A 285,508-nucleotide genomic window follows, 5' to 3' on the forward strand; every position below is an offset into this window, starting at 1 on the left:
CTGCCTCCTCCCCTTCCTCTCCAAGTGGGGCTGAAAGTTGGGCATGTTCCCTCCTACCCCTCTCTACAACTCCCCCCAGGGTCACAGCTCAGTGCCACAGTAACACATCCTCCCATTGCTGTGTCACAGGGAACCAGCCCCATGTCATCTCCGCTTCCCAGAGATCACAGGCTGGCAGCTGTCTACTCGGCCCAGCCAGCTCCACAGCAGGCATGCCCTCCTGGACCATGAGTGCTTCAAACTAGGGGAGGTTTAGGTTGGATATTAGGAAAAACATTTTCACTAGGAGAGTGGTGAAGCACTGGAATGGGTTACCTAGGGAGGTGATGGAATCTCCTTCCTTAGAGGTTTTTAAGGTCAGGCTTGACAAAGCCCTGGCTGGGATGATTTAGTTGGGAATTGGTCCTGCTTTGAGGGGATTGGACTAGATACCTCCTGAGGTCCCTTCCAACCCTGATATTCTATTATTCTAACCCACAGCATCTCACCTCTCTGCCGCCTGGGCCAAGAAGGACACCGGGACCTTCCTCTGGCTGCAACAGAGGAGCAGGGGTAGGTTCATGCTGGGGCCTTGGCAGCACCAACGGAGGGTAAGGAGAGGGAGGGAAAGGAAACAAGCAAAAGATACAAGGTGGGGCATATTTCTGATCCAACGCCTGTGTAAACTGGAGTCAGCGGATTTTCACAGCGCAAACACAGAGTGAGAGGAGCCTCAGGCCCAGCGACTGTGACTGTTATGATAGCCTTCATAAGTAACCCCTCGGCCATTCTACGTGAGGCAGCACAGCCCTGCCCCTAGGGTTGCCAGGTGCCCAGTATTTGAGCGGAACGCCCGGGGCAACGCTGACTGGGCCATTAAAAGTCCACTCAGTGGCGCAGTGGGGCTAGCTCCCTGCCTGCTATTGCTCCACGCAGATCCCAGAAGCAGTGACATGTCCCCCCTCCGTCTCCTATGTGTCTCCACGCGCTGCCCCCACCCCAAGCACCAGCTCTGCAGCTCCCATTGGCCAGGAACCGTGGCCAATGGGAGCTGCAGAGACAGTGCCTGTGGAGGGGGCAGCATGCAGAGTCGCCTGGCTGTGTCTCTGTGTAGAAGCTGGAGGGGAGACCATGCTGCTGCTTCTGGGAACTGCTTGAGATAAGTGCCTCCCAGAGCCTGTACCCCTGACCCCCTTCCATGCCCTAACCCCTGCTCCAGCCCAGAGCCTCCTAGCACCCTCCGAACCCCGTGGTCCTAACCCTGAGTCCCCTCTTGCACCCCAAACCCCTCATCCTCAGCCCCACCTCAGAGCTGGACCCCCAGCCAGAGCCCTCACGCTCCCCACATGCAACAACCCCTTGCCCCAGCACAGAGCCCCCACCTGCACTTTGAACCCCTCATCCCCAGCACAGAGTGCCCTCCTGCACCCCAAACACCTCATCCCCCACCCCACCGTGGAGCTTGCACCCCCAGCCGGGGCCCTCACCCCCTCCTCCACCCCAGCCCCCTGAGCCAGCCCAGTGAAAATGAGCGAGTGAGGGTGGGGAGAATGAGCGACAGAGAGGGGGGATGGAGTAAGCAGGGAGAGGGGCCCTGGAGGAGGGGTGGGGCAGGTGGTTCAGTTTTGTGTGGGTAGAAAGTTGTCAGCCCTCGCCCTGGCCTGGAGGGAAACAGAGGCAATGGCTGTAGAGCAGGGGTGGGCAAAATACAGCCCGCGGCCCAGATCCTGCCCATCTAACATTTCTGTCTGGCCCGCCAGGCTCGCCAGGCTTCCCCCTCGCAATCTCCGAGCCACTAAAAGTAGCATGGCACCCCTCCCGCCAAGGGGCGCGCAGAAACGTGCTGGCTACAGCCGCTTCCAGGAGTGGTGTGGGGCCATGGCATGCAGGCCGCCTGCCTGAGCCCTGCTGCGCAGCTGGCTGGGAGCCACCTGTGGTAAGGGCCTCCCAACCAGAACCTGCACCTCCTCCAGCACCCCAGCGCCCTGCCCCAGGTCAGAACCCCTCCAGCACCCAAACTCCCTCCTAGACCCTGCAACCCAACCCCCTGCCCCAGCTCAAACCCACCTCCTGCACCCAAACTCCCTCCTAGATCCTGCACCCCAACGCCCTGCCCCAGGTCAGAACCCCCTCCCGCACCCAAACTCTCTCCCACACCCTGCACCCCAGCGCCCTGCCCCAGGTCAGAACCCCATCCAGCACCCAAACTCCCTCCTAGACCCTGCACCCCAACCCCCTGCCCCAGGTCAGAACCCCTCCAGCACCCAAACTCCCTCCCAGACCCTGCACCCCAACACCCTGCCACAGGTCAGAACCCCCTCCAGCACCCAAACTCCCTCCTAGACCCTGCAACCCAACCCCCTGCCCCAGCTCAAACCCACCTCCTGCACCCAAACTCCCTCCTAGATCCTGCACCCCAACGCCCTGCCCCAGGTCAGAACCCCCTCCCGCACCCAAACTCTCTCCCACACCCTGCACCCCAGCGCCCTGCCCCAGGTCAGAACCCCATCCAGCACCCAAACTCCCTCCTAGACCCTGCACCCCAACCCCCTGCCCCAGGTCAGAACCCCTCCAGCACCCAAACTCCCTCCCAGACCCTGCACCCCAACACCCTGCCACAGGTCAGAACCCCCTCCAGCACCCAAACTCTCTCCCACACCTTGCACCCCAACACCCTGCCCCAGGTCAAACCCCCCTCCTGCACCCAAACTCCATCCTAGACCCTGCACCCCAACGCCCTGCCCCAGGTCAAACCTCCCTCCCGCACCCAAACTCTCTCTCAGACCCTGCACCCCAATGCCCTGCCACAGGTCAGAATCCCGTCCTGCACTCAAACTCTCTCCGAGACCCCACACCACCTCCTGCACCCCAATCCCCTGTCCCAGGTCAGAACCCCCCCCTGCACCCAAACTTTCTCCCAGACCCTGCCCCAGCGTCCTGTCCCAGGTCAAACCTCCCTCCTGCACCCAAACTCTCTCCCAGACCCTGCACCCCAACCCCTTGCCCCAGGTCAAACCCCCCTCCTGCACCCAAACTCTCTCCCAGACTCTGCACCCCAGCGCCCTGCCCCAGGTCAGAACCCCCTCCTGCACCCAAACTCTCTACCACACCCTGCACCCCAACCCTCTGCCCCAGGTCAGAACCCCACCCTGCACCCAAACTCTCTCCCAGACCCCACACCACCTCCTGCACCCCAGTCCCCTGCCCCAGGTCAGAACCTGCTCCTGAACCCAAACTCTCTCCCACACCCTGCACCCCAGTGCCCTGCCCCAGGTCAGAACCCCCTCCTTCACCCAAACTCTCTCCCAGACCCTGTACCCCAACCCCCTGCCCCAGGTCAGAACCCCCTCCTGCACCCAAACGCTCTCCCAGACTCTGGACTCCAACCCCCTGCCCCAGGTCAGAACCCCGTCCTGCACCCAAACTTTCTCCCAGACCCTGTACCCCAATGCCCTGCGCCAGCTCAAACCCCCCTCCAGCACCCAATCTCCCTCCCAGACCCCACACCTCCTCCATTAATATAGTAGCAATGTACAGACTGTGATGCCTTACAAAAATTTGTGGAATGGTGTCATGGAGTCCCCGGGCGATGCTCTGGAACTGCTCCCCACCAAGGCAGTCAGGACTTTGCGGAGCCTCCTCTCCCTTGGAGCAGACTTGTTCAGGGCAAGAAGCTCACATGGCTTCACCTCCTGGGTCTCTTCTTGGAGCATTCAGCATCCTCTGCCCCTCCATGCGCTTCCCACAGGGAGCCCACCCAGGCAGGGTCCTGGGGAAGCCACAGTGTCCTGCACCCCCACTTAAGAACTGCCATGGGGACACTGAGGCACCAACACAGTATTCAGAGAAAACATTAAGAACATTCCCAGTTCGTCACATCTCTCCCCGCTTCGAGACCGAACTGAGCGAGGTCACTCCAGCCAGTGACCTGGGGAAGTTCAAACCCACCAACGTTCCCATGGATGCCCCAGCATCTCTCCCATTCCTTGGTGTGAGTTACACCAGGACAGTCCAGTCTCACGCCCTCCCTTAGGTCGAGTGTGCTTGATGGCACTTGCAGGCCACATGTGAGAAGGTTTATGCGGCTTGAACCCTTTTGCTATCCCCAATACCCCTGGGGTTCAAACTGGGACGGGGTCTTCTCCCAGCACTCTGGGCTGCGATTCGGGCTCTCTTGGTTAAGAGCCCGCATCTTGGCCTTGGCCAGCTCTGGGCTTGGGCAGCCGCTTCCCACTTTGTGGCCCAGACACAACACCTCTGCAGTCCCCTCTTACATTTTCCAGCTTTTACTGTCAGTCCCACCTCCTTGAGGCAGCCCAGCCTCCTCGTCACCTGGGACACCTGTTCCTCCCAGGTCTGGCTAAAGATGCATGTTATCAGTGTCTGCCAGGGCCAAGTTCTCCAGCCCCCTCAGCTTGTCTAGAATCTCCCCCGGCCTAGGCATGGGGTTGGCATCAGACACTGTGATGGCTTTAAGCTTCTGATAGCCCCCACAAAACCAGATCATCCTGTCTCACTTGGGGATCAGCCCCAAGGATGAGGCCCATGGGCTGTAAAATGGCTGGATCACATCTAAAGCCAGCATGTCCTTGACTCTCTCTCCAGGATCTGGGCTGCTTTCCCAGTGACTCTGAATGGGGAACACCTGATGGGGAGATTGGCTCCCATCTCAGGGAAGAGATCCCCCAGGGGGTCTTCCTCCTTCTCCTCCCAATCCTCCCCTTTCAGGTCCAGGGGTCCCCTCACTCTCCTCCCATCCAGCAGCTCGAACGGGAAGAACCCTGTGGATTCCTGGGGCACCACCAGCTGCCTCCCGATTCCCTCCAGTTCTACTTCCCCATGGGGAGCCCATTCCTGGTACAGGAATCCCTTCTCCGGCAGGACTCTGTCCCTGCAGCCTTCCCCAAGGGGGTTTGCAGCGCTGTGGCCAGCAAGTTCCCTCAGCTTCTCCAAGGAGGGATCCCTCTGCAGCTCAGTCTGGGATTCAGCTGCTGGGGCAGGGAGTGGGACCTGCTCCCTCTCGTTGGCTGGGCCTGGGGTCACAGCCCCCCTGAGCCCTGTCCCTGGTAGCTCCCTCTCTGCTGTGTAATCCCTTCCCAGCAGCACGTCTGGACCAGGCAAACCTGGTTGGCAGCCGACCTGACCTGCCTGGGTGTCCCCCGACTCAGCTGGGGTCTCAGTTCCCCCTGTGCTCAGCGCTGCCCTTGCTGTCCCAGTGGGGGCAGGCAGTGAGCTCTTTGCTCTGGTCCCAGCATCAGAGCCAGCGTGAGCCCCCTCTCCAGTGTGCAGCGGGGCAGGGAGCATCTCTCCCTCCCCCTCAGTCCCAGAGGCTGGTTACAGGTAGGCAGGTATCCTGAGCCCAGCAGCCCCTCCCCACTGCCAGCCAGGTCATTTGCATTTTCACTGACCATTTCCATCCTAGCCAATTGGTTCCCTGGATTTGAATTCAAACCCTCGGCCGTTACAGGAGCAGGGCCTGGATCCTGTCCCAAAGAGACACAGTCACCCCCCAACAGGGCCTCCCAGCCGATATCCTGGAGAACCCCAACAACCAGCCAGCCCGACCCCTCCTGGGTCTGCACAGGGATCCGGGCCATAGACAGGGCAAGGGGCTTCACCCCAGGGACCTTCACCCAGCTCCCACAGCCCCTCAGCATCTGGGACTGCACCACCACAGTTCTCTCTGTCCCAGGGTCTCGCCACCCCAGGTATGTTTCCCCACTGACCCCTGGTCAACCCCTTATGTCTCTCCACTCCACCATCACCAGTCCACGCTGCTGCTGCTTCTCCTGCAGCTTTTCCTCAGCCTCTTGCTCTCTATAATGATCCTCTCGCTCTCTTGGGCTCTGCTCCAATCCCATCCATCTCCGATCCCCTGATGGGGAACCCGATCGTCAAGACTCTCGTCTGGTTGTGGACCAGACACTCAGGAATGCCTGGCTGCTGCTCCAGCTGCTCCCAGATCCTCTTGTAGCCCCATCTGGGCCAGGAATCTGCTCCTCAGAGCAGTCCTCCTCCTCCAACTGCACGATTAACTGTGCCTTGGTGAACGTCCCCATGCATAACCCTCTCTTTGTGCATAGGATCACAATGTCCTTCTTAAGGAGATGGTGATAGGCCATCACTTCACCGTTCCCAAGTGGCTCTGGACTCACAGGCCTGTGTGCTCTTGACTCCCTCATGGTTTCCAGGAAGAACCCCTGGTGTGCCAGCCCTTCTCGTGATCACCACCTCTTTGCCAGGGTCGAGCTGCAGACTCCTCCGCCCCGGGACTGCTCCTGCAATCCCCAGGGGAACCCTTCTACTGCAAAAATCCTTCTCTCTCCCAGGGTCGCTCGGGGGACCCCGTTACTCCAACAGTCCTTCTCCCTGGTCACACACTCCCAGAGGTTAACTGCCCCCTGAAACCGTCCCTCTCTGAGCCTTCAGCACGTCTGGTCCTCGTTATCCCTCCTTTGTTTTACTGCTCCCCAGTCACTTACTGCAAGCAGCACCATTCACGGGGTGCAGTACATCCCACCGCTGACACCAGTTGTCACAGAGTCCCCGGGCGATGCTCTGGAACTGCTCCCCACCAAGCCAGTCAGGACTTTGGGGAGCCTCCTCTCCCTTGGGGCAGACTTGTTCAGGGCAAGAAGTTCACACTTCTTCACCTCCTGGGTCTCTCCTTGGAGCATTCAGCATCCTCTGCCCCTCCGTGCGCTTCCCACAGCGAGCCCACCCAGGCAGGGTCCTGGGGAAGCCACAGGGTCCTGCACTCCCACTTCACAGTCAGACGTGACTCTCAGCCAGCCAGTAACACAGAGGTTTATTCGATGACAGGAACAGGGTCTAACACAGAGCTTGTAGGTACAGCGAACGGGACCCCTTGGCCGGGTCCATTCTGGGGGGCAGTGAGCCAGACCCCCCACGTCTGCACTTCACTCCTCGACCCCAGCCAGCTCCAGACTAACAACCCCTCCCAGTCCCTCCTCTCTGCTCAGTTCCTTTCCCCGGGCCAGGAGGTCACCTGATCCCTTTGTCTCCAACACCTTCAGCTGGCACCTTTGCAGAGAAGGGGCCCAGGCCATCAGTTGCTAGGAGACAGAGTGCTAGGCATTTAGGTGCACTGGCCCTTTGCTCTGCCAGATACTTAAGAACTGCCATGGGGCACTGAGGCACCAACACAGTATTCAGAGAAAACATTAAGAACATTCCCAGTTCGTCACAAATGGCCCCTCCTGCAAAAATTATTGCCCACTCCTGGTATAGAGTCTCTGGGCCAGATCCCAAACTGGTATAAACTGGTATATCTCCACTGGAGCTGACTGACACCAGCTGAGGATCTGGCCCATGGATTTTAAGGCCAGGAAAGAGCTCTATAATCCTCTACTCTGACCCCCTTCATGACACCAGCCAGAGAGTTTCACCCAATGGGGCGGTGAAGCATGGCCTAGCACACAGCTCGAGGGCACTTCTGTTTGTCTGTCATGATCATGAGAAGGGACTCACCCAAAGTGTGCTGGCCCTGTAAGGCCTTGCTGTTCCAGCCCTCCCACTATCCCCACAGCCTCAGGCCATCTCCCTCCTGGCAGGCCCCTGGGGAGTGCAGGAAAAGGGACCCCCGGTGGAGGGGGGGGCAGGGCTGGTGCAATCACTAGGTGAGCTAGCCAGTTGCCTAGGGCACCAAGTGGGTGTGGGCGCCAAAAAGCGGTGCCCTGGCTTGGCAGGGACTGGGAGGATCTGCCTTCTGGAGGCACCGGAGAGCCAGAGCGTCGGCTTGCGGGGGCGGCGAGCCCCAGCCATGGAGGAGCGGGTGGGGGTAGCAGCCCTGCAGAAGCAGAGGCACTGCTAGTGGGGAGCAGCTGCAGCCCCCGCCCCTCCTGCTCAGGCTGCAGCCCGGCGCCCCCCGCCCCCCCTCCACTGTTGCCGCTGCCCAGCCCGGAGCAGGCTCAGGGCCACGCACCCCAGTGGTGGCTCACATGCCTGGGAGCCGCAGAGGCCGAGCGCAGCAAGGGGGGAGCCAGGGGGGTGCACGGGGCGGCCGACCACATGCATCTGCTGCAGCCTGCAGGAGCCCCTGGGGGGGAGCGGGCGTCAGGCTGCAGCCTGGGCAGGATGGGCAGGGGGGTGCGGCTGCTCCCTGCTGGCTGCAAGCCAACGCTCTGGCTCTCCGGTGCCTCTGGAAGGTGGCTCCTCCCTGCCAAGCTGCTGCAGCGTCCCAAGCCCAGCAAAGCCAGTGAGTGGACTTGGGGTGGGGCTGTGCACCCTCCAGGGGACTTCAGGGGCAGGGAGTGGGGAACCTGGTCTGGGGAACAGCCCCTTGGCAGGCTGGCCCCTGGGGTCTATAAAGGCTTGTTGGGATTTGCCCCTCAATGAACCGATGTGGGGAGGGGGGGAAGGTGGAAGTTTTGCCTAGGGCCCAAAATATCCTTGCACCTGCCCTGGTGGGGGGGGGTGTCACCTCAGTCCTCAGCAAGGTTCTGCTCTTGCTCCCTGGGTGCCATCCTGCCAGCTTGCTGCAGGTGCAGAGTGGCTCCCAGCCACCCCTCTCTGCCTGACTGCACTCTCCTAGCCCCATTGCTGCTGCTGGTCAACTAATTAGCCACAGTAGGGGAGGTAGTGTCTGTCTCTTAATCTCTAAGGCCTGGTCCACACTACGCAGTTAAACTGATTTTAACAGCGTTAAATCGATTTAACGCTGTACCCGTCCACACTACAATGCACTTTATATCGATTTAAAGGGGTCTTTAAATCGATTTCTGTACTCCTCCCCAACGAAAGGAGTAACGCTAAAATCGATATTAACATATCGGTTTAGGGTTAGTGTGGCCGCAAATCGAAGTTATTGGTCTCCGGGCGGTAAGCCAGAGTGCACCACTGACTGCTCTGGACAGGTATCTGAACCTGATGCATTGGCCAGGTAGACAGGAAAAGCCCCGCGAACTTTTGAATTGCATTTCCTGTTTGGCCAGTGTGGAGCTCTCATCAGCACACGTGACCATGCAGAGCTCATCAGCACAGGTAACAATGCAGTCTCCTGAGAAAAGAAAAAGAGCTCCAGCATGGACCGCACGAGAAGTACTGGATCTGATCGCTGTATGGGGAGAGGATTCAGTGCTAACAGAACTCTGTTCCAAAAGACGAAATGAAAAAACATTTGAAAAAATTTCCAAGGCTATGATGGGAAAAGGCCACACCAGGGACTCCGTGCAGTGCAGAGTGAAAGTTAAGGAGCTCAGACAAGCCTACCAGAAAACCAAAGCAGCAAACGGAAGATCCGAGTCAGGGCCAAAAACATGCCGCTTCTACGCTGAGCTGCATGCAATTTTAGGGGGCTGCGCCACCACTACCCCTGCCTTGTCCGTGGATTCCGAGGTGGGGGTTATAATCTCAACCATGGCTGAGGATTCAGCGGAGGGGGAAGATGAGGAGGAGGAGGAGGAGGAAGAGGAGGATGACCCTGCAGCGAGCACACAGCACTCCGTTAGCCCCAACAGCCAGGAGCTTTTTGTGACCCAGACGGAATCACCCTCCCAGCCCTCCCAAGCCACTAGCCCAGACAGTGAAGCCATGGAAGCGACCTCTGGTGAGTGTACCTTTGTAAATATAAAACATGGTTTAAAAGCAAGCGTTTTTTAATGATTGATTTGCCATGAGGGCTTGGGATGCATTCACAGCCAGTAAAGTTACTGCAAAAGTTTGTTAACACGTCTGGGGATGGAGCGGAAATCCTCCAGGGACATCTCCATGAAGCGCTCCTGGAAGTACTCCAAAACCTTTGCAGAAGGTTTCTAGGCAAGGCAGCCTTGTTCCGTCCACCATGGTAGGATACTTTACCACGCCATGCATGTAGCAAGTAATCGGGTATCATTGCATGACAAAGCCTAGCTGCATATGGTCCCGGTGATTGCTAGCTTTCAAAAAACATCCGTTCTTTATCTTGCTCTGTTATCCTCAGCAGAGTGATTTCGTTCATGGTAACCTGGTTGAAATTCAGGAATTTAATTAAGGGGACAGAGATGGCCATTTTCCTACTGGGCTGTTGCTTAAAATAAATCCTTCCTTGCACATAGCCAAGCAGGGGGAGGGGAGGAAGGATAGCGCTGAGCTTTTTAGCGTTTGGCCAGCAGGAATCTTCCCAGCTACCAGCCACGCGGTGGGGGAGAGGGGAGGAGAAAGGCGGGTGATTATCAGTGATCTTCCATGATACCAGCCTTGCGGTGGGAGGAGGGGTAAAGCATCCTAGAGAATTGGATTGGGGAGGGAAGGGGTTGGCATCTGCTGCTGCTTGTTAACAGGAAAGAAGCATCAGAGGGCACTGTGTATATGAAGGCTGGAGAAGCTGTGGTTTACCATGACCGCATGCAAGCTGAATTGTGATGCCCGAACCTGCGTCTGTGAGATCTGTAACACCAGAGCCGCAGGCACTCAATATTAGAAGTTTCCAAATGCGACCTTGTAGTGAAATCACATGTGCTATGTAAGGTGAATAGTGTCGTTCACTGTGAAAGAGTATAACCACTGTTCTGTAAAATGTATCTTTTTAAATCCTTCTCTCCCTATTTTCCCTCCCTCATGCAGCTGCACATTTTTCAAGCCTCCCTACTCCATCCTGAAGGCTAGCTCAGATAAGGCGGAGGAAGAAGAGGACGCGAGATGAAATGTTCTCTGAAATCATGGAAATAACCCGCAATGAAAGAGCTCATCTGAAGGAGTGAAAGGACGTGGTAGCAAAGTACAGGAAAGATGCCAGTGAACATGAGGATAAGAGAGATGCTCGAGATGAGAGGTGGTGGCAGGAAGATCAGAGGTGTAGGCAGGAAGATCAGCGGTGGCGGGATGCAACGCTGGAGCTGCTGTGTGATCAAACTGACATCCTCCGACGTCTGGTGGATCTTCAGGAAGAGCAGCGGGGTCACAGAGTGCCGCTGCAGCCCATGTTTAACCACCCTCAGTACTCACCATGTTCCATATCTTCCTCACCCAGACGTGTAAGAACGCGTGGGGGAAGGCTTTGTGCACCTGCCCACTCCACCCCCGTGGACAGTCCAACCAAAAAGCTGTCATTACATTGAAATGTGCTTAATGGCCTTTCCTTCCCTCCTATCCTCCTCCCAAACCACACCCAGGATACCTTGTTAATTCTCTTCCTCTTTTTATAATTACATGCTTTTTAAACGATAGTGACTTTATTTCCTTAAGCAAGCTGTAATCGAAGGGAGAGGGTGGGTTGCTTACAGGGAATGACTTTTAATAAAGAATATATGCTTTTTAAACAATAGTGACTTTATTTCCTTAAGCAAGCTGTAATCAAAGGGGGAGGGTGGGTTGCTTACAGGAGGAGTCAATAAACGGGGGGAGGTTCATGAAGAGGAAACAAACACAGCTGTCACACCGTACCCTGGCCCGTGATGAAACTTGTTTTCAAGGCTTCTCTGATGCGCACCGCTTCCTGGTGTGTTCTTCTAATGGCCCTGGTGTCTGGCTGCGCGTAATCAGTGACCAGGTGATTTGCCTCAGCCTCCCACCCCACCATAAAGGTCTCCCCTTTACTCTCACAGAGATTGTGGAGCACACAGCAAGCAGCAATAACGAAGGGGACATTGGTTTGGCTGAGGTCTGAGCGAGTGAGTAATGTGCACCAGCGAGCCTTTAAATGGCCAAATGCACATTCTACCACCATCCTGCACTTGCTCAGCCTGTAGTTGAACAGCTCCTGACCACTGTCCAGGCTTCCTGTGTATGGCTTCATGAGCCATGGCATCAAGGGGTAGGCTGGGTCACCCAAGATAACGACAGGCATTTCAACATCCCCAACTGTATTTTCTGGTCCGGGAAGTAAGTCCCTTGCTGCAGCCGTTTAAACAGAGCAGTGCTTCTGAAACGTGAGCATCATGAACTCTTCCTGGCCATCCCACGTGGATATTGGTGAAACGTCCCTTGTGATCCACCAGTGCTTGCAGCACCATTGAAAAGTACCCCTTGCCATTTACGTACTGGGTGCCCTGGTGCTCTGGTGCCAAGATAGGGATATGGGTTCCATCTATCGCTCCCCCACAGTTAGGGAATCCCATTGCAGCAAAGCCATCCACTATGACCTGCACGTTTCCCAGAGTCACAACCTTTCGTAGCAGCAGCTTAATGATTGCTTTGGCTACTTGCAGCACAGCAGCCCCCACAGTAGATTTTCCCACTCCAAATTGATTCCCGACTGACCGGTAGCTGTCTGGCGTTGCAAGCTTCCAGAGGTCTATCGCCACTTGCTTCTCCACTGTGAGGGCTGCTCTCATCTTGGTATTCTGGCATTTCAGGGCAGGGGAAAGCAAGTCACAAAGTTCAAAGAAAGTACTCTTACGCATGCGAAAGTTTCGCAGCCACTGCGAATTGTCCCAAACCTGAAAAGCTATGCGGTCCCACCAGTCTGTGCTTGTTTCCCGGGCCCAAAATAGGCGTTCAGTGGGTAGAACCTCCCCCATTACCAGCAGGAGCTCCAAAGCGCAGGGGCCCGCGGTTAGGGAGAATTCAGTGTCCATGTCCTCATCACTCTCATCGCCGAGCTGCCATAGCTGCCTCCTCCTCGCCTGCCTTTGCAGTTCATGGTTCACCATAGACTGCACGAGAATGCGCGAGGTGTTTACAACGTCCACGATTGCGCTATTGCTCTGAGCAGAGTCCATGCTTGCTGTGCTATGGCGTTTGCTCAAGTTCACCCAGGAAAAAAGGCGTGAAATGGTTGTCTGCTGCTTTCTGGAAGGGAGGGGTGAGGCTGTACCCAGAACCACCCGCGACAATGATTTTTGCCCCATCAGGCACTGGGATCTCAACCCAGAATTCCAAGGGGCAGGGGAGACTGCGGGAACTGTGGGATAGCTACGGAATAGCTACCCACAGTGCAACGCTCCGGGAATCGATGCTAGCCTCGGACCATGGACACACACCACCGAATTAATGTGCCTAGTGTGGCCGCGTGCAATCGACTTTATAATATCTGTTTTATAAAACCGGTTTATGTTAATTCGAAATTATCCTGTAGTGTAGACATAGCCTCAGGGACTGGCAGAGTGGGGTTTATACGCCCCATCACAAACCAGACATGCCTGATTTCCTCTGAAATCACCATTTGGTCACTTTGGATCCAGGAATGAGGCAGTGACATGGGGTTTGGGGGGTAGGGTCAGCATTAGTGGGCCCTTCACCCCAATCCAGTCAGCCCCCATTCAGCCGGGCCCCTCACCCCCTGACTGGTCAAACCCATCGCCTCCTGACTCCAGGGAAAATCAGAAAACCAGAAGAGCCTGATTTTGGTGGAACTCACCAAAATCAACAGGGCTATGACTGGGGGGAAAGAGTGGCAGAAGGAGCTGGCTGGAATTGGGGCCGAGGGGCCCCAGCTGAGGGGGGACTGACTGGAAGGGCCCACTTGCACTAACTCACGTAGGCCTAGAGGCTTGCCCAACATACACAATGAAGTGTGTGACCCGCCAGTACTCTGCATCAACCCTGCTAACTGATGCTTGAACTAACTACGGGCTCGATGGAGAATCCCGCACGTCCCTTGGGAAGCTGCTCCGCCCTTGAATTGCCTCCGCTGTTAAAATGTCCATCTTCCTTCCAACCTGAGTGTTTCTAACTTCAGCTTCCAGCCAGCGGAGCTTGTTATGCCTTTGTCCGCTGGATTAAAGGGCCCCCTGATATCCGCCATTGTCTCATTGTGCGGGTATTTACAGACTGCACTCGTAGCTTTCTCCTTGAGAAACTCCATAAACTGAGCTCTGCACATTTATCAGGCCGATTTTCCAGACCTTGAATCATTCTTGCAGCCCTTCTCTAATCCCTTCCCAATTTTTTGACATCCCTTTTCTTTGTTGTGCGTTTTGGGTTGAACGCTTCCTGCTCTCCTTCCTAAACTAGCAGAATCTCATATAAATGCAACTACAGTTGAAATATGACTTTCAATATCAAACAAGTATTGGATTTTTAAATCGATCTTTTTGAAATGAAGATAAGTCTTTAAAGTAGCTCCTTGTGGAAATGTTTAAAATTTCTTTATTACCATCTAGCGACCTCAGTGAAATGTCATTATACCTCAAAATTCAAATCAGAAGCAGACTTTAGTGTTTGTACCCTCAGTCAGCCTTCCTGTTGGTTTTTAAATCCATGCATAGTGCTTAGATACATGGCGATAAGCATTTTATAAATGCTGATACATAGATCAGATAGGGTTTGACATTGGTTTATGAAACAGGTGGTTTTCAAGGACAGGGATACTCCAAATGTGAAAACCAGACATTATTCTCTGTCACTGGAGCTCAGAGAGCAAAGGAAAAGTTGAGTGCTGGAGGTATTGGTTGCAACTCCATACTTGAAGGTGTGTTCAGAAATGCACTTAAAATGGTAATTTAGGTCCAGATCCTCACAGGATCCTCACAGGCCCAGATCCTCACAGCATCCAGCTCCCATTGACGTGTTCCCCAGGATTTGTAAGAGAAACAATATTTCCTCCTCAAATGGCATCCTAAATACCAAAGGGTGGCCAAATGCAGGTTAATGAAAGGCTTAAGACCCTGATTCTGCAAAGAGTTAGGCACGGGCTAAACTTCACTTCAGCTTGTAGTCTCATTGAAAACAAGGTGGAAACCAACACGACTACTCACAAGAGTAAAGTTAAGCATGTGACTAAATGTTTACAGAACCAGGGCTGGTGTGTTTTTTGTTGAATATATTAAAAGGTAGAAATATTTTCACATTTCACGTTTTATAACATTTCCTTGGATCTCTCATGATTTATGGGGCAGTTGCAGTCAGCAACACAAACATTAAAAATACAAGAAATCTTGAATTAAACTTCTTCCTCAAATTAAAAACATTATTTAAGTATTCAGATGTAATATTTCATGAAATATACTCATGGGCGACCACAGCCTGTCATGCTGGCCAGTCCTGCCTCATTGTGCCCCTGTGCTTCCTGTCTATCTGTGTTCCCCGATTGTCTCCTGGCTGTCACCTGTTGGATTGTATGGTCTTTGGGGCAGGGAGCGTCTCTTTGTTCTGTATTTGTACAGCGCCAGCACAGCAGGGTTCTGGCCCATGGCTGGGGCTCGTAGGCACCACTGAAATACAAATAAAATATAATAACAACAACGTTAACTCTGGCCCATCTTTAGGAGACGTTTTCATTTATTGTTTAGTTGCATCACCTATGACCCAGCTGATTAATGGTTGTACCAACACATGTGGGCAGAAAGCAGAGGTTCCCAGTGCCCAAGGCTGACTGACTTTTCTTGGCCGCCAGCTGAAGCATCCTGCTCACTTTTCCCATTCAATCATCCAGCACATTGGTAGTGAGATTGTTCCCTCAGCATGACCGTCTAGGAGGGACCAGCTAGAGCGGGCAATGGCCAGATCCTTGCTTTGCTGCATAACGCTGCTTGGCAGGTTCTGCCTAGCCAGCTGATCTGTGCGCGGCTCTCAGTGCGAAGCAGCTCAGACACTTTGGCAACCTGGCTCTCCAAGGCAGTGAGTTGATGCTTCTCCATCTGGGAATGCTGGCCGAGCTGCTCCTCTGCTTGGCGTCTATTTCCTCTCCTGCGGCAGCTGGCTCTTGAGGCTGGGCATCTCGCCCTGCAACTCTCGCAGACGCAGGTCCGGCTTTCTGGCCTCCTGCCCCACAGTTTGCAGCTGTCTCTTCAGGCTTTACACCAGATCCCGCCGCTCGTACCCCTAGCAGTTCAGTGAAGCAGGAAGACGACTGTAGGTGCCGTGCTATAGTTCGTCTCGCTCCAGATGATCCCCTGGCAGCGCGTGTCATGGAGCCTGGCTGGATGACTGTGAGCACAAACCCCATGTAAGGGAGCCTGGGCCCTTTCCCAGTCACAGGCTGTATCCTGCCACCAGGGGAGCTGACAGGTCCTGCCGCTGACCTCACCGGAAGAGTCTCTCTTGCAGGAAGGTAGCTACCTGGGACCAGTGTCCAACTGTAAGGGACTGAGGCAATCTGGTCTAGTGGTCACAGTTGGGCTAGTATCCACAAGTCCAGGAGCCAGTGAGCAAGGTTGAGAGTCATTGCTAGAGCTGGGATCTATGGGTCAGAGTCAGGCTGGGGCTGGAGTGTGGAGAGCAGAAAGCGAGATGAAGTCAGGTGTCACAGCACTCTGTGTGGTTGCCTAGAAAAATTCCTAGTGCACCTTCCATGGTTAAATAGTGAGCACGGGCCAATCAGAGGGCTGCAGGGTGCTGTCACTCTGGACCCTTTGGGCGGTACTTCCTGCAGTGTCTAATCTCCACCGTGCTCCTTGGCTGTGGCTCGGCATGGTTTCCTGGTGGTGCTGTGGGAATGCCGGCTGTCCCAGGCTCTGCAGACTCAGGTGCGAGTCCTAAGGATACTTACACCAACAGCACATCTATTGGCACACAACGGGACCCTGGCCCAGGAACTTCCCCTGCTCCCAGTCGGGTGTGGGACCAAACGGCTGCCCAGTCGACGCTTGGCTCTGGGCTCTGAGGCCTCTGTTGAAGGGCCAGGTTTCTCAGCACGGTTGCTGTGCTGTGGAGGAGCCTCACTTCTCTGGGGGGACAACCCTGTAATGTGTGTAACCAGTAAGTTCCTGGTACAGACTCTGTCTTAACTCCGGCATCAATGCTGCCTTTGTCCAAGATTATTTAAAAGCAGTATTAACAGCCCTACAGCGGCAGAGTTAAGGTGGCTGGGCAGTGAGGCTTCTTCTGTTTCATGGTCTGTGCACATGAAGTGGCTGTGAAAGGCAGAGGTGGATGTGTACGTTTAGTTTGTGACTATTATAGTTTTTTAATGTTTGGAGCCGTATTACGGGTGAGTTTCATGATACATCTTTTTTTGGAGACAGTACAACCTGCTGGATAGATCACTAGACAGGGACTCTGGATTGCTGGGGTCTATTCTTGGCTCTACCATTGGCCTGCATTAGAAAGTCACTTCAGCTATCTTTGGAAGTCATGATACCGACCTCCTTTGAGGTGAAAAGTGCAAGGGAAATGGAAGGGGTTATTACTGATATGTATTTAGCCACCTGAACTGTAACTTGCTGAACATTTCTGTCTGATGATGACAACACTAAATTTATATTTAGATAGCACCTGTTAGCCAAAAGGGAAGACTCCTGTAGAATTTGCAGAGGGCCAGTTATTCTGCTCTCAATATACCACATATAAGGATCACTGATTCACCACTTATCAGAGGCAACCTAGTGACAGAGGACGTGGCAAAAAGCTAATATACTCAACGCTTTTTTTGCCTCTGCCTTCATGAACAAGGTCAGCTCCCAGACTGCTGCACTGGGCAGTACATCATGGGGAGGAAGTGACTAGCCCTCTGTTGAGAAGGAAGTGGTTCGAGACTATTTAGAAAAGCTGGACGAGCTCAAGTCCATGGGACCGGATGCGCTTTGCTAAAGGAGTTGGTGGATGTGATTGCAGAGCCATTGGCCATTATCTTTGAAAACTCATGGCGATGAGGTGAGGGCCTGGATGACTGGAAAAAGGCTACTGTAGTGCCCATCCTTAAAAAAGGGAAGAAGAAGGATCTGGGGAACTACAGGTCAGTCAGTCTCACCTCTGTCCCTGGAAAAATCATGGAGCAGATCCTCAAGGAATCAATTCCGAAGCACTTAGAGGAGAGGAAAGTGATCAGGAACAGTCAGCATGGATTCACCAAGGGCAAGTCATGCCTGACTAACCTAATTGCCTTCTATGAGGAGATAACTGGGTCTGTGGATGAGGGGAAAGCAGTGCATGTGTTATTCCTTGACTTTAGCAAAGCTTTTGATACGGTCTCCCACAGTATTCTTGCCGGCAAGTTAAAGAAGTATGGGCTGGATGAATGGGCTATAAGGTGGATAGAAAGCTGGCTAGATTGTCGGGCTCAATGAGTAGTGATCAATGGCTCCATGTCTAGTTGGCAGCCGGTATCAAGCGGAGTGCCCCAAGATTCGGTCCTGGGGCCAGTTTTGTTCAATGTCTTCATTAATGATCTGGAGGATGGTGTGGACTGCACTCTTGGCAAGTTTGCAGATGACACTAAACTGGGAGGAATGGTAGATACGCTGGAGGGTAGGGAGAGGATACAGAGGGACCTAGACAAATTAGAGGATTGGGCCAAAAGAAACTTGATGAGGTCCAACAAGGACAAGTGCAGAGTCCTGCACTTAGGAAAGAAGAATCCCATGCACTGTTACAGACTAGGGACCGAATGGCTAGGAAGCAGTTCTGCAGAAAAGGACCTAGGGGTTACAGTGAACGAGAAGCTGGATATGAGTTGACAGTGTGCCCTTGTTGCCAAGAAGGCTAACGGCATTTTGGGCTGTATAAGTAGGAGCATTGCCAGCAGATCGAGGGACGTGATCATTCCACTCTATTAGGCATTGGTGAGGCCTCATCTGAAGTACTGTGTCCAGTTTTGGGCCCCACACTACAAGAAGGCTGTGGAAAAATTGGAAAGAGTCCAGCGGAGGGCAACGAAAATGATTAGGGGGCTGGAGCACATGACTTATGAGGAAAGGCTGAGGGAACTGGGATTGTTTAGTCCAGAGGTCAGCAACCTTTCAGAATTGGTTTGCCGAGTCTTTATTTATTCACTCTAATTTAAGGTTTTGCGTGCCAGTATTACATTTTAACGTTTTTAGAAGGTCTCTTTCTATATGTCTATAATATACAACTAAACTATTGTTGTATGTAAAGTAACTGAGGTTTTTAAAATGTTTAAGAAGCTTCATTTAAAATTAAATTAAAATGCAGAGCCCCCTGGACCACTGGCCAGGACCCGGCCACCATGAGTTCCACTGAAAATCCGCTCACATGCTGCCTTCAGCACACATGCCATAGGTTGCCTACTCCTGGTTTAGTCTGCAGAAGAGAATAATGAGGGGGGATTTGATAGCTGCCTTCAACTACCTGAAAGGGGGTTCCAAAGAGGATGGAGCTAGACTGTTCTCAGTGGTAGCAGATGAGAGAACAAGAAGTAATGGTCTCAAGTTGCAGTGGGGGAGGTTTAGGTTGGATATTAGTAAAAACTTTTTCACTAGGAGGGTGGTGAAGCACTGGGATGGGTTACCTAGGGAGGTGTTGGAATCTCCTTCCTTAGAGGTTTTTAAGGTCAGGCTTGACAAAGCCCTGGCTGGGATGATTTAGTTGGAAATTGTTCCTGCTTTGAGCAGGGGGTTGGACTAGATGACCTCCTGAGGTCCTTTCCAACCCTGATATTCTATGAATCTATGATTTATTTGGGCATAAGCTTTTGTGGGTAAAAAACCCACTTCTTCAGATGCATGGAGTGAAAATTACTGATACAGGCATAAATATATATTGGCACATGAGGAGAAGGGAGTTACTTTAAAGTGAAGAACCATTGATGACAAGGCCAATTCAGTCAGGGTGGATGGAGTCCACTCTCAATAACTGATGAGGAGGTGTCAATACCAAGAGAGGGAAAATTGCTTTTGTAGTGAGTCAGCCACAACTAGTCCCTATCCAAGCCCAAACTGATGGTGTTAAGTTTGCAAATGAATTGTAGCTCTGCAGTTTCTCTCTGAAGTCTGTTGTTGAAGTTTTTTTGTTGAAGAATGGCTACATTTAAATCTGTTATAGAATGTTCAAGGAGATTTAAATGTTCTCCTACAAGCTTTTGTATGTTACCATTCCTGATGTCTGATTTGTGTCCATTTATCCTTTTAAGTAGAGACTGTCTGGTTTGGCCAATGTACATGGCAGAGGGGCATTTCTGGCACATGATGGTATATATCACATGAGTAGATGTGCAGGTGTTGGTGCAGCTGCTGTGGTTGGGTCCTATGATTGTGATGCTAGAGTAAATATGGGGACAGAGAACGCAAAGGGGTTTGTTACAGGGATTGGTTCCCGGGTTACTGTTTCTGTGGCATGATGTGTAGTTGCTGGTGAATATTTGCTTCAGGATGGGGTCTGTCTGTAAGCGAGAACTGGCCTGCATCTCAAGGCCTGTGAGAGTGGGGGATAGTTTTCCAGGATAGATTGTAGATTGTTGATGATGCGCTGGTGAGGTTTTAGCTGGCGGCTGTACGTGATGGCCAGTAGTGTTCTGTTATTTTCCTTGTTGGGCCTGTCCTGTAGTAGGTGATTTCGGTGTACTCTTCTGTCACGGAGTCCCCGGGTGATGCGCTGGAACTGCTCCCCACAAAGCCAGTCAGGACATTGGGGAACCTCCTCTCCCTTCGAGCAGACTATCTTTAGGGCAGGAAGCTCACACGTAGCATTCAGCATGTGCCCCTCCGTGTGCTTCCCACAGCGAGTCCACCCAGTCTGGGTCCTGGGAAAGTCAGAGGGTCCTGCACCCCCACCTTGCAGTCAGACGTGACTCTCAGCCAGCCAGTAAAACAGAAGTTCATTTAGATGACAGGAACACAGTCCAAAACAGAGCTTGCCAGTACAGACAACAAGACCCCCTTAGTTAGGTCCATCTGGGGCCCCAGGGAGGCCGCAGCCCGCTGAGAGGCCCGAGCCTCTTCGGGGCTCCCCTCCATTTTTCAGCCAGCTTCCAAAAACTACCCAACCCCCTCCAGCCCCTCGTCTCTGGGCTCTGTCTCTTTCCCGGGCCAGGAGGTCACTTGATCTCTCTGTCTCCAACACCTTTAGCATCCCCTGGCAGGGGGAAGGGCCTGGCCATTAGTTGACAGGTGAAGGAGGGTCGGCCAGAGCTGAGGCCCCCACACAGTATTCAGAGGGACATTAAAACCAGTCCCACTTCGTCACACCTCTCCCCCCTTTGAGACCGAACTGAGCGAGGTCATTTTAGCCAGTGACCTGGGGAAGTTCGAACCTACCTACATTCCCATGGATGCCCCAGCATCCCCCCCCCCGCCCATGGGGGAAGAGTTACACCAGGGCCCTTCCAGTTTCCTGCCCCCCTTTTGGTCGGGGGTGCTCCATGGCACCCATAGTCTGCAGGTGGGAAGGCTCATGCGGCCCGTGTCCTTTCCCCACCCCAATACCCCTGGGTTCAAGCTGGCCTGGGGTCTTCTCCCAGCATTCCAGTCTGGGGGGCTGTGATTCGGGCTCTCTTAGTTCAGAGCCCCCCTTTTTGACCCTGGTCCCCCTCTGGAAAGGCTCCTCTATGATGGGCAAGGGTCCTACAGCCATTTTCCCCTTGTCCTGGGTCTTCCTCACCCTCTGGCAGGGGTCACAGGATTGGCAGTACTGCCGGACATTAGTAAAGACCCCAGGCCAGTAAAAGTTCTGTAGCAGCCTCTGCCGGGTACGCCAGGTTCCCTGGTGCCCTGAGAGGGGGGTGTCATGGGCCCGGCACAGCAGCCGGCGGCGATACTTCCGGGGTACCACCAGCTGCCTCCTGATCCATCCTGACTCCATTTTCCCTGGTGGATCCCATTCTTGGTACAGGAACCCCTTCTCCTACAGGAACCTTTTCTGGCAACCTCCCCTCATGGTCTGTACCACACTGAGGTCGGCCAGTTCCCTTATCTTCCGCAAGGAGGGATCTTTCTGCAACTTGTCCTGGAACTTAGCAGCTGGGGCAGGGGATGGGGACCTGCTTTCTCTCACCGGCTGAGTCTGAAGCTGCAGCCTCCTTGAATTGCGTCTCTGAGCGTTCCCTCCCCACCAGGGTAGGGTTCTGCTCCTTGGGCAAGGTACCCTTCCCGAGGTCAGGGCGCAGTGTCCCATGCAGGCTTGGGCTACGGGTCATGACCAGGGCACCCTGGGGTTTGCTTGGCCAGTTCTCCATGTCCCCCCCCATTAACACCTCAGTGGGTAAATGGGGGTGCACCCCCACATTCTTGGGGCCCTTCTTGTCCCCCATTTCAAGTGTACTCTTGCCACGGGCACCTTGAATGGGATTCCACCCACCCCAGTCAGGGTCAGATAGGTGTTGGGCATCACCTGATCTGGAGCTACCACCTCGGGCCGAGCCAGCGTTACCTCAGCACCTGTGTCCCAGTATCCATAGACTTTCCTCCCATCCACCTCCAGGGGAACAAGGCACTCGCTCCGCAGGGACAGCCCTGTGCCCACTCAGTAAACGGAAAACCTGAAGTCCAGAGCTTCCAGCTCTGTGGAGAAGGTGGCTTGGGGCCCTCCTCCCTCCTGAACAGTTGATAAGCTGCCAGCCCCTCTTTCCTGGGAAGCCTGCCCCTGGTCCAGTTGGGCCACTACCCAGTTAACCCTCTGTGGGTCCAGTTCACTTGGTCTGTACCTGAGCCTGGGGCACTGGGTCTGTATGTGGCCTCTTTGGCAACAGTGATAGCAGCCCATGTCCCATTGGTCCCCTCGAGCTGGTCGGTTGGCCCTGACGCTGGATGTCCCCCTTGGGAGGGGATTCTCCACATTTTACTTATGGGAGGTCCCAGGGTCACTCTCTTTCTGCATCATGGAGGGCCTGTTTCTTTGGGACTCCTCCCTGCCATTCCCCGACCGGCTCTTCACAAACTCATTGGCCAGCCGCCCTGCATGTCGCGGGTTCTCTGGCTTTTGGTCCCTCAACCACAACCTCAGGTCGGATGGGCACCGCTCATACAGTTGCTCCAGTACCAGCAGTTTGACCAGGTCCCCCTTTGTCTGGACCCCATCAGCCCACTTGCTGGCGTATCCCTCCATGCGGATGGCTAGCTGCAGATTTGAGACCTCAGGGGTTTTATCCTGACCCCGGAACCTTTCCCGATACATCTCAGGAGTCAGCCCAAACAAGCACAGCAGGGCTTGTTTGAATAGTTTGTAGTCCCCTTTCTCCTCCTCTTCCAGCTGGCGGTACAATGCCACGGCCTTGGGGTCCAGTAAGGGGGTGAGAACCCGGAGCCTGTCCACAGGATCTATCTGGTGCAGTTCGCAGGCCGTCTCGAAGGCATCCAGGAAGTCATCCATGTCCTCCTCGTCCTTACGCTGGGCCAGGATGCACTTGTCAAAGCTCCTGGGCCCCTCCTCACTCACCGCAGCCAGGGCCCCGCTGCTCCTCAGCCTCGCCAGTTCCAGCTCATGCTGACACTGTCGTTCTTCATGTTCCCTCTGTCTCTCACGATCCTCCAGCTCTCTCCATTTTAGCTCTTTCTCCCATTCCAGCTGCTTCCGCTCCATGGTTGCCGAGCGTCGCCGGGAGGATCCCCTGCTGGCCGGGGGTGTCACGGGGCCCTCGGTATTCACTGGGCTCCTCCCCGCCCTTCCCCTAGGCATAGGAATGAGGGGTCTCGGGAAGCCCTCAGCCGCTGGCTGCCCACGCCCAGCAGGGACAGACACTGGTCCTGCGCTGCATCTGCCAGACTGCTTCCCTCAGAGACAGGGCTCCGTTCATTCAAGCGGTCTCCCTGCTCCAGCTGGGAAATGAGCTGGTCTTTGGTGAACCTCCCTCTGCACAGCCTCCTCTGCTTGCACAGCCCCACCAGGTTGCCCTTAAGCCACTTGGCATACATCTTCCTGCTGGCCACTCGCAGACCTGGGAGCTCACCGCTCCCCATGGTTTCCAGGGAGACCCCTAGCATGCCAGTCCTTGAAGTCCCCACCTCTCTGCCAAGGTCGAGTGGCAGACTCCTTCGCCCCGGGACTGCTCGCTGCGATCCCCTGGGGGACCCTGTTACTGCAAGAGCCTTCTCTCTCGCCACACACTACCAAGGGTTAATTGCCCCCTGAAACCAGCTCTCTCTGAATCTTCGGCATGCCTGGGCCCCATCAATCCCCCTTCGTTTTACTGCTCCCCAGTCACTTACTGCAAGAAGCGCTGTCCACGGGGTGCAGTAGATCCCACGACTGCCACCAGTTGTCACGGAGTCCCCGGGTGATGCACTGGAACTGCTCCCCACAAAGCCAGTCAGGTCTTTGGGGAGCCTCCTCTCCCTTCGAGCAGACTATCTTTAGGGCAGGAAGCTCACACATAGCATTCAGCATGTGCCCCTCCATGCGCTTCCCACAGCGAGTCCTCCCAGTCGGGATCCTGGGGAAGCCAGAGGGTCCTGCACCCCCACTTCGCAGTCAGATGTGACTCTTAGCCAGCCAGTAAAACAGAGGTTTATTTAGATGACAGGAACACAGTCCAAAACAGAGCTTGCCAGTACAGACAACAAGACCCCCTTAGTTAGGTCCATCTGGGGCCCCAGGGAGGCCACAGCCCCGCTGGGAGGCCCGAGCCTCTTCGGGGCTCCCCTCCATTTTTCAGCCAGCTTCCAAAACTATCCAACCCCCTCCGGCCCCTCGTCTCTGGGCTCTGTCTCTTTCCCGGGCTAGGAGGTCACCTGATCTCTCTGTCTCCCACACCTTTAGCATCCCCTGGCAGGGGGGAAGGGCCTGGCCATTAGTTGTCAGGTGAAAGGGGGTCTGCCAGTATTCAAAGGGAACATTAAAACCAGTCCCACTTCATCACACCTTCTCACTTTGACAATCTATTTCCTCACTTCCCCAGGTGGGTATTGTAGTTTTAAGAATGCTTGAAAGAGATTGTCATAACTTAGTCCCAGATTTGGACCTTAGCGTCCAAAATATGGGGGTTAGCATGAAAAACCTCCAAGCTTAGTTACCAGCTTGGACCTGGTACTTGCTGCCACCACCCAAAAAATTAGAGTGTTTTGGGGCACTCTGGTCCCCCTGAAAAACCTTCCCTGGGGACCCCAAGACCCAAATCCCTTGAGTCTCACAACAAAGGGAAGTAATCCTTTTCCCTTCCCCCCCTCCAGGTGCTCCTGGAGAGATACACAGACACAAGCTCTGTGAATCCAAACAGAGTGACTCCCCCTCTCCGTTCCCAGTCCTGGAAACAAAAGCACTTTCCTCTTCACCCAGGGGGAATGCAAAATTAGGCTAGCAAATCCAACACACACAGATCTCCCCCTGATTTCTTCCTCCCACCAATTCCCTGGTGTGTACAGACTCAATTTCCCTGAAGTAAAGAAAAACTCCAACAGGTCTTAAAAGAAAGCTTTATATAAAAAGAAAGAAAAATACATACAAATGGTCTCTCTGTATTAAGGTGACAAAATACAGGGTCAATTGCTTAAAAGAATATTGAATAAACAGCCTTATTCAAAAAGAATACAAATCAAAGCACTCCAGCACTTATATTCATGCAAATACCAAAGAAAAGAAACCATATAACTTACTATCTGATCTCTTTGTCCTTACACTTAGAAACAGAAGATTAGAAAACAGAAACTACTTCTCCAAAGCTCAGAGAAAGCAGGCAGACAGAAAACAAAGACCTTAGACACAAAATTCCCTCCACCCAAAGTTGAAAAGATCCGGTTTCCTGATTGGTCCTCTGGTCAGGTGCTTCAGGTGAAAGAGACATTAACTCTTAGCTATCTGTTTATGACAGAGATCTTGCAGGTATTTGTCTCTGTCTGAGGGATTGGAGCAAATGTGGTTGTATTTTAAGGCTTGACTGTAGACAATGGATTGTGTGATGTGTCCTGGATGGAAGCTGGCAGCACGTAGGTAAGTAAAGCGGTCAGTAGGTTTCCAGTATAGTGTTTATGTGACCATCACTGATTTGTCCAGGAAGTGGATTTCCTGTGTGGACTAGTCCAGACTATGGTTGATGTTGGGATGGAAATTGTTGAAATCCAGGTGGAATTCTTCAAGGGCCCCCTTTCCGTGGCTCTTCATCTTCATCATATGGACTCACAGGATGATACCCAGACAAGGGGAGAGAAGGAGGGCAGAGAGATGCTGCCACTAGAGGGTCGGGACCCAGAGTAGCAAGTGGGCCTGGGTCCCCTCCTTCCCCCATGCACTGCACCTTGGCTGCCTACAAATGTGGCTAATACAGACTGCAACTTGCCCATGAGGTGAGGGGTTAGACTTTGGGTTGTGGTTGGCCACTGAGGCTGGTGCAAGCTGAAGGACTGCTGTGACACCCCCCACCCCTCGGAAGGGGGTGAGAATGGAGTAGTGGGCACTGCCAGAGGGCAGTGTCCTAAAGAGGATGCTGCCGAGCGGGGAGCAACGTGGGTCCCAAACCAGCAGAGCAGACAATGGGCGGGACAGCACGCGCAGAGGGCATTCCGGAGCTGGACTGAGCTAATTCCCAGAGCAACCAGCAGGAGGCGCCATGGTGGCGAGTCCTGACCTGGCCAACTCCACAGAAAGAGCCAGGACCTAGACTGAAGCCTACTGCTGGAATTCATGGGCCACAAACTTCTCAGTTACGTTCCCAGGAAGAGATGGGTTGAGGCCATTGCAAACAATTCGGCATCAAAAGGTGGCTTCTAGGGGAACATGGTGAGCTCTGGGGGCATAAGGATGGTCAGCACCCTCCCCTCCCGCAGGCTGTGATCCAATGCTCAGCAAAGTCAGTAGACAAACTCCTGGACACGGGATAATACCTTACATGTAGTACTGACAGTGCCGGACATGTCCACGTGCTTTAAGCAGCCAAGATGGAATTAAAGAAACCGAAGTATTTCTTCACACAGTGCACAGTCAACCTATGGAACTCTTTGCCAGAGGATGTTGTGAAGGCCAAGATCATAATAAGGTTCAAAAAAGAACTAGATTAATTCATGGAGGATAGGTCCATCAATTGGTATTAGCCAGGATGGGCAGGGATGGTGTCACTAGCCTCTGTTTGCCAGAAACTGGGAATGGGCAACAGGAAATGGATCACTTGATGATTACCTGCTCTGTTCATTCCCTCTGAGGCACCTGGCATTGGCCACTGTCGGTACACAGGATACTGGGCTAGATGGACCTTTGGTCTGACCCAGTCTGGTCATTCTTATGTTCTTATGTTGTTATGGATAAGGTTCAGAACTTCATGTGATGAATCTCCAGAAACCCAGCAGATGGAAATGACATTGAACCCCACCAGATGAAAACAGCCCAGTAGGTGCCTACAGTTCTTTCTCTCAGTCACAAAGCTCAGCCTAGCCGAAAGCAGAGCACTCTAATTTGCAAAGAATGCCCCAGACCTGTCAGAGAGACCAGCTCAGGGAATTCCCAAGGAGAAGATGCCCATGTAGATTATTCTAACTTTGTGTGGCCTGAGAGAATCCATCTGGATAGCTTCTCACAGTGTCTAAGGACAAGCTCTTCCATGTGGCCATATAAGATCACTGTGCAGAAGAACACGCTTCAGTGGTATCCCAGCATCTGTTGCCATGCTGGGGTCCTGGCTCAGTACTGACTCAGAGGGAAGACTCGCTAGCGTCACTTCTAGGTCATAAGCTGAGATCCAAAGGGATGACATCCCAAGATCACAGGACAACTGGAGAGTGTCTGGGCTGAAGTGTGAATAGGAAGCTGCTCACAGACTCTGCAGAGTCCCCTGGAAACTGCCCTGATAGGAAGGAAAGTCCAGAGAGATTGGGACTCACACTGCAAAGAGAGGCAGTAGGAGGCGGTGGGCGGAGGTCCAACTGGAAGGACTCCTTGTCCTTTGTGCAACCAATTATTATTGCCAACTGTAATTAACAATCATGTTTTGCACTCTTTAGCCCCTCCCCTTTATCCAGGCATCTCAACACCTTCACAGCCCTTAATGATCAAGCCAGGCAGGCAGTTCAGCTATTACAATCCTCATTTTGCAGATGGGGAAACCGAGGCACAGAAAGGGGAAGTGACTTGGCTAAGGTCAGTGGTTGAGCCAGGCACTGCGCCCGGGGATAAAAGGTATCAAATCCAGTCTCTGTGTACACCACTCACCGTAAGCTACCTAACTGTTATGATGCACTGATTTTGGGAGGGCAGGGAAAAGTGTTCTGAACGTTCTGCAGGGGAGGGCGAGCCCGGATCTGCTCAGTCTGTAGCACTATGAAGGACTGCAGCCTCTGCCTTTGCTTCTCCATTACTTTAATCACCCGCTCAGTAGCATCCTTAACAAACGCGTGAGATTCTCGTTTCTGTCCACCCGTTCGGCTTCCCAGCACTCCTTTCGCTCCCTTTCTTCTGCATTGGAGAACTGCAGGACCTCCCAGAACGTGTCTTCTTTGCTACGTCTTGGGCGCTTTCTTATCTGGCAGAGACGCTCAGCCGGGGTGCGTGGGGTGTTCCTGAAGGCCACATCTGGTGACGCAGTGGGGACAATGCACAGAAGCGGGATTATTAAATTCACGCACCGCACTGAAACATTTCTGTTAAATTCGCCTTTTGCAACATTGCCATCACTGTCTCACTGCCCTAGCCAAGCACACGTCTCTGCAAACACCCAAAGCATGGTGAAGGATGGCTGGGGGGAGGGTCCACATGGGGAAAAGAGCACACACTCTTTGCAAGGGTTGTGGTGCAGCATTCTAGGGAGCAAACACCTGTAGGTATCCCAATTCCTACAGCTCAGCGCAGCTGGGACTGCACTGCCTCCTCTCCTCATATACTGATCAAATCCAACTGCTCTGCAGTGGTCCAAGCGGGAGAGCATTTGGTGTGAAAAGCCACCGTGGTCGCCTGGGAAGAGCGATGAGACCGCTCCATGCCGGGCAAACAGGTAGGGTAACCAGATGACAAGAATAAAATATTGGGACACATGGAGAGGGCAGCCACAGGCTCCCTCCCGCCACCCCACTGGAGCCATGGGAGAAGGGAGATATGAAGCCTGAGGAAGCCGTGGGTCAGGGGTGCGGGGCCCTGGCTCCTGCCGGAGCCCTGTTGGGGGAGCTGGGCACCGGCTCCACGCACAGCCCCACCACAGGTCGGGGGCACAGGGCCCCGGCTCTGGCTGCATCCCCACTGCGGGTTGAGGGCACAGGGCCCTGGCTCCAGCTGCATCCCTGCTGCGGGTCGGGGGCGCAGGGCCCCAGCTCCGGGCACAGTCCCGCCACAGGTCGGGGCACAGAGTCCTGGCTCTGGCTGCATCCTTGCTGCGGGTCGAGGGAGCAGGGCCCCAGCTCTGGCTGCATCCCTGCCACGGGTCAGGGCGCAGGGCTCTGGCTCTGGCTGCATCTCTGCTGCAGGTCAGGGGCCCAGGGCCCCAGCTCTGGCTGCATCCCTGCTGCAGGTCAGGGGCCCAGGGCCCCAGCTCTGGCTGCATCCCTGCTGTGGGTCAGGGGCGCAGGGTCCTGACTCTGGCTGCATCCCCGCTGCGGGTCAGGGACGCAGGGCACCGGCTCCGGGCACATTCCCACTGCAGGTCGGGGGTTCACAGCCCCGGCTCTGGCTGCATCCCTGCTGCAAGTCAGGGGCACAGGGCCCTGGCTCCGGATGCATCCCTGCTGCGGTTGGGGACACAGGGCCCCGGCTGTGGCCGCATCCCCGCTGCGGGTTTGGGGTGCAGGACTCTGGCTGCATTCCTACTGCGAGACGGGGGTGCAGGGCCTGGCTCTGGCTGCATCTCCACTGCAGGTCGGGGGCACCGCCTCCAGGCATACCGCTGCTGCCAGTCGGGGGTTCACGGCCCCGGCTCTGGCTGCATCCCCGCTGCGGGTCAGGGGCACAGGGCCACGGCTCTGGCTGCATCCTCACTACTAGTCAGGGGCGCAGGGCCCTGGCTCTGGCTGCATCCCCGCTGTGGGTCAGGGGCGCAGGGCCCTGGCTCTGGCTGCATCCCCGCTGTGGGTCGGGGGCGCAGGGCCCTGGCTCTGGCTGCATCCCCTCTGTGGGTCGGGGGCGCAGGGCCCTGGCTCTGGCTGCATCCCTGCCATAGGTCGGGGGCAAAGGGGACTGGTTCTGGGCACATCCCCGCCGCGGGTCGGGGGCGCAGGGCTCTGGCTCTGGCTGCATCCCCGCTGTGGCTCGGGGGCACAGGGCCCCGGCTCTGGCTGCATCCCTGCTGCGGGTCGAGGGCACAGGGCTCTGGCTCTGGCTGCATCCTCGCTGTGGGTCGGGGGCGCAGGGCCCCGGCTCTGGCTGCATCCCCACTGCGGGTCGGGGACGCAGGGCCCTGGCTCTGGCTGCATCCCCGCTGCAGGTCGGGGGTGTGGGGCCCTGGCTTTGGCTGCCTCCCTGCTGCAGGTTGGGGGGTCACGGCCCCCACTCCAGACCTGCTGCAAACCACAGGTTGGGGGCGCATGGCCCTAGCCCCTGCCACAAGCACAGGGCCCACAGGGCCCCAGCCGCAGCCCCACCGCTTACCTAGGGGATGGTTCCCACCCACTGGGAAGCACCGGGCAGGTTCCTCTGGCTCCTAAGGTCAGCAGCAGCCAGCGGGGTCTCCACTCCACCTGCTACGTCTGCCACAAGCACTGACTCTGGCTGCCATTGGCTGGAAGCTGTGGGGGGGTGGGACCCATAAAGCATTAAAAGCCAGAAGACAACTGGAAAGAGCCCAAGTGTATTAATTTTAAGATCTCAAGATTTTGAAACCAATCTCGTATTTCTAAACCGGGGTTTGCCGTACTGCTGCAGCACAAGTCGTTACTCAGCAAGAGGCTATAACAGTTTCTGTAGGTCTGTTCACAGTTAATGTGGGGCGAAGGCTGAGGGACAGAGCAGCATACACAAGCTGGGGCTAGGAGAGTCAGTGCCAACCAGCCATAGAGGAATTACTATGCGCTGCGAGGGGTAACACAACCAACCACCCCACCTGTGTCTCCTGGTTGAAGCAATTAATTGACTGAACAATTAAGCTAATTGTAGCATGTTTACACAAAACAAGAGCGCTCAGATTAAAAGAAAACAAGAAGGAGTGGGTTGCAAGTAACGTTTATCCAACCGTCAACAGTGAAATTAGGATCTCTTGGGAGGAGGAGGGGGAGCCTAGAGGTTTTCTAGAATTGGAATCAGACATAGTATCTGGGTGCAACTTCTCAGGTCCTGCCTGCTTTGAGGATCTGCCCCAATTCTAGTGACTACCCACTGGGGCAGCTGTCCCTGAGCAGACCTAGTGCCCCGGTGTAAAACGGTAGAGGTCGTGATTTGCAGCAGCTTTCAGACAGGGATAAACTGGGTCTTTGCCTGTCTACCCTAAGTGTTGATCTCGTAGGTTTCAGGCAGGTTCCTGGTGGCTGTGGGGTGCACTGTGATTGCTCCAAGTGCTTACATGTAGCCCTGGGCCTGGAAACAACCTGCCAGCCACCTTCTTGCTTCCAGGGCCTGAAGAACCTGAGAATTCCCTTCACCACCTACCCAGCTACACCTGCTCCCTACACAGGCTTCTGGAGAACCACTGACCAGCTTCACAGCTAGCCCTGTTCAGTCCTAGGCTGGATGGATTATGAGTGGGACACAGAGATTTGGGGGCAAAGCTAAGGGGTCCAGCAGGGCTGTGGAGGACCTGCCCCTACCCACCCTAAAACCAGCCTGAAAGCAGCACCAGGGCATATTCTTGAAGCTGTGCAGGCTGAACATGGGGTTATGATAACGCCCATGTGGTCTTCTTCTTAGTTCTCCAGGAGGGCTTGGAGGAAGGAGGGATCTTTCAGGTCAGGCTCTGTTTTATCACCTTGTTCAACAGGAGCTTGGTGGCGGAGCCTGTCTGGGCTGTAGTGCCATCAGCACAGAGAGGACATATGGCTCCAAGTCTCATTCTCGTCAGGCACTGATGGCGCAGTATCTTTGCTGGACCAGCACCAACCCAAGACTGGGACAGGGAGGAGACGGAGACAGCGAGGACACTGGTGGGTGGAGAAAGAGGATCCTGGTGGTGTAGCAGAAGAACTCTTACTCCTTAGTGAGATGCTTTATTCACCCTTAGTCCAAGGGGTTTGCAGTGGGGGGGGGGCGTTGGGGGATGTCTCAGACTCCCATCTTCTCTTAGAGGCTCCAGGGCATGGATGTCCAAAAATGCTAGGTACCCCCCATCTGCAGATCAGCCATTTGCAGTCTTTCCTCTCGGGTCCCATCCTTACTGCCCTGCTCCCTGCCTTTTGACCTTGGGATCATATAATCCCAGTGCCTTTTCCCTGCTCTTGGAGACTGCAAAGGTGCCACGGCTGATGCAGAACACAGCTGCCTGAGTGCTAGGTGGGATTAGCATGTTCTTCAACAGCTGCTGCCCTGGTCACATCCAGGAGCAGTAACCCTGCAAACTGCCAGGGCAGCTCAGGTCAGCTGGGGTGCTGGAGCTGACAGTCCCTCAGTTTGACCCACTGCAACTGGGCCAGGGGCATCCCACTGCGGGATTCACTCTCCCAGCTGGGTCAACAGAGCTTGAGTTGATTAATATTTAGAGCACAGTCCATATCCCATTTGGCCTTTGCACATTAACACTTCTTAGGGCTTTTCACCCAATGGTTTCTGTGCACGTTTCCATGTGTGTGAGTGTGTATAATTGCCCACATTTCACAGAAGGGGAAACTGATGCACTGAGAAGTGAAATCATAGCAGAGCCAGGAATAGAACCCAGCTCTCCTGCGTGCCAATCCTAGACTCTCTCTCCACACTGCCTCCCTCTTCTAACACCTCTGGGGACTGTTGCCTCACATGAACATCTTCTGAACATCAGTAACCAATCTGGGGAGGGATAGCTCAGTGGTTTGAGCATTGGCCTGCTAAACCCAGGGCTTTGAGTTCAATCCTTGAGAGGGGCATTTAGGGATCTGGGGCAAAAATCTGTCTGGGGATGGGTTCTGCTTTGAGCAGGGGGTTGGACTAGATGACCTCCTGAGGTCCCTTCCAACCCTGATATTCTATGAAATTGCCTCCCCAGGAAAGCCAATAGCAATGTGAACTGGTGTAGAGAAACTTTAATGGGATTTAGATTAACAGGGGCTCTTAAAAGCCACCTGGTTAGACTCTGTCAAAAGTAGAGGCAGCCTTAGAGATGCCACAAACTGTCAGTTCCTGATTTCTGGCTGTGGTGAGGGGCACTGACAGCTACTTTAAGAACATACCAAGTGAGATGGGGGTGCAGGTAAGAAACAGCACCAGTTTTCGATAGGTTATAAGTCACATCCATGGCCTTAGAATCATAGATTATTAGGGTTGGAAGGGACCTCAAGAGATCATCTAGTCCAACCCCCTGCTCAAAGCAGGACCAATCCCCAAATGGCCCCCTCAAGGACTGAATTTACAACCCTGGGTTTAGCAGGCCAATGCTCAAACCACTGAGCTATCCTCCCCAGACTAGAAGCCAGCTTCACCTCTTGACTGTTTACCCAGAGGACAGGGTTGAAGCTGCTTGGAGTCATCTCCTGCCCTGCACCTCCCAGCTCCATGGTATAAAGAAACATTCATCGGAGCAAACTCTGCTACTGCCATATCATGGAAACCGTCTCCTTATAAAGGGCAATTAATCTGCGCTCTGAAAAGCTGTCAGCCGAAAGTGGCTGGGAAATGAAGAAGGCGTGTGGAAATTGCAGCACAGTCTGCTGCTCCCATCTGTTTCCCTAGCCCTGAGCATCAGGGAGGGGGGCTGGCCTGGCCTAGCGGAAGAAGTGAGCGCAGAATGTGGTTTGGACTGTAGATCCCTCGATTAGGGGCAGGAAGACTTGGGCGCATGCAATGAGAACATGGTGTCACGGACCTTCCAGCTGGCGTTATTGTTTTGCTGTCCTTTCCATTGTACTTGTATCACTGCAGGAAGCAGTCTGGGCCATCTCTGCCATGGAGAGCGCTCCGTCTGTCCCCAGAGGAGCGTTGGAGAGCTGCATACAGAGCCTGGCACTCCATCTTGGTGCAAAGGCACTCATCCGCCCGCTCCCCCAGTCCACTGGGGGTGTTTAACTGTGCCATGCCTCTGCCAAGTGGGACTGCAGCCTGCCAGGGTCATGCATAAGTACCTCCCGCACCTTCCCCAGAATATCAATGGGCAGGTAACAGCTGCTTTTCTGGGTTAATGGCCTCTTAGAACCCACAGGAGAATCAGTCTCCCCCGCCGAGGAAGAGCGCCTACATAAATCTATGCTATGGGCTGTCAGTGCAAGCTGCTGTGGGCCAAGCACCCCATCAATCTGCAATCTGCTTCTTGCTCCTGGAGGTCTATTATCCCCCATCTACCTTGTCCCTGAACCCCTCCTCCTTTCTCCAACCATCACTCAGCACCCAACCCTCTCTAGCAAAAACTATCAGTATCATCAGAAGCAGGAAGCCTACCAAACAGGCAGTGAGCCCACTAGATGAGCAAGATGTTAAAGGAAGGAAGACAAAGGCCATGACAAAGAAGTTAAATAAATTCTTTGCATCAATCTAAATTGCAGAGAATGTGGGAAGATGCCCATGGCAGACCCATTCTTTTGGGGTGATAAATCTGAAGCATTGTCCCACACTGATGTGTCAACAGAAAAGGAGTTGGATGAAACTGATTAATTAAACAGTATTAAGTCACCAGGACCAGATGATATCACTCAAGAGTTTTGAAGGAACTCACATACGAATTATCGGACACACAGATAAACATAATTTGTTGCGGAAGTGTCAACATGGCTTCTGTAAAGGGAAATCGTGCCTCACCAGTCTCTTAGAATTCTTTGAATTTGTCAACAAGCATGTGGACAAGGGGGATCCAATGGATATAGTGTACTTGGACTTTCAGAAAGCCTTTGATAAGGTCCTACACCAAAGACTCTTAAGAAAACTAAGTAATCATGGGATAACACGGAAGGTCCTTTAATGGATCAGTAACTGGTTGAAAGATAGGAATAGGAATAAAGGAGAGGAATAAATGGTCAGTTTTCACAAGGGAGAGAAGTAAACAGGGGGTCCTCAAGGATCTGTTCTGGGACTCTTGGCTGTTCAACATATTCATTAATTATCTAGAAAAGGGAGTGAACAGCGAAGTGGCAAAATTTTCAGATGATACAAAATTATTCAAGACTGTTAAATCCAAAGCTGACTGCTAAGAGTTACAGGGGGCGGGGGGTGTCTCACAAAACTGGGTGATCAGGAAACAAAAGGGCAGACAAAGTTCAGTACGGATAAGTGCAAACTAATGCACTGGAAAAACTAACCCCAACCAGACATATAATTATTGGTTCTAAATCAGCTGTTCCCACTGAAGAAAGGGATCTTGGAGTCATTGTGCACAGGTCACTGAAAGCTTCGGCTGAGTGCATAGCAGTGGTCAAAAAGGGGAAGAGAATATTAGAAAACTACTAGGGAAAGGATATAGAAAATAAGACATAAAATATAAAGCGATTAAATCAAGCCATTGTTTGCCCACATGTTGAACACTGTGTCCAGTTCTAGTCACCCCAGCTCAGAGAGGATATTGTGGAACTAGAAAGGGTTCAGAGAAGGGCAACAGGGTACGGAATGTCTTCCGTATGGGGAGCAAATAGAGCCCAGGGCTGTTCATCTTCGAAAAGAGATGATTAAGTGGGAAGATAGAATAGAGGTCTATACAAGTTATGCATGATGTGGATAACGTGATTAGAGAAGTGCTATTTAGCCTTCCCGACAATACAAAAACCATGGGTCACCTGGTGAAATTGATAGGCAGCAGGTTTAATGCAAACAAGAGGAAATACTTTTTCATATAATGCACAAGTAACCTGTGGAACTCATTGCCAGGGGATGTTGTGAAGGCCAAAAGTATAATTGGGTTAAAAAAAGAATTAAAGAGTCATTGATGGCCATGTCCTACATGAACCTATTAGCCAAGATGGTCACGGACACAAGCCGTGCTGCAGGATGATACTAAACCTCTGACTGCCAGAAGCTGGGAAGGAAGATCGGGTAGATCTCTCCAAAACTGACCTGTTCTGCAGACTCTCTCTGAAGCTTTGGTACTGGCCACTGTCAGAGGCAGGACACTGGGCTAGATGGACCATTGGTCTGATCCAGTATGGCAGCTCTTCTGTTTCTTAACCCTTTAGGTCACCCACACAGCAGGGTGAGGCATCATTGTTAAATGTCTTCTAAAGCAAATCTTTGGTATGAGCCCACCAGAGAAGCCCAGGAGTAATGGGCCTCAGTCTGTGGGCATGCTCCTGCTACAATCCTTCAGCATTTTCAGTTAGATGATGACATTCTCCTTTGCTTCCTGCTATAATCTGTCAGGCACTGCAATCTGTCCCTTCTCTCCCCTCTGATGCATGATGCAGTTCTGCAAATCCAAAGTGTCCCCATTTCTAAAGCACCCAGTCAGCAGAGAGTCTCCCCAGCCAGCATGTTTCATGAGGTGTTCTCCAGGGCTGGTGCAGGAGAGTCCAGCCTGTGGCAGTAGGGCTCTTCCAGTCAGATGCATTCCAGATGGGGTCAGGAACACATCAGGTGAGTTCAGGTAGGTTAAACTGAAGCCCCTCTTTCCTTCTCATATATTTCCATTTATTGTATATCTTGGACTATATATGGGGGGCTAGTTTAGTTGAACTGACTGTCCCAGGATCTCAGAGTGTTCTCTTCTCCTCAGAGTGCCCTGTGCTGCTCCTGAAGGCCTCTTCCAATGCTTAGTTCTACAGATGTAGACACCCCAGCACCACATCCTGTCAGCCACCTTATCCATTGGTGACCAATGCCCCATCTCTTGCTGTCAGGAAGGAGTTTAACATTTATTGGTGGGCAGGTTTGTGTTAGCCTGGAAATGGCTGAAGAATTGGCTTCACACCTGGCTGAGTCTCCTGGAGGAAGCTATCTCGATTGTCCTCCCTGTTCCTCAAAAGTTTGCATGCTGATTCCACCTTTCTCCAATGGAGCCATCAAGTTCTAGCCTCTCCTAGGTCAGAACCCTCCCAGCCTTGATCCTGAAAAAAAGCAGCATATAATCCATGCCATTGGGTGGTGCTGTTCTCTGTTTAAACAGCTGCCATGTTCCACTCCAGAGGCGGCTGCCTTTGAGCGAATGAAGACAAATAAGTTATTTGTTAGACTTCCATAAACAAAGAGCAGATTCTTTCAATCTTCAAAAGGATTCATTTGAGATTAAGAAAAAACAAGAAAAAACAAAAGTCAAATTTCCATGGAAAGAGCGTAGTGTATCTGGAACAGTCTGCCATGGCACTGAGAACAAAATGGCTGCTGAATTCTGCACAAAGGGAGAGTTCTTAACACAGTTAAAGATCCAGTCGAAAAGTATCAGTGTCCTAGTCACCACAATATTGAAATGCTTTGTGATCAGAGTGTTCATTTTGATTGCATTATTAGGTCTCATCATCAAAGCTATAGTGAGAAACCACGATCATTTGATTGGGTACCAAACATTGTCAACAGTTGTTTGCTTAGGAAGACCTGTAAGACGTGCGTTAGTTTGCTTTTCATCTGACAGGCACATATGCATTATTCCACAGCGTTCAAACATTGATCGTGGTTCCATGGAGAACAAGGACTCTCCCAGAGACTCATACAGTCAGAGGCGGCTCTAGCTTTTTTGCCACCACAAGTGCATCAGTCAGGCAGCCATCAGTGGCGCGCCTGTGGGAGGTCCCGGTCCTGCGGATTCGGAGGCATGCCTGTAGGAGGTCAGCCGGTCCCACAGCTTCAGCGCACCCACTGCCGAATTGCCGCCGAAGCTGCGGGACCGACTGACCTCCTGCAGGCAAGCTGACCGCAGGGACCGGCAGGGCACCCCCACGGCTTGCCACCCCAGGCATGCGCTTGAATGTTGGTGCCTGGAGCCGCCGCTGCATGCAGTTCAATATCATGCTGGGCTCTGGACATGACCAGGAGATGAGCAAACAATGACCTGTCTGAGTTTAGCTCTGTAATATTCCCTTCTGCCTTCACTCTGACTTTCTTCTTTGCATTCGAACACAGCTTTAGTCTGTTCATCTTGATTGAGCCCACAGATTAATGGAGCATTGGCTAATTTTGGGGGGTTTAAAAACTTTGTACAAGTCATGACCAAAAGCATCCTTTTGACTGATACCCTGATCTATCTTATCATTGAAAACAGCTTGTCATAGGTTGCCAGTGTGAATAAACTCATCCTGCAGCTTTAAAATAGCCCCTTCTTGGTATTTAACAGCACCTAATGGGCCTAGCTAGTGCTTGGTGAGTTCTGGGGGAGCCATCCCAACCCCGCTTAATGTGCCGTTTGAAATTCGATGGAGTTCTGGGCTTGTCAGAAAACAACAGGAAAGATCGTTTGGATACTTTGTTATGCCCAGGCATGTTCTCGGGCTTTGTCTAAACCAAGCGCACCAAAAGGACCTTTTAACAACCCAACTTCTTTTTCAAAACTCCTCACATGTGACAGGATCAGACATTTCTACACCTCTTATCTCAGTGAGGTGCCAGGCAATCATTGCAGTATAGCTGGTTAAATCCACAGCAGTAAAGTGCTGCAAGGTACAAATCCCAATTAGTAGTCCTGACAGATTGAATAAAAGGCAGCAAAGACTCAACCATCTTCATGTATCACCACACCACCCTGAAAGTTGGCTTTGTTGCTGATTCAGTCTCCTGGAATCGCTTGATCCATTCTGTGACATGGCAGCTCTGCATCATGCACAATAAATCACTGAGAGCACAACGTACACTGGATGTGTGGAACTGGTCTTGCAAGTCCTGGATCCCCTGGGAAATGACAGCAGTACACTTTTCAAAGAAGACATTTAAGTAGCATTGTAGACAGGCAATGGGTAATTGAGTGCATACTTCTATAGGGTGTCAACCTTTTCCCTGCAAGAACTGGGTTCACAGGACTGTCACTGCACAAAATCGCCCAGACCTCAGGAGTCCCAGTGCCATCAACAAAGGAGCCAGTTGCATGTATCGCGGTGAAGAACAGGTGCAGTTCACCAGGGCGTAGAATCCAGTCTGATAGTGTCACTGTACTGGACGCTGAGACCTTACCCAGGGCCTCACTACAACTCTGGGAGGGCTGATGCCTATGTCTATGTCAAAGTACATGCCTATGTCAAAGTACCACAAGCAATTCATTACACTCCTCAACCCCCCCATCTGTCTGCCCCGCCCAGCAATTCATTACACCCCTCAACCCCCCCATCCGTCTGCCCCGCCCAGCAATTCATTACACCCCTCAACCCCCCCATCCGTCTGCCCCGCCCAGCAATTCATTACACCCCTCAACCCCCCCATCCGTCTGCCCCGCCCAGCAATTCATTACATCCCTCAACCCCCCCATCCGTCTGCCCCGCCCAGCAATTCATTACACCCCTCAACCCCCCCATCCGTCTGCCCCGCCCAGCAATTCATTACACCCCTCAACCCCCCCATCCGTCTGCCCCGCCCAGCAATTCATTACACCCCTCAACCCTCCATCCATCTGCCCCGCCCAGCAACTCATTACACCCCTCAACCCCCCCATCCGCCTGCCCCGCCCAACAACTCATTACACCCCTCAACCCCCCATCCGCCTGCCCTGCCCAGCAACTCATTACACCCCTCAACCCCCCATCCGTCTGCCCCGCCCAGCAATTCATTACACCCCTCAACTCCCCCATCTGTGTGCCCCGCCCAGCAATTCATTACACCTCTCAACCCCCCAACCGTCTGCCCTCGCCCAGCAATCCATTACACCCCTCAACCTCCCATCCGCCTGCCCCGCCCAGCAATTCATTACACCCCTCAACCCCCCATCCACCTGCCCCGCCGAGCAACTCATTACACCCATCAACCCCCCATCCATCTGCCCCGCCCAGCAATACCTTACACCCCTCAACCCCCCCATCCGCCTGCCCCGTCCAGCAATTCATGCCACTCTGGAAAGGCTTTCCCTATGTCCATACCCCTTTAAAGGGGACCCCCCCCATGCACGTGCACAGACTGGCTTGGACACTCTGCAGCAGAAGCTGGAAATGCCCCAGCTCACTCCTCAAGGCAGGAAGGCAGAAGGGGGGTGGGAGATAGGTAGGCATGGGAGGAAGGGCTATTAGGCATACAAGCCAGGAACATTTGGGCAGCCATGCTGGAGGGAGAGATACAATGAGCTTACAATCAGAATAATAGGCAGCAAAGTGCTGGAGGAGCTGTTTCAATCTGTTGAACCTGCTTGGGTGAGATTGCCTTGTGCTGCGACACTGGCTCTGATGGCTCTGATGTGACCAGGCAAGCACTAAATGACCCTGCAGCCTGCACACTCATCAGATGAGACCCCTGCAGTGGGAACTCTGAGCCAGCAGGCTTCTTAGACAGACAATCCCAGTGACCCTGGGTGGGGGAGCCCTGGGAACGCTCTCACACCACCCACCCAATCACATCTACCTCTGCCCTTCTCAAGACAGGATTGCTGATTGTAGCAACACTGGGATTGCCAGATCGGCTGGCCTCTGTGTCGAACCTGAATCATAGATCGAAGGCTCATCAAGGCGACCTCCTGCGTACACCGGCCTGACAACTGCACCCTCTCATCTGGTCTCCTGTCTCTGATGGTGGCCGGTAGCAGCTGCCTTCAAGGAAGGTACAAGAATCCCAATGATGAGTTATTAGACTTTGCTCTCCTGCAGCAGGAAGGAATGCAGTGCTTCACGAAGAGCTCTGAGCTAGGCTCCACACACACAAGAACAAAGGATCAGCTCCCAGTTCCATCCAGTCCAGCATCCTGTCTCTGACAGGCCAGCACCAGACGCTTCAGAGGAAAGTGCAAGAATCCCATAGTAACAGATGCAGGGTATCAGCCCCTTACCTTAGGTCTCACTCTGGTCTCTAGTAGTGAGAGATCAGCTCAAGCCCTGAAGCACCAGGTTTTATCTCCCTTCCAAAACTGTTATCATTAGTTATAACAACTCAGGATAGTCTCAATAGCCCTACATATGTCCAATCCCTTTTTGACTTTTGCTAAGTTCTTGGCCTCAGTGAATTCCGGTGGCAGTGAGTTCCACAGTCTAATTATGCATTGTATGAAAATGGATATCTTTGATCAGTTTCTAATTTTCCACCTTTAATCTAATTGAACGTCCCCTTGTTCTTGTGTTAGGAGACAGGGAGAACAGAAGCTCCCAGTCTCTCTTCTCCACCGCAGTCACTATTTCATAGACTTTTATCATGTCCAGTCTTATTCCTCTCCTTTCTAGATAACAATCCCAATTGTCAGGCTTCTCTGGACAACTCCTTTCCACTAGGAAGGTATATTATTAGTTATCTTTATTGTCTTCCATGAGCCTTTTCTCACCTACACATCCCCCGTGCTGCCACCTGAACTCGCAGACCCTGTGTGTGTATGTCTGCGTAGGATGGTCAGAGCAGTAAGAATTAGCTTTTCTCATCCATATGGCTCAAAGCCCTTTACAGTGGCGGACAAGGGTTCTTATCCCCATCTGATGTGAATTATTATCATATTACAGTAGTGCAGGGCTGTAGCCATAGCAAAGACGTTCCCTGCCTGGCGTTCACAATCTAGCTGGACAAGACACTCACAGTCACAGGCCTGTAATGGGTATGTTTGTCAAGGATGGGGAGCTGGGGACCTGCAGTCCGAAAATGGTCGATGGACCAGAAGAAATTGTGTACTTATTACAGCATTTTCCAGGCATAATATAAAGCGGGAGGCAGAGCCCTTGTAAAAGTCTCCTACTCTGGGCCACTCATAGTCCATTTCTGCTTGCAGGGAGCATGCTGCTGCCTGGGCCATGCAGGGAGACTGGCTAGTCAGCTGAAGGGGTTGAAAACATCCGCACAGGACAGCTTTCCACCCAGCCATGGCGATTCAAAGAAATCAAGTGTTTTGCAGGAATGTGTCAGTTCTGTCAACAGTTTGGAATGAAACTATTCGTATGTTTCATTTATTGAAACAATGCACAAACCATCGCAGCAGGGGGCAGTGTGATGTCGAACTGGTCCCTCACCCAGCTTTAGTGAGCCATGGGGATAGGTTTGTTCTGTCAGTGGCAGCTCAGGACCCAGTGAATCCCATTCCCAAGGACCTTCTCCCCCACTTGCTCACAGTGAGTCTCTGCCTCTGTTCCCATTCCCCAGTTACATGAGACTCATGCTTCAGGGCACAAGCCAGCCACTCATTAATGAAGATCAGGAAGAAACTTTCCCTCCATGGGCTGGTTATTCCATAATTGTCCATTTCAGGTTTTCTTGCACCTGCCTCTGAAGCATGTAGTGCTGGTCACTGTCAGAGAGACGATGCTGGACTAGGGGAGTTGGAGGACACTGCTCTGATCTGGCCTGGCAATTCCTATGTTCTTAGAACATTCCCTCTGTTCACTGCTATTGCATGAGAGGAGTTTGCTGCCTATGCTGATCCCACACTGGAGAAGGTAGGAGTCCCTGCTCAGCGCAATGGGTGGGTGGAATGAAGGGATGTCGGTGACAGCCACGACTGCAGTATTAAATCAATTTCCAGGATGGTTTAGCAAATTATCCAGAGGTTTGCAAACAAAATATTAAGTCTACGCTAACAGTGACCGCACATATGGCATGAATCTATAGTTCTGGGTATGTGCATTCCCAACCCAAAGCACATTGGCTGGCAAGTAAGGTTTCAAAGTGCTGGTTCAAATTACCCAGATTAACCAAGGAGAAAGTCTGGGATATACACCTTAACACACTTACATCTGCCTTCCCCAAACAAGGACATGCCACCAGGGAAGTAGATTGCATCATGAAACGGGCCACGCAAATAGCCCAAGAGCATCTGCTTCAATTCCAAAGTAAACCCCCTTCCGACTGCACACCCCTAATTGTCACCTACTGTCCCACACGGAGCCCATCCAGGGTGTCATCCAACAATTACAACCCATATTCAGTGGGGAAAGGCAGGCATAGGGGTGGGGGGCACTTTGTCTCTTCCCCCTCAGTGTGCCAGTCAGCACCTTTGAGCTGAGCCTCCAGGGAGAGGAGTTTTGCCAGGGGTAGGGCTCATGGAGACTCCTCCCTAGCCCTCATGGCTGTGGATAAAAGCTTGAAAACATGAACCCTAAACCCTTCAGCACCAGACGGCAAACATGCAGGCCCCCGATGGCCCATGTTTTAAAATCTCAGGCAAAAAACTAGGGGGAGAGCAGCCTGGTTTGTGATTTTGGACCTTTTGCGTTTTGGAAGGCTGCTCTGTGAAGTGCAAGGCGGCACGGAGAATGAGTCCAATCACATGCTACATGGAAAGACAGACTTCATGATGCTCTTGGGCCGTGCTTCTTTTATCCTCTATGGAATTTCAGTGGCCTGTGGGCGTCTGCAGAGATGCCTGGAGTCAGTACAAATGACACTGGAATCAGAGTATTACACTGGAGTGTTTGTGGTTAACAATGAAATGTCACTTTTTCTCATACCAGACCTGAGGAAGAGCTCTGTGTAGCACAAAAGCTCGTCTATCTCACCAATAGAAGCTGGACCAATAAAAGATATTACCTTCCCCACCTTGTCACTTTTTCTCTTATGTAACCCTTCTGCCCCTCTGAGTTGGCAGCAACAAGGGCCGGGTTCAGTATCCAGGGGTTCCGTTTCAGTAACACAATGCATAACCGGCTAGAGCCCCCACCCAGTGACCTGGGACACTTACATACCACACCCCCCTGGGCGCCTCTAGGAGGCAATACTTCCCCTCTCGCAAGCACACAGTCTGAGTGTAGCAAAATCTTTTTAATAAAGGAAGGAATCAATGCGGCATCCCATTGGAGAAACACCACAAACAGGGTTACAACACAAACCATGAACAAAAACCCACCTCCATGTACGTTTGGCAATGTCCTTTTTCCCCTTAGGGTTTTAAGTCCAATCACCCCAAAGTCCAACAACCCAAACGTCTCTGGTCAATGCCACCCTAGAGTTTGAGAGTTTATCTGTAGTGGTCCCTCCCCCTCAGCCTGGGTAGAAAGGGGCATCTTACGTGGTCTGGGGCCAACTGCCCTGCCTCTCCGTGGGTTCTGCTTCCGCCTTCTCCACGAACTGCTCCGCTTTACCAGCCGCTCCACTCTGCTCCTCCAGCCGTCCTCACAAACTGCTCTGCTCCACCAGCTGTTCTGCTCCATGAGCTGCTCCAGTTCTCCCTGCAAACTGCTCGGCTCCGCTCACTCTGTGGGCCGCTCCACCCGTCCCACAGCTGCTCCACTCTGCCAGCTGCTCTGCTCCACCAGCTGTCCCGTGATCCGCTCCAGCCGTCCCCACAACTGCTCCACTCCGTCAGCTGCTCTGTTCCACAGTATAGCTTCAGGCTCCCCCACTAGTCAGCACAGTACTCAGTGCTCTCAGCTCAGTAATTTCAGCTCTTTAGTAATTTCAACTCTTAGTGATCTCAGCTCTTAGTAGGGGAGCCCCAGTGCTAGTGCACCATTAGCCCAAAGTGAGTTCAGCTCAGTAATCTGTATCTAGATTCTTGAGGGAATAAAAAAATCAACTCTGACATTCCACAGTGGAGAGAGGAGGGGGTGGAACTGGTGCTTCTGGCTCCACAAGGAGACTGCACCACCAGACACAGATACCTGTCCCCAGCCTCTCTCAATTCACTGGGTTTTGGAACCCATGTCCCTTGTCTAGGAAGTACCACCCAACTGAGGTTGAGTCATTTCTGTCACAAAGCAGTCCCACAGCTCGGCAGCCTGGGATGGGGTAGGCGTACCTATGCAAATACACTCTCTGAAATTCTTTCCACCAGATGTCAGGGTAGAGCTCATCCTGACTCTGCTTACACTTACATAGGTAAAAGTGATTATTTTTTCTCAGGACAGAGTTAAGGGTATATTGGCCTGGCACAGACAAACCTTGTGTGTGTGAAAATAAAGGATGTGACAGATGTCATGTTAAAGTTGTACTGTGGGAGAAAAACACCCTATTGCCTACTGATTATCTGTCCCTGGAAACTCCAGATCCAAGATCCCTTTGAACTCTATAGAGGGTAGACTAAACTTTTCATGAGTGTGCTAGTTCTGAGCGAGGGCTGTGTGATGGGGGCCACTCATCTCTTATAAGTGCCTCCTGTCGGCCAGGTGTGAATCAACACTCTGTTCGTGGTGCTGCCTCTCAGCTGTTGCCCTCCTCAGGGGGGTCTTCAGAGGTTCGGCTCAGCCACAATCAAACACATGAATGAGCAAACTCCCTCCAGAGTAAAAGGTCCAACGGGGCCTGGCCCTGTAGCCTCAGTTACCATCTTTAGCCCTGTCTCCAGGCTCAGTCCTCAGCCCCTTCTGGGCTTGCTTTAAGTCCGGGTCTGTGCTGGTACAGAGCAGTACCCCTGGGGCTTCCTCCCTGGAGACTCCTGCCCTTCCCTTGAGCTTATAAACAAGCCCTATCCCCTTACCGGGGTTTAGGCCACGTGCCAGTAGGAGAACACAGGCCTGCCCACTACTCAAGGGTCCAACCCAGAGACCCTACAAACAGCAGCCATGTGCTGCCTCCTGCTGCTGCTATTCCCTGGGCCACCTCCCACGTAGCCCCTTCCTCTAATTGGGGTCTCTGTCCATTCCCTGTTTGAGCAGGGTCTCTCCCAGGCCTCCCTGCCTGGAGAGTTTCCCAGGCTACTGCTACACTACAGAACTTACCCCAATGCTCAAAGCCAAGAGCTTAATTACTCCAGGCTCTGCGAGCTGTGCAGCTATTTTGGCGGGAAAAGCTCTCTTGCTGACATAGCGCTGCCTACACCGGCACTTAGGTTGGTGCAACTTACATCACTCCGGGGGGTGGTTTATTCACAGCCCTGAGCAAAATAACTTATACCAATCTAAGCTGTGCTATAGTCATAGCCTCGGTCTCTGTTCTGATCTCTCAGGCCTCTTTGCCTGGAGAGCTTGTAAGTCCTGTCCCTGCTTGAGCACGGTTTTCCCCACTCGCTTTACCCACAGAGTTTCACAGCAACTTAGCATGTCCTCTCTCTCCTGGCACCAGCTTGCAGCTGAGTAACTCAGGCCCTGCTGCTCCTTTTAACTGAACCTGCTGAGCTCTGACTGGCTGCTTCCCTGCAGCCTTTCTAGGTAGGGCTGGAGGACCCACATTTACTGCTCCTTCCCTGGGGTGGGTTGTGGTAGGACGATGAGACCTCCAGCAGGGGACCTCAAAGGACTCAGTACACCCTGTCACCGGATAGTATGAACTTGTGACCACAGAAAACACTAATCACCTGCCAGAGGTGATCTCTAGTAAGCTTATGAGCATGAGAGTAAGTTCTTTTATCGTCTTTAACATGTTCATGCTGTGATGCTTTTACTCTACGAAATAGATAAGCTTGCCTGGAAATACCTGTGTGCTAGCTTAACTGTGGGCAATTATGCTCTTATTAATCTTTGAGGAGAAAGCAAGCAGGTCTGCTTAGACAGTCTGACTTTGCTGGTGAATTCACATCAATATCCGGGAGTTGTGCAGCCTGGAAATATACCGCTCGAAAGGGAGAGAGATGCTCGTCTCCACCCAAGAGAGGCAGGGACTGGGGTGTGCCCTTGATGGACCATGGAGGGGCAATACAGGTGCAGATACCTCAGCTGTGACAGTCACCAGTGCCCTCTACTGCATAGAATCAGGCCTGTTCACCTCCGTGGTGGATGCCCATACTACTAACAGACAATGAAGACTATCCATTAGTTTAGGTGGCAGGAAGCAGCTGCGGCTCCAGGCACCAGGGCTCCAAGCGTGTGTCTGGGGTGGCAAGCCACGGAGGGCACCCTGCCGGTCCCTGTGAGGGTGGTAGTCAGGCAGCCTTCGGCGGCTTACCTGTGGGAGGTCCACCGGTCCCGTGGATTTGGCAGCAATTTGGCAGCGGGTACTCCGAAACTGCGGGACCGGTGGACCTCCCACAGGTGCGCCGCTGACGGCTGCCTGACTGCGGTGCTTGGGGTGGCAAAAAAGCTAGAGCCACCCCTGGTAGGAAGGTTTGAGTTCTATCCCCACTGAATCTGTATGCAGCTCAGAGACAGGCGCAAGTTCTCTAGGTGGCCCTAGAGTTATAAGTAGACACTGTGATAAACTCAGGACAGACAGCAGCAAGGAAGGGGTAGAAATCAGTCTCAGAGGGTTAAAAGGCCCTCCTCTCTTTCAACTGGGGGGTAACTACGGGTCAATCAGGTTCAGCTGAGAAGGGGTTACCAAGGTATCAGTTAGAATCAGCTGAGAGGGAACTACCTGAGGTTAATTAGGATCAGCTGATCCTAACTAAGGGCTGCCTGAGACCTTTTTAAACCCTCCCCTGAGAGGAAGGGGGAGGAGAGAAGAGAGAGAAGGAGCCCTGCTGCCAGGAGGTTAGGAGCAGCAAGACAGTGAGCCTCACCAGGAGGAGAGGCAGTACTCTCTCCCAAAAGGGAGTAAAAATACTCTAAACAGGACTGGTGGAGATACGGGGAGCAGATGTCCCCTGTGTCCCAAGGGGGCCACATTACCCAAGCCTGTCTCACCAGGGCTAAAAGCAGCAGAGGCTGGGAAGACCGAGAAGGTGCCTTGCCACACGTAGTGTCAGAGGTGGGATTTGAGTAAGACTTCGTGGCAAACCATCTCAGGGCAGGGTAAAGCAACCCATAGAAAAAAAAAAACAAAATGGAGGATGTGGTGAAGGCTTTGGTGCAGGCCACTGCAGCCCAACCAGAAGCTACCAGGGTGCAGATGGCTGCCCATCCAGAGGCAGTGCGAATACAGCAGGAGACAAATAGACTACTGATGAGCCAGGTGGCTCAGGATCGAGCCACCCTGCATGAGGTTGTGAACCAGCTAAAGGCCCTGACCACCCTAGCACACGGCCCCCATGGGACTCGGCCCCTGCGGGCAAGCCACTACTTACAGAAGATGACGGTGGATGATGACGTGGAGGCATATCTCCTTGCATTTAAGAGAACGGCCCAGCGGGAGGCCTGGCCCCAATACCAGTGGGCCAGTATCCTGGCTCCTTTTCTGTGTGGGGAGGCACCAAAAGAATATTTTGACATGACAACGGAAGCAGCTTCAGATTACCCCCAGCTAAAGGCGGAGATCCTGGCGAGGTCTGGCGTGACGACAGCCATAAGGGCACAGCGGTTCCATGAGTGGAAATACTGAGACAGCAAAGCACCGAGGTCCCAGCTGTTTGACCTGATCCACCTAGCCAGGAAGTGGCTGCGCCCCGAGACCCACCAGCTGGAGGAAGTCGTGGAAACCATAGTCCTGGACAGGCACATGAGAGGGCTACCGCTGGACATACAAGGATGGGTCAGTCAAAATGATCCCTCCTCCTATGATGAGCTAGTTGCCCTCGTAGAGAGACACCTAGCAGCCTAGGAACTTTCTCAGACCACCGGGGAAGGGAGGCACCAGAATAGGAGACAAGCCTATGTACCAAGGGCCCGAGTTGCCGTAACTCCAGGCCAAACGATGGAGGGGAGGAAGGAGGCAGAAGAGCAGCCAGAGATCTCGGAGGGACCTGGGGACGGGGGGAGAAAGACAAGGGGGGGGGTAAGGCCTAACAGCCCGAAAAATAGGGGGCTGCCCTGAGCAGGGTACCGATGTTATGCATGTGGAGAGATAGGGCAAATAGCTGCCCAATGCCCTAACCTAGAAGAACCCATGCAATACGACCTGAGAACTCTAGAAGAACCATGTGATCAGATAAATCTAGTAGGGGTTGCGATGATCCCTCATAGATATAGTAGGCCAGTTAAAATGGATGGTATAAAGACCACCGTATTAGTAGACTCAGGAAGTGCGGTCACGCTGGTCTCGGGAAGTTGGTCAGGCAAGATCAACTATCTCGGGCCAAGTGCACAGAAATATCCTGTGTCCATGGGGATGTCAATTACTACCCAACCATCTCAGTAAAAATAGAGGTCCTGGGAAACCCCACTAAGGTGACAGTGGGGGTGGTCCCGAAACTCCCCTACCCAGTCCTCACAGGATGAGACTTTCCAGGGTTTGGTGGTCTACTTCCTGGAGAGGAGTCAGAAGAAAGTAATAACCCAGAAAGCAATGGGATGACCTCGATAGTTAGCACCGCCCAACCCACGGTCTTCCATGAATTTGCCCAGGATTTATTCTCTCCCCCTGGGAAGACTTGGCGAGAAAGGAGGGCAGATAAGAGGAGGGGAATGAGAATCTTGACCCAGAACCAGAAGCCTATACTTGTAGGGGAAAGAGTAGGCCCGACTGACAAGGGGACTAGGCAGGAGGTCGATGAGCCAGCAGCTGGGCCCAGTTCCCCAGGGACCTCCCTCGAGAGGGAGAGGGAAATAGAACCCCCTGAGTTTGGGCAAATTGGACCTTCACTGGAGAATTTTGGACAGGATCAGGCCAATGATCCAATTTATAACAATATTCACAAAGAAGTACTTGAGGTGAAAGGGGTCCCTGTGGAAGGAAGATCCAAGGGTCCAGGGCCACATTATATGATAAAGAAGGATCTGCTATACAGAGTAGTCCGGATCCAAGAGCAAGTCGTGGAACAGCTCTTAGTACCACAGAAACATCAGAGGGGCGTGATGGAGCTAGCCCACAACCATCTGTTTGGGGGGCATCTAGGGGTAGATAAAACCCTGGATCGAATTCTGCAGAGGTTTTTTTTGGCCTGGAATATATGTGGCGGTCTGACAATATTGTGCCTCCTGTCCGGAATGCCAATTACATGGGCCCCGACCACGCCTAAGGGCACCTTTGGTACCTCTGCCGATTATTGAAGTCCCCTCTGAGTGAACAGCTATGGACCGCTAGAAAAAACAGCCCGAGGCCATCAGTACATACTGGTGGTGCTAGATTATGCCACCTGATACCCCGAGGCCATCCCCCTATGGAACAGTACATCCAAGACCATAGCTAAAGAGTTAATCCAATTTTTTGCTAGAGTGGGAATACCCAAAGAGATCCTGATGGATCAAGGAACCCCCTTTGTATCTAAATTAATGAAGGATCTATGTGCAATGCTCTACATACAGACCCTAAGGACATCAGTCTATCATCCTCAGACAGATGGCCTCGTCAAACGTTTTAATAGAACATTAAAGAACATGATATGAAAGATGGTGAGCTGGGATGGGAAGAACTGGGACACACTGCTACCATACCTAATGTTTGCGATAAGGGAGATGCCTCAGACTTCAACTGGGTTTTTCCCATTCGAACTGTTATATGGCCGCCATCCCCGTGGAATACTGGACATTGCCAAAGAAAGTTGGGAAGAACAGCCAAACCCAGGGAGAAACCTCATTGAGCATGTGTTGCAGATGAAAGACAGGATAGCCCAAGTCACCCCCATAGTGCAGGAACACATGGAGAGGGCACAATGGACCCAACAAATATACTACAATCACCAAGCGGTGATCTGAAAATTCCAGGTGGGAGATCAGGTGATGGTTCTCGTACCCACAGCGGAGAGCAAGCTCCTGGCCAGATGGCAGGGGCCATATGAGATAATAGAAGCCATTAGAGAGATCGATTACAAGGTCCGACAGCCTGGTCACCGGAATCTGGAACAAATCTATCATATAAACCTGTTGATACTTTGGCAAGACAGAGAAGCTCATGTGGTCACTCTAGGTCACCTCCCCCTGAAAGCAACCCGCCTAGCCAAGTGGGAATATCCCCAGAATTGACCCCTGACCAACAAACTGAGGTGATCAACATGATCAAATGCAACCAGGACGTGTTCTCAGAAAAGCCAGGCAGGACTACTGAGGTTCACCATCACATCCTCACAGAGCCTGGAGTGAAGGTGAATGTCAAGCCATACCAAATCCCGGAGGTGAAAAGAGAAGACATCAAGACAGAAGTCAGGAAAATGTTGAAGTTAGGAGTCATTGAAGAGTCTCATAGCCAATGGTAAAGCCCAGTGGTCCCAGTTCCTAAGCCGGATGGCAGTTTGAGGTTTTGCAATGACTTCCGGAAACTGAATGAAGTATCCCAATTTGATGCGTACCCTACACCCCGGATAGATGAGTTAATTGACCGACTGGGAAAAGCACAATTTTTGTCCACCCTTGACCTGACTAAAGGTTATTGGTAAATTGCCTTGGCCAAGGTTGACAAAGAAAATACGGAATTTTCAACACCAGAGAGACTGTATCAATACACTGTCCTCCCTTTTGGTTTACGTGGGGCTCCTGCAACTTTCCAACGGCTCATGGACAAACTGTTGCATCCACATGGTGTGATGCAGTAGGGACTGTCTGTGTGGGGAGTGGGAGAGCAGGGGAGGACTTTAGGGGATGGACGATGCCAGGGCCTGTAACCTGAGCTAGGTAAGGGAGGGGAAAGGTCAAACACCTTTGCCCGGGAAGGGGAACAAAGGAAGGGAGTGGCAGGAGGGAAGCAGTTGGAGTTTGGGCTTGGGGCTGTGTGGGCGGAATTCAGGGTATCCTAGCTAGGATCCAAGCACCCTGAAAGCCCAGAAGGACTCGAGGGAGGGGTCCTGACTGTGCCTGCAAGCTGTGCTGTAACCTGTGTTCCTGTTGTCCAATAAACCTTCTGTTTTACTGGCTGGCCGAGAGTCACTGTGGGTACCAGGAAGAGGGGTGCAGGGCCGGACTCCCCTCACTCCGTGACAACTGGTGGCAGCGGCGGGAGATACTGCACCCCGTGGACGGCGCTTCCTGCAGTAAGTGACTGGGGAGCAGTAAAACGAAGGGGTGGTTAACCCCTGGGAGTGTGTGCCCAGTGAGAAGGTGCACTAGGGGTCCCCCTGGAAACCGTGGGGAGCGGCGAGCACCCCGGCCTGTGAGTGGCCAGCAGGAAGATGTATGCCAAGCAGCGCAAGTGTGACCTGGTGGAGCTGTGTAAGCAGAGGGGGCTGCACCCAGGGAGGCTCAGCAAGGACCAGCTGATTGCCCAGCTGGAGCAGGGAGACCGCATGAATGAACGGAGCCCTGTCTCTGAGGGAAGCAGCCGAGCAGATGCAGCGCAGGCACCAGAGACTGTCCCTGCTGGGAGTGGTCAGCCGGCAGACGAGGGCTTCCCGAGACCCCCCCTTCCTAGGCGTAGAGGAAGGGCGGGGAGGAGCCCAGTGTATACCGAGGGCACCGTGACCCCCCCGGCCAGCAGGGGAGCCCCACGGCGAAGCTCACCCCCAGCAGGGGATCCTCCCGGCAACGCTCGACATCCGTGGAGCGGATGCGGCTGGAATATGAAAGGGAGCTGAGACGGGAAGAGCTCGAGTTAAAGAGGCAAGAGCTGGAGGAGAAGGCGAAACAGCGTGAACATGAGGAGAACCAGCACCAGCGTGAGTGGGAGGAGAAGGAGAACCAGCGTAAACATGAGCGGGAGGAGAAGGAGAAACAGCGTAAACATGAGCTGGACCTGGCCCAGCTGAGGAGCAGTGAGGCTCCGGCTGCGGTGAGTGAGGGGGGACCCAAGCCTACAAAGAGCTTTGATAAGCACTTGCTGCCCCGGCGTAAGGAGGGGGAGGACATAGATACCTTCCTGACGGCCTTTGAGAATGCCTGCGAGCTGCACAGGGTTGGCCCTGCAGACAGGATCGCAGTTCTCACCCCCTTACTGGACTCCACAGCCGTGGAGGTGTACAGTCGACTGAAAGGGGCGGAGGCAGGGGACTACGAACTGTTCAAACAGGCCCTGCTCCGCGAGTTTGGGCTGACTCCTGAGATGTACCGGAAAAAGTTCCGGAGCCAGCGTAAAACCCGTGAGGTCACATACCTACAACTGGTCAACCGGGCGCAGGGGTATGCTCGCAAGTGGACAGCTGGGGCCCAAACTAAAGAGGATCTGCTTGACCTATTCATACTGGAGCACCTGTACGAGCAGTGCCCGTCCGACCTGAGGCTGTGGTTGATGGACCAGAAGCTGGAGAACCCGCAGCATGCAGGCCAGCTGGCCGACCAATTTGTGGACAGTCGGGCAGGGGATGGCAGGGAGGAGTCTCGAAGGAGCAGGCCTGCCTCAACGCAGAGAGAGAGTCATCATGGGACCTCCCAAAGGGGGCCTATGGAGAACCCCCCCAAAAGGGGAACATCCAGCGGCAGGTCCCTCCGACCCACTCAAGGGGACCCACGAGATATGGGCTGCTATCGCTGTGGCCAACGAGGTCACATACGGGCCCAGTGCCCCAAGCTCAGGGACAGACCAAGCAGACCCAACCCGCAGAGGGTGGACTGGGTAAAAACCCAATCGGAGGAGGGGCTACATTCCCAGGAAAGGGAGGTTGGCAACATACCACCTGTGGATGCTCCCGGTTCCGGGTTTTTGGTTTACCGGGTGGGCGCAGGGCTGCCCCTCCGGAAAGAGTGCATTGTTTCCCTGGAAGTGGATGGGAGGAAGGTCACTGGGTACTGGGACACGGGCGCAGAGGTGACGCTGGCCCGGCCCGAGGTGGTGGCCTCAGATCGGATGGTGCCCGACACCTACCTGACCCTGATGGGCGTGGGCGGGACCCCATTCAAGGTACCCGTGGCAAGGGTACACCTGAAATGGGGGGCCAAGGAGGGCCCCAAGGATGTGGGGGTACACCAATATTTGCCCACTGACGTGTTAATGGGAGGGGACCTTGAGGACTGGCCTAGTAACACCCAGAGTGCCCTGGTCGTGACTCTTAGTCAGAGTCGGCAAATGGCACTGCTCCCCGACAACGGGGAAGGTACTCGACCTGAGGTGCAGGACCCTAACTCAGGGAGCGGAGAACGCCCAGGGGCACGGTGCAGAGAGGCTGCGGCCTCAGACCCAGCCAGCAAGAGAGAGCCGGTCCCCATTCCTGTCCCAGCTGCTGAGTTCCAGGCCGAGTTGCAGAAAGATCCCTCCTTGCGGAAGCACAGGGACCGGGCTGACCTTAGTGCGGTACAGACCATGAGGAGAGGTTGCAAGGAGAGGTTCCTGTGGGAGAAGGGGTTCCTGTACCGAGAATGGGCTCCCCCAGGGGAAGTAGAGTCATGGGGGATCAGGAGGCAGCTGGTGGTTCCCCAGAAGTTCCGTCACAAGCTGTTGTACCTGGCCCATGACATCCCTCTTGCAGGGCACCAGGGAATCCGGCGCACCAGGCAGAGGCTGCTACAGAACTTTTACTGGCCTGGGGTCTTTACCCATGTCCGACAGTACTGCCAATCCTGTGACCCCTGCCAGAGGGTGGGGAAGGCCCGGGACAAGGGGAAAGCGGCTTTGAGGCCTTTACCCATCATAGAAGAACCTTTCCAGAAGGTGGCCATGGACATAGTGGGACCTCTCAGCAAGACGACCCGGTCAGGGAAGAAATACATCCTGGTGGTGGTGGATTTTGCCACTCGCTACCCCGAGGCGGTGGCCTTGTCCTCTATCGAAGCAGACACAGTGGCAGATGCGCTGCTGACAATTTTCAGCCAAGGTGGAGGTGATCAGAGACTGGCCTGCTCCCCAAACCAAAAAGCAGGTCCAGGCCTTTATTGGGATGGCGGGGTACTATCGAAGGTTCGTGCCCCACTTTAGTGCCATAGCCGGCCCCATCACTGAACTATGCAAAAAGGGGAAGCCAGACAAGGTGATCTGGACTGAGCAGTGCCAGGAGACTTTCCGGGCGCTGAAGGAGGCTCTGGTTAGTGGCCCAGTTCTGGCAAACCCAAATTTTGACAAACCCTTTATGGTGTTCACTGATGCCTCAGACACGGGACTGGGGGCAGTGTTAATGCAGGAGGATGAAAAGGGGGAGAGACACCCCATCGTGTACCTGAGTAAGAAGCTGCTACCCCGGGAACAAAGCTACGCAGCCATCGAGAAGGAATGCCTGGCCATAGTGTGGGCCCTTAAGAAGCTAGAGCCATATCTCTTTGGGCGACACTTCACCGTGTACACCGACCACTCTCCCCTGACCTGGCTGCACCAGATGAAAGGAGCCAATGCCAAGCTCCTAAGGTGGAGCCTGCTCCTGCAGGACTATGACATGGACGTGGTCCATGTGAAGGGAAGTGCCAACCTGACAGCGGATGCGTTGTCCCGGAGAGGGGGCCCTGAACTTCCCCAGGTCACTGGGCAGAGTGACCCCGCTCAGTTCAGTCTCGAAGGGGGGAGAGATGTGATGCAGTAGGGACTGTCTGTGTGGGGAGTGGGAGAGCAGGGGAGGACTTTAGGGGATGGACGATGCCAGGGCCTGTAACCTGAGCTAGGTAAGGGAGGGGAAAGGTCAAACACCTTTGCCCGGGAAGGGGAACAAAGGAAGGGAGCGGCAGGAGGGAAGCAGTTGGAGTTTGGGCTTGGGGCTGTGTGGGCGGAATTCATAGACTCATAGACTCATAGGTCAGAAGGGACCAATCTGATCATCTAGTCTGACCTCCTGCACAAGGCAGGCCACAGAACCCCACCCATCCAATTTTATAACAACCCCTATCCCAGGACCGAGTTATTGAAATCCTCAAAAATGGTTTGAAGACCTCAAGCTGCAGAGACACCACCAGCAAGCGACCCGTGCCCCACGCTGCAGGGGAAGGCGAAAAACCTCCAGGGCACCTGCCAATCCGCCCTGGAGGAAAATTCCTTCCCGACCCCAAATATGGCGATCAGCTAAACCCTGAGCATGTGGGCAAGAGTCACCAGCCAGCACCCAGGGTATCCTAGCTAGGATCCAAGCACCCTGAAAGCCCAGAAGGACTCGAGGGAGGGGTCCTGACTGTGCCTGCAAGCTGTGCTGTAACCTGTGTTCCTGTTGTCCAATAAACCTTCTGTTTTACTGGCTGGCCGAGAGTCACTGTGGGTACCAGGAAGAGGGGTGCAGGGCCGGACTCCCCTCACTCCGTGACACATGGCAAGTATGCAGCTGCCTATCTTGATGACGTCATTATACATAGTCCAGATTGGGAGACGCACTTGAGGAAGGTGGAAGCAGTCCTTGACATCCTGAGGAAGGCAGGGCTGACTGCAAATCCCTCCAAATGCGCAATTGGGCTAGCGGAAGCCAAATACCTCGGGTATATTGTGGGGAGGGGTGTGGTGAAGCCCCAACTAAACAAGTTAGAGGCAATACAGAATTGGCTCTGACCAGTCCGGAAGAAACAGGTCAGAGCGTTCCTGGGGCTGGTTGGATACTACAGGCGGTTCATCGCCCACTTTGCCACCAGGGCATGCCCGTTAACAGACCTAACAAAAGCTCTTGGCCCAGACATAGTAAGATGGTTTAGTGCAGCTGAGGAGGTTTTTGCAGATCTGCAGACCGCCCTCTGCACCGACCCAGTGCTGGTACTCCAGACTGGGAGAAAGAGTTTCTCTTGCAAACGGATGCCTCTGAGGTTGGGTTGGGAGCGGTTCTTTCACAAATGGTTGGAGCAGAAGAACACCCAGTCCTGTTCCTCTGTAGGAAACTCCTGCCCAGGGAACATAAATATGCTGTAGCAGAGAAGGAATGTCTGGCAGTAAAGTGAGCCATAGAAAGTCTTCACTACTACCTATTCGGACGGAGGTTTACCCTCGTCACAGACCATGCCCCTCTGAAGTGAATGCACCAAAACAAAGAGAAAAATGCAAGAGTGACAATGTGGTTGCTGTCGCTACAACCCTTCCACTTCAGAGTACAACATAGGTCCGGAATCATGCATGGCAACGTGGATGGCCTTTCAAGGGTACACTGTTTGCCGAACCAAGTAGCCCAACTCTGTAGTGCTGAACGGAGGGGTGCGGGGCGGAATATGTGATAAACTCAGGACTGACAGCTAGAAGTAGAAGTAGAAATCAGTCTCAGAGGGTTAAAAGACCCTCCTCCCTATCAACTGAGGGGTAACTACGGGTCAATCAGGTTCAACTGAGAAGGGGTTACCAAGGTATCAATTAGAATCAGCTGAGAGGGAACTACCTGAGGTTAATTAGGATCAGCTGATCCTAACTAAGGGCTTCCTGAGACCTTTTTAAACCCTCCCCTGGGAGGAAGGGGGAGGAGAGAAGAGAGAAAAGGAGCCCTGCTGCCAGGAGGTTAGGAGCAGCAAGACAGTGAGCCTCACCAGGAGGAGAGGCAGTACTCTCTCCCACAAGGGAGAAATATACTCTAAAAGGACTGGTGGAGATACTGGGAACAGACTTCCCCTGTGTCCCAAGGGGGCCATATTACCCAAGCCTGTCTCACCAGGGCTAAAAGCATTGGAGGCTGGGAAGGCCGAGAAGGTGCCTTGCCACAACACATACTTGCATGATGTCTGATCTCTGCTGTGACTCTAAGCCCTAAGTGAGAAGAGAGAGACCTCATGAAAGGAGTAGCCAGGGAAGAGGAGATATTCCATCTCCCAGCAGCAGTGAAGATAAATGTCCTAACACAGATCTGACATCCTGCACTGTACCGATGCACACACACTCTGTGTGTGTGTGTGTGTGTGTGTGTGCGCACACACATACATCTTGCTGTTTTTTCTGGCCTGGAATTATAGCCAGTGGCAACTGGGGAGAATGAGAAATGCTGGGATGTGAGAGGAATACCTACAGGTAAACCGTGACAATGCGATGAGCCACCTAGTGAAATATACCAGGAGGTGTGTGCTAGGCATGTCTATACACTGTGAACATGGAAACATGTGAATAAAACCACAGTGGGGGGAGGCGATCCAGCCTTACAGGTAACTTGATTAGAGCCTTCCGCATAACAGTTTAATGTCCAAAAAAGGAATGATCGAAACATGCCAGCGCAAAAGACACTGAGCTTTCAAGAACCTCTCTAAAGGACAGGGACTTCTCTTCATGCTGCCTTGTAATGCAAGAACTAGGGAGCATTTGATCAAATGGAAAGGGGCAAATTTGAAACTGATCAAAGGAAACATCATCAGCCTGTGGGACTCCTGGCCACATGATATAATTGACGCCAAGAAGTTAGCAAGATTCAAACAGGGATTGGATGTGTATGTGGATAATGAGATTATCCAGAGATATCATTGTTAATGCTAAAGTAACTTAGAATTTTGGAAGGAATCTTACACTTCCTGCTTCAGGGTTTAAGTTGATCACTAGCTAGTGAGGGTCAGAAGGAGACTTCCCTAGGGACAGATTATCCCAGAGTGTCTATGGGGTCCTTACACCTTTGTTGGAAGCACCTGGTGCTGGCCAATGTTTGGAGGCAGGATACTGGACTATATGGGCCTGGGGTCTGGCTGATCCAGGCTGGCAATTCTGATATTGCTGTGATATTGATTATTTCCAGCAGAACAAAATGTCTCTGTGTGCTGTGTCTCCACAATGCTTTTTGTCCTGTAATTCTCCACTGTCACAGCTCCACCGCTGGAAAACAATGAGAGCCATGGTACAGACCAGCCCATTTCCCATCCAGTGCACAGTTAGCTTGTGGAACTCATTGCCACAAGTTACTGCTGAGGCCCAGGACTCAGTAGGAATCAAAGAGAGGCCTGAGCATTTCTGTGGAGAACACAGACACCCAGAGTTACAATAGTAAAGGTTTCTTAAAAATTAAAAAGGTGGAAGGGATACAAATCCTCATGCTCCAGGGCATAATCTGAGCTCGAAATGATAGATGGCAGGAAGAAACTTCCCATGGGAGCAGGTTATCCCTTCACTGCTTTGCACAGGGTTCTCTGCACTCTACTCGGAAGCAGCTGGCGATGGCCCCGTCAGAGACAGGATGCTGGATTAGCTGGTCTGATCCAGTCTGGCAAGTCTTATGCTCCTACATTTAGCCCTTGGGCTGGCTGAGCCTGGTAAGAGCAGGGCTGGATGAGGCAATGCTTAAAGCACTCGCTGTTCCCAGTGCCTGGTCTGTATTAGGGGGCACACTGCTCCAAGCAGCACTCGGGGGGAATGACAACTAGCACAGACAAGGCCTAAGAGAGATGGATTCACGGCGGGTCACAGGGACATTGGGGAGGGCAGTAAGTTGTGGGAAATGTTTGGACACAAATCATAATACTTTTTTTTGGACTGTGTTTGAGGCTTTTAACAGACTCCACAACAAAATCATAAATGACTCTTAAACCAGTGCAGCACAACACACCCATTAGTCAGCATGTTAGAGCTGGAGATGGATTAGAGCCCAGGATATATATTTCATAGCGCTTGAAATTAACAATAAGGGAGGAAGTATGGCAGGGTGCGGGTGGTGGGCAGAATGAGCCCAGGCTCTGTTAAGGCAGAAAAAATGGATTCGTGCCTCTTCTCTCTAATACAGGAAAGCCTGGAAGGGTTTTTGTTTTAAATAAAATAGATAAAAGAATTTTCTGTTTGTGTTTTTAGGTTATTGGTTCAGGTCTCATCTCCCTCGTCCTTTCCTGGAGGGCTCCTTGGACAGCTGCAGACTCAGTAGGTGCTGAACTCAGAGGTGCTACAGAAGTGAACCCTCGGGAATTAAAGAACCAAAGTGATTTCTACTGACAATGTTTAAACCTCTGGGCTAGATTCTCTTCAGATGTAAATTGAATGTGGTGACACTGCTCCAATGGAGTGACACTGGTTGGGGCAGGACCACTGGCTGGTGTCGCTGGTGCCAGTGGAGCTGTACTGATTGACACCAGTTGAGGATTTGGCCCTCTTTGGTTCATGTATGGGCTTGCAGTTAAGACACTGGAGTGAGACGCCAGCAGCCGGGTTCTATTCCTTGCTCTGCTACAGAATTCGTGTGTGGCTTTGGGCCCGTCTCTTCGGGCCAGCAGAGGACACCCTCTAACTCACACTGAACCGTATCTTACTGCACATGAGGAATTCACTGGGGCTGCTTCTAGCAGGTAACTTTGTCCAGCCCATAGCCCCCTCTCTGAAATGCGAGTGGTCTTCCTCCTTTGTCCCCGTCTGGGCAGGGCCCATCTCTCACTCTGCATGCGCAACCCCCCACACATGGGCCCTGATTTCCATTATGGCCTCTAGCTGAGACCACAAAACAAATAACGATTCTCCTTGCTGAGTTCTTTTCCGTCCATCTTCACACTCTCGGGGCCTCCCCAACAGAAGGGAGTGAATCCTAGGCCATGTCCACACTACAGCCTATGTCGATCTATGTAAGGTTGACCTACAGCCACGGCAGTAATTACTACCCTCCTTCTGTCAATGGTGGCATCCTCACCAGCAGCGCTTCCACCCACTGAAGAGGGGCAGTGGGGGGGGGGCAGGGAGGGGCTGAGAGCCAAGGCTCTCATAGAATCATAGAATATCAGCATTGGAAGAGACCTCAGGAGGTATCTAGTCCAACCCCCTGCTCAAAGCAGGACCAACCCCCAACTAAATCATCCCAGCCAGGGCTTTGTCAAGCCTGACCTTAAAAACCGCTAAGGAAGGAGATTCCACCACCTCCCTAGGTATCCCATTCCAGTGATTCACCACCCTCATAGTGAAATAGTGTTTCCTAATATCCAGCCTAAACCTCCCCCCCTGCAAATTGAGACCATTACTCCTTGTTCTGTCATCTGCCACCACTGAGAACAGTCTAGCTCCATCCTCTTTGGAACCCCCCTTCAGGTAGTTGAAAGCAGCTATCAAATCCCCCCTCATTCTTCTCTTCTGCAGACTAAACAATCCCAGTTCCCTCAGCCTCTCCTCATAAGTCATGTGCTCCAGTCCCCTAATCCTTTTTGTTGCCTCCACTGGACTCTTTCCAATGTTTTCACATCTTTCTTGTAGTTTGGGCCCCAAAACTGGACTTAATACTCCAGATGTGGCCTCACCAATGCTGAATAGAGGGGAATAATCACTTCCCTCGATCTGCTGGCAATGCTCCTACTGATGCAGCCCAATATGCCATTAGCCTTCTTGGCAACAAGGGCACACTGTTGACTCATATCCAGCTTCTCGTCCACTGTAATCCCCAGGTCCTTTTCTGCAGAACTGCTGCTTAGCCAGTTGGTCCCCAGCCTGTAGCGGTGCATGGGATTCTTCTGTCCTACGTGCAGGACTCTGCATTTGTCCTTGTTGAACCTCATCAGATTTCTTTTGGCCCAATCCTCCAATTTGTCTAGGTCATTCAGGATCCTATCCCTACCCTCCAGCATATCTACCTCTCCCCCAGATTCCTGTCATCTACAAACTTGTTGAGGCTGCAATCCATCTCATCATCCAGATTATTAATGAAAATGTTGAAGAAAACTGGCCCCAGGACAGACCCTTGGGGCACTCCACTTGATACCAGCTGCCAACAAGACATGAAGCCATTGATCACTACCTGTTGAACCCAACGATCTAGCCAGCTTTCTATCCACCTTATTCACCAGTCCATACTTTTTTAACTTGCTGGCAAGAATACTGTGGGAGACCGTATGAAAAGCTTTGCTAAAGTCAAGGTATATCACGTCCACTGCTTTCCCCATATCCACAGAGCCAGTTATCTCCTCATAGAAGACAATCAGGTTGCTCAGGCATGACTTGCCCTTGGTGAATCCATATTAACTGCTCCTGATCACCTTCCTCTCCTCCAAGTGCTTCAAAATGGATTCCTTGAGGACCTGCTCCATGATTTTTCCAGGGCCTGAGGTGAGGCTGACCTGTCTGTAGTTTCCTGGATTCTCCTTCTTCCCTTTTTAAAGCCATGCACTATATTTGCCTTTTTTCCTGTCATCCGGGACCTTCCCCAGTCGCCATGGATTTTCAAAGATAATGGCCAATGGCTCTGCAATCACAGCAGCCAACTCCCACAGCGCATCCGGTCCCATGGACTTGTTCACGTCCAGCTTTTCTAAATAGTCCTGAACCTGTTCTTTCTCCACAGAGGGCTGCTCACCTCCTCCCCATACTGTGCTGCCCAGTGCAACAGGCTGGGAACTGACCTTGTCTGTGAAGACTGAGGCAAAAAAAGCATTGAGTACTTCAGCTTTTTCCATGTCTCCATCACTAGGTTGCCTCTCCCATTCAGTAAGGGTCTCACACTTTTCCTGTACTCCTTCTTGTTGCTAACATACGTATAGAAACCCTTCTTGTTACCCTTCATAGAATCATAGAATCTCAGGGTTGGAAGAGACCTCAGGAGGTATCTAGTCCAACCCCCTCCTCAAAGCAAGACCAACCCCAACTAAATCATCCCAGCCAGGCCTTTGTCAAGCCGGGCCGTAAAAACCTCTAAGGAAGGAGATTCCACCACCTCCCTAGGGAACCCATTCCAGTGCTTCACCAGCCTCCTAGTGAAATAGTGTTTCCTAATATACAACCTAGACCTCCCCCACTGCAACTTGAGACCATTGCTCCTTGTTCTGTCATCTGCCATCTTCACATCCCTTGCTAGCTGCAATTCCAATTGTGCTTCCTGATTACACCCCTGCATGCCCGAGCAATATTTTTATATTCCCCCCTAATCATCTGTCCAAGTTTCCACTTCTTGTAAGCTTCCTTTTGTGTTTTAGCTCACCTAAGATTTCACTGTTAAACCAAGCTGGTCGCCTGCAATATTTGCTATTCTTTATGCACATCGGGATGGTTTGTTCCTGTACCCTCAGTAAGGATTCTTTAAAATACAGCCAGCTCTCCTGGACTTCTCTCCCCCTCATGTTATTCTCCCAGGGGATCCTGCCAATCAGTTCCCTGAGGGAGTCCAAGTCTGCTTTTCTGAAGTCCAGGGTCCGTATTCTGCTGCTCTCCTTTCTTCCTTGTGTCAGGATCCTGAACTCGACCATCTCATGGCAGGGCCATCCAGAGGATTCAGGGGGCCGGGGGTCTTTGGCAACGGGAGGCCCCCAGGCAGAAGGACCCCCCACCGCGGGTCTTTGGGGCACTTTGGCGGTGCGTCCCGGAGCGGAAGGACCCTCCCGCCACCGCATTGCCGCTGAAGACCCAGAGTGGAGGAAGCTCCGGGGGCCCAGGCCCTGCGAGAGTTTTCCAGGGGCCCTGGAGCAAGTGAAGGACCCTGCTCCACAAGCCCCGAAAAACTCTTGTGGGAGCCCCTGCAGGGCCCAGGGCCTGGGGCAAATTGCCCCACTTGCCCCCACCCCTCTGGGCAGCCCTGTCTCATGGTCACTGCCTCCCAGGTTCCCATCTAGCTGCCCCACTCTCTTGTCAATTTCATGGCACCAGCATGGAGCCTGGAATTGACAAGAAGTTTAGCCAAGCGCTGGTGTAAGTAACAGTGTCTACGCAGACACTGCATTGCCCTAACTACTTCAACACAGCCCTGCGCCTCTCATGGAGATGGAGTTATGATATCAGTGTAGTAGGGCACTTACGCCGGCGGGACAAGGCTGTAGTGTGCACACTGACATAACTAGGTCGATGTAAGCTGCCTTATGCAACCTGTGTAGTGTAGACCAGGTCTTAGACCCAGGAACTTCTGTCCCCTGCCTTTAGGTTTAGTAGGAACTTCTCTTCTCCTTCCTAGTAACTTTGTTTAATCTGATCCATGTGGCTTTAGCCTGGTGCTTGGGAACATCACAAGACAGGTTCAACTCTCAGCCCCTACAAAGCGCTAGAAAAAGGGTGGGTGTCTTAGCTAGGGAGGCTCCAGCAGTCCCATACCAGCAGATGTGTGGTTGCTAGGGATATGGATTGGCACAGAACTGTAGGGCTGGAAGGGCCCTCGAGAAGTCATCTAATCCAGCCCCCTGCACTGAGCCAGAACCAAGTAAACCTAGATCATCCCCAACTGGTGTCTGTCCAGCCTGTTCTTAAACTCCAGGGTCGGGGCCTCCACAGCATCCCTTGGGATCCTGTTCCAGTGTTTAACTGCCCTTAGAATTAGAAAGTGTTTGCTAACATCTCACCTAACTCTTCCTCACTGCAGATCTAGCTCATTTCATGTCCTCTTGCCCGTAGACATGTTACAAAACAGACTGTGCTGTGACACCAGTGCAGCGCCATTGGTCAAGGGCCAACTGGCTAGGCAGGCACTGACATCGCTGGGAGCAGAGGTGCACCTTGTTGGCCTGACCCCCGTGCAGCCTGGATTGAAGAGGCTAGGCCTGGTGTGTGTGTGTGTGTGTGTGTGTGTGTGTGTGTGTGTGTGTGTGTGTGTGTGTGTGTGTGTGTGTGTGTGTGTGTGTGTGTGTGTGTGTGTGTGTGTGTGTGTGTGTGTGTGTGTGTGTGCTTGCATGCATGCACCCCTGCAGGCTTTGCCTCCCCAGGCTTTTGCCCTGTATCTTACCCGGTGAGGACTTGTTTGTGTCTAACTGAGAAGCTCTCTGGAGAAGAGATTCCACTTCAATTGCCATGTGCAAATTGCTGGGTAAATGACATGTAATGCTATTAATGCCAGCCTCTCAGAGTGCTGGATCAACAGCTCCATGGCAGGCTGCCCACACAGCAGGGCTGGCAATGGAGGGGCAGGGCTACACTCCACACCCAGTCAGCAGCCCAGGGCTCACACTCAGGACACAGCCCCCTGAGTCCTTGGGAGGCACCACAGGGGTCAAGGAACCTGGAGTATCATAGAATCTCAGAGTTGGAAGGGACCTCAGGAGGTCATCTAGTCCAATCCCCTGCTCAAAGCAGGACCAATCCCCAACTAAATCATCCCAGCCAGGGCTTTGTCAAGCCTGACCTTAAAAACCTCTAAGGATGGAGATTCCACCACCTCCCTAGGTAAACCATTGCAGTGCTTCACCACCTCCTAGTGAAATAGTGTTTTCTAATATCCAGCCTAGACCTCCCGCACTGCAACTTGAGACCATTGCTCCTTGTTCTGTCATCAGGTACAGTCTAGATCCATCCTCTTTGGAACCCCCCTTCAGGTAGTTGAAAGCAGCTATCAAATCCCTCCTCATTCTTCTCTTCTGCAGACTAAACAATCCCAGTTCCCTCAGCCTCTCCTCATAAATCATGTGCTCCAGCCCCCTAATCATTTTTGTTTTCCTCCGCTGGACTCTTCTGAATTTTTCCACATCCTTCTTGTAGTGTGAGGCCCAAACCTGGACACAGTACTCCAGATGAGGCCTCACCAATGTCGAATAGAGGGGAATGATCATGTCCCTCGATCTGCTGGCAATGCTCCTACTTATACAGCCCAAAATGCCGTCAGCCTTCTTGGCAACAAGGGCACATTGCTGACTCATATCCAGCTTCTCGTTCACTGTAATCCCCAGGTCCTTTTCTGCAGAACTGCTGCTTAGCCAGTCGGTCCCCAGCCTGTAGCGGTGCCTGGGATTCTTCCGTCCTAAGTGCAGGACTCTGCACTTGTCCTTGTTGAACCTCCTCAGGTTTCTTTTGGCTCAATCCTCTAATTTGTCTAGGTCACTTTGCATCCTATCCCTACCCTCTGGCGTATCTACCTCTCCTCCCAGTTTAGTGTCATCTGCAGACTTGCTGAGGGTGCAGTTCATGCCATCCTCCAGATCATTAATGAAGTAGTAGTAGGCAGGGGACGGGAGCTGCTGGTCAGGTTGAGGTAGAGCTGTTGGGGGCCCAGGGCTGGGATAGCCGGGGTGTGTGTGGAGGGATCGAGGGGAAAGGGCTCATCTCGGGTTACACCTGGCGCCCAAGGCTGGGAGAGCTGGGGTGCGGTGGGGTGTGTGTGGAGGGATGGAGGGACACCGCCCAGGGATTGACTAGCAGTGTGGGGAAGGCAGGGCACAGAGAGAAGGCTTCAGGTAAGGGGTTTACATGGCTCAGTAGCATCCCCTACTGGTCAACCTAATGAGTGGTATTAACAGGCCCCAAAGGGGTGCCCTGGCCAGGCATGCTAGAGACAGCAGGAAGGTGCTAGGCCAGGGGTGGGCAAACTTTTTGGCCTGAGGGCCGCATCCGGTTTCAGAAATTGTATGGAGGACTGGTTAGGGGAGGCTGTCCCTCCCCAAACAGGTAGGCGTGGCTCGGACTCCCCCGCCCCCCGCTTCTCACCCCTGACGGCACCCCAGGACTCCTGCCCCATCCAACTCCCCCCATTCACTGATGGCCCCACCCCCGGTTCCCTGCCCCGTCCAACCACCCCTTCTCCCTGACGGTCCCCAGAACCCCTGTCCCCATTCAACCCCCCTGTTCCCCACCCCCTGACTGCCCCGACCCCTATCCACACCCCCAGCCCCTGACCACTCCCCAAACTCCCCTGCCCTCTATCCAACCCCCAACCCCCGTTCCTGCCCTCTTACCGCACTGCCTGGAGCACTGGTGGCTGGTGACCCCAGGACAGGCAGACACACTGCCCCGCTGCAGCCAGTCACGCAACAGCGCAGCACAGAGACCGGGTCAGGCTGGGCTCTGCAGCAGTGCTGCCCCAGGAGCTTGCAGCCCCACCACCCAGAGCATTGCACCGGCAGCGGGGCAAGCTGAGGCTGCGGGGCCGGAGGACAGCGGGGGAGGGGCCGGGGGCAAGCCTCCCAGGCCAGGAGCTTGGGGGCCGGGCAGGACGGTCCCATGGGCTGGATGTGGCCCACGGGCTGCAGTTTGCCCATCTCTGTGCCAGGCAGTCAGCCATGCTGCATGTGGAGTGCTTTCTGCCACCTTCCCCTTTGAGCAAGTAGGAAACCTCTCGCTCAGTCCCACTGCGCAGTAATGTCCGAGTCTGCCTGGAGGCCAGGGCATTTCCAGCATGAGCTGGGCGTTCCTCGGGCACCGACCCACCAGCCTCAAGGCACCTGACTTTTTTACAATTATTCCAGGCCCCGGCTGTGTGCCACAATCCAGACCTGCAGCTCCCCCTGCTGTTCCAGTCCTATTGCCCCCATTCAGCCTGCCTGTCCTGCCATCGTCCGGGGCATCCTCCACCAGCACGGCACCCCTCCCAGCTGCAACGTTTCCATGTGTCTCCACCAGGAGCAGAGACACCGGAAGCCGTGATGAGGGGAAGGAGAACGAGATTCCAGACAGTTTAATTAGTCTGAGTGAACTGGATTTAATTGTTCCAAGCTGCTTCACAGCACTAGCCCTGCTAATGCCTCTGCAGCGGGGATTGACAATAGCTTGATTCCACAGCAGGGCTGCCCTTCCCATTACCCATCTGCTGGGGCGGGGAGCCTGGCTAGCCCCCAGTGGGGGTCTCTCCTCGCCCCTCTGCTCTGGGAAGGGTGGAGGCTGAGTGGCTTCCATCCATAAGGGCTTCTGCTGAGGGCATCGCCCATCCACCGCCACTGTCCTGTCCAGGCCCCTGGTGCCACCTTTGTGCAAGCTCTGCCCCCACAGCAGGGAATGGGCAGCCCTGTGACAACCATCCTTCATCCCTCTCCCACCCAGACTTCCCTGCCTCTCCCCCGACCCCTGCAGCCCTCCCCTCTCCCAGCTCTGCTGACTCCAGCCTGTGCCAGAGCAACTGCCACCTTCTCCTACATCCCAGAAAGGCTGGCCAAGGACCCCCCGCTCGGTCCGGCTCTCACGTCAGCACTAGGAACAAGGGGTCTGCAGGGGAGATTGTCCCCCCACAGCACCTCGCTAGGGTTACCAACACCCTTATCCCTACCCCCTGCCCTGCCTCTTCGCCGAGACCCATCCCCATCCCCCAACTCAATCCAGCCCCCCTTATTCCACTGCTCACTCTCCCCGCCCTCACCCATTTTCACTGGGCTGGGGCAGGGTGAGAGCTCCAGCTGAGGTTGTGGGCTCCTGGGTGGGGCCAGAAATGAGGGGTTATGGGTGCAGGAGGGGGCTCCAGCCTGGGTCAGGGGGTTGGGGTGTGGGAGGGGGTGAGGGCTCTGGCTGGGGTTGCAGGGTCTGGAGTGGGGCTGGGGACGAGGGGTTTGGGATGCAGGAGGGGGTTCAGGGCTGGGGAAGGGGGTTGGGGTGCGGGAGGGATTTGGGATGCAGGAGGGGGCTCAGGGCTGGGGAAGGGGGTTGGGTATAGAAGGGGTTTGGGATGCAGGAGGGGGTTCAGGGCTGGGGAAGGGGGTTGGGGTGTAGGAGGGGTTTGGGATGCAGGAGGGGGTTCAGGGCTGGGGTAAGGGGTTGGAATGCAGGAAGGGGTTGGGGTGCGGGAGGGGGCTCAGGGCTGGGGAAGGGGGTTGGGGTGTGGGAGGGGTTTGGGATGCAGGAGGGGGCTCAGGGCTGGGGAAGGGGGTTGGAGTGTGGGAGGGGTTTGGGATGCAGGAGGGGGTTCAGGGCTGGGGAAGGGGGTTGGGGTGCGGGAGGGGTTTGGGATGCAGGAGGGGGTTCAGGGCTGGGGTAAGGGGTTGGGGTGTGGGAGGGGGTTCAGGGCTGGGGTAAGGGGTTGGAATGCAGGAAGGGGTTGGGGTGCGGGAGGGGGCTCAGGGCTGGGGAAGGGGGTTGGGGTGTGGGAGGGGTTTGGGATGCAGGAGGGGGCTCAGGGCTGGGGTAGGGGTTGGAGTGTGGGAGGGGTTTGGGATGCAGGAGGGGGTTCAGGGCTGGGGAAGGGGGTTGGGGTGCGGGAGGGGTTTGGGATGCAGGAGGGGGCTCAGGGCTGGGGTAAGGGGTTGGGGTGTGGGAGGGGGTTCAGGGCTGGGGTAGGGGGTTGGAATGCAGGAAGGGGTTGGGGTGCGGGATGGGTTTGGGATGCAGGAGGGGGCTCAGGGCTGGGGAAGGGGGTTGGGGTGTGGTAGGGGGTTCAGGGCTGGGGTAGGGGTTGGAATGCAGGAAGGGGTTAGGGTGCAGGAGGGGGTTCAGGGCTGGGGTAGGGGGTTGGAATGCAGGAAGGGGTTGGGGTGCGGGAGGGGGCTCAGGGCTGGGGTAGGGGGTTGGAGTGTTCGAGGGAGCTCAGGGCTGGGGTAAGGGGTTGGAATGCAGGAAGGGGTTGGGGTAAGGGAGGGGGCTCAGGGCTGGGGAAGTGGGTTGGGGTGTGGGAGGGGTTTGGGATGCAGGAGGGGGCTCAGGGCTGGGGAAGGGGGTTGGGGTGTGGGAGGGGGTTCAGGGCTGGGGTAGGGGGTTGGGGTGTTGGAGGGGGTTCAGGGCTGGGGTAGGGGGTTGGGGTGTTGGAGGGGGTTCAGGGCTGGGGTAGGGGGTTGGAATGCAGGAAGGGGTTGGGGTGCGGGAGGGGGTTCAGGGCTGGGGAAGTGGGTTGGGGTGTGGGAGGGGTTTGGGATGCAGGAGGGGGCTCAGGGCTGGGGAAGTGGGTTGGGGTGTGGGAGGGGTTTGGGATGCAGGAGGGGGCTCAGGGCTGGGGAAGGAGGTTGGGGTGTGAGAGGGGGCTCAGGGCTGGGGTAGGGGGTTGGAATGCAGGAAGGGGCTGGGGTGCAGGAGAGGGCTCAGGGCTGGGGTAGGGGTGCAGGAGGAGGTGTGGGGTGTGAGAGGTGGTTCTGACCTGGGGAAGAGGTGGGGGTGCAGGTGGGAGTGCGGGGTCTGGGAGGGAGTTGAGGTGCAGCAGGGGATTCCAACCTGAGGCAGGGGGTTGGGGTGCAGGAGGCGGTTTTGGGTGTGGCCTCCAGCAGGGCAGCGCTTACCTCAGGCGGCTCCCAGGCAGTGGCGCAGTGGGGCTAAGGCAAGCTCCCAGCCTGCCCTGGCTCTGCGCTGCTCCCGGAAGCGTCTGGCATGTCCCTGCAGCCTCTAGGCGGAGGCGCGACCAGGCGGCTCTGTGCGATGCACACAGCCCAGCCCACAGGCACCGCCTCCACAGCTCCCATTGGCTGTGGTCCCCGGCCAATCGGAGCTGTGGGGCCCCCTCTGGGGGTGGGGGCAGCACTTGGACCTTCCCTCATTGTCCCTGCACCTAGGGGACAGACATTCTGGCTGCTTCTGGGGAGCTTTGCAGAGCCAGGGAAAGTAGGGAGCCTGCCTTAGCTCCTCTGTGCCACTGACCGGACTTTTAACTGTCCCATCAGCGGTGCTGACCAGAGCCATCACGGTCCCTTTTCGACTGGGTGTTCCGGTCGAAAACCGGACGCCTGGCAACCCTAACCCCTGCCCCTCCACTGTCCTGAGTGCAGTTGCACAGGTCAGCTGAATTGAACCCTTCAACTGGCACTGAATTAGCGCAGCTGTGCTGGCGAGGCACACGTCAGAATGACATTCACCCCCCTCTGCCATGGCTGGGACGGCCCTGCAGGGCTCACTCGGATAGGTGCCAGCACGTTCCCTGTCGCTGGGATGGCCCTGCAGGGCTAGTTGTTAACACAGAGTAAAACTTTCCTTTTGTCCTTCAAGTCACGGCTGTGACCAATGCTCCCAGGCACCAGGTCAGGAGAGGGAGACGGGGCTGTTTTCAGTCCATTTAACACTGACCGTCTCCTCCATCCTGTCCTACAAAGGAGTTTCCCCTGCCCCTTGCCCTAGTCCCAAAGGAACATGTATGTGTTCTGCACCTGGCAAGGCCTGTCTTCAAGCCTCTAACCCACCCAGGGCTGGGGGTCTTTGTCTCCCTGGCCCCCAGAGCCCCTTGCTCCCTGCATCATGGCGATCCTGTCCTGACTAGGCGGAGTTGTGCCACTGCTGTGCTGTGCCCTCTGCGGCCCCGGATTGTCTCCTTGCTACGTTCCCTCTAAGCTGCACGGTGATGCAGCAGCCTATCAGGCACCACGCAGGCACTCAGGGCTGCATCAGGGAAAGATTCCTCTCCCCCAGCCCCGGACTCAACCCAGCCCAGCCACGGACCTGCCGCAGCCTGGGGAGACGCGCTCCTCCCCCACACTCAACCCAGCCCAGGTGCTGCTGCGGGGAGAGAGAGCTGGGGGGAGTCCTCTCTCCCCACCATAGCCCCAGGGCAACTCGCACTCCAAGCCCCTCATCCCTGGCACCTCCCAGAGCCTGCATCCTCAGACAGAGCCCACACCCCCTGCGCCCTGAATCCTCTGCCCAGCCCTGAGCCTCTTCCCACACCCTGAACCCCCCATCCCTGGCCCCACCCCAGAGCCCTCACCCCAGCTGGAACCCTCATCCCTCCACACTCCAACTCTCTGCTCCAGCCCCAATCCCCCCCACACACACTCCAAACCCCTCAGCCCCACTCCCACCACATGAATTTTTTTATGTGCACCAATATGGCGATGCTGTGTCACATCACTTCCATACTGGTGCACATACAAAATTCATTCCGCACATGGGTGGGAAAAATTAGCGGGACACCCCTTGTGCTCCCCGTAAGTCTGTTGCCACCTGTTATCTCATCTTAGATTACAGGATCTTTGTTCTGTGTCTGTCCAGCGCCTAGCACACCAGGGCCCGGGCTGGGACAGCTCAGCTCTGTGGGAATACACCTCAATAACAGTAGCTTCTCTCTGTCCTTTGTCAGGGCAGAGCTACGGCCTGTGGAAGCCACGCTATTCCTGAACGCTCCCAGGCCATGGGCACAGCCAGGCCTCCTGAGGGAGAGGCTGCATTGAGGAGTTACATTAGACCTGCAGCTCCTCGACCGTAGGTGGCCAGCTGGCAGGCGCTGGCCTTGGGACCGCAGCAGGCTGGTCTCACTCCCTGGAGCTGAGCTACTGTTAGCAATGGGGGGACTGATTTCAGGGAGGAGGAGCTTAGTGTAGATAAGAGCACTGAGCTCTGGCTCTGGCCCTTCTGCATGGGGGAGGAATGAGCACCCCCTACCCACCCAGCAGCAGGAGTGTTTGGTTGTCTCTGGAGAGGTAATCATGGAAGGGTGTGCAGCACTTCTTACCATGCAAATGCAGCCTCCTGGAGAGCCCCTTGTAAGGAGCTGGCTAGTGAGTGTATGAGCCTTGTTGCCCTCTATTGGCTGGAATCAGAACTGCTCAGCTGTGTGTCAGACTCCCTATACTGCTGGTAGCTAACAGAGATTCTCCTTTAACTCAAGGGGTAGAGGTCTGTGCTTTTGCAGCAGAAGTATTCCCCACTCACAATCACTGTGAAGTCCTAGCTAACCACAGCTTTGTTAGTGAATGGCGCTGATCCCTGGATGGAGCATCTCAGGGTTGGAAAGACATGGGGTAGCGTGTGATGTAGGGTGGGGAGACAGGACTCCTGGTCTCTGCTCCCAGCTCTGCCACAGACTCACTGTATGACCTTGGGCAAGTCACTGCACCTCTGTGTGCCTCAGTTTCTTCATCTGTAAACTGGGGGCAATGATACATTCCTTGTGGGGGGAGCTGTGACATTGAATTCATTAACGCTGGGAAATCATATTGTGGTGGGATGCTAAAGGTGTCCAGGTGCTTCCATGGCCCTCTTCCTCACTGCACCTGAGCACGTCCCAGCCAGTAAATGCACACAGCCTGGGCAGGAGGGGAGGAGCAGCCCCACAGTACAGATGGGAAAACTGGGGTACAGGGGAAGATTAGGTGACTTGGACAAGGTCACACGGATTCTGCGGCTGAGTCGGGAACTGAACGCAGGTCTGTGGGATCCCAAGCCAATGCCCCACCCCTGCGTTTGCCCTTCCACCCACATTCTGAGAAGGGGCATTGTCAGGGCACCGGTGCCCTGGCTTTCCATCCAAACACGCTGGAAGCTGAGTATCTAAAGGGTTGAAACAATCCGGCTGCGGGGAGGATCACCTGCCTGCAGAAAGCAGCTGGGAAAGAAGGATCAGACACATCCAGTCTTGCTTTTAATGCGGCCATGGCGAAAAGGGGCAAATGTGCTGCTCTGAGCACCTCACACTGTTCACTAAAGCGCCTGCCCGGGATACGAGCTGAGCACTAACTAGTGCTCGTGGGGTGAAACCTGCTTGGAATGCTGGGTGGAATTGCTCTTTGCTAGACGGTTAAAGTGGAAATCAATCCAGAAAGGCCACAGGGTGGGGGCAATGGGGGAGGGGGGAGGAAACAGCATTTCACTCCCTCAGCCCTGCTGGAAATACAGCTAACCCTGAAGAGAGGGATCGGAGAAGGAATTCCTCTGCTTTGGGGAGGGCCTGAGACAGCTGGCACAGAAATAGAGCTCCCCTTTCCCTCGCTGCTCCCACTTAAAGCCCGCTGTGGGGACGTAAGCTGATGCCTGACCGAGCACAAAGCACTAAGCAAGAGAGCTGCGCTGCCAGGGGTCTTTGTCACCACTAATCAACCCGAGCCTTCCCCAGGCTGAGAGCGTGCCGGCCCAGAGCCCCACCCTGCTGGGTGCTGAGCTCCCGGCACTGGGCTCTGTACCCCAGGTGTGTGCACGACCTGGTGCACACGAGCACACCCATGCTAAATACCCACACATGAATTGCCTGGGTAGGTGCACTCATGCACACCAGCCTTCACGTCCACATGCCCAGCCATGGCCACACCCTGAGCAGCCACATACCCATGCACCGGCATCCATACCCGTACCAGTGCACACGCTCGCAGCCGATGCTGCCAGCCTCACACCCGCATGCCTATGTAGGCCACATCTACACCAACAGGAACTGCCCCTGCCCCACACTCATCCCTTTGCACACCAAACCACCTTGATATGGAAATACTAACATCTCTTTCCCATTCCATTAGGAATTTCCTTTCTCCTCTCCAGATAGTCCTGCCTGGCAACTGGCACCCTGGACCAGTGGCAGGTGCATGGTCTGTTGTCTGGTACCCATCAGGTGCATGGTCCCATTGGGATGGCAGCTTATGTTCCTGGCGGGGCCCAAGCAATTGGCCCTTCGGATGGCAGCACTGTCCCATAGTGACAAGCTAGGAGCGATCATCAGGAGGTTTCTAAAGTGAAGTCAGCACATGACTTTTCTTCTCCCTTTGTGGCTTAGGCAGCTGGAGCTATGGAGACCTGGCTTTACAGGTGGAGGAATATGAGAAATGGTGCCCATCAGAAAATGACACTACACTTCTCTAGGATAAGCCACATCAACAGGGAGCTAGTCCCATGCACATCAGCCCTGGCCACTCCTGACCACATGGGCCCCAAAACGGGGCTGAGGCCTGCCAGGGCGCCCTCCAGTGGCCATGCACAGTACAATAGGGGAGTCCTGCCTTACTTTCCCCTTTGCTGCCCCAAGGACCAACCAAGTTGCCAATCTTGCCTGCCCAAGAAAGGAGGGATGGCATCTCAAGTCCAGTTCAAGGCCTGCCTCTGGGCATACTTTATTAGTACCATTCTACAGAGAGAAAATTCATAACCCCTAATATCAAACGAGGTAAGAGGCAGCAGTTCTCCCGTTCCCTTGTACCCGGTTCCCCTGCCCTTATTCCAGGGCATTTATACCACTTTCCAGGCACCAGGCTTTTTACAGCTGTTCTGCCACATGCCTGAGCTCAAGGCTCTCTGCAGCATTCCACTTCCTAGCCCCTCTGCCTGTTACTCATACCGATGCTGAGCTCCTCCAGGATCACCTTTCTGCTCTGTGGTTCAGCCTGCCCCTGTACCTAGGGACCTCTGCACAAGCCTTCTTCTCAACTAGGCTCCCCTGCTCTGGCCATATTCATCACAGCCGTAGCAGCAGGGTTGGCCCACAACATTTTGGCACCTGAGGCGGGGAGCTCAAATGATGCCCCCATGTCCCCTTGCTTGGGACAAAACTCTGAAAGGTCTCAATTCTGCCTTCTTCCTGTTCTACCCCTCTCTTCGTACTGCTCTGCTACCCACCCCAAAAAAGGAGAACTAACAATTTAAAATGCCTTGTTCAAAAATTTTAAGTAACACTTAACTTTCAAATGCCTGTACAGCAAATGTAACTTTTCTTGTCTGCATAGTAAACACTGGCATTTTTCTCTATTTGAATAATCAAAGTGATGCTTTCCGTGCCTTCTTTGTTGCAAAGATTTGAACTGCTTCTAGAAGGTCCACAGTCTGGGCCAGCTCATGCTCTACTGAGATGGTTGCAAGGCCGACCAGCCTCTCCTGTGTCATTGTGGAGCGTAGATGTGTTTTTATTAACTTCAGCTTGGAGAAGCTGCGTTCTCCACTGGCAACTGTTACAGGATGGGTTAGAAATATGTGCAGAGCAACAAAAGCATTTGGAAAGAGGGTGGCTGTCTTATTTGTGCACATATATTCCAGAACAGCCTTTGGATTGATCCTGCTGGAATGTATCTTGAAAGGGCTTTCAGTTCATCACCTAAATCACTCGCACCAATATCATGCACGTCATCATGTGTCAACACTGTCTCTGGTGCCTGCATTGCTGGTGTAGGTCTTCTTCAGGTATAGTGAGGAGTTTTGGAATATCCTATAACATCCCAAATATACTGCTGTGTTCCTTCAGCTGGATGAAACATTCTTCAACTGACTGTATTACACAGTCTAGCACCTGGTTAAAGAATTCAACTTTGAATTGTTGTTTGGGGTCTCTTATGGGATTATCCCGTGCTTCGTAATCAAAATGCCTTCTTCAGTGATTCTTGTATTTTTGAATGGGTGGGAAAATAGCTTCAGTGTGAAGTTCCTCAGCCAACTTCTGTGCGCTCTTCAGAACGTTTTGAAATCCCTCATCTGACCAGTAAGACTGTACGTATGACTTTGCTTTGTCCAGTTGTTCCGTTGCTCCAGATATATCAAGGTCATCACCTTGGAGTCTCTTGCTTACAACGTTTATTTCAAACAGTATGTCATGCCACAACACTAAGCCATACAGAAATGCGAAGTTATGTATATTTCTGGTGATTCCATTTCTCTCTGCCACTGTTCTCCCACGAACCGTTCCTGTCATAACATTATCCTCCATACTGGCAACTATGGCATCATCTATCTTCCCAATTTGGTGTTTGATAGGCTTTATCACCTCCACTCGACTTTCCCATCATGTGGCACTCAGTGGTTTCAGTGTCAGAGAGGATGTTCCCAGATGTTGCTTCAAAATTTCCAATCAACGAGTTGATGGAGAGAAAAATACATTGATGCTTTGAATTACGTTAAAAAATTCAGCAGCCTCACTAGAAGCCGATGCTGCATCACTGACCACCAAGTTCAATGAGTGAGAACTGCATGGGACAAAAAAAGCTCGAGAGTTTAACTCTCGGATCCGTGTCTGCACTCCTCTGTTCTTTCCTCTCATGTTGGCACCATTATCATAGCCCTGATCTCTCGTGTCAGCTATTGCAATTCCCGTACCTTCCAGCTTTTTAAGAAGCACCTTTGTCATACCAGCTCCTTAGTATCACAATGTCAATAAATTCTAGAAAATGCTCTCTGACAGTCAGCATTGCAGGGACATTTTCACTTGGTTCTGTTGTTACAAAATGCACCATTAAAGTCATTTGTTTTGTATGGCTGATGTCAGGTGTGCAGTCCAGAATAACAGAGTAATATCTTGCTGACTTCAGATCTGCCACAATCTTCTGTTTGACTTTTGTTGCCAGTAACTGTATGATCTCATTTTGAATGGTTTTTCCAAGGTAGTGGTGGTGTGTACATTTCTTGGGTGGTGACTCTTCTTAGATGCTCCTGGAGTACAGCATCAAACTCAGCCATCAGCTCCACAAATTTACAAATATACAGCTGATCTGAAGTGCTACACAGTGCTAGGTTTTGGGTAGCAAGCATTTTCACAATGGCAATGAGCCTTTTCAGAACATTTTGCCAGTAAAGAGACTCTGATCCAATCTTCTCTTGATGCCGATCATCTATGGTGGTCTTTAACCTTAGTCTCATCTCAAGCTCTTTCCACCTATGGAAAGCTCTCTGGCGATTTGCTGCCTTCTCATGGCATGCCAGATTTCTAGCCAGATTTTTCTAGTCCTTCGGTCCTGTAGAACCCAGTGTGGCTGGAACATTAGACTGGAAGAGTTTGCAACAAAAACAGTATGCAGCATTCTGGGTTTTTGAGTACATTAGCCATGGCCTCTGCACTTTGTCACCACTGGGGATTTCACACCAGTAATGCGTTCGATGGAAACTTCTGTTTTCACTGTGTTTGGGGAACGTGAAGTTTTTCACTTGCTGTGGCCCATGCAGTACAAGGAAGTCCCTCAGGCTACTGCTCAAGTGAGTCCACAGTCCTGGATCATCTAGACTAAAGGAACTAAACTCAGCACCAGCTGTTTCTTGCGCCTCCACCACACTCTTCTCTGATCTACACTTTTCTTCAGGAATGTGCATGGTGACATCCATCTGAGATGGAGATATGGATGCTGCAGCAGCTGCCAGGTCACCTGCACTCTGACTAACTGGAAGATCAGGCATCTCCGCAACACTCACATCCTCACTGGGGCCGGAAGGGTCACCGTGAACATTTGTGTCTATGTATCTCAGGAGAGCTCCATCCTGCTTAGATAGAAAAGTTTCCTTTGCTTTCTTCTTTCTTTTTCTGAATGCTGCCCCAGAGGGGCCTTTTCTTCTTTCACTCGACTGCTGTTCTGTGCCAGCTAGAGTGGCTCTCAACACTCAGTTGAAGGGGACAAATAAGCAGGCTGGTAGCAGGGCTTGAGTGAGGGAAGATATCAGCGTCTTAAGGGCCTAACTGGCTCCTACTACTTCAGGTGACTGCCTGTTCCCCTCAAGTGGGTTCAGGGAAGCAGCAGGAACCAGGAAGCTGGCTGAAAAGCTGGTGTAAATCAGTGCAGGCTCCTGGGGGTGCTAGAGAGGTACATAAGAGGCTCCTCTTCCTCTATTTCCCTGCAGCTCCTGCTGCTTTCTGTTATTCCCTCTCACCTTTTCTCTGGCCTGCCTGTTATGGCTCTTGTGCTCTCCTTCCTCCAGCACAGCACCCCACCATCTCTGTGCATCTCCAGCAGACGCAATTTTCTACACTCTGGGTCCTCTGAAGGCATCCTAGGGCCTCTGCCAATCTGCCCTGGAGGAAAATTCCTTCCCAACCCCAAATATGGCGATCAGCTAAACCCTAAGCATGTGGGCAAGACTCACCAGCCAGACACCCAGGAAAGAATTCTCTGTAGTAACTCAGATCCCATCACAGACCACTGGGTATACTTACCTGCTGATAATCAAAGATTAATTGCCAAAATTAGACTATCCCATCATACCATCCCTTCCATAAACTTACCAAGCTTAGTCTTGAAGCCAGATATGTCTTTTGCCCCCACTACTCCCCTTGGAAGACTGTTCCAGAACTTCACTACTCTGATGGTTAGAAACCTTCATCTAATTTAAAGTCTAAACTTCCTAGTGTCCAGTTTATATCCATTTGTTCTTGTGTCCACATTGGTACTGAGCTTAAATAATTCCTCTCGCTCCCTAATATTTATCCCTCTGATATATTTATAAAGAGCAAGCATATCCCCCCTCAATCTTCTTTTGGTTAGGCTGAACAAGCCAAGCTCTTTGAGTCTCCTTTCATATGACAGGTTTCCATTCCTCGGATCATCCTAGTAGCCTGTCTCTGAACCTGTTCCAGTTTGAATTCATCCTTCTCAAACATGGGAGACCAGAACTGCACACAGTATTCCAGATGAGGTCTCACCAGTGCCTTGTATAACGGTACTAACACCTCCTTATCTTTGCTGGAAATACCTCGCCTGATGCATCCTAAAACTGCATTAGCCTTTTTAATGACTTTATCACATTGGTGGCTCATAGTCATCCTGTGATCAACCAATACTCTGAGGTTCTTTTCCTCCTCTGTTACTTCCAGCTGATGTGTCCCCAATTTATAACTAAAATTCTTGTTATTAATCCCTAAATGCATGACCTTGCACTTTTCACTATTAAATTTCATCCTATTACTATTACTCCAGTTTACAAGGTCATCCAGATCTTCCTGCAGGATATCCTGGTCCTTCTCTGTGCTAGCAATACCTCCCAGCTTTGTGTCACCCGCAAACTTTATTGGCACATTCCCACTATTTGTGCCAAGGTCAGTAATAAAAAATATATATTATATTGGTTATTCTCTCACACACACTTGACTTCATTCTAGTCACATTCCTCAGCAATTCTCTAGACCGCCAGCCTTCCCCAGCAACCAGCCAGATGTTAAAAGGAAAAATAACTCTCACTTTCCTGGTGCTGCTGAGTGCAAAACTTGTTGCAGCTATAAGTGAATTCAATCTGGCACCACCAGCAGAAGGGGTAACACAGCTGGGGAGAGGGAGGCACAGAGAGACTATAGCTGACCTGCAGTAGGGAGACACAAGTTGTTTCTACACCCCCCTCCACCAAGAGTCTATGCTGATTGCAGAACCAGTCAGCTCATGATGTCAGAGACACCAAGGAAGGGAAAAGTGGGCTACAGAGAGAGGATAGGGTTGTTGTTCCACTCTCTGGTTTCGTTGACACCTATTAAGCTCCAACACAATAAACAGGTGGAATAAAGATCTGTTACTTGAAGATTCAACATCTACCCCCAGCCCCATCAATTAAGGGCTTCTCTAACTTCATCAATTTTAATGAGAGCTGGATTGAGCCCATAATGACAGAGAAAGCTCCCATTCCAGGTCTTTAGTCCATCAAAAACAGGTAACATTTTGCTGATGTTCCTAAAGGGCATAAAGCCGTTTTCCCCTCTTGCAGGTCACGGTAAAGTTCCTTGTCCAAGAATGGCCAGACTGGGTCAGACCAAGGGTCCATCCAGCCCAGTGTCCTGTCTTCTGACAGTGGCCAGTGCCAGGTGCCCCAGAGGGAATGAACAGAACAGGGCAATCATTGAGTGATCCATCCCTTGTCATCCAGTCCCAGATTTAGCAGATTTGGCAGAGCTTGGGGTTTCATTCGTGCCCATCCTGGCTAATAGCCACTGACGGACTCATCCTCCGTGAACTTATCAAATTCTTTTTTGAACTCTTTTATAGTTTTGGTCTTCTCAACATCTCCTGGCAAGGAGTTCCACAGGTTGACTGTGCATCACACAATGAGTCAATGGTGGGGCTGGAAAGAGAACCCACATTTTACAGTGATAGACACGGGTGCAGTCTAGTTAGCATACCAAGAAGACAAAGGGGAGACTTGATCCCAGTCTATAAGTACCTGCATGGCAAACAACTATTTGATACGTAGCTCTTCGACCTAGCAGACAAATGCATAACGAGATCCAATGGCTGGAAGTTGAAGCTAGACAAATTCAGACTGAAAATATGGTATCAACTGTAACAGTGAGGGTGATTAACCACTGGAATAATTTACCGAGGGCCCTGGTGGATTCTCCATCAGCAGCAATTTCAAAATCAAGATTGGCTGTTTTTTAAAGGATCGGCAGGAATTATGGTAGGAGAGGTCTCTGACCTGTGCTATGCCTGACGATCACAATGGGCCCTTGGCCACTGTTCTCCCCACTAGAACACACTGCCTCTCAGAGCACACTGCAGGCCATTCCTGCTGCTGCATGCGAGACCCCACTCTCAGGACCTGCTCCTGTCTGAGAGGTCAGCCATTATGTCACAAATTCACCACATTCCCCAGCAGCCTAGCAGCAACTCTGGCTTTGGCGGCACTTGGCTCAGGCCCTCAGCACTGTACCACCAGCACAAAGGCCCTGGGAACAGCAGGGGCTGGCTGAGCAGTCCTGGCCCAGGCTAATCTGCTTAGCATGCAGATGCAGTCAGCAGCGAGGAACATGGGCCATCCTAATCATTAGTACTACCATTAATCACTCTGCTGTTCCAAGAGAGGGGTGGGGCAAGGCTGGGGCTCGCTCAGAATATTTATTAGCCAAGGCAGAGCTTGTCTCTGGAAAATATGAGGCACCTTTTTACCTAGGTGCCAAATGGGAAACTCAGCTTGCTCCTGGGAAGACCAATAACAGACTCAAATAGGGAGGAGGATGAGAAATGCCAGCTGCACTGGAAAACCAAACCAAACCATTTCTCTTGCAGGCTTCCTACTGTGCCACGTTGGTTCAGGCCATGCCAGGGCCCTTTCCCCAGGCGCTGCATGTTCCGCTGGGGATTTGCTCTCCAGAACCCATGTCTCTGTTGCTGGGTGCAAAATGGGGCTTCTGGCTGCCAGGTTAAGTGGGATCTTGAGCTTGGAGCTTGACACCTCCACACAATTTCATCTTGCTGAAACTAGGGGAGAATTGGAGCCCTCTGTCCCTCCCCCCGCCCACTGCTCTCCCCACACTCCCACCCAGCTGGCTTCTGAGGGAAACTAGGCCTCTAAAGACACCAGATGAGATCCCACACTGAAGAAAGGGAGGGATGGAGGAGAATGGGGGGAAACTGATCTAAATAAAACAATGAGAAGCAGATGGAATGACCTCAGTTCTGCCTAGTAATGGAATGGGAGGTTGCAGGGGGGGAGCACTTAGGCAGGAATCCCAAGGCATTGATGCAAACATGTTGCAACAAAGACTAAAGTGAGGGCTTCTTTCTGGTGGCTGTTAACAGCTGAGAATCCAAGAGATATGCTGATGTGATATACGAGCTGGGAAGGGAACATAGTGCAGGGATGGGATGTGGATGATGGGAGGAGGACTGAAGGCTTTGATAAGGGAAACACGACATTGCAATACTTTTGCACAGTCAGAAATTCCTTCCTGACTCTTGTGATCAGCTTGTGCCCTGAATTTTGAGTATTGACAGCTCCTTATAACATGAGACAAGGAAGGACTAAGCAGCCATGGTTGGATTTCACTCCTCTGCCCCGCTGCTCTCCGTGGTGCTGATGTCTCACAAATGATCAAGGTGGCTCTTGACTCAGGCATGTGCTCACCCAGGTAACCACCACCTGTCATGTTGACCTTCTCGAGATGGATTTTTTCCTAATGTTTTAAAAATAACACTGTTTGCTCAGGAGCTGTCAGAACATGTTTCAGAGGCCTGAGATCACTCAATCCTTGCAGCATATTCTCTTTTGCATGTACTTTATTTTCCTTGTGCTGCTGGACATGCTTCATGTGTAGGAATGGCTGTTTTGATGGGATGCAAAACTTTATTGGGGTTCAGTCAGGCTACTCCTGCAAGCCCATCTCCTCCCCTCTACCCCACAGGAGGCCTGAGAAGAAACAAGCCTTGATGTCAGAGACAGGCTATTGCTACCTTCCCATCACTTTCAGGGCTGCCGTCCCCCCCTTTCCCCTTTAGTTTCATGTAGTTAATGCCTGCGTGCATTACAGAATCCACCACTCATCAGCTGAAAATCCTAACCTGGGACTTGCAGGGAGCATTTATAAAACCCTTTTAGTCTGTGTACTAGGTAAATTCCTTGAGATATGAGGTTCTTGCCTGCCACACACATTCACACCCTTGAGCTCTATTATATAGAAATATTCTGTATTTGATGCCTGTGAAATCAGGTCAGTGTCTCTTTATTTTCCTTGTTTTGCAGCCTGGTCCTTATAGAGCAGTGCAGGCAGACCCCTCTCCTTTCAGCATCTCTTAAAAAAATAAAGTCAACCCCTCTCCTAGGGGCAGGCCCAAAACTGACACAAACCAACACCAAGAAGAGTCACATCAGCCTACCCACTTCTGCTGAGTCAATTATTTACTGAAAAAAGTGGACATAAATGTGACAAACAGAACCATCATTCTAGGACAAGCCCTCATCAAGAGCTAAATTTCATTTCCAGGGGTTTTGCTGCCGGGGCTGTGCAAACACAGAGCAGATAAACAACTCTGCTGCTGAATTCATTAAATGACATATGCAAACACCCTGCTGCAAAGGTGCCTGTGGCTCAGATGGCAGAGAAAGGGGCCAGGCAGAGGGAGCAGCCTCCTTGCTTTTTGTGTGCATGTCCTCATGCCCTCTGCAAAGGCCTGAATGATGGATAATGAAAATAAAACATTTCCTGCTCCCATCCTAGCTGAGGCAGCTGGGTCAAATATCTATTAACCCAGCTCTGCAGCAGCTCCCTGCACTCAAACCCATGCGTTGAAGGACAGCACAAGTGGCTAAGAAATGACAGCTGATTGAAGGGGCACACGCCACAGAGCTGGAATTATTTATGTGCCAAGTGTGCTTGGCGCTACTCACAAACTCAGGGAGAGGCTGCCAGGCCAGTATGAACACAACTTCTGGGGACATGTCAGGGAACAGGGCAGCTGTGAGCAAAGCAGAGGAAGACTTGAGCTTTCCCAAATCAAGTCAGATCAGGATCGACAGCTGCCAAGAACTTCTCTCTGACATTTAATGAACAGCATCCACCTCATTTAGCCACTTCATTTATAAGCCAGAATAAGCCAATTTATTAAGCAAATAGCATGTCTACAGCCATGCCTCCTGTATGGGGGAAAGGGGATAGTGGCTTTACACTGTCTCCTTCGCCTCCTGCACTGCAATAGCCCAGCAGTAGAATGGCCCATGCAAGAGAGGCAAAAGATGCCTTGTGGCCCCTTTACTCTACTGAGCAGACATGGGGGACTAGGGACGATATGGCCCATAGTGTTTTGATATAGCAGAAGGGGCACAGTTGTGTCTCAGTGCTGGGGCTCCAGGTGCCATGCTGTGACATAGCAGCGGGGATGCAGTCATGTCTCACTGATGGGGATTCCTAGGACCTGGGATATAGCAGAGGGGCTGCAGGTACATCTCAATGCTCAGGGTTCCTGGGTGCTGTGATGTAGCAGAGGGGAGGCAGACATGTCTCCGTTTTGGAAGTTCCTTGATGGTGAATTTAATACTTTGCAGATGATGCAATAATGTCTCTTGTTAAACCTGCTGCATGACTCGCTGTAATTTTACAAGAACAACGTGCTCTTTATTCTTTTTAACCCACCCCCCAAAAAACCAACTGCACCTCCAACTGCTTTCAATTTTTATTAAAACAAATGAGAAAACAAACAATGGTATCTTTAGAATATAACAATCCACGGGAATAGAAAAAAAAAAGGCCTTTCTGTCCCAGACCCCATCCCAAGGAAAAGACTACTTCATCCATCTGAATTTCAGACACATACACTTCCAAATGGGAGGAGAGTCAATGCATATCAGGGACCTTTTAAATAAAAGGGTTCAAGGATGTGATCTGCTAAAAGCCACGATATACTATGCTGCGCCATGGGCTGACTCTGGGCCAAATCCACCCTGTCCATAACTCAACTGAAGTCACCACAGGGCTAAATTCAGCCCTCTGTGATTAAACCAAGCTGCTGAAAAAAGTAAAATAAAGGCAAGTGAATTGGGTGGGTTAAAGAGAACCATTAGTGTTTGCTCAGCCTTGCTAAGAGTGGGCAGCAAGGACATGATTGCTAGTATTGTTTAAATATGAACAGCCATACTGGGTCAGATCAATGGTCCATCTAGCCTAGCGTCCCGTCTCTGACAGTGATCTGTACCATAGACTTCAGAGGCAATGAACGGTACAGGGCAGTTAGTGAGTGATCCATCCCCAGCATCTGGCAGTCAGAGGCTTACAGACACCCGCGGCACAGGGTTTAATACCTAACCATCTTGGCTAATGGCCACTGATGGACCAATCCTCCATGAATTTACCAAATTCTTTATTGAACCCAGGTCTAGTTTTGGCCATCACATTTGCTGACGAGTTCCATGGGCTGACTGTCCACTATGTGAAGAAGTTCTTCCTGGTGCCTGTTAATTTCAGTGGGAGACCCCTGGCTCTAGTGCTATGGATTTAAGGGGAGAGGGGTGGGGATAATAACTCCTCTTTGGCCTTGGCTCCAGTCAGAACTTGCCCCGATTCTACCAATTTATAGCCAGCCAGCCATGTAGCTGCTCCACTGTAAACCTCAAGCATAGATAAGGTAAACTGCAATTTGGATCCAGGTTAAAATCAGGCGTGACTTCACTGGAATTGGTCATGAGCTCAAAGTTGACCACATGTATCTGAAACTGCTGGATTATGGTCTAAGGCCCAGATCCTCAAAGGTATTTAGGCTCCTAACTTTCACTTAAATCAATAGAAGTTAGGAACTGAAATACCTTTGAGGATCTGGACCTAAGTGTGTACGTAAAACACTGGCATGAAATGTGCGTGTCTAACTAGCACCAATGAAATGGCTGCAAACTCTGGGTGCCATTCTGGCTCCAGTGAATTCCCATTGACTCACTGGGGCCAGGATTTACTGTTTCAAGCTGAAATGGCTGTTGGTTCTGTGTAGCCCTTGGATCACCCCAAGGGCCCTAGCCCAGCCTTTCAGAGGGGCAGTAAACATAACTAACATTGAGTCACTAGGGAGAGAAACTGATCAATGGAAAAGCATCTTTTAATAAAAGATCTCGTTCCCCCTCTTTCCTTTTGTCCCTTTACTGTCTCATCTCACAATTGTCCCTCTAGAGTGGAGAACCAGCTAGGGCTCCCTCAGAGCCAGGCAAGAACTCTTCTTGAACTGGCCAGAGAGATGTGCTACAGATCAATGCAATACATGCCTGCACTTTCCTGTCCCCACAGTCAAGCCTGGAAATCAACCCCTCATGGCAGGTCACTTTTCTACTTTTATAACTTGAAAATGGATTAACAGTTTTTCCTCTTTAAATTAAGCCTCTTTCTGCTCCTAAGCCAAGCCCAGATCTGCTGAGGTTATAGCCCCGAGGGAGAGCTAAGAGCTGATCTATAAACCCCTAAAAAGCAGGATTTAGGATGGAGACTCTGAGCGGGCTGTAACCCCAATCAGCTGAATTGAGACAGCTCAAGGGAAAAGCTAATCCGTAGCCCAATATTATTGCAACTTTGCAGCCTGCTCCAATCTGTGGGATCTCCATTGCTACCTGCAAGACTTTCTGCTGAGACCACTGAGGGTTCTTTCTGCTCCCTAGGGTGGCAAAAAACATTGATACAAAAGATGTACAAACATTTCGCATCGTGGCCATAACACTTTATGGTGGTATGTGTGTGAGAAGCTCCCACTCTAGAGTTCAGGCTGTATGGTTAGGTGGGATTAAAGACAAGCCATTGGCATGACACTGAAGCACTTGTCCGGCAGGAGACGTGCTTAGCACTTGCTCTCCTTGCAGCATCAACAAGAGGACATGGGGAGTCAATGCTGTCTGCACTGGGAGGAATCATGCTTCCCTATACTCCAAGTGCCCCCATGTCACAGGAAAGATCCTGACACTGCATTCCAGGACAACACCTGGATTAACCCATTAGAAGCTGCACTGTTCAAACTGGCTGCAGTCTGGCAAGCAGCAGCACTTAAGGGTTGAAGAGTGTATTTCTTTATACGTAATGAATATAACCGCCAGGGCACGAAAGCTTTATGCTGGCGCAGAACAGCAGCAAAGGGGTGAGCTTATGGGATAATAGCTGCCTATAGGTGGTGGTGGGGGGAGGGAGTAGACCAGAGGCCATTACACAAAAAGGCTCATAAGTGCATTATATGAGGGGATGCCAACAGTGGTGCTGGAACAGTTTGTATAGTGGGGGTGGGGGGCTGCAAGCCATTGAACCAAACAGTAAACCCTGGATATAGTGGAAACTACTTCAAGCCAGAGGGTACAGCAGCGCCCCTACTTCCAGTGCCCGGGAGATAAATTGAAAGTGATTCCTAGCACCTCTCCCCACTCACCCCCCAAAACACAGAATACAAAGCAGGGCAGGATGGGGGGTGGACTGGCAAAGGAGGCAGGATGAGGACAAACCACGTGCCAGGAGTTACTCCTCTCCTCCCAAGGCAGCAGACCTACATCCTTTCAAGAGCTGAAGATGCCACTGACTTCTTTGACATAGCTGTCTAGAGTCCATGGCTAGGAGAGAGAGACTTCATTTAGCAGCCAAACTCACTTTGGCTGCTTAGGGCTGGTCTACACTGGGGGTGGGAATTGATCTAAGATACGCAACTTCAGCTACATGAATAGCGTAGCTGAAGTCGAAGTATCTGAGATCGATTTACCCTGGGTCCTCACAGCGTGGGATCGATGTCCGCGGCTCCCTCGTCGACTCCGCTTCCGCCATTCGCGCTGGTGGGGTTCCGGAGTCAAAGGGGAGCGCGTTCAGGGATCGATATATCGCATCTAGAGGAGATGCAACATACTGATCCCCGAGAAATCGATCACTACCCGCCAATAAGGCGGGTAGTCTAGACATACCCTTAGTAACTCAACCCTGTTGCTTGGCTCTGTCTCACAGCAGGAACAGGCCCCATGAGTGTTCACAGCATGCTCCTTCACGGACTGGAAACCATAGGCTCTGCCACCACCAGAGCAAGGCAGCTCCTGCCACTCTACAGGACTCAACAGTAAAGAGATGCTGAGACTGCTCTCAGCAGAGTCCCAGCTTGTGGGGTGCTGGTTACCACTCTACCAGGGGAATCAAAATGAAGCAAGGGAGGTGATGTGCAGACAGGCTGAGCAGATGCAGCTCCCATGAGTAGATCAGACCCATGGTCCACCTAGCCCATCTCCAGCAGTGGCAGGTACCAGATGCTTCAGAGGAAAGTGAAAGGTGGCTGCAGTAGGTAGCTATGGGATGACTACAGCATAGAGGAAATTCCCTCCTGATCTACATTATTTAGAGGTCAGCTTCTAGGCACAAGCATGAAGGTTCATATCTCTTCCAGAACCCCTTCACTTTTTAAATGTCCACTGCTAGATTTCTGGCTATTTTTGTATCCTGACAAAGATCAAATCCTACAAAATTCTTGGAATCTTGTAGCAAGGAGTTCCAGAGGCTCATCGCACACTGTGTGGGAAAGTATTTCCTTTGATCAGTGCTGGATATGCCACTTTTCAGTTCCCTTGACTAGGCCCTTGCTCTTGCGTCATACTGGAGAAGGGAGATCTATCTTCTCCATACCGTTCATTAGTTTGCACACCTTTGTAATGTCTCCTCTATGCAGCAGCTCTCTAAGGTAAACAGCCAGAATCTTTTCAATCTCTCCTTATACAGAAGTCGTTCCAGACCTATTCCCACAGCACATCTCTGAACCCCTTCTAGGTCTGTTAGATCCTCTGACAGGCAGGAAGACCAGACCTAACCATGCTCTCATAGGGGAGGCTGTACCACTGATTAAAGCATTCCATTATACCACTGTGTGTGGCACCAGTGGGAGCTACTAGTACTCAGCCCCTCCAAGAGACAGGCAGAAGTACTGGGGACATGGAGAGAATAGCACACATCTCGCCGCCTGGCTCCTGAACTGCTGAAAGCACCACATCTCCACCTACAGAAGTGCACATAATTTGTGGTATTCCCTAAAGCAGGGCCGGAAGGGAAAGGCATCCCTTCCAAGGCACACGTGCCTGCTCACCAGCTCCCAGGAAGTCACATGACAGTCATGCCCAAATACAAATACTGCTTAAAAAGACTGAAAGGGATACACAGCTCTGCATTATAAACGGTAGAACAGAGTAGCTAGTTAAAAACCTACAAGGGGGATTAGGATACACTAAACTAGAAATCATCACGCTGAAATCCACGGACAGCTGACGGACCAAGTCCATTGCACAGGAGCAGCATCATGTACCAGAGTGCACTCAGCCAGCATGTAGAGGGGCTGTGTTCCTGGCTCCCCAGCCATTGGGATGTGCCTATATAGCCTTGCTGAAGGAGGCTCTGGCTGGCACGTGGTTGGCTCGCTGGAAGCAGCAGTGCAGGATGGCTGGGTCACCTCCTAGAGCTCCTCGAAGAAGGCCACACGGGACTTGGTGCTCTGCAAAGTGAGCTGCAAGAGAGTTGAGAGACAGGCTGAAGAAAGAGCTTGACCTGCTTTCCCATCAGCCCTGCACAATGCTATCCCAATACATTCTGGGGGACTGCAACATACCACATGAGTTTAGGTTTAGAGGCCTGATACACAGAAGTGCTGAGCACCTGCATCTACCAGTGAGGTCCACTGGTACTGCTGGTGTTCAGAAAGGCTGTTCCAGATTACAAACACTGATCAAACATTTACGGCCTTCCCCTTTTCCGCATCTGAGAACAGTCTTACAGCATGAGAACACTGGCAGTCTGATCAGAGACAGAAAACACTCAAGGGTCCTGAAACATTTTGGCCAGCTGTTGACACATGAGCATCTCCTACAGAAGAGGCTTCTGAGTAACACACTTTCTAATGCACTTTATAGACTCATAGACTTTAAGGTCAGAAGGGACCATTATGATCATCTAGTCTGACCTCCTGCACAGTGCAGGCCACAGAATCTCACCCATCCACTTCTATAATAAACTCCTAACCTATGTCTGAGTTATTGAAGTCCTCAAATTGTGGTTTGAAGACCTCAACCTGCAGACAATCCTCCAGCAAGTGACCCGTGCCCCACGCTGCAGAGGAAGGCGAAAAACCTTCAGGGCCTCTGCCAATCTGCCCTGGAGGAAAATTCCTTCCCAACCCCAAATATGCCAATCAGCTAAACCCTGAGCATGTGGACAAGACTCACCAGCCAGCACCCAGGAAAGAATTCTCTGTAGTAACTCAGATCCCAACCCATCAAACATCCCATCCCAGACCACTGGGCATACTTACCTGTGATAACCAATGATCAATTGCTAAATTAATAGCCAAAATTAGGCTATCCCATCATACCATCCCCTCCATAAACTTATCAAGCTTAGTCTTAAAGCCAGATATGTCTTTTGCCCCCACTACCTCCCTTGGAAGGCTGTTCCAGAACTTCACTCCTCTAATGGTTAGAAACCTTCATCTAATTTCAAGTCTAAACTTCCTAGTGTCCAGTTTATATCCATTTGTTCTTGTGTCCACATTAGTACTAAGGTTAAATAATTCCTCTCCCTCCCTGATATTAATCCTTCTGATATATTTATAAAGAGCAATCATATCCTCCCTCAATCTTCTTTTGGTTAGGCTAAACAAGCCAAGCTCTTTGAGTCTCCTTTCATAAGACAGGTTTTCCATTCCTCGGATCATCCTAGTAGCCCATCTTTGAACCTGTTCCAGTTTGAATTCATCCTTCTTAAACATGGGAGACCAGAACTGCACACAGTATCCAGATGAGGTCTCACCAGTGCCTTGTACAACGGTACTAACATCTCCTTATCTTTGCTGGAAATACCTCGCCTGGTGCATTCTAAAACCGCATTAGCTTTTTTAACGACCTTATCACATTGGCGACTCATAGTCATCCTGTGATCAACCAATACTCCGAGGTCCTTCTCCTCCTCTGTTACTTCCAACTGATGTGTCCCCAATTTATAACTAAAATTCTTGTTATTAATCCCTAAATGCATGACCTTGCAATTTTCACTATTAAATTTCATCCTATTACTATTACTCCAGTTTACAAGGTCGTCCAGACCTACCTGTAGGACATCCCAGTCCTTCTCTGTGTTAGCAATACCTCCCAGCTTTATGTCATTCGCAAACTTTATTAGCACATTCCCACTTTTTGTGCCAAGGTCAGTAATAAAAAGGTTAAATAAGATTTGTATGAGGCATATTCATCGAGATGGGGGGATGTTTTCAATCAGCACTATAGTTCAGAATTGCTTAGATCAGCTATTTATCATGGCTGTTCCTCTAAGTCGGGTGATGGAACTGGATTCCCCCGGAAGCTGGTTGGTGAGACTTGGGTAGGGTCTAGTCTCACTTGGCCACTATCAGTTGTGGAGCTACAACGAGATACCTGCTGTAGCAGCCAGGGGAAGGAGAGGGGCAGGAATTCCCCATCATTCAGCCCAGAGAGTATCCTGGAGCCAAGATTCCATCTAGCCAAGATAGCAGGAGGGAGGAGGTACAGGAAGAGCATTTAAATGAAGCGCCATTGGAGGAACATCTCAGAAGATGAGCCCATCAATGAGACTTACTCTCTCCCACCTAGATAACTGATGAAAGCTACCGGCTTGGGCCTTCTTCACCTCACCAACAAGGGCCCAAATTCTCTCCAGGCCACCTCACTTTGTGAGCGGCAGAGAATGGTCTGAGAGATTCTAAGCTACCACGCTGAGACCATGAGTCTGCATAGCCCTTCCCTCTCCCACATCAGCACATGACCTGCCCCATGCACTGCTATGCAATCCCAGGCAGGCTGGCTGTGGACTTTGGTATTTTAGCAAGTTCTTAAATATTCAGCAGACTTCTCCATTGTGCTGCAACCATGGGAGCCCACCATGGTCTATGCCTTGCAACATCTCTCTGACTGGGGATATTAGCTGCATGATCAGCCTCTGTTTCCATTGTGCTGCACAGAAAGAGGAAAGATTTTTTTTTGTCCCCATTTCTTCAGCCACTGGCCTGCTAGCTGAGGAACTGCAGCCTACCCCAGCCATTGCTAGACATCCCTGCAAGAGGTGTGTGTGGGGTGGGGGACATGTCCGTGCACTGTTCCGGGGAGCCTGGCAGTGGAAAAGGCTGGGGCTCAGGGAGAGGAGCCAGTAAAGATGCCGGCTCAGGTCTCGCAGTCAGGGAGCAGTAGGAGCCAGAGCTGGAGTCAGGTCAGGAGTGGCCAGCGTTGCTGGGAACGGGGCGGTGCCAAGCTGCTGTTTACAAACAGCCTTTCAGAACAGCTGCATGGATTTTAGACCCGCTTCCTTGGCCTACCCTGCCTGATACTACTGAGGCTCCAGTTAGAGACACCCTCTCACTTTGGTGTAAAAGGGAAGCCAGCCTCATCGGCTCCTCTCTCCAGTTCCTTAAGTGTCCACTGCCACCTTAGCCTGACTCAGCCCCCCTCCTTTCCCAGGGGTAATGTGGCAGCGGGTCTCCAGCAGTGATACCTGGGCAGCGGATACAGGAGGGGAGCAGCAGTCTAGGACGAGCAGCAGGCTTTAGCAGACCTAGTAGATACTGAGAGTTGCACTCTGTGTTTTTTGACAAGTCTCATCTGAAGAGAAGGCTGCTACATGGCAACAGAATAAATTAATGTAATTAACATTGCTGTAGCATTTAGGTTTGTTATATCATGGAGAAAATGGGGCCCTGTGATGGGTCAGATCCTGCTTCTAAGGAAGTCACTAGGAGTTTTGCATTGAGTGAACAGGAGCAGGATTGGCTCCCTGTATGCTCAGCAGGCTGCAGATACTTTACAAACTTGGATCACCGAGTGCTGAAAGCCCTGTCCAAGGAGCCGCCTCACTGCAAGGGTGGGGATGAACAATTAAAATTCACCACAGTTTGAACTACTTTCCTCCCCCTCCTGTTTACAGGGGAACTTGGAGGCTCTCTGCTGAAAGTCTGGTGGGAACACTCCCCATTCACTAAAACATGAGAGGCAGGAACAGCAGGCAGTCAGCTGAATGCGTGACCGGTTGAGGTCTATAGGGAGTTCAGAAGGCAGCAGGCCAGACAAAGTGACTCATGGTGCCAGTGTTCGAACCTGCTGCCGCTCATGCTGGGTTCTGTGTGTTGTTTGGGGATGGTTTAGTCAGTGCATTCTCCTCTTGATAACGGTGCTCCCAAAGCCAAGGTCCAACTAGCTATGCTGAGAAGAGTCCAATACTATGTATTATTTGCTGATCCCAAGCAAGAAGTTTAGTGCAGTTCAGTCCTGCTACCCCAAAACTAGGGAAATGTGTGTTCAGGTGGAGACTGTCAAGTACTCCCTCTTCACCACCTCTGCAATGCATAGATCCACGGCCTGATTTTAAGAGGGACAGAGCTCTATCTCCTAGTGAAGCTCCAGATCTCAAGCCCCTCTGAAAGCCAGCCCACTTGTAACTGCTTACTATAGCTGCGAGCCACATCTGCCTCCGGTGGCAGGCTCCTCCTTCAAATCCATGCTCACCTTCCTCCTCAACAAATCCCTCACTTGAGAGCTGCCTGCTCTTATTTAGGGCCAGATCCTGCAAAGAGCTGAGTATCTGACTCCCACTGAAGGCAGGAGGAGCAGAGGACATGCAGCACCTCTGAGAGCACTTTCTCCATTGCAGGGCAGGGAATGTGTCTCATCTCTGTCTGGGAAGCAGCAGCAGATTATTTATGCTGCCATAGAGGGTATTTATAAAATAATACCCCGGCAAGAACCACCACTCAGTCTTTGGAAACAAGACCCTGAGCAGGAAGATAAAGGAAACACCAGGGCCCCACAAGTAAGTCACTATACTTAAATACAGTTACAGAAACAAGTGCCCTAGGACAATTGCCACCTTCTAACAGCAACTGAATCAGTAAATGAGTTGGGGAGGGACCAAAGCAGCTGACGCAGGGAGTCCACAGAATCCAGTGCTCAATGGTTTAGACTCAGATGGATTTACTGATGTCTCATCCACACACTAGGGAGAAGAAAGACTCATTCCACTGGCAAGCCACTTCACTTGCAAAGCCCTGGCCCTCCTCAAGACACCTGCAGGATCAAATGTTGTAATTAATTTGCATGAGGGAGGAAGAGGAAAAGGCACACAGCTCCACAGGAGAAACATTCTCATTGATATCCAGCAAGAACTAAACCTGGTCTCTTGCGATCGCGTAGTGCCATTAGCCAATCACTACAATAAAAGAGGGTTAAGGGTAATGCTGGGCATTGGGAGAAGCAGGAGGGCAGCAGAATACCTGCTCTAGGCCAATTTCATGAAGAAATGTTGTTTACAACAGTGGACAACCTTCACAGATGGATGCTTGGTTATGGCTAGACACTGCAATATGCCAACAAGAGGGATCAGCTTGCAAAAGCAAATATAACCCCCCTAATGCCAGTTTAGTTCACTGGGTTCTTCCTCCCCTTGAAGCAAAGCCTCTGCTGCCATAATACTGCCTCTGAATCATTCTAGTCCAAATTCTACTGGCAGCGAGCAGGGGTGAAGAAGAGAGGGGTCAGCTGAGCAGTAAGAAAAAGCAGGGAAATTATTTCAGGAAAACACTCTCCACTGGGGAGTTGCAGAAGGGTTAGTCAAAACTAGATGCCTTGTGTATCTGCAGAGTCCATTTGATGTATTTGTTTTTGCTGAAGTAGCTCCCCGCTCCAAAGAGAGGAGCCTCTCTTTCCTCCTACCATACCCTGATCAGACAATCATTCTCTATGGTTTGCTGGTTTTCCCCCTCAGCTGAGTATGAGCAAGAGAAGACATGCCACTGCCTCTGAGCATCTTGGTCTAGCAAAGGGTTAACTCAGCTTGAAGCAATTCATCATCCCTTCCGATTAGGCTCATGGCTGGGAGAACAGGAATGGCCTAGGGGTAAAAGTTCCCATGAGCTTCCAATCCCACAGTCACTTGCAAATCCTTTGCTTGGCGTGGCCATCAAGGTACCTGCTCAATTAAAGAGGAAATATTGGAAGCCCTTAATTGGATCGAGACACACAAAGAAACCCTGGCCTATAGGAAGATGATTGCGACTGAAAGGTGCTACTCAGAGAGACCACCATGAACTTCGTGCTCAGACACTTCAGTGACAAGGGCCAGTTAAGAACACTGATCTAAGGTGAAGGGAAATATAGAATGTTTCCCTCAGGTTTAAGAGGGAGATTCTGACCTATTTTCATTCAACTCTCCACTCTTGTTGATACCTTCTGATGTATGTGGGCTTTTCCATCAATTCCCGTCCTCCTCTGTGTTTCTAGTAACACTTTAAACCAACACAATCACTCTTTCTGCAGCAGCCTCAGAGCTGAAGGCTGCACAAGTCTGGGTAAATGCTGCTGCAAATCTGGACAGGGCGTAGGAAAGCACAGCAATGAGTGGATCCTACATAGATGCAAGGAGAAAAAAGAAATCTAGCTCTGTTCTAGCCTTCTAGGCATTAACCCCACTCAGTGCTTGATTAATGCTTTTGTTCTATAGATATCACATCACTTCTCCTGAGCAGACCTGCATTGCTCTCCCCATTTAATATATAAGGAAACTGAGGCACAGAGCGATGAGGTGACTGGTTCAAGGTCACAAAGTGAGCCAATGGGAGACCTGGAAACAGAATGCAAGTGTCCTGTAACCTCCTGGGTTGGGTTAGCTATTGCAGGTTCTAGCATAATGGCCACAATGGCCAGGAGATACAGGCCATACATCAAAGTACAGCACTGAGCAATGAGAGCCAAGTTTTGCCCGGTTACATTCAAGTGGCCCAGCTGATTTCTGTGGAACTTGCACCAGTATAACAGTCAAATCTGGCCAGAGAGCCCATATATACACTGAATTGGCTGTACTAGAACAGACCAATTGGGGCACTGTTCAGGTCAATGGTTAACCCTGGGTGTTCTGAGAAAGCCATAAACCTTCTCATAATTCCATAGAGAAAAATTCTTTCCTGACCCTATCTTATGCCCACATGCAGCAGTTGGGAAGCTTCAAACTAATCCTCCTACTTGGTGTAACCTAGAGGGCCCCATACTAATAGGAGGTGGGTTATTCCAGGCAGTGAGGGTTCACCATCCTATTAGCCGGCTAAAGGCCCCGGCTGCAATTCCACTCCAGGAATCCAGACAGCAGAGCAAGGTTGCTCCACCCCTATTACTCTTGGTGTGGGGACAACTCTTGACAGACACCAGCAGGCTCTCACAAATCGGGAGTAGCTTCCACCATTCCCTGAGGCTAACCCACATCTCTCAACCAGCTGCTCTCTCACATCTGATTAAAATCTGTCGTGCGAACAACACAGAAGGAATTTAAGTTTGCTCTTGACTGAGCAGACTGTTACTTTCCGTCAGTGATGACATCCTGCTCCTGGACAGAAAGTTTTTTGAAGAGCTTGTAAATATATTTATTGCTGTTCTTCCGCTGTGGAGGAATTACAGAAGGGCTGTGTTTGGTTGGCTCCCCTCCCCCACCTCTGGCATCAGCAAGAAAAGCTCAGGTAAGCTCTGATCCCAGGAAGTGTTTCGCCAATCAGCCTGCCTCCTGCTTTTGACAGCCACTGTGCTGCATGCTGCCCAGAGAGCTGCACACTCACTCTGGAGTCGCACGTAGCAATTGCATCCAGACTGCAAGTGGCATGACAAAGCCTGACACACCCACTCAATTAAAAAAAAGGTCCGAGCCAGAGAAGGCTCTGTCCCCAGCTTTTGCAGAGAAGAAACAAGCCTGACTCCTCATACTGAGCACTGCTGGCTGGCCAGAGGACTTATATAAGTGGGAGGTGCGGTGGGGTTCCTTGAACCAAGCTTGTTTTCATTTTATTTCTGCTGCAAAAGAGACAGGCACCAGATATCTGGGAAACCCCACTCCCTATTCTGGGAAACACTAGTTTCACTCTTACCTGCCCTGCACCATGGTCATATAAAAGTATGAGACTGCAGTACTCCCTACGGCCAGTATCCCTACACTGCTGCCCATAGGCAGAGGCTGGGATGGGAACAGCTGACGCTATTTTTACACCATTCCCTATAGCACCCCTAAAACTGGCAACTAAAACTGAAAGGCGCCTCATCACTTCCCCTCAGTGCCTCCTGGCTGGTACTAGTTTAGCTGTTAGCAACAACTCCAGCACCTCCTGTCTGGAAAGCCTGGCCCTGGATCAGCTACAAGCTCTCTCTGCTGCCCTCCTAAAGCATTCCACACACCGATTCCATTTCCCCCCAGTGAAGCAAGAATAAATAAATATCTATGTGTAATATAAGATTGTGCAGCCAAAGTTGAGTGATTAAGAGCAAATTACATTTTCGTCAGTGCAGAGAGAAAATTGATTTACAAGGCAGTATTATGATAATCTCCTTCTTGCAGGAAGGGGGTGGGGGGGTGGACTCCACAACGTACTACTAGAGCCATCAAAGAAAATGTAGAGGGAGAGAGGAAGGGCAATTAGGCAGCTAGAGCTAAAATGCATCAAGAGAAGGAAAAGAGAACATGGAGATTCATTCCCTGTCTCTCTTTGCTAGGCCTTTGCAAACCATCTGCCCTTAAGCCAGGGGTTCCAGATTCTTTATTTGATTTTAAAATCAAACAATAAGTCCCTCACATCCAAACTCATTTTACAGCAGCTAACCCAATAACTCCATGCGCAGAACTTCTGCTGGCACAGCAAAATTATGTGGCATTGAAATGAGACCACCAAATCCATTTACACACCCTCCTCAATGTACTGGAGATGAAGGGTTAGAAGGAGGAGGGGAGGAGGTACTGGGAATAAAATGCTAATCTTTTCGGGCAGGAGCTCGAGCCTCCAGGCATGGAGTTTGTTTACAGCACAGGGATGCCGCAAACCCACCAAGAAGCTCGGGGGGAAAAATAAAAGCCTGGACACACGCGATAAACATTCCCTTTTTGCTCAGGGGTACAAAAGAGGGGACAGAGGAGGCTTCTGATTTATGGGATGCTCATATTAACAGCCCGGTTCTAAATAGCAATTTCCTTACCTGTGCTACAAGCACCACCTCAAATGACTGCAACAGAGAATTCTCATTTCATGGCTTTTGCATCCCTGCCAGCCTCAACGGGCAAGTGACCTATACCCCCCAAGAGAGGCAGGTCTTACCCCCAGCACCCTATTCAAAGCGTGGCATGGCACATCTTCAGACTGTTGGTAGAGCTACATTTCTATTATATCATAAATTCAAAACACTGTACACAGCTAGCACTCTCTCTCTCTCCCCCCCTTGCCTTCCCATTCCACTCCCACATCTGCCCTTCTTAGTCTCCACTTCTCGCTAGATGCTTTAACTTTCCTTCTCTATTTTAAAGACTCCCATCATTTTTCCTCTCCCCCATACCCAATTTTCTACTCCCCTTGGCAATCTCTCTATTTCTATTGCTCCCACACCACCTTTACTCTCCTCAGGACGGGGGCCAGAGCACAGTCCTCCGTGTCCTCCCAGCATGGGTGAGGAATGTGTTGAATGGGAGCAGATGAAAATCAATTTGCAGGTGATACCTTCCAAACACTGGCAAGATGACAGCCCTGATTTTTCCTTGTTGCATTTCAGTGTGAACAAGAAAAAAAAAAAGCTAGTCTTTTTCCTTTATGTTTCTAGTCCAGGGGTGGGCAAACTTTTTGGCCCGAGGGCCGCATCAGGTTTCAGAAATTGTATGGAGGGCCGGTTAGGGGAAGGGGTTGTGGCCTGGCCCCCACCTCCTATCTGTCCACCCAGGACCCCTGCCCCATCCAACCCCCCCCATTCCCTGACAACCCCCCCTAGACCCCTGCCCCATCCACACACCCCACTATCTGTCTCCTGATTGCCCCTGGATCCCCGCCGCCCCATCCAACCCCTCCTCTCTTTCCTGGAAGCCACCCCCCCCCCGGGACCCCGGCCCCATCCAACCATCCCTTATCCCTGTCCCGACTGATCCCAGAACCCCTGCCCCGACTGCACTCTGCCACCCCATCCAACCCTACCTCCTTCCTGACTGTCCCCCAGGACACCTGTCTCCATTCAACCCCCTATTTCCCCCCGACTCCTATCCACAGCCCCACCCCCAGACCACCACCCCAAACTCCCCTGCCCTCTATCCAATGCCCCCTGCTCTATGCCTCCATGCCCACTGCCTGGAGCGCCAGCGGCTGGCGGTGCCGCAGCCGCGCCGCCTGGCTGCAGCCAGGCCACGCCGCCACCACGCTGCACAGAGCACTGGGTCAGGCTGCCCCAGGAGCTCACAGCCCCACCACCCAGAGCATTGCGCCAATTTCAGAGTGAGTGAGCTGAGGCTGTGGGGGAGGAGGGACAGCAGGGAAGGGCCAAGGATGAGCCTCCCGGGCCAGGAGCTCAGGGGCCGGGAAGGACAGTCTCACAGGCCATTTGCCCACCTCTGTTCTAGTCAGTTTCACTCTGACTCAGAGGAGGTCTAGAGCACATGGCTGTTAAAGCTGGTGCCTTGTCTATACAAATACACCAATGAAGCTGCATCAGGTAGCCAGGATGGGAAATAAAAGGTTAGTGCAGATATGGCTTTATGGGACCCCTAGATATGCTCCACAGGCCTGATTTTCAGCTGTACTCCTTTGACTTGCCCAGCTTGCACCTTATCTGCCATTTTAGTCCTCAGGAGACGGTAGTGTGAAGTAGGGATTGCTCTTACAGGGATGTTACCCTGCAGTCACACACTCCTCTTTTTGCTGCCAGAAGGTGTGTTTGAAGGTGCCAGGGTGCACTGCCCCATAAGACTCCATTGTTAACGTGCACATTACCAGTGTCAACGTGAGGGCTCTGGCAGGTGAATGTCAAGAGGAATACACAAAAGTAAGCTGAATCTATAAGTTTGACCCCTGACTCTGAATCTGACTTGCCCCTTCCATTCCTCGATATCCAGTTAGCTTCCAGATATCCAAACTAGCAGAACATGTTATACTTGGAGCTATGCAGCAGGGCTACCATCCCCAACCCAAAGACACAAAGTAAGCAAGGCCAGCCTATTGATGGTAAATAATTGATGATTGAAGAGGGCTACCAAAACTCCAGTTGACAACACAGAGAGGGCTTTTCACAAATGGAAGACAAACTTTCAGAGCACCTCTACAAAGGAATGAATCAGCTGTTGACTGGGCTGGTACAAAACAACCATTACACAGTTGTAATAGCTTACACTCAGCCATGGACATCATGATCAGCTTTTACTGAGCAAAAGAATGTGAACCTGATCAAAAGAAATTACATCCCTTCTCCTCTCCTCAGAGTGTCATGGGATCTCCAAGTTCCACCTGAGGATCCCATCGGAAAATGAAGCAAGGTGTAAGTCAAAGTGCAATCACTGAATGGAAACCCTGGACACTGGAAGACATGGCAGCTGCATGAAAAGAGATTCTGACACTACGAGACTAATCCCATTTGCAGAACTACCAAATCACTGACTAACAACAAGACTACTGCTCTAGGAACAGACAATGCCTAGCTCCCAGACTGGGTACTTCCCAGGGGGTCATTGTGATAGATGGAGAAATCCAGGCAAGAGAAAAGCAAGTGGGGAAAAAAGTGACACCTCAATAAATTCTGTTCAATCCTGTTGACATTAAGCAGAGCTTTGTTGTCCTGAGAGGGGCCCCTTAAGTCAAAGAGTGTGGAGAAGAGAAAATGCCTTGAGTTTTTTATTCCACAGCAGTCTAAGAAGCAAACACCTCCTGAAGCTGAGCCAGCTGGAGCTAGTAGAGCCGATCGGCATCAGAGAGAACAAGGTACATGGGAATGAAATCAGTTTCCAGATGAAGTACTTGTGCTGTGCCCACAGAGCTCATAAAAAGGAATTAGCATGTTAACCACATAATTAAACATGAAAAATTTAGCAGGCATCTTCAAAGGCAGGCAACGAAAGCCCAGAGGTCACAAAAACAACATTTGCTGTGAATCAGGTTTAATTACAGGAGGGGCTCCCCTTCCAGACCCAGAATTTCTTACAGTTGATGGATTATTTCTTTCAACAGCTATCAGTGCTTCATTTTATCCCAGTGTTGTGCCCACAACTGGATTACAAGATGACACTAGGTTTCTTAAAAATAACTGCAGATTAAGAGATGGGACCATCCAGACCACTCCATTAACAATGCAGATCCAGGAGTGAACAGTCTATGGCTAACACTTTAACCTGTATCACGTCATCCCTATGGTGAGCTCTAACTGAACAGAATGCTCTCCACACTGTCAGCCTACGGATGCCACTCACACACCTAAGACTGGAGTTGCAGATTATTTAATAAAAGAAGCACTAATATTTTTGTCTACACTGACTTCTGCTACTTTTCAAACAGAGCAAACGTCTTTGATTCAGAAATAGATCCTGAAAAACACTGATCAATTTGAAAAATAAAATACGGCAAACTGAACATCCAGAAAGGTGAAATTCTGGGCATCTTTCTTTTCCCCCAGTTTTAGTAATAGTGTATCATTAAATAGGAAATGAACTAAAATACAATGATAAAATCAAATTTCAAATACTTAGCTCCAACACATCCGTACAACCCTAAGCACTCTGAAAAGAACCATTATCCTCATTTTACAGATGGGGAAACTGAGACACAGAGCAGTGGAGTCACTTGCCTAAGCCAAAAAAAGCCAGATCTCCTGATTCCAAGACCAGGGCTCTATCCACAGCAGCACTGCCTCCCAAGACTGAAGCTTCTCTTCCTGTTTTTGAATCAGGGGCCTTTCATATGTAAGGCCAACCTGATCCCCACTACACTACAGAACAGTGCATTTCAAAATAAGTTTGCCAAGAAGCTTTCTGCTTGCATTTGAGAGGGGCTGCTAGTGTGGCAGGCAGTCTCAGAGTTTCTTCTTTCAATGCTACAATCAGGGCCTACTGTAGCCCTCCGGTGTCTGAAGATCAGGACACACCTGCTTTCTCTTTGTTATGGTAAAGCGAGATACCTCAGACAGCTTCAAAGGTGGTATTAAAAGGGTCTTCACAAAGGCACACAAGTCAGTAAACTGCACACATGCCGTTACAGACTGAGCCTTATCCAAGAGGCTAAGTCTTTAGAGAAAAGCACATATTGTAGATAACAGACATGGAGTTAACTGAGCAGGAGGCATTAGTACACTCGGGGATAGGGAGTAGGGCAACAGCATTGCAGCAGAGGGATGAAAGATGAGAAAAACAAAATTTGAGAGATGGTAGCATTAGTTTAGGCTGCAATGGTCACATTCTGCTCCCGTTGACTTCAGTGGAGTTGTGCACCTGTTACAGAGCAGAATTTGGCCCCTAGATATTAGGGCAATAAAGAAAGAGTCCTAGTCTGGCCATGGTATTAACACTGTGAAATGGAGGCATCGCTATGAAAGAGATTGAGGCAGTCTTGCTGCTCAGCTAACATTCCATCAATAAAACAACTTCCCAGAGGAAGTGGTGGAAGCACCATTACCAGAGTGTCATTTAAAAATGGACTGGATAGTGCCCTGGAGAACAGATTATAGGGAACAACTGTGCTCCCATGGGGCTGGGCAAGATGGAACTTAAAAGGTCTTTTCCATTTCCAGGATTCTACAGGACTGCAGACAAGGAGCGAGAACGTGGCCCTTAAAACTGAGAATACCAGTCTCTGGGTATCAGTTGTGGTGGAACAATTCTAACTGTGTTAGTCTCATAGGACTAGCTTTAGCTGCACGCCTGCCTGGTTGATGCTTCCAGATACTGGCTGGCTTCAGCTGTTTCCCCTGACATTTCTCTTGAATAAGCAGCTCTCAGCCGAGAGATGCTGACTCTACATTCACCAGCTGCTCTGCTCTAAGACAGAGCTATGGCTTCCGCAAGGCAGTTTCGAAGCAAAAGGGGCAGCATCAAGAGTGAATTTAAGTTGAGGGGTTTTTTTTGTTTTTTTTTTGTTTTTAAACTCATGAATTTTCATCTGCAGCAAATGGAGGAGGAAGCAACTTCTACTTTACTTTGCAACACCCTGCAGAGTCTGCAAAGGGCATCCATTTCTCTGGTAGATTTCTACCCACACGCAGTGAAGTGGGATCAGGCATGTGAGGCATTCCACATTTAGTCCACTCCTAGAGTAACCAGATGAGAGGAAGAAAATATCGGGACATTGGGGCGGGAGGTCGTTGCCAGCAGAGCGGGGGGCGGGGGGAGCGCTGAATGCTGCTGGTGGAGCAAAAAAAAAAAGGGGGTACCGCTCCCCACTTACTGTCCCAGTTCAGCTTTCATCAAGGAGGACACCACCAAAACAGAGGACTTCGGACAGAAGTGAATAGACAAAAGCTGTGAATCCCACAGACAAGATGAGACAGAACAATCCTGCTGTCTAGTACATGCTCTTCTGCTCCATGTAAGGGTGAGGTGGGCCATGGCACTGGATCTCACACTTGCAAAGCATGCTGCTGGGGGGGCTCAGGCTCATGGTGCACTTTGGGAGCTGCAGCACTGACAGTTGGCTATAGCAGCGTGTTTCACAGGCAAGCTCATGCATAGGTTAGTATTACAGATGGCGATCCCATCACCACACACAGAGTACCTTGGAATAACCTACTTTGAAGTCTCATATGCAGATAGGTCTTCTGCCCTGGGCTTGAGGCTAAACCAGCAAAGTAAAATGAACAAAAACAAAAAACAAAACAAATTCCTCTGTGATTTGAGCAGTGCCAAGTCATTTGTGCAATCTGTACAGTTTGCCCGTCAGGCTGGAGTGTTTAGCAGTGTCCAGGAGAGGTGAGGGGGTTATTAGTTAAGTAGGGAAAAACTATTGATATAATTTGCTCTTTCAGGTGTCTCAAATCTCCCCTACTGTCATAGTTGTAAAGATTAAAGCCCTCCTCATAACCAGATGGCACGAAGCAAGTTGTCTGAGTTTTTATTTTAACTCCTCCTAACAGACTCCATTTTTAAAAATCTTTGCTCCATTGCTTGAGATAATAAACAATAATCCCTAGCTCTTAGATAATGCTGTTCGTTGGTAGATCTCAAAAGCTCTTTAAAATGTGGGTCAGTAGCATTAGCCCCATTTTACAGATGGGGAAACTGAGCAAAAGTGAAGTGACTTGCCCAAGGGCAGCAGCTGCCGTGGGAACAGAACCTCAGTTTTGTGAGACCTAGTCCAGTGTTTTATCCACTAGGCAACATGGCCTAGTGCTGCCACAGCTTCTCTGTTGCTTCCCCCCTTGGAAAATACTTCAGAAGGTAAGCAGAGAGGACAAGATTCAAGCTTCAGCTAGTGAACAAAGACTGAGTAGACAGTCCTGATTGCAATGATGATTCACCCACGATTCACGAATGCCTAATCACCTTCCTCAATGAGACAAATGGGACTCACTCTCCTCTCTGCCAACAGCTTTTGAGATTCGTATAGAGGACAAATGTAGAATTTTCAGCTTAAAAGCGGATTCTCCAGCATGTAAACAGAGAGCTTTATCAAAGCCTAATATGAACAAAGAGCTTCCAGACTCTAAAAACACAAGCTCTGTGTGCACTTAAGTATCAGTATCTCTCTCGCTCTCCCAACTGGGAACGCAGGCAGCATAGGGCTAGAACAGGAGAACTAGGAACTGAAACTGACTAGATTATTTTACTCTTTGTTCCAAGTTCAGTTGGGACAGTAAAATCAAACTCTCCATGGTGAAAGGCAGAGCAAATCAGAACTTTGAAATGTTTTGTTTTAATACTCTGATGGGATTAGTAACACAGGAAAGATATAATTTTTGAAGTGTGACTTTTATCACTGGCATTGTCCCCTTTACATTGTAGCCCCGGCACATATCTTATGAGTTCTAGACCTTTCAAAAGGAAGGAAACTTTTGTAAGAAAGCCTGGCTAAAAAACACTCCTTATGCTTGGATTTCCAAATCAGTTCCTTGTTAAAATTTCCTGGGTTGAGGGGGATTGAGTAGCAGAGTTTCTCAGCAACAGAAGAAACTGGATCAGTTTTTTAAAAAGGATAAGTTTTGTTAGGACCTTTTCATTTGCTTAATGCTGATGCCAGTAAGGTACAGTCATTTTAAATCCTTTGGCCAAGTACAAGTACTATCCGGATCCAGATAGTGACTTGAAACAAGGGGTAATGAACAATTACTTCATGCAATAGGTGCAATTCAAGAATCTTACTATCAGTATTTAAAGCTTTACAAGATTTAGGACCAGTCAACCTGATGCACCCACCTGTCCCCTTCTGTCTTTCTATGATAAGTGAGATGGGAGGGGTTGAGACTGCTGGCTACCTAGATCCAGGCTAGAAGGGGCCTTCTCCATCTAGGACCCATAACTCAGGAATGTATAGTGTAATGTCTCTCACATTATGGAATAGACAGGAGTCAGCTGTGATGGCCAAAGAGAGACCCTTATGATTTTTCCTGATTCTCTAGTTCCCAAACTAAGGGCTGGTCTTCACTAAGGGAAGATCCACACTGGGATCGATTTAGCGAATCTAGTGAAGACCTGCTAAATCAACAGCAGAGCACTCTCTAGTTGACCCCAGTACTACTACTCTCTGTGAAGTGTAAGGTAAGTCGACTGGAGAGCGTCTCCCGTCAATGCAGCACAGTGAAGACACTGGAGTAAGTCGACCTAAGCTATGCCGACTCCAGCTACAATCAGGGGTCGGCAACCTTTCTGAAGTGGTGTGCCGAGTCTTCATTTATTCATTCTAATTTAAGGTTTTGCGTGCCAGTAATACATTTTAACGTTTTCAGAAGGTCTCTTTCTATAAGTCTATAATACATAACTAAACTATTGTTGTATGGAAAGTAAATAAGGTTTTTAAAATGTTTAAGAAGCTTCATTTAAAATTAAATTAAAATGCAGTGGCCAGGACCCAGGCAGTGTGAGTGTCACTGAAAATCAGCTCGCGTGCCGCCTTCGGCACCCGTGCCATAGGTGGCCTACCCCTGAGCTACATTATTCATGTAACTGGAGTAGCGTAACTTAGGGCTTGTCTTCACTACAAGGGTAAATCAACCAACAGACACACCAGTCTGAGCTACCTAGAGTTATTGCACAGAGTCTCTGTAAATCTTGGTCTGGATTAAGCATTCATGGACAAGCACCTAAATCAAAATATTATGACAACTCCTTGAGCAGAGTCTAAGCCCTGTTTTTCATCAGGAGCAAGGTAGGAACCTGGGTACCTTTTTAATGGTGTTGTGCTTGCTGTTGCCTCGGTCGGCATTCTCGTTGTGCAGTATATCCAGCGCTGTCTCCCTCTCCTTCAGTTTCAGCGCCTCAATCTCAGTCTTCAACTCATTTAGTTGCTCCTGCAGGTGCTTGCTCTTCTCCATGTACTCCACTCTGGCACACACAATACACAGCCTTGTGGTTATGCGGTTCCATGACAACTGATAGGGGCTTTTAATTTCATCATGCCTAGAGCATGAAACTGACTACACTAGTGTAAGCTGTACAGTGAACTACGCTGAGCAGTTTGTTCCTTATTAAAAATAGATGCCAGATAGCCAATTCAAGAGCAAAACTGTGTCATGCAGGTATGAAAAAATAGCCAGTCTAGCATGCCCAGATTATGTTTATATACCTCTCCATCTCTGCTAGTAACTGCAGCATGATGCTGGTTAGTCCTCTGCAATTCCAATGAGAGCTACTGGTTTTAACAATGTTGTTCTACTCCACAGTGTATTTATAAACCCAGTCTACCAAAATGCATGACATTCTCAATTCATCTAGGCCAGATTTCCCAAGAGTGACTAGTGATTCTAGGTGCCTCGAGATGTCATAAAGGGTCCTGATTTTTAGAGGGTGGGGGCTCAGCACTGTCTCAAAAATAGGTCTCTTTAAGGTGTCAAGTACTGATGCACCTAAAATGGTTCATCACTTTGGCCTTAACTGTCTCCCATTATACATTGCGTAGCACACTATGGGCAGCCATGACTGACTCAGTACCGAGACCAAAGCAATAAACACATGGCAAAGCATGCAGAGGTTGCAAAATACCAGCACACCCCAGGTTACCCTGCTACGCGTAAGGCCCTGTTACAAACTGCACCCAAGCACTTGGAGTACAGACATGCCTGCAGTGGATCAACACAGATAGAATATTTTTGTTCTTCTCACTTGAGCTGTGTGGTTAGAGAGAGATGATGTGATCCAGTGATTTAAGCACTGGACTGGGAATTGGAAACTCCTGAGAACTCATCCCAGCTCTAATCCTCTCCTCTGTGGCCTCGGGCAAGTCATTTAACATCTCTGCATCTCAGTTTCTCACATATGGTAAAAACACAGGAACTGCCATACCGTATCAGAGTGTGGTCTAGTTAGTTGAATCTCTCACCCCAACAGTGGTCAACACCAGATGATTGAGAAAAAGGAGCAAGAAATCTCAGAATGGATAATTACGGACTAATTGGACTATAAGGGAAGTTTAGTTCAAATCCCAAGAAGTTAGTGGCTAGCTCACTTCCACAGCAGATGAGTGAATATCCTGTCTGTTTTTAACATAGTAACTGAACAGGTCTCATTATTCAAGCCTGTTTTGAATCCTGCTCAGCTCTTGGTCTCAGGGTACGTCTACACTACAGGATAAATGCGAATTAGCTAAAACTGATTTTATAAAACAGATATTATAAAGTTGATTGTGCGCGTCCACACTAGGCACATTAATTCGGTGGTGTGCGTCCGTGGTCCGAGGCTAGCGTCGATTTCTGGAGCGGTGCATTGTGCGTAGCTACTGTAAAGGAATGAGGCCAATAACGTCGATTTGCGTCCACACTAACCCTAAATCGACATAGTAATATCCATTTTAGCGTTACTCCTCTCGTTTTGTAGGAGTACAGAAATCGATTTAAAGAGCCCTTTAAATCTATATAAAGAGCAGTGTAGTGTGGACGGGTGCAGCATTAAATCAATTTAACGCTGTTAAAATCGGTTTAACAGCGTAGTGTGGACCAGGCCTCAATGAGATCAAGATTCCACCAGGGCAACAGAGAACCCATCCTGGGGGACAGAAGACTAAATTTCTTAACAACTATACCACATGCCTGGCAGGGACTCAGCTGGTCTGCTCCAGCAGGCTGAAATGTAGAGGCCTTCCCATTTTGCCTCACACTGTCACCAATCTGAGATCTACCATTTCAGAACAATAGGCCAAATTCACCAGGAATAACTCCATTCATTGCAGTTGTGCTATACAAGGAACTAATCTGACTTGTGCACACAGACTATGGAAGCAAGCTACATACTTCTCTTTCTCTATTTCCATGGAAAGTCTCTTCATGTCTGTATCCTTGAAGTCAAAGGAGAGGCTCTCACTGATGAGGTTGAAGCTTGGCAGGTCGGCAGGCAGCGCTGTCATACCTGAGTTCATGGGCTGCTAAAGACAGAGCACAGATTAATCATCTTCGGTCACATGGCCACTGCTATCTGTGAGCGTTCTGTAGCAGGAAGCTAAAGAGACAAGACAATGGCTGACCCTGTAATGCAAGAAGCTACTTAGTGGTGCTTTAGCAAAGACCTGGCTCTCTGACTGCATGGACAATGCTGGCTATGTGCTAATTCACTGCATCCCTTTTCAAAGATGTTATGCTGCCTCTAATGACATTGATCAAGAAAGTATCTCATTTACTGTGTACAGGGGTCGGAGAGTATTGCTGGGACAATGTGATTCATACCTTCATTATCAAAACTATCGGAAGAACCTAGTATATGCCACAGTGGAAATAAAAGATAACTACTTACATTAAACATAGTGCCTTTCAAACTGAAGGATTTCTAACACTTTAAGCAGTTTAGGAGAGCCAGTATGGCCCAGCGCATAGAGAACTGAGCTGGGACTCAGAACCTCGGTTCTATTACTAGCGCTGCCATTGACCTGCTGAGTGACCCTGGGCAACTCACTTGCCTCTGTGCAAGTCACTTTGCTTCTGTACCTCAGTTTCCCCATCTGTAAAATGGGGATAATATTACTGACCTTTGAGATCTATTGAAGAAGAGCACTATTTAAAAGTTAGGTATTATCTTTATTTAATATATATACACAAGGATCACTAAAGACATTGCTGGAATGCAGCTTCCTCTAGGGTGAATCTTGGCAGCTATTTAACAGTAAAACTGCATACCAGTTAAGGACAGGAAGCGAAGGGTGTTAGTACAAAACCCTCTATGATAGAAGAATCCTATATTCAATTGGAAGAGCAGAGAAAAGGGTGGCAGAATGGAATTACCCAAAATCAGAAACCGGTCAGGACCTCAGACTCTGACCAACACATCCTGACCCCTGCAAAGTTCCATGGTATAGTCAATTGCCACGATTGGTCAGAACATCCATTTTAAGCTTCATCTGAAGCACCTTATCTCACACAGCACCCTCTAGCATTATGCTAGGAACCGGCTCATTATTGATTCAAAGGGAAAAGCGCCATGTACTAAAATCACCAACACTAATTCCTGCACACACTATTCCTTTAAGGTCTTCTAGCCAAAGGCTAACCTGCCCCAGCTTTGCTTGGCTTGGGGGATCACAGCAAAAGGACTATGGGCTGGTGGGAGGTTTGACAATAACTTTCAAGAAAAGACGGTTACTCACCTTTGTAACTGTTGTTCTTCGAGATGTGTTGCTCATATCCATTCCAGTTAGGTGTGTGCGCGCCGCGTGCACGTTCGTCGGAGAAACTTTTACCCTAGCAACACTCGGCGGGTCGGCTGGGCGCCCCCTGGAGTGGCGCCGCTATGGTGCCAGATATATATCCTGGCCGACCCGGCCACCCTTCAGTTCCTTCTTGCCGGCTACTCCAACAGTGGAGAAGGAGGGTGGGTTTGGAATGGATATGAGCAACACATCTCGAAGAACAATAGTTACAAAGGTGAATAACCGTCTCTTCTTCTTCGAGTGATTGCTCATATCTGTTCCAGTTAGGTGATTCCCAAGCTTTACCTAGGCGGAGGGGTCGGAGTGAGATGTGGCGGTATGCAGAACCGTTGCGCCAAAGGCTGCATCATCTCTAGATTGCTGGACCAGAGCGTAGTGCGAGGTGAAGGTGTGGACCGATGACCAGGTCGCTGCACGGCATATCTCCTGGATAGGCACGCGTGCCAGGAAGGCAGTTGATGATGCTTGAGCTCTAGTAGAGTGCGCCGTAAGGTGGCCCGAAGGGACATGAGCTACGTCATAGCATGCACGGATGCATGCAGTCACCCAGGAGGAGATCCTCTGGGAGGAGACTGGCAGGCCTTTCATCCGTTCCACGACCGCCACAAACAGTTGGGGAGACTTTCGGAACGGCTTTGTACGCTCAATGTAGAAGGCGAGTGCCCTGCGCACATCTAAGGAGTGTAGCTGCTGCTCCTGCCAAGAAGAGTGGGGCTTTGGAAAGAAGACCGGGAGGAAGATGTCCTGGTTGGTGTGGAAGGCAGACACAACCTTAGGGAGGAACGCCGGATGAGGGAGCAGCTGTACCTTGTCTTTATGGAAAACAGTGTATGGGGGGTCCACCGTGAGAGCTCTTAATTCGGAGACCCGCCTGGCCGATGTAATGGCCACCAAGAACATTGTTTTCCACGATAGGTACAGGAGCGAGCAAGTCGCTAGCGGCTCAAATGGCGGGAGCATGAGCCTGGTTAGGACCAAGTTAAGATCCCAGGTAGGGGCAGGGCGATGTACGGGGGGATAGAGACGTTCTAGGCCCTTAATGAACCGAGAGACCAAGGGGTGGGAGAACACGGAGTGGCCGCCCTCACCTGGCCGGAAAGTGGATATGGCCGTTAAGTGCACCTTCAGAGAGGATGTCGCCAGGCCCTGCTGCTTAAGGTACCAGAGGTAGTCTAGGACCGTGGGGATTGAGGCATCCGAAGGAGTAACGCCCTGTGCTGCGCACCAGCAAGAGAAGCGTTTCCACTTTGCCAAGTACGTGAAACAGGTGGAAGGCTTCCTGCTGCTGAGGAGAACATGCTGAACCGGCGCGGAACAGCTCAAATCTGCTGCGTTTAGCCACGCAGGAGCCACGCCGTGAGGTGGAGAGCTCGCAGATCTGGGTGACGAAGCCTGCCATGGTCTTGTGTGATCAGGTCCGGGAGAAGAGGGAGGGGAACTGGGGTGTCTACGGACAGATCCAGCAGGGTGGTGAACCAGTGCTGTCTGGGCCACACAGGTGCGATCAGGATCAGATGCGCTTTGTCCCTGCGGAGTTTCAACAGGACCTTGTGAACCAGGGGAAACGGAGGGAAGGCATACAACAGGTGGTGCCTACACGACAGGAGGAATGCGTCCGTGATCGACCCCGGGGAGAGACCTTGAAAAGAGCAGAACTCCTGGCACTTCCTGTTCGAGCAGGAGGCGAACAGGTCTATGCGGGGAAATCCTCACCTCCAGAAGAGTGAATGGATGACGTCTGGTCTTATTGACCACTCGTGACCTAGAAAGGATCGGCTGAGCTGATCCGCCAAAGCGTTCCGGACCCCTGGAAGAAAGGACGCCACCAGATCTATTGACTGGGCTATACAGAAGACCCAGAGTCGAATGGCCTCCTGACACAGGGGAGACAAGCGGGTCCCTCCTTGCTTGTTGATGTAGTACGTGGCTGTTGTGTTGTCCATGAACACCGAAACTCAACGGCCATGCAGATGCAGTTGAAACGCCTGGCAGGCAAGGCGGACCGCCCTCAACTCGCGGACGTTTATATGGAGTGTCAGCTCCTGGGACGACCAAAGGCCCTGGGTACGCAGGTGACCTAGGTGGGCCCCCCAACCAAGGGATGATGCATCCATCATTAAGTTCGATGGCGGCTGTGGATGGAACGGCATCCCTGCGCATACCAGGGATGGAGTTAGCCACCAATCGAGGGAGCGGAGGGGGCTGGGGGGGAACTGTCACCAGGACGTCTATAGGGTCCCTTCCCGGGCGGAAGACCGAATGGAGACAAGTTTGGAAGGGTCTCATGCAGAGCCTGGCATACTTGGTCACATAAGTACATGCGGCCATATGCCCCAGGAGTCCAAGACAGGTGCGAGCTGAGGTGATCGGGGAGGCCTGTAAGCTTCGTATGATCGATACAATCGCTTGGAAGCGGGGCTAAGGCAAGTAGGCCCTGGCTTGAGTGAAGTCCAGCGTTGCCCCTATGTAGTCCAGCCTCTGTGCGGGGACCAGGGTGGACTTCTAGGTGTTGAGGAGTAGTTCCAACCGGGAGAATAGGGCCGTAACTACATTGACGTGCTGCCGTACCTGAGACTGAGAGGACCCCTTGAGGAGCCAGTCGTCCAGATACGGGAACACATGTATCTGTTGCCGGCGGAGGTGGGCGGCAACGACGGCCATACACTTCGTGAACACCCTCGGGGCCGTGGAGAGGCCGAAGGGGAGGACTGTGAATTGGAAGTGCTGGTGGTTGGCCATAAAGCGAAGGTACTTCCTGTGCGGTGGAAAGATGGCAATGTGGAAGTACGCATCCTTCATGTCGAGGGCGGCATACCAGTCTCCAGGATCCAGTGAGGGGATAATCGTTCCCAGGGAGACCATGCGGAACTTCAACTTGAGCATCCATTTGTTGAGGCCCCGCAGGTCTAGGATAGATCTGAGGCCTCCCTTGGACTTGGGGGATCAGAAAATAGCGGGAGTAAAACCCCTTCCCCCTCTCGTCTAATGGTACCTCCTCTATAGCTCCTGCAGCGAGGAGAGATTGGACCTCCTGTAGGAGGGCTTGCTCCTGAGAGGGGTCCCTGAAGAGGGACCGGGAAGGGGGGCGGGAGAGTGGTGATGAAGCAAATTGGAGATGGTATCCCTGCTTCACTGTGCGCAGAACCCAAAGGTCTGATGTTAATTGGGACCACGCCAGGAGGAAGTGGGAGAGGCGGTTGGAGAAGGGAGGGAGAGGATCCTGTTCTGAGGCTGGTAAGCCTTGGGGCCTGGTGGTGCCTTAGAGGGTCCCTGGTTTTGGCCTCATTGGGAACCGGACTGGCGTCTGCGGCCTCCCCGCCCGCGCCTTCTATTGAGGTCCTACCTCTGGCGAGGTGGAAAATACGGGCGGTGAGTTTGGGGCCTGAAGGGTCTACGCTGGGTTACGGGGGTATGCATCCCCAGCGAGTGCATGACGACTCTGTTATCCTTCAGGCTCTGCAGCCTGGGATCGGTCTTCTCCGAGAACAAACCCTTGCCATCAAAGGGTAAGCCCTGGATGGTGTACTGCAGTTCCGGAGGCAGGTTAGAGACCTGGAGCCAGGAGATGCGCCTCATGGTAATCCCCGAGGCCAAGGTTCTGGCTGCCGAGTCGGCCGCGTCCAGGGAGGCCTGGAGAGAGGTCCTGGCCACTTTCTTTCCCTCCTCCAGGAACGCATTGAACTCCTGGCACGAGTCCAGGGGTAGCAGCTCAGAGAACCTACCCACTTCAGCCCAAGTATTATAGTTATATCGGCTCAGTAGAGCCTGTTCGTTGGCCACATGGAGCTGTAGGGCCCCCGCTGAGTACACCTTACGACCCAGGAGATCCATTCGTCTGGCCTCTTTGGACTTCGGGGCCGGTGCCTGCTGGCCATGTCGTTCCCTTTCATTGACCGACTGGACAACTAAGGAGGAGGGAGGAGGATGGACGTACAAGTACTCGTACCCCCGAGAGGGTACCATGTACTTTCTCTCAACTCCCCTAGCCGTTGGTGGAATGGAGGCTGGAGACTGCCAGAGGGTGTCGGCAGTGGCCTGGATGGTCTTAATGAACGGCAGCGTGACCTGGGTGGGAGCATCAGCGGTGAGAATGCTCACCACGGGGTCCTCGACTTCCGAGACCACCTCCACTGGGAGGTTGATGTTGAGGGCCACTCTGCGCAGGAGGTCCTGATAGGCCCTGAGGTCTATCGGCGGGGGCCCTGATGATGAGGTCCCTGCCACAGCCTCATCCGGTGAGGAAGAGGAGGATACCCCAGGAATGAAGGGGTCTTGGACGGCCTCCTGCTCCTGGGACGGTTCCTGCTCCAGCTGCCTCGGGGAGTCCAGAGGATGTGTGACTTGCTCTTCTGACTCAACCGCGGGGGGGCGGGAAACGGTGGCCTCTGGTGCCCGATGTTCTGAGGCAGCAGAGCGGGTCTGGACCAGAGGAGCACCCTGGGCTTGGTGGTACACCCAGGGTGTCCAGAAGGACCACTGCTGAGGTGCCATGTCCTGCGGCCGAGAGTACTGGAACACCCCCACCGGTACCTCTGTATCCCGGTCCCGGTCGTAGTAGCTGTCCGCCTGGGAGGATGCGGACGTGTGTCTGGACGGCCAAGGTGGAGCAGAAAAACCTGGAGCCTAAGTCCCGACCGATCTTGCACCTCTTGATCGTGGGGACCGGTGCCGGTACTCATAGTGGTACCGAGAGCGAGATCAGGACCTGCGACCGGCCCGGCGCCGGGAGGTCAACCGGGATCTTGAGTCTCTATGCCCTGATCTGCTCCGGGAGGTACGGTGCCTGGTACGGTGCCGGGAGCTGGAGCGGTACCGCAAGTAGCGTGTTGGTGATCGAGAGACTGACCGGTGCCGAGAGCCCGACCGGCGCCGTGGCGAGGACCAGTGCCGAGACCGAGAGCGATGTCTCGACTCAGAGCAGCGGCGGGACCGTGATCTTGATCAGTGCCGGTCCCCTACGCTGATAGACGGCGGTCTGGTCAGGGTCGGCTTGCCCAGGGACTGCAATACCCGCACCGGCGGTGCCGGGGCGAGGGGCGGTGCCACTTCAGTGATGGCAATCAAGTCCGTCGCCGCGGAGAAAGTCTCCGGAGTCGATGGTAAGGTGAGCTCTATCACGGCCGGTGCCGGGGAGCTGTCAGGTGCCGGACTCAACTGCCCTCGTGGCTGTGCCGCAGCAGTTATCGGTGCCAGACGGTCAGCCTTAGGTGCAGTCTCTGGCTGCAACACTGGCGTTGTCATCTGACCCTTCGCGTCTTCGACCTCGGGGAGAGGGAGCGGCGTGGGGTGGATTTCGGTGCCAGCGGTGGCTGGTGCCGGGAATCCTTAGGCGTACCGGCGACGCCTGGTGCTGTAGGGGTGCCTTTGCTCACCGACTGGCTCGTGCTCGGTGCCGAGGGCGACGGTGTCAGAGCCGCTTCCACCAGGAGCTGCTTCAATCTAATGTCCCGCTCCTTTTTTGTCCTTGGCTTAAAAGCCTTGCAAATTGGGCACTTAGCCGATAAGTGCGATTCCCCTAGGCACTTCAAACAGGAATCGTGGGGATCTCCTGTCGGCATCGGCCTATGACAGGCCGAACACTGCTTGAAACCCGGTGAGCCAGGCATGAGCTCTGTGCAGGGAAGGGGCTATCCCCCGAACCCCGCAATACTTACTAATTAACAATTATAACTATGAACTAAAACTAACTCTAATGAACTATACTACGAATATAACTAGAAGAGACTACGAGTAGCTAGGGAAGGTGGAGGTCAGCAAAGCTGCAATCCACTGTTCCAACGACCGACACGGGCGGTAAGAAGGAACTGAAGGGTGGCTGGGTCGGCCGGGGTATATATTAGGCGCCATAGCGGCGCCACTCCAGGGGGCGCCCAGCTGACCCGCCAAGTGTTGCTAAGGTAAAAGTTTCTCCGACGAACGTGCACGTGGCGCGCACACACCTAACTGGAATGCATATGAGCAATCACTCAAAGAAGAATAAGGCCATGCTTTGTGTGTATTGACTCTGGGACCGAAGGCAGGAACTATCTGCGGATTTCACAGACTAGAATGCTGTGCTGAGCTCCCTTGCTCCCTAGATTAAGATAATCCAAGGACTGTTGTAGCTAGTCCAGGGCTGGCAGCAGCAGCTCTGATTGGGATAGCAATGGATTTACTCCGCACAATAAGTCTCCCTCCCTTGCCATAGGCATAAACTTCACTTGCAGTAGGGGCTTGTCCCTCGCTTGCAATGAACAAATCCAGCAGGACATCATTTCATTTGTCCTGCAGAACTGACGCTGAAATGGGAACATTCTGAACAAGCAAAAGCTGTGAGAACAAGGCAGCTGAAGCTAGATGCTTGCCCTGGCGCAAGGGTTACGTTAATTTACCCACTTTGTGCATAACACGTAAATACCATTTCCTACTCCTGTTTCTTTGCCAACACAGAGTTTATCCTGCTGCTGTTTGTGTGCAACGCAGCCAAGTTAATATTGCTGTAAGACTCTTCAAAGGGACACCTGTGACTTTAAATACCAGAATCTCAGAGAGAGGTAAAACAGACTAAAGTTCCTAAGTGACTGAAGAGCCTAAGGGCGCGTCTACATTGCAACCAAAGGTGTGACTGCTGCACTTGTAGACATACCCGAGCTAGCTGAGATCTAGCTAGCTTGAACAATAGCAGTGAAGCCATGGCAGCATGGGCTAGCTGCTCGGGCAGCGTTGTTCAGCCCATGCTGCCGCAGCTTCAGCGCTATTGTTATTCCAGCTATCTAGATCAAAGCTAGCTTGGGCATTTCTACACTTGCTGCAGTCTCACCTCCTGACTGCAGTGTAGACAGACCCTGAATCTCATGGACTTTCAGTGGGACTGAGGCACTTTGGACAGCTTTACCTGTATGAAGTTTTCTGGCCTATGCAGGAAGTCAGACTGGATGATCAATATGGCTCCCTTTCTGCCCTTTAAATAATTGGTTAAAAAATTACTAGATATCAAGTTTTACAGATTTTTAACAGTAGTTTCAGATATTACATCTGCTGAGTTCCCATGCCAACTTTCTGCAGTTATACAACTACATTCCTCCCTCTCTTCACTGTTGCTGTATGGAAGAGCCACCTAAGCAGGTGAAGAATAGACTAACTGATCATATGCACCGGAGACCGCAGAGAGAGCAAAGAACAGTGAAACCAATTATACATAAAGTGCTCTCAGGTACACCAACTTCAAATCTGGGGGAAATATTTTCCCATCTCACTTCTCTCATTTTCAGTAATCCTAAAATACACTTGTAACAAGAGAAGGTGAGAAATTCCCACGGCAAATTGTGATTACTAAAAACTGAGGTAGCTTAAGAGAAGGTTACTCACCTTGTGTGGTAACTGAGGTTGTTCAAGATGTGTATCCGTGTGGTGCACCACTTCAGGTGTCGGTGCATCCCGGTGCTGTCAATCGGAGATTTTCGGTATCAGTGTCCACCAGGGAAATATGGGCACAGTAGGCATCTTGCGGCGCCATTGGTGCCTTGACTAGTGTGCGTACAACCAGACTCCCTCAAGTCCTTCTCTACTGTAGAGCCCTTACTGTGAACTCCGAAGTAGAGGGGAGGAGGGTGGGTAGTGGAGCACTCCGTTATTCCACAAGGTGAGTAACCTTCTCTTCTTCTTTGAGCGCTGTCCGTGTGGGTGCGCCACTTCAGGTGATTGCAGAGCTGTGCCCCGCTATGATGGAGGGTGGAGGCGGGAGGGACTTTGGAGTTGCATGCATAGTGGAGGAAAACACAGTTAGGCCTAGTATGGAGTCTGATCATGAGTCTTGGGTAATTGCATAGTGGTTGATGAACATATGTTCAGAGGCCCAAGTAGCAGCTCTGCAGATATCTGGGATTGGTCCATTGTTCAGGAAAGCTACTGATGTCGGGTAGAATGAGATCTGAGCCCTCTTGGCAATTCTGTTTTATTCAGTTGATAACAGAGTTGGATGCACTTGGAGATCCATTTAGAGCGTCTCTGTGCAGATATAGCGGAGTCCTTGGATCACTCTGTTGTGGAGACAAAAAGCCTTAAGGACTTTCGGAAAGGCTTTGTTCTGTCCAGGTAAAACCTATTACGCGTCTAACGTCTAGAAAGTGCAAAACAGTCTCTTGTGCGCTCCCACATACTATGGGATAAAATGTGGGAAGGTGAATAGGTTGATTTAGATGGAAGGATGATATTTTAGGGGGGAATTTTGGATGAGGTCTCAATGTGACCTTGTCCTTAAAAAATACAGTGTATCGGGGCCTGGCCATTAGTGCTCCTATCTCATTTACTCGTCTGGCGGAGCTGATTGCAACCAATAATGCCACCTTCATCGATAGATGGAGCAAGAAGCAAATAGCCAGAGGATCGAATGGGGGTCTGGTGAGGTGTTTAAGAACCAGGTTTAGGTCCCATGCAGGTTGGCGCACTTCCGTTGTCCTGAGAAAAAAGGTCCACCCTTGATGGGAAAGTTCGTGGGACATATACTGCCATGTGCATCAGGTCAGGATACTAGGCCAGATTAGGGCTATCAGTATGACTTTGGCCTTGTTGGCACATATCTTGGGTATCACCCTAGAAGGCAGTGGAATCAGTGGGAATGCATATAGAAGTGCTGCATGTCATGTGATGAGGAAGGCATCCCCTAATGACTAATGTCCCAATCCTGCTCACAAGTGTCCACTCTTCTGCTTGAGGCGTAGTGACGTTGCAAATAAATCGATGGGAGCGACGGCTCATTGTTGCAATATGAATTCTAGGACTGTGTGGTTCATTTCCCATTCGTGGTCTTGAGAGAACTGTCTGTGTAGAGTGTCTGCTGTCACGTTCTGACATCTGGGGAGGTAGGAGGCCAAGATATTTATGTGGCGATGGATGCACTAGTTCCATAATTTCATGGCCTCATTGTACAGTGAATGGAAACTTGCCCCTCCTTGTCGATTAACATAAAACATGCATGCAATGTTATTGGTCATCACTGGTACTGGTCCGTTCTTTATGAGTGGTAGGCTGCAGAGACAGGCATTGTGTACTGCTTGCAGTTCCAGCAGGTTGATATGGAGTTGGGTCTCCACATGTGACCATCTGCCTTAAATTGCATGGTGGTACAGGAGGGTGCCCAAGCCTAACAGATGAGGCGTCTGTTGTGATTATCATCGATGGCGGAGCCTGATGAAAGGGGATCCCTGTACACACATTCTCTGGTCTTGTCCACCACTGTAGAGATTCCAGTACCTTTGGTGGTGGTGGTAGGTTTATGTTTAGGCTGTGTTTATTGGGTGTGTACACCGAACTCAGACACCCTTGAAGGCAGTGCATGTGTAGTCTTGGGTGGTTTAATATGAAGGTTGTAACTGCTATGACTTAACGATTGCAGGCAGGTTCCGTGCCATGATTCATGGACTGGTGTTGACTACCAAGATGAGGTTGATCATTGCAACGCATGTTCATCAGTAGTGCCGCTCTGGCCTGTATGGAGCCAAGGTGCACCCCGACGCTGCACGGACACAAGGGTTGACTTTTGTATGTCTATTTATACACTTAGGTTCTGGAAGAGTGTGAGGGCTCTCTGGGTGATCTCTGTCGCTACTATCTGGTAGGGCCTTTCAAGGGGCAATTGTTTAGGTACAGGAAAATCATTGTTCCTTGTTTGCCAAGGTGTGCTGCGACTACCCTGAGAGTTTGAGAGAAGAGTTTTGGTGCAGTGGACAAAGGGCAGAACCCTATATTGGTAGTGGTTGCTTTCTACTGTGAATTGCAGGAATCGTCTATGAGCTTGGGGTGATGGTAATGTGGAAATATGCGTCTAGTAGGGTGAGGGCTGAAAACCAGTGCCCACATTCCAGGGCAGGTATTATCGTACTTAGTGTGACCATCTTGAATCTCTGGGATTGGACGAACTGGCTGAGCTTCCTGAGATCTCTGCATCCCCAGTTTTTCTTCTGGGTTAAGAAGTAGTGGGAGTAGAAACCTTTCCCCCTGTATTGCAGGAGTACTAGTTCCACAGCACCAAGTTGTAGAAGATTGTTTACTTCCTGTTACAGCAGGTGCTTGTGAGAAGGGTACCTGAAGAGGAATGGGAACGGGGGTAAGGTGGGTGGGCGGGCAAGAGGTAAAGGAGATAGCATAGCCAATCTTATGATCTCTAAGACCCAACAGTCCGTGGTGATTGTTGCCCATGAATGGTTGCAGTTGATGGCCAAATAAGCGAGAAATATTTGTCAGTGGTGCTGTCTGGTGGGGGAGATCATTCAGACCCTGGACCAATCTTTCAAAACTGTTTGTTCGCTGTTGGCTGTGATGAGATGGTCTCCATCTCTGTCTTTGCATCTCATAGGGTCTCTGGAACGATGTGCCTCTATGTCATGGGTATGGCTGGTAGCGCTTCCGTTTGATCAGAGGTGTGTAAGTACCTAGTGTGCGGAGAGTTGCTCAAGACCTCATTGGTTTAGGTGGAAAACAGTTTTTCCCTATCGAAAGAGAGTTGTTCTACTTTCACTTGCAACTCTTTCGGAATTCCTGAAGATTGTAGCTGTAATACCCTATGTGTGACAACCACTATAGCTGTTGCTTGTGCTGCTGTGTCAGTGACATCCAGGGATGCTTGCAAGGCCATTCTGGTTACCAGTTGTCCTTCCATCAATATGGCTCTAAATTGGCCCCACTTCTCTTCCAGCAGATTGTTGGTAAATTCATACAATTTGCCGTAATTATTATGGTTGTACTTTGTAGGAGAGCACTGTAATTAGCTCTGTGAACTGCAAAGTTGCTGAGGAATACACTTTCTTCCCGAAGAGGTTGAGCCTCATGCAGTCCTTGTCCTGAGGAGTGGACCTGTAATGTGGATGCTTGCCATGTTAGTTAGCTGTCTCAACTACTAGAGTGTTGGGTGGTGGGCAGGTGAAGAGGAAATCCATTCCTTTGGTAGGCACATAATATTTCTTGTCTCCCCTCTTGCATGTTGGTGGGATGGTAGCTAGTGTTTGCCATAACTTCTCTGCTGGTTCCAGGCTGGCATCATTTATCACCAAGGCTATCTTAGAGGTGGACGAGGTTTGTAAAATCTGTAAAAGTTTGTATTGTGTGTCCTGGACCTCCTCCAGGGGGCTGTCCTGGTTCAACAGAATTCTTTTGAACAGTTCTTGAAACTGTTTGAAATCATATGCTATGGTAGGAGGTGGTGGCATAATGGCATCATCTGATGATTAAGAGGAATTGTGAGCTGGTGATGTGGGCTCTTATTCAGCATCCTCCTCTTCCTCTCCTGTGTCCTCCTGGGCTACTAAGATTTGTGGACTGGAGGATGGTGGAGATGATCTGAGTTTGCCTCTAGGTGGAGATAAGGGTTTGATATAATGAGCCCTGTATGCTGCCTACGGGGCCCAGAGTGGCCACTGCATGAGGACTGGCATAGGTGGACACATCCAGGGTTTCGTATTCATCCACAAAAGCTCATGCTCCAATACGTCTGTTAGCCTATAAGATGCCACAGGACTCTTTGCTGCTTTTACGGATCCAGACTAAGACTGCTACCCCTCTGATACTTGACATTCAGGGTTGTCTATACCATGGATGGACTGCCTGCCTACACTGGGTTTTAAACCGTAAAGGGTCCCCCCGGGAGTCTGCGTTCCTCAGAGGAGGAATGCTGTGATTAAAACGCATCCTCCTCCTCTTCCTCATTCTCTTCGTCACTAAGCATTGATGATGTAATAAGAGATGTAGGCTCGTCTGTGGCAATGCATTCTGCAGAGCCATCAGTACTGAAGAGACTGAAATGTCTGTTTGACTGAGAAATTATTGTGGTGCCATTGCTTGCAGTATTGGTGGAACCAATGATGTAGTCTCAGATGGAGCCGTAAAGTGAGCCAGTGTTTTGCGGCTTGATTTAGTTGATGCAGGCGGCACCATCTTGACTTTGTCCATCAGTGGCTGCATGACTGTCAGTAAGGGTCTCTGTGCAGTTTCTTGCACCATTGTGGTTGGTGCCATGGAGGAGCCATGTCTATGTTTATACCTTGACTCCATGTCTCTCGCTTTAGGCTCAGCAGAGGTCTTGATACAGATGGTGCTGGAGATGCCCTGTGCCTCAAAGGTGCTCACCCGTGGCGGTCAGCACCAACGACAGCGACCTGACAGAAGACAGTATCTTTTTTTGTGATTCTCTCTGTGGAGAGGTCGATACTCTTTTCTTCAAAGCTGTCAAGGATTGAGCCTTATCTTCAGTTGATTCCAAAGTGGACGGGGAGGTCTGTTGTCCCGGTTCGGTTAGAGCGATTTCTCCATAAGAATCAGTTTGAGGTGGAAATCATGTTCATGCCTGGTTCTCACTTTAAGACTACTACAGTGAGCAAACTTTTGAGGGATGTGCCACTCATCAAGGCATCGAAAAAAACAAGGAGCGTCCACTGGAGACTGGCATCGCTTCACACCAGGGGTCATATCTCCTAAAGCCTGAGGAATCAGGCATCGTTGAGGCAGTTGAGTGTTTCCAGGGGAACAACGATGAAGAAAGAAAAAAAAAATTTTTTTTTTTTAAACTAACCAACCTCTTATGAAGTATACAACTAACTTATTTAAACTGTTTCTTGTAGAAGATGACATTGGAACACTTCCCCAGAGCTCTGTCTCAGGCTGAGGACGGTTAAGAAGGAACTGAGGGGGTCAGGTCACACACTAGTCAAGGTGCCAGTAGCGCCACGAGATGACTACTACGCACGCATGGCCCTGACAGACGCTGCTGCTGAAAATCTCCGATTGACGGCGCAGGGCCTCGCTGACACCTGAAGTGGAGCACCCACAGGGAAATCACTCAAAGAACGTTTGCATTTCCTCCCTTGAAGTGATTTTAACTGTACAATCTTAATGCTGCACTACCAGTCTCTTGCACTTAACAAATATAGGCAAACACTCTGCTTGTAGCAGCCATCACCAAGAGGTAAGGTTTAAGTGCCTGAAGGCATGGAAGACACCGATTGGCAGAAGGAATGAAAACAAAGTCACATCATAGTCATGGCCTGTAAGTTGCCACCTTCTTTTGTCCTTGCCAGCTGGAAAATTTAGGACAAGCACAGGAGAACTGGTTATGCTAACAGGATCAAAGAAAGGCAGACAATATTTAGAACTGCCTGGAGTGTGCAGTATCTAACAGCAGTGAAATAGGCTGAGGGCACATTGAAATAATGAGATACAAGAGGTACCATGAATGGAAAAAAACCAAAGGGCTGGGATAAATCATTAAGGAAGGAGAGGGAGTGGAGGTAGCTGCTGACAGCCAAGATCAAGAGTAGCATCTGAAAAGCGGGATGTCATTGATTGTAAAGGCACCATCATGCTCTTCTCAGAGCCTCAAGGGTGTTCCCCCCTCAGCTATGTAAAGATCTTCTCTCCTTCCCACTGATGGGAACTTGATAACGCTCCCTTTGGAGCCAATCAGCCCAAACTGAGTCACTGAAGAGTGGTGCAAAGATGCCTCCTATCCCTGCTGATCTGAGACTCAAATTCACACACTGGTCGTAAATAAGCCTAATTCTCCCTGCTTGGTAACATAAAAAAACTCCTCAAAAGCAGGCTGGTCATGGGCTTCAAGAGCTCTGAGAACAACTTAGCACCTTTTATAAAGCATATTTGCTACCAGTTTGGTGGAAGACTGAGTTACGAAAATAGTAAGTCTTTGTCCTTTCTGTAGCTTAGCCATCTGCTGCTTAGACAGCATAGAGGGATCAGATCCTGCCTGCTCTGGAGTTGAGGGACTGAGTAACCAAAATACAGGAATGAGACAAGAAAGAACACATTCAGTGGGACAGATTGATTAACAGAGGGAGGAAGTCTGGGTACTGTACATTAGACAGCTGCCTTCACCTGAGGGTCACGACTTCTGATCCCCCTTAAGCCACTATGTTCTTATTCTCTTTCCTTGATGGCTCTTGCCCAGCTGGGTCCCTCTGCGTGTTAGCAGAGAAGGAGGACTTACCAGAAGCCAGCTCTTTGAAGCAATGTGCAAGAACAGGATTTCAGTACATTTCACTTGACTGCCCTGGAACACACATGCAGCAGAGCAGAGCAGAAAGAGAGAGACCGCATGGGAAAAGCAAAAGAGACAGGCATAGCAACGGAAGGACAGGAGAGAGAGATTTAAAAATAAGTATTACTGTGCTGATGAAACTACAATAGCCATACTCGCATACTACTGACATGTGGCACCTTGGAAAATAGCAGCCTTTTTGCTGGTGTGATGTCTTGGTACCTGCAGAGTTAACCCAAAGGGCAGAAGCGAGAGCACCAGCAAATCCACAGGGAGCCTCTGCAATGTAACTGGGGATGAGAGAGGGGGGAGGGATAGCTCAGTAGTTTGAGCACTGGCCTGCTAAACCCAAGGATGTGGGTTCAATCCTTAAGGGGGCCATTTAGGGATCTGGGGCAAAAAAGAAGGTTGGGAATTGGTCCTGCTTTGAGCAGGGGGTTGGACTAGATGACATCCTGAGGTCCCTTCCAACCCAAATATTCTATGATTCTTCCTCCATACTGGGTGCTCTGGTGGGAGAAGGTCCCCTGTCTCTAAAGAAAGGAGGAGATATGGGAGGAAGGCAACATAATATACAGCAGGAAAAACAATTCTCTATGCAATGCCTCTAGGACAGGAAAGGGGTGGAGTCAAGCTTGATTCTGTCCAACAATCTTTCCCTTAATTATACTTCCGTTCTATAGGCAAAATAGATCTACACTGGCTGCTGATTAGCACAGAATGAGACAGAAGTCTGTGTGCAGGAGAGGAGAGAACTCGCTAGTCTCTGCTTTGTGGGTTTAACAAAGGACAGACCCACCAGCCTGAGAGAGCTTGGAGCTGCAAGCTCCTCACAGCTGTTGGTACTTGGCTGATATGACCATTTGGCTTCCAAACCACAATCCTCCATCTGTGTACGACAAAGTCATCATAAGAATTACTGGACCCCAGCAGCCTGTTAGTCCTTAAGGTAGTAAAGCTAGGTGTGTTCAAAGAGTAGGCTTATGAAGCACAGAAGCGGCTAGCACTCAGTGGAGGGGCCCTAAGTCTGGAAATCTCAGACATTCAATCACTGCAATCTCTTAAAAGTTTCTGATCATTCGCAGATAGCTTTGGAGAATGTGGACGAGAAGCCATTTACTTCTAACCACCTTCATGCGGCTTGTTTAAACACTTACTTGAGGTGATGGCATTTCAAAGAAAAATTGAAATGGTGAAAGGTTTGGTAATTGCTCCAGATGGGATGCATCTGTGAAGATTATTCACACTCCTTCACGCCACAGTCTCCCACCTCTTGGGAGTAACGAACAACAGGATGGATAGCAAGGCCACCAGGTGTATACTGCGGGGTGGAGACTACTTGATGGCATTCACAGGTCCCAATAAAATTCACAGCAAAAGAAGCAAAGCCAGGAAGAAAGGAATTGCCAGATTGGATCAGAACAACTTTCATTTAGCCCAGTATTTGATCTTCAATGGCAATCAGTACCAGATCCGCCAAAGGAAGGTGTGCAATCCTCTTACTAGCAGTTATAGAGTAATCTCTCACAGGGTAAGTCTCTTCCCGAACACAGGAAGGGATGTTGGGTTAATGCGTTTATAGGTTCTGATCAATTTTTATCTGATCTAAGGAAACAGAGGATGCCTTTATTCACCCAAGTGTTTAATCCTATTTTGAATGCCACTAAGCCCTTGGCCTCAATACTTTATAGTTGTCTCCACAGGTTAACAAAAACACAATTTTTATTGGGTTTAAACCTGTTGTCTTTTCAATTTCATTTGTACCTCATTGTTCTTGTATTAGGCAAAAGGGTAGATGGGAGACACAGTGAAGCAGTCTGTTCTCTGCTAAACTGCAGACCACCAGATCTGGACTTGGCTGAGGAGCACAGGAAACCGTTTGCAATTACCCTAAGTTCTACAACAAAGTAATCTCATAACCCCTCGATTAGGAGGTGGCACTATGGAAAACAGCCCAACTTCTTTTAAAGCCCTCAAGTGGAGGCTGCCCTCTTCCTGGTTAAAAATGGAGCTGTAATACAAAACACTCTTACCGTGTATGATGACTTGCTGGTGATCTCCAAGAGCTTCTGCTTTGCTCTCCGCTCGGACTCTCGAGCCTCCTGAAGGTCCTGCTTTAGCTGATCAGCCTCCTTTGCCCTATGTACAGTTACAAACATCAGATCAGAGATGGACAGGGAAGGAATGGAATGGGATGAAAGTCAGAGAAGGAGAAATGGAGCAGCACCAAAGTGTGGGTGAAGGGAGTTTGGGATTTATCAGGCAATGAGTTCTATTAAGCTGCAGAATAATTTCCAAAAGGGAAATGGTGGAAACCCAATCACTTGAGACCTTCCAACTAGACTGGACAAATACTGAAGAAAACAAACCTGCACCGACTGTCAAGGATGGAGAAGACTGGCTAGATCAGTGGTTCTCAAACTAGGGCCACCACTTATTCAGGGAAAGCCCCTGGTGGGCCGGGCCAGTTTGTTTACCTGCCATGTCCACAGGTTCGGCTGATCGCAGCTCTCGCTGGCCGCGGTTCGCCACTCCAACCAAATGGGAGCTGCAGGAAGCGGCGTGGGCCGAAGGACGTACTGGCCGCCACTTCCCACTGCCCCCATTGGCCTGGAGCAGTGAACCGTGACCACTGGGAGCAGCGATCGGCCGAACCTGCGGACATGGCAGGTAAACAGACCTGCCTGGCCCGCCAAAGGCTTTCCCTGAACAAGCGGCAGCCCTAGTTTGAGAATCACTGGGTTAGATGACCTACCAGGTCTTCTCCTTCTTGATAGGATCTGATACTGCACGTGGGGCTGTTACCCACTCAATTTAGGGCACTCTAAGTTTAAGGGTGCCCCCCCCCAATTTTAGTGGTGAACATGGAGTTTCACCCAAGGCTGGTTTAATAGGGGATTGGAGAGGGGCTGATCAGGTCTCAGGCCTGCAGGGCAGTGGAGAACACAAACAAAGCAGCAGCAGAAAATTCAAGTCACAAAGTGCTCTAAAATATGGATGTTGTGTTAGCATTTGTAAAAAGACTGACACCTGGAGAATCAGGTCAAGCTGTTGGAGTGGGGAGGACAACTTGAGAACACAGTGAGTGACCAAAATCAGAGCAGAGGTAGGAAGCTTTGGCTTGGGGAGCAGAACCTTTGGTCTTCTGAATATTAATCATCTACTGAGGGTTGTTTGTCTAAAAGGAACAGAAGAAAAATGCCCAACAAGTCCTATATGGACTTTAACATGTCAATCTCAGGGCCCAAGGGTTCTCATACTACCATTTATCCTTGATGTATGGCAGCTCATGAGAACACTCCCTGGGTAGAAAGCAAAAGGAGAGATGAGAGAGAGAGGGAAGCCTTCTTTGCTGAATCAGAATTTAAAGGGAGCTCAAGATAGAGAAGGGATGACTGGGAATAAAGTTATTGAACAAGTGAGAGGGCTGAAGCCCAGTGCACTCATAAGTGATAACAGGGAGGAAGTTAGTGTTATTTTTAATTCACCCACTAATTAATGCAACACGTGACAAGAGCTCTGGCATACCAAGGCTGTGAACACTAGGCATAACATGCAACAGGGTCTCTGGCGCAAAGGGTCCCCAGGCCCAACATGCAACAGAAGCCTCATGACTAGTCAGGAAGGTGAGAGATCTGGGAGTGCAATGCCAGAGCAAGGGAGAGAATGATGAATTGAGTTTAATATCTAGAAGCAAAACTCAAGTGTTATTAATTAATGGAGCCAAATACTTTAGAGAATATGGCAGGTGTTTCTGTGGCTGATCCTACAGCACCTTGATAATCTGAGCCAATGGCTGTACATTCTAGTTAGTGCTCCAAGATGAGCCAGGGAAGAAGAGTCCTATGGACAGTTTGAAAGGAAGACTACATTCCAGCCACTCACCAAAGCCAGTAGCTGAAATTCCCTCTCCTGGTCACTCTCTCCTCATTGTCTCTCTCCTATAAGAATTCTCCAGCATCAGGCTCAAATACACGAAAATTAGGGAGACCCAATATGTTTATTCGCATCAGTTTACCATTCAGAAGCAGCCTAATTTTGACAAACATAACTGCCTAAAGAAAGAAACTAGCTGAGTTTTGTGGTCATCTAGCCTTCACACGTGTCTGGAATACCAAGAGCTCACTGCACACAGTTTGGAAGGCCCGTATAAAGGTGTGACCCCAGAATACTGTCTCAGCTAAACTCATTGGCAGATCTGGAAAGTGGAGCATGGAAGCAGGTGTAGGGTTCCTCCCTCTGACCTTCTCTCCGATTCTTCTGCCATCTTCAATGCCAACATTTCTGCCTCCACGACCTTCTGTTCCATCAACCGTTTCTCCTCCTCTGTCCGGATTGCCGTGGCTTTGATCCGCTGCATCTCCTGCTCCGCCTCAGCTGCTTTCTGAGCCAGCAGCTTGGCTTCCTCTTCTGTGATCTGGGCTTTTTCAGCCAGCAAGTCTGCTGTCTCTTCAGATCTCATCTGGGAACCAACACACACAGCAGTGTCAGCATACACAAGGGCCCCCCTCTGACATGTTCAAAATCCCTATGGTAGGGACCATAGGTCCCCTGCCCCACCTTTATACTATGACCCACATGTGCTCAAATTCCCATTTCCACAATCCGTGCAGTGCCCTGGCCACTGCAATAAGCTTTCAACCAAGACACTGATATTCTCAGGCTCTCTGCCTCCAGTTAATCCTCCACTGAGACTGTGTCATAGCAGGGCCCTTGCACCACACCATTCAACTGACCCATCTGTCTTTTTAATCACTGTTCACAAACCGGGGCTTACAAATAGCCTCAGAATGCACACTGTATGTCTGCTGACTTCAACAAAGGAAGTCACGAACGTCTGGAGTGACTGGAGAACAACCATCACGAAGACATACCAGAGCCTCATTGGCCATTGTCGCCTCCTCCTTTAACTGCAACAACCTCCTCTCCAGCTCATCCCTTGTTCGCTCTGCCTCTTCCCTCATCTGCTTCTCTCGAGCCAGCCGCTGTCTTTCCATCTAGGGAGATGAGAGGAGAGGAAGGAAAGGAAATAACAAATATTAGAATAACCAACATTCAGTGTATTCCTGCGACAGGGCACTCGCCCCACACTGGACAGGCAAGGGTTAACACTACATTGTGTTAACCAAGCCCTCTCAACTCTACTGGGCATGCTCCAAATGCACTAGTAAAAAAGGGAGAAGCTCAGCTCAGTTGCTGCTGTGAGTTGCTGCCAGGGAGGAAGGATGCCACCAGCTCCAGCAAAGGACTAGTGAAGCCTGAGGTCATGGGAGCCAGAGATGCCGCAACCCAGGCAGATGCCAAGCTACCCACGGAGGCCCTGCAGAGTCTGGAGTTGCTGGGGACAGTGCAGACCAGGGAACCCGGAGACAGCTGAGACGCCCAGACTGCAGCAGCAGGAAATATGGTAGGAAGCAGCCCAATGCAACTAGATAGTGGCACTGTTAGTGACCCTGAATTTTGAGTCAGTGTGTCTCAGTCAGAACTGCCCCGCTGACTCATTGGCACGCATTCCAGGCACTCCCAGGACCCTGGACTGGGGTCCAGTGGAGAGGGAGGGCCCAGACCCCTTTGTGCACGTGGCGGCCCCCTTCCTGACAGACAGCTGGGCCTCACCACCTTGCTACCAGGGATGAATTTACTGACTTTGGCCATTAGACCTTACTGCCTTGCTAAGAGAGGTGCACCTATGGACTCTAGCCACTAGGCCTTACTGCTCCTCTGAGGTAAATTATTGACACTGGCCATTGGGCAGCACTGCCCAGCTATTAGAGGCAAGTACATTGACTTTTGCCTTAAGGCTTCATTGCCCTGCTAAGAAGGGCAAGTATATTGACTCAGGCTAAAGAGGCACAGATGTAGGTTACGTACGTCCCACCCCAGCCCTAAGAAAGACGGAATGCACTCACCCCGCACTGGATGGAGTCTCCCTCAGCCCTGTTACAATTCCCTAGGTATGCTGCATTTCGTGGACAGGATGGGAATATTGTCTGGTAGCTGGAGAGCACTCGGATGAGTAAGATCTCCTCCTTCTGCTTCAATTTACCCATTTGTCAACTAGGGATATTTCACTACCAAAAGGGGACAGGCCTATTAATGTGTGTGGAGCATTTTGTGATCCCAGGATGACAGCACTGGGAGCCACAAGTTCAAATAACACAGACCTTTGTTATTTTCCATCAGATACAACAGAAGATTAAGCCTAATGTACTGGAAATTCTTCCCCATTCCATTCATTAATGGGTAGGCCAGAAAGCGTACGATCACCAACAATAAGATTCCTATACAAGTCAAGCTTCCTCCTCTCACAGTGTGCAAGTCACAGGACTTCTCCATGCGAGAAACAGCCAGTCAGACCCTCTCTGATACAGCCTAATCTAGTGGAATCCCTTCCACCTGCTCCCAGGAGAATGTGCAGCACATACACTGCCTCTGAAAGCACCCCGCATTCAGTATCTTAAGCAGAAGCTGCACACTGTACAATCTGCAACCTTTGCTAACCAAGCAGTGGAAGGGAACTACAAAACCAGCTAATTCACCACCTCTCAGCACCCAGATCTCACAGTGATGGGCCCATTATAAATACCCAGGGTACATGTATAGATCACTGCATTACTCAGGCCACATGCTGAGTTTAATGGGCTGAACAAGGAGGTAAGCCATGTCCCTGTGATCCTCAGGCACCGACTATGTTCTGAAGCAGGACACTCATTGCTTTAATGGTGGTGCTTCTCTCTACTAAAGTACCCTTCATCAATCACCACTTGTTATGGTCAGGATCCCATTCAGGGCTCATGATGTGAGAAGGCTGCTCAGAGCCAGTTCACACAGTAACCCTGGAGTGTAGGCAGCGAGATACAAATAAGGGGGTTAATCCAAGGGAAGGCAGCAAATCTCCACATTTCTTATACAGCCTAGTGGCGAGGGCACTGGACTGTGCCTGAGGTGACCTGGGTTTAATTAACAGCTCTGCCACTGGCCTGCTGGGCGGCCTTGGGCAAGTCACTTTCCCTCTGTAAATCAAGATAGTGAGCCTGACCTCCTCTGCAAAATGCTTTGAGATCTCTGGATTAAAAGCACTAGATATGAGCCAGGTATTATTCCTCCTCTTCTGTGCCCACTTGCAAAGCTCTAACCATTTCATCTCAAATTCAGTGATAAATGTGTACCCACCCCCCACCTCCAGAGCCAGGTGGTCACTTCCCTAGTAACTCTTCCAAAGCCCCTGGACCCCTACCAGGCAGTCATCCAGGTTTCTCAGTTCTTCCTGGCTTCATTCAGACAGGTCCTTCATATTCCTCAAAGAGCCCATCAAATTCCAAACAGTGCCCTCTTCCCCGCTAACTCCTGAAGATTCCAGGTCACTCATCATCCTCAACCTCCAGGAGGACTGCTTAGGGTTCCTTTTAGTCTGCCAACACCATTCCTATACTGGCCAGAGGCACCTAGGTTAGATGCGAGCAGTCTCTCCTCCCAACCAAAGACGAGGGTGCTGCCCTTGCCATGCTCTGAGCCTCTCTGAACATAGGAAGCTGAAAAAAGGAGAACTGGACACAGGTCTCCTGCATGGTAGGAGGTTGGGCAAGGGACTCAGTTCTAACCCCCAATCCTGTGCAATAAATCCCAGCAGACATGTCTGAATCCAAGGGTACGTCTACAATACCTGCCAGATCGGCGGGTAGTAATCGATCTATTGGGGATCAATTTATCGCGTCTGGTGTAGACGCGATAAAATTGATCGCCGATAGCTCTGCCATCGACTCCGGAACTCCACTGCGGCGAGAAGTGGAAGCAAAGTTGACGGGGGAACAGCAGTAGTTGACTTGCCGCCGTCCTCACGGGCAGGTAAATTGACCAAAGATACGCCAACTTCAGCTACACTATTCATATCTTAGGTCGACTCCCCTGCCCAGTGTAGACCTAGCCCAAGAGCAGTACATCTGCATTTAAAGTCTCTTGGTACAGCTGGCTGATACTGCTGCTATCTAGCGGCTTATCCAGAAATGAGCATTTATATTCTAAGGAGCAGCACTCAGATTAGCTGTGTGGGTTTCAATGAGTAGAAAAGGTCTATGAACAGAAAACAATGATTTATACAATCCAATTTGCTAATATATGCTCATTGGCTACAAGCTGCTGCCTGTGATGTGTCGTTCCTGCCGCCTGACCTGTGGTGGATAGAGGCCAGGATCAAATCAGCATGCAGGCTGCATGCCCCAAAATGTCAGCATGCATTCCATCACCATCTAATTAGGAAATGAGAGCACAGCGCAATGGCAAAGCACAACTCCTGCCTTAATTACAATCAACTTGCTCAAGACAGTACAACTTTCCTGCAACAGGACTAGGTAGGGATGGATGCAAACATATGTACCACGCACACAGGTTATCCTTTTCCCCACCCACTTATACCCCCGAACCTGTAGTCTGGTGACCTGTCAACCATTTTGCCATCAGTCCCCATATCGAAGAGTAAGAACTACAGGTAATAACAGGGCAGGCTACGAGAGATGAGCAGTTCAGCAGGGCTTGCCTTGCGCACCTAGTGCTGGTGGTTTGTAATATTCTGTTCCCTCCTAGTAGTGTTATATTTCTGATTTTGGCTCACAGCTGGGTTGTATTACAAGTTGTCTCTCACCTGCTTTCTGGCCTTCTCCTCCCTGGCCTGTGCTTTCATCTGCTGGACCTCCAGTGAGTCTGCCTTCCTCCTCCTCATGAATAGATCATGGTTTCCAATACACAGCTGAAGAATCTGTCCCAACCAAAGATAAGGGGGAAGAAAGGAAAGAAATGAACATACATACTTGGATGACATGATCTGTATGCCACCACATCGACCAGAGTTATTAATACCTAGTGCTCATATAGCACCTTCATCCATAGATCTGAAAGCACTTTACAAAGTATCATTATCCCCATTTTACAGATGGGGAAACCAAGGCACAGAAAGGTGGAGTGAGTTACCCTCAGGAATGGAACCCAGATCTTCTGCATCTCAATGCATTTTCCTATGCACTGGATCACAACCCTCATCCAGGTTCAAGGAGCACTATGGGATGAGGTTTACAGTGCTGTAAGAAATATAGCTTCAGTCTCGGGAAGGAGGGGAGGATGAAAAGACAAAAAGGCTACCCGATGCACAGCATTCAACCCACTTACTCTGCCCAGCCTGGGGCAGGATCACAGCCTTGGAGGCCTTCAGCCATGCCTGTTGCACAGCTTGTGGAGCAATGCAGTTGATTCTAGTCCTTGGGGCAGAGGAGGAGGATGATCTGAAACTGACAGTGGTGGGAAGAATGGGAGGAAAAAGCTAAGGGGTAGGTGAAACCTCTATAACCTCCCTCAGACTCATCTCAGTACAGTGAAGCTATACCATTGTGAGACTGAGGAGAGTACAGTAAGTATAAGTCCCAAGGATTAGGCCCTGCCTTGGTAAGGTAACAGTACCTTTCCTGAGACTAGGTGGAGGGCAGACTATGTTGGCAGAGTCAGGACAGAAATCCCTCTGCCTACCCCCAAAAGAACCCAAAATATACTCCTCTAGAGAGAGCAGCTGAGTAATGGGTATTACAGATTCTGGGTCAGATTTTCAAGAGCCAGCAGCTCTTATTGTTCTCCTGATGCAGAGTGCTGTTGAAAGTCTGGTCACTAGTCTGGATGCCTCAACAAGTACTGTTGGCTACCGACCAATTTCAAAAATCTGGCTCTAGATTTATGATGTGGTTTTCCGGCTGTAAACTTTAGAATCAAAACAGACACAAATGTCTAAAGTGAGTGACTTTTTTTTCCCACCTTGCATAAATGGCCATAAGTAAGATGAATGCAGTGGATCCGAGTTAGCCTCCTCTTTTCAGACAACCACTTGTCATGACTCAAGGGATGTGTCCCGATAGAAGCTGACTACTGAATGAGCACAGACCAGTTAGTGTTTTCTATTAGACACTGCAATCATCCTGAAACAAATCAGCAGAGTAGCAGGGGAAGCCCAGGAGAAGCAAAAAGACACTCGGGGAATGAAGGAGATGAGAAGAATGTTTTATTTACAGTGCAGGGCTGATGTAACCAAAAGGCTCAAAAAAGGGGATCAATGGAAGAGATGGGGAGAAATTCCATGAAGGAACTTGACTCTTCCCCCACTCTCTCTCAGAGGCCATACATTCTTGATTGGATCCAAAACATTGGATCAGACCTGCAGTCCCTCAAGTCAGGTGTGTTACCTCTGACAGTAGTCAAGATACGTGAATAAGGAAAACCCTGAAAGAACATTGCCTCACATTTTCTATAGAGACTTCCTCAAGAGCCACTGCTGCAGACAATAAAATCACTGTGCCTGTGAACTTACCAGCTTATTCACACGCAGCTTTGATGAATTGAATTTAAAGACATCGATCTTTTTGTCCAGTGGCTTAATTGTAAACTGAAAAGAGAGAAAAAGAAAAAAAAAGTTATCAAACTCAGAGCCTAGAACAAAACAGGGTAGCAGAAAGAATTTCACAGCATGCTGGCTAAGAGCAGGTCAATGGAGTACTGGATAAACAAGCCTGAAAGCAGTCCTCCTGGCTTCCTGCCAAACAGGCCAGCTAGGATCAAAAGCAATCAAGAACTGCTGTTCCCCATCATGAAAGCTCAAGTGCTTGCAGAAGTAATGTCCTTAAGCTGCAAGAGGAGAGAGTGATTCCTGTCTGCTCAGCAAGTGCTCTCTGATGACCAACTCACAGGTCTTGGATGGGGTTGTTTACCCACCCTTCCAACCAAAGACGAGGTGCTTCTGTCCAGCAGGCTATGGGGAACCAGGAACAGGGAGGATTAAAAACAATTCTGACCCATCAGAGTAGAGCAGGGGTGGGCAAACTACAACACATGGGCCGGATCCAGCCCATCAGGGCTTTGGACCCGGCCCGCGGGATTGCCTCTCGTAGCACCGCGGTCCCCACACCTCTCTCAGAAACAGCCACCGCCACTTCCCTGCAGCCCCGGTACGTCCCCTGAAGGCTCCCATTGGCTGGGAACAGGGAACCGTGGCCAATGGGAGCTTCAGGGGATGTACCTGGAGGGGCAGCAAGGGTAGCACACGTGGAGCCCTCTGCCCCTCCTCCCCCAGGGGCCACAGCGCTTCCTGGAGCAGCACAGCATGGGGCCAGGACAGGCATACAGAGAGCCTGCCCTGGCCCTGGTGTGTGCCACTGCCACCTCGGTGCTGCTTTAGGTAAACCGCGTCGGCAAACAGTCTTTCACATAGGCTGATGTGCATAAATTTATTTGGATTTTAACTCCAACAGAGTCTATGTTTTTTATTTATAGATATATTAGTGATAAAGTTCCTCCTCTACCTTGGTGGGTCCTGCACTTATTGGTGGATTTTGCTTGCCTCAGAGATTCTCAGTAGCCCTCAGTTTGGCCACTTTCGTGGCTCAAATCTGCTATTCGCTCAGATAACCTCATCACTGGCCAGTATGAGGAAAAAGAGAGTAAGAACAATCCCCACAGTTTCTGCTGATCCACCATGTGGGTCAGGGAACAGCCCAGAGACCTTCCCCTCTGGTGGAACCTCCTCTGTTGGATCAGGAGTTGGGAGGTTTGGGGAAAACCCAGGCCCGCCCTCTACTCCAGGTTCCAGAGTAATATCAGTTCCACATACACAGTTGATCATTGTTAAAATAGATTAAACACCTCCACTGTGTCAATATAGCTGTCATTTACTGCTATTAAGCCTGCTTACTATCATGTCAGATCAGTTTGTGGTCATTTTATTACAAGGATTGTTGACATGATAGAAGATGACAGTGCCTTCCCCCAGGAGAAAGATCTATTAAGCCAAGGCCTACTTGCAGCTGCTTCAGCCTCAGAGTCCTAGAGTAATGCATGATCAGGGAGCTTGCACTGAACTGACCTGGGTATGGGCAGAAAAAAGTCTTAGGAAAAGAAAAAAACTGTTGTGCTTGGGCTGTTCTACATTATGGAGAGCTTTAGTTTTAATTCTTAAAAAAAAAAAAAGATTAAATTATGCGCTTATCACTTAAGAAAATCATGCATAAACTCAGCTGAAGTGAGAAATCTATAGCTTTTTGCCCTCAAATATCTTTAAATTAAAAATAAAACAGGAATTAAACAGCTAATTTGTTTACTTATCATGAAGGTAGCTAGTTTCCTTTGTGAAATTACCTGAGACTGAACAGGGAATTGGCCATTTTCACTTTCTATAGTCAGTTTTACCTCCTTACAGCCTGGCTACACTTGCAGATGTAGAGTGCTGAGAGTTAAATCCACCTTCGGAGAGCGTGTGACCACACTGACAGCTGCTTGTGCACTGGTGTGGCCACATTTGTGGCATTTGCAGCAGCGTTGGAAGCGGTGCATTATGGACAGCCATCCCACAGAGCACCTCTTCCCATTCTGGCACTGTGGCTTATGGGAAGGGGGCAGGGCATTCTGTGTCCTGTCCCAACACCCCATGACACATCGGTTCGCGTCCCAGCATTCCCTGTGCTTCCACCACGTTTGGCACCATCTTTCAAAGTTTTTTGTACTGCGGGCTCGGTCTTCCTTTTTGGTCTGTGGGAATACAGCCTGAACTGCTGAGAGTATGCTGTCGAGTCTTGCCAGCACGTCACGTTTGGTAGTCGAGTTATTTCTTAGGATCCAAAGTGACAGTGAGGGCTCCGACGAGGATTGCGACTCGAGTAACACATACGACACGACTGCTTGTGGCTTTCATGGACATGATCAGCAACGTGAAACGCCACCTTTGGGCTTGAGAAACAAGCACTGAGTGGTGGGATCAAATCGTCATGCAAGTCTGGGATGATGAGCAGTGGCTGCAGAGTTTTCAGATGAGAAAAGGCTACTTTCATGAGACAATGTGAGGAGTTCGCCCCCACCCTGCGGCGCAAGGATGTGAGATTGAGAGCTGCCCTGACAGTGGAGAAGCGGGTGGCTATTGCAATCTGGAAGCTGGCAACTCCAGACAGCTACCAATCGGTCGCTAACCAGTTTGGAGTAGGAAAGTCAACCGCTGAAATCGTGTTGATGCAAGTTTGCAGGGCCATTAATCGCATCGTGCTCAGAAGAACCGTGACTGGGTAAGATGCAGGACATTGTGGATGGCTTTGTACAAATGGGTTTCCCTAACTGTGGAGGGGCGATAGATGTCATGCATATTCCAATTCTGGCACCAGCCCACCTAGCCTCCGAGTTCATTAATCAGAAGGGGTATTTCTCTATGGTTCTCCAAGCACTTGTGGATCACCATGGGCATTTCATTAACATTAACGCAGGCTGGCCCGGAACGGTGCATGACACACACATCTTTTGGCCTGTTCAGGAAGCTGCAAGCTGGTACTTTTTTCCCAGACCAGAAGATCACTGTAGGGGAAATCATTGATCCTTGGAGACCCTACTTACCCTTTAATGCCATGGCTCATGAAACCCTACATAGGGAGCCTTGACAGTAGCAAGGAGTGGTTCAACAGGCTGAGCCTGTGCAGAATGACTGCGGAGTGTGCTTCTAGCTGTTTAAAGGGCCACTGGCTCTCTCTGCATAGGAAGCTGGACCTGGCCGATGACACCATCCCCGCGGTTACATCCACGTGCTGTACCGTCCATAACATTTGTGAAGGGAAGGGTGAACAATTCACTCACGCACACACCTGGAGGCTGAATCTGAACAGCCAGAGAGCAGGGCTATTAGAGGGGCCTAGCGCGGGACAACAAGGATTAGGGATACCTTGAGGGAGCAATTTGAGGCTGAAAGCCATCAGTAATGTCTGGTGCCCTGCATGGAAGTGAAGTACAGTGGTTCCAATGTTAGTAGGAATCTGTGTTTGCTACGCTGACTTGCAGTGCCTGTTTCTTTCCTGGGCTAGAAACTTTTACTTACTGCATCTTTTACTTTATGCAATAATAATTAATGTTTCCAAAGTCAAAAAATCCATTTATTTATTAAAAAGAAACAAAACTGCTTGGGAAACAGAAAAGGCAAGGGGCTGGAGTGGGAACGGTACGATCAGAGATTTGCATATGTCCTGTCTGGAGTGCTGTGCAATGAGTGCTGCACTTCAGGATGGCTATACTGCATGGTGATGGGGGTTGAGTGCAGTGGGTAAGGGTCGTAGTTTTCAGGTCTGGGTCGTGAAGCTACAGGTGTTGGAAGCAGCTGGTGGCAGTAAGAACCCAGATGTTGGGGAAAGTGGGTTGGAGGTGAAATGGGGGCACAAGGGAAAGTTTGGGACAAGGGCTGTGGGGGGGAGAGGTGGGCACAGTAGTGTTCCGCCTGCATGGCTACGGGTGCCTGGATACAGTCTGCTTGGTGCTCCATTATGCTTATCAGCCGATCCATGCTTTTCTGCCAGAGCACCATGCTTTTATGCCAGCACTCCTCATTCTGCTGGTGAATCCTCCTTTCACTCTCCAGCCACTCCTGCACTTTCTGATTTTCATTACTTGAGTGCTGCATTACTTCATGCAACATGTCTTCCTTGCTTCTACGTGGCCTCTTTCTGATTCTTCGGAGTCTTTTGGCCAGTGATAACATGGACAGCTGAGATCTCAAGGCTGCATCTGTAAAGGTAAAATGCAACACTTTACAGAGGCAGCATTGTTCACACCAGACAGAGCAATGATTCCTCTGTACTTAAGGGCAAGAACAGTCTATGCAATAGCATGATTTGCCCATCCCAAAGCAAGCACACACAAACCCATGGGAGCCCCAAAATGGTAAGCACAGGGTCAAGCATGACTGATTGTTTCATGGCTGTACTGTTCTCCGGGTTTCTGTGCCATGGGGAGAGCCAACAGCAGCAGGGGGCCCCTATACTGAACACTGTCTTCACATTTTCCACAGGAGTTCGTCCTGGAATATATATATATCTCGCTGCTGAGGGTGACCTAGGAAGCAAGGGAGGGTCTTCTACTGCAATGCAGCTTCCGTCCCGGCCCATATGCAGTTTGCCTGTGTGCAGCAATGGTCCCCCCCCTTCACAGCACAGTGGCACAGACAAGTTAGCCTTACTGGGACAAGGACCACAGTGGCTCTCCCGAGAAACCTGCCCAAGTGGATTGCCCAAGTTTTGGATGAGACCTTTGAAGAAATCACTGAGGCCGATTACCATGATGTGAGAGCACATCAGCATCCTGTCTAGGCATGCATGCAGACCTAATCCGCCTCGCCCCAAGAGCCTCCACCGAGTAACTTCCTTCCCAAAATAAAAAGCTGCTTACCAGGAATCTCTTCTGGTGTTTGTCCTTCCCCAAGCACAGGCTGCCACGACTGGCTACCTTCTTCCTGACTTGAGAACAGCTCCTGGCTGCATGCATCTAGGGATTCCAGGGTGCCTTCCTCTGCCTCAGCACACTTGCTCCCGCTTTGCTCCTCCTCCTCCTCCTCCTGCCTTGTTGAACTGGGCTCTGAAGTGTCCATGGTGGTACTCAGAGTGGAGGTCGGGTCGCCCCCAAGTATCACGTCCAGCTCTTTGTAGAAACAGGTGGTCACGGGGGCAGCATCGGAGCACTTGTTTGCCTCACAGGCTCTGCGGTAGGCATTCCACAGCTTCTTTACTTTAGCCTTGCACTGCAGAGCATCCCAGTCATGGCCCCTTTCTATCACATCCCTTGATATCTGCCCAAAGGTATTGTAATTCCTACCGCTATAGCGCAGCTGGGACTGGACAGCTTCCTCTCCTCAAACACTGATGAGGTCCAGCACCTCGCCATTGCTCCATTTGGGGATCACCTGGCACGTGGAGGCATGGTCACCTGGAAAGATTCGCTGAGAGCACTCCACATGTGGCTGAGCAAACAGGAAGGGGATTTTCAAAATTCCCACAGAATTTAAAGAGCAGGTCTGATGGTTGGTCACCTGAGGGCAGGGCAGTAGAGTTCAAAGTGATGACCAGAGTGGCTAAAACAGGCATTGTGGGACACTTCTGCGATTAGAGCGCATTAACAGGACAGGTCGTCCACACTGGCACCACAGCGCTCCAGGGGGACACCGCAAACGTTATTCCACTCACCGAGATGGAGTACCAGCAGCGCTATAGCCGCAGAGTCAGAGGGCTCTACGTGCCTTGCCAGTGTGGATGGGGAATGAGCTAGGGAGCCCATGGCTCCTTTATTGCGCTGTAACTTGTAAGTGTAGCCAAGCCCTTATTCTAGTCTTAGTGGTGCTGGTATTTGGATTACAACTATTCAGGAAGTCATTCCTATCATGGCCTGTGCAAGGAAGTTTCGCGCCCTAGGCGAAACTGCCATCTTGTGCCCCACACCCCCCAGCCCTGCGGCATCTCTGCCCTGAGGCGTCCCCCCCCGTGGCAGCTCCCCCCCCTGCCCTGAGAAGCACCCCCATGGCAGCCCCTGCCCTCCCCGGGGAGCCATCCAGCACCTCCCCATCCCAGCTCACCTCTGCTCCAGAAGCCCTGCTGTGGGAACCCCTGGGCTGCCTGTCGGTGGCGGTGCACTGACCCAGGGGAAGCCCTGGGCTGCCTGCCTGCCTGCCGGCGGCTCAGACTCCCTCTCCCTCCCAGCGCAGCGGCCGCTGAAAGGCTTTAAAAAAAATTGGGGGCACCACTTTTTGGCGCCCCCAAACGTTGGTGCCCTAGGCAACCGCCTAGTTGGCCTAAATGGTAGCACCAGCCCTGATTCCTATTCACATAAATAGTTTAATCAAAATCGACCATAGGTGTTGGGCCTACACTACTTAACACCAAGAAAAGATTCAATCTGTTGCACTGAGCCTGGCAGTCTGAAAATTCAGAAGCTCAGAGTACTATAATGAAGCAGTGAGAGCCAAAAGCATTTCTTACCAGGAATGCATTTAATTATACTTCCCGATGCCAGGGCATATTCATAGTAAGACAAGATTCTCATCTTCTGAGCTTTCAGCTGGCTGAGCTGTGCACACTAGGGGTAATTTTCTTTTTAAAATGGTTAAACAGAGAGCTCTAAAAAAAAAAAATAGCTCCTGGGCTGAGCTCTGGAATGCCTGCTTTCAAAAAACATACAAAAGCCTGGGAAATAAGGGTTCTATTGGAAAGACTGAGACAGCTTTGGTATGACTGTGAGAGCAAGTGCAAGTGAAACAGGAGATAAGAGAAGTCCCTCTGATCTGTTATTGCATTCCTATTGGTATTTATACATAGGATAAAAAGGTGCCCTACCTCCTTATCACTGTAAGAGATATTCCGGATCTCATTCCATGGAAAAGAGATTTTGGGGGTCAGTCTGTTTTCTGGGTCGTAGATGTGAAGCCCCAGTGCATCAACCCCAAGCAACAGCTCAGTGCCCTTCTTATTCTACAGGAGGGAAGAACAGAGCAGAACACACCATTTCCATCTGAAGCAGGAAGATTTAAGGAGGATCTGACACAAATGGTTACATTCTACTAGCTTCATCTAGCCCTGACCAGGGATGCAGCACCAACTATCCCAGAGGGGATCCTGCTTCCCAGGCAAAATGCACTGCAGTAGTGACTCATTCACTCATCCTCTTGGGAGGCTTCTGGCAGCAGCTTATCCACTGTCTCCTCCTCCCCGCCCCCGCCCACAGGTAAAATACTGCAGGAATGCAGCGAACATTGAGTTCCACACAGTAGGCTCAAGACAAGTTGACAAGGGGACCTTTAACACTAGGATTATCCCTCTCAACTGCCTCTTCTCCTGCCCCAGACACACAATGGACTCAAGATGCCTTGAAAACATGACCCAAACTCTGAACTCACCCTAATTGCAAAGTAGTTTACTCCATACATCTCCAAATCCTGAGCGATCTTCAAATATTCCATTTCAGCTTCATCTCTGTCAGGTAAATACAGGCCAAAGTTACAGACAGGAAGAGAGAGGGGGGAAAGACAGGTGCCTTCTAAGCCTTGCAGGCATGTAATGCACTGGAGCCAGGACTGTCTCTATTGAAAGGGTCAAGTCTCTGTTTACCAGCAGGATCGATAAAGATCCCCAGTAAATCCCAGTTTGCAGCTTACCTGCATCCTAATGTCTATTAATGACAGCACAGAGGATGCAATGTTTCAGGCCTTGTCTCTACCCCAATCCCTTGAACAGACTCAGTCGTGTGTTTCAGACATCTCTTGCTTTTTGCTCACCCCCAAGAAGAAGTGTATTGTCCAGTAAGGGTATAACTACCCATACTAGCTTGTGGTACAAGGAATCATTAAGTGAGTGAAATCTCATGAATCCAGACTCTTATTTCTCTCTCCTGCCCATTGAGCATCACTCCCATCTCAACGGTCATTTCAGTGGCTCAGCAGCAGGAGTGATGCCACACCCTACCACACGCATGGCCCTGCTGCAGTGGCATTCCAGAGCCTCCCACTAAAAATCTCATCAACATACTATTATGACAGGCCAGCAGGGGGCACTGGGAGTGGTAAAAGCTCTCTCCAACTGCTCCTTTAGGACTTGTCTACGTACAAAATTGTACCACACTAGCCATACTCATAACTTCAATAGTACAAACACTCTCACGCTGCTGCAGTTCTATTGATATAATGGTGCGTATGCTGGCATATCTTATTCTGGTAGGGGAAAGGGTATAATCTATATTGCTATGTAGGTGCCTTGTACAAATATAACTGTATCCACACTAAGGGTGTACTGATTTAACAATTTTCGTAGAAAACAATCTAGCTGAGAGAGTTGTAATGCCAAAAAACTGTGTAGACACATTCTTTGTTGTGAGCATTATCTCCACTGTGCTGGCAGCCTAGAAAGAGGGAGGTTGCCTTGCTAAATTGACTTCAGGTCCAAAGGGCTGATCCAGAACACCACTGTTCATACTTTTCCCCCTGCCCACAATACAGTATTTGTAATTCAGATCACTCTTCCATAGTCTCTTCCTTTTCACTATCCAGCATGAATAGAGCCCTAACAAATTCACGGTCCATTTGGGTCAAATTCACAATCATAGGATTTTAAAAATAATAAATTTCATGTTTTCAGCTATTTAAATGGGAAATTTCATTGTGCTGGAATTGTAGGGATCCTGATGCAAAAAGGAGTTGTGAGGGTGCCTCAAAAAGTTATTGTGGGGGAGGGGGGTGGTAATTCTACCCTTATTTCTGCACTGCTGCTGGTGATAGTGCTGCCTTCAGAGCTGGGCAGCTGGAGAGTGGCGGCTGCTGGCCGGGAGCCCAGCTCTGAAGGCAGAGCCGCGCCAGCAGCAGCACAGAAGTAAGGATGGGATGGTGTGCTATTGCCACTCTTACTTCTGTGTTGCTGCATGCAGAGCTGAGCCCTCAGTCAGCAGCCACCACTCTCCAGCCGCCCAGCTCGGAAGGCAGCTGCACAGAAGTAAGGATGGCAATACCATACCATGTCATCCTGACTTCTGTGCTGCTGCTTGTAGAGTGCTGCTTTCAGAGCTCAGCGCCGGGCCAACAGCCACCACTTTCTGGCCACCCAGCTCTGAAGGCAACACAGAAGCCAGGGTGGCAATACTGTGACCCCTGCCTAAAATAACCTCGTGACCCCCCTGCAACTCCCTTTTGGGTCAGGACGCTCAATCTGAAAAACGCTGGCCTCCCCCATGAAATCACAGAATATTAGGATTGAAGGGACCTCAAGAGGTCATCTAGTCCAATCCTCTGCCCAAAGCAGGACCAACCCCAATTAAATCATCCCAGCCAGAGCTTTGTCAAGCTGGGCCTTAAAAACCTCTAAAGATGGAGATTCCACCACCTCCCTAGGTAACTCATTCCTGTGCTTCTCCACCCTCCTAGTGAAATAGTGTTTCCTAATATCCAGCCGAGACCTCCCCCACTGCAACTTGAGACCATTGCTTCTTGTTCTGTCATCTGCCATCACTAAGAAAAGCATCGCTACATCCTCTTTGAAATCCCCCTTCAGGTAGTTGAAGGCTGCTATCAAATCCCCCCTCACTCTTCTGTAGACTAAATAATCCCAGTTCCCTCAGCCTCTCCTCATAAATCTTGTGCCCCCTCCCCCTAATCATTTCCGTTGCCTTCCGCTGGACTCGCATCCCTTTGTAGTGGGGGGAGCAAAGCTGGACGCAGTACTCCAGGTGTGGCCTCACTAGTGCCAAACAGGAGGGGAATAATCACTTCCCTCGATCTGCTGGCAACGCTCCTACTAATACAGCCCAATATGCCATTGGCCTTCTTGGCAACAAGGGCACACTGTTGACTCACACCCAGCTTCTTGTTCACTGTAATCCCCAGGTCCTTTTCTGCAGAACTGCTGCTTAGCCAGTCGGTCCACACCCTGTAGAGGTGCATGGGATTCTTCTGTCCTAAGTGCAGGACTCTGTACTTGTCCTTGCTGAACCTCATCAGATTTCTTTTGGCCCAATCCTCCAATTTGTCTAGGTCACTGTGGATCCTATCCCTACCCTCCAGTGTATCTACCTCTCCCCCCAGCTTAGTGTCATCTGCGAACTTGCTAAGAGTGCAATTCATCCCATCATCCTGATCATTAAAGATGTTGAACAAAACTAGCCCTAGGATCAACCCCTGGGGCACTCTGCTTGATACCGGCTGCCAATTAGATGTCAAGCTGTTGATCACTACTCATTGAGCCCAACAATCTAGCCAGCTTTCTATCCACCTTATAGTCCATTCATCTAAATCCACACTACTTTAACTTGCTGGCAAGGATACTGTGGGAGACCGTATCAAAAGCTTTGCTAAAGTCAAGATATATTACATCCACTGCTTTCCCCATAGCAACAGAGCCAGTTATCTCATCATAGCAGGCAATCGGGTTGGTCAGGCATGACCTGCCCTTGGTGAATCCATGCTGACTGTTCCTGATCACCTTCCTCTTGTCCAAGTGCTTCAAAATGGATTCCTTGAGGACCTGCTCCATGATTTTGCCAGGGACTGAAGTGAGGCTCGACAGGTCTGTAGTTCTCCGGGTTCTCTTTCTTCTCTTTTTTAAAGATGGGCACTATATTTGCCTTTTTCCAATCGTCCAGGACCTCTCCCAATCACCATGAATTTTCAAAGATAATGGCCAATGGCTCTGCAAATCACATCAGCAACTCCCTCAGCACCATTAGATCTGGACCCACGGACTTGTGCCTGTTCAGCTTTTCTAAATAGTTCTTAACCTGTTCTTTCACCACTGAGGGCTGCTCACCTCCACCCCATACTGTTCTGCCCAGTGCAGCACTCTGGGAGCTGACCTTGTCTCTGAAGACTGAGGCAAAAAAAAAAAAAGCATTGAGTACTTCACTTTTTCCACATCCTCTGTCACTATGTTGCCTCCCTCATTCAGTAAGGGTTCCACACTTTCCCTGACCACCTTCTTGTTGCTAACATACCTGTAGAAACCTTTGTTACCCTTCACATCCCTTGCTAGCTGCAACTTCATTTGTGCTTTGGCCTTCCTGATTACACCCCTGAATGCTCGAGCAATATTTTTATACTCATTCCTAGTCATCTGTACAAGTTTCCACTTCTTGTAAGCTTCCTTTGTGTGTTTAATCTCACTGAAGATTTCTCTGTTAAGCCAAGCTGGTCACCTGCCATATTTGCTATTCTTTCTGCACATCAAGATGGTTTGTTCCTGCGCCCACAATAAGGCTTCTTTAAAATACAGCCAGCTCTCCTGGACTCCTTGCCCCCTCATATTAGCTTCCCAGGGGATCCTGCTCATCAGTTCCCAAGGGCAGTCTAAGTCTGCTTTTCTGAAGTCCAGGGTCCGTATTTTGCTACTCTCTTTTCTTCCTTTTGTTAGGATCCTGAACTCAACCATCTCATGGTCACGGCTGCCTAGGCTGCCACTCACTCACTTCTACTTCCTCTACCAATTCTTACCTGTTTGTAAGCAGCAGGTCAAGAGGAGCACGGCCCCTAGTTGGTTTCTCCAGCACTTGTACAGTGAATAATACAGTGTAGGGTAAAAGCACACAAAAGACACGATTTCATGGGGGTGGGAAGGGGAAGAGATCAGATTTCACGGTCCGTGATGCATTTTTCATGGCTGTGAATTTGGCAGAGACCTGAGCTTGACCTACCAGAAGTGCTCTTTTAGCAGAACTCATCCATAGCCTGCTAGGGATCTTGGAGACCCTATTCACTCTCTGACTGCTCACAGAGGGGCTAGAGAATTCACATCAGTCAATTGCCCAACTTAACAGACACTCACCTTGCCCTGCCTCTATGTTCTGCATACCAGGCTGTTATTCTTTCTTCCCACATTTCTGGAGTCATCTGGTACAGGTTAATTACCTAAGAAAGACAGGCAGAGAAATCCTCAACTCACGGTGTTCTACCTGTGGCTTTGACTCATCACCTGAAGAATAAGCCAGAAACAGGGAGCCTCAAGCTCAAAATGCCCTTCTTGTCCCCTCACATACACCATCCCAACCCTAACATCTAATCTCCAGTTCATATGCCTTTCCAACTCCCTCGTGACTAAGCTAAGATCAACCCTATGCTCTCATTAATCAGTTCTCAGTTAGCCTTTCTGAGCACACCACACTCTAACAATCCCCAAGCCAACACCAGGACACCTGCAGAATACAGCTGCTATTCTGGCAAAAGCCAGTGGGCAGAAAACATTCACTTCCATATTTATTAAAATATTCTAGGTACAGATTAAGTTTTCCTCATTCAGTATGGCCAGGTTTACACGACAAAGTTCTGTGGGTATAGCTACGTCCCCCTGCTAGCCACAGAGAGTACAGCTACACTGCAGCTGGGAGGGAGCCTCCCTGCCTGGGGAGATAGACTTTTCCTAGTGGGGCTCATGCTAGCATGCTAAAAACAGCAGCATGGATGCTGTGGCTTGGACTAGAGCTCAGGCTCTCAAGCCTCGACGGTCACGTGGGCTTGAGAGCCCGAGCCACAATCTCCATACTGCTACTTTTAGTGCTCCAACTCAAGCCCCGCTAGCAAGAGTCTGGCCACACAGGCTGGGAGGCTCGCTCCCCGCTGCAACACAGGCATACCCAGAGCTATGCCAGCAAATCCTGCAGTGTAGATGCAGGGGGAGGGATAGCTCAGTGGTTTGAGCATTGGCCTGCTAAACCCAGGGTTGTGAGTTCAATCCTTGAGGGGGCTACTTAGGGATCTGGGGCAAAAATCTGTCTGGAGATTGGTCCTGCTTTGAGTAGGGGGTTGGAGGACTACATGACCTCCTGAGGTCCCTTCCAACCCTGGTATTCTATGATTCTATGCCAACAGATTAGTTCTTCTGCTGGCATAGCTAATGTCATTCGGTGAGGGGGTGGTGTTTCTATACCTTCTGCCAGTATAAGTTGTGTCAACAGTAGGCTGCTGTTCTGGTACAGCTTTACCAGGTGATCATTTGTGGCTAAAGGACATGGCACATTGTATCACTTGCCTCAATAAGGGAACTTTGATCAGGAGAAAATAATTTACCATTGTGGCTTTTGTAGGTAGTCCTACAGGAATATTCTACAGCAGATGCCAGTAAGTCCTAGAGACCCTGCCACAAATTTAGGATTCTGCCTGGTTGAACTCCTTACCCGTTTTGGAAGCAACTCCTCTTGTGCTAAGAAGCCACGCTGATGAACAGTGGGATCGTAATCACCATACTGAAAAGAAACACAAACACTGCTGTCATAAACAGATAGCTAAGGGTTAATGTCTCTTTCACCTGAAGCACCTGACCAGAGGACCAATCAGGAAAGCGGATTTTTTCAACTTTGGGTGGAGGGAATTTTGTGTCTGAGGTCTTTGTCTGTCTGCCTGCTTTCTCTGAGCTTTGGAGAAGTAGTTTCTACTTTCTAGTCTTCTGTTTCTAAGTGTAAGGACAAAGAGATCAGATAGTAAGTTATATGGTTTCTTTTCTTTGGTATTTGCATGAATATAAGTGCTGGAGTGCTTTGATTTGTATTTTTTTTGAATAAGGCTGTTTATTCAATATTCTTCTAAGCAATTGACCCTGTATTGTATCATCTTAATACAGAGACCATTTATATGTATTTTTCTTTCTTTTTATATAAAGCTTTCTTTTAAGACCTGTTGGAGTTTTTCTTTACTTCAGGGAAATTGAGTCTGTACTCACCAGGGAATTGGTGGGAGGAAGAAATCGGGGAGATCTGTGTGTTGGATTGCTAGCCTGATTTTGCATTCCCTCTGGGGGAATAGGAAAGTACTTTTTGTTTCCAGGATTGGGAACAGAGAGGGGGAATCACTCTGTTTGGATTCACAGAGCTTGTGTCTGTGTATCTCTCCAGGAGCACCTGGAGGGGGGAAGGGAAAAAGGATTATTTCCCTCTGTTTTGAGACTCAAGGGATTTGGGTCTTGGGGTCCCCAGGGAAGGTTTTTCAGGGGGACCAGAGTGCCCCAAAACACTCTAATTTTTTGGGTGGTGGCAGCAGGTACCAGGTCCAAGCTGGTAACTAAGCTTGGAGGTTTTCATGCTAACCCCCATATTTTGGACGCTAAGGTCCAAATCTGGGACTAAGGTTATGATATGGTGTAGCAGCGGGTGGGATATAGACAGAATCCAGAAGCCAGTAGGAATATTATATTTTTCTTTTCTCTGCTAAGGGCTTTTTAGCAGAGAGAGAAACAGTTGGTTTTAAAAGGGAACCAAAGAGAATTTTTTTTTCTGCTCTCTCTGGCAGTTTGTGGCTTGCATGTTAAGCAAGAAGCCATTACCAGACTGTTAAGGGTCTTTTGTCATGCAATAGCCCTCCCATTAGGAGGCAAGTTCCAGCACTATATATATGCAAATAAAGTGGTTTTTCAGGTTTACTTAACATTGAAGATTAGCTAAAGGCACTGTTGCTAGGCAGACTTCAGGAGTTCAGAAGATAAACACCGGAGGGCACCCCAACACAAGAAAACAGGAATCATGACTTCTAAGGCAAAAATTGAGGCCGAAGAGCAACTCAAAGAAGCTGAACACAGGCGACAACTGGAAATAAAACAAAAAGAGATGGAGATGAAAGAAAAGGAAGAAAGCATGAAACTGGCAGCCTTCCAAAGAGAACAGGCAGCCCAAGAGGCAGCACACAAAAGAAAACTAGAAGAAGAAGAGGTGGCCTACCGAAGGAAACAAGCAGAAGAAGAGTTGGCCCACCGCCGAGAAATGGAAAAGCACCAAAAAGAAATGGAAAAACAACAAAAAGAGAATGAAGAGAAGGAAAAACAGAGAAAACATGAACTGGAGTTGGCAAAAGCTGGGCTGCATGTGCCAGCCAACCCTAACAACCCGGCGCCAATTATTGCTCCACAGCACAGGAAATTTCCCACCTACAAGGCAGGTGATGACACCGAGGCCTTCTTGGAAAATTTTGAAAGAGCCTGACTTGGGTACAGCATTCCCAAAGACCAGTACATGGTAGAATTGAGGTCACAGCTCAGTGGACCTTTAGCAGAGGTGGCAGCTGAAATGCCTAAGCAGCAAATGAATGACTATAAACTTTTTCAAACCAAGGCCAGATACAGAATGGGGATAACCCCAGATCATGCCCGTCGGCGCTTCAGAACCCAAAAGTGGAAACCAGAGGTGTCATTTCCCAAACACGCCTACTGCATTGCAAAAAACTATGAGGCCTGGATAACAGAAAACAACATTCAAACCTTGGAAGAACTGCACCTCCTCATACAAATGGAGCAGTTCTTGGATGGTGTTCCTGAAGACATCACACGGTACATACAAGATGGAAATCCCAAAGATATCGCTGAGGCGGGGGAGATTGGAGCCAAATGGATGGAACTGGCAGAAAGCAAGAAAGCTACTGTCAAGGGGAACGATTACCCCAGGGGGTACACAGACCATAAACCCTACAACCGAGGACAGCCAAAGACCCCACATACAACCCAAGTCAAGCCACAGACACCCTACTCTTCCACCTCACCAGTCTCCAGTAACTCACCTCGGCCCAGTGACCCATCAGATGGAAAATGCTTTAAGTGTAATGAACTGGGACATATCAAGGCCAACTGTCCAAAGAACACCATGCGAGTGCAATTCATTACACCACCATCACACCAAAGATCCCCAGGCCCGGATGCCTCTCAAATACCCTTGGAGCGAAGGGAAAATTTGAGAGTGGGCGGAAAGAAGGTTACTGCGTGAAGAGACACCGGGGCACAGGTGTCAGCTATCCACCAATCCTTCGTTGACCCCAAATTCATCAACCCAAAGGCCAAAGTTACAATTTACCCCTTCATGTCACAAGCTGTAGACTTGCCTACAGCTCAACTGCCTGTCCAGTACAAAGGCTGGTCAGGAATGTGGACTTTTGCAGTCTATGACAATTATCCTATCCCCATGCTACTGGGGGAAGACTTGGCCAACCAGGTGAGGCGGGCCAAGAGAGTGGGAATGGTTACACGTAGCCAAACCAGGCAAGCTTCCAGACCCATTCCTGTTCCTGAGCCGTCCACAGACGCCCCGTCTGTGTTACCAGAGACCCAGACAGAGGTAGTGGACCCGGATTCCATGCCTACCACTGAAACAGCCACAGCATCTCCAGTCCCAGGCCTGGAACTGGAACAGCAACCAGCACCAGCAAGTGCAACCACATCTTCAAACTCAAAGCCAGAGGGCGCCAGCGAGCCAGAACTGGCAGAAGCAACAGACAGCCATACCCAAAAGGCTCAGCCAGAGCCTGAAATACCCTCAGGTGCACCAGCGGAGAGCGGTTCACCAGTAACGGAAACAACCCCATCACCTACATCGCTTCCAGAGGGACCAAGCCCAAGTCCACAGTCTGAGGAAGAACTGGTGACCCCAGCCTCAAGGAAACAGTTCCAAACTGAGCAGGAAGCAAATGACAGCCTTCAGAAAGCGTGGGCGGCGGCATGGAGCACCCCACTGCCTCTCAGCTCTTCTAATCGATCCCGGTTTGTTATAGACCAAGGACTTTTATACAAGGAAATTCTTTCTGATGGACACCGGGAAAAATGGCAGCCGCAAAAACAGTTGGTGGTTCCAACTAAGTACCGGGGGAAGCTCTTAAGCTTAGCCCATGATCATCCCAGTGGCCATGCTGGGGTGAACAGAACCAAGGACCGGTTGGGGAAGTCCTTCCACTGGGAGGGGATGGGCAAGGATGTTGCCAAGTATGTCCGGTCTTGTGAGGTATGCCAAAGAGTGGGTAAGCCTCAAGACCAGGTCAAGGCCCCTCTCCAGCCACTCCCCATAATTGAGGTCCCATTTCAGCAAGTAGCTGTGGATATTCTGGGCCCTTTCCCAAAAAAGACGCCCAGAGGAAAGCAGTACGTACTGACTTTAGTGGACTTTGCTACCCGATGGCCAGAAGCAGTAGCTCTAGGCAACACCCGGGCTAACACTGTGTGCCTGGCCCTAACAGACATCTTTGCCAGGGTAGGTTGGCCCTCCGACATCCTTACAGATTCAGGGTCTAATTTCCTGGCAGGGACCATGGAAAAACTGTGGGAAACTCATGGGGTGAATCACTTGGTTGCCACCCCGTACCACCACCAAACCAATGGCCTGGTGGAAAGGTTCAATGGAACTTTGGGGGCCATGATACGAAAATTCATCAACAAATTCTCCAATAATTGGGACCTAGTGTTGCAGCAGTTGCTGTTTGCCTACAAGGCTGTACCACATCCCAGTTTAGGGTTTTCACCATTTGAACTTGTGTATGGTCACGAGGTTAAGGGGCCATTACAGTTGGTGAAGCAGCAATGGGAGGGGTTTACGCCTTCTCCAGGAACTAACATTCTGGACTTTGTAAGCAACCTACAAAGCACCCTCCGACACTCTTTAGCCCTTGCTAGAGAGAATCTAAAGGATGCTCAGGAAGAGCAAAAGGCCTGGTATGACAGACATGCCAGAGAACGTTCCTTCAAGGTAGGAGACCAGGTTATGGTCTTGAAGGCGCAACAGGCCCATAAGATGGAAGCATCATGGGAAGGGCCATTCACGGTCCAAGAGCGCCTGGGAGCTGTAAACTACCTCATAGCATTTCCCAATTCCTCACTAAAGCCTAAAGTGTACCATGTTAATTCTCTCAAGCCTTTCTATTCCAGAGACTTACAGGTTTGTCAGTTTACAGTCCAGGGAGATGATGCTAAGTGGCCTGACGGTGTCTACTACGACGGAAAAAAAGACGGTGGCGTGGAAGAGGTGAACCTCTCAACCACCCTGGAACGTCTGCAGCGGCAACAAATCAAGGAGCTGTGCACTAGCTTCGCCCCATTGTTCTCAGCCACCCCAGGACGGACTGAACGGGCATACCACTCCATTGATACAGGTAATGCTCACCCAATCAGAACCCCACCCTACCGAGTGTCTCCTCATGCCCAAGCTGCTATAGAACGGGAGATCCAGAACATGCTACAGATGGGTATAATCCGCTCATCTACCAGTGCATGGGCATCTCCAGTGGTTCTGGTACCCAAACCAGATGGGGAAATACGCTTTTGCGTGGACTACCGTAAGCTAAATGCTGTAACTCGTCCGGACAACTATCCAATGCCACGTACCGATGAGCTATTGGAAAAGTTGGGACATGCCCAGTTCATCTCTACAATAGACTTAACCAAGGGGTACTGGCAAGTACCGCTAGATGAACCCGCCAAGGAGAGGTCAGCATTCGTCACCCATGCGGGGGTGTATGAATTCAATGTCCTTCCTTTCGGCCTTCAAAATGCACCCGCCACCTTCCAGAGGCTGGTAGATGGTCTACTAGCTGGACTGGGAGAATTTGCAGTTGCCTACCTCAATGATGTGGCCATTTTTTCAGACTCCTGGCCCGAACACCTACTACACCTGGAAAAGGTCTTTGAGCGCATCAGGCAGGCAGAACTAACTGTTAAGGCCAAAAAGTGTCAAATAGGCCAAAACAGAGTGACTTACCTGGGGCACCAGGTGGGTCGAGGAACCATAAACCCCCTACAGGCCAAAGTGGATGCTATCCAAAAGTGGCCTGTCCCAAGGTCAAAGAAACAGGTCCAATCCTTCTTAGGCTTGGCCGGATACTACAGGCGATTTGTACCACACTACAGCCAAATCGCTGCCCCATTGACCGACCTGACCAAAAAGACCCAGCCAAATGCAGTTAAGTGGACTGATGAGTGTCAAAAGGCCTTTACCCAACTTAAGGCAACGCTCATGTCTGACCCTGTGCTCAGGGCCCCGGACTTTGACAAGCCATTCCTAGTAACCACAGATGCATCTGAGCGTGGTATAGGAGCAGTGCTCATGCAGAAAGCAACAGATCACAACTTCCATCCTGTCGTGTTTCTCAGCAAGAAACTGTCTGAGAGGGAAAGTCACTGGTCAGTCAGTGAAAAGGAATGCTATGCCATTGTGTACGCCCTGGAAAAGCTACGCCCATATGTTTGGGGACGGCGGTTCCAACTACAAACTGACCATGCTGCACTAAAGTGGCTTCATACTGCCAAGGGGAACAACAAGAAACTTCTTCGTTGGAGTTTAGCTCTCCAAGATTTTAATTTTGAAATTCAACACATCACAGGAGCTTCTAACAAAGTAGCTAATGCACTCTCCCGTGAGAGTTTCCCAGAATTCAGTAGTTAAAAAGTGTTCTTAAAATGTAGAAGTCTGTTAGTTATATACTTAGGAGTATATGTAAAGGTGTATGTGTTGTATTAATCTGTTTATTTTCAAGTTCTAGAAGGAAATCGCCGCCAGTGAGCTTCCCCACTGTCTGCAATTTGGGGGGCGTGTCATAAACAGATAGCTAAGGGTTAATGTCTCTTTCACCTGAAGCACCTGACCAGAGGACCAATCAGGAAACCGGATTTTTTCAACTTTGGGTGGAGGGAATTTTGTGTCTGAGGTCTTTGTCTGTCTGCCTGCTTTCTCTGAGCTTTGGAGAAGTAGCTTCTACTTTCTAGTCTTCTGTTTCTAAGTGTAAGGACAAAGAGATCAGATAGTAAGTTATATGGTTTCTTTTCTTTGGTATTTGCATGAATATAAAGTGCTGGAGTGCTTTGATTTGTATTCTTTTTGAATAAGGCTGTTTATTCAATATTCTTTTAAGCAATTGACCCTGTATTGTATCATCTTAATACAGAGACCATTTATATGTATTTTTCTTTCTTTTTATATAAAGCTTTCTTTTAAGACCTGTTGGAGTTTTTCTTTACTTCAGGGAAATTGAGTCTGTACTCACCAGGGAATTGGTGGGAGGAAGAAATCGGGGAGATCTGTGTGTTGGATTGCTAGCCTGATTTTGCATTCCCTCTGGGGGAATAGGAAAGTACTTTTTGTTTCCAGGATTGGGAACAGAGAGGGGGAATCACTCTGTTTGGATTCACAGAGCTTGTGTCTGTGTATCTCTCCAGGAGCACCTGGAGGGGGGAAGGGAAAAAGGATTATTTCCCTCTGTTTTGAGACTCAAGGGATTTGGGTCTTGGGGTCCCAGGGAAGGTTTTTCAGGGGGACCAGAGTGCCCCAAAACACTCTAATTTTTTGGGTGGTGGCAGCAGGTACCAGGTCCAAGCTGGTAACTAAGCTTGGAGGTTTTCATGCTAACCCCCATATTTTGGACGCTAAGGTCCAAATCTGGGACCAAGGTTATGATAACTGCATATTTAAGATGGCGACAACACACAGAGATTATGTCTGAAGATAAGATAGAAACCATCTACGCTCTTGAACTTGAACTCAATATCACACACCCTTAAAATAACCATTGTGTGAGAGTAGAGTACACAATACACATTGGCCAGTGTGTCAGCCCCATATGTTTTCTTTGTGATGTTAGTGCTGCTGTATGGTGCAGGCCTGGAGACCAACTACCTTCTTTCATCTCCAGAGCTGCTGTACTACTGTCCAGCTAACACCCCTCAACAACTCCCACCAATGGGCCTCGGCCCTGTTCTCCTGGGTCCCCTTCTAGTAGCAAGAGGGGAGTTTGCTCTTCATAGCTATTCAGACTTTGACCTCTAAGCTGAGGCTGTCCACAAGGGGTCTAGTTGCATCAATGTTTTTTGTGGCATGGACCAAGAGCAGCAAGTCATTTGATGCAGCTGGCACCCCCTTTCAGTCACCTCTCAGTGTCCTATTTAATAAATTTAACATTAGGAACATTTTTTTAAAGAGATTTCAATGGACAGTTGGGGACACTTCTCAGACAGGAGTTTGTCCCACTGCCAGAAGTTCTCTTACTTAAATTCGGTCAGAAAATACTATTCTTTTTTGAAAAGTGTGCCCAATAATTATTCACACTAGTTTAGATTATAAATTATTTCAAGCTTCATATAAAATGAAGTTGGCAAAACCACCACTTCAGATATAAAGTGCATCGGTTAAAGATTCAAACGCTGAATATCTCTGCAGTGTGTGAGAAACAACATTCCTCCTGCACAGTTCGCAGGGCACGTAATGGCCAAGTCACAGCGCCTGAAATGAGTCAGTTGACTGAAAGGAGATGATTTACAAGTGATATGTACAGGAAATACTTTGATTTTAATTCATCTCTCAATGCAAGAGTCACAATACAGCATCATCCAATTAAAGACAGGATACCATTTCCCTAAGTCAGTCATTTCATGATGAAAATGTCCATCTCTCTTTCTTGCTTGGAAAAAAAACAAACAGTAGCAATTGTTACAAGAGAGACAAATAATAAAAAACAGCAACAATAGGAAGACAAGAGACATTCCAAATCAGCCTCCATTTAATCCCTGAGCTATGACGACATATACTAACAAACACCAGAGTTCAGAATCAACAATCTGTACATATAACCCCTCAACAGCAAAATGGTCAACATCTCACACAATTGGAGATTAAGGATGGAATTACTGATTTAGATCCAACACAGACATGAATTAATACAACAAAGATACCACTGGCCTGATCCTGAGAGGTGCTGAGCACCTGGCAACTCCCCACTGGCTTCAATCATAGCTGCAGGTGCTCAGTGCTTCTCAAAAACAGGCTACATATATGGATCTACTGAACACATGTCAAACTGGGAAATAATAATAAAAATGCAGGAGCTGGGAGGCAAAACAACTATGAACTTGGACAGGCAGAAAATAAATTATTTCTGGCTGGAAAAAAATGATAAATAGTATTAATATGATTATTTTAGGTTGTGATCTATCATGGGGACCTAAGACTGTGCGTGGATTATGTGATTTTAGTATGGTCAAGGATGTCACCACATCCAAAGGAATGTGTGTGCAGGGAGCAATTCTGGACGAGAACATTAATTATTCAAAAATGAAAATCAACAAATGGCCGAAATACTGCAGGATATATTGGTTCAAATGATTTGGCAAACATTAAAAAATCCTTCCAATTCAATTATAACTCAAAAACTGTCATGGCAATTTAGTTCTTGTTAATTGAACTATATGATTAATATTTGTGTTTATACTCTGAGATTGTCTTTGTATCACTCAGACATCTGGTTTATACCGTACTGTATAAATCTGTGTACATTAATATTTTGAATATAAATGCAATGCATTATTTATTTAGGAAAAAATAAAAACAAATAGGGAAAAAATAACTCTTGCAGGAATCCTACAACATCAGAGAGGCTGAACGGGCTTAGAGTCTGAATGAATAACACTGAAGAAAAAAAAAAAAATAGGAAAATCTCTGATTTTGTTGTTTTCAGCAGGGATGTATTTTTCCAATAGATTCTGTCCTAATGCTTACTATTTGAAACTGAAGACTATACCAACATTTGAAAATGGTGGAGGTGATTTGAAAGCAACACTGGAGGGAAAAATTCACAGTATTTGTAATACTACTCTGTTCATTCTTGGAATTAAAGACATATTTTATGTCCCTGATGGTTACATTGTTATTATAGATAAAGGTAAAACAGTAACACAAACATGCACTTGTCAATCAGTGAAATCAAATGTAAATGCATCAGTTTGCACTGCTGTTAAGCACTTGCTTACAACAAACAGCTGATCATTAGGGAAATGCCTCTTTTAGTGGCTTCATCCCTACCTCTAGAGGCCACTGTCCCACAGTTTAATCAGGTGAGAGACCAGCAGTCAAAAATTTCTCTCTTCCTAGCTCTGACCAGCACCAGCCCAACTGCAGGAATGCTCAGCCAGTAGATGACAGTGGTGACGTCACTAGAGGAAGCAGTCATGGAAGCACTGGGATTAAGATGTTGAAAATCAAGGGGGATTTTTTTGCTGCCCTCTTGTGATTCCATAGAATATCACAGCTCAGAGGTAGGAAACCCTGCTTAAAACCATGCTGCACTTTACAAACAACTAAACATCAAGCACAATTCAATAGTGTGTTAATAAGCATGTGGTCAACAGAGGAACTGCAGAAGTGGCTGGGGCAGGAGAGATGGTACAGTGAAAAGACCACATATGTCTTACCTAACTTCAGCCTGGCATTGAGCATGTGAACTGTAGCTGAAGTGGCTGGGAAACTAACAGCACAGAGTGTTTACTCAACAGTTCTACTATTTTTGTGATTGGAAGAGTCACTGTGGGCTTGTCTACACATACATACATGCTGCACTGCTGCAGCGCATCTGGTGAAGACACTCTATTCCAACGGGAGAGAGCTCTCCCATCGGCATAATAAACCCACCTTTGCAAGCGGCGATAGCTGTGTCAGTGGGAGAAGCTCTCCTGCCAACATAGCACTGTCCACACAGGCGCTTATGTCCATGTAATTTATGTCACTCGGGGGGCAGTTTATTCACCCCTCTGAATGACAAATTATCTCAACATAAGCTGTAGTATAGACACAGCCTGCATGTATATTCTGTATGAAACAGGAAATGAGCGAAATCAAACCAAATGTTCGCTCATGCTCTTGAATACAAGGGTGCTGAATGAATACTCAGTACAATGCGTCTTAGCAAATAAATATTTTAAAAAGATCTATTTCCCTGGCTAGTAACTGCTCTAAATAAAATTATAACACTTTGTTAAAAACAGAGACAAGATCTTTAGTTATAAAACAAATAAAACCCAAAAGCCCTGCGCTTTTTTTTAATAAGTCCAAACTTTTACCAATATATACTTATGTCAAGTGCCACCCAACTATGCAGAGGTAACAACACTAATGAGGTACGTAGTCTGAACAAAGGGGTAGGATGACACAACAGGCGAAGTGCCAGACAGGTAGGAAAAGACAAGGGGGTAAGTGTTGGCTCTACAAAGACGGTGAGACAAATTCCCCCTTCTGCAACTGCAGTTCATAAAGAAGAGGAACATTATGGATGGCTTGAGAGAAGCAGGATGTCTCTATGCCCAGTGTATCACTAAGCACTGCTCCACATCCACTTTCTCATACATGGGGGGTAGGGGGCAGGCCATTCCTTTGGCCAAAAGCTCTGATCAACAGGCATGTAGAAAGCTGTAACTATGACTATAGCTTGCAGGTTTCAATAATGACGGTGTGGCTGCTCTGAGTTCTGACTCTGTGATCCCTTCTCCTCCCGGCTAGCCACTTTCATATGGGTCCCCAGCACAATTCAGGTTTATCATGCAAGACAAGAATTTGGCTAAAAGGGAGAAAACCCAATGACTGCTGAACCTGTGATCTGGCTAGGCCAGCTGTAACAAGAGAACCCATGACCTGATGTCTAAGAGAAAGGAAGAGGGGAAAGAAAAACACCTCACCATATTTCCCTCACCCCAACAAATCTGCACTAACAAACATAAGATGGACTGAAGCAAGGCTTGGTGCCAGAAATGGAGGGTTTTATTTGAATACCATGGTGGAAGTCCAGCTGGAAGGTCTTTGGCAGAAAGAAGAGTTGAAAGGTGAAAGAACAGGCAGCAGAATGGCTTCTGCCGAGAGCAGGGGTGGGGTATGACGACTTATCCGATCCTGTAGCAACACCAGCTGGTGTGGGTACTGTAGTTTATAAGCTCTGCCCTCGCTGCAAATTCCTAATAGGGATGCAGGGTCTATCCCAAGGACCAAAGGGTCACTAGCACAGAGAAGGCAATGAAGCTGGCATTCCTGCCATTCACTCAAGTCTGCACAAATTTAGCACCGCCCCAGTTCCTCAGCAGATGAAGGTCTATCACTGAGCATCTGACACCTCAAAAGGCATGAGGACATAAAACCCAATCACTTGGACATCAACGGGCTCATGGGAGATTCCCCATCATTCATCTGTGCCTACCTTGGCTTGGACGGCATAGGAGGCCAGCAGCACAGATGCCTCAGGAGGACAGTAGATCTTCTCATCTAAAATCTGTTTCTTTACCTGAGCAAAGGAGATATAACATTGCTTTAGTGGAGCTATGCAAGGCGCAACCACCACAGCAGATGGCTGCAGTTTGTTTTAACTAGGGCTGCCAACCAGCCAGTTAAAGATTTTCCTCAGACAGGGCACAAGTCTGGCTGATGCAAACTCTGGCACTCTTCAGGGAACAGGATCAGGTTTCCACAAGCCACTGTTTCAGATGGATTCGTGCAGTGGCGGATTAGCCACTGGACCCACAGGGCCCGGGGGCCCTGGCTTCTGCCATCTGGCAGATGAAGCCCTTGCGACCCCTGACCAGGTCCCCAGCACAAGCCATGGGATGGGGGGAGCCCCCCCAGCACACACACCTACCCTGTCCCCGGCAGAAGCCATGGGATGGGGGAAGCCTCCCCAGCAGCCCCTGTCCCCAGCAGAAGCCATGGGATTGGGATCTCCTGACCCCAGCGACCCCCCGACCTCACCCTCGGCAGAAGCCCCTCGGAGGGGGAAGCCCCCCCCCTAAAAAACACTCGACCCTGTCCCTGGCAGAGGAAGCCTCCAGTGCCCCAAACCTGCCCCAGAAGAAGCTGTGGGCACCAGGGGAAGCCCCCCACCCCCTAATCTCACTCTCCAGCAGAAGCGCCAGGCAGACAGGGCAGGAGAAACTCCAGCATCCCTACCCTGGTCCCCTGAAGAAGCGCAGGGGTGGCTGGGGAAGCTGTGGCATGGGGACAGAGCTTCTCCTGTCTTGGGGTCACCAGGCGATGGGGGCAACCAGAAAGGAGCAAATGGGCTGTGGGGCTGGCAGAATGGGAGGGGACCCCTGGATGGAACAGGGGTGGGGTCCCAGGGAAGGGGCAGAAAGGGGTGGGGCCATAAGTGGAAGGGGTGGGGAGAGGCCCCCTATCTGCTGTGGCCCAGGGCTCTGGGAAACTTTAATCCACCTCTGGATTCATGAGAAGAACTTTAGTTCCACATGCAAAACTACTGAGCAAAAAATAAACCTATCCCTTTGTTAAAAAGATAAAATTTTATGTCTAAACACACACACACTTCAAAACGATGACTTGTACAGCATCTGCAGCTCCTTCTTTTTGAGCATATGAAGGATTTTTTATTATTATATACGGGAATAACTGTGATTGCTTTAGTGCTCAGTCAGTGCTCAACTACAAACCAGACTTTTACAAGGCCTATAGCTTGCTCATGAACTAGACTAATATAATCCTTTATGGCAGGGGTCCCCAACGCAGTGCCCGTGGGCAGCGTCTAAGTGCACCCACGTACTGACCGGCAGACGAGCATCCGCCGAAATGCTGCTGACAAGCAGCGTCATGCAGAGATGTCGCTGCCTAAATGCCACAGATTTTCTGCGGTATTTCGGCGGCGACGCCTCTGGATGACACTGCTTGTCAGCAGCATTTTGGCGGTGACGCCTATTGACATTGCCACTTGTCGGTGGCATTTTGGCGGATGCTTGTCCGCCACCACAGTCCTCTGTGGCTCGTCGTCTGGAATCCGCCAGACAAAAAAGGTTGGGGACCACTGTTCTATGGTCATGCTAAGAAGGGAAAATACAAGCTTGCTAAACTTAAGATATAGTGACCTTTTAACACAGTGTCCTGCTTTTGTGACCGAGCAAGTAATGTCTTAAACCACAACCGACAGGAATATATAAAATATAAAAGTAATGAGTAACCAAACAGCTGTGCTTGAAAATGTATGAAATGTACCTGACAAGTATGTATTTTCATTCTTGATATGGAAAGAGGAACTAATGGGATTGTAACCAACCTTACTATAAATATTGGCAAGGGATAAGCAATTATCAGTACCTAGACAAGACTGTGATTAGTTTGTCATTGCTGTAGTGTTGCTCCTCTGGATTCTGGTAACCATGACTGATACCTATTTCCATCATGCACTGTTTTAATGTCTCATCTTCCAATACATTAAATCAGTGACTTCTCCACATTTTTTTAAATTCCATCTGTATTAATGATTGGCTATTGATTAATAAATAGCTACTGGATACTGATTAATTATTGGCTACTGGATTATTGGAAACCCTGATCTTCATCCAGGAGGTGCCAACCACCCTCAAATACCACTGACCATTATCAGAGTTGTGAGTCGCCTTGTGATAGTACTTTTAGTGGCATGCACAGTACTGCACACACTCCCACGAGGGCCAAATTACAGCTACTGAGGACCACTACTCTGCATTTCCGGACTTTCATGCATTTGATTATTTTTTTTATTAAACACTAATTTTCCAAAGGAAAAAAAGTTCATTTTATTTCAATGTGAGCTTTAAATGGATTGTCACACTAACACACAATCAGCTACAGTAACTTCACTTTGCACTTTAGTAAAAAGTCACATGCTGCACTTGCGAGATGCAGTATTCCACTGCTTTAACTCTTAAATTACATCAAAGGCACTTTTCCTCACCCAGGATTAAATCTGTGGCAAGTTTGTCATTTTAAAATACCTATGTGAGGTATCTGAGCAACAAAAAGGGCCTGAAAATTAACACTAATGCTCTGCTCCCTAGAGTAAAGGTACTATATAAGGGCACAGAGTACTTCATGAACATTAAGTCTCACAACAACCCACTGAGGTAGCTTTTATACCCATTTTACAGAGGGACAAAAAACAGCACAGTGAGGATTGAAGCCTACATTTGCAAGTGTTCACTGATCTGGATGGCTTCAGTTTTGGGGCTAAATAGCCAAGCATCTACTAATTTGGGCTGCTTTAACTTGGGACACTGGAAAATCCAACCTCCTTCTTCAACTTGAGGCACCCAAAATAGAAAAAATCAGCAGACACTTGAAAGTTTAAGCCTACATGACTTGTCCAAGGAAAAACAGCTGGGAATAGAACCCAGGAATCCTACTGTAACCACTAGACATCACTGTAATTTTCCTAGTCCAGTAAGTCTCTCACACATACACACAAGTCCACTTATGGGCTGAGAATAAACCTGGAATGTTGCAGCCCAAAAGGTAGTTATTTCAGAAATCATCCTTGCCTGAAAAATGGGACTTCTGATGAAAGTACCTTAATCACCTGAAGTAGAGAGCTGTCACTGCAACAGCATTAGAGCAGATTTCCCCAAAACAAAGTTGCATGGCATTTTCCTTCTCTCTACAAATCCTTAAAGCTATTACTATAAATGTAGCCTAGTGGACAGTACAGTGGACTGGCTCTCAAGAAATCTGGGTTCTATTCCCAGCTCTGGCCTGCTGGGTGACCTTGGGCAACCCACTTTGGCTCTGTGCCTCGGTTTCCCTATCTGAAAAAGACAGTGATAGTGACTCTGACCTCCTTTGTCAAATACTTTGAGATCTACTGGATGAAAAGTGCTAAACAAGAGCTAGGTATGGTTATCACAGTTTGCAAACGACAGTATGTTAGTTGGAACATTTAGTTCTCCATCCCACTCCATCTTAGCCATCAGCTTCTGATTCCATTGGGCTTCTGGGATTTTCTTCTGCTCCAGTAATTTGGGGCCTACTTTGGTGAAGAGGAGAGTTCTATAGTGTACCCTGAATATGGCAAGGGCTGGACTTGTCCTGCTCTCCTTCAGGAGGACATACCCGTGTTTTATACAATAAAAATGCTAGCCATGCATTATAAACAGCTAGCATATCTTGATACAAGACATTTGCACTGGCTGCAAGGGTGTGACGCCTCCTGCACTTTGCTCAGCTCCTGAAACTGCCCCTCTCTCACAGAGATATACTCTCCCCCTATTAATGTTGCTAGTCACCTCACTGCTCCCAGATTTATAGACCAATTAGGTTGAATGCTACTAGATTTACACAAACCATCTTTTCTCTATTTTTAGAACACCATGTGCTTGTTGAAGTTGCTCATTTCGGAGTGGGTTTGAACTTAAAGAAGAGAAGCCATGCTGGGATGGCCAGAGCCAGTCAACATTAAGAAACATATCTACAGCCCTACCACCCACCACATTCCCCAGCCCTTGGGAAGGACAACTAATTGCTGAAGTGCATACTTGCAGAAAGAACAAGTGCTGTGTGATCTCCTGAACCAGCTCCTCCTCCGCATTCTCAGGGTAAAATTTGGCAAGGAAGTGAAACGTGACCGGCTCCTCTGTTGGAACGTCATGATCCAGAACCTGCAGGATTTGACAATCAATCAATCAATCAGTGACTGCAACCTCTCCAACACCATTGCCTCTTATAGCCTAGACACAGGTGCTAAACTTCTACTTCCCCTCAAACTGCAGCACCCTCCTTTCCAGATTTTCCGGTCACCTGGTCAATATGATGAAATCTGGCAAGTTCAGGAAACATTGCCCCACAGGCTTGTAAGAAGTTTGCAATTTCTACATATTTATAAAACAAACTCAAAGCAGAAATAAATCATCCTGCATGCCATGGAGTACAATTTTTCAGGAGGCAGAGGATTCATTTTTCTTCTTCCCTGCTGAGCACATACAGGGTTCTACCAACATACATAAATCTTTCTTCAAAATATGGAGTTTCCTGCTACAAAGACAACTGGTGAGCCTGGAATTTGCTTCCATGTTTTTTCTTAGGCAGAGAGAGATACAATCCTAACTTCTGTTCACTGAACTAAATATCTTGTGTTTTGAAACAGAGGCTCAACCAGACCTTTGTTTCAATACTGCTCAAGAAGGTTCCTCTCAGACACCAGAAGGAAGAATACGTAGGTTGTGGAAGGGGCGGGCATACAGGATTATTCCCTATTGTACATTTTCTAGTGGTTTGTCCAGTTTAGTTTTAAATCATACAAGCAAAGGAAATGTGGTTCCATTAGGAGATTATGCAACAACCGAGAGGATCACATTCTCAGGAAGTATTCTTTTCCTTAACTTTATCTCCCATATACGTTTACTATTGTCTCTCCTTCCTAGGTACTTCCATACCTCAAACACTGGCAGACTGTTAGTAAAGAAATGTCAAACTTCAACCTCACTTTTCTACTATTTGCACGGAATATTCTGGAAAGCTACCGTCTCTAAAGGGTCTGCCCTTCATGTACACATGGGGACTCTCCAAATAGGATATTAGACCCTATTTACATTACAATCTTGGGAGTATGGTTACAACATGGCTGTCCCTTGAAACAGCTAACACACTAGTTTTATAGCGTAGAAGTGACCTTGTGTGTATAGTGTAAGGCAGGAGTAGGCAACCTGCGGCACTTGAGCTGATTTTCAGTGGCACTTGCATTGCTCAGGTCCTGGCCATCGGTCCGGGGGGCTCTGCATTTTAATTTAATTTTAAATGAAGCTTCTTAAACATTTTAAAAACCTTATTTACTTTACATACAACAATAGTTTAATTATATATTATAGACTTATGGAAAGAGACCTTCTGAAAACGTTAAAATGTATTACTGGCATGCGAAACCTTAAAGCAGAATGAATAAATGAAGACTTGGCACACCGCTTCTGAAAGGTTGCCGACCCCTGGTCTAAGGTTTTGTGACGGTTCATGGATAGACTGAAGGTCCGACCTAACACTAGCTGTGCTGGAGGACAATCATCTTGTATTTGGATCTCCTGACTAATGTATCTATAGATCAGCCAAAGCCTAGTACTGCTTCTGGTGCACCCTCAGAATTCCCTCTGATGCATCTCTGAGTTTCATGCATGGACAGCCAGGGAAAGATCTACCCTTCCACCCACCACACACATTCCCCCCCCCCCCCCCCCCAAAAAAAAAGTCCTATTCCAACCTTCTTGTCCATTTTGAGCCAGGCCACGGTATCCTTGATCGTGTACTGAAGTCCAAAGAACCAGGTTTCTCGGAGTCCTAAGGTCCTGCACACCAAGTCAAACAAATCCTTCCCTTTCCACTTCACCTGCAGCAAGAGAGCAAAGAGCAAATGGCATTTTAAAAATTCAATTATATATAGCTCCACCCCCTACTTTTCCATTCAGCCACATCAAATGCACTTTCTCCTGCATATGTGCTTGGCCTCCCCCACTACTCCCACTGTCATGCCTGGTAATAAAGATACAGCACTAGGAATGCCCAATGTTATCCTTTTGCAATCACACTATACGTTAAATCCTCCCACAGAATGCAGACAGCAGATCAGCAATTTACCCAGCACTGCATGGAAGGGTGGTTTTACTCTGGAAACAGACTACAAACATGCCTTTATGGCGGTCCCATATTGAGCATGTCTCGGTGAAACCTTACCAAATTGGTTCAGTATAGAAGAATGAAGTCAGTTTCTCTTACTGCCAATGCACCAAACCTCACCTGGGATCTGAAAAATCTGAGTTTTTTTGATGCCTACACCACCATCAGCAGGCAATACTCAGTATGCAAAATTCTGCCCTTAATTGCACATGTGCAACCTCAATGTCTTCAAATCCTGTTCCCAGCTATCCCTAGACTCACTTCAATATCTTCTGTCAGGTTTCACAGATGTCGCAGAGCAGAATTTGGCCCTGCAACCAGAACTTAAACAATTTCTAACGACGATGCACAAACAAGAGCAGACCATCTTATTCTCCCAGAGCCATTAGCTGTGCAGGACTGACGGGAATAAAAAGTAACAGAAGCCTCATTTTTATCACTGAAGTCTGCAGCTCTGTTCTAGACACACACAAGGCGCAGCTGCGGTATAACAAAGGGCTATTTTTACACAGAATACAACCATACTTTACACTGGAGACATCTGGTAATAAAAAGTAACTGCTGGAGCTGAGAAAACTGGTCCAGGCCACAGGCCATGACCTTCCACAGTTTCACAGTTGCCTAGGCCTTGCTAAAGTTTGATTTTAAAAAATGAAAGAGGAGGGAGTGGCGCGGGGGGGAGATAAAGAGGGATATAAAAACAGGAGATCCTATATTCCAAAGCCACTTCACTTTTCCATTTGCATGGATGGAAACACTGCTGGGCAGGGACATAGGGCCATTTTCCCAAAGCCCATGGGCAGAAGAATCTCAGCACCCCTCCCTGTCACTGCTGCTCAATCTTAGTACCACCTGGACAGCTTCAATATTAATGCTAAAGAACAGAGAAAGTGCTTCACCAGTACCAGCTGCTGTCACACACTGCCACCCTGTGGGTAATGCAGTCAAGGAATATGTAGTCCCTTTCATTACTCCACAGCCGTTTTGAGTCAAAAGGAGCAGATCAGAACTCCTTCCTCCACCCAACACACGCACAAACATTACCACAGCATTCGGAAGAACAGAAGAATGCAGATGCTCAAATAAAAACAAATCAAATGTCAGAGAGCATCTCTGGATTCACATAAGACACTGTGAGGTTGAAAACATCCAGGGTTGATTTTCCAGTGTTGCCATTAGAAGGCCCTAATTCAGGGGTCGGCAACCTTTCAGAAGTGGTGTGCCGAGTCTTCATTTATTCACTCTGATTTAAGGTTTCGTGTGCCAGTAATACATTTTAACGTTTTCAGAAGGTCTCTTTCCATAAGTCTATAATATATAATTAAACTATTGTTGTATGTAAAGTAAATAAGGGTTTTAAAATGTTTAAGAAGCTTCATTTAAAATTAAATTAAAATGCAGAGCCCCCGGACCGGTGGCCAGGACCTGAGCAATGCAAGTGCCACTGAAAATCAGCTCAAGTGCCGCCTTCGGCACCCGTGTCATAGGTTGCCTACCCGTGCCCTAATTCCAGGGGCTCAAACGCAACCCCCACAATGGGATACAACTTGGTGTATGAGGGCTCAGCCTGGGAGGGAGTTTTTTCTGGCCAGTTTTTTCAAGGGGAGTTTAATCTGGGGTTTTAAGTAAAATACAGAGAGAATAAAAGATTTAAGATGCTATTTTGCACTTCTAAAATTCAGAACACAGATTTGGGTTGCCAACATTTTTAGCAAGAGGTTATTTCCGAACTAGGACTAAATTGCTTTGGGTAAAACAGCATCAGCAATTTTTTAAAAGGCCATTTTTATGGCTATTGTTTTAAAGGACCAATTAATGTTTACGTGCAGACATTTATCCACCACAGATGGAAAAGAAAGCGTTCTCAAATTCAGGTTACTGCGCATTGCCATTGGGAGGCTTTCATCCACAGACGCAATTTGTACTCTATGGAATCAATGTTTTGAAGCTCCAGCTGTGCTTTAGACTGCAAACTACACTGAGGCACTCCAGCTGGAGTTTAAACCAGCCTGCAGACTACAAATGATCTGCAGTTACATAACTTTGTGCGAAAACCTATGTTAAAATTCTCAACAAACACTGAGTTAACTACCACAAGTAAGGAAATTCAAAGATTCACTCCTCCCCAGAAAGAGGTCTATGGTTAGTTTCAAATACCAGTGGTCAGCATTTAAACTGAGATCTGTGGTTTCTCTCCACAAATGTAATTTCGCCCTTTGTGCATAAAGTATTTTGAATGACTGTTTACGCTATTAAGTTTTAGGCCTTAACGCACATATGTAATGACAGTTATGGTTGCTGTGGGAACCGTATGTTTTACTGTGGTGTTAAAATCCCAACCACATCATATTACCATACTCCCCCCCACACACACACACACTTTAACTGACAATAGAAGTTGAATAGGAATCCAGTTTATTTCAATGTACATGACTGAATTCCACATCTTTGTATTTATAATTAAGGCTATGATTTAATCATGGGTGTTTTTACTAAAAAGTCATGGACAGGTTACAGGCAAGAAACAAAAAAATCACAGCCTGTGACCTGATCATAAATATCCCTGACTGAATCTTAGGGGTGGGGGTGGTTTGAGCATTGGCCTGCTAAACCCAGAGTTGTGAGTTCAATCCTTGAGGGGGCCACTTAGCGATCTGGGGCAAATCAGTACTTGGTCCTGCTAGTGAAGGCAGGGGGCTGGACTCGATGACCCTTCCGGGTCCCTTCCAGTTCTAGGAGATAGTTATAAAATATATTAATGGAGCTAAACCTGTCCAGGACAGCCAGAGAAGCAGCCAGTGCAGCTGGCCTGGGGGCCAGGGCCACTCCAGCAGCAGCTAGTGTGGCTGGCTGCGGGGCCCCCGGAGAGGCTTACTGCAGAGCCGCTTCAGCAGCAGCCTGTGTGGCTGTTCCCAGGGCCACCCAAGCAGCTGGCCCAGGGGTCAGTCACACTGGCCGCTACAGAGCTTGCAGGAAGTCATGGAATCTGTGACTTCCAGCAACCTCCATGACAAACACCGTGCTCTACTTATAACACTTTGCATTTTAGACAGCATGAACTCCAAGTGTTTTACAGACATTCCTAATCTAAACACTCAGCACCCTATTAGATAGGCAAGTATCAGTAATCCCCAATTTACAAGCAAAGAACATAAAAAGGCACAGAGAGGCAAAATGACTTAGCCTGGTTACACAGAGAGCCTGTGACACAGCCAGGAATAAAACTCAAGACTTCTTGACTCTCTGACCCGTGCTTTACACCACTATCCCCCCCACTTATATTAATCATGGGCCTTTTTAGCATAAAGGATCATCTTTTAGAAAGTGCCGAGTGCCTGAAAGCAAGGTTTATAATGAACATTCTCCACCTCGGCCGTGAACTAGAATGGTTCCTGTAATAAAAGCTAAATCCCCAAATGAAAACTACATTAGATGAGTGACCTTAAACTAACAGCAATGGCTCTGCTACTGTCCAGGCACAACAAGGTTTGGGGCCACCATGCTCCTTCAATGTCACTGTTGAGCCAGAGCCTTCAAAAAGAACGATCTTGCATTTGTGGTCTCATATTACCCCACTGACTTTATCTTCACATGATTTGTTAGCTATATTTGCGAGTCTTGGGGGAATAGTGGATGAACTACTCTATAAACAGGGCTAAGTGCTGCAAAGCTGTTATTTAGTGGGGCTGGAATTTATTTTCTTTACTAAGTGCAGAGTGCTTGTACTTTATCAGCACAGAGTGCGTTAAATAAACAGCACTAAGCACTTAAAAACTCAGCAGTTGGTTGCTGGAATACAGTACATCCAGCATTGGTTATTCACATGATCAGATTTGGGATCTATTAACAGGGGGTCCGTTACCTATTAACCTGCACCAGGAGTCATATGCAATTGGCAGGCAGCCAAAGCATCACTCTGATAATACGTCCCATGCGTCTGACAAGGTGGGTATTCACCCACAAAAGCTCATGCTCCAATACTTATGTTAGTCTAAGGTGCCACAGGACTCTTTGTCGCCTCTTACAGACCCAGACTAACACGGCTACCCCTCTGATATCTGATAATACAATTTATTTTGGTATTGCATCCTTACTATAAGTGTCACAACTGCTTCTTAGGCAATTACAGCCTACACAGTAGCAGCAAATATGAGCAGAGAGGTTGGCTGAGCTTCCATAAATACTGCAGGGTAAATGGTAGGGAGGCCACATTTTAGTGAAAAAACATACAAGGAGAGGATCCAGTTGCTGTGAGAGAAAGTTCACATATGGATCTACTCTGCAAAAGGATAGTACGGCAGGCATCGTGCTGTTCCGTATTTTTTGTTTCAATGACTCCAGATCAAATTCACATGGAAAACTGAGTTGTCTAACTACTAGCCCTGCAAACTCTGCCACCCAAGAGTCAAGCTGAGCTCTGACCTTCTGGAGCTTCATTAGGAAAACAGTTCTGCAGGCCAAATTCGGCTCTCAGTCACACTTGTGCAACACCATTGTCACCACTGGGATTGCACAGGTTTAACCAAGAGCACAGCTGGAATGTAACTGATGATACATGAGCCACAACAGAATCCCTTGCAGCTGTGTTGGCTCAGTAGAGTGAACAGGAGTCAAATGTTACTTTTGTGACTAAAGCAAGCAGGCATGGCCCTAAATATGAAACAGGGATAAGACCTGTTATATAAGAAAGAACTATTTATTCAGTCACTTGTTAGAATCAAATCGTAGGGGTCAAACTGTCAATTGAAAGTGTGACTTTGAAGAGATTATTTGAGTCCGTAGAACAAACATTTGTGTTTACTACTTTGCTTAGTGACTAATGCAGAAAATGGATCCTCAGTCAAGCAGGTCACTTTATTATTTATTCAAGCACTGAGATTCTACTGAGCCCTATACCATTCCTAGAGGACACAGTCCTGGCCCGGTGAGCGTACAGTCTAAAAAGACAAAGATCAGACACAGAGCAGTGAAACAGAGTCCCAGAGAACAGCGCTAACTCTTAACATGACACACTTGTGTTTATAGGTCTTGTGGATGAAGTGAGCTTTGAGGACAGATTTGAATGAAAAGAAGATGGGCACCTATCATGCTGGAATAAGGAGGATGATCCAGGTGTAGGGAGCAGAATAAAATAGAAGTGACATGGGGAGGGGAGGTAAGCAGGTTTCACTAGCAAAACTGAAAGTAATGGAAATGGGAGTAAGTAGGCTGAAGTGGAGAAAAAGACTGGCTGAACATTGCTAGCTGTGTTTTTTAAAACAGCAAGGTGCATCAAATAAGAGGTAGTAAAATGGAGGGTGCATCAAACAACAGGTTGTAACAAGAGAGACAGACACATCCACCCCCTGGCCCATAAGGGAGATGTCCAAATGACTCCAAAGGCATCTTATAAATCCAAACGAGGCATACCCACGGCAGCTTGCTATGGGGTGTACTCCCCTCTCATTGGGATTTTAAACTATAGAAGCAGTAGGAAAAAAAGACCACAATATAGTTGGATTTAAAACCTTCTGAGAGCAGACAGGAAATAAAAAATATTGAATATTTTTCAAATTCTTTTTTTAATGAACAGATGTCAAATCCTTGAAACTGCCACTTACTAAGTCACAAGAGGCAGCTGTTAAAGTTATTTTTATTTACTAATGTTGTAGGACAACTTGATAATGAGATTTTAATTAAACTCTATTTCAGTTAACCACCAAGGAGGTTGAAAATGCACTAAGGCACATCAACCCAGATGGTGCAGTTGAGCGTGTATCTCAGTGTCTGCCTGGGATCTGGGGAGGGGTGGGAGGTGGAAGCTCTATCCAGGTAACAGTGGGTACCTTAGGGGAAAAATAGCCAGAAGAGATGTTGAAAATTATAAATAGACCTCCTAGCCTGAGGGTGTTTACCATCATTTAAACACTTGAGTTTGTAATTTGGGAGTGAGATAATCAGATAGCAACAGTAACTGGGATGGCTCTCTCCCACCCTGGACGTGTCCAGGAGGTTATGCACCTGCCAGATCCACATCTCAGTTCTGCAATCTGTGCCTCTGTCACCTTGAGATTAGAGTACAATAATGTGCTCTACAAGGAGAGACACCTGAAATCCATTTGGAGACAGACACAGGTGCAGGATGCAACTACCTGCTTGTTAAGTGGGGTTCTTCACTGCAAACATTATACCAGTACTCTGCGATCTGCACTGGCTGCCAACTGGTTTCTGGGTGGAGTTTAAGAAGAAAGCACCCAATCCTTCACTAACACTAATACACTATTGCCACGTTTCATAATCAATGGCTCACAATCCCTGGGGGTAGGTCGCAAAAGGGAATCGGAGGGGGTTGCAAGGCACTGAAGACGTTATTACAGTTCTAAAGCAAAGAAAAAATTTCTGGAATAACTTCACGAGGGCCAAAACCTTCAAAGTTGGTGAGGTCAAATGTAGTTACAGTTGATTTCCAGGTCAAGTATTCTCCTGCAACTGCTATATACACACATTATATAAGCTTACCAACAATAAGATGGTTACAATTTTATTCTTATATTTGTAGCAATTGTAAGGGTATCCTGAAAATTTCTGAGTTTGAATAAGGGATCGCCAACCTGAAATGGTCAAGAAACCCTCTACTACTGTACTGAGTTCAGGAGTTACTCCTGACTGACTGACAAAGGTGTATGACAGAAGAATTGGTATCACAATTTTTGCCTACAAAGGCCATAACAGATTGGCACCTGCCTTTCCAAGAAATCTCCATGCACTATACTGCCACAGTTGAGACCAGCAGACACACTCGAGCTGAAGGCGCCTCACCATACAACTAAGAAGGGTAACGTCAATTGAGAAAATTTGGGTAGGGAATTACACACCTGATAGGCACTCTGCAAAACCCATCAATGTTCTTGGGCTTTAGGAGAGGGCAGAAATGTTTGGAAGGAATGCAGCTTTTCGGGAGATGGGGCTCTTCTGTTACCAACTGTATTTGTGGGGGAGGTATCAGTTGTTGATTTTTGGGGGGCAGAATGATTGCATTTTCAGAGAAAGCCCAGCATATTTTGATTTATTTAAAGCACTAAGAGTGGAACGCTCTTAAACTTCATAGGATCTCTGCAATCCATTCCCCAGTATTTGTGGTACTACTGTTGCAGATTTATGTTGCACTGTAGCCACAAAAAGGTTCTGCTTCTCTATATCATTCATATTGAGCATGAAAGTGTACTGGTCATTTACACATATTTTAATATTAATACAGATACAGACAGACTGGGGAGCACAAAAACAATGAGACATTGTTATACACTGTGAAACAGAACTTAGATTACTAAGACATCTCATATGTCTTGTCTTATACTTTGATTATAAGTTCTTCGGGGCAGGGACAGTCTTTTTGCTCGGTGTCTGTACATCTAGCACAATGGGGGCCTGACCCACGCCTGGAACTTCTAGCCATTACAATAATACAAATAATAAAATGATAGACAGCTTTTGGAGAAATGCTGTTTGTTAGTTGTGATGCAGTGCTTTCCAGAAGCGAGATAAGCCATTGGTAAAAAGTTAGTTCCTTGTCCAAATTGCCCAGACTGAGGCTACGTGTACACTACCGCGGTAAATCAACCTATGCTACCCAACTCCAGATACATGAATAACATAGCTGGAGTCGGAGTACCTTAGATAGAGTACCGCGGGGGGGTCTACAGGAGAAACTCTCCCGTCGACTTACCTTACTCTTCTTGGCTGGGACAGAGTACAGGGGTCGACTGGAAAGCAATCTGTCATCGATCTGGCGGGTCTTCACTAGACCCGCTAAATCAACCCCCGGTGAATCGATCTCAGAGCATCGATCCCAGCTATAGTGTAGACCTCCCCTGAATCTCCTAGGCTGCTGCCTGTAGGATGCCACTGCAAGCAAAACAAGAGCATTATATAGTATTAAAAATACACACACAACCAGATAGATGAATTTCGACCTCAAAAAAGAATGTCTATCTTAAAAATAACAACAGTCTGTCAGAGCCACAGAAACTGTCATGGTTTATAGGGAATTGGACTGTGGTAGAAAAGGTAGGATTTGAAAAAAAAATAGAGAAGATGGTTATGGGACATACAGGATCAGAGAGGGTTGTCCATTCATAGGGGACAGTACAAAGGAAGGTACACAGACCACAGAATACGTCTCACGTGAATGACTTAAATATTATAAGAAGGGGGAAGCAAAGCTGAATTATACCACAGGCAAGGCAGATGTCTCTGGTAAGCTAATTCCCACGTCACACAACCTGTTAGAATTCAATTGGCATTGCGTTCTTTTTTGGTGTGTACACCTTCTCTTTGCATCACCAGAAAGTTCAAATTAAAATAGGACCCTCCAGTCTGCTGATTTTATTTTTTATTATTTTTTTTTAATACAGGAAATGCAGCTTCCAATTGGCACCCACCTCCCGAACAGTCTCAGAACGTTATAAGAGCACTGAGCAATCACACATTGATTTGGCAGTTGGCATTTCAGTTACTTCACTGAAATACACTTTGCAGTCAGGGAAGGGTTTGGTTTTTTCCCCTCTCCTACCTTTTAAAGAGAAAATTTACTGCTGCTGACAACCATATGTTTTTCCCTGAGCTGTTAACTTGCCAGCTATTTGTTGAAGCTCAGCTGCATTAAGACAGTTCATTGCTACTATTGGTATTGTTACACCACTGTCAAACTGCTGTCATTTGGTATTTATCTACAGGTGGGGAGGGATGTACACAACTTTAAGTATTGTGCAAAAGAAGGGGAAGTTCACTCATCTCCCATTTACTCATCTGCCATCACTTTTTAGCACTAAGAATCAAATTGGGGGGAGGGATAGCTCAGTGGTTTGAGCATTGGCCTGCTAAACCCAGGGTTGCGAGTTCAATCCTTGAGGGGGCCATTTAGGGATCTGGGGCAAAAATCTGTCTGGGGAGTAGTCCTGCTTTGAGCAGGGAATTGGGCTAGATGACCTCGTGAGGTCCCTTCCAACCCTGATGTTCTGATTCTATGAAATTCTGCCTTGATTTACAGCCTCATCGCTTCCTGTGCAACACTCAAGAAGTCAATTTGGCCCCACAACTTGCCAGAAAGAGAACCCTGGTTTACTACTGGGTTGAAACATAGGTGTCATGGCTTAGCTAAGTAGTGCTCAACATCCTGATAAGGAATCTTACCACAAATACCATACCATGTCAGCGTTGGGCCCCCATCTACTGAAAAGTCAACTGAATAGCTTTCCAACCAATAAAGAATTAGTTTAAGCCCCAGACCAGGATGAAAGTTTAGACAAATACATTTAGGTCTTGGTGCATCTTGGTGGTTTGGGAGCTTAAATTATTTCTCTATATTGGTTGCAAACCTTTTCATTTCACTTTTAATATAAGACCCACAAAGCTCCTGCTGTCAAAGTACAGTCAAACCTCTCAATCACACAACCTGCCGTAACGTGAAATTGCATATAATGTGATCATAGGTTGGCTCCCCTTTAAGGCATAGTACCAGTGGTCCCCAACACCATGGCAGGGGAGAGAGGCCACGGCCCCGCACCTGCTAGGGACAGAGAGCACTGGCACTCACAGCCTCGGAGTTCTGTCCCTGGCAGGTGGGGGGCCGCGGCTTCTCTCCCGTGCTGGGCACTAGGCGGCGCACATCAATGCACCGCCATAGGGACCACTGACTGGCTTGAAACCATGCTATACCGCAACCCCACATTTATCATGATGGAAGTTTTTGGACCCCAAACATCGCATTATAGCAAGGTTTCACTGTATTAAGGTCAGGGAACCAGCTGGGGTAGCAGCTAAATCTCCGCAGAGTAAGAATTCGAAGAGGAGTTTTGGATCTAAGATCCCAGGCCTTACATAAGGGGTTGAATGAAGAACCCACCCTACTAGAAGGACAGTCACCCTACCAGATGTGGAACTCTGCAAAGAAAAGGAGAAAGTGGGGTAGGGAAGGAGAGACACAAGTGAAGAACAAAAGATATGGGGTCCCTGGCCAGCCACAAAATCAGAGGGGGTTAAGAGACCAACCTACCCTTAATTCATGGGGAGAAAGAACACCCCAAAAAAAGCATGGAAAGATGCAATTTCCTTCCTAAATGAATTTGATCATCTTACAATGGCACACAGGGACAGGAGTTCAGATACAGCAGCAGAAGTCAAGGATATTACAGTACCTTATCTGAAAGTTTCACCTACTGACAGAACTGCGTTACCGTTGCTAGATTACTTTAACAGCTTACATCATGACTAAGGATAAGATTATGTCACGGATGTGACGAATTCTGAGAGTTCCAGAGACCTCTGTGACATTTTCCACTTCAGCCCCAGGAGCAGTGGGGCTGAAAGTATCAGTCAGTGGGGACCCTGGAGCTCTGAGCCACCACAGGCGGTGGCGGGAGCCGGAGCACTCAGCTGCTGTGGGCAGCAGGGGGACCCTAGAGCTCTGAGCCACTGGGGTTGTGGCACAGGCACCGGCGCTGTCAGATGCTGCAGAGCGGGTGCTGGACTCCCTTCTCCCACAGTAGAGCTTGAACTTTTTCCCGGCCTTCGTGCGGCTCAGGCTTCAGCCCTCTCCTCGTCAGCCCCTTCCCCATTATTCTTAGTAAAAGTCACAGACAGATCACAGCTGCCCGTGACCTGCCCGTAACTTTTACTAAAAATAACCATGAAAAAAATCTTAACCTTAATCACGACACAGTGCTAACTGTACTGGAACATTTAAATAAGATAATCTTGCTGAAAGAAGGTCTATGTTGATCTCCAAGCAGGTTACCTGTACAAAGCCATCTGGCAATATTATAAAACATCTGTGGTCTAGTTCTCAGGGAGGTGGGGCAAACCCAGCTTTTCCATAATGCAGTGATACTAAGAGCTATGCAAGTAGGGTATGTCCACTTAAACCACTGCAGCTGCACTGTAGTAGCACTTCAGTGTAGACACTTACTACTGTGACAGGAGGGGTTCTCCCATCACTGTAGTAAATCCACCTCCCCGAGAGGCAATAGCGAGGTCAGGGATCGGCAACCTTTGCATCTGCAGGTTCGGCAGTTGCAGCTCCCACTGGCTGCCGTTTCCCGTTCCAGGCCAACGGGGACTGCGGGAAGAGGTGGCCTGGCCCACACCGCTTTCTGCAGCCCCACTGGCCTGAACAGTGAACCACGGCCAGTGGGAGCTGCAATCGGCCAAACCTGCAGACACTGCAGGTAAGCAAACCACCCCTGCCCGCCAGCAGCTTTCCCTGATGGGCCGAGTGCCAAAGGTTGCCGATACCTGAAGTAAGTCAACAGAAAAATGCTTCCATCAATCTAGTCCTGTCTACAGGGAAGCTTAGGCTGGCTTAACTATAATGCTCAGGGTGCAGATTTTTCACACCCCGAGCAACACAGCTGAGTGATCTGATTTTCTGGTGTAAACCAGCCCTAGGTCTCCATCCTTAATATGCTGCTGATTAATTAAACTTCACACTTCAATGGCCATAATGAAAGCAGAAAACAGGGAGAGAAGGTGAGTTTGTACCTTTAATATTTCCCTAAACAAATTAAAAGCTTTAAAATAAAATCCTAACTGTGTTTATGAAGTTGTACAGTGTAAAAAGACATTAAGCTTCCATTTCTAGGAATTATTATAGATTTGGGTTTAATTTAGAGACGCTAGTTGCACTGTAGACAGATGCAAAGGAGGTTTAATCTCCCAAAATATACATCTGGGAATTGCTGAGGGGCAGATTTAAAACAAAATATATTTAAACAAACCAAAACTAGTGCTCTGTGAGGTTTAGTACAAAATGAGAGGAGGAACCCATGAGAGAGCCTTGTAAAAAAAATTAAAAGTATGCCCTGTGAGGTATCATTTGAAAACTCCATCTGCTGAACATTATTGCCCTGGTAAAATACATGGATCAACATCAACAACGAGGAGTCCTTGTGGCACCTTAGAGATTAACAAATTTATTCAGATGAAGTAGGTTTTAGCCCATGAAAGCTTATCCCAAATAATTCTGTTACTCTCTAAGGTGCCACAAGGACTCCTTGTTTTTGCTGATACAGACTAACACGGCCACCACTCTGAATGTATCAACATTATATGTGGGTTATAAGATTCTACTACGCATCATTGCTGTAACATGCTCCAAGTTTAAGAAAAGCAGGCTCAAACAAGTGTTCAGAAACAAAGGCCTGGTCTACACTACGAGTTTAGGTCAAATTTAGCAGCATTAAATCAAATAAACCCTGCATTCGTCCACACAACAAAGCCATTTACTTTAACATAAAGGGCTCTTAAAATCGTTTTCTGTACTCCTCCCCGACGACGGGATTAGCACTGACATCTATATCGCCGGTTTGAATTAGGGTTAGTGTGGATGCAATTTGACGGTATTGGCCTCCGGGAGCTATCCCACAGTGCACCACTGTGACTGCTCTGGACAGCACTTTCAATTCAGATGCACTGGCCAGCTGTACAGGAAAAGCCCCGTGAACTTTTGAATCTCATTTCCTGTTTGGCCAGTTGAGCTCATCCCCACAGGTGACCATGCAGTCCGAGAATCGAAAAAGAGCTCCAGCACGGACCATATGGGAGGTATTGGATCTGATCGCTGTATGGGGAGACGATTACATGCTATCCAAACTACGTTCCAAAAGACAGAATGCCAATACATTTGAAAAAGTCTCCAAGGGCATGATGGAGAGAGGACACAATAGGGACTCACTACAGTGCCGCATGAAAGTTAAGGAGCTCAGACAAGCCTACCAGAAAACCAAAGAATCAAATGGATGCTCCAGGGCACAGCCGCAGACATGCTGCTTCTATGCTGAGCTGCATGCAATTCTAGAGGGGGCCGCCACCACTACCCCATCCCTGACCGTCGATTCTGACAAGGGAGTACTCTCAGCCATGCCTAAGGATTTTGCGGAAGGGGAAGATGAGGAAGAGGACGACAACCTTGAGGAGAGCACACAGCACACCGTTCTCCCCAACAGCCAGGATCTCTCTCTCACCTTGACTGAAATACCCTCCCAAGCGGTACATGGTTTGAAAGCAAGCATTTTTTAATGATTAATTTGCCCTGCGGACTTGTGATGCATTTGCGGCCAGTACAGCTAATGGAAAAAAGTCTGTTAACATGTCTGGGGATGGAGCGGAAATCCTCCAGGGACATCTTCATAAAGCTCTCCTGGAGATACTCGAAAAGCCTTTGCAGAAGGTTTCTGGGGAGAGCAGTCTTATTCCATCCTCCATGGTAGGACACTTGACCACGCATGCTAGTAGCAAGTAATCTGGTATCACTGCATGACAAAGCCTGGCAGAGTATGGTCCCAGTGTTTGCTGGCATTCAAGCAACATCCATTCTTTATCTCGCTGTGTTATCCTCAGGAGAATGATATCGTTCATGGTAACCTGGTTGAAATACGGGAATTTAATTAAGGAGACATTCAGAGGTGGCTGTTCCAACTGGGCTGTTTGCCTGTGGCTGAAAAGAAATCCTCCCCACAGTTAGCCAAGCAGTGGAGGGAGGAAGGGGGCATTGGCACTGAGCTGTTCGAGTTTGGCAAGCAGGGATCTTCCCTGATACCAGCCATGCGGTGGGGGGAGGGGTAAAGCGATCATCCCTGAGAATTGGATTGGGGGGGGTAGTTTGGTTTCTGCGGCTGCACGTTAACACAAAAACCGCAGCACTCAACAGGCTTTTCTTGGTATGGGAAAGGAGGGCGCTGCTTTTATGAAGGTTGCAGAAGCCGAAAGACTATGTCTTGCCATGGCCGCCTGCAAGCCAAATTCTGTTGCCCGGCCCTGCGTCTGTGATCTCTAACACAAAAGCCGCAGGCACTCAATGTAAGATGCAAAATGCGACCCTGTACCGAAATCACATGTGCCATGTAACGTGAATAGTGTTGTTCACCATGAAAGAGTACACTCATTGTTCTGTAAAATGTCTTTTTTTCCCCTCCCGCAGCTGCAAATTTTTCAAGCCTCCCTCCGCCATCATGAAGGCTATCTCAGATAAGGCAGCGAAAAAAATGCACGCGCAATTAAATGTTCTCTGAGATCATGCAGTCGATCTGCAATGAAAGAGCTCATCTGAATTTGTGGAAGGACATATCACAGTACAGGAACGTGGCCAATGAACATGAGGACAGGAGGGACGAACATGAGGACAGGAGGGATAATCGAGATAAGAGGTGGCAGCAGGAAGATCAGAGTAGGCAGGATGCAACGCTTGGGCTACTGCGGGATCAAACGGACATGCGCCAGCATCTGGCAGAGCTTCAGGAATGGCAGCAGGATCACAGAGTGCCACAGCCGCCCCTGTTTAACCACCCTCCCCAAGTTCCATAGCCTCCTCACCCAGATGCCGAACAATGTGGGGGGGGGGGGAGGCTCCGTGCACCCTGCCACTCCACCCAAGTGGACAGCCCAAGCAACAGAAGGCTGCCATTCAGCAAGTTCTAAAGTGGCCTTTTCCTTCCTTCCTCTCCTCCTCCCACACCCCACTCAGGGTACCTTGTCAGTTCTCTCCCTACTTTTACAATCAATTCATAGAATCATAGAATATCAGGGTTGGAAGGGACCTCAGGAGGTATCTAGTCCAACCCCCTGCTCAAAGCAGGACCAATCCCCAACTCAGTCCCAATGGCCCCCTCAAGGATTGAACTCACAACCCTAGGTTTAGCAGGCCAATGCTCAAGCCACTGACCTATCCCTCCCCACCCTCCCCCCCCAAAAAAAAAATTGGAGATATACCTATCTCCTAAAACTGGAAGGGACTTTGAAAGGTCATTGTGTCCAGCCCCCTGCCTTCACTAGCAGGACCAAGTACTGATTTTTGCCCCAGATCCTTAAGTGGTCCCCTCAAGGACTGAACTCACAACCCTGGGTTTAGCAGGCCAATGCTCAAACCACTGAGCTATTCCTCCCCCCTACAAAGAGTACATGGTTTTTAAACAACAGTGATTATTTCCTTCGCAAACAAGCTGTGATTGAAGGGGGGAGGAGGGAAACTGGTTTTCAAAGCTTCTCTGATGCACAGCACTTCCTGGTGTGCTCTTCTAATCGCCCTGGTGTCTGGCTGTGTGTAATCAGCGGCCAGGCGATTTGCCTCAACCTCCCACCCCACCATAAATGTCTCCTCCTTACTCTCACAGAGATTGTGGAGCACATAGCAAGCAGCAACAACAACAATAGGAATATTGCTTTCACTGAGGTCTGAGCGAGTCAGTAAAGTGTGCCAGCGTCCCTTTAAACGTCCAAATGCACATTCTACCACCATTCTGCACTTGCTCAGCCTATAGTTGAACAGCTCCTAACTACTGTCCAGGCTGCATGTGTACGGCTTCATGAGCGAAGGCATTAAGGGGTAGGCCGGGTCCCCAAGGATAACTATTGTGGCAAACCCAGGACAAATAGCTACCAAAGGAGGGATAGTAATTAGTCCCAGAGGGACTAAAAGGCCTCTCCCCATTCACTGAGGGGAGATAGCCATGGAGGAATAAGGTTCAGCTGGAACAGGGGTTGCCGGGGAACTAATTAGGTTCAGCTGGCCCAAATTGCTGGAGACCTTTTTAAACCCTCCCTGGCAGGGAAGCGGGGGGGGGGGGGGGGGGAAGTGAGAGAAGAGAGAAGCTGCCAGCGAGTAGGTGCAGCAAGACTCTGAATTCTTCCAGCCAGGAAGACTTGCACTCTTCCCAGAAGGGGAGAAAAACAGAGCAAGGGACTGACTGAGAAAGGATCAGCCATACCCTGCGCGACTGGGAAGGACTTTACTCTGCCCAAGCCTGTCTCTCCAGGGAAAAAGGGGACTAAGCCAGCAGAGGAGAAACAGGTACTTTGCCACACTATATGATGCCAACATCCCCAACAGTTATTTTCTGGTCTGGAAAGTAAATCCCTTGCTGCAGCCGTTTAAACAGAGTAGTGTTCCTGAAGATGCGAGCATCATGAACCCTTCCCAGCCATCCCATGTGGATGTTGGTGAAACGTCCCTTGTGATCCACCTTGTGCTTGCAGCATCATTGAAAAGTACCCCTTGCGGTTTATGTACTGGTTGCCCTGGTGCTCCAGTGCCAAGATAGGGATATGGGTTCCATCTATCTCCCCCCCACAGTTAGGGAATCCCATTGCAGCAAAGCCATCCATTATGACCTGCACATTTCCCAGAGTCACAACCTTTCATAGCAGCAGCTCAGTGATTGCTTTGGCTACTTGCATCACAACAGCCCCCACAGTAGATCTGCCCACTCCAAATCGATTCCCGACTGACTGGTAGCTGTCTGGCGTTGAGAAGCGAATGGAGATAACCCTGTGGAAGCTTGCAACTGTTAGGGCTGTTCTCATCTTGGTATTCTGGCACTTCAGGGCAGGGGAAAGCAAGCCACAAAATTCCATGAAAGTGCCCTTACACATGCGAAAGTTTCACAGCCACTGGGAATCATCCCACACATGCAACACTATGCGGTCCCACCAGTCTGTGCTTGTTTCCCCGGCCCAGAATCGGTGTTCCACAGCATGAACCTGCCCCATTAACACCATGATCTCCAAAGCGCTGGGGCCCGTGGTTTGAGAGACTTCTGTGTCCATGTCTTTATCACTCATCACCGCACTGCCGTTGCCTCCTCCTCACCTAGTTTTTCATGTTCTGGTTCTGCAAAAACTGCACAATAATGTGCAAGTTGTTTACAATGTTGATGATTGCTACGTTGAGATGAGCAGGCTCCATAGTTGCCATGGTATGGTGTCTGCACTGAAAAATGGCGAGAAACAATTGTCGCCGTTGCTCTGATGGAGGGAGGGGCAACTGACAACATGGCTTACAGGGAATTCAAAATCAACAAAGGGGGTGGTTTTGCATCAAGGAGAAACACAAACAACTGTCACACAGAATGGCCCCCTCAAGGATTGAACTGAAAACCCTGGGTTTAGCAGGCCGTTGAATTCATGGCAGGGAGAGAGGGGGGAGCAAATGAATACAACACAAATTGGGTCAATTTCTTGTTTTGATCCACTCCATCTATCTTTTACATCTTAGGCTAGCAGCAGACAATGCAGTACGACTGCTAGCCATCGCCATCTCCTGGCTGCTCGGCAGAAAATGGGAATGACCTGGCTGAGTCACTCCCATGTCTGCCAAGGCACCCCTGACCGACCTCACCGAGGTCGGCTAAAAGAGCACCCGGGAGTACGATGACGATGGCTACCAGGCATAATGCACCGTCTGCTGCCAAAAGGCAATGAGCTGCTGCTATTTAGCAATGCAGTCCCATGTCTGCCAGCACCCAGGAGACATAAGGTGATGGTCAGCTGAGCAGGCTCCATGCTTGCCATGGTATGGTGTCTGCACAGGTAACCCAGGAAAAAAAGGCACGAAACGATTGTCTGCCGTTACTTTCACGGAGGGAGGAAGGGAGAGGGGGCCTGATGACACGTAACCAGAACCACCCACAACAATGTTTTTTGCCCCATCAGGCATTGGGATCTCAACCCAGAATTCCAATGGGTGGGGGAGACTGCGGGAACTATGGGATAGCTACCCACAGTGAAAGGCTCCAGAAGTCGACGCTAGCCTCGGTATTATGGATGCACACCACCAAATTAATGTGCTTAGTGTGGACACATGCACTCGACTTTATACAATCTGTTGCCAAAAATCAAATTCTGTAAAATCAGAGTAATTTCGTAGCGTAGACATACCCAAAGACACACTAGCACTCCAGCCAGGTGTTAATAGCTATCACGGCTTAAGCAGCAATTCGTCAGCAACAGGAAATCATAAACAAGAAATTTCCACTTCAGGGACCATTCAAACTTCATGTCCTGCTTGAACCTGCGTGTCAGCATGACTGAGCAAGGATGTTTCTAGCACAAGAAATTATGTTATAAAGCGAGAGGAAAACACTTGACTTCATGTCTTCTCCTCCCATCTCTCTGCTCACGATATTAACCACCCTGAAAGAACTGAAGTAAGGGGGAGTGGTCCTAGACTGGAAGGAGACCTAGCCTGTGGAATTTACAGTGTACGTTGAGACAAAACTTTTGCTTTTAAGTTCATTTAAGCTTGTTAAATACTAGCTTGTGCATTACTCATTTCTTTTGTAACCAATCCTGACTTTTATGCATCATCACTTGTAATCTCTTAAAATCTGTCTCTTAATAAATTTATCTTATTGGTTTATTTTATCCAGTATGTTTGGATTAGAGTATGTGGGAAACATCCATTTTCCTTTGATGAAGTGATGGACTTCCTATGAACGTATACTGTTCAGAAAGTTACTGAGCCGCACAAGACACACATTTCTGGGGGACAAGGATGAGAGTAAGAATTTGCAGGTGTCACCCTGTATGTAATTCATGAGTAACTCCTCAGCATGCTCATGTATTTTGCTGGGAGTGAATCTGCATGCTGAAGGCTGCGCAAGCAAGTCAGGAGTGGCTGTTCTGACTACAAAGCAGTGTAAAAGGCACCCCTGGCTAGAGACTTAAAGAGACACCAATGGTCAACAGCCCAGACTGTACCTTGGGGAATGTCACACCCACAGGGGTTGGGGGAACTTGATTCATTTACATTTGTTAAAGGCTTTGAGATTTTTGGATTAAAGGCACTAGAGAAGTGCAAATAATTATATTATTCCCACAAAAAAGACCTTTTAAAATAAGAGTTAAGTTTGTTGAAGTTCATTTCCCAGCAACAATACAAAACATGTAAGCCACCAATTAGAGCTACGTAACATACGGCACAACCTCAAACACATGCTCTACCAGCCAGCATCATAACTACCAGATCCCCTCAAACCCTTCACCTCACATCACCATACAGCTGCCAACACACACAGCCAATTCACTTACACACTTGGTGGAAGCAGTGGCAGCAGAACAATGGATGAGGATGGAGACAGAGAAGCAGCATGCAGTGAAGGGCGGACAGGGAGGGAGGCAGAGGAGCAGATGGTGGCGGGCAGGTGGATATCAGGAGACTGGGCAGGAGGTTGTGGGGATACCAAGGGGTTTGAAGTGGGGAGTAAGTAAAAACAGAATTAAAATGCATTATCTGCCCAAATCTAGGCAATTACTAACAAACTAATCCTTTCCAATATTTCACAGCCTCAATAGCAATGCGGTCCCCAATGGCTGGGCAGAAGCCTTGGGAGTGAACAGCAGTGTCAGAAAGACATGGGGAGGGGCAAGCAAATGCAGGAGGGGCAGAAGGCCGGACGTAGTAATTCCCTGCCTTCTCCACCCAATAGACCTGCCATGGCTCATCAGGGAGAAGAGTCCCTGTACTGCCAGCCATAGCAGGAACACCGTAGCAGCTCTCCCCCCGCATGGGACTAACTGGCCATTAGCTCTTCCAGCCCGTACAAAGGAAAAGTTGCTTTGTGCACAGATGACAAGTGAATGGAAAGAGCAGGAATAAATCTGCACCCTACATTTCTCCCAAGAGAACAAATCTCTAGGAAGCCGCTTCACCGGCAGCTTCATCCCCTCACCACAAAGTCTTGCCCCTTTGGGCTATGACCGTCCTTCCAACCTGAAGACAGACTCTTCATTAGAGCTCTGCATGTCTGTGTGCGCACACACGGGGTGGGGGAGGAGAGGGGGGGGGTGTTTCCAGGACAATTACATGGCAGTTAGTAGCTGCATATCATTCTTTCACCTCATGTCCCAACGCTCTTTTCAGGGTTCATTCCAGGATCCCCATCATCAAAGGCTCAAATTGCAGCAGATTGTCTTTTGTCTAGTGGGTGGTTATCAAATCCCCTCCAGCTAAATATAATCCCTCCAACATTGCTTCTAGCATGGAAGGCAAGGGACGATAGTGGAATGCAAGCCCTGATGTGCTGCCACCAGGCCACAAGTCACCTCCCTTCATTTCTTCCTTCCCCACAAAGATAAGGCTCCCTAACAGCAGCAGCAAAGGATCGCAACAGAGTTCCTGCAGGTTCTGCTTTTATAACAGCACTGACAGAGAATACACTGACAATTCTTGTCAGTTTCTGTGTGTGCTTTCAGGAGAAGCTGTGGAAGTTCATCTGCAGTGATAAAAAAAGGGCTTCTTTAGCAGAAGCCTCCCTCAGGAGTCATTTGAAGATGTAAGACTTGCCAGTTCAAATCCAACCCACATTGTTATCTGACAAATACTGTACAGCCTATAGGAAGTGACAAGTTTTCACGCCATAGAAAGCCACTACATATATTATTAACTGACATTCTTACAGGGAGAGAACAATTGTCTGGTACAAGACAACTCCCTCTCTGTCCCTGGAGAGGAAAGAGGTGTCCTCCTGAGCAATTCTGAGGCCTGGTCTACACTTCGAGGTTAGGTAGAATTTAGCCACGTTAGGTCTACACAACCAACCTCGTTCTGCCGACCTCAAGGGCCCTTAAAATCGACCACTTTACTCCTCCCCAAAGAGGGGAGTAGCGCTAAAATTGACCTTCCTGGGTCTAATCTGGAGTACTGTAGACGCAGTGCAGTGCAATTCAATGGTATTGGCCTATGGGAGCTACCCCAGAATGCTCCAATGTGACCACTCTGGACAGCACTTTCAACTCTGATGCACTCGCCAGGAACACAGGAAAAGCACCGGGAACTTCTGAACTTCATTTCCTGTTTGGTCTGCGTGGTGAGCTCAGCAGCACAGGTGACCATGCAGCCCCAGAATCACAAACGAGCTCCAGCATGGAGCAAATGGGAGACACTGGATCTGACAGCAGTATGGAGAGAAGACTGTGCAGGCAGAACTCTGATCCACTAGAAGAAATGCTGATATATATATATGCCAAAATTGCACAGAGCATGGTGGACAGAGGCTACATCAGGGATGCACAGCAGTGCCACATGAAAATTAAGGAGTTCAGGTGGTAAACGGTTGCTCCAGATCAGAGCCCCAAACATGCCATTTCTATGATCAACTGCATGCCATTCTAGGGGGGAACCCTACTAGTACCCCAACACTCTCTGTGGACACCTGCAAGGTGGCAGCCTCATGCAACAAAGATGAGGATTTTGTGGATGAGGAAAAGGAGGAGGAGAGTGCACAGCAGGCAAGTGGAAAATCTGTTCTCCCCGGCAGCCGGGACCTTCTCCTCACCCTGGAGCCAATACCCTCCCAGGACCTATTGCTCCTGGACCCAGAAGGCGGAGAAGGCACCTCTGGTGAGTGCACATTTGTAACGACATTACAGGGGTTGAAAGCAATTGTGTTTAATATCTGCACTGAGCAATTGGGATGCATTCGCGGCCAGTACAGCTACTGGAAAAGTCTTAACATGTCTGGGGATGGAGCGGGAATCCTCCAGGGACATCTCCATGGAGCTCTCCTGGAGGTGCTCTGAAAGCCTTTGCAGAAGGTTTCTGGGGAGTGCTGCCTTATTTCATCCTCCAAGGTAGGACACTTTACCACGCCATGCCAGTAGCAACTGGTCCGAAATCACTGCAACACAAAACATGACAGTCAATGGTCCTGGGTTTTGGTCACATTCATGCAACATTCAGTCTTTATGTTTCTGTGTCAGTCTCAGGACAGTGATATCATTCATGGTCACCTGGTTGAAACAGGGGCAGTTTTGTAAGGGAATAGTAATCCCTCTGTTTGCTGATCCCTGACACATTAGACCCTGGGCATGCTAGGCTGTTTTCACTTGGTTAAAAGGGATCATCCTGGAGAATAGCCCCGTGGAGGGAAGGGGAAGGGGTGTGCTGCACATCCACCCCAAAACCGCAGCCTCTCCTTTTAAACGGCAAACACAACCGGCATTGGTTGCTATGGGAAAAGAGGGCGCTGCAGTTTGAAACCATTCTCACATGTCATGAACGCGGAAGACGACAACCCCACATAACCTTTGGCTTATCATGGCTGCCTGCAAACTGAATTCTGTCACCTAGCCGTGTGTGATATGTCACCATACCAGCAAGCACTCAATATAAAAGGCAAAATGCGACCCTGTACCTAAAACACGTGCTGTCTGCTGTGAATTGCTTGATTCACTGTGAAAGAGTCTCCCTTTTGTTCTCAGAAATGTATCTTCTGTAAAGTCTACTCTCCTTTTTCCCCCCCTGCAGTTGCAAATGCTTCTATGCTCCCCACATCAACTCCACTCCTGAAGTTATCGCAGATTAGAAGGTGAAAAAAAATCGCACTCGCAATGACATGTTTTCAGAGCTCATGCAATCTTCTCGCACTGATTGGGCACAGCTGAATGCATGGAGGTATTCGGTGGCAGAGGCCAGGAAAGCATACAGCGAGTGTGATCAGAAAACACAGGAGGAGATGCTGAGGCTAATGTGGGAGCAAATGGACATGATGAGGCATCTGGCGGAGCTGCAGGAAAGGCAACTAGAGTACAGAACCCCACTGCATCCTGTATAACCACCTACCCTCCTTGCCAAGTTCCATATCCTCCTCACCCAGATGCCCAAGAAGAGGGGGAGGCTCCAGGCACCCTGCCACTCAACTCCAGGGGATGGCTCAAGCAACAGAAGGCTGTCATTCGAAGCCCTAACCCTAATCCTAACCCTTCCCTCCTCCCCCACCCCACCTATTATCAAACCTTTTGTACACCTAGGCTTCCTTTTACTAATCAGGAGTCAGTGATCTCATGTATTTTTTTAATAAATAAAAAATGAATGGATTCAGAACAATAGGGACATTATTTTCTGAGCCAGCTGTGGTCAAAAGGGGGAGGGGGATTGTTTTACAGGGAAGGGATTAAGAAGGGATAGAATGGATAAAACAGTCTGTCTGGGCAAAAAAATCACATTGAAGAAGAAAGTTACTAGAGCCTCCCCTGAGATAGTGCTTGGGGTGTGCTACAAACCTCCAGGATCTGATTTGGATATGGATAGAGACCTTTTTAATGAAGTAAATACTAATGGGAATTGTGTGATCATGGGAGACTAACTTCCCAGATATAGACTGGAGGACAAATGCTAGTAGTAGTAATAATAATAATAATAATAAGGCTCAGACTTTCCTAGATGCAATAGCTGATGGATTCCTTCACCAAGTAGTTGCTGAACCAACAAGAGGGGATGCCATTTTAGATTTGGTTTTGGTGAGTAGTGAGGACCTCGTAGAAGAAATGGTTGTAGGGGACAACCTTGGTTCGAGTGATCATGAGCTAATTCAGTTTAAACTAAATAGAAGGATAAACAAAAATAGATCTGGAACTAGGGTTTTTTATTTCAAAAGGGCTAACTTTAGAGAACTAAGGAAATTAGTTAGGGAAGTGGATTGGACTGAAGAACTTAGGGATCTAAAGGTGGAGGAAGCCTGGAATTACTTCAAGTCAAAGTTGCAGAAACTATCAGAAGCCTGCATCCCAACATAGGTGAAAAAATTCATAGGCAGGAATTGTAGACCAAGCATCTCAGAGAGGTGATTAAGAAAAAGCAGAAAGCCTACAAGGAATGGAACATGGTTTTACAAAAGGTAGATGGTGCCAAACCAACCTGATCTCCATCTTTGAGAAGGTAACAGATTTTTTAGTGAAAGGAAATGCAGTGGATCTAATTTACCTCCATTTCAGTAAGGCATTTGATACAGTTTCACATGGGGAATTATTAGCTACATTGGAAAAGATGGGGATCGATATGAAAATTGAAAGGTGGATAAGGAACTGGTTAAAGAGGAGACTACAAGGGATCGTACTGAAAGGTGAATTGTCATGGAGGGAGGTTACTAGTGCAGTTCCTCAGGGATCAATTTTGGGACCAATCTTTTTATTATTGACCTTGGCACAAAACGTGGGAATGTGCTAATAAAGTATGCGGATGACACAAAGCTGGGAGGTATTGCCAATACAGAGAAGGACCGAGATATCCTACAGGAAGATCTGGATGACCTTGTAAACTGGAGTAATAGTAATAGGATGAAATTTAATAGTGAAAAGTGCAAGGTCATGCATTTAGGGATTAATAACAAGAACTATTGTTATAAGCTGGGGAGGCATCAGTTGGAAGTAACAGAGGAGGAGAAGGACCTCGGAGTATTGGTTGATCACAGGATGACTATGAGCCGCCAATGTGATATGGCTGTGAAAAAAGCTAATGCGGTCTTGGGATGCATCAGGCGAGGTATTTCCAGTAGAGATAAGGAGGTGTTAGTACCGTTATACAAGGCACTGGTGAGACCTCATCTGGAATACTGTATGCAGTTCTGGTCTCCCATGTTTAAGAAGGATGAATTCAAACTGGAACAGGTTCAGAGAAGGGTTACTAGGATGATCCGAGGAATGGAAAACTTGTCTTATGAAAGGAGACTCAAAGAGCTTGGCTTGTTTAGCCTAACCAAAAGAAGGCTGAGGGGAGATATGATTGCTCTCTATAAATATATTAGAGAAATAAATACCAAGGAGGGAGAGGAATTTAAGCTCAGTACCAATGTGGACACAAGAACAAATGCATATAAACTGGCAATCAGGAAGTTTAGACTTGAAATTAGACGAAGGTTTCTAACCATCAGAGAAGTGAAGTTCTGGAACAGCCTTCCAAGGGGAACAGTGGAAGCAAAAGACATATCTGGATTCAAGACTAAGCTTGGTAAGTTTATGGAGGGGATGGTATGATGGGATAGCCTAATTTTGGAAATTAATTCATCTTTGACTATTAGCAGTAAATATGCCCAATGGCTCGTGATGAGATATTAGATGGGGTGGGATCTGAGTTACTACAGAGAATTCTTTCCTGTCTGCTGGCTGGTGAGTCTTGCCCACATGCTCAGGGTTTAGCTGATCGCCATATTTGGGGTTGGGAAGGAATTTTCCTCCAGGGCAGACTGGCAGAAGCCCTGGGGGAGGTTTCGCCTTCCTCTGCAGCGTCGGGCACGGGTCACTTGCTGGAAGGTTCTCTGCACCTTAAAGTCTTTAAACCATGATTTGAGGACTACAATGCTCAGACACAGGTTTGATACAGGAATGGATGGGTGAGATTCTCTGGCCTGTGTCATGCAGAAGGTCAGATACTAGATGATCATAATGGTCCCTTCTGACCTTAAAGTCTATGATTCTAAGTACATTCACCAAAGGGTGCGGCTTTGCATCAAGGACAAATGCACACAACTGTCACACCGTAGCCTGGTCAGTCATGAAATGGTTTTTCAAAGCCTCTCCGATGCGCAGCGTGCCTCAGTGTGCTTTTCTAACTGCCCTGGTGTCTGGCTGTTCAAAATTGACCACCAAGTGATCTGCCTCAACCTCCCATCCTGCCATAAACATCTCCATCTTACTCTCACAGATATTATGAAGCACATAGCAAGCAGCAATAACAATGGGAATGTTGCTTTCGCTGAGGTCTGACCTACTCAGCAAGCTGCGCCTGCACCCCTTTAAACATCCAAAGGCACATGCTATCACCATTCCGCACTTGCTCAGCCTACAGTTGAACTGCTCCTTACTGCTGTCCAGGCTGTCTGTCTATGGCTTCATAAGCCATGGGAGCAAGGGGTAGGCTGGGTCCCCAAGGATAACTATTGCCATTTCAACATCCTCAACAGTAATTTTCTGGTCTGGGAAGAAAGTTCCTTCTTGTAGCTTTCCTTAGCAGAAGGGTACCAATTTCCCTGGCTACTTGGATCACAGCAGTCCCCACCATAGATGTGCCCACTCCAAACTGATTATCAACTGACCGGTAGCAGTCAGGCATTGCAAGCTTCCACAGGGCTATCGCCACTTGCTTCTCAACTGTTGGGGCAGGTCTCATCTTGGTATTCTTGAGCTTCAGAGCGGGGGAAAAGCAATTCACAAAGTTCCATGAAAGTGGCCTTATGCATGTGAAAGTTCCACAGCCACTGGGAATCTCCCCATACTTGCAACACTATGCGGTCCCATCAGTTTCTGCTTGTTTGCCGGGCCCAGAACCAACATGCCCCAGTGCCACCAGGATATCCCAATTGCCCCATCCAGTGCTTTCAGGAATGTCTGTGTCCATGTCCTCCTCACAATCTTCCTTGTGCTGGCAGCTCCTAGATAGGCTCTACACATACTGCAGGATAATGTGCAAGGTATTTACAACGGCCACAAAAGCAGTGTGCAGCTGAGTGGGCTCCATGCTTGGTGCGCTATGGCATCTGCACGGATAACCCAGGAAAAAAGGCACAAAATGATTATTTGCCATTGCTTTCAGGGAGGGAGGGAAGGAGACTGATGACATGTACCCAAAAATCATCAGCAACAATGTTTTTGCCCCATCAGGCATTGGGAGCTTAACCCAGAATTCCAATGGGCAGTAGGACTGTGGGATAGCTACCCACAATTCACCACTCTGTGAATCGATGCTAACCACAGTATTGAGAACGCACTTCACCAACATAATGCGCTCAGTGGGGACATGCATGAGCAACTGTATAAAATCGGTTACTAAAGATCGACGTCTATAAAATCAACCTAATATCGGAGCGCAGACATGCCCTGAGATACGCAGTTGAGGGAAGTTTGCACTGCTATGCTCTATTGTCTCTACCTCTTCTGGGGATTGAGGATTTCATTATCCAGAGCCATTAATGACATTTTACAAATGATAAAAACATACAAGGCCAAACTCACCGCGGCATAATTGCATTGGAGTCCATGGAGTTACAGCAGACCCATGACTCTTTTTAAACTACTTGTTGCCCTCCATTTAAAAAGGCACAACCTTTTTACATCCGCTTCCTATTATCCATTACCCAATTTAGAAGTCCACCGGATCATTAGAAAATACAGCAATATGAGTTAAGCTCATGAGGGATAAATATCAACCACAAAGAAAAAACAATGTTTATAAACTATTATAAGCTAGAAAATTGAAATATTGAAGAAACAACAGATGGAAAAGGAAGAGAAAGCCACAACAAAATCCCTTTAGCCTACACATCTTCTTGAACAATTTTCAACTACTAGAGAGGCCCAATAAGCCATATAAGATTTGAAGGCTTTGTTTATCCTTGTCACAGACAGCATTTGGTCAGTCATTCTAGGAGCTTAGATTTAAAACTACACCAACCAGTATAATTCAAGCTCTACAAAACCCAATTCACCGGTTGCTCAGTAGCAAATGCAAAATAAATGAGTTACAAATAACTCTTTTTGCCCCCACTTACTGAAAAACTCTTGTTCTGGACTCAAGTTTTCCATGCTTGATCTTAGCTGAAACAAGATGTATTTATTTAAGAACATATGGAGAGAATCCATTCAATTGTTTTTTAGTTAAATTAGGCCAGGGTGTGGGTACTGAATATTAACATTCCTTATTCTTAAAGGTCACTCACAAACAGGAACCAAAAATGGGCTTATGCCCTCTCTGTGCAGGGTGGGCATAAAAGCCTGAAAAGTGGCCTTTTTTAACTGGGGGAGCTACTACTCCTTAGAAATCAGTAATATCAAGTCTTCTTTCCTTTTCTGAAGGTCTTCTTGGAGGACCAGAGAACACAAAGCTTTCTCAGACCTTAACTGAAGGGGCAGAAGAGTTGAATTTTTAACAGAGATTTTTTTCTTTCTAACTGATTTCAGAATAGCAACCGTGTTACTCTCCAACAGCAAAAAGAACAGGAGTACTTGTGGCACCACAAGTACTTCTGTTCTTCTTTCTAACTGTTGTCAAGTATTTGAGCTAAACAGGAGAGGGTGTTTAAAAAAAAAAAAGCCAAGAGTTTTAAGTAGCGTCATTCCTCTCTCAATTGCTCAGATTGAGGAGGGTCGCTGATAGCTTCCTCCAAGGCAGTATATTATAATTAAGGCTAAGATTGTCACAGATATTTTTCATAAAAGTCACAAACAGGTCACAGGCAAAAAAGAAAAATTCACAGAAGCCATGACCTGTCCATGACTTTTACTAAAAATATCCGTGACAAAATGGGGGCCTGTGGGTCCCCACACCACCTGAAGCCGGCAGTGACCAGGAGCTATGGGGTATCCTGTGGCAGACGGGAGCTGCGGGGTACCCTGCTGCCTGCAGCAGCTTGGAGCTCTGGGGGCCACCAGAGGCAGTGGGAGTACCCTGCCGCTCCCTGCCCCTGCGGGCGGCAGGGCACCCTGCAGCTCCTGACCACCACAGGCTGAAGGCATGGAGGTCATTGGAAGTCACGTAGGTCATTGGAAGTCACGGATTCTGTGACTAAATCATTGCTTATTCTCAGAGGCAAGTATAATTAAGGCTAAGCACTTAAACTACAGAGACGGTGTGCTAGGGGTACCTAGAGAGAGCAAGCAGTAGAGTGGCCATCACATCAGCAACCCTGACATGAGTATTGGGAGAAAGCTTCAAGTGTAATTTGACACCTTCTAGCTGTGGACTAATTGGAGGCCCAAATCACGTCTGGAGACGACAACCTGCCAGGATTCTCAGCACCCACCCCTTCCAGTAGTTGAGGGGTGGAGACCTCTCATCAGAGCAATGCTTCTGGATTTATCTGATGGACCCCTCCAAATCCTCCCTCACGTTGTTTGCATCATTCTACAGATAGCAAGTGCCTGGATACTATACATTCTTAGGACTCCAGTTTAGTGACATATTTTGCCTAGGAACAAGTTACTTACACTACATTAGTGCCCACAGGCCCAACCCAGGATCAGGGCCACATCATGTTGTGAAGACACTCAAGATATCTCACAGCCTATGCTCAGTCTCTATTACTGCCCTCCCCCCACCCCCTTGGATACTTCATCCTGCTTCTATTTCGAACTGCATCACACAGACAGCTAGCACCAGATAGCTGTAATGCCAACTTACAATGGCAAATCACTAGGTCTGCTATGCTCCTTGCAAAATTTGATCTCTGGAATTTGCTGTCCGCCAGTCAGTAAGATCAAAGCAGATTGATATGAAAATGCAAATGACTAAGACAGCACTCCTAGAGCAGACTAAAGTAGTGATGTTGCTGGGGGTGATAACAAAAAGTACGAAAGGCCAAAGGCATTCAAAGTTTATCCTTCAGCATCCCCAAAAGATATTTCAAGTCATCCATAAACCTCACTGTAACTTAATAGTTATTTGTTTACAGCTTTCTGCTTACCTATTGTACACAGTGTACCCGCAAGCCGTTCTTTCTTAGGGGCTACAAGGGAGTGGGAAGTACCTAATTTACCATCATCATAGGGGATGACCCAGAGCCCATTTTGTTATTTTGCAATGTAATCAGAGCAATTATTTTTTGACCCCACCCCCAATTCCTTTGCTCAAGGATGTGTTGTACCATTCTGGCAGAGGTTGGGAGTCACAAGAGAATTGCATTGAGGAACCTTCTGTGCAAAGACACGACTTCCTCTCCTCTATATTATGGCACAGTACCCTGGAACCTCCCACAACGAGACACAACTGCATCCCCTCTGGTGAGCCACAGCACAGCACCAAGGAACCTCCTGCACTAACACACAAGTTCTTTATATTCATACAGTTTCTCTCCCTACACATCTTTTGGGTAAGTCATTATACTTGGTTGCTAGATTAACAATGGATTCCTAGAGGGCCTCCTTGTAGTCTTCCAGTGCCTGTACAATGCAGGCATATGAAAAACGGCACCATTTATGCACAGGGCTTCCTAACCAACCAAAACAGATGCAGGTGGCCGTGAGTAGATCCAAGGACGTTTAAACTGAAACTGCACATCTTCCATCTTCGGGCTACAAGCACATTCATCTCTCAAGCGACACTCCAGAGGATCTGTACAATATTTAGCTAGCAGGTCCCCACCATGGGTAGAAGGGAAAATCGGTGGGGAGGGGGGACAGCAGAAGTGGATTCAGTGGGGAGCACGTTTCTGTGATTTACCAGCAGGCCAGAGCCCCCAACAGGACGCAAGGGGCCATTTGCGGCGCGGGAAGCACTATGTTTGAGGTGATCTCAAGCCCGTTTTTGTTCATTAACGTTCACCTCAAGCTTTTCACAAGGGTGCGCCAGCCCTGGCGCGCTGGTCACATTCCGCCGTGGGCAGCTCCACTTGGCCTCCCGGCCTCCCCCGGCGGGCAGTGTCCCGAGCTGTGCGCTGCCCCCGGGGCCCCTCCAGCCCAGCGGCGGGACTGGCCCTGCAGGGCGGGCGCACGGCTCGGGAGCAGGCCGCCCGGCGCTCACCTCGCAGCTGAACTCCATCTCGGCGTCCATGGTCATGATCCGCACCGTGAAGGTCTTCGGCTGTTTCCTCTTCAGGGAGCTGAAGCTCATCCGAGACGCGATGGCCCCGGCCATGGCGAGGCGCGGGAACCGCCCCCGCCCCACGCAGGCTCCGGGAAGGCCCGACGCCCGCCGGGTGCAAGACCGGGCCCGGGCAGGTCAGCCCGCCCCCCCGGCCTGCAGCGGGGGGCAGGGGCGTCGCATCGGCCTGACGCCGGGCCCGCGGCTCACCCCGGCACTCCCGCCTGGCGAGACCTGGCCTAGGGGCCGGGCTGGGGGCGGGCGCTCCGGGGGAGGTCGGGGCCCTGGCCCGCGGGGTGCGGCGGCCTCCACCGCTCCGGGGGCCGCTCGGGGATCGGGCCCTGCCGGGGGGCGGGGCCGCTCTCAGGGGCGGGGGCCGCAGGAAGCGGCGCTACCTGCCTCAGCCAGCGCAGCCTAGCCGCACCGCTCTCCGCCATTGGCCCAGTAGCTCGCCAGGGGCGGGACACCGCCCTTCTTCCCGCCCTCCAGAGGGGCATCTTAACCAACAGGATGTTCCTCCCGCCTAGACTTCGGAGTTATCTACAATTTGACTGGCTTTTGGCGCTGCCATTCTGTCGTGTTTGGTTTCCATAGGTCCCGCCTTCCCAGCAGGGTTGGTTGAGAGACTGCTGAGCACGGCAGGCCCCTGGCGGGAAGGCGAAGCACGGGCTCTGGCTCCCCCTAGTGGTAGCCCTCCCCCTGCTCAGCCTCACGCCCGGGGGTCCCCTCTGTGCCAGCGAACCGGGAGGAAACGTCACAGCAGAACACGTGGGCAGGGCAGGGGGTCTGAAACAGTTCTTATAGTGGGGGGTGTTGATGATGGAAACCACCTATCTGGTGTTTGTTATTACTACTTCAAGTCAGGGGGTGCAGCAGCATCCTCAGCATCCGCAGTTCCAGCACCACTGTACATGGGGTGTGGGGGGGGGGCCTCAGAAATCTGTGCACGGTCATGTTTGCCCCCGCCACGGCAGACTGATAGGATAGCACTATCTGTCATCGTCACGTCAGCATCACACCAGGAGGACAGCCGTGCAAGACACTATGATGTTGCACAGCACAGTGAAAACACTGTTTACACTTAGCCTTGGAAGGATTCAATTTTTATCAGTAAACATCAATTTCACCATGTACGCACACAGACCCATGCAAAAACGTCCCCATCAGTAATAACCAAAACTGGCAGATAGGCAAAAGAAGAAAAATGCTGCCTCAGAACTTGTCAGAGCTTGAGTTAAGGATACTTTGTCTATTTTGACATGTGATGTTGCCAAGTGGTGCTTTAACAGTATAGAGCTTTAACATTCTGAATCTCATCATCTCTTGCCATTAAATAATTATTGTCTCACCTGCCCTGCCCAGAATTTCCTGCAACTGTAAACATCTTGATGGATCAATAACTGAAAAATATGCTTAAAATCCATAATTTTGCACAACCGGGAAAATGTAAATCGACAACAATTTAAAAGTAAATGCTTATAAATAAACATTGATATTATCCATCAAAATGTTTACACTTGATTTTAGCCAAAAGGCTGAGAAGTGATATCAGTTGAAATTATTGAAAAAAATTGAAATTGAATTTTGCCAAGCCTCCTCGCAGGCTAGCACTAGCAGAGCAAACTCCAGAAGGTGGCTGGCAAACCTGAGCTCCTAGAAATTTTACATGTAGCAAGAGTAGTGTCTACAGACTCATGGATTCTATTCCAACTTCTGCCACGCTCACCATGAGTTCTTAGACAGGGTATTTAATTTCAGTGGGTCTCTTTAGTTCACCCCTGTGCTGTGGGTTTCCTAGCATAAAGGATCACTAAGCTGATGGATCTGGGCCCTAGGGAATTTCCCCTATGTAGGGATTCCCTGATGGCACAGAGGAGAAACGGGGCTGAGGCTAGAGTGCAACTGCACTCTAGTTATTCCAAGCTGTTGGAACAGTCATATGGACCCTAGGCAGCCAGGAGGCAAGTTGGGCTGCTCTGATCAGCTCTGGGAGATAAAGAAGCCCACAGCTGGCTCAGGACAGGCAAGGCACAAAGGAGGCCCAGCCTTTTCGGCTCTGTGCCGAGCTCAGCTCTGGCACTGGAATGCAATGAGCTATGTGTGTCAGCTTCCTTATCTGTAAAATAGGGATCTGATCCTTCCCTAACTCCCAGGATAGAAGGGTTGTGAGGCTTATTGAATTAAAAACTGTGTTGCCCACACTTCCACAGTGGATCTCTCTGTCTCCCTATAGTGGGTAGTCCCAGGAATTGGTGCTGGAACTTGGTGCACTGGGGGTGCTGCAGCATCCCCTGTCGTGAAGTGATTTCCATCATATCCAAGGTTTACAGTTTGTTTCAATGGCTCTTAGCACTGCCACTATACAAACTGTTCCAGCACCCCTGGTCACAGGGGCATTGGAATGGGGGCAGGTTGGGGGCCATGACCTCATCACTTTTAAAAGCTCAGAGCACATGGCAGGAGAGGGATAAAAACCCTAAGGCAAAGGACCTAGCACCTCTGTGCTGCTTGGAGGACAAGGTGTTTCTAGGCATAAGCAAGAGCTCCCCAGCGACTTAGCCTGGGTTAGCCCTAAAGGACAATTACAGCTTGCTGATGAGAGAAGCCTATATTACCTTTTGAAACATGAGCTTGTAACCCATTTGTGTGTCTATGTTCACTTGCTTTAGCCTTGTAAATAACTCTCCCATGTCCTTTTCCTGCTTGATAAAACTTCATGTAGTTTATTATAGGGTCAGCTACAAACATTGTCTTTGGATGAGACCTAAAGAGTAACTGGCCTGAGGTAAGTGATTGGTCCTTTAGGATTAGGAGTAACTTGCATCCCACAAAGTGGATATTCACCCATGAAAGCTCATGCTCCAATACGTCTGTTAGTCTATAAGGTGCCACAGGACTCTTTGCTGCTTTTACTGAATATTGCTGTGATTCTTCTTGGTGTAAGGGGCTGTCTATCACAGAGCTACACTCACCTGGTGGCAAGACAGACCAGAGCACCCATAGGGACTGTCTGTGACTCCGTGTTCAGGCTGTGAAGGTGCCTGAGGAGTTTGTACTTGGTGCAATCAAAGTTTAGAACTCACAACCAATTTGGGGATGGTGCTCTTGGGAGTGTCACACCACATATAGGGGTTCATGAGTCCACTTCAGCCTTGGAGCATTGTGGCAACTCACCAGCGTGGTGCCTCTCACTGGACATCCAGGGAATTAGCTCACCAGCCTCCAGAGCAGCTTCTGTTGGCCAGTGTCCTTCCTGGACCCCAGTGCTCCTTTCCCCAGTACCCCCACAGTCTCTGGGTCTCCCCTCCCAGGGGAACCCCCTATCCCCACCTCACCTCAGTATATGGCTACTGTCAGTCACCATCTAGCCCCCACTCACTGGGGCAGACTGCAGTGTACACACCATCCATCACTGGCAAACAGGAGTTTGGACCTGCTGCCTTTGCCTACCCCAGGCTACCCCTCTGTAGCCCCAGTACCTGTTCTGGCCTTTATCAAGGCCTCCAGCCGGGGGGTTCTCCGAGCTGGAGCTGGAGCTGGAGCTGGAGCTTGCCTTGCCCCGCCCCACTCCACTCCACTCCACTCCACGTCCTTCTCTCTATGGCCAGGGGGACTTTGTCAACTCCTGGCTCATGGGCCTTTTATAGGGCCAGCTGTGGCCTGACAGGGGTGTGACCCAGCTGCGGCTGCTTCCCTAATCGGCCCAGCCTTTAGCTCTCGGCCCAGGCTTACTGGTTCCCTGCCGCAGCCCTCTTCCAGAGCTGTTTTAAGCCTTTCAGGACAGGAACAGGGTTAGTCTATGTTCTTTACCCAGGCAAGAGAGCTTCACGCACTGAAGTCCCAGGCCCAATCACTGCACCTGATGCCCCATCTAGGGGAACATGTCACATAAAGCAGGAAGGTAGAGGAGGGCAAAGCACCGTTTCTGTGATTCCATTTTTCGGGGGCGGCCAAACATGCAGCCTACGGTGTTCTCCAGTGAAGCTTGTGGGCGTGGATGCCTCCATCTTCTTTATTGAAGCCTGGCCTGTGCTGCAGCACCTACAGCTCCAGCTGAGCATCGTCGTGGGCCAAGCTGCATTTGATGAGGGACAGAACGTGAAGAACACCCTCATTGCTTCAGATGCGGGTGTGCAGGGGGGTCCTTCTGCCAGGTCTGGAGAACTCAGCAGGGGGATGGGAGACAGCAGATCTTGGGTTCTAATCCTGACCCCACCGCTGCCATGCACCATGGTGGTGGGTAAGTCACTCTGGACTGTTATTTCTGAACTAGAGAGTCACACACTGTGTTGCTCCTGTAGGTCGAGCTCTGCAGTATTTTAAGGGCAAACGGAGGTGAGGGACTGGGGCTGCTTGTAGGGTTGCCAGGCATCTGGTTTTCAACCAGAATGGCCCAGTTGAAAAAGGACCAGTTTAAAAGAGAACTGGATAAATTAATAGAGGTTAAGTCCATTAATGCTATTAGCCAGGATGGGTAAGGAATGGTGTCCCTAGCCTCTGTTTGTCAGAGAGTGGAGATGGATAGCAGGAGAGAGATCACTTGATCATTACCTGTTAGGTTCACTCCCTCTGGGGCACCTGGCATTGGCCACTGTCGGTAGACAGGGTTCTGGGCTGGATGGACCTTTGGGCTGACCCAGTACGGCCGTTCTTATGTTCTTATGACCCTGGCGGCTCTGGTCAGCACTGCTGACCAGGCAATTAAAATTCCAGTTGGCTAATGTAGGCTCCCTGCCTGCCCTGGCTCCACGTGCCTCCCAGAAGCAGCTGGCATGTCCCTCTGGCTCTTAGGCACAGGCATGGCCAAGGGGGTTCCATGCACTGCCCCCACCACGAGTGCTGGCTCCGCACCTCCCATTGGCCAGGAACCATGGCCAATGGGAGCTGCAGAGGTAATGCCTGCGGGTGAGGGCAGCACGTGGAGCCACCTGGCTGCCCCTTGGCCTTGGAGCAGGCGGGACATGCCAGCCTCTTCCGGGAGCCACCTGAGGTAAGCACCAGGGAGGGGGGAGGAAGGGGACATGGCATGCTCAAGGGAGGAGGCAGGACCAGACTGGGGATTTGGGAAAGGGGTTGGAATAGGGGCAGGGATGGGGCAGAGTTGGGGCAGGGAATTTGGGGAAGGGGTAGGAATGAGGGATGGGCAGAGGTGGGAGGGGGCAGGGCAGGGGTGGAGTCAGGGTGGGGCCAGGGGCAGAGGGGGGTCGAGCACCCACTGGCGCAGAAGAAGTTGGCACCTTTGCCCCTTCTCACACTCTGAACCCCTCAGGTCTAGCCCAGAGCCGCCTCCTGCATCCCAAACCTTAATCCCTGGCCCCACCCCAGAGCCCGCACCCCCAGTAAGAGCCCTCACCCACTCCTGCACCCCCTACCCTAGCCAGGAGCCCCCTCCTGCACCCTGAGCCCCTCATTTATGCCCCCACTCCAGAGTCCACACCCCCAACCCAGAGCCCCCTCCTGCAGGCCAAACCCCTCATCCCCGGCCCCATCCCAGAGCCTATACCCCCAGCTGGAGCCCTCATCCCCTCCTTCACCCCAACCCCCCGTCCCAGCCTGTTGAAAATGAGCAGGTGAGCAAGGCTGGGGGAAAGCATGCGAGGAATGGAGGGGCAAATGGAGTGGGTGGGGGCAGGGCCTCAGGGAAGGGGCGGAGCAGGAGTGGGGCAAGGGTGTTCGGTTATCAAAGTTGGTAACCCTAACTGGCTGGTGAGGGGGCCAGGGGCCAGTGGAGGGTGGTCTGGTGGTGCTGGGGTTGGGGGCCTGGCTAGGGCCTTGCCAGAGTAGAGGCAAGTACCCTGGGTGAGAAGGAGGGCAGCTGGCTGGAGGGGGGCATGGGACCCAGTGGGGGAGCTAGCTGGAGTGGGGGCAAGGGGCCTGGCTGGGTGTACTGCTCTGCTTTCATATGCATGACAGCACGCAGCCCCCAAGTAACAGATGCCCCATGTTCCCATTATGGACCCCAAGAGAAGTGCCTGTTAGTTGAATGTGGAGCTTTACTTGGCCATTTCGCATGGCCAGTTCAGCAACACCCTTTTCTGGAGCCCCAGCATTTCTGCTCAGTCACCCCTGCCTAGCTCCTGCTGCCCTCTCCCGCTGCAAAGATCAATCCCCAGCCCTACTTGTCCTCCCCCAATCAGGGGTTTTACTCAATCCCCCCTGCCCACACCAGAGTCAGCCCTATACAGCCCAGTCTCATCCTTTAGTTTCCCCAGCTGTAAATGGGCTGATAGTTCTCCCCAGGCCACTAGATTGTATTGCCTTCACTGTGAAAAATACACAGACAGTACTGACTCCTACCCAGCACAGCCTGACAATTCATCGTAAGTTGCTGCTCTGAACCACTGTCCTGGACACTTGAAGTTCTAACTTGTTTGTATTTCAGTAGCACTTGGCAGCCCCAGTCACGGCCCAGGCCTTCATGGTGCTAGGCTATGTACAAATGCAAGCCAAAGAGATGGTCCCTGCCCCAGTGGATTTACACACAGCAATCTCTCCCCTGCACAGGCTGGCTGACCTATCTCAGTGCCTGGGGCAGAGTGGGACATGAAGCAAAAAGCACTCGGTCCAGACTGGCACGTGCTTCTGCGGGCAGGGAAATCCAATCCCAGCCCTGGCTTGCCTAAGGCTACTGAATCTATTAGCTGTAGTGGAAGCTTTACTAAAACCCAGCAAGCGTGGTACTGCTCCGCATGCATGGCCTTTTTCACACCTCCAGCTTGCTGGGTGGCCTCTGAATTGTCACCCTGAATTGTTTAGAAACCCGAGGAAAGTCAAAGCTATTAGATGCTTTCATAACTCACCTCCCCCTGCTCAACCTTGGTGTGCGGGGTATGAGGGATGACGCTGGATCTTCCATTTGTAACATTGAAATCAGCCCTATGGTAAAGCTGTTCCTGTAACACAGAAGGGGAGCCCTGGCTACAGGTGGCTTGTGGGCTTAGAAGAGGTTTTTGTTTTGTTTTTTTAATAAAGAATGCAGGAAACAATGCCTCATCCTGGCTGTCTGCCAAGCTCTTTTGCTTTATCCTAAGGAGAGTGGAGCCACACCAAATATATATTTAGCATTATTGTAAATCATGTCTCCTTCAGGCCACACAGGATTAGCGTAGAGGTGACCTGCAAGAAGGAAAAAATTTCCATGCTGTGTTTGCTCCTTTTCAATGGATAGAAGGTTTTTTTAAGTCCCCCCCCCCGCACCTAATTTTTATACCTTAGGCCTGGTCTACACTACGCATTTATACTGAATTTAGCAGCTTTAAACTGATGTAACCCTGCACCTGTCCACACAACGAAGCCCTTTATATCGATATAAAGGGCTCTTAAAACCGATTTCTGTACTCCTCCCTGACAAGAGGAGTAACACTGAAATTGGTATTGCCATGTCGGATTAGGTTTAGTGTGGCTGCAAATCGACGGTATTGGCCTCCGGGCACTATCTCACAGTGCACCATTGTGACCGCTCTGGACAGCAATCTGAACTCGGATGCAGTGGCCAGGTAGACAGGAAAAGCCCCGCGAACTTTTGAATTTCATTTCCTGTTTGCCCAGCATGGAGAGCTGATCAGCACAGGTGACCACGCAGAGCTCATCAGCACAGGTAACTATGCAGTCTGAGAATCGAAAAAGAGCTCCAGCATGGACCGCATGGGAGGTACTGGATCTGATCGCTGTATGGGGAGAGGATTCCGTGCTAACAGAACTCCGTTCCAAAAGACAAAATGAAAAAACATTTGAAAAAATTTCCAAGGCCATGATGGAGAAAGGCCACACCAGGGACTCAGTGCAGTGCCGTGTGAAAGTTAAGGAGCTCAAATAAGCCTACCAGAAAACCAAAGAAGAAAACGGAAGGTCCAGGGCAGGGCCAAAAACATGCCACTTCTACGCTCAGCTGCATGCAATTCTAGTGGGGTCCGCCACCACTACCCCACCCCTGACTGTGGATTCCGAGGTGGGGGTGGTAATCTCAGCCATGGCTGAGGATTCTGCGGACAGGGAAGATGAGGAGGAAGAGGAGGATGCGCTTGCAGAGAGCACACAGCACACTGTTCTCCCCAACAGCCGGGAGCTTTTTCTCAGCCTGACAGAAGTACCCTCCCAGCCCTCCCAAGCCACTATCCCAGACAATGAAGCCATGGAAGGGACCTCTGGTGAGTGTACCTTTGCAAATATAAAACATGGTTTAAAAGCAGGTGTTTTTTAATGATTAATTTGCCCTGAGGACTTGGGATGCATTCTCGGCCAGTACAGCTACTGGAAAAGTCTGTTAATGTGTCTGGGGATGGAGCGGAAATCCTCCAGGGACATCTCCATGAAGCTGTCCTGGAGGTAGTCTGAAAGCCTTTGCAGAAGGTTTCTGGGCAGCGCAGCCTTATTCTGTCCTCCATGGTAGGACACTTGACCACACCATGCATGTAGCAAGTAATCTGGTATCATTGCATGACAGAGCCTGGCAGCGTATGATCTCGGTGTTTGCTAGCATTCAAGCAACATCCATTCTTTATCTCGCTGTGTTATCCTCAGGAGAGTGATATCGTTCATGGTAACCTGGTTGAAATAAAGGAATTAAATTAAGGGGACAGAGGTGGCCATTCCTACTGGGCTGTTTGCCTGTGGCTGAAAAAAAATCCTTCCCTGGAGTTAGCCAAGCAGGGGGAGGAGCGGGCGGGGGGGGGGTGATTGGCGCTGAGCATTTTTGTGTTTGGCTAGCAGGGATCTTCCCTGATACCAGCCATGTGGTGGAGGGAGGAGTAAAGCGATCATCTCAGAGAATTGGATGGGTGGGGGGAGTTTGGTTTCTGCTGCTGCACGTTAACAGGAAAGCCGCAGCATTCAACGGGCTTTGCTTGATATGTGGGAAAGGAGGGCGCTGGATATATGAAGGCTGCAGAAACCGAAAGACAATGGCTTACCATGGCCACCTGCAAGCTGAATTCTGTTGCCCGAACCTGCATCTGTGATCTCTAACATCAAAGCCACAGGCACTCAATATCAAGATGCAAAATGCGACCTTGTACGGAAATCACGTGTGCACCGTGAAAGAGTGTAACCATTTGTCATGGTATAATTCCCCACTCTGAACCTTAGCGTCCAAAAGATGGGGTACCAGCATGAATTCCTCTAAGCTTAATTACCAGCTTAGAACCAGTAGCGCTGCCACCAACCAAGAATTCCAGTGCCTGGTACACTCTGGTCCCCCCAAAACCTTGCCCGGGGACCCCCAAGACCCAGACCCTCTGGATCTTAACACATGGAAAGTAAACCCTTTCCCTCACCATTGCCTCTCCCAGGCTTCCCCGCTCTGGGTTACCCTGGAAGATCACTGTCATTCAAACTCCTTGAATCTTGAAACAGAGAGGAAAATTCACCTTCCCCCCTCCTTCTCTCTTCCCCTCCCAGATTCTCCCTGAGAGAGACAGTAATCCTAACACAGAGAGAATTTAGCCTCTCTCTCCCCCTTCCCTCCTTTCTCCCCACCAATTCCCTGGTGAATCCAGACGCCGTCCCCTGGGGTCTCACCAGAATAAAAAAACAATTAGGTTCTTAAACAAGAAAAGCTTTTAATAAAGAGGGAAAAACAGTAAAAATTATTTTTGTAAATTTAAGATGGAATATGTTACAGGGTCTTTCAGTTATAGACACTGGGAATACCCTCTCAACCTAAGTATTCAAGTACAAATTAAAATCCTTTCAGCAAAATACCAATTTGAACTCCTTCCAGCCAAATACACATTTGCAAATAAAGAAAACAAACTTAAGCCTAACTCACTTTATCTACCTAGTACTCACTATTCTGAACTTATAAGAGCCTGTATCGGAGAGATTGGAGAGAAACCTGGTTGCACGTCCGGTCCCTTTGAGCCCCCAGAGTGAACAACAACAAAAAACTAACAGCACACACAGAAACTTCCCTCCCTCAAGATTTGAAAATATCCTGTCCCCTGATTGGTCCTCTGGTCAGGTGATTGCCAGGCTCATTGTTCTTGTTAACCCTTTCCAGGCAAAAGAGATATGAAGCATTTTTGTTCTATTAACTCTTACTTATCTGTTTATGACACCATTGTTCTGTAAAATATATCTTTTTAAATACTTCTCTCCCTTTTTTCCCTCCCTTCTGCAGCTGCAAATTTTTCAAGCCTCCCTACTCCATCCCGAACGCTATCTCAGAGAAGGCGGCGGAAAAAAAATACACGAGATGAAATGTTCTCGGAAATCATGAAAGTGACCCACAATGAAAAAGCTCATCTGAATGAGTGGATGGTACATGAAAGATGCCAGTGAACGTGAGGATAGGAGGGACGAACGTGAGGACAGGAGAGACGCTTGAGATGAGAGGTGGGGGCAGGAAGATCAGAGGTGTCGGCAGGAAGATCAGCGGTGGTGGGATGCAACGCTGGGGCTGCTGCATGATCAAACTGACATGCTCCGGCGTCTGGTGAAGCTTCAGGAACGGCAGCAGGATCACAGAGTGCCGCTGCAGCCCCTGTATAACCCTCCTCCCCACTCACCATGTTCCCTAGCCTCCTTACCCACCAGACGTGTAAGAATGCGTGTGGGGAGGCTCCGTGCACCCTCCCACTCCACCCCAGTGGACAGCCTAACCAAAAGGCTGTCATTATTTTGAAATTTGTTAGTGGCCTTTTCCTTCCCTCCTATCCTCCTCCCAAATCCGACCCAGGCTACCTTGTCAGTTTTCTCCCTCTTTTTATAATCAATTAATAAAGAATACATGATTTTTAAATGATAGTGACTTGATTTCCTTAGAAAGCAAGCTGTGAACGAAGGGGGAGAGTGGGTGGCTTACAGGCAATGAGTCAATCAAGGGGGTGGGTTTTCATCAAGGAGAAACAAGCACAACAGTCACACCGTACCCTGGTCAGTGATGAAACTGATTTTCAAAGCTTCTCTGATGCACAGCGCTTCCTGGTGTGCTCTTCTAATTGCCCTGGTGTCTGGCTGTGTGTAATCAGCAGCCAGGCGATTTGCCTCAGCCTTCCACCCTGCCATAAAGGTCTCCCCCTTACTCTCACAGAGTTTGTGGAGCACACAGCAAGCAGCAATAACAATGGGGATATTGGTTTGGCTGAGGTCTGAGCGAGTCAGTAATGTGCGCCAGCGTCCCTTTAAACGGCCAAATGCACATTCTACCACCATCCTGCACTTGCTCAGCCTGTAGTTGAACAACTCCTGACTACTGTCCAGGCTGCCTGTGTATGGCTTCATGAGCCGTGGCATTAGGGGTAGGCTGAGTCCCCTAGGATAACTATAGGCATTTTCAACATCCCCAACAGTTATTTTCTGGTCTGGGAAGTAATTCCCTTGCTGCAGCCGTTTAAACAGAGTAGTGTTCCTGAAAACGCGAGAGTCATGGACCCTTCCCGGCCATCCTACGTGGATGTTGGTGAAACGTCCCTTGTGATCCACCAGTGCTTGCAGCACCATTGAAAAGTACCCCTTGCGGTTTATGTACTGGCTGCTCTGGTGCTCCGGTGCCAAGATAGGGATATGGGTTCCATCTATCTCCCCCCCAAGTTAGGGAATCCCATTGCAGCAAAGCCATCCACTATGACCTGCACGTTTCCCAGAGTCACTACCTTTCGTAGCAGCAGCTTAATGATTGCTTTGGCTACTTGCATCACAGCAGCCCCCACAGAAGATTTGCCCACTCCAAATTGATTCCCGACTGACTGGTAGCTGTCTGGCGTTGCAAGCTTCCAGAGGGCTATCGCCACTCGCTTCTCAACTGTGAGTGCTGCTCTCATCTTGGTATTCTGGCGCTTCGGGGCAGGGGAAAACAAATCACAAAGTTCCATGAAAGTGCCCTTACGCAAGCAAAAGTTTCACAGCCACTGGGAATTGTCCCACACCCGCAACACTATGCGGTCCCACCAGTCTGTGCTTGTTTCCCGGGCCCAAAATCGGCGTTCAATGACTAGAACCTGCCCCATTACCAGCATGATCTCCAACACGCCGGGGTCCATGGTTTGAGAGAATTCTATGTCCACATCCTCATCACTCTTGTTGCCGCTGTGCCGTAGCCACCTCCTCCTCCAGGTTTTGCAGGTCCTGGTTCAGCATAGACTGCATGAGAATGCGCAAGGTGTTTACAATGTCCATGACTGCTGTCTTGAGCTGAGCAGGTTCCATGCTTGCCATGGTATGGCTTCTGCACAGTTCACCCAGGAAAAAAGGTGTGAAATGGTTTGCTGCTGCTGCTTTCACGGATGGAGGGGTGAGGCTGTACCCAGAACAACCCACGACAATGTTTTTTGCCCCATCAGGCACTCAGATCTCAACTCAGAATTCCAGTGGGCAGGGGAGACTGCGGGAACTATGGGATAGCTATGGGATAGCTACCCACAGTACAACGCTCTGGAAATCGACGCTAGCCTTGGAACATGGACACACACCACCAAATTAATGTGCTTAGTGTGGTTGCATGCTCTCAACTTTATACAATCTGTTTAAAAAAAACAGTTTCTGTAAAATCGGAATAATCCTGTAGTGTAGACATACCCTCTGAAATAGCAGGAATATCAAGTCTAGTGTCTCCTAATTTAGCTAGAAGACATTTTTTTGAAAGGGTCATTGCTGAATCTTTAACAACAAGAGCTTTTCTCTCAACTGCTTACTGAGCATTTGAGTAAATAGATGTTAAACAGTTTTCAACAGTGTGAATTACAATCACTTTCTGTCTCAGCTACTCAGGTTTCACTGCCCATGTAGTTGTGATGTCAGAGTCCTAAGACATCTATAGAGTTTTCCCGGAAAAAAAGACTAGAAAAGACACTAATTTATACAGTAAACAATAGAAATTCCTTTTCAGGCTCTCTTTATACATCAAAAGGATGAATAACAAAGAGAAACCAACTCATTGTAGATAATTCATTTATTGGTCTTGATCAGGGGCAGCTCCAGGTGCCAGCACGCCAAGCGTGTGCCTGGGGCGGCAAGCCATGGGGGGCACTCTGCTGGTCGCCGCAAGGGCGGCAGGCAGGTTGCCTTCGGCAGCATGCCTGCGGAGGGTCAACTGGTCCCCCGGCTTCGGTGGACCTCCCGCAGGCGTGCCGCCGAATCTGCGGGACCGGGGACCTCCCGCAGGCAAGCCACCGAGGGCAGCCTGCTTGCCGTGCTTGGGGCGGCAAAATACCTAGAGCTGTCCCTGGTCTTGATTTATTTATTCTGTTTATGTTGTGATAGCATCTAAAGGGCTCAAGCAAGTCTGGGCCCCAGGCGTGCTAGGCACTGTACAAAGACCTAGTAAATGACAGTGTGTGCCCCAGAGAGGTTACAGTCTAAGGCCCTGATCCTGCCAAGAGGACTGCATGAACAAACCTCTGCACCAGAGAAACCAATGAGACTCCATGCAGGGATGGGGACTCGCAGATGTGGTTCTCTTTGTAGGATGGGGATCGAAGAGACAAGACAGTCGGAGACTAAAAAACAAATAGGCAGCAGGGAGAAGGGGCAAGGAGGATGGCGCAGACAGGAGGCTGGTTTAGCACACATTGTGGGTGCAGCTTTTAGCCAATCAGTAGCAGCAGCAGTCACAGCAATCTTCTTTCCATTTCCAAAGGACTTTGCAAGGAATGTTTGAAGATCTCCAATGAGCCATCTTAGAAAAGAAATAAGGGAAAGATTAGGTTTTTATTTAAAGGGATAATGATATTAACCTCACTCTTTTGCCCCCAAATGACCTTGCCTTTTACTAAGCAACCCTTTGGCTAGTCCAGCTGAAAGCACGTGTCACAGCACTTTTCCTTTTCCCCATTTAGCCTGTCAATTTGTTGAAGTTTCATTCAGCCTGGGCAGTGAACTCAACTGGTCAGTTTAGCTTTCCGGCCATTATTCTTTTTAAGCACTGATCCTACATTCAGCACAGCACCATACACAGAAGATGACATGGGGGAAATTCTGGCCCCAGTGAAATCAATGGGACTTTTGCCTTTCGGTTCAGTGGCACCAGGATTTCACCCACAGAGCCTACCCCCAAGGAGCTTTCAGTCCAAGACTCTGCTGCAAACACATAAGCACATGCTTAACATTAAGCACACAGGTAGTCCTCTTGACTTCAGTGAATATAAGGGCCTGATTCTGCTAACACCTTAAGCTGTTGTGTAATTTTACCCTTGTGAGTGCTCTGTGATAGGTACAGATGTGTTCCCATTACTGTAGCCTGCAAGCCTGTATCCTCAGGACATCCCGGTGAAACGGGGCAGTGCTGTTATCCCAATTGTACAGAGCAGAAACTGAGGCACAGAAAGACTAAGGTCATCTAGGGAGTCCATGGCAGAGCAATGACTTGAACTCATGTCTCAGTGCTAGGTCAGAGCTCTAACCATCAGACCAGCCTGCCTTTCTAGTCCCATTGACCTCACCACTGTATCATGCTTCTCCTTTATATGAACCCAGGGACCCCTTGCTCCTTTTCCCATCTATCTTTTCTTTTTCTACTGCCAGATGCTTTCTTGCTCTAGGAATCTGCATTCCCTCTCCTTTGGGTTGATTGTATAATTGTAACCCTGCCTAAAATCCAACCCACTTTTAATCCAGAAAGAAAAATGTCCAGTGTGGAAAATGATCTTTATTTCTCAGCTTTGAATGGTCTCCTCTTTTGGCATCCTGTTGGGCAAAAACAGATCAGGCTCAATCCATTTGCTCCTGTGGAGCTGCCAGTGTCCAAATTCTCTGAAGACCCGTCACTCAGCTGTTGGAAAATGTAAGATGAGAAATACATGTAAAGCACCTTTTTATAATGTGCTTTTCAAACCTTTTACTTTGTGTGTCAAGAGACCCCTTCAGTGCGTGGCTTGTAAAAAACACAAATTGCCTCTGTATGGGCTTGATCAAAAAAGCTCTAACCAATTGAGCTACCATGCCAGGTCCCCTCCAAATCCCTTACCTGGGGGGTGGGGGAGGGAGTCAATTTTTTGTCAAGGTCCAAATTTCTTGGTCATGGTATAGTCAAGGTCCAGACTCCAGAAAAATATTTTCCACACTGCAATAATAAAATAATAATGATAATGATAAGTAAATACAAAGATTTCACAGTCCATTTGGCACTCCAGATTTGGCCCACAGTCTGCCATTGACTATCCCTGTCCTAAACATTCCTACATACAATGTACCTGTGACTTCTCTGTATAACTCTCCCTTTGAATCATTTGGGTCCTGAGTCACAAATAAGACTTGGGCCAGTGGTCTGACCTCATGCTTCTCCTCCACATTGTCCTGGTGATCATGTTCTTCACCAGCTACCCCTGGTGGACTGGTCTCAAACACCATGTATCTCAACGGTATATTTGTTTCTTCAATTCCCACAACTACACTTTGTTGGAGAAAAACTCAGTTCTCACTTTTTGGTTGGGTGCAGCAGAGTCAGATACTTTATTTTCTCTTTACAATTATATAGAGGGAGGGAGTGCCCTAGGACACAGGGTTGCCCCAATCCTAGGCAGGTATCTCTCCAGGTAAACAATTACAGCAGCATTTATACTTTTTGTTACATACAATAATAAGCAACAGCTGCATTTTGTTTAGACAGAGGCCATCTTGATATCTTATTTTTCTCACTTCTATTTAGACACTGGGGGAGGGATAGCTCAGTGGTTTGAGCATTGGCCTGTTAAATACAGAGTTGTGAGTTCAATCCTTGAGGGAGCTATTTAGGGATTGGTACTGCTTTGAGCAGGGGGTTGGGGTTGGACTTGGACTAGATGATCTCTTGAGGTCCCTTCCAACCCTAATAAAAAAAAATTCCTCATTATCAACACAAGGTCACAACAACTTCTCACACAGTTCTTTCCCACTTGCTTCTACAAATCTCATGTTAGTAGGGTTACAGCTAGCCTGATTCTTGCTAACAGAGACTGTCATGCATTAAGATCCCCTCCAAATCCCTGTCAGTTCTTTCTCTACTTCCACAACCTGTATACTTTCTCTTTGTGAGTCACTTGACTGCTGTTGTTGGTAAGGCCTCAGTCAAGGGACTTTTAGGCCCTTCCAATTTTAATCAACAGGCTTGTTTAAATGGCTCATCCTCTTTTATACAATGGCTGTGCAATACACTTAGCCCATAGTTTAGGGATAACATTTCAAACATCCACTGGTCTCCATTCTTCAGTAAGGAAGAACGTCTCTTTAAGGACATAGGAGGATGGGTGCTGTTGCACCGTTAGTTTTGCATCATTTTTATATTTTATACTTTCCTGAGGGGGCCAGATCTCTTACAGAATTCAAACCCAAACCAAAACAAGTTATGTGATAAAAATGTACTCGAAGATAAGTGATTAATGATTTTCCCTGATAAAAATCCTTGTGTATATCCTGAAAAGCCATAGACTGACTGACCGTAATCTGCACTAGGCTGAATAGGCAAAGGTCTGACCACGCTGGTCTTCACTAGACAGCCATAAACAAGGCAAAAGAAAACCTGCCACATTTCTCCGCTAGCCACAGTGTAAATGCTGGAGTTCAGCGCAGAACCGTCAACTTTGTTTAAAATTGCACTTTTACTTTTCAGGCTACATCTATAAGCAAACAAACAACAACAACAACAAAACAAAACACAAACACACACACACACACACACCCCAACAAGCAATAAATACACCAACTACAATCACAAATATCCTAAGCAGTAGTTTAGATCTCTGAGTTGTGATGCTTAGGGACATTGTGGCTACAGGACAATACTGGTATATAAATACATGCACAAAGGATAACAATTGTCCCCAAAATGGTTATAAAGATATTTGTGTAAAATGCAATGTATTTCTGAGAATAATGAGGCAACATTGTTGAGCAGTCTGACAAGTTATTAATAAGTTCCCTCTGAGGACTGGTAAGGTGCCCAGGGAAACTGAAATAAGCCACCATGTACCAATAAGGAGGAAGATGCTGTACTTTTTCTTTGTATCATATGGCTTCTTTTTAGTCATGGTTAAAAATCAGGGCAACAAACCTACCAACTTGTCTAATAAACCAAATTGTGTAGAACAGGCTCCAAGTTCTCTTTCCAGACTTAAGAATGTTTACTTTGTAAACTATTCCAGTCATGAGATCACAAGGAGGTAGACTGCCAATAAAAAGTACATATAGTTGTGAAGTTTATTTTTCCTAGGGCCATCAATGCCATCAGGTTCTCCACAGCTATGAAATAACATATGATGAGAAGGCAACTTTCATTAACTCTATGCAATCAGTAATAAGTTCTCCTGTGTGCTTATAATGATGTCAGGCTCTCAGAGTCAGCCTCTTCATGGGTTAAATTAGGCACTTCCAGCCTTAAACTGACAGGCCTGTTCCAATGGTTCATCCTCTTTCATACAACAATTGTGTAATACTCTCTTAGCCAGAAGCGTAGGGCCAATGTTTTAAAGTCTATTGGCCTCTCTCCCTAGGTAGGTTCGCCAACTTTCTACTCTCACAAAACCTAGGTTTTTTGCCGCCCCAAGCAAAAAAATGTTTGGCTGTCCCCTACCCCAGCCCTGGGCTCTCCTCTCCTCACAAGTGCCCTCCCCACCCACCCCCACTGCCTCCCCAGCCCTGGGCTCCCCCACCCCAAACGTGACATCCTCGTTCACCACAGCAACCCACATTTACACTTGCAGTGAGGATCAAACCGTTTCTCCTATTTTTTTTTCACTTTAGTATAAATCTCACCTCCCCATCCCCCACAACCCCATCTTTAGTGCTCCACATGCCCATGGCAGGCACAGGGACTAACCCTCACACCTTGTACCCGGAAAGGGCTGGGGATCTAGTAAAGAGGGTTCAGACAGCGGAGCGGGTGTGGGGTGCTTGGGGGCTCTACACTGGCAGAGAAGCGGGGTGTGATGTGCTCGCGAAGGAGGGCGGAGGAGGAGAGGGGGTATCAGGAGGGTTGCTGGAGAAGAGGTGCAGGGGAAGGGGGAGGTGCGGGTGAAGAGGGCTGGGGGAGGGGTGCGGCGCAGGAGCGATGGGGGAAGGTACCAGTGAAGATGCTGCCCGTGGGATGGAGGGTGGAAGGACTGAGAGGGGCAGACACTGATAGCTGCTTCCCCAGCCCCGTGCAGGCAGAGCGAAGAGGACAGACACTGACCCACAGGTACCTGAGCCGCGGGGGTCCCCTGGCTCAGAGCCGGGCTCTGCCTCTCCCGACCCCTGGCACAGTGAGGGCCTGGGGCAGGCAGCGCGGGGCTGAGGCTGGGGAGGTGCATGGTGGTCTGGGTCCGGGGGCAGGAGGAAGAGGCGGCAGCTCCCTGGGAGCTCGAACTGCCCAGCTACTCGCCCCATCAGCGCATGAGCTGGGATCCACGGCCCCTGCCCAGCCCGGCGGTGCCCTGAACGGCCCACTCAGGTGGGGAAACACCACGCCACCCTGGGGAGACTCAGAGCAGCAGCGGTGGCCACAGCAGGATCCCTCCTCCCTCCCTGCATCCTGGGCCCCGCTTCCCTCCCTCCCTGGCTCCTCACACACTCCAGGAGCCCCTTTCGCAGCCCAGGCTTGGCTCCAGGGGATGATGCTCTGGCTCTCCAGTGGCAGGGCTCTGGCCAGGGCCGGCTCCTGGCTTTTTGCTGCCACAAGCAAAAAAAAAGGAAAGGAGCGGGGCAGAGTGCGCCCCTTGGAAAGTGCTGCCCCAAGCACATGCTTGGCGCGCTGGTGCCTAGAGCCGGCCCTGGGTAATAATCAAGTGAACTCTCTCCTGCTGTCCATCTCCAACCTCTGCAAACAGAGGCTAGAGACACCATTCTTTACCCTTCCTGGCTAATAGCATTAATGGACCTAACCTCCTTGAATTTATCCAGTTCTCTTTTAAACGCTGTTATAGTCCTAGCCTTCACAACCTCCTCAGGCAAGGAGTTCCACAAGTTGACTGTGCGCTGCGTGAAGAAGAACTTCCTTTTATTTGTTTTAAACCTGCTGCCCATTAATTTCATTTGATGGCCCTTAATTCTTATATTATGGGAACAAGTAAATAACTTTTCCTTATTCGCTTTCTCCACATCACTCATGATTTTATATACCTCTGTCATATCCCTCCTTAGTCTCCTCTTTTTCAAGCTGAAAAGTCCCAGCCTCTTTAATCTTTCCTCATATGGGACCCATTCCAAACCCTTAATCATTTTAGTTGTCCTTCTCTGAACCTTTTCTAGTGCCGGTATATCTTTTTTGAGGTGAGGAGACCACATCTGTAGGCAGTATTCAAGATGTGGGCGTACCATGGACTTATATAAGGGCGATAAGATATTCTCTGTCTTATTCTCTATCTTTTTAATGATTCCTAACATCCTGTTTGCTTTTTTGACCGCCACTGCACAGTGTGTGGATGTCTTCAGAGAACTATCCACGACGACTCCAAGATCTCTTTCCTGATCAGTTGTAGCTAAATTAGCCCCCATCATATTGTATGTAGAGTTGGGGTTATTTTTCCCAATGTGCATTACTTTACATTTATCCACATTAAATTTCATTTGCCATTTTTTTGCCCAATCACTTAGTTTTGTGAGATCTTTTTGAAGTTCTTCACAGTCTGCTTTGGTCTTGACTATCTTGAGCAGTTTAGTATCATCTGCAAACTTTGCCACCTCACTGGTTACCCCTTTCTCCAGATCATTTATGAATACATTTAATAGGATTGGTCCTAGGACTGACCCTTGGGGAACACCACTGGTTACCGCTCTCCATTCTGAAAATTTACCATTTATTCCTACCCTTTGTTCCATGTCTTTTAACCAGTTCTCAGTCCATGAAAGAACCTTCCCTCTTATCCCATGACAACTTAATTTAGGTAAGAGCCTTTGGTGAGGGACCTTGTCAAAGGCTTTCTGGAAATCTAAGTACACTATGTCCACTGGATCTCCCTTTTCCACATGTTGACCCCTTCAAAGAACTCTAATAGATTAGTAAGTCATGATTTCTCTTTACAGAAACCATGTTGACTTTTGCCCAACAATTTATGTTCTTTTATGACAATTTTATTCTTTACGATTGTTTCAACTAATTTGCCTGGTACTGATGTTAGACTTACCAGTCTGTAAATGCTGGGATCACGTCTAGAGTCCTTTTTAAATATTGGCATTACATTAGCTATCTTCCAGTCATTGGGTACAGAAGCTGACAGGTTACAAAACATAGTTAGTAGTTCAACAATTTCACATTTGAGTTCTTTCAGAACTCTTGGGTGAATGCCATCTGGTCCCGGTGACTTGTTAATGTTAAGTTTATCAATTAATTCCAAAACCTCCTCTAATGACACTTCAATCTGTAACAATTCCTCAGATTTGTCACCTACAAAAGCTGGCTCAGGTTTGAGAATCTCCCTAACATCCTCAGCCGTGAAGACTGAAGCAAAGAATTAATTTAGTTTCTCTGCAATGACTTTATCGTCTTTGAGTGCTCCTTTTGTATCTCGATCATCCAGGGGCCCCACTGGTTGTTTAGCAGGCTTCCTGCTTCTGATGTACTTAAAAAACATTTTGTTATTACCTTTGGAGTTTTTGGCTAGCCATTTTTTGGCTTTTCTTATTACATTTTTACACTTAATTTGACAGTGTTTATGCTCCTTTCTATTTACCTCACTAGGATTTAACTTCTACTTTTTAAAAGATGCCTTACCTCCCACTGCTTCTTTTACATGGTTGTTAAGCTACGGTGGCTCTTTTTTAGTTCTTTTGCTGTGTTTTTTAATTTGGGGTATACATTGAAGTTGGGCCTTTATTATGGTGTCTTTAAAAAGTGTCCATGCAGCTTGCAGGGATTTCACTCTAGTCACTATACCTTTTAATTTCTGTTTAACTAACCCCCCACATTTTTGCATAGTTCCCCTTTCTGAAGTTAAATGCCACAGTGTTGGGCTGTTGAGATGTTCTTCCCACCACAGGAATGTTAAATGTTATTATATTATGGTCACCATTTCCAAGCGGTCCTGTTATAGTTACCTTTTGGACCGGATCCTGTGCTCCACTCAGGACTAAATCAAGAACAGCCTCTCCCCTTGTGGGTTCCTGTACCAGCTGCTCCCAGAAGCAGTCATTTAAAGTATCAAGAAACTTTGTGTCTGCATGTCGTCCGGAGGTGACATATTCCCAGTAAATATGGGGATAATTGAAATCCCCCACCATTACTGAGTTCTTTATTTTGATAGCCTCTCTAATCTCCCTTAGCATTTCATAGGCACTATCATTGTCCTGGTCAGGTGGTCGATAATAGATGCCTAATGTTATATTCTTATTAGAGCATGACATTTCTATCCATAGAGATTCTATGGAACATGTGGATTCACTTAAGATTTTTACTTCATTTGATTCTACATTTTCTTTCACATATAGTGACACTCCCTCCTCCCCCCCCCCGCCCCGCCCCACCTCGCATGACCTGTTCTGTCCTTCCGATATATTTTGTACCCCGGAATGATTGTGTCCCATTGATTGCTCTCAGTCCACCAGGTTTCTGTGATGCCTATTATATCAATATCCTCCTTTATCACAAGGCACTCTAGTTCACCCAGCTTATTATTTAGACTTCTAGCATTTGTGTACAAGCACTTTAAAAACTTGTCACTGTTTATTTGTCTGCCCTTTTCTGATGTGTCGGATTCTTTTTTATGTGAATGTTTCTTGTCTGATCTGGCCCCTACTTTATCCTCTTCCATCCTCTCCTCCTGACTAAAACCTAGAGAATCTCTATCAATAGACTCTCCCCTAAGAGAAGTCTCTGTCCGATCCATGTGCTCCTCTGCAGCAATCGGCTTTCCCCCATCTGCTAGTTTAAAAACTGCTCTGCAACCTTTTCAATGTTAAATGCCAGCAGTCTGGTTCCACTTTGGTTTAGGGGGAGCCCATCCCTCCTGTATAGGCTCCCCCCATCCCAAAAGTTTCCCCAGTTCCTAATAAATCTAAACCCCTCCTCTCTACACCATCGTCTCATCCACGCATCGTCTCATCCAGGGGGGTGATAATTATTTAAGTAAATCCAGCAACTCAGCAAACAAAAGAATGTCTCCGTTTCAAAAAACTGCTTCTTAGTGTTGTGTTTAAAACCATAGCTTTATTTCTAACAATGTCTTTTGTTGCAAAAGTGAACCATTTTTAAAAAAGGGAGGAGGGGTGTGGGGAAACACAGTTGAAGATCCATGTTCCATGTTCATCTCTCAATCTTTCATGCCAACACATGTATACTTCTTTTTAAACTTTTTTTTATTGAAACATATGAGAATATGTATTATCTATAGTAATATTTTCCTCTGTGCTTTAACATTTAGAAAGTCTTTAAAGTAAAATATTATTTCACTGACAACAGTCATTTTAGCAAAAAGGAGGAGGGAGATGCGTTTCTTCAGATAACAAGGGTAAGAAAGGCCAATCTTTCTCTCTGTCTTTCATGCAGTTACAAAAGTATAGCCTCTCTTTTACAATAAAAAAAAGTTTAAAAATTGCTCTGTAAATGAATATTTTATATTAAATCCTTAATTAATTAAAAATCCCAAGTTAAATAAATTTTTATTGTAAATGTGCTTTGTATATTGATATGACCTTATTTTTCTCTGTCACTAAAGTCTTTAGAAAGCAATGATTTCCGTCTTTTAAAATGATAACATGTTTATAAATGGAGATATTACAATCCCCAGGAACTGATTTCTTCACAATTTACAATCCTGAAAAATATTTTTACAGGGTTTTTTCTTACTATGCTCTTTGTTTAAAGGAGAAATTACTGAAATATTTCTGACTGGGTTATGACAAAACGCAGGGCCGGCTTTAGGCCGATTCACCCAATTCCCAGGAATCGGGCCCCGCGCCTAAGAGGGCCCCGCGCCTCAGACTTTTTTTTTTTTTTTTTAACTTACCCCGGATCCCTGGCTGCTATCTGCTCAGGGGTCTTCCGTGGTCCCACTCCCTTGAGCGAAGCGCAGGCGGGAGCGTGGCAAGCCCCACGGCCCCGGCTGGAGTCCCGGCCGGAGCGCGGCAAGCCCCGAGGCCCTGGTCTCCTGGCTGGAGCTCCGGGCCTTTAAATAGCCTCCAGAGCCCTAGGGTAGTGAGGGGCTTCAGGGGCTATTTAAAGGGCCAGGGCTCCAACTGCCTCTGCCACCCCGGTCCTTAAAATAGCCGCCAGAGCCCCGCCACCCCCATGCATTCCCCAGGGCTCCTGCGGCTATTTAAAAGGTCCAGGGCAGGGCAGAAGCTGGGGAGCCCCGGGCCCTTTAAATAGCCCCCAAAGCCCTGGGATAGCAGGGAGCTTGGGGGCTATTTAAAGGGCTGGGGCTCCAGCTGCCTCTGCTGCACCCTCTGCCTTGCCCACACCAGCCCTGCTCCCCCTGCCTGCAGCCAGCTCTGCACCCTGTGCCCACAGCCAGTCCCTGTCAAACCCCCTGCCGTGTCTCCAGTCAACCCCTGCCACACACCCGTGGCCCTGTCCATAGCCAGCCAGCCTCACACATACTGCTGCCCGCACCAGCCCTGCACACCCTGCCTGTCTCCAGCCAACCCCTGCTGCATCCCCCTGCCTGAAGCCAGCCAGTCTCTGCCTCTGTCTCCAGCCCTGCCAACCCCTGCTGCATTCCCCCGCAGCCCTGCCTGAAGCCAGCCCGCCCCACACACCCCCTATCTCCAACCAGCCCCGCACCCCTTGCCCTGCCTCCAGCCAGCCCCATGTCCACTGCTGCCCTGCAGTTCCAGGACAGTAACCCTGCACACCTGCTTCAATGAGGTGGGCAGGGAGCAGCTGGGACCCACACATGTGAAACAGCAGTCATTAATAACCAATCAACAGCATATATGATGCAATGTACATAATTTATAATTTTATTATTTATATAGTTATGGAAAGTAAATAATACATGAAAGAAATGAAAGGCTTTTTTTTCCACTTTTTTTTTTTCAGTCATCCCTGCCAGGGCCCCGCCAAAAATGTTTGAATTGGGCCCCGCACTTCCTAAAGCGGGCCCTGACAAAGCGGTCTCTCTTGGTTGCAAAATGCTGCTTCTTAGTCTCATGTTTAACTCCAGTACAACAGCATGCTAATCTAGCTTTATTGCTAATAAAAATATTTTGTTGCAAAAGTTAACAGCTTCAGATAACAAGGGTGAGAGGGGGCAGTGTATCTCCCTCTTCTATGCAGTTACAGAAATATAGCCTGTCTTTTTAAACTTGTATTGTAAATGATGGAAATATTATATTCCCTCCAAAAATCTTCACACATGACAAAGAATATCCTGTAAACCAGTGTTATAAAGTTTACATTAAAAGGCTTTCTTGCAGCTAAAGTCAATAGGTGCTAACTTCCAACAAATGCAAAGTAGCATATTTTTGATCATCTTTAAGTAAGTGGAATAAGGGAAATTGACACAATTCATGAGGATCTTTCGACCATTTTAAAGACAAAGGGTAAAGGTTTATGTAAAAAGAGGTAGTTTAATTCCTGGTACAAAACTAAAAACTTATAAGGATGTTTGTTAAATTTACATAAATTTTGTAAATAAAGAAATCTATATGCATGCTCCTTTTGAGTGGTGTTTTACAAGTTTATTTGTTAAAGCTTTACTTGGTTTCATGGTATTTACATTTCTCTTTCCTAACTTTAAAAAAAAAATTTGATGTGGGAGAAATAGCAATCTTATCTCCGCTAAAAAGTGTTATGTTTTACGCAAGTTGGTTTTTCTTTTAAGTTAGCCTGTGTATGTTTTGTATAAAGTGTGTACATCTAAAGCTTTCTTTACAGTGTACAAGTAAGATGATTTTAAAGCAGTTTTCCTTTAGGCAAAACTTTAAAAAGCAAGTTAACACTTTTTAAAAGACTGGTGTATTTATACAAAAACTTACATTATGTTATGTACAGTCTTTGTCTTTTTATCATTTATTTAAAGAGATGCATTTTTTAAACAGATAGTGGTCGAAAGCCACACCTCTTGGGACATTATGATTTGTTCAGAAAAATACAATTCTATTATGTTTTGAAAGTGTAGCTTCTGATGGCTTGTCCAAGGCTGACTGTTCTGGAATTACTGGGATTTGACTAGTAGCAGCTGCAGTGGTGAGCTGCTTGTCTCTTTTCTCTGCTCTTTGGCCAGTGACCCAGGCTTTCTTCCTTTCCTGGAGTTTTAAAACATTCTCTGCAGCCTCTGAGTTAATTTTCTCTTTCTGTGACAGTTTGAAAGGCTTTTGGTGTTTGTCAGTTCTACAGTCTTTCTCATTGTGTGTCTTGTTTGACCCCACCCCACGTTCTTGTCTCAAATGTTCTGTAACTAATATTTATTTCAAAAGACAATTATTTTTCAGATTTTATTTCAAAACTACTTGAATTCATAAAATGTTATTTTTCTTTCTAAAGACCTCGTAACATTTCTGTCTTATCACATTATTCCTCTGTTTAAAAAACTTTATTTCAAATGTGTAAAAGGCCTGGTTTCTTCTGAAAAAAAATCTCTTTTCTTCTAACCTTTAAAATGTCTCTAAATGTGAAAAAAACCCACATACAAGCACTCCTAATGCTCCCTATAAAAAAAATTAAATATTTCAAATAGGCTACTGCACCAAAAGTGTACATGTCCAAAACTGAGATCAGTTGGTGGAATAAACCAAAATGTGGGCCTGGAAACTTGTCAATATGTATATGGTGAAGAAAGGTATAGAGGTCTTTACTACTTCTACCAATAGTTGATATTAATAAAGAACCTGTCAATGAAGATCCCCCAGCACATGATGCGCTTTAAATCCAGGATGGCTTCACTCACCACTGTGATGGGAAACAGCCAATGGCATAGCTGCAATGGTTCACGTGGTGCAGGTGCCCCAGGCCCATGAGGTTATGGGGGCCCATCAGACAGAGTGTCACTCCAGCACTTCACCTGGTGCACAGGGTTGCAATGCCACTCACTCAAATGGGGCCCCCTCACCTCCATCAGATGGTGGGGAGGCTGGGCCAAATTTGAGTGACATTGCGACTGAGCATGCAGGGATCACAGCACCACTGAGGTTTGGCCTGCCCGCCCCTCCATCATGACAGAGGAGGGGGCTGGGCCAAACCTGAGTGGTGCAGCAGTTCCATGCACTAGGTTGCAACACCACTCTCTCAAATTTGGCCCACACTGTGTGAGTACGGGGTTAGGCAATAGGCATGAATGGAGCAGCTGGGATCAGGAGGAGCTGCCTGTGCCTGGGATGAGAGTGGAGTGCTGAGCCAGGGGTGCTGGTAAGCAGTTAGGATGGTCCAGGAGTGGGAGGAGAGGGACAAGAGGCAGGATAAGAAAGCCCCAGTGAGCCACGGGTTCGTATTCCCCGGACAGGGAGGGGAGAGGTGGGGGCAGAAGGCTGCTAGGGACAGGGAGTGTCTGGGAGGGGAATGGGGGGTAGGGTTGCCAGGTGTCCAGTTTTTGACTGGAATGCCTGGTTGAAAAGGGACCCTGGTGCATAGGCACCAACTTTCTCTGGCACTGATGGGTACCTGCCCCCCCACACCTTTCCCTGCCCCTGGCCCCTCCCCAACTCCACCCCATCCCCGCCCCTGGCCCTGACCCCATTCCAACCCCATCCTCAAAGTCTCCACCCTAACTCCGCCCCCTCTCCCTGCTCCCTTCCCCAAATCCCTGCCCCGGCCCCAGCTCTTCCCCCAGCGCAGCCACGTTCCCCCTCCTCCCCCGGACCCTGCCTCGAATCAGCTGTTTCACGGCGCAAGCACTGGGAGGAAGGGGGGAGAAGCAGGACAGGGCAGCGCACTGGGGGAGGAGGTAGATGCCAGGGTGAAGGTGAGCTGGAGCAGGGGGGTGGGATGGGGCCATGGGGAGTTACCAGTGGGTCCACCAGTTTTTTCGGTGGGTGCTCCAGCCCCAGACCACCCACAGAGTTGGTGCCTATGGCCCGGAGGCTCCAGTCAGCACCACCAACCGGGCCATTAAAAATCCAGTCAGCAGTGCTGTGGAGCGAAGGCAGGCTAGTCCCTACCTGCCCTGGCACGGCACTGTGCCCCAGAAATGGCCACCAGATCCCGGCTCCTAGGCGGGGTGGGGGGCTCCCCACTCCCGTTGGCCAATGGTAGCTGCAGGGGCGGTGCCTGGGGGTGAGAGCAGCATGCAGAGCCGTCCGGCACACCTCTGCACAGGAGCCAGACCTGCTGGCCACTTCCAGGGCGCAGCGTGGGGCCAGGCCAGGCAAGCCTGCGCCCCAACCCAGTGAACATGAGTGATCCCCCCAGGGAGGGAGAATGTAGTGAGCGGGGGCGGGGCCTGGAGAAGGGGCGGGGCGGGGCCTGGAGAAGGGGCGGGGCTAGGATGTTGGGGGCGGGCCGGGAAAGGGGTGGGGCGGGGAAGGTTTAGGGGGGTTTTGTGGGGCCCGGCGGCAGCGGACTGGGGCGCGAGGGAGGCGGCCCCGGCAGCGCTGGAAGCCGCGGGTTGAGCCTGCCCCTGCCCGGGCCCCGCCTCCGCCTCCGCCTCCCGGGCCCCACCCTCCGCGCACCGCCGGGCTGCGGCGGAGCCTCCGCAGCGCGAAGATGGCGACGCGGGTGTGCGAGAGCCCGGCGCTGCGGCGACTGCTGCGGGGACCCTGCCTGGCCCTGAGCGGAGCCCGGTGAGCCCCGGCTCCCCTCCGGCCGCGCCCCCGACCCCGGCATCGCCCCTCTGAACCGGGTCCCCGACGCGTCTGTCCGCGGAGTCCTGTACCCCCATCACCCCCGGCCCCGACGCGTCCGTCCGCCGAGTCCTGTACCCCCATCACCCCTGCGCCCCGACGCGTCCATCCGCGGAGTCCTGTACCCCCATCACCCCTGCGCCCCGACGCGTCCATCCGCGGAGTCCTGTACCCCCATCACCCCGGCGCCCCTGACGTGTCCGTCCCCTGGGCCCTCGTCACCTCCGGCCCCTGCGCCCCGACACGTCCGTCCGCGGAGTCCCGGACCGCCATCACCCCTGCGCCCCGACGCGTCCATCCGCGGAGTCCCGTACCCCCATCACCCCTGCGCCCCGACGCGTCCATCCGCGGAGTCCTGTACCCCCATCACCCCGGCGCCCCTGACGCGTCCATCCGCGGAGTCCTGTACCCCCATCACCCCGGCGCCCCTGACGTGTCCGTCCCCTGGGCCCTCGTCACCTCTGGCCCCTCCACCCCGAGTGTCTGTCCCCTGGGCCCCTGTTCCCTGCGCCCTGACGTGTCCAGCCCCCGGGTCCCTGTCCCCTCCACCCTGATGTGTCCATCCCCTGTGCCCCTGGTCCCCTGCGCCCCAATGCATCCATCCCTTGGGCCCCTGGCCCCTCCGGCCCCTGCACCCCGACGTGTCCGTCCGCGGAGTCCCGTACCCCCATCACCCCTGCGCCCTGAGGCGTCCATCCCCTGGGCCCTCGTCCCCTGCACCCCGACGCGTCCATCCTGTGGGCTCCCGTCACCTCCAGCCTCTGTGCCCTGACGTGTTTGTCTATGGAGTCCCGTAACCCCATCACTTCTGTGCCCTGATGCATCCAGCCCCTGGGCCCTGACGTGTCCATCCCCGGTGCCCCTGTACCACAATCACCTCCAGCCCCAATGTGCCCATCCCCTCTTCACAATACACCCATTACCCCAGGCCCCTGTCCCCCAATGCGTCCATCCCCTGCGCCCCCATCACCTCCATTACCCCAGGACCGTCCTCCAACGTGTCCATCCCCTGCCCCCATCGCCTCCGGTTCCTGTGCCCCAACCATCCCTAGGGCCCTGTATCCTTATTATCTCAGGCCCCTGTGCCCCAAAGTGTCCATCCCATGCACCCTCCTACCCTCATTACCCCAGGCCTTTGCTCCCAAAGCGTCCGTCTCCTGTTCTCACATGCCCCATTATGTTTGGCCTCTGCCCCCCAAAGTGTCCATCCTCTCCATCCCTGCCCCTCATACCCCCATTGCTTCTGGCCCCTGTGCCAGCCCTTCCAGTGCCCCCCATCTGTGTCCCTTTCCATCCATCACCTCTGCCAAGGGCCTCTGCACATCTGGGACACTGTGTGCTCCCCATCATCCCCTCACCCCTCCCTTCATTAGGGCCACTGTGGGCCCTTTTGTCACCTCTCCCCCGTGTCATCATCTCCCTCCCTATTACCCCCTCCCGGCATGGACCTCTGCACCCCTATTGTCTCTCCCTTCCATCACTGTCACTTTTGCTCTTGGCTTGGGAGCCTTATTCTCTGGTTACCGTAGGCACTTTAGTGTCTGAGTTTGCAAAATCCCCACTCTAAGTTTGGCAAGGGAATTGGGGGGTCGAGGGCAGCTGTTTGAATGTCTGGGGAAGGGCAGGCCCAAGGCTTGAAAGGCCAACAATTAGCTGCAAGTGGTCCCTTCTCCAATGCTCAGGCAGCCACGGTTGGGCCCAGAAGGCAGGGCAGGGCATGCCATGCCATGTGCTCTTGTCCCAGGGTACTGTATTGTTAGGAGAGAGAATGAATCCACTTCCATGAGTTTTGTACGACTGAGGGGAGCAGGAGAGATGGGGGCACCCCTAGGAGCTGACCTGCAATCACGGGGGGTCATTTACGCTTAAACCAAGGGACCTGATTCTGCCCTCCAAGTCTGGAGTAATTGCACTGAGCTCAAAGGAGTAAGAGGAGAAAGGCCTGCAACCCCAAGAGCCTAACCTGGGCATAACAGTTCTGCAGCAGAATAGAGCCCCCAGGTTGATGGCAAACAATCCTGCCCATCCAGCCCGATTTCAAAGCTCTTTGTAACAATGATGTGCCAAGGGACTGATGGGCAACTCAGGCCCCCGGGGGGGTCACTCCCGGCTGCTCTGGATTATTAGGATTCGGAGGATGGAAGGATGCAGGGGGCCCAGTGAAGGTTTGAAATGTTCAGGAAGCATCTGGCAGGCTTGTTTGAAGCCAGGAGGAGGGTTGTTTATCTTTCTCTCTGTTGTTAATGCGTTACTAGAGATTGTAGCATTGGGCAAAGGTCTTGCCAGGCACAAATTGTGGATGTTGTATCTCTGCTGATTTTCATGGGAGAGACAGAGCCGGGGAGATGGATCTGTATCTACATCAGTACACCATGGCAATACTACTCTGGCACCTCCATGATGTTTCCAGCCCTTATGGTTGTGAAGATCAGGGCCACCCAGAGAGGGGGGCAAGTGGGGCAATTTGCCCTGGGCCCTGCAGGGGCCCCCACAGTGGGGTCCTTCACTCACTCTGGGGGCCCTAGAAAACTCTCGTGGGGCCCTGGCCCTGGAACTTCTTTTGTTTCAGGTCTTCGGCGGCGGGAGGTCCTTCCGCTCTGGGACCCACCGCCGAAGTGCCAGGTCTTCGGCAGCAGTTCGCAGACCCCAAGCCCCCTAATTCTCTGGACGGCCCTGGTAAAGATGACTTTCCAAAGATGTCCTGATGCAGCACTGTCTTTCTGAGTCTGCAGCCAGCCTGCAACAATAGCTCTGAGAGAAAGATGCTTCCTTGGTCGTTAGCACTGAAGCCCAACAACACTATAAATGTCGCTGTCACTACTGCACTGTTGATTTGTTTTACCAATGATGAATTGCTGGGATTAGGGGCAGACTTTGAGAGGAGTGTCGCTATCCCACCTGTGTGCACCTTTCACCCCCTTGTGATTTCAGCCCTGGACACAGCCTCTTACTTTGCACGTGCAGGTGAAGAGTTTGGAGAGGCCACCTCTAGAAGGTCTTGGACTGAAGGTGGCGCATCCTGCGTTAGTGGGGTTAAACAGGAGGCAGCCTGACAAGGGTCCCTGGCACAGGCTTCTCTACGCTGTGCCACATTTAAGCCTGCTCCTTTTCCTGAAGAGCCACAGATTGGACAGGCACCCGAACCGTGTCTGCAGGGCCTCTGCTGGCAGACTCTGAAAAGGAGCTGCACAGCCAAGCCCATGCACTGCAGTGCTGTGCATTCCCCTTGGCTGGGGTGCCGCCCTTCCTCTTGGCTCTGGGGAGCGGAGTTCTGAAACTCTGGGGTGTACTTTAATCCCTGTTCTTTGGTATTAGGACCTCAGTTGTTAATTACCAAGGATTCCTTGAAGAAATGTTGCTTCCTGTGTTTTACATGCAAGTATTTTTGAGCCTGTGGCAGTCAATGTCTGCCTATTTTTGGTTGATAAAATGTGCTTGTCCTCCTCTCTAAGCAAGTGGACCCAATTAAAACCCCCGGACTAATGCAGCAAGCTGCCTCAGTGGCACATCTCCCCTTGAACAGAGCCCTGAACCCTGCCCCCTCTGGCAAAACCTTGTGTTGACAAATAGGCCAACGTGCCCTGAAGGTGCTGCACTAGCCAGCCTGATCCAGTGGGGGTGGGGGATTCGAATTCCTGAACGCCTGGGGGAGAGCAGTTTGGAGGAGGGGTCTGTGTTGCTCGCTGCCAGTGCCCTGCGCTCTGATCCCCTGAGGATTTAGGTGTTCTCAGAGGACCGGTTCCTTACACAGGTAACAAGACTAGTTCAATTAGGTGGCTGTGTTACGGATTTTCTTCCTCATCTGGCCCTGTTCAGTTACCTGCTCTTGGCTACTGGGACATTGCTCCTGGCAGAGTGTAAGTCAGTCCTCCAGGACCTCTTTCTGGGCAGGGACTTCAGACCGCTAGGGAACCCAGCAGTGCATGGCAGATACCTCCTGTTGCTGTTGACAGCCTGTGGGTGCCAGAGAGAGAGGACCTGACTGCAGCCCTGTATTCACTCCCTCCTACGCCTCGGCCCATCTCTGCCTTTGCTGACCTCTGCGCCTTCTTCCAGGGGATACTCCAGGGACAGCGAGGGCAGCTGGTTCCGCTCACTCTTTGTCCACAAAGTGGATCCCCGAACGGATGCTCATTCCACACTCTTGTCGAAGAAAGAAACCAGCAACCTGTACAAGATCCAGTGTGAGCTGCCCCTCTCCTTGTCCTTCCCTTGGCTCCAGGCCACTGCAATCTACACACCAGCATCAGGGAGGGCGGTCAGTGTTCAGGGGTAGCCTTGTCATTTGTGGGGCTCCTACCTGCTGGCGGTGGATCTGGAGGCCCCCCCACCCATGCCAGTCCTGCTGGGGGAGTGCCTCCATCTCCACTCCTCCCCCTACCCCTCCCTGGGCCATGCAGTGAGCTGCAGGGCCCCAAGCAGATGTTTACTTTCTGTGTGCTTAAAGCTGGCCCTGCGTGGGTGTGGAGGCTCGTCTGCCCTCTGAGCTGGGGACAGTAGGGGAGGGGAATCTGATTGGCAAATCACCCAGCTGGCCGGGGATGGGCCTGCCAGGAGGTTAATAACCTTCTCGGGGATACAGCTCTCGGGTGCACGCGCAGACAGGGTTCTGCTCACGCACCTCGCTGCCCTGCATGCCCCTGCTGTCCAGTCCTGCCCATCTCCCCGATGTGCCCTGCAGCGCCCCCTGCTGTTCGCTTCCTGGTGTTCTTGAAGCTGAGACTGGCAGTCGTGCCACGTCAGAGGCTGGTTCCTGGTCTCCAGTGCCTGACCCTGCTGTGCGTTAGAACCAGGGTTGTGCAGAGAATCATGGTGTGGGGCAGGAGGGAGTTGGGGTACATGAAAGCAGTGTTACTGCTCGGAGAGTGAGAGCTGCATGGAGGCCAGACGCCCCCATGTCACTTTGTGCAGCCCAGGAAGATAGCTGGCTGCTCTTAGCCCTGCCCTTGTGTTCCCTGCGGCTTGGGGCTGAATTTCTGCCCTGCTGACGTGACTTTTCCTGTCTGTTTCCTTGCTGCAGTTCACAATGTGAAGCCCGAATGCCTGGACGCTTACAACAGCCTGACGTGAGTGTCGCCCCCACCCGCACCTCTGCAGTGACAGGAGCCTGTGGGGCAATAGGTTCTAGCGGGGTTGACTGTTGGAGCTGTTCCTTGTACGGGCCCCTGTGTAGGGAGGAGCAGGGCCTTGTGGGTAAGGCACAGGACTGGGAGTCAGGACTCCTGGGTTCTGTGTGACCTTAGGCAAATCACTTCCCCTTTCTGTGCCTCAATTTCCCTGTCTGTAAAATAGGGGAAGGGATTCTGACTCACCCCTCGCTGGGCTGCGGGGTTTCACTCGTGTGTTTCCAAAGTGCTTTGAGACCCTCAGCAGGCTGATGTGAGAGCCTCAGCTCTGCCTCTAAGCTTCCTTCTGCAGCTCCATGTTCATTCCCCAGCCACTGCTCCTGCTCCCCCTTCTATCCCATCTTTCTTCCCTGTCCCGTGAAACCCAGGTTCACGGACTCTGAATTGCCCCTAGCCTCTGTTTGGGATGATCACTGGATGATTTCCTGCTCTGTTCATTCCCTCTGGGGCACCTGGCATTGGCCACTGTCAGAAGGCAGGGTCCTGGGCTAGAAGGACCTTTCAGTCTGACCCAGTCTGGCCTTCTTATGTCCTATGAGGCCAGTGCATCCCTCCTGCTGTCTCCAGGGCCTTGGCTTTCAGTATTGCTCAAGGAAGCATGAGTGTGTCAGCTTGAGTTGACTCACTATGTTGCACATGATGCAGCTCATCCCTCGCAACCAGCACTTTGCTCCAGTTCATGCCCAAGACATTCCGTGCTGGGTTGGAAGGGTGAGTTGGGCGGGCATGGGTGGAGTCTTGGCCAGGACCAGCCCGTTACCCCCTGTAAGGGGTGGGGGGAGTGTTTAGTCACTGCCAGAGCCCTGTGTTCTCTCACACTGACCCCAGGCCCCAGCCTGCACTGGTATCTCTGCCTTGGAGTGGCAGCTGGTGCAGCCCCCCATTAGCTGGAGGGGTGAGGAGAGATTCCAACCGTTCCCACTGCCAGCTTCAGGTCTCTGCCTCCTGCTTCCCCATCTGCCTGGTCCCTCATAGCCTGGGCAGCAGGAGGAAGGACCTTAAATGCAGCTCTTCTGCAGGGCAGTCTGAGCCACCCATAGGCATTGCCCCGTGACCCTTCTGCATCCTCTGCAGGGAGGAGGTGCTGCCCAAGCTGCACTCAGACACCGATTACCCTTGCGACCTGGTTGGGAACTGGAACACGTGGTACGGAGAGCAGGACCAGGCAGGTGAGCAGGTGGCCGTTGGGCAGGACTCGTGGGCTCACGGGGTGGGCATTGCGCAGCCTTTGGTGGCCCAAGGTGCAGCCTGAAAGGTTGCAGGAAGCAGGCAGCTCAGGAGACGTGTTCCCTGCCCTACCAAGGGCTGGGCTCATTGACTTGGGGTGCGGGATGGAGACCTGAACTATTCATTGCCCAGAGCTGGCCTCAGATGCACAGCTTGTACTTCTCTCTGTGGCTGCCCTGCTCTCTGGTGGAAACAGACTGAAATGCAAGTGAGAGGAGGGTTCAAATTAAACCAGGGGTCTCAAACTCCCGGCTCGTGGGCCACTGCGGCCTGAGAACCTCCCCAATGTGGCCTGTGGGGCTCCAGCAGTTTTGGGGCAGGGTCTCTCCCTTGGCCCACCTGCCGCCCCTGGGCACACCCCCCACCCCACATCCCCTGGGCAATTTACATGGCCCGAGGCCCTGCCCACCACTAGCAGCGCAGCGGAGCTAAAAGGCTTCTGCCTGCTCGCTCCAGGGGCTGCCGGGCCCTCCCTGTGGCCCAGGGGTGGGGCTGTGCCTCCACACGCTGCCCCCGCCTCCAGCACCCTGGCAGCCAATAGGACGCTGCAGGGACGGTGCCTGGGGCAGCAGTGTGTGGAGGCCCCCCAGCCTGCCCCGCCTTGGAGCTCCAGATAAGTGCTGCACCCCCGACCCCTTCCCAGAGCCTGTACCCCCCCCCACCCCCATATAGGTACCTAGTGAGAGAAAAGCCACACTTGAAGATGGTCAAACATACCCTAGGCCCCAGTCCTGCCCAGATGCACGTGGTCAGTGTGACATGCTGTACCTTGGGGGAGCACCTCGCCCTGTAACCCCCCCCATTCCTTATGTGTATATATATTGTGATATTGCAGGTAAAGCAGGCCATGTGAGGTATCAGGATCTGCTGAAAGTCACTGTTTTATCTACATATGTATGTCATTAGTGCTCCTGTACTGCCAGGCTCTTATCTTGAGCAGACGCTGTCAGTCATGTCAAATCATATGGGTGGTTTTCTGATGTGGGCAAACTCGCATTTTGGTCCAGCTCACTTATTGTCACTTGGGACTTGAACCTAGGTCTCTGGCTGTAAAGAAGGAGAAGCTAACCCAGCACCCCCTCTCCACAGCTCCCATCAGCCCCTCTTGTGCCTAGGGTCGATAGCACAGATGAACTCAGAAGCAACAAAGCAAAGTCATGCAGAAAATCCTCCTTGCCCAGCATGGGGTAGCGAATCAGTGATGGGCCAAGGAGGGTGAAATTGGCAGCAAAGGTCAGGGCTGCAGCACTACTCCACACTAGCCCAGAAAGGAGGCCTAGCTGTGGAGAGAGAGCCATGGGTTGTGGTGTGTATGTACTGACTTTCTCCGATCCTGCTGGGCAGGTCGCCTGGCTCTGGCCTGGCCGCCTCTGCCCTTGGCTGAGACAGGGTGGAGTTTGCAAGACAGGTGGAATTAGCCCTGGAGCATGGGGCAGCTTGGGTGGAGTGCTTGGGTCCCTGGACAGTCGCTGACCACTCGTGTTCGCATCATAAGGACTCCCAGCCAGGCCTGACTCTCTCGTTGCAGTGCACCTCTGGCGTTTCTCCGGCGGGTACCCGGCACTCATGGACTGTATGAACAAACTGAAACAGAACAAGGTATCGCACACTTCACCATAGCTCCTCCTAAGCATAATTCCACCTCAGCTCTGTCGTACGCCCCCACAAGGCGCTGCATATGCACTGACCCCATGTCAGGTGATTGCAGTCTCTCTGCCATGTGCACCATGCCCCTCCCCCAGCCGGCAGCTCTCTGCCTCCCCTTCTTCCCCATGCAGGTGCTCCAGGCAGTTTGCCCCCCGAGCCCCTGGGCACAGTGGAACCCTGGTGCGCCATCGCTGGGATTCGTGCTCCCAGCCCCTGGGGGCAGCGGCATCCCTCAGCTGTTGTTCTTTGCAGGAGTACCTGGAGTTCCGCAAGGAGAGGAGTACGATGCTGTTGTCTCGCAGGAACCAGTTACTCCTGGAATTCAGTTTCTGGAATGAGCCTTTGCCCCGGGTCGGGCCCAACCTCTATGAGCTGAGAACGTACAAGCTAAAGGTAAATTGCTCCTTCCGGAGCCCCGTGGGGGAGCAGCGACCAGGGCTGCTTACTGAGCTAAGGACAGTAGAGCAGTGAAGCAGCACGGCCTTTAGACCTGTCCACAGGCAGGTCCCTTGCTCAGAGCAGGGTTCTGGGAACCCCAAACCCTGGGAACTAATCCTTGTCTTCCAGATAGTTTCAGGAACTAAATCAATGGGGGACACTGCTCCTCCATCTGATAAATGACTGGTACAAACAAGAATGTTTTCCCTCAAAGCGCCTTCAAGCACCCCCACATATGCAACAGCAATAGTCTAGAGCAGTGGTTCTTAACCTGTACTGCAGCCTGCACCCTTTTGGTGCTCAGAATATGTTCTCGCACCCCTTAGCAAAAATCGTTGAAGTAGGTCAGTTCTTTAAATCTAGGTATATCATAACTATAGAATGAAAGACATTGAATTATATATTTTAATTTCACAGTAAAATTAAGAATACTTGAAAAATTACACACTTTTTTAAAGTTCACCGGCTCAGTGACTCTTCTGCTGTTGCTTTTGTTCAATGATGTTCGAGAAACGAGGAACTTCTTTTTGAAATAGCCACACGCATGTTATCACTCGCATTTAGGTGGTTTCTGGCCTTTGTTTTGATGTGTAAGAGTGATGAAAATCCTATCTCACACAAGTGTGTAGTCGCAAATGGCACAAGGATCTCCAACTCTGTCTTCGTCAGTTGTGGAAACAGTGCTAGTTGAGCACATCAGATGTGTTGAGTTCATTTAAGTGTGTGAATACATCTGCCATGTACTCTAGGCAAAGGATGAACTCTCTATTTTCAAAGTCATCAACTAAATTACTGCTTTGGTTACAAAGAAACTGACTTATTTCTTCGTGCATTTCAAAAATACGAGTAAGCATTCCGCCACGGGAAAGCCACCTCACTTCTGTATGGAAAAGGAGGACAGTGTGCTCAGCACCAATTTCGTCGCAAAAAGCACAGACAAGGCAATGATTTAGAGCACATCCTGGATGAAGTTTCCTGTGCTCACCACAGTAGACAAAGTATCCTTCAATCTTGTAGGCAAAGTCTTCGCGGCAAGTGCATGACAGTGCAACATACAATGTGTGATCGTGATATGAGGTACTTCTTTCTTTACATAGGCAACAAATCCTGAATTTTTTCATAGCATGGCAGGGGCACCATTGGTGCAAATTGATCCACACATATCAGGCGTTATCTTGTGCTTCAAAAAGAGGGGTGATGAGATTGACCCGTCGATTCCTTTTGTAGTTAGTTGCAGTGGTTCACAGAACAAGAATTCTTCTAAGATTTCTTTCTCTTCTACGTACCATACCTGCCGAAAGGGCATCTTGCACGCCCAGGGGGTGTGTGCAGCCCAGGTTAAGAACCACTGGTCTAGAGCACAGGGTGAGGAGCTAGGTGGGCCCACCTGGCTCAGACCATTTGATCTGCTACCCTGGTCTGGCAGTGGCCTGTGCCTGATGTTTTGGGGGAGTGAGCACCTCAGTTAATACAGCTAGTCAGCTCTGCCCTACCGTACAGGGTGGGTGATGGTGTGGGATTCCTGTCTGGCCCAGGTGGGCAAGCAGAGCCTGAGAATGACCTTGATCCCCAGCTTACAGAGGATAAATGCAGTCGTGACATGGTTTTAATTCCTTCTCTTTCTTTCCAGCCAGGGACCATGATCGAGTGGGGGAATAACTGGTAAGCATTGAACCTTCAAGCCTCTTTGTATTCCAGACTAGCAATCCCAGTGCTGTGCAGAGTGGGAACAGAGCCCAGCCCTGCAGGGGTCTCTGGCTGGACAGGGATCCATAAATGATCTGGAAAAAGGTGAACAGTGAGGTGGCAGATGATACAAAACTACTTAAGATAGTTAAGTCCCACGCAGACTGCGAAGAGCTACAAAAGAATCTCTCAAAACTGGGTGACTGGGCAACCAAATGGCAGATGAAATTCAGTGTTGACGAATGCAAAGTAATGCACATTGGAAAACATAATCCCAGCTATACATATAAAATGATGGAGTATGAATTAGCTGTTACCACTCAAGAAAGAGATCTTGGAGTCATTGTGGATAGTTCCCTGAAAACATCCACTCAGTGTGCAGCGGCAGTCAAGCCAACAGAATGTTGGGCATCATTAAGAATGGGATAGATAATAAGACGGAAATATCAGATTGCCTCTATATAAACCCATGGTACATCCACATCTTGAATACTGCATGCAGATCTGGTCACCCCATCTCAAAAAAAATTTATTGGAATTGGAAAAGGTTCAGAAAAGGGCAACACAAGTGATTAGGGGTATGGAACAGCTTCTGTAAGAGGAGAGATTAATAAGACTGAGACTTTTCAGCCTAGAAAAGACAAGTAAGAGGAGATATGCTAGAGGTCTATAAAATCATGGCTGATGTGGAGAAAGTAAATAAGGAAGTGTTATTTACTACTTACAACACAAGAACTAGGGGTCACCAAGTGAAATTAATAGGCAGCAGGTTTAAAACAAACAAAAGGAAGTATTTTTTCACACAACACACAGTCAACCTGTGGAACTCTTTGCCAAAGGGTGTTGTAAAAGCCAAGACCTAACAGGGTTCAAAAAAGAACTAGATAAGTTCATGGAGGATAGGTCTATCAATGGCTATTAGCCAGGCTGGGCGGGGATGGTGTCCCTAGCCTGTTTGTCAGAAGCTGAGGGTGAGCGACAGGGAATGGATCATTTGACGATTACCTGTTCTATTCATTCCCTCTGGGGCACCTGCAACTGGCCACTGTCATTGGACAGGATACCGGGCTAGATGGACTTTTGGTCTGACCCAGTACGGCCGTTCTTATGTAGTGCCAGTCCATCCAGCTTTAACTGAAATCTCACCTCTCTGGAACTGCCCCTTGAATGCCATGAGCTCCATAAACGAGGCCCAAAGCAGAGCAGCCAGCACCTTGCATCACCGTATGCTGAAGGAGACCACATTAAGCGCTTGTGTTGGGAATGTGAGCAGCAGGATGCTGGGAGTTGGAGCACTAGGCTCAGAGTCAGAAGACCCAAGTTCTAGTCCTGTTGATGCTGTACGTTATTTGTGATGTGGTAGAACCCAAAGGCAGCTCCAAACAGGGAGCAGGACCCCATTGTACTAAAACATCCCTGCCCCAAGATGTCACAGTCTGGCATGTGATCAGAGCCACAGGAGCAGTAGTGACTCACTCAAGGTCACATAATAAGCTGCTGAGTGACCTTGGACAAGTTACTTCATCTCTCCATGCTTCAGTTTCCCCAGCAGGGAGCTGTACCGGCTTTGTATACGTGCTCTGAGGTCATTTTCCCTCAATTCTTTCCTTTCTCCTGCACCAAGCTTTCCTTTCACCTCTTTGCTCAATGCTGGATGCTTCTCCAGCTGAGGCAGTGGCCTTCCATGGGTAACATCCGCTCACTGTTCTGTGGCCGAGAACACAGACCACTGTATAGTTGGACCCAAACAGTACTGAAGATCAGAGTAATTGCAAGGCCAGTCCAGCTAAACACCTGAGTAACCCAGTTGACTTCAGGATTGCCTAGTGGTTAAAGCACTGGGAGTCAGGAGAGCTGGGTCCATTTCCTGCCTTTGTCACAGACTCTCTGCATGACCTTGGGCCAGACACTTAACATCTGTGAGCCTCAGTTTCCCCATCTGTAATGTGGAGACAATGCTTCCTCCCTACCTCGGCTGGGTATTAGGAAAAGACCCTTTCTGGGGCAGGGAGTATTTCTTACTATGTGTTCATACAGCGCCTAGCCCAACGGAGGCCTGGATCTCAGCTGGAGATTCTAGCAGCCACTGTAATATAGCTACAAAGAACTTACAAGGCGCCTTGCCCCTATGGTGATGGTCCCGTTGTGGGTAGCTGACACAAGGGAAGGCTGCAGGATTGGGCCAATAGTGGGAGGTGAGTGGCTGCATTGTACGATCTCAACTATTGTTGCAATGTGGAAATGGACTCTAGTAGCGTATAGAGGGGGGTCTGCATTGGGCAAAAGCAGTCTGGTCTTTTCATGCCAGCATTGGCCGTGTCTTAATTACATGTATCCAAAATAACATACAAGCATCTCTAATACCAAGGTGGGGGCTGCTATTGTATTGAAGTTATGGCATGTGTAAGGCTCTGGCTAGGTGCTTATATTGTTCTTGTCACCCTTGTAGCCTCTGAGCACCACCCACTCATTAATGGATTTTATCCCCACCCTCAGATGGGGGGGTATTAGCCCCATCATACAGGATCTTAGGTGCAGGCTAGAAGATGTGACTTGCCCAAAGTCTGTGATGGAGCCAGGTATTGAACTCAGGTCTGCTGAGACTTAGTGCAGACAAGTCCCCTGTCTGTTGGGCCATCCTTCCGCCTGAATCTCAGTTGAACTTTCACTACTTTCTTTGCTCTGTTTTCTCACTCTCTTGCTGTTAATTTCTTCCTCTTAGCTGGAGGAACCAGGTAAAGCCTGGCCTGTTCTGATTGCATGTACAACACACTACATACGTGAGAATGGTGCCCTTTAGTGCCAGGCCTATGGCGACAAGAACAGCCTGCTACTTCTTCCCTGTGGATGTTGTTTCTCCTGTAGTTCTAAGGGTTGAGGCCTGTGTGTCTTGTGCTGATGTCTCCTAGTTCAAGCCCTGCTGCTGACCATGGCAATATCCATATGACCACGTCTTATTGCACATGGGTGATGTCGAGTATGTTTGGCTAGCCAGTAGCCTGGGATCATTAAAGGAGACTTGCATAGCAGGAGGTTGGATAATTAGGCTTCTATGGAAACTTCAAAATGCCTCTGGCAATGCCGGTTGCATCCCAGAGCAATACCACCTAATTGCTTCTCTCCTCCTATGTCTTTGCTAGGGCTCGAGCCATTAAATACCGTCAGAAAAACCAGGAAGCCGTGGGTGGGTTCTTCTCCCAGATTGGAGAGCTGTATGTCGTTCATCACCTCTGGGGTAGGTGGCTTTCCTTTTCCTTGAGTATTTATTAGCCATTGTCTGGCCTGAGCTTCAGCTGGTGAGTAACTTTGCTCTGCCAGCACCTCAGCACAAGGGTCCTGCTTTTGCGAGGATGCATCCTAGAGCATGAAATGCCCATGTGCCCTCTCTTGCCACTTAATCAACTTCAGACCCTGGCTGTTCCGAAAGGGAGATTTAGTTTGATTGCTGGGCCCTAAATTTGTTCCCTTATCCCCTCCCCCAACACCCTCCTAACACATACACGCCATCACCAACACCTGTTTTCACCCTCACGCCTGCTTTCAGAGGCTGGTCCTTATTGCACTGCTGAAAGCATTGTAAGATGGTTTATTATCACCAAGTGCCTTTAAAGCTGCTCCTGCCCCATCAGTTACATTTTGTATCTCCTGAATTGTACCTAGCACTGAGAGCTGGGCAGAGAGCAGGGATTCCATTTCAGGGCGGGGTTTGAGGTTTTATTCCTGTTCCGAACACACCGCAGTATTTCTCAGTTCTGATATTGAATTACCGGAGCACATAGGAGCAGGAACCCATTGTGCTAGGCATGGTACAAATGCAGAACAAAAAGACACATTCTCCACCCAGCCATACTGGGAGCCCCAGCTCTGGGGCAGTCCACCTGGTGGGCTGATGGGGAGCCAGGGACCTGACAGCCCTGCCAACCCAGGCTCCTGAGGAACTGGGAATCTGAACTCTCTGGGTATGTCTACATTGCAATTAACACCCCCCACCCCGGGCTGGCTTGTGTCAGCTGACTTGCAGGGCTGCAAAAACTGCAGTGTAAACATTCGGGCTTGGACTGGAGCCCAGGCTCTGAGATCCTCGTCCCGGGCTCCTTCTTGAGCCTGAACGTCTACACCACAATTTTACAGCCCCATAGCCTGAGTCAGCTGACATGGGCCACCTGGAGATGATTAACTGCAGTGTAGACCTACCTACCCCCAGGCTCTGGGCTTTCTATCAGTCCTCCAGGCTGGCAGGAAAACAGACAGGTTTGCAATGGCAGGCAGGGTTCCATCAGGTTCATTCTGGTTTCTGGTGGAATTCCACCAAAATCAACAGTCCCGCAAAACATGTCCAAATTCTAAGGAAAAAATGTTTCATCCAAAATTTTCCTACTAGGTCTAGTTACCGCTGCTGCTTGGCAACCACAGCCCAATTGACTAGGGCAGATGCATGTGAGTTTTAAAATAGGAACATTGTACGTTTCCTTTGTGCCTGTCATCAGGAAGGATCCCTGTGTGTTTTGCAAACTGCTTCCAAAGAGAGGGCCAACAAAATGCAGCCAACTCTGGGGTGGAACATGGTAGCTTGGTTTAATGATGCTTGGCAGCATACACAACACTTTAGGACAAGGAGTGAAAATAACTCTGTATCCAGTTGAGAGGGTAGGGAAGAGAGTGCTGTTACTCACACGGAAATCTGATGGAAAGAGACTGGGGAGAACCCCTAGCTCCTGCAAAAAAGCAATCAGCTGAGATGGCCATGAACCACTTCTGAGCAGCCTGCAAAGTGTCTGTGGCCAGCCTGCCACTGCTGCATCTCTTCTCCAGTGCAAGGGCACCCATGTGAAATGGGTTTGGTGGGTCTCAGCCCAATTCGAAGTGGACAGTTATCCTCATCACAAAACCCACCATTAACACTGGCTCCGATTGGCACCTTTGGTAGGATTGAATTGGTCCTGGAGAGTGAACCTTCCACTGCTTTCATGTACACAACCCTCCTATCAGAGACCCTCCTCCCAGCCTCCCACCCATAGCATTAAAGCACACCATAGAGACACACCAAGACTTAGACTGGGCTGCTCCCTTTTGCCTGGATTTCTTGCTAAGCTGCTGCTGGCAGCAAACACTAGACATCAGCAAATGTGGGGGATGCCCCCACCTCCACACCTGTCATTTTCTTCTTTCAGCCTACAAGGACCTACAGTCCCGAGAGGAGACAAGGAATGCTGCCTGGAGGAAGCGAGGCTGGGATGAGAATGTGTACTATACAGGTGAGTGCTTCTCTGGACTGGCTGCTGCTGTGAACTCTAATCCTCATGTTCCAGGGCCGAAGCCAGTTGTGAGCTGTGGTCAGGAAGAAAAGCCCCCTATGATATAGTGTTGCCCAGTGAGGGATTATATGCTTTCCTATGAAGTAGTATTGGCTGCTCACAGCCAGAAAGAGGATACTGGAGCAGCTGGACTATGTGCATTCTGTTGTGGCACACTCTATCTCCTCTATAGCCAGCACTTCACCGTTACTCTTTTTCAGAGTGCCTCCTGGGAGGGGTTGGAATCAGTGTAAATGAGATCTCTCCTATAATCAGTGCGCTGCAGTGCCTCCTGCTGGTAGAGTGGAGTGGCATGGAGCTCCTCGGGAGCCAAAGCTGTGGAAGAGTTTACAGCTCCCTCTGCCCAGGGCTCCCATGCACAGTGATGTTCCTTTTGCTTTGCAGTCCCCCTGGTTCGGAACATGGAGTCTCGGATCATGATCCCCCTGAAGATCTCCCCCCTCCAGTGAGACCTCTCCAGCGCAGGAGTCGGCAGACAGACAGGAGTGAGACTCACTGGGGTGTCTCTGCATTTCCCCCGAAGGAGTCTGTCCCCTTTTCTGTCTCTCTCAGTTCAAGGCCATGCTCCTAGCCCAGGTGCTTCCCTATTCCCAGGCTGCTCGGCTCTGTTGGGATCACTGGTGGGAGATGGATGAAGTAGGCTGAATCAGCACAAGGCTGCACATGGTTTCCTGTCTCTGGGTCCCCAGCTCTATATGAATGGGCCATGGAGACTGAACTCCCCTTTGCCCTAACACTGTTCTGGGGAGGCCGCTGGGGACTGAGAGACATGACCATAGAGCACAGCATAGCTGAGCTATGCCCCTGTGGTGAGCTTAATACAGACACCGAGCTAGCTAGACCAGTGCTTGCTGCTCTCTGGGTGCTGAGACAATGTTCAGGCATCTGAAGTTTTAAGCCCCGCTCCCCTGCAAGCCGTTCCTCCCAGCACTGAGGAGTGACTGCTGCTGGTTTTCTTTCCAGCATGCCACTGGGAGGGACCCTTCATCATGCCTGGTTGTGTCTGTTACCATGAATGTTAGCACATGGCTAGCCTGGTGTAGGGGAGAACTCCGCCTTCCTCGCCCGGGTTGGAATTCCAGTTCCTGATGTAGCGTCCTGTTCCCAGTGAATCTTGGCGCTACCTGTATCCTTGGGAACAGGAAGTCCTGCCTGCTGATGGAACCAGACTGTAGCACCCCACCAGACTCCCTTTGTAGGGAGGTGTATGCTGGAAAGTGGATGTGGAGCCCAGCATGTCCTTTCATGTAATGGCTCCCAGTTCCAGTTAACTGACCTTACAAGTCCAAAGGCTTTTATCTGCCCACTCCTGACCTGACACCGTGGCACTCGGTGCTGGGAAGGTCTGATATACAGGGTGGTGTATCCTGGTGGCTTTGGTGGGAGCCGAGGGCATACAACAGCAGGCAGGATTGAGCCCTTGGTTCAGAAGCTGCAAATGAAGCAGAGTCCTTCTCCCCTTTCCATTATCCCTGTGAATAATTAGAGTTTAGCTAACACTAGAAGCCACCTTCCAGAACTGCGTTAGCTCAGCTGACGTGAAAAGTACAAGCTGGGCTTTGTCAACAGATCTGCATCTTGTCTGCTCTGGCAAAAATAGTACATGCAGCAGCTGTAGCAGTAGCTGTGTGGCCAAGACTTCTGCTGCCCCGGGGTCTAGTGCTGTTCAGATCGAGACTACGAGCCATGAGCTCTTTCCATGCTGCAGCTTCTGTGAATAGAGGGTCCATTTGTCCCAGCACGTACACAGCCCCAAGGAGCAGATACATGAAATGAGGTGCCAGTTTTAATCACTTTTCTTACATCTTAAGGCCCAGTCTTGCAATCCAATCCATGCACCAATGCAGAATGCCCTTGACTTCAATGGGCCTCCCTGCTAAATGCAATTTGATTGGAGGTTTGGGCCCGTAGGTTTTAGAGAGGAACCATGTCTCTCTCTTGAAGACTTCGGTTCCTTCCTTGTGTGTGCAGCCATCAGTCACAGGGCTGTTTGTACCTATCCTCAGCATGGAGGAAAGAGAGAGGAGAGGTGGTCATCAATCTACACGGGCCTTTCTGACAGAGGTCAATTCCTCTTGTGCATTATTTATCTTAATTATGACTAATGGCTATGTGGCAAGCAACAAAAAAGATCTGTTTTGTGTGTGAAGCATTTTCCATGTGGGGGCTTGTGTGCGTCTGATTGCAAATGTAACTAAATATTTCCTATGCTAGCCTTGGTCTCTCTCATTGCGTGGAGTGCAATGCAACCTGATGTGGGATGGGATCTTTGAGCAGGTGTCTTTTCCAACTTGCTGTACAGCCATAGTACGTAAAGCAGGCTGTAAAGTCCAAACTTGCCCCCTCCTGGGGGCTGCTGATTTTTGTTAGTAAAGCCATAATGTCTGCTCAGATTTTCTTCCTAGACTTGTCTGTTCCTAGGGTTCTTCTCTCAGGACTGCCTAGGTCCTTTGTCTCCAAGAGAGCCACTCCCACCTCTCTCATGTCCAAGCGGGGCAATGAGCCACCTACCTTGGAGAGTCAACAGAAACCACTTAATTTTTTCTCAGCAGAATGAGCCCCGCTGGTTTGTTCAAGGTACAAACTATCTCAAAGCATGCTCAGAACCGTGTAAGGTAGTGATGAATACCTGGTGCACTGTTGTATAGTCATTGTATGGATACTCTATAGTTTTCAGGCGTAAGGCCATTTAAACAAAGGATTGAGATGCACAAGGAAGAGAAGATTAGTAGACATGAGAAGGCAGGATGACAGAGAGAGACTTTTTAGATAGCAGTGGCTGTGAAGGGGTTTTGTACCATCTGTGGTGGGGTTACAGGAGACGAGACGATGGAAAAGGCACCAAGTACCCCTGTCCTAATAAGAGGGCTAGTGCTGCCTCAACGACCTTAGGGTGCTGAGCAGAGGTTGGCACTATGCAGAGAAAGGATCTCAGCAAAGTTCTGCTTTGAGAGTTATGTTTTCATAAGGTCAGAGTCAATCAGCCCCTTTATGTGAGGCTGTAGAGAAATCATATCACTGAGGTTCAAAGACAGAGCTAAATGTGCAGGAGTGTGACAGGTATATGGGATGTCATATCACTGCTAATGTGTAGGGTGACCATCTGCATATCCAGTATGTGCTTCTTCATGTTCCTTGTGCAACTCTCCTCTTCCATCCAAGGCTCTCAAAGAGTCTTACTGATGTTGATAAATGAAGCCTTGCAGCCGTAGGAGGCATTAGCCCCATTTTACTGAGAGGGAAACCAAGGCACAGAGAGGGGAAATGTTGTGCAGTGTGTCAGCAGCAGAGTCAAGAATAGAAGCCAGATCCTGTGCTTCCCTGCCCTATGCTTAAGCCAGGTGACTGGCCTCCTGCCCTGGTGATCTTTCCTCTCCCTAACCAACCTAAGGCCCCATTTGTCTTGTCAAAACCTATTCTGCTAGGGGACTTCTTTACAAGCCAGTAGCCCCATGCCATGATTAGTGTTGTGGAGAAGCCAAGACAGCAGCATGCTTTAGCTGTGGCAATGGAAATGAGGTTAGAAACCAGTGTGGTCCTGTCTATGCTGTGAGAGTGAGCTGTGTTAGAACTGCCCTGGGGATCAGAGAAGAATCATAGAAATTAGGATTGGAAGAGATCTCAGGAGGTCATCTAGTCCAACCACCTGCTCAAAGCAGGACCAATCTCCAACTAAATCATCCCAGCCAGGGCTTTGTCAAGCTGGGCCTTAAAACTTCTAAGGAAGGAGATTCCACCACCTCCCTAGGTAACCCATTCCAGTGCTTCACCACCCTCCTAGTGAAATAGTGGTTCCTAATATTCAAGCTAGACCTCCCCCACTGAAACTTGAGACCCTTGTTCTGTCAGCTGCCAACACTGAGAATAGCCTAGCTCCATCCTTTTTGGAGCCCCCTACTTCAGGTAGTTGAAGGCTATCAAATCCCCCCTCACTCTTCTCTTCTGTAGACTAAATAAGCCCAATTCCCTCAGCCTCTCCTCATAAATCATGTGCCCCAGCTCCCTAATCCTTTTCATTGCCCTCAGCTGGACTCTCCAATTTGTCCACATTCCTTCTGTATTGGGGGGCCCAGAACTGGATGCAATACTCCAGATGTGGCCTCACCAGTACTGAATATAGAGGGGAATAATCACTTCCCTCAATCTGCTGCCAATGCTCCTATTAATGCAGCCTAATACGCTATTGGCCATCTTTGCAACAAGGGCACACTGCTGACTCACCTCCAGCTTCTCGTTCACTGTTCTCGTCCTCTTGTAAGCAGGTTACCATGGTGCTGGGAACAACGGGCAGGAGCATAGGGGCTATCTCTGCCTGCTGGGGAGGAGGAAGCAGTTATTGTATTGTGGTCTGGTTCTCAACCCGTGGCCACATGCTGCCCGATTAGCACACACCAGCAGCCCAGCTGTGTGCGAAGAAAAAAAATCAAAATTTTGGGTCTGGCAGGAAGTGGGGCTGGCTGATGGGGAAACAGCATCAGGCAACCTTGCTGGAGTGCTCCTGCCAGCAGCTGTCTGGTGAGTGGATCTCTGGGGAGGTTTGTGGGGGAGCTCTGGGCAGTGAGGGGCTGGGGTGGGGGGCGCTGAGTAGCAAAGGTGCATGAACTATAAGGTTTTCAGGGGTGCTGCAGCACCCTCAGGTTTTACGCGGGACTCCACTCCTGGTCCTGTACCCGGGGTCCTGGCTGCCAGCCCTGGCCCTGGGGCTCTGCTTCTGGCCCTGCTCTGTGGAGAAGTCTCTGGCATGGGTGCTGGAACAATTTTTATAGTGGGAGGGCTGAGAGCCAATGAACCAAACTGTAAACACTGAACTGTGGGGGAGATAGCTTAGTGGTTTGCACATTGGCCTGCTAAACCCAGGGTTATGAGTTCAGTCCTTGAAGGGACCATTTAGGGAGGTTGGGGATTGGTCCTGCTTTGAGCAAGGGGGTTGGATTAGATACTCCTGAGGTCCCTTGCAACCCTGATATTCTATGAATATGATGGTGTGACAATAGTGGAACTGTTCTTAATGTTTCCTCTGAATATTGTGTGGGTGCCTCAGTTTCTCCAATGCATTAAAAGTATCCAGTGTGTATAAATGGCTGATAATCTGTCTCCTAGCAACAAATGGCCAGGGCCCTTTTCCCCTTGCAAGGGAATAGCTAACGGTAAACAAAGAGATCAAGTGACCTCCCAGGCCAGGAAAGAGACAAAGGCCAGAAAGGAGGAGCTGGAGGGGGTTTCAGTTTGGAACTGGCTGGGGACAGGAAGTGAGGGCAGACAGGGTTGTTTGGCTTACTGGGCACCCAAATGGACCCAGCTGAGGGATCCTGTTCTCTGTACTTACAAGCTCTGTTTTGGACTGTGTTTCTGTCATCTAATAAACCTCTGTGTTACTGGCTGGCTGAGAGTCACGTCTGACTGCGAAGTGGGAGTGCAGGACCCGGTGGCTTCCCCAGGACCCCGCCTAGGCGGGCTCGTTATGGGAAGCGCACGGAGGGGCAGAGGATGCTGAATGCTCCAAGAAGAGACCCAAGAGGTGAAGCTGTGTGAGCTTCTTGCCCTGGGGACAGTCTGCTCCAGGGGGGAGGGGGCTCCCCAAAGTGCTGAGCAGCTTTGTGGGGAGCAGTTCCAGAGCATCGCCCGGGGACTCCATGACAGATGGAAACCACTTCAAGCCAGGGGTGCTCTTTAGTGTGGGGTGCTGGGCATAGCCTGGAGTCTGTGGGGTGTTTTAGCAGGAGGGGGTGCTGTGGGTTTCAACCTGTGGCCCATTTAACATATTGTGGGCCACATATGCAGCCCACAATGATCAATAGGTTGGGAACCACTGCTCTCACCCCTGCTATTGCCAGCCCATCAGACAGCAGTGGGGGTGCAGACCCTTCTCCAGCCCGATGGGGACTGGGCAGTGTGGGCTGGGGGGCAGGGGCTAACCAGCCAGAACCCCCCCCCCAATGGCCCTGGGGACCTCAGCAAGTCTGATTCCTCTTGCCAAGCGCTGCCCAAGTGGGCCCTGATACCCTGTCCCATCCCGCAACTCCCATCCCCTCCGTGTGGGGCAGAGCCGCCCTTGGGGCACTCAGCTGCCTGGCCCCCGGCTGCCCCGTAAGCGCAGAGCAGATGAGGGGAGATGCCCCCACATGCCGCAGATGAGGGGCAACAACTCGGGATCTCTGGGCTCCCACAGGGGATTTGGGCCCCCCCCCAAGTGTCGGGGGGGGCTGTGGGTGGAGGGATCTGTCCAGCCCTTTCCCTCCTGCAGCTCCGCGAAGCGCCCCCCGAGGGCGCTACAGCTCGGCGGACGCTCTAGCCCTCGCTGACCGCGGACTCGTCTCCTCCTGCCCCGGCGCTTCCGCTCGGAGTCTGGAGGTGGCGGGTCGGGAGCCCGGTGAGCGGCCGGGGCGGGAGGGCGGAGCTCGGAGCGCGGCGGGGCCCCTGGGGCCGGGCGGGGCGGGGAGCTCGGTGGGGCCGCTCGAGATGGATGGGGGGGCACGGCGGGACCCGGGGGGGGAGCGCGGCGGGGACCCTGGGGGCGGGGAGGGGAGCTCGGCGGGGCCCCTCGGGATGGATGGGGGGGCCCCGCGGGGCGGGGGCTGCGTGTGACGGGGTTTCTCTCTCCAGGTGCCGGGGGCGCCATGTGTTTTGGGACCGGGCCCCTTAGGACAGTGTTGGGGCGCTGCTCTGGGGGGCGGGGGCTGTTCTCGCTGCCCCTTCCCCAGCCATCGGAAGGAGGCTCCGTTTGCTGTGTTGGCCGGGGATGGGGGGTGCTGGCTGAGCGAACCCCCAAGGGCAGAGACAAGGAATGGGGTGAGGGGCTGGTTCTCACTCCCATCCGCTCTGCTGATGATGATTTTATCTGCAGTCCCCACACGTGTGCTGAGTCCTTCGTGGGACAGATAGAAAGACAAGGACCCCGAAGAGCTAACCGTGCCATTTTACTTGTGATGTGCCCAAGCACGGGGGAACAGACCTCTCCCAGCAGTGAGGTCAAGCAGCTGGCTTGAGTTTGGTTACATCTGGGGCTGTTCCTTGCGGGCAGTGAGACAGGGATTTGAATGAGGCCAGGGACTGGCTTGCCAAAGCAAAGGGCGTTCATGTATAAGGCATGACATGGAAAACAATATAGAGATGACTGTGGGGAAAAGCCGACAAACAAATGAGGCATTGACACATCCTTGGGGGTGGGGATATGATGAGGCTAGGTGGGTTAAGCAGATGAGGCAGAGTGCTGGAGGGCCTCAGAAGTGAGCAGGGGAGGTTTGACTGTGAAATGGGGAGGCAGTGAAAGGACTCAGCGATGAGTCGTAGTGACTAGGATAGGGAGGGAGGGGTTGGATTACCCTCCCACTGGCGTACTCGTGCTCTGACAGTAGCTCCAGTTTGTTCCAAAGGAACTGAGGAAGTCCCCTTTGGAGACAAGCTATTTTTGTATTCCTCTCCTGCTCCACAGCCTGTGAAATAAGAAATGTCGTCTGATTCGAGCAAGAAGAGGAAACCCAAGGTCATCCGCACCGACGGGGCCCCGCAGGAGAGCAAGCGGAGCAGGGCTGACCCTGACCAGGTGGGGTGGGGCGATTGTAAGCCTGTGCGATTCTGCATGCAGATCAGACGCCTGTAGGGCTGCAGGAGTACAAGAGTCTGTCCTTCAGCTCATGGCTTTGTTCTAAAAGCTCTTGACATCAGAAAAATATCACCCCCTCTCCCCCCGTGTGTACGCTGTATTATAAGGATGAGCTTTTCAAAAGCACTCAGGGTTGGCCTTACACTACTCTTACTGAAGTCAATGGGAATTTTAGCAACAATCGCCAGTAGCAATTGTCAGTGTCCTGAGAAAAAATGGTTTATGACCCTGGGAGCCAGAGTTTGCACCTTGTGCTCTCTGAGCAATTTTCTTGCTGTGTCACAAGTTTTCACTGGCTCCCAAAAAGATCTTGGGGTGTTGTAAGAGGCCCTGAAAAGATTGAGGGGGGATTGGTGTGGGTGGCAACTAAACTGGAGCCTAGTGCTAACGAACTGTCTTCCATCCTGTCTGATATTAAAAGAACTTTAGTCACTGCTCTTTTTCCTCTCTTGATTGTCAAAGTACCTGGGGTTGGAACTGATACTGGTCTCTGGTGACAGTGTAAGAGACACTCCTAGCTCGCTAGACTTTGAGATCCCTGGTGGAGTTTGTCACACCAGCAATTAGTCAGATCTTCTCAGGATGCATAAAGCTGCTTTAAACTTGGAATGGAGGGAGTGTGGATTTGAAAGACTCCGGGGTGAGGCTTTTCAGAAGAGGGTGGGGGGAGTGTTAAGTGCTGCTCTGTATTTCTGGCTCTTTGCAGGATGTGAAGTATTACAGTGAAGAGGCGGAGGTGGAACTCCGAGATCCCAGCAAAGACTATGAACTCTACAAGCAAACCTGCCAGGAACTTCAGAGGCTCATGGCAGAAATCCAGGATCTGAAGAGCAAAGGCAGCAAAGACAGTGTAAGAAGAAGCCCCTAGAGTTGTTTCCCCTGAGCATTTTTAAATACCTTTCTGCTGCTCCAGGAAAGCAGTGGGTTTGAAATCCACATGGCATCCTAGCAAGATGCACAAAGGGGGAAGGCACTTATTACAGTCTCAGCAAAACCAAATAACATCAGAGGACTGAATAGCTCAGGACAGCGGTGTGGGGACAGGAGAGAATCCAGCCCAGGTTATTGATTACCCCAGCCTGATGCCTGTTTGGGGGCCTGTGTGAAGCAAGTTGGTGGGTCTCGTTCAAGTTCCTGCTAGGCAGGTGTTCACATAGCAGGCTAACTCTGACCGTTGTTTAGAAAGTGAAGAGCATGGACCTTAACTCACCTCTTGCCCCCACATCAGCTCAGAGTTGAGACATACTCTTAGGGAAAGCTGGCACTGCAGCTGCCGCTTTCTGTGGCTGAGAAGTAGACCTCAGCCAGGGCTGTCAGGCTAGCAGCTGTCACTACACCTAGTACAATGGAAAGAAGGGTGCAAGTCATTGACTGAAGTCTGTGTGCCTCCAGGGTAGGGTAGATCCACTGGTAATAGTCAGGCTTGTTTGATTCATAGATTCATAGACTCTAGGACTGGAAGGGACCTTGAGAGGTCATGGAGTCCAGTCCCCTGCCCTCATGGCAGGACCAAATACTGTCTAGACCATCCCTGATAGACATTTATCTAACCTACTCTTAAATATCTCCAGAGATGGAGATTCCACAACCTTCCTAGGCAATTTATTCCAGGGTTTAACTACCCTGACAGTTAGGAACTTTTTCCTAATGTCCAACCTAAATCTCCCTTGCTGCAGTTTAAGCCCATTGCTTGTTCTATCATTAGACGCTAAGGTGAACAAGTTTTCTCCCTCCTCCTGATGACACCCTTTTAGATACCTGAAAACTGCTATCATGCCCCTCTCAGTCTTCTCTTTTCCAAACTGAATAAACCCAATTCTTTCAGCCTTCCTTCATAGGTCATGTTCTCAAGACCTTTAATCATTCTTGTTGCTCTTCTCTGGACCCTCTCCAATTTCTCCACATCTTTCTTGAAATACGGTGCCCAGAACTGGACACAATACTCCAGTTGAGGCCTGACCAGCGCAGAGTAGAGCGGAAGAATGACTTCTCGTGTCTTGTTTACAACACACCTGTTAATGCATCCCAGAATCATGTTTGCTTTTTTTGCAACAGTATCACACTGTTGACTCATATTTAGCTTGTGGTCCGCTATGACCCCTAGATCTCTTTCTGCCATACTCCTTCCTAGATAGTCTCTTCCCATTCTGTATGTGTGAAACTGATTGTTCCTTCCTAAGTGGAGCACTTTGCATTTGTCTTTATTGAACTTCATCTGGTTTACCTCAGACCATTTCTCCAATTTGTCCAGATCATTTTGAGTTTTGACCCTGTCCTCCAAAGCAGTTTGATGATTGAACCAAACACACTTGGTCTCTGAAAGGTTTAAATCCCAGTGAAGAGTGTCATGAAACCGGCCCCCTGAACAAAAAAGAGCCTGTATTGAACCCACGAGGAATCTTGTGATTCCGATCCCTTCCTGGACTAAGGAAAGAGTGTGGAGAGAAAACCTACATGTCTGTTTCCAGTGAGCCTGGAAAGGTGTGGCACCTTAGGAAGTTCTAGAGATATTAACGAGTGTTTCACCTTTGAGAATTGTCTCGTAGGTTATAAAGCCAGAAGGGACCATTGTGATCATCCCATCTGCCCACCTGTATAACAGGCTGAAGACCTGTTTCAAAATAATTCCTAGAGCAGAGCTTCTCGAAAAACATCCAATCTGGATTTTAAAATTGTCAGTGATCCACCTGACCCTTCGTAAATTGTTCCATTACTTTATTACCCTCACTGCCAAAAATGTGTGTCTTATTTCCAGGCTCTGCAGATCCCTCCTTGTTCTGGTTACTTCTCCCGTGCACAGTAACAGTGTCTCTGCAGTGGAAATTTACTCAAATAACAGTTACTAGTGAGTAAACTTCCTTACCCCAGCTCTCCTTCCGCCTTGTCAGGCTGTTGCAATAGAAGAGCGTCGGATCCAGAGCTGCATGCACTTCATGACCCTGAAGAAACTCAACCGTTTGGCTCATATTCGACTAAAGAAGGGGAGAGATCAGACCCATGAGGTACAGTGGAGGCCAGAGATTGAAAGGGATGCTCCCTGGAATGGCAGAGGGAGAGGGGGTGTTACTGTCTGGTACCTTAGTGCACCCTGGATTAGATCCAAGTGGTCTCTGAGTTAGAGGCTTACAGGGAAACTCCACTGAAGTGAAGCAGATAATCTAATAACTGGAATGAATGAAGAAGCAGCAGCACCTCTTAATCTCTCAGACATGATTTAACAGTCAAGAAGCTGCTGTTGATCTGATGTGCAGCAGGGCTGAGAAGAAAATTGTGCCTCACTCTTGTGTAGAACTTTTCATCCCTAGATCTCAAAGCATTTTGCAAAGGAGGTGTATCATTTTCTCCATTGTACAGGGAGGAGAATTGACTGGCCCAAGGTTACCCAGCCGAGCTGGCTATAGGCCCCAGGGCTCTCGGTACAATCAGACCATTCACGGGTCTGGGTGGGAGATAAAGACACAGTGGTGGGTGTTCCTGAAAAAAATTGACTTAAATTATTATCAAGTAAATATCCACATAGTGAGCTAAGAGGCTGTGTTGTTGCTAATCGCTGCAGCCTCTTCCACACAACTTGGCATGGCCTGTCCCTTGCTTCAGCCATGAATCCTTTTTTTTATTTTTAATGTGGAGAATCAAGTTGCTTATTCAGATTCCAGATTTCTGCAGGGATCAAAATCCTCTAGGTATTTCTAATTCACCCATTTCCATAGCGCCAGTAATTGCCATCTTGATAGTGTATCAATGTAGAAGTAACTGGTAAATCCCAAACAGTGTGTTTAAGATAAACCCTTATTAATTACTCATAAACCTCCAAGTAAGCTGAGTTGATAGCACTGAACTCCTTAGAACAGGGGTCCACAAACTGGTGTGCGGCCAGCCCCCAGAGAGGGCAGGGGGGAAGTGCCACCTAACTCTGCTGCTGGCCCTGGCTGCCAGTCCAGCCTCTGCCCCCTTATTCCTGTCTGCGCCCTGCCCCTCCCGGAGCCACAGTCCCTCTTCGGGCCCCGCTCCCAGTGTGTGTGTGTGTGTGGGGGGCACGGAGGGGAGATGCGGACGGGTAAGGGAGGGCGTGAGGTAAAAAGTTTGGGGACCACTGCCTTGGAACCTTCCCAGACTGGCTAGCTCCTGGAACCCTACATACCTGCATGCTTGCTTTAACCCAGTCACTGGTTTCCCATTTGCAACACTTTTTTGCAGTGAGTAGTGCCCGCAGGAATGAAAAGCCTTAGCAGTGTCCTTATAGCAGGCACATAATGTTACAAAGCCAGCTTCTCTTCTGATCTGGCAGCTTTTTTTTTGCAATAGTTATAGATTCAGAAGGAACCACTGTGGTCATCTGGTCTGACCTATCTAACACAGACCAGAGAATTAATTCTTTGAACTAGAGCAGATCTTTTAGAAGAACATCCAATTTGATTTGGATCTCACCTTGCATGCCCTGGTCTCCCCACTAGTAATGAGCTCAAGGCCATTTTGTACAGGCTGGTGATGGGGTGCCAACCATGTGTCCATGATATCTCCTGGGTTTCACCATGGCCATTCCCTAATATCTGCCATCTCCAAATGGCAGCTCTTGGACCTTGCCATCTGTTAGGCACGTTGGTCTATTAATTCCAGTTTTATCTGCACTGTGATTTTTACACTCACCTGCTTACATTCTCCTTCAGGCAAAGCAGAAAGTAGACGCCTATCACCTGCAACTCCAGAACCTGTTGTATGAGGTGATGCATCTGCAGAAGGAGATCACCAAATGCCTGGAGTTTAAGTGAGTACAGCAAAAGAGAAGGAGGCTGAAATTTGAGTTGCATGTGTCAGATACAAAGGGGCTTAGGGAGCGTGTCATGCCTAGAGTCACAAGGAGACCCTAGCCCCAGTCTCTGAAAGATCATAAGAATCCTGAATGTAGCCATACTAGGGCTGAGACTCTGGCATGTGATCTGGATATCCTGGAGGTTCCTTGGGAGAGTGGAAGGATACTGGTGCATAGGGAAGAGTGAGGACAGTCAGGATAAATACTCTGAAGGTTTTTGATAGGAATCGTGCTGGTCTAAGGAGGTTTTCTTTGGATTAGTCTCTACAATGCTTAACTGAACTGCATCAGTATAGTTATTCCAGAGGCTGCACCTTCCCCAATCACATCTCTGAGCTGATACAAAGTGAGACTGCCCCTGGGCTGACTCCTCAGTAAATCCCAGGAGACACAGCCAGGCCGGGAACATGTGCCGCCAACACCCAGGAAAGGAATGGCCCTGTTCAGATTTGAACTGTTGCCATTTTGCTCTCTGGAACTGTAGTAATGCATATTGCAAAGTGGGTCTCATAATTGGGAAACAGTGAATGCTGAGGTTGTGAGATTGCTGGTAATGGTGCAGCTCTACACTGGGATTCCCAGCCTCCCCCAGACTCATCTCTCCTCCATCTCTGCAGGTCAAAACATGAGGAGATTGATCTAGTGAGCGTGGATGAATTTTACAAAGAGGCTCCTCCAGAAATCAGCAAGCCTGACGTCACCCTCAATGAGCCCCACCAACAGACCCTGGCCCGCCTCGACTGGGAGCTGGAGCAGCGCAAAAGGTAAGCCAGCGGGCCACCATTCAGATCAGTCCTGTCTCTACCTGGCACCAAGCGTTTGCTGGTGTATACATCACAGCCCAGGGACATGCTCTTTGAAAATAACCAAACGATACAGTAACAAAAAAGAGAGGCTACACAGTCAGTTTAAGCTAGTTACTAAAGGACAAATGGCAGATCTCTTTGTAACACACAGACAGGCTGTCTCTCAGAACTGTTTCTACTGTACAGTAGTTTCTGTTTTATTCCGAACGGTGTCTTGATCCTCTTTCTCTGTTCAGGGAGTCTTCTCTCATGTGACTAATGAAAGGGGACTAGAGCTATGCCCCGGTCTCTTCCCAGAAGAACAGCTCCCATTGTTTTACAGAAGTGGGCTGTGAAGAGTGTAATTCTGCATTTTAAAAGCATAAGAGCTCCCTGGATCAAACAAGGAAGGGGAGGTGTATATTATGAGGGATATAACTCTGATGTCATTGATTCAGGCAGCCCCATATAGAGCCATGCTTTTTAATAGGGCCACTTGACTTCATTGTCTCTGGAAGCTGATTCTTGTCGCAAGGAGTGGGCCAGCAATGCAGCCATGTTGGCAGTACTTAGATCTGATCAGCTGTGTGCCTGTGAAATCCAGTGTCCACAAGACTGGCTGTGGAATTGACATGCAATCCTGTACTAGATGGGGGATTCTTAGTCTTTTTAGTGCAGTTGATCATGCAGCACACAGACACATGACACTTGGCCTGTTGTAAAGAACTTCTGGCAAGTCCATGACTGTGAATTTGTGCTGGTTGAACCACAAGGTGGTGCTGAGAGCACGCAATTCTTTGTCCGTTTCTGCTTTCCAAAGGGTCATCCTTAACGGGCTTAGCCATCACCAATCCGAAATCATCCATCGGTAACCTCAGGAGGAGCATCCTGCCAAAGAATTGCTTTAGTGCCCCACTAAAAATGTCTGCACGTTGGAAACCGTCTTTAAAAAGCAAAGAAGAGCTAGGGTGAGGTTTCCCCACAGAAGTGAGTGGAAGGTGTGGTTAAATCACTAGTCAACTGTGCAAATCCTAGCCCTAGTGCCTACAGTGTTCATGGTCGCGTCCCCTCACTTGGCAACTCTAATTTGTGGGGTGTAGTCTCTTGAACTAGCTTAAAAGTAGGTTTTATTTCTGAGAATTCTGACTGGAAGCTTTGTGGTTTTTCCATTTCTGCCATTCTCCAGCCAGTCACACCCTCCCATAACATCAGGTGATATTTATGACTATGCTGCTTAGCTAAAGCTGTGTTTCTAAGTGAGGGCCTGTGTAAAACTGGCATTGTGGGGTTCCGTGTTTCTAAGTGGTTCCATTCCAAACAGCCTTAGCCTTTCTGTCAGAACTGTTTTTCTGATGGAAAACGGGGTTTTCCACAAAACAGAATTTTTCACAAAACAGCTATGCTTCCCATGGGAAACCTCCATTTGTTTGGAGTGAAAGACTGAGTGCTCAAAAGCTGAAATATGTTGATTCTGAAACGCTACTGCAGTGTGTAGTGGGGAGCTGTAGTTTGGCTGCCTCATTCTTCTCTGTGGGCCAGGCTCCCCAGCTGGACTTCATCTGCTATGATGCAAAACTGCTATGATACATGCCATCCCTCTTCAAGAGTGGAGACCATGGTACGCCTGGGACATGTAGACCAATCGAGCCTGTTTCAAGCAGAATAGTAGCAATGGACACCCAAAGTACAACTCCCATCAGACCCTGCAGTGGCATTTCCGAATCAAAATGTTTTGATTTTCAGGCATTCTGTTTTTTGATGAAAAGAATCACAGGGGCGAAAGAACCGTTTTCTGATCAGCAATTGTCCTCAGTTTACAATTAAAGGTGGTGAGAGGGGTTTCAGCTCTTGGGCTCTGAGAGTCAAGCTGGTCTCTCTTTCATTTATCAGAGCCAGTAGTAAAGGTTCTTTAGGTCAAATAAGTCCCTTAGTGATATGTGAAACCTCATTGTCCTCCATGGGTTTGCACAGCTATTATTGATAGGCACTTAATAAAAATTAAAAAACAAAACGCTTCTGATGACGGCACCTGATGGAAAAGACTTTCCTGTAGCTGTTTTAGCTCTGCAGGGCTAACAGACCCAATAAAGCACCATGAATGTGCTTTGTCACTAAAGTCAGCAGTTGAGATGCTAGTATGGGAGCAGATCTGGGGAGTAAGGAGAGGCCATTCATATGTCGTCATTTCTTCGAGTAGAAAAGCACTTGGAATATGTTCCTGTGTTTACTAAATGGCACATTTACTCTCCAAGTTTCTCTAGTTTCTCCTCAGTTTTATTTTCGTAGATTCCAAAGCCAGAAGGGACCAGCTAGTCTGGAATGGAGTTTGGGCTGCTTCCACAGGCAGCCCAACTCTGAGAAGATCCATGTGGAGATCCCACCTCAACAGTTCTCTCTTAACAGCTTCACACTCTCTTGAACTCTCTTCAGAATTCTTTTCAACTTTCCCAGTTTTCCAGCTCTGCTAAGTTTCTTCCTGTTTGTTGACCCTTTCCCTTGGATTTTTAATGAACTCTTCATTTATCATATCACTTCAGAGGCGACAGCAAGGTCAGATATTGATCAAAATAGGCTCTGACGCTGACTTCAAAGCATAGAGTGACCTATCTTGGTTCAGGAGCCCCTGACGGTGGAATCAAGAGCTCTGGATCCTGAGGTTTAGAAATGCACCAACAGGGAGCAGAGATTCTGATCTGACATCTGTCTCCTTTGTGAACACAGTGCTGTAAATGAGCTTCTCTTGTGCAGGCTGGCGGAGAAATATAAGGAGTGTCTGGCCAACAAGGAGAAGATCCTGAAGGAGATAGAAGTGAAGAAGGAATATCTGAGCAGCCTGCAGCCCCGGCTCAACAGCATCATGCAGGTACTTCCTGAGCTTAACCCAGCACTCCTCTTTGCCTGGGAGACTGGCCGCTTGCAGTGAGAGTCTGTGTGTTTCCTGCTAGGTGGATCAGAGCCCCTTTGTGCTGGCCCTTGCCTTTCTGCCCTCTAACCCTCAGTTGTTGGGAGGTAGATGGTGTGGGGACAGGCTGTGTAAAGCCACAGAAAGGTAGGTTCAGAGCACTGGGAGCACGGGGACTGAGGCTTTTCGGAGGTGTTGGAACTATTTCCTGCTCCTTTACCTGCGCTTCCAGATCCTCACAGGGCAAGGATTTCCTGTAAAATCTCATTGTGCAGCGGCCCCTGCCGAGGTGCTGGCAGAAGACTCGTTAGATGGGACCTTCCGTGGAGAGCAATTGTAGCTTCCTCCCCTTTCATCAGACTTGACTGGGAAGAGTGGGTGAAGGAAGTGGGTTCTCTCCTGTCTGCAGAGCCATTAGTCCTCCCCCGCTTACCTCTGGTGGCTGCTGCTGAACACCGCAAGGATCATCTCTGTCCACAGGATTGTGTGTGCCCCTGGCACAGGTTACAGGTCTCCTGCACTGCAGCATAGAGCACAAACCACTCGGTGCAAACAATCCCAGTACTAATGGTGCATGTGTGATTTGTGTCCCGCCAGGCCTCCCTCCCTGTCCAAGAGTATCTCTTCATGCCTTTCGACCAGGCACACAAGCAGTATGAGACGGCTAGACACTTGCCACCACCTCTCTATGTTCTCTTTGTCCAAGCCAATGCCTATGGTCAGGCCTGTGGTGAGTATCAGTGCCGGGGGAGTGGGGGTAAGGTGGTTGAGACTGCCTTCATCTGTGTCATTGAAAGCTGTGATCTGAGGGGAGCGGGGAGTCCATCCCCCATGGACCAAATTTCACAGCTGCCTGCAGAAAACCCTGCTGCTGCAAGACTCATGGATGACTGCTTCATCCGATCCACTCTGCCTCCACTGCTTCTGCACGCCCTGTGTAGCTCCTTCACTGCTGCTCTTGGAGCCCACTTGGGAGCAGCCACAACCTGGGAGCCAGTCTGACGAAGCAGCATCATTTGAGAACCTAATTCATTTGGCTGCTGCAGCTGAATCCCTTCCACACTCCTCCGTTGAGAACTCTTTTCAAATCTCTGCCCCCTCCATCCCTGGTGGCCCACTCAAGGTGATCAGGGATTGTGGACACTGCTGCAGTGACAGCTTTAAAGCCAGAAGCCCAACTCAGATATGCCACGTCAGCAGCCCCCACAGTATGGCATTGGCACTTGGCACTCCTGCCTGTTGGGCTGTCGTGATCCAGGACCATTCGAAAAGGGCTGTTGAAGGCCATGTCTGCGCTGTTGGGACAACAGCAGCGTAGCTATGTTGGTGGAGCTATGCAGCCATACTCCCGTGATGGAAGGGGTGTTTCCATTGGTGTCAGCATCCCAAGCATTGGAAGCATTCTTCTGTCAGCCTAGCTGTGTCTGCAGCGAGGGTTAGGTCAACATAGCTATGGTGCTCAGAGGGGTGGGTTTTTCGCACGCCGAATGATGTAGCAGCCTGGCCCAGGCCGTACTGCTTGCTGAGTACGGCTTGGGAGATCAGCTCCTGCGTAGTTTCCTCTAGTGGGACAAAGCCTGTAACTTGTCAGGGAGATGTGGTCCAGGGCAGAGCCTTGAAATTGACATGGCTCCCATCCCTTGTGTGGCTCGTGTGCAGTAAGGAGGCGATCCAACCCTCAGTTTATGAGGAGAGGCTTAGGGAACTGGGCTTATTTAGTCTGCAGAAGAGAAGAATGAGAGGGGATTTGATAGCAACCTTCAACTGCCTGAAAGGGGGTTCCAAAGAAGATGGATCCAGACTTCTCAGCGGTAGCAGATGACAGAACAAGGAGCAATGGTCTCAAGTTGCAGTGGGGGAGGTTTAGGTTGGACACTAGGAAACACTGTTTCACTAGGAGGGTGGTGAAGCACTGGAATGGGTTCCCTAGGGAGATGGTGGAATCTCCTACCTTAGAGGTTTTTGAGATCAGACTTGACAAAGCCCTGGCTGGGATGATTTAGTTGGGGATTGGTCCTGCTTTGAGCAGGCGGTTGGACTAGATACCTCCTGAGGTCCCTTCCAACCTTAATATTCTGTGATTCTAAGTCCTCTGTCAAAGCACATGGGTTGGCAGCTCCCAGGAGAGCCCAAGCGAATGTCCTTGCTGACTGTGCCTCAGTGTGCTCCTGTAACTTCATCTGCCAGTCAAGGGGCCCCCTTCCTTGCCCAGCAAATTCACTGTCCTTGAGACTTGTTTAACTGTCATCTGCTTCTCAACACACACAGCCAGGGGATAGCACTTCTTTTCATCACTCTTCCTCTCCCTTCTACCCCTCTCTCCCTCCCCTCCTTCCCTTCCTTTTCCGGCCCACCCCATTAGCTAACCTGAAGCCCTCCTCACAGACAGGATGAGTACCTTTCTTTCCTTGCATCTGAGACCTGCCAGAAGCCTCCTTTTGTAGCAGAAGGTGGTGCTTTTTAAAATAGCCAAATCCCTGCCCCCAGGTTTAGAGCTTCCTACAGCCCAGACAGGGCACAGCGTAGAACCCCAGTGTGTGGCCCTCTCTAATTCTCTGTGCAGTGCTTGGACACTGTGGTGATGGGCCCCCTGAAAACCCCTAAGCCAATCCCACAGCTGAGCTCCTGGGGCTGAGACTCTAGGGATTGCCAGGCTAGATTGGACCCAAGGCCAATCTACTCCAGTGTCCTGTCTCCGAGAGTGGCCAGCACCAGGTGCTTCAGGGGAAGGCGTAAGACGCCTGCAGTAGCAGATGTGGGATAATGGGCCCCCATATTAAGTCTCAACCTGATCTCTAATAGTTATGTCCTGAAGCACCCAAAACTGTCATTAATATAACTGGATATTCTTGTTATCCGTATACATGACCAGTGCTTGCTTTCTTGTCAACTGTCTGTAATGGTCCACTCTCTTCAAAAGTTATTTTTCCTCCCTTGGTATCCTGCTGTTAATTGATTTATCTCATTAGACTGACCTCACACTTGGTAAAGCAATCCCCATGCTTTAATGTATTTACACCTGCTCCTGTATTTTTCACTTCAAGCATCTGATGAAGTGGGTTCTAGCCCATGAAAGCTTATGCCCAAATACATTTGTTAGTCTCTAAGGTGCCACAAGGACTCCTTGTTGTCCTTTGTTAGACTCTTGCCAAGTTCTTGGCCTCAACAACTTCAGTGACAGTGAGTTCCATAGTCTTAATTAAATGTTGTGTGAGAGAGGATGTCCTTTGATCAGCTTTGAATTGTTCTTTTTACTCACTCCTTCCAATGGCTGACATGCAGAGATGTATATGCCAAATGCTGCTGACCAGCTTTCCTCTCTTTCTTCTTGGGATGTCTCTACTGAGGCTCCTCAGCCCAGATGCGGTATCCTGCTACAGCGATGCACCTGGTAAAAATGCCTTGGTGGGTGTTGCATTACGCAAAATCCATTAAAAGCAGGATCACAACCCATCTGGCATTTTGCCCCGATGTAGGGGATACCTGCTTCTGGGGAACGGGGCATATCGATGGAGGGTAATGTGAAACAATAATCGGAGTGGGAAATTTGTGATCCCCCTCGCGCACAATGTCACTAGAGTGTCTGAGTGTCATTACTGCTGTGGAGAGGTACACAAAGCATTGGATGGGAGGGTGATCTCGCCACGGCTCTGGAGAATGCTTACAAACAAAATGTCTTGCACTGTGCCGCCGAGATGCAAGTGACGCTGCAGGTTCAGATCAGCTGCCCACTAGGCACTGAACCTGCCTGTTGCGAGTGGGGAAGAGGCTACAGAAGTAACTTGACTAACTCCTTGGCATCCTTGCTTCCAAGCCTGATGCCTCTCTAGGTGGCCAGCAGCAGCAACCTTCCCTTTAACTGCCTGGCTTCCGGCTTCCTACCTCAAGATGTACTGAATGGTGCTTTGCCCTCCACAGATAAGAAGCTGGCTGTGGCAATCGAAGGGAGTGTGGAAGAAGCCAAAGCCCTCTACAAGCCACCAGAGGACTCGCAAGGTAAGTTATAACTTGGTATCCCCACCTGCCTGTCTTGGCCCAGCCTGGGGGCTGAAAGCTGGTACTGGGGGCAGGGAGTGGTGGAAGGACCCGAGGAGCAGTGTTGTTCTTGGGCAGGGCTTAACTTGCTCTATAGCTTCAATAGCCCTGGCTCCTCCCTCACACCCGACTCACCTCCTGCCTGGAGAGGCAGGCTGCCGAGTGTTAGTAAGAGTCCCTCCAGCACTGCCCAGTGGCACACGGGGGTCTCGGTACTGTAGAGGCTGTAAAGGGGCCAAAAGGCATGTAACGCACCAAAGGCCTCAGCTGTGCTGAGTGCCCCTTTGTGGGGCACCAGTATCTCCCCAGGCAGTGCTGGGGCAGTGGGTCCCTGGGGCATGCGGTGCCAGGGTACCTTCTGGCCACCGCGATGTTTGAACAGTCTCTCAAATGGATCCCTCCGCGTGGCACTTGCTTATCCCTGTGTTTGCATGTGCAGATGACGAGAGTGATTCTGATGCTGAAGAGGAGCAGACCACGGTAAGAGACTAGCACAGCTCCAATATTGAAATTCTGGGCTCTACTCTACTCTCACCTCACGTAGGTGGACCCACTTTTGTTTCTGCCAGTGAAGCATTGGATAGTGCTTAGAGTGGGGGGCTGAGTCTCTCCCCTGCTCTGCCGCTGATCCAATGTGTGACCTTGAGCAAGTCACTTCTCCTCTGGGCCTCAACGTGAAATAGGACCGACAATGCCATCTGTCACAGATCCACAGGGTCTAGTCCAGGGGTGACCAGCCTGACCTGAGAAGGAGCCAGAATTTACCACTGTACATTGCCAAAGAGCCACAGTAATACATCAGCGTCAGCTTCCCCACCCTGCTCCCTGCGCCTCCTACCCACCAGCAGCCCTGCCGATCAGCTGGCTCGGGGCGGGGGAAGAGTGAGGCCACGGCAGGCTTGGGGGATGGGGGCGGGAAGGGGAGGAGTGGAGGCAGAGCCAGAGGTTGAGCAGTGAGCACCCCCTGGCACATTGGAAAGGTGGCACCTGTAGCTCCAGCCCTGGAGTCGGTGTCTAGACAAGGAGCCGCATGTTAACCTCTGAAGAGCCGCATGTTAACATCTGGAGCCCCAGGTTGGCCACCCCCTGCCCAGCCTGTAACCAGTCCCTTGGGAGTGACCCCTTTAGTGCACTGGGCCCCAGGGACTTACACTGCTCCAAGAGTATCTGCAGTGCCGCTCGGCAGCCTTTCCAAACACGGGTAACGATTTCTTAGTCTCCTGGCCTCCAGAATCGGAAAGTCCTTCGGTTAGCATGGAGCAGGGCGGGCTGGGGAAAACCTCATTTATAGCATTGATTTTAATCAGCTTTTCCATTTGTACTTCAAGGATTTTTATGCAGAAAAGTATAACTTTATTGGTTGATCTAACCATTAAAACGTTGATTTACAACTTAATAGAGCCTGTGCATTAGATTTGGTATCTTTTTGTTATCTTGCGGGATAAACTGTAACTATATACATTTATTCAAGTAATTATATAGCTTAATAGTTTCAAATTCTTGTTAATTGTACCTGTTTAGTATGTTAGAAAAGGGTGACTGACACATTGCATATTTACTAGGTAATTGGCTTTTTGCTCCTGATTTGTGTCAAACTTCATTAGGGTGGTAACCGGAATTGAATTAAACACACAGAACAGCAATATAAGATTTATTTTTATTATACAAGCCAACTTTTAAATGTTTTGGATACATAAACTTCTCTTATCAAAACATGTTTCACATTTACAACTCAATAGGGATTAATCGTAGTCTGTGAATTACTTGATTATTTCAGGTCAGCCTGGAAAAATTTTCCAACATGCTGATAGGAAAGCGACGGGAACGTAAGTTCCTACTCACCTCAGTCTCATAAAAAGGAGAGACCGTTTCCTACGTGACGGCTTCCTTCAGACTTTCCAAACTTGTAGATTTCATTCCCTCCCTCCCTCCTCCTTTTTATTCCTTTTAAACCAGTTTACAGGAAAAACTTACTGTGATTGGAATAGCATCAAAAATAATCTGATTTCAAATAAAATCTAATTTCTTAATTTTTTTTTCTTTTTTCAAATCAAACCTCACCAGTTTTTCTCTACCCTGGTGTGGAGAGGCAAAGGTTGGGGTAGAATTCACCCTGGCCAGCACTGCCATCTGTCCCTTTCTCCTGAGCGCCTGGGGTCCGTCTGACTCCAGATGCAAGCTCTTAGCTCCCTGCCACCTTTCTGCTTTGTTCTCCAGCTCCAGGCCTTTGCTCTGCTTCTCCCTGCATGGGGGGATCTGCTTCCTCTTGGCTGTGGGTTGCTAGGTGTGAATGTCCTGGCTATTGGGGTTCCCTTTGCCTTTCCGGATCCTCCATTGATATGGATCAGTTTCAGCCAGTCCTGACACACCCATTTACACGCCCCCCCGCGACAGTTACATGGCCCAACACCTCCTGTCCCCTGCTCTGCCCCATGCTTTTTAACCCTTTATACTCCATGCACAGCAATGCAAAGCTCGGGGAAAACTGAGGCATGCAGAGGAATAATAAAAATATTACCAAATTCTCCCTTTGTCACACCTCCCAAGGCGAGGATGTGAGAGTTAATGTTCTCAGAGCCCTTTTCATTTTCAATCCATTTTCAAAGGCAGTGGGAGTTGAGCACTGAATTGCCCTGAGGGCCTTTGGAAACCTTCTCCGAGGAAGTTTGCATGACTGGGCTCTGGGTATGCTAGGCATTGCTCATTCCTCGTAGGGTTCAGGTTCTTAGTGCTTTGGCAGAAGGAGCACACTGAGTACGGGCAGTCGGACGTGCAGATGCTATCGGAGAGAGCACTCAGCAGCTCCTGAGATCTGACCCCGATTACCTTTTGTGGACTTGACAAGTCACAGCTCTGTGCCTCAGTTTCCCTATCTGTAAATTCCCTGCCTGGCATCCAGGATGCTGCATGGAGTAGTTATAATTAAGTTACTGTGTAAGTGCTAAGCATTGTTTTGCCTGCAAAATACAGAGAAGCTTGCCCCATTTGCCGTCAGCACATCGCCATGGGGTGGGAAGAATGTGACATGTTTTCAGGCACTGTGATTTTGCTCTCCCCTGCTGCAGAAGCGTCGCCGCCCCACGCTGGGCGTGCAGCTGGACGACAAGCGCAAGGAGATGCTGAAGAGACACCCCCTGTCTGTTACCATTGACCTCAAGTGCAAAGGTACAAGGGCATTAGACACTGAGAGTTGGGTTCTGATCTCGGTGTAAATCCATTGACTTCAGTGAGCCATTGGATGTACACCTGTGCCTGTGAGATCAGAATGTGGCCCCAAGGGTCGAGTTTCAAAGATCCACCTGGGGGTGAGTCACAAAAGCCCCCCCGTGTGACTGAACAATGATCTTCATGGCAGGTCTGCCCAGAGTGAGCGAAACCATTCCATGTAGGCGGTGGGGGACAAAGACAAGTGAACTCGAACTGTGGTACTGGTGGAGTTGCCAGAGCACCCTGGCACAGCTGTTCTGGGGAGGGGAACTCATCTGGCTTCCCACTGTATGGTATTCTCATGCCCTCTGGATGGGCCGGGCTGTTTGGTTCTCAGTAGATCCTAGGCAGTTCTTTGTTTGCTTCTCTGCTCTCAGGCACGGGGAGCAGGGTTTTATCTGTCAGTTCTGAGAACATAGAGGCGCTGGTGCAAAAATCAGGGCCCTCTGGCTGTGCCTTTTGGCCTCTGCACTAGCAGCTCTGCGCTCCCAGGCGCACATGGAAACACTTGGCTCTGCCTCTTCCAGCAGAAATGCCTCTACATGGGGCTTGGCCAGGAAGAGAGGGGTTCATTGGCCACGTCTTGCACACTTCTCACATATGTAGGATCCCCAGGGTAGCAGTATGTAGGGCCTACAGCTGTCCAGTCTCAGGCTCTGGAACTTGTCCTGTCCCACAAGCCAAGCAGGATGAGCCTGGCCAGTACTTGGCTGGGAAAGCTCTAAGGAAAAGCGGTGCTGGGAGTTCAGCAAGGGCCATGCTTTGCTTTGAGACAGCATTGCCCCAGTGCTCTGGCCTGAGGCCAGGGGGTCAGACTGTCTTTCAGAGGAGACCTAGAGCCACCTATGCTTAGTCAAGATCCTCAGCACATCTCGTTAGAGAAGGGTTGTTAAGCCCAGTGGCCTGGCCAGATCCCAGGGGGGGATATTGTATGCTGCCCCTGCACTTCCCGTTAACCTGGATCACTGATTCCCTTCCTTCCCCTGATTTCTAGCTTAGAATTGTACATAGTTCCCCCCATTTGGTGTCAGTGTCTACATCTGCCCAGAGTCAGCAGCCACGTGAGCCAGTGAAAGTGGTATGGGCTTTCTGCTTCTCTTGACATTTTCTTCCTTTCTTCTCTGCCATGCTCCTTCATCCCCACAAATGGCTTTTCTTTCCCACGCCCATCACCAATGTCACCACACAGATGACAGCGTGCTCCACCTGATCTTCTACTACCTGATGAACCTCAATGTCATGACGGTGAAAACCAAGGTGACCACTGCTACGGAGATGGCCACGCCCATCAGTGCTGGGTAAGCTGAGTCCACGAAGGTGTCAAGGCCAAATCTGTTCAGTCCTGCACTGGGGATGGAATATGTCTGGCATTGATCTCACCACAGAGGAGCTGCTATCCTCAATGTTCTCTGTTCAAAGTGACCCTCAAATATCCCGTGCCAGGCAGCCCAGGTGACAGGCTTGACTGGCGTTGAGCACGGCAGAGTGGTTAGCAGGACTCCTTCCCCCGACCTCTAAAAAGCAGCGGTGGGACTGAGAAGGGAAAGCTGTTGTCAGGATGTGCCTCACTCATCCCTTCCCCGGCTGAAAAGTTGCAAGCTACTTTCAGTTGAAATGCTGCCTGCATTTCTCATCCTGCCTTGGCGTGAGCAGCCCAGCAGAGCTTGGACCTGGGGGCTTTATCTCAGCCTTTGCTGCACGAGGTGACTACCAGCAGGGAGAGCTGTAGACTTGAAAATCCTCCTGAACGAAGCAGTTGGCCGCATTGTTCATGCAGCGTCCTTCCCTTCAGCAAGGGAGACCCATCCCGCAGCCCTTTGTTGGCCAGCTGCCAGGGTGATGCAGCTGTTCACTCAGCTACAGTTTGGGGGAGGTTGGGGCAGGGCACGGTGCAGCAGATTGAGTTGTTGGTACAGAGACAGAGTCCTTCTCTAATCTCATTTATCCCCTGCAGTGAGACTGAGGGATCAGGGTAAAGGGAGATGGTCACGTGGTTTTGATCATTGGGAAAACAAATCTGCTCCCCTTTGAGTGCGCGTGTCTGCTGCTGCAGCCAGCGGGCCCAGATTAATAGGTTAGTGCCCAGGCAGAGGAGGAGCTGGGGCATCTCATCTGCTTGTCGCATTTAATTACCATCTTGCAGATGAATAGTTTCCTTCCCTTCCCCAGGCCTGTGTCTGGCACTCTCCCTCCACCTTCTTGTTCTGCAGGTCACCTTGTCTCAAGAGCCATGGATAATGCCTTCTGCCAGAGAACCCATCCAAGTTTGATTAGTGTGAGAACTGGGCTGAAACTGCAGCGGCAGAAACCTGCCCTGGACATTAATTCAGCAGAAAATGCCCAGTTCTGAAGGAGCTCCAGGCATGAGATGGGAAGTGGGGGCTGTTTGTCTGTGCACCTCATAGCGTGAGCTTCCGCGTGGCAGTGGACAGGCCCCCTGGCTTGGAGAGCTTTCTCCATGGCAGTGCCCCTTTGCTGGGCAGGGGCAGGGAAGAGCGGTGTTCCTGCACGGCAGGGCCCCCCCCCCCCCCCCCCCACTTGCCAGCTGCAAATGATGTGGCTGACTTTAGGCTTCCCTGTCCCCCAGAGATCTGCTGTCTCCAGGCTCCCTGCTGAACTGCCTGTATCCTGGGGATCATGGGAAGAGAACTCCAAATCCAGCCAACCAGTTCCAGTTCGATAAAGTTGGGTGAGTCGGCTGTACATCTGCCCCTGCCCTTTGTCATGTCCAGCTTCGCCCATGGAGGCCAGTCAGGCAGGGCAGCCTAGAGCAGGCGACCAGCGTGCTTGCGTCGTTCCCATCATGACGTGGGACCTAAAGGGCTTCTCTTGCCAGTGTGCACTCTGGGGAAGCTTTCTAGCCCAGGACAGCTGGGGCAGCCAGGCCAAATGGCAATACCCTACACTCAGGCTGGGCTGCTGCTTCCAGAATAGCTGAGTGATATAGTGGCTCATCTATAATGGAAGCCTTGTTTAGCTGGGAAAAGAACTCGGATACCTGAAGTTCGGGACTCGGATGCCTGCCCCTTTGGGTGTCCATGGCTGCATCAGGAGCTGGAGTCATACTATTGGTCAGTGTCGTGGAGATGGGTCTGTCTGCTGTTTCAGGCACTCCAGGTCTGGCTCTCTCACATTGGGGAGACCCCCCGTCCTGCGTGGCATTGCGATATTTTCCTTTTGTCTCCTAAGCATCCTGACCCTGAGTGATTACGTGACAGATCTGGGGCACCCCTACGTGTGGGTGCAGAAGCTGGGTGGTCTGCATTTCCCCAAAGATCAGCCTCAGGTATGTCTGAGGCACAGCCTCTGGAAAGCAAAGCCCTAGCAATGGAAGATGTCTCCTGAGGCTCTGCCAGGCTGCTGTCCCCTCTGCTCTACCCGGGGAGCTGAAGCCAATGGATGCCATTCTTTTAGGCTCCAACGCGCGGTGCAGCCAGCTTTGGTGGCTACTGCAGTATCAAATGGCAGTCACTCCTGAGCTCAGGAATCTAACTGCAGCGTTAGGGGCTGAACTGGGGCAGGGACAGGCTGGTGTTTCCACAGTCTTGCTCGGCCATGGCCCAGTCTTGTTGGTTTGGTGGGAGCCAAATCGAGCTCCTCTTCCCAAGTGGGAGTTTGTTTCCTTCAGGCTAATTAGATGGAGGGGGATGGGCATGTTCCAGAGAGTAACCAGAGGGAAATGTATTTTCCCGGTGTACTGGGCACTGTGGAATACTGTGCTCAAGGGATTCCAACACAACCAGCTGTCAGCCCCTGCTAATGGGTGAGGAGGGAAATGCAGGTTCTAGATCGGTCCTCCCTGTCCGCAGCACACAGTGACCGCAGATAACTCGCTGAGTGCCAGCCACATGGAGATGACTATGAAGTTGCTCAGGATGAGGCTGCAGTCCCGCCTGGCTCTCCACAAGCAGTTTGCTTCACTTGGTAAGGACACCGCATCCTCCCAGTGATCTTCCTCCTCCCCTGAGCATAGACCATTGGCCATCAAAGCAGGGTTGTCCATTTGAATCCTGTTTAGAAGAGGTGACAATAATGTTTCCTTGAAGGGATTCCATGGCTCTCCGCCAGCAGAACTCCCATGCCCCCTTGTCCTTTCTGCAGACACAGGACACGGCTCCTGCTTTCGGAACAGGAAAGTGAGACTCTGGTCCCTGCAGTGATTGTCTCTGACCCCCCCCCTTCTTGGAGCTCTGCTTACAGTGGCTCTGTACAGATGGCCCCGTGGGTGTCTCCTGGTGACCAGATCAAACTCCCCATATACCCAGTGGAAGGTTGGTCTAATGGCCAGTGCTGGAAGTTCCACCTGGCTTCAGAAAGTCCAGCTCTTCTTTCTGCCTTTGGTGCTGTCACCAGCCGTGAAGGCTCTGCAGATAGAGCATAGCTGGCAGTTTTACTGATCATGCGTGAGGCAGGCTTTGCTTCAGCTGGCTCGCTCCCAGCAGCTGGATTGGGCTGCGTTCACTCTGCCCTCTAACACCGTGCTGGGAATCAGTTGGGCACGTGGAGGGAGCTGAGTTGCTCCCCTCACAGTCTGCACTTTTCCGAAGTTTCTCCCGTCCATGTGCAGACATGCCCCACCCTGCCCAGCCTGTGGACTCTGGAGGGATCATGGCACAGGCTGGGGAGCTGCCGGATGCTCTCGCGTGCCCCTCTATTCAGTGTCTGTAGACATCAACTTCAACTAAAGAGGCCCATGGACTCCAGATTTCACTGTACCTGAGCTTCTCCCCACCCCCGCCACCTCTCCCACCCCCTGGTTCTGTCTTGATTGTCCCAGACAGCGGTAGTGGGGTTTGATCCTGCCTGTGGGGTTCAGTGCTGCTCAGCTGGCTTTGTCGTTGCTTTCAGAGCATGGCATCGTGCCGGTCTCCAGCGAGTGCCAGCACCTCTTCCCTTCCAAGGTCGTGTCGCGCTTGGTGAAGTGGGCCGCGCTCCCCTACGAGGATTATCTGGTAGGTGCAGATGCCTTAGGTGCAGCGCCAGAGCAAGGGACCGGCTTCAGCTCCCCGTTCCCCATGGGAGAAGCAAATCAGTAACCCTGCACTTTCCTGTCCTTGGTGCCCAGGCTGCAGATCTGAGTGCACAGCTTTGTTTATCCCCCTGCAGGAGCTATCCTACACCAAAGATGTCGTGGAGGCTGGCTTAGCTGAAGACACTCACCTCTATTATACGGCACTGGTAGAGAGAGGAACAGGTGGGTGTGTTTCCCTTCCTTTGGTCTCCGGCTTCAGGGAGTGCTGCATATGGCTTCCCTTGTTCCCTCTGACATTACACTCAGAAGCAGCCAGTGGGACATGCACCCCTCAAGCTTGATGGGCCTTGAAAGGCTGAGACATCACTAGCAGGTGTCAGCAGCAGAAGCTGTTGGGTCAGTTAGATCAGTGGGTCTCAACCTTTGTGGACAGCTGTGCCCTTTCACTAGACAGTGGCCCTGGGGGGATCTGCTGTTGCTCCCCCAGTAAGTGATTGGTGTGGGCTCTTCTAGACTTTGTCTTCAGCCAGCGCACAGCTTCAGTCTGCCATCTGGGGGCCTGGCAAAGATGGGTGCCCTCCTCCCTTGCTCGGCTGGCACCCTGGCTGCTCCCTGACAGGTACTGAAGTCGTTCTCCAGAATGCTCTGGCTCTGTCACTGAGTGGCTGGTTGGGGGAGACAGAGTCCTCCCAGGCCATCAACCTAGATTCCAAAAAGCAGATCCAGTGTGCTGGGAACAAGCCAAACTGGATGAGAGGGGTAGGGAGCTGCCCATTGGCTTGAGAGCTGTGCCAGGGCCATGTGCATCCCTGAGGTGTGGGGAAGTTCAGGGGTAGTGTGTAATCCTAGATCTCTTCCTTTGCACATCTCAGCCAAACTCCAAGCAGCTGTTGTGCTGAATCCAGGCTACTCTTCCATGCCACCCATCTTTAACCTGTGTCTGAACTGGAAAGGGGAGAAAACCAATAGCAACGACGACAACATTCGGGTAAACTGGAGGGGAGGGGGAGAGGAGTCCTTTCATTGGGTCAGATCTAATGTGGTTTGGAAGTGCCAGAGCCACTGCTGTGTGATGCCAGTCACTGGCCTGTTAGAAGGAGTAGATCAGCAGGCACGGCAGAGGGCGGGGGGGTCAATGGGCCATGGAGTCTGAACTCCTCTCTTGCCTTTTGGGAGGTAGCCTGGCTGAAGCATCTTGGTAGCAACTGTACCGGGCATGCTGAGGAGGGATGGGGGAAGACGGAGAGATCTTGGGTTTCCGGGGGTGTCGAGCCAGCCCCTTCACCATAAAGCAAGGTTCCTGCAGCAGATGGGGGGGGTCCCTGCAGGAGACACTTCGCAAGCAGGCTGGCTAACCTAGTGAGGAGGGCTTTAAACTAGGTTCACTGGGGGAAGGAGACCAAAGCCCTGAGATAAGTGGGATGTCAGGAGGAAGCACAAGCAGGAGAGCGCGAGACGGGAGGACTCCTGGCTCATATTGAAAAAGCAGGACGATCAGTGAGTTATCTTAAGTGCCTATACACAAATGCAAGAAGCCTGGGAAACAAGCAGGGAGAACTGGAAGTCCTGGCACAGTCAAGGAATTATGATGTGATTGGAATAACAGAGACCTGGTGGGATAAATCACGACTGGAGTACTGTCATGGATGGGTACAAACTAGGGGTCCTCAACGCAGTGCCTATGGGCACCATGGCTCCCGCCGGGGCATCTAAATATATTCGCATACTGGTTAGCAGACAGGCGTCCGCCGAAATGCCGTTGACAAGCTGCATTATCCAGAGGCGTTGCTGCGGAAATGCCGCTGATTTTTTGCGGTATTTCAGCAGCGACGCCTCTGGATGGCGCTGCTTATCAGCTGCATTTTGGCACTGATGCCTATTGACATTGCTGCTTGTCAGCGGAATTTCGGCAGATGCTCGTCCGCCGCCACGGTCTTCCATGGCTCGTCATCTGGCGAAGGTTGAGGACCACTGATATAAACTGTTGAGGAAGAACAGGCAGGGCAGAAAAGGTGGGGGAGTTGCATTGTATGTAAGAGAGCAGTATGACTGCTGAGAGCTCTAGTATGAAACTGCAGAAAAACCTGAGAATCTCTGGATTAAGTTTAGAAGTGTGAGTAAGAAGGGTGATGTCGTGGTGGGAGTCTGCTTTAGACCACCAGAACAGGGGGATGAGGTGGACGAGGCTTACTTCCAGCAACTAGCAGAAGTTACTAGATCACAGACCCTGGTTCTCATGGGGACTTCAGTCACCCCGATATCTGCTGGGAGAGTAATACAGCAGTGCACAGACAATCCAGGAAGTTTTTGGAAAATGTAGGGGACAATTTCCAGGAACCAACTAGGGGCAGAGCTCTTCTTGACCTGCTGCTCACAAACAGGGAAGAATCAGTAGGGGAAACAAAAGTGGATGGAAACCAGGGAGGCAGTGACCATGAGATGGTTGAGTTCAGGGTCCTGATACAAGAAAGAAAGAACAGCAGACTACGGACCCTGGACTTCAGAAAAGCAGACTTTGACTCCCTCAGGGAACTGATGGGCAGGATCGCCTGGGAGAATAACATGGGGGGAGAGGAGTCCAGGAGAGCTGGCTGTATTTTAAAGAATCCTTGTTGAGATTGCAGGAACAAACCATCCCGATGTGTAGAAAGAATAGTAAACATGGCAGCAGCTTGGCTTAACAGTGAAATCCTTGCTGATCTTAAACACAAAAAAGAAGCTTACAAGAAGTGGAAGGTTGGACAAATGACTAGGGAGAAGTATAAAAATATTGCTCAGGCATGCAGGAGTGAAATCGGGAAGGCCAAATCACATTTGGAGTTGTAGCTAGCAAGAGATGTTAAGAGTAACAAGAAGGGTTTCTTCAGGTATGTTAGCAACAAGAAGAAAGTCAAGGAAAGTAGGGGGCCCCTTACCCTAATGGAGGCAACCTAGTGACAGAGGATGTGGAAATTGCTAATATACTCAATGCTTTTTTTGCCTCTGCCTTCACAAACAAGGTCAGCTCCCAGACGGCTGCACTGGGCAGTACAGTATGGGGAGGAGGTGACCAGCCCTCTGTGGAAAAAGAAGTGGTTTGGGACTATTTAGAAAAGCTGGATGAGCACAAGTCTATGGAGCTGGATGCGCTGCATCCGAGGGTACTAAAGGAGTTGGCGAACGTGATTGCAGAGCCATTGGCCATTATCTTTGAAAACTCATGGCGAACGGGGTTGGTCCCGGACGACTGGAAAAAGGCTACTGTAGTGCCCTTCTTTAAAAAAGGGAAGGAAGATGATCCGGGGAACCACAGGCCAGTCAGCCTCACCTCAGTCCCTGGAAAGATCATGGAGCAGGTCCTCAAGGAATCAATTCTGAAGCACTTAGAGGAGAGGAAAGTGATCAGGAACAGTCAGCATGGATTCACCAAGGGCAAGTCATGCCTGACTAACCCAATTGCCTTCTATGAGGAGATAACAACTGGCTCTGTGGATGAGGGGAAAGCAGTGGACATGTTATTCCTTGACTTTAGCAAAGCTTTTGATACGGTCTCTCACAGTATTCCTGCCGGCAAGTTAAAGAAGTATGGGCTGGATGAATGGACTATAAGGTGGATAGAAAGCTGGCTAGATCGTCGGCTCAATGGATAGTGATCAACGGCTCCATGTCTAGCTGGCAGCCAGTATCAAGCAGAGAGCCCCAGTGGTCGGTCCTGGGGCCGGTTTTGTTCAATATCCTCATTAATGATCTGGAGGATGGCGTGGATTGCACCCTCAGCAAGTTTGCAGATGACACTAAACTTGGAGGAGTGGTAGATACGCTGGAGGGTAGGGATAGGATACAGAGGGACCTAGACAAATTGGAGGATTGGGCCAAAAGAAATCTGATGAGGTTCAATAAGGACAAGTGCAGAGTCCTGCACTTAGGACGGAAGAATCCCATTCACTGTTACAGACTAGGGACCGAACGGCTAGGAAGCAGTTCTGCAGAAAAGGACCTAGGGGTTACAGTGGACGAGAAGCTGGATATGAGTCTGGGTGCCCTTGTTGCCAAGAAGGCTAACGGCATTTTGGGCTGTATAAGTAGGGGCATTGCCAGCAGATGAAGGGATGTGATCATTCTCTCTATTTGACATTGGTGAGGCCTCATCTGGAATACTGTCCAGTTTTGGGACCCACACTACAAGAAGGATGTGGAAAAATTGGGAAGAGTCCAGCACAGGGCAACAAAAATGATTAGGGGGCTGGAGCACATGACTTACGAGGAGAGGCTGAGGGAACTGGGATTGTTTAGTCTGCAGAAGAGAAGAATGAGAGGGGATTTGATAGCTGCTTTCAACTAGCTGAAAGGGGGTTCTAAAGAGGATGGATCTAGACTGTTCTCAGTGGTAGCAGATGACAGAACAAGGAGTAATGATTCAAGTTGCAGTGGAGGAGGTTTAGGTTGGATATTAGGAAACACTATTTCACTAGGAGGGTGGTGAAGCACTGGAATGGGATACCTAGGGATGTTGAGGAATCTCCTTCCTTAGAGGTTTTTGAGGTCAGACTTGACAAAGCCCTGGCTGGGATCATTTAGTTGGGAATTGGTCCTGCTTTGAGCAGAGGGTTGGACTAGATGACCTCCTGAGGTCCCTTCCAACCCTGATATTCTATGATTCTGTGACTGCCCATGGCGCAGGAAGGGAAAGTATCGAGTGATAAGCTGGCCAGGGTTCCTCATGAGACTGATCTCACCCCCCACCCCCTCCCCCCCGGCTCTTGCAGGCAATGGAGAGCGAGGTCAATGTGTGCTACAAGGAGCTGTGCGGGCCAAAGCCTGGCTACCAGCTTCTGACCAATCAGCTGCAGCGCTTGTGTGTCGTGCTGGACGTCTACCTGGAAACAGAATCCCATGACACCAGCGTGGAAGGGCCCAAGGAGTTCCCCCAGGAGAAGATGTGCCTGCGTCTTGTCAGGTGAGGACCCAGCCTGCTGCCAGCAGACCTCGGGGAGCGAGCAGAGGGCTGCGCTGGAGCCAATGCAGACACACACAGGGACCATGCGTAGCTCTCTGGCCAGCAAGACTCCATGTGGGGTACATACCAGGGAGGTAAACATTTAATCTGAAGTGAATCAGAGGCCGTCTAAGGAGGTAGTTTCTAGAGCTGCCCTGTTCCCTGGAATGTGCAGCTCTGCAGATCACTTCCCTCACCTCCTCCCTTCCACCTTACACTTGATAGCAGCTGAGCATCACTCAGAGCATCTTGTTTGCTGCCTGCAGAGAGATCTCTTCCCCCACCCCCAGGAGCCGGCGGTTCCTCCTGCCTCCAGCTTCTCTCTGCTGCGGTTGGGATGTAGAACACTTCCACCCAGGAGCGAGATCAGCCAATGCTATTTACTCTGTTTTCTTGGCCTTGATGTTTGTGGCTGATTTCTGTCCTCCCCGCCACCCCCTTGATTGAATCCTGCACCCGAGCTGTCGAGATCCTGGGCAGAGCCATTCAGGATGGTGACCTGTGAGCTGAGGCTCTTGGTTCTCTAGTAGCTGCCCCAGCTCTTTGCCATGGCGTGGCACAGATGGCAGCTGCTCCTTGCCAAGAAGTCCCTCCTGGGTTCCTCCACACCTGCTGGTCTGGCCCTTAACCATAAGTGACTGACCTTAAATGGTGCCTCCCCATGGTCTGTCCTGCCCCTAGGTAGAAGCTCCTCCCCCACCCCCCAGAAATGGGCTCTCAGGAGCATGCCCCTGATCAGGGATCTCCTGCTGAACTCACCACACACATCTCATTCTAACAAGCAGGTTCTCCTGCTCTGGCAGGTGCCTCTCACCATTTTATCCCTTTCTCCGAGCACTGGACTAATGCTCACCAATCGCCCCCGTCCATACTCAGCCAAAGAACAGTCGCTGGGCAAGCTTCCCCCAGACAGTGCTGCGGTTCCAGTCCGAGCATCCTCCCAGTCTCTCTCTGCCCTGCAGATCCCTGGCCAACTTGAGCAACTATTTACTGCTTTTGAGCCTAATTGTCCTGGCAGTTTTACACTGGGGCAAATGGCTCTTGCAATGAGACTGATGCTCCCTGCAGTAGACACTCTGAATGAGGCTCAGCCCTTAGGCTCCTGGTTTGTTTCCTCTGCACCCATACTTGAGATCCCCTTCCATTGAAAGGTCTAGTGCAGGGGTTCTCAGCCAGGACTCCAGGGCCTTCTGGGGGGTCTTGAGCAGGTTTCAGGGGGTTCGCCCAGCAGGGCCAGCGGTAGACTGGCTTTGGCCCAGGGCAGACAGCCAAAGTCCCACCGCATGGGGCTGAAACCCAGGGCCCTGAGCCCTGCCACCTGGGGCTGAAGCCAAAGCCTGAGTAACTTAGCTAACTGGGGCCCTGGGCAATTGCCCTGCTTGCTAACCCTTAACGCCAGCCCTGGCTTTTAGATGCAGAAAAGCAGTTCCTGTGGCACAGGTGGGCGGTGGAGATTTTATAGCATGTTGGGGGCCCTCAGAGAGGTTGGAACCCCTGGTCTAGTGCATACTGCAGCCTCACCTCCCCGCTCTTTCATCTCCTCTTGCAGGGGGCCCAACCGGATGAAGCCATTCAAGTACAACCATCCACAGGGGTTCTTCAGTCACCGCTGACCCCATCACCAGGATTGTCCTGCCTCCAACCACTGAGCTCCCACAGCACCAAATCTCCATGCCACGTTGTTCTAAGCTGGTTGGGGCTCAACCACATCCCCCAGCAACCTCTCCTGCCCCTCCATGCAGCGCTCCCATTCCAGCGTTGCTTCCCAGGGGTGTTCGAAAGTATTAAATTCTAGATGAAGAAAAGTCTCTCTGATCAGTGTGTGTGAATGCCAGCTGCACCTTAGTGGATGGGTCTGGCCCGGCTGAGGGGAGCGGCTGGATCATTGCTAGCGATGCCTATTAAGGAGCTATGCCTGCAGCTTCTATAAAGGGTCCCGGGTGGATGTCCCAAGGGCGTGGCTCAGCGAATAGCCCGTAAAGAGTGGCAGCTCCAAGACTTCTGCGCTAGGGACACAGACATGATGGAGGACATGTCATTGGACTGTCATTGTTCTCTGGGCCCATGCAGGCCTTTTCAGCCGCTTGCCCCTCTGTCCTGCCCTTCTGCTGGGCCCGAGAGGGGACTTTGATCACCCCTGCACAGCACTTCCATGCCTTGAAGAAGCTCTTTTGATCAGGGATGGAAAATCCTATCCCAGCTCCTGGGGGAGGCGCTTCAGCTCCTTTGACTCCAGAGCCATTTCCCTCGTTTGCTGTGAACCGCTGGCAATGGCAGGTGGAATGGGTGTACGTGTTAGCCCACAGCTCCAGGAGTGGGGCTGGGTAAGAGCAAGTGGCATGTCTGCAGCTACTTCGGGGTTTGCTCTGAAACCTGGCAGCAAATCTGCTGTCTCACAAGGGGGGGCTCCTGGTATTCGCTGCCCCTTGCTTGGCTCTGTCGATTCTCCCCCTCTTGAAATGCCGCTGATTCTCCCACCCTGTCTCGACTGCCGCTCTGTTTGTTTCGCTCTGTTCTTCCTGGCTCCCCCTCCCCACCCTGTGCTGAATAAGAGTAAGACAGAGGATAAAAATAGCCCATTACTAGAACCTGAACCACAGCCTGGACGCTTGCCCTCCTGTGCTGGCAGCGCACCAGCTGACGAGCCAGAAAAAGCGCTTCTCGCAGACCGGGAAATGGCTTTGGGGAAGAGAGGGTGGGCTTGCTCCTGCCTGCCCCTGATGGCACTGCCGTTTACTCACCTGCAAAGCTCGCACTGGGGCTCTGCGCAGGCAGGCTAATCCCACTCTAGGTTCAGCTCTGCTCTCCTCCGAAGCAGCCCATGGAGTCCCATGCTGCTTACTGTGATGAGAGCCTCTGCCATGTTCCCACTCAGCTCCTGTCTGCACTGCACAGATGTTCAAGATCCCCTGGTGCTGCCTATTTCCCTTCTGTCCTTGGCCAGATGTACATCCTCTCCTCAGCCTCCTGGCTCTGTTTCTTGGGGCTGACCCCTTCCATCCTACAGGAGGCAGCAGTCCAGTGCCAAAGCAATCCCTGTGAGTTTACAGTTTGTGAAGAGGGGTTGGGAGCTCAGGTAACCAGGGGTCTCAGGCTTTAGGATTCCATGAAGAGCTATTCAGCTGGCTCAGCCTGTTAGCCAGAGCAAGGGAGTCTCATTAACTCCATCTCTGAAGTCCTTAGGGGACTTTCCCTCTGTACTGGCTGCCTTCCCACTTCATGTGTGCAGAAATCTGCCCTTCTACACCTCTCCCAGCCTTCCTCTATCCCAGGGTAGAGGTGGGCAAACTACGGTCCAGAGGACGCATCCGGCCTTTCAAACATTTTAATCCAGTCCTCGAGTTCCCAGAGGAGAGCAGGTCTGGGGCTTGCCCTGCTCCAGTGCTGCAGCTGGGCAGTGGAGTCAGGGGCTTGCCCTACTTTGCATGGCTCCCGGAAGCAGTGATGTATGGGCAGCCAGGGGACTCTGCACGCTGCCCCTGCCCCAAGAGCATGGCCAATGGGAGCTGCAGGGGTGGTGCCTGCAGACAGGGTAGCTGTCTGGAGGCGCCTCCACATAGGAGCCAGAGAGGTGACATGCTGCTGCTTCCAGGAGCTGCTTGAGATAAGCACTGCTCAGAGCCTGCACCCCTGACCCCCTCCTGCACCCCAACCCCCTCCCCCAGCCCTGATCTCCCTCCCATCCTCTGAACCCCTCGGTCCCAGCACAGAGCACCTGCCCACAACCTGAACTCCTCATTTCTGGCCCCACCCCAGAGCCTGCACCCCTAGCTGGAGCCCTCACCCTCTCCTGCATCCCATCCTCTTAATTTTATGAGCAATCAGCCCACCATACAATTTCCATACTCAGATGTGGCCTTTGAGCCAATAAGTATGCCCACCTCTGCAATAGGGTATAGTGGACAAACCACTGGACTGGAAGGCAGGAGACCTGCATTCTGTTGCTGACTGCCACTGGCTTGCTTAATCTCAGTTTCCCCAATCTGTCAAATGGAGATGATGCTACTTTACCCACCAGTGCAAAGTGCTTTGAGAGTTGTGGAGGGAAAGTGCCCTAGAGGTGGTTAGTGTTAATCACTCGTTAGCTCTCCTCTGCCCCCTTTTCCCAAGTGGCATGGGGGTGGGGTCCTGATCACCCAGCAGCTGGCCCTGTTCCTCCAGCCACCCCCCATTCTTCACTGCTTCTTCCTCTACCCGATGTGTTTTCTGAGTGCCAATCAGACAGAGCAAGTACCCACCCCAGAGGCTGAGGCCCAGCATGCCAGTCTCAGCCCCATCCAGGAAGAGGGAGGTTGCTGAGCCTCGGCCCCAGAATGAAGGCTGCTGTTGTCATTGGAGGGAAGGTTGAGGACAGTGTCTGAAGCAGGGAAGGCTGGATTGAAGCTTCTGGCACAGTGAATCAATGGTAATCATAATTTGCCTTCAGCTCTGGTGCAGGTGTCAGGGCTGTTCTCACCAGCTGTCTGCAAGGGGACAAAATGTGCTGAGACAGGCCATGCTCACACACTTCATCCACACAAATCTCTGAGACACTTGGCTCAGTTGGGGGTTTTGCTACTGTAACACATTGTTCTGGCCGCTCAACAGAAATTTTTCCCTAGATGCCAGAACAGAGGTTATTGCTTCTGCTGCCGTCAGAGAATAGCCACAAACCCCAAGCCCTGCGCCACAGCGTGGAACCTGCCTGGGTCCTGGGCTTGCTCTGCACACGTTTTGTCCCAGCAGAATTCTGTTGGTTTGGGGCTCAGTTTGACACTATTGTTTCCAGTACAGCCCCTAGTGTGGCTGCAGTTGTACCAGTGCAAACGTGCTGGCACAGGGTGACTAAACCTTGTTAGGGAAGAGGGGCCTGAGCCAGAGAGCCAACGCCAGGAGGCTGCAAAGGGCTGAGTGGCTGGATTGTGTTTTGAGTTGTAGCTGCGGTTGGGGTGGGGGGTCAATGGGCTGTACTGGGGGTGTCCAAGGACCAGTTTGCACTGGGCTAGACAATAAGCTGCCCCAGGTAAGGGTAATGGTGGATGTGGCATTTTTAGGGAATCTAAGCGTATGCCTACACTAATAGGTCGATTTTATAGAAGTCGATTTTTAGAAATTGATTTTATACAGTCAATTGCGTCTGTCCACACTAAGCGCATTAAATTGGCGGAGTGAGTCCTCGCTATCGTGGCTAACATCGACTCCTGGAGCAGTGCACTGTGGGAAGCTATCCCACAATTCCCACAGTCTCCGCCACCCACTGGAATTCTGGGGTTAAGCTTCCAATGCCTGGTGGGGCAAAAACATTGTTGCGAGTGGTTCTGGATACATGTCATCAGTCACCCCTCCCTCTGTGAAAGCAATGGCAGACAATTATTTAGTGCCTTTGTTCCTGGGTTACTCGTGCAGACGCCATAGCATGGCAAGCGTGGAGTCCACTCAGCTCGCTGTCACCGCTGCTGTTGTGGGCAAGTCTATTGTGGGGGCTGCTGTGAGCCAAGTAGCCAATGCAATCATTGACGTTCTGTTATCAAGGGTAGTGACTCTGGGAAATGTGCGGGCCTTTTTAGATTTTAGTTGCATCATATTCTTGTCCTTTGTTGCTGGTGAAGAAGTCTTGGCAGCGGTACATTCCAGTCTGGTCGGCGCTGTGTCACCCCATAGCATTTCTGTGGTTGACACATGCAACAGCTCCAGGGCTCTTACTCTTCTCCTTGGTTGAGGTACCTTACCCTACCCGGCCCTCCAAGCATTTGACACAGAAGCACCTGCAGCAGCTGGCATTGCTACACAGCAGCAGCTCCTTGCCTTCGCAGCAGACGGTGCAATAGGACTGTCATCATCCACTGCTTCTGCTGCAACTCTGCTCTCCTGTTCCCCAGCGACAAGCTTGGGGGATCCGTTCTGATCCTCCTGGGTGCTGCTGGCAGCAGACAATGCAGTAGGACTGGTAACCGTCCTCATCGGACATGTAGCTTGGCCAGGGATTCTGGGAACGTCTTCCCTGCCCAGCTCCTGTCAACCTTCAGGGCATGGTGTACGGCTCCATCACTTCCCCTGCAACTCTGCTCTCCTGCTCCCCAGCAACAAGCTCAGGGGATCCGTTCATGAAGCCTGGACAGTAGTAAGGAGCAGTTCAACTATAGGCTGAGCAAGTGCAGAATGGTGGTAGAATGTGCATTTGGACATTTAAAAGCTCGCTGGCGCTGTTGGTCAGACCTCAGCGCAACCAACATTCCTATTGTTATTGCTGCTTGCTGTGTGCTCCATAATATCTGTGAGAGTAAGGGGGAGATATTTATGGTGGGGTGGGAGGTTGAGGCAAATCGCCTGGCAGCCAATTTTGAGCAGCCAGACACCAGGGCGATTAGAAGAGCACAGCAGGGTGCGCTACACATAAGAGAGGCTTTGAAAACCAGTTTCATGACTGGCCAGGGTTTGGTGTGACAGTTGTGTGTGTTTCTCCTTGATGCAAACCTGCCCCCTTTGTTTATTTTAATTCCCTGTAAGCCAACCAGCCTTTCCCCTTTGAAATAAAGTAACAATTATTTTGAAACCATGCTTTCTTTCTTAATTAAAAAAAATTAGATAACGGACAAGGTAGGTGGGATGGGGAAGGAGGGAAGGACAAGGCCACATTGCTTATTGTAGCCACACTAAAAATCAAACTGTTTGAACGACAGCCGCCTGTTGCTTGGGCCATCCTCTGGAGTGGAGTGGCTGGGAGCCCGGAACCTCCACCCCACCACCCCCATTCTTGGGCATCTGGGTGAAGAGGCTATAGAACATGGGGAGGAGGGTAGGCAGCTATACAGTGGATGCAGCAGGGGTTTGTGCTCTTGTTGGCTTTCCTGCAGCTCCAGCAGACACGTCATCGTGTCTGTTTGCTCCCCCATTAGCCTCAGCATTGCGTCCTGCCTCCGCTCTTCGCACTCACTTAATTCTTTCCTGGCCTGTGCCACTGAATGCCTCCATGCATTAAGCTGTGCCCTATCAGTGCGGGAGGACTGCATGAGCTCGGAAAACATGGCCTCGCGAGTATGTTTCTTCCACCTTCTAATCTGTGATAACCTCAGGGATGGAGATGATTGTAGCTTGATTTAGGGTGTACTAATATTAATTTGGATAATATGGGAATTAAATGTATTTAATTAATTTTAATTTTATTTTGATTTAAGTAACAATATTAATAGTAATTAATTATTAATATGAATAGTATGGGTTTTAGGCTCACCAATCTGTTTGATCAGAAGATAAAGGTTCTTGTCCCAAATCAGGCTCCACAGAATTTACAACGGACCCTCGGGGATATGACAGGAACCTCACACTGAGACAGATCTTTTTGTTAAAATCAATAATAGTAAGTAAATGGTAAAATAACCAGAGTTACAAAGTTATAGTTGCATTACTGCTATTCAAAGATACATATGATGATATAGTATTATAGCAACAAAGCTTTGGTTAATGTACTCTCACCCTTCCTGGATAACCTGGTGGTAAGAGACACAGGAACAGCCTTGTGATTCAGGTTTCTCAATTCTTGAGTGAGGGATCCAGTGCTTAGAAGAAACTAAAGCTACGAGCTATTAAAGTGAACTTAGGGTTTACTTGACTAACTTAAACTTAAAATCAAAACCTAATAAACAAAGAATAAAACTTAGGGAAACCGAGCTTGGTCTAGTTCCTTGGAAACTTAAAATTTAAGAAGAACAAGTCTCGCCTACTGAGAGCAGCAGTCACTGTAGATAGATAGAATAGAGAGAGAATAAGTAAGAATAGAAATGGAGTAAGTAAGAATGGAGTAAAGTGAGAAATGGAGTCTCTTTTATAGGGCAAATGCCAGAAATCCTTCTTCTTATGCCCAAATTTCATTCCTCACCCAGAGAAACGTTAGGGTGCACTTACCCCATAGGCTAGTGTGTATGTGCTTATCAATGACAGGTATGTACGCACATCAGTCTCTTGTGGTGTGCCTGTTAAATCTGTGGGTACAACACTGAAAACCCCCCTGTGCCATTCTCCATTGTCTAGTGGACGTAGGTGTAGGTACTTTATTTAGGTATAGGAAAAACAAGATAAAAGGTCAACTTTGCTTTTCTGGGTACAAAGGGCACAGGACATAGCTATGCTAACTTTGCTTTAGCTTAACATACAGGATATGGCCTGTAGGTCTCTTGCATTACAGTCAAATTTACTTTAATATACATCTATAAACCTATTACAATAAACCAAATACGTAAACTATAAGAACACACACACAAGCAAGCAGGTTAGTCCTATAGGCTACATGATAGGGGGAGCATAGAAACATTCTACGTTCTACGATTCTGGGGGGACTGCATGGTCACCTGTGCTGCTGAGTTCGCCGCACTGACCAAACAGGAAATGAAATTCAAAAGTTCCTGGGGCTTTTCCTGTGTACCTGGCTAGTGGACTGGAGTTCAAAGTCCTGTTCAGAGCGGTCACAATGGAGCACTCTGGGATAGCTCCAGGAGGCCAATACCGTCGATTTGCATCCTCACTACCCCAAATTCAACCCAGCAAAGTGGATCTTAGCGTTACTCCCCTTGTAGGGGAGGAGTACAGAAGTCAATTTTAAGAGCCCTTTACGTTGCCGGAATGGGGTTGGTTGTGTGGACACATTCCTTTTTAAATCGACTAATGCGGCTAAATTCGACCCAACCCCATAGTGAAGACCAGGCCTGAGAGGGGAAATGGAGGGGTAACCCTGGCATTGTTGCCCCCTGGCTGCAAGAGGGGATTTGGGGTGAGGTGGAATTGTGACAGGCACCTCAACCTAGTACGGTGCATTCCCCTTCCTGTCTGGGAATAGCTGTAACAGTGTGGTCCCCTGGAGAACTGTGCCCAGCCTAGGGCCCTCGTCCTGCTTCTTCCCAGCATAGTTAAAGGCCTGGTGTGTGTAGACGAGCCCTGCTGGTGCGTCTGGTGGTGCTGCAGCCCCAGTGAGAGAATCCCAGGGGTGGTTTGAGCCTCCAGAAATCTCAAAATTAAAAAATGGGGGGTATTTGTCATTCAGCTCAGGGCTCAGCCAGTGCCAATGGAGAGACTGGCTGCCTTAGGGCATATCTACACTGGCAGAGTTACAGCGCCGGCACTTCCAGCACCGCTCAGAGAGCGCTGAAGGGAAACGGCTGTTGTGTGTTCACACTGACAGGTGCCTGAGCAATAGCGTGTTCACACCTGTGGCACTTGCAATGGTATTCGGAGCGGTGCACTCTGGGCAGCTTTCCCACAGAGCATCTCTTCCTCTTCTGCTGCTAAGACTTGTGGGAAGGCAGAAGGGGGGCATGGAGCATCCTGGGTCCTGTTTCAATGCCCTGTGATGCATCACTTCACATCCCAGCAATCCCTGTGCTTCTGTCTGCATTTGGCACCATCTTTCAATGGTTTGAGTACTGTGTGTCCTGCCTCTTCAGGCTGCAGGAATGGATCCCAAACTGCTGACCAGTATGCTGGTCGCTCTGACCAACACATCACAACGGCAGTGGAGTTATTCCTTAAACTACAAAGGCAAGAGGAGGTCAATATTGATCTCGCCATGCATAGTAGCTACGACAGGAGATTGCTTGTGGCATTCACGGAGGTGCTGACCACAATGGAACACGGCTTTTGGCTTGAGAAACAAGCACTGAGTGGTGGGATCACACCGTGATGCACGTCTGGGATGACGAGCAGTGGCTGCAGAACTTTCGCATGAGGAAAGCCACATTCATGGGACTGTGTGATGAGCTCGCACCACTCCTGTGGCGCAAGGACACGAGAATGAGCGCTGCCGTGCTGTTGGAGAAGCACATAGTGCTTGCACTGTGGGAGCTGGCTACTCCAGACGGCTATCAATCGGTTGTTAACCAGTTTGGAGTGGGAAAGTCGACCATTGGACTTGTGTTGACAGACATTTGCAGGGCCATTAATCGCATCCTGCTCCGAAAGACCATGACTCTGGGCAACATGCATGACATTGTGGATGGCTTTAAACAAATGGGCTTCCCTAACTGTGGAAAGGTGATAGAGAGCAAGACCATTCCAGTTCTGGCACCAGACCACCTAGCCACTGAGTATGTTAATTGGAAGGGGTATTTCTCTATAGTTCTCCAGGCACTTGTGGATCACCATGGGTGTTTCACAGACATTAATACAGGCTGGTCTGGAAAGGTGCATGATGCACGCATCTTTCAGAACACTGGCCTGTTCAGAAAACTTCAGGCAGGGACTTTCTTCCCGGACCAGAAGATCACGGTAGGGGAAATCGAAATGCCCACTGTGATCCTGGGAGACCTGCCTACCCCTTAATACCGTGGCTTATGAAGTCATACATGAGGCACCTTGACAGCAGTAAGGAGCGGTTCAACAACAGGCTGAGCAAGTGCAGAATGACTGCTGAGTGTGCTTTTGGTCGTTTAAAGGCCCGCTGGTGCTGCCTATATGGGAGACTGGACCTGGCCGATGACAATATTCCTATGCTTATAGCCATATGCTGTACACTCCATAATATTTGTGAAGGGAAGGGTGGAAGCTTCACTTAGGGGTAGACTGCTGAGGCTCAGCACCTGGAGGCTGAATATGAACAGCCAGGGACCAGGGTTATTAGAGGGGTTCAGTGTGGGGCCATAAGGATCAGGGATGCCTTGAGGCAGCAATTTGAAGCTGAAAGTCACTAATATTTGTTGCTGTGCTCGGGAGTGCAGTGTTTGTAATGCTAGGAGGTGATTGTGATTGGTGCAGACAATGCACTATGAAGCTTTAAGAAAATTGTCTGTTGCTTTGCAGGGCTCTGTTTGCTTTCAATTAATAGAATAAGGATTGTTTTCAAACCCACACAATTCTTTTATTAAAAAACAACAACTGGAGGAGAGAGAGAAACAAAAAAACCCATCAGCACTGAGGGGGAAGGGAAGGTCCCAAGAGGAGGTGGGGTCCCGGGACAGTAAAAGAGTTGTGTATGTCCAGGGATCATATCTAACCTTCTAAACTGTAAAGGGATGGGTGTTGAGTGCAGTGGGACTGGGAGTCTGCAGGCCTGGACTGTGATGGAGCAGGAGTGGAATGCAGTGGGTAGAGAGTAGAGCCAGGAGGTCGATAACAGTGTGTTGCAGTGTCTGCGGGGGACATGTTTTGTAACCATGGCTGAGGGGAGAGTGCACACAGACCTGCTTGGTTTGAAGAGCTAGTATCTCCTGGAGCATGTCCGCTTGGTGCTCCATAACATTTAAGAGCCGCTCTGTGGCTCCATTCTAGTGTGCCATGTTCTCCTTTCGGTCCCTCTTCTTGCTGTCCCGCCACTCCTTCAATTCCTGTTTCTCGGCAGCGGAGAGCATCATGACCTCACGCAGAAAGTCCTCCTGAGTTCTTCTTGGCTGCTTTCTAATTCTGCGCAGCCGTTCAGCTGCCGATAACAAAGCGGGAGGCTGGGCTCCCAAGGGCATCTCTGTGAAGTTTACACGCAGCATTTTACAGTAGCAGTATTGTTTGCAACACAGACAACGCTGTTTCAGTGCTTTAAAACACAGCCAGTACTCACACACCTGTCACTAACTGGCTGGCCCCAGGCAAGCACACATGAGCCACAAGACCCCCAGAATGGTGAGTAGCCGCAGGGGCTGTACACTGGGCACATTGCTCTTGGGGAGGGCCAGCACTGTAGTGAGGGGCCTGATAATCATTCCTGTCCCCACACTTTCCACAGGCCGTATTCATTATGGAAGATCTCGCTGCTGAGAGTGAGCAGGGAACCAAAACTGTGACTTCTGCCCTGGCCCCTGTGCAGCTCACCTGTGTGCAGCAATGGTCCCCACTCCACCCCCTGTGATGGCACAGTGGTGCGGGAAAGTTACCCTTAATGGGGCAAGAAACAAAGCAGCTCTGCCAAAGAATCTGCGGCAGCAGATTGCCCAGTATCTCCAGGGGAGTTTCCTGGAGATCTCTGAGGTAGATTCCCGTGAAGTGAGAGAGTCAATCAACGCCTTGTTCCGCCGCTCAGACTAGGCATGTGGTGGTACACACATCATACAGACAAAAGCCTGCTTTCTGCTACCCTCCTCTCCTGTTTGCACTTCGCCAAGATCTGACAGCTGTAATTTGTTAGCCTCCTCCAAGGTAGAGAATTGCTCCTGGCTGCATGCATCTCTGGCCTCCAAGTCGTCTTCTGCCTCTGGGTCCCCCTCCACATCCTCGTCCAAGATTTCCTCCTCCTGGCTTGGTCCATTCTTGACTAGCATGCGAACTACCAAGGTATCCACTGTGGCCTTCGCAGTGGTGGTGGAGTTGCCACCAAGTATCACGTCCAGCTCTTTGTAGAACTCGCAGCTCGTGGACACAGCACCGGGGTGGCAGTTTGCCTCCCGCACCTTGTGGTAGGCATTCTGCAGCTCCTTCACTTTGACCCTGCACTGCAGCGTGTTCCGGTCATGGCCCCTTTCTGTCATGCATTGAGAAATCTGTCCATAGGTATCATAATTCCTATGGCTGGGGCGCAGCTGGGACTGGGCAGGCTCCTCTCCCCAAATGCTGATGAGGTCCAGCAGCTCAGCATTGCTCCAAGCGGGGAATCGCCTGGTGCGTGGAGCAGGCATGGCCACCTGGGAAGATGCGCTGAGACCACTGCACGCATCACCGAGCAAACAGGAAGGGGACTTTCAAAATTCCAAAGGAATTTACAGGGTGGGGCTGATGGTTGGTCATTATGGGCAGGGCAGTAGAGTTCAAACCAATGACCAGGGAGGCAAGAACAGGCATTGTGGGACACCTCCCGGAGGCCAATCGCAATGTTGTAATTGACCAGTGTAGCCCCAGTGCAGGAAGCTGCACGCCTCTGGTCGGGGTGTTTTTTTCACAGCCCTACAACTGCGCAGTTTCTGCGCACTGAGTGGCTTGTCAGTGTGTAACCTCGGTGTTACAGCGCAGAAAGCTGCTTTACTGCGCAGAAACTGCCAGTGTCGCCAAGGCCTTAGGCAAGGCTGCTGTAGAGCCAGTCCATGCTCCATAGGCAATCTCGTGGCATCCCTGCAGCAATTGCTAACGAGGGCAGACAGCAGGGCAGGGTGTGGCTTTGGAGCTGTCTGTCGCACTAGGTGTGTTGCCTTGGGAACTTTGGCTGGCTCCTTTTAGTCTCCAGCACGCTGAGTTTTGCCCCATCTCCTCTCCCGCTGCACATGCTCTGATTGCCTCATCGTCTTCTGCCCCAGCTCTCGTTACCCAGGCACATTCATTTTCAATGGGACATGCACTTCTAAATCACTTAGGTGCTATTGAAAATCCTTCCCATAGTCCTCTTCTCTGCTGGACATGCCTCATTTCCCTTCTGCTCTGGGTATTCCACTTCTCCTGCTCGGGACAGCAAAGGCAGCTAGGTTCCCTCTTGTTGTCCACCTGGGATCAGGTTCTGTTTTGCAACCAGGAGCCTACAGCTTGAAAGGAGGAGGGGAGCTGGTTCCCTCTGTATCACGAGCAAGTGGTCCATGGACCGCCTCGAGGAGCACCACTAAGATCTGTAAGTACCTTCAGAGAGAAAGCAACTACTGCAAGTGTCGTGTGCCAAATGGTGCAGCGCCCTGCACCACAGACTGATGCTGCTGCAGTGAACGCTCAGATCCCCACCTGCCCTCTCAGCTTGTACTCCCAGAGAACCGTGACTGCCCCATGGTCCCAACATGCTTTACAAACTGAGCCATGCTGCCCTCTTACATGCAAGAGGCAGACTAACCCCCACCACAGGCAATGGGACTGCTCAATCTATTCCTCTGTGGCTAGGGTCCAACCCCAGGGTGATGCAGCCGCTCCTAGACCTACCCCATTCGTAGGATGTTGCATAACTGGGGGAGTAAGGATGGGGGCGGTAAAATATTTGGGAAGGAAACTGGGTAATCGCTGAGCCTTAGGGAAGAAAGCAGCATGGGAGCTGTAGTGTCAAAGCTCTGTTTGAACATAAATTTATTAGGCTAGGGATTAGGAGCCAGCTGAGATCTGTGCCCCACTGAACTCGTTGTGTACATTCATGTAGTAAGAGACAATCTCTGCCCCCAAAGAGCTTGTAATCTAAATAGGCAAGACAGACAACGGAAGTACCATTATCCCTATTTTTACATTTGGGGAAAGTGAGGCTCGGAGTTTAAGTGACTTGACCAAGATCACACAGGAAATCTAGGGCAGACTCAGGAATTGAGCCCACTACTCCTGAGTCCCCATCTGCACTACCAGCCTTCTCGCCTCCTTCCTTGTCTGAAGGAGTCCCACACAGTTCAGCTGCCTGCAACTTAATTTGTCTACCAGTGTGGAAAGAATTAGCCAGCTCACCAATTAATAGTTAACCAATCATGTACCTTTAATTTGTCCTGGCTCTCCATCATGAAATTGCTGCTTTGTTTCCTCTTTGATGTGAGGGGGGTGATTCCCCTGAATGACCCTTTCCCCAGAGAACAGCCGAGCCTGTGGTATGTAAGATTGACACATTTCCCTGCTCTAAAGCAACTGATGTTTTTTTGAAGCAAATTTAGGAGCTCCGCAATGTGACTGTGCGATCCATGGGCACAGCTCGGGGCCAGGCCAGGCCAGCATGCAGCAGATGGCCGGGATGTCTAAAGGGGGCTGGAGGTTATGAAGAAATGTTAAAAATAATGAGTACATCTTCTCTCCAGTCTGACAATCAAAGCTTTGCTTCCTGGAATTCTTCCCACTTCATCCGAGAGATTAGAAAAGTGACTTTATTATAAAATGATTCATTAAAAACTCATTAAGATCCCAGATCAGTAACAGAAAATGGGCCTCAACTTCAATTTCAGCTGACCCAAGGGGCTGATTTAGTCCCATAAACATCAGGTTCCAAGTGTCTAGACTTCCTGGAACTGCTGACTCACAGCGCCCAGCATCACTGAGTCAGCCCTTCACAGCAGATGAATTGAATTGCAGGGGATGAATACTCAAAATCAGGTTCCCTTTGTGTGGCTGTGAGATCCTGGGCACGTAGGAGAACACCAGCCTTCGTGGTGCGGCATCGGTAGCTGTGGAAATTGAAATGTTTTTGCTTTTCGGTGCACTGCTGTTTAAATTGCTGAGAGCCCTGCTTGTCTGCAGAGACAGCTGTCTTTAGTTCTGAGTCGCTGCAGCCTGGTACAGGGCATCACACACCCTTTGCTCTCCTGCAAAGACTTTTGTTCTTTCTTGCTCTTTTTACTTAGTATGAAAAGTCAGTGTAGCCTGAAAGAGCCTGGTTGCTCATGGGGTTGAAGAGGAAGGAGGCTGTGGGATGAATGCACCGGCCTGGGATTCAGGAAAGCTGGACTCAGAGATTCCAAGGCCAGGAGGGACCCCTGTGATCGTCTAGTCTGCCCTCCTGGATCACACAGGCCAGAGACTGGCCCCACAATAACTCCCAGAGCAGAGCGTTTAGAAAAATACCCAATCCTGATTTACAAATTGCCAGTGATGAAGAATCCACCACGACCCTTGGTAAATTGTTCCAGTTGTTAATTACCCATATTGTTAAAAATTGCCAAAATTTGGGTTCAATTCCAAATGTTGCCACAGACCCCCCATGTGACCTTGGCCAAGGGCTATCACGGGGTGGGGCAGCAAGTAGACTAGCTGAGCTAGCCCTAGTCTAGCTAACATGGGTAACAGATCAGCAGCATGGGCCAGATCCTGAGGAATCATCCAGCTTTGCAGTGCCGGGACCTGTCTAGCTAAATTATGTCCACATGAACTGCAGTCACACCTCTCTGATTGCAGTGTACTCTTCATCCCTCTGTGCCTCAATTCCCCCTCTGTAACATGGGAAGGTGGATAACATTTATTTTTGTCTGTCTGGTCTCTTTAGCCTGTCAGCTCTTAGACTATCTCTCTGCAGTGCCCAGCACAATGGGGCTTCTAGCTGCTACTGGACTATAAATATAAACAACAGTAGCAAGGGACTGGGCCACAGAAGATCTAGCATCAGTTCCCTGCTGTGCTACAGACTGTGAGACCTTGACACCTCTGTGCCTCAGTTTCCCATCAGTGAGGATAACAGACCTGACTTACCTCTGAGGTGGGTAGCGAGGATCAATGCATTCATGTGCGAGTGGCGCTCAGTGATAGATGGTGTAGGGAAATCCAACATGCAGTTAGAAGCTTTTCTGGTGGCCGCGGTGGAACTGTCTCCTCTGTGATTTGGAACCCAGGGTTCACTGGGCTGATCCCCAGGTGCCGTCTCTCAGGGAGCTCAGGAAGTGTCTAATACTAGATGCTGGAGGGAAGGAGAAAAGGGAGATCTTGTGCTTCTCTCCTTGACGGTGCAGCCCTGCCCAGGGCCGTGTGTCCTGAAGCT

The 285,508-nt window shown here is 50.0% G+C and overlaps 3 protein-coding genes and 1 pseudogene across 16 annotated transcripts; 2 read left to right on the forward strand and 2 right to left on the reverse strand.

Moving 5' to 3' along the window:
• Nucleotides 1–82,607: 82,607 nt before the first annotated feature.
• On the reverse strand, nucleotides 82,608–193,020 carry NF2 (NF2, moesin-ezrin-radixin like (MERLIN) tumor suppressor). 10 transcript variants are annotated; one of them, XM_050923780.1, is made up of 18 exons: nucleotides 175,794–175,839; nucleotides 170,501–170,679; nucleotides 162,383–162,508; nucleotides 160,671–160,793; nucleotides 156,581–156,664; nucleotides 145,012–145,080; nucleotides 143,667–143,749; nucleotides 139,265–139,340; nucleotides 138,705–138,839; nucleotides 131,897–131,971; nucleotides 130,193–130,306; nucleotides 126,429–126,551; nucleotides 125,799–126,016; nucleotides 123,588–123,693; nucleotides 106,129–106,256; nucleotides 104,068–104,227; nucleotides 101,481–101,525; nucleotides 82,608–87,428 (listed from the first exon to the last, which is right to left on the reverse strand). In XM_050923780.1, exons 1-17 carry the CDS (start codon nucleotides 175,822–175,824, stop codon nucleotides 101,490–101,492), a joined length of 1,866 nt encoding a protein of 621 aa, XP_050779737.1. In that variant the 5' UTR covers nucleotides 175,825–175,839; the 3' UTR covers nucleotides 82,608–87,428; nucleotides 101,481–101,489. The 10 variants fall into 10 exon arrangements, with proteins under 10 accessions (XP_050779737.1, XP_050779735.1, XP_050779736.1 ...); XM_050923778.1 differs by having other exon boundaries at nucleotides 106,129–106,259; XM_050923779.1 differs by having other exon boundaries at nucleotides 101,466–101,525; nucleotides 106,129–106,259.
• A 14,457-nt stretch (nucleotides 193,021–207,477) lies between these two features.
• On the reverse strand, nucleotides 207,478–209,971 carry LOC127034945 (sphingosine 1-phosphate receptor 3-like; annotated as a pseudogene).
• Nucleotides 209,972–220,287: 10,316 nt separating this feature from the next.
• On the forward strand, nucleotides 220,288–238,138 carry NIPSNAP1 (nipsnap homolog 1). The gene is made up of 10 exons (XM_050923867.1): nucleotides 220,288–220,426; nucleotides 224,543–224,670; nucleotides 225,507–225,552; nucleotides 226,687–226,781; nucleotides 228,368–228,438; nucleotides 228,739–228,879; nucleotides 230,555–230,586; nucleotides 233,751–233,845; nucleotides 235,782–235,865; nucleotides 236,310–238,138. Exons 1-10 carry the CDS (start codon nucleotides 220,350–220,352, stop codon nucleotides 236,372–236,374), a joined length of 834 nt encoding a protein of 277 aa, XP_050779824.1. The 5' UTR covers nucleotides 220,288–220,349; the 3' UTR covers nucleotides 236,375–238,138.
• Nucleotides 238,139–242,234: 4,096 nt separating this feature from the next.
• On the forward strand, nucleotides 242,235–271,022 carry THOC5 (THO complex subunit 5). Of its 5 annotated transcripts, XM_050923748.1 has the most exons (21): nucleotides 242,235–242,295; nucleotides 242,770–242,888; nucleotides 243,358–243,468; nucleotides 244,235–244,378; nucleotides 246,417–246,530; nucleotides 248,196–248,293; nucleotides 248,956–249,102; nucleotides 251,872–251,986; nucleotides 252,623–252,755; nucleotides 255,944–256,021; nucleotides 256,500–256,540; nucleotides 259,126–259,225; nucleotides 260,457–260,565; nucleotides 261,855–261,956; nucleotides 262,457–262,553; nucleotides 263,077–263,191; nucleotides 264,116–264,219; nucleotides 264,374–264,461; nucleotides 265,112–265,227; nucleotides 268,985–269,175; nucleotides 270,764–271,022. In XM_050923748.1, exons 3-21 carry the CDS (start codon nucleotides 243,373–243,375, stop codon nucleotides 270,825–270,827), a joined length of 2,052 nt encoding a protein of 683 aa, XP_050779705.1. In that variant the 5' UTR covers nucleotides 242,235–242,295; nucleotides 242,770–242,888; nucleotides 243,358–243,372; the 3' UTR covers nucleotides 270,828–271,022. The 5 variants fall into 5 exon arrangements, with proteins under 5 accessions (XP_050779705.1, XP_050779706.1, XP_050779707.1 ...); XM_050923749.1 differs by lacking the exon at nucleotides 242,770–242,888 and having other exon boundaries at nucleotides 242,272–242,295; XM_050923747.1 differs by lacking the exon at nucleotides 242,235–242,295 and having other exon boundaries at nucleotides 242,548–242,888.
• Nucleotides 271,023–285,508: the final 14,486 nt, after the last annotated feature.

The sequence above is a fragment of the Gopherus flavomarginatus genome, chromosome 15, assembly GCF_025201925.1.
Source record: "Gopherus flavomarginatus isolate rGopFla2 chromosome 15, rGopFla2.mat.asm, whole genome shotgun sequence".
Classification (NCBI taxonomy): Eukaryota; Metazoa; Chordata; order Testudines; family Testudinidae; genus Gopherus; species Gopherus flavomarginatus.

What these genes read in the sequence shown, in the direction of transcription:
- NF2 (XM_050923776.1), bottom strand. Translation starts at nt 175,824, where the DNA reads ATGTACCGCTTGGGAGGGTATTTCAGTCAAG. An exon ending in AGGAGTTGCTTCCAAAACGG is followed by an intron (nt 143,750 to 145,011) that starts GTAAGGAGTTCA and finishes TGTCTTTCTTAG; the next exon opens with GTAATTAACCTGTACCAGAT. An exon ending in ATGGAAATAGAGAAAGAGAA is followed by an intron (nt 104,228 to 106,128) that starts GTATGTAGCTTG and finishes TGTGTGTGCCAG; the next exon opens with AGTGGAGTACATGGAGAAGA.
- NIPSNAP1 (XM_050923867.1), top strand. Translation starts at nt 220,350, where the DNA reads ATGGCGACGCGGGTGTGCGAGAGCCCGGCGCTGCGGCGACTGCTGCGG. An exon ending in ACAAACTGAAACAGAACAAG is followed by an intron (nt 228,439 to 228,738) that starts GTATCGCACACT and finishes TGTTCTTTGCAG; the next exon opens with GAGTACCTGGAGTTCCGCAA. An exon ending in TGAGAACGTACAAGCTAAAG is followed by an intron (nt 228,880 to 230,554) that starts GTAAATTGCTCC and finishes CTTTCTTTCCAG; the next exon opens with CCAGGGACCATGATCGAGTG.
- THOC5 (XM_050923748.1), top strand. Translation starts at nt 243,373, where the DNA reads ATGTCGTCTGATTCGAGCAAGAAGAGGAAACCCAAGGTCATCCGCACC. An exon ending in GCAAAGGCAGCAAAGACAGT is followed by an intron (nt 244,379 to 246,416) that starts GTAAGAAGAAGC and finishes CCGCCTTGTCAG; the next exon opens with GCTGTTGCAATAGAAGAGCG. An exon ending in ACCAAATGCCTGGAGTTTAA is followed by an intron (nt 248,294 to 248,955) that starts GTGAGTACAGCA and finishes CCATCTCTGCAG; the next exon opens with GTCAAAACATGAGGAGATTG.